The sequence below is a fragment of the Indicator indicator genome, chromosome 26, assembly GCF_027791375.1.
Source record: "Indicator indicator isolate 239-I01 chromosome 26, UM_Iind_1.1, whole genome shotgun sequence".
Taxonomy (NCBI): Eukaryota; Metazoa; Chordata; class Aves; order Piciformes; family Indicatoridae; genus Indicator; species Indicator indicator.
This window is the reverse complement of record NC_072035.1, coordinates 10,359,955-10,638,151: the sequence shown is the minus strand read 5'-3', so window position 1 is coordinate 10,638,151 and position 278,197 is coordinate 10,359,955. Positions and strand designations below refer to the sequence as shown.

General features: G+C 50.5%; 11 protein-coding genes across 16 annotated transcripts; 5 read left to right on the top strand and 6 right to left on the bottom strand.

The window, feature by feature from the left end:
* Positions 1-6,863: 6,863 nt before the first annotated feature.
* Positions 6,864-23,859, bottom strand: MVK (mevalonate kinase). The gene is made up of 10 exons (XM_054392697.1): positions 23,782-23,859; positions 23,547-23,694; positions 22,312-22,459; positions 20,656-20,811; positions 15,107-15,210; positions 13,970-14,015; positions 12,547-12,637; positions 11,815-11,931; positions 7,749-7,902; positions 6,864-7,015 (listed from the first exon to the last, which is right to left on the bottom strand). Exons 1-10 carry the CDS (start codon positions 23,857-23,859, stop codon positions 6,864-6,866), a joined length of 1,194 nt encoding a protein of 397 aa, XP_054248672.1.
* Positions 23,860-24,151: 292 nt separating this feature from the next.
* On the top strand, positions 24,152-31,429 carry MMAB (metabolism of cobalamin associated B). Its single transcript, XM_054392926.1, has 9 exons — positions 24,152-24,234; positions 24,303-24,379; positions 24,491-24,584; positions 25,274-25,331; positions 26,869-26,941; positions 27,846-27,943; positions 28,886-28,950; positions 29,908-29,967; positions 30,710-31,429. The coding sequence occupies exons 1-9, from the start codon at positions 24,152-24,154 to the stop codon at positions 30,795-30,797; spliced, it is 696 nt and encodes a 231-aa protein (XP_054248901.1). The 3' UTR covers positions 30,798-31,429.
* An 8,512-nt stretch (positions 31,430-39,941) lies between these two features.
* UBE3B (ubiquitin protein ligase E3B) lies at positions 39,942-68,751 on the bottom strand. The gene is made up of 27 exons (XM_054392491.1): positions 68,732-68,751; positions 68,003-68,172; positions 67,785-67,905; positions 66,147-66,206; positions 65,663-65,767; positions 65,431-65,527; positions 64,224-64,309; positions 62,700-62,782; positions 61,290-61,395; positions 60,076-60,196; positions 58,715-58,892; positions 57,417-57,586; positions 53,610-53,777; positions 52,305-52,476; positions 51,434-51,552; positions 50,411-50,525; positions 49,930-50,029; positions 49,003-49,122; positions 47,890-48,066; positions 47,694-47,804; positions 46,735-46,872; positions 46,355-46,420; positions 43,945-44,003; positions 42,468-42,650; positions 41,546-41,657; positions 41,140-41,232; positions 39,942-40,133 (listed from the first exon to the last, which is right to left on the bottom strand). The coding sequence occupies exons 2-27, from the start codon at positions 68,161-68,163 to the stop codon at positions 39,942-39,944; spliced, it is 3,213 nt and encodes a 1,070-aa protein (XP_054248466.1). The 5' UTR covers positions 68,164-68,172; positions 68,732-68,751.
* Positions 68,752-71,820: 3,069 nt separating this feature from the next.
* Positions 71,821-85,445, top strand: KCTD10 (potassium channel tetramerization domain containing 10). The gene is made up of 7 exons (XM_054392678.1): positions 71,821-71,840; positions 74,409-74,622; positions 80,432-80,601; positions 82,226-82,315; positions 83,138-83,190; positions 84,062-84,257; positions 85,227-85,445. Exons 1-7 carry the CDS (start codon positions 71,838-71,840, stop codon positions 85,443-85,445), a joined length of 945 nt encoding a protein of 314 aa, XP_054248653.1. The 5' UTR covers positions 71,821-71,837.
* Positions 85,446-91,141: 5,696 nt separating this feature from the next.
* MYO1H (myosin IH) lies at positions 91,142-124,120 on the bottom strand. Its single transcript, XM_054392925.1, has 31 exons — positions 124,105-124,120; positions 122,441-122,592; positions 120,191-120,306; positions 119,781-119,979; positions 118,627-118,707; positions 118,024-118,203; positions 116,807-116,905; positions 115,275-115,388; positions 114,167-114,238; positions 113,296-113,415; positions 112,683-112,750; positions 112,257-112,362; positions 111,415-111,495; positions 110,350-110,441; positions 107,797-107,891; positions 106,660-106,706; positions 106,148-106,228; positions 105,495-105,600; positions 104,808-104,925; positions 103,600-103,713; positions 102,628-102,704; positions 101,519-101,587; positions 100,678-100,762; positions 99,962-100,121; positions 98,924-99,007; positions 96,575-96,668; positions 95,709-95,764; positions 95,116-95,251; positions 94,297-94,364; positions 93,314-93,411; positions 91,142-91,298 (listed from the first exon to the last, which is right to left on the bottom strand). Exons 2-31 carry the CDS (start codon positions 122,564-122,566, stop codon positions 91,142-91,144), a joined length of 3,099 nt encoding a protein of 1,032 aa, XP_054248900.1. The 5' UTR covers positions 122,567-122,592; positions 124,105-124,120.
* Positions 124,121-156,997: 32,877 nt separating this feature from the next.
* On the top strand, positions 156,998-178,064 carry FOXN4 (forkhead box N4). Its single transcript, XM_054392843.1, has 9 exons — positions 156,998-157,080; positions 170,835-170,998; positions 172,799-172,914; positions 173,011-173,124; positions 173,292-173,419; positions 174,311-174,407; positions 174,499-174,706; positions 176,506-176,889; positions 177,817-178,064. Exons 1-9 carry the CDS (start codon positions 156,998-157,000, stop codon positions 178,062-178,064), a joined length of 1,542 nt encoding a protein of 513 aa, XP_054248818.1.
* A 2,610-nt stretch (positions 178,065-180,674) lies between these two features.
* ACACB (acetyl-CoA carboxylase beta) lies at positions 180,675-218,051 on the bottom strand. Of its 5 annotated transcripts, none has more exons than XM_054392530.1 (52): positions 217,633-218,051; positions 214,403-214,535; positions 211,411-211,549; positions 210,300-210,409; positions 210,018-210,099; positions 209,375-209,473; positions 208,938-209,047; positions 208,588-208,698; positions 207,443-207,652; positions 206,570-206,740; positions 205,779-205,940; positions 204,974-205,137; positions 203,751-203,901; positions 203,565-203,668; positions 202,658-202,739; positions 202,052-202,197; positions 201,693-201,843; positions 201,410-201,544; positions 200,815-200,961; positions 200,509-200,697; positions 199,871-199,971; positions 199,696-199,784; positions 199,491-199,615; positions 197,877-197,990; positions 197,682-197,795; positions 197,071-197,160; positions 196,849-196,967; positions 196,062-196,199; positions 195,028-195,127; positions 194,828-194,935; positions 194,571-194,627; positions 193,750-193,791; positions 193,457-193,672; positions 193,199-193,354; positions 192,213-192,416; positions 191,057-191,212; positions 190,134-190,256; positions 189,656-189,925; positions 189,316-189,413; positions 188,977-189,097; positions 188,034-188,144; positions 187,372-187,515; positions 187,162-187,282; positions 186,720-186,816; positions 186,436-186,532; positions 186,061-186,196; positions 184,794-184,971; positions 184,263-184,375; positions 183,237-183,391; positions 182,822-182,992; positions 182,191-182,327; positions 180,675-182,061 (listed from the first exon to the last, which is right to left on the bottom strand). In XM_054392530.1, the coding sequence occupies exons 1-52, from the start codon at positions 218,049-218,051 to the stop codon at positions 181,929-181,931; spliced, it is 7,149 nt and encodes a 2,382-aa protein (XP_054248505.1). In that variant the 3' UTR covers positions 180,675-181,928. The 5 variants fall into 5 exon arrangements, with proteins under 5 accessions (XP_054248505.1, XP_054248506.1, XP_054248510.1 ...); XM_054392531.1 differs by having other exon boundaries at positions 184,263-184,408; positions 196,837-196,967; positions 217,633-217,652; XM_054392535.1 differs by lacking the exon at positions 217,633-218,051 and adding an exon at positions 196,662-196,679 and having other exon boundaries at positions 214,403-214,531.
* A 2,114-nt stretch (positions 218,052-220,165) lies between these two features.
* UNG (uracil DNA glycosylase) lies at positions 220,166-224,390 on the bottom strand. Of its 2 annotated transcripts, none has more exons than XM_054392829.1 (7): positions 224,265-224,390; positions 223,527-223,727; positions 223,278-223,373; positions 221,994-222,091; positions 221,465-221,553; positions 220,912-221,090; positions 220,166-220,306 (listed from the first exon to the last, which is right to left on the bottom strand). In XM_054392829.1, the coding sequence occupies exons 1-7, from the start codon at positions 224,388-224,390 to the stop codon at positions 220,166-220,168; spliced, it is 930 nt and encodes a 309-aa protein (XP_054248804.1). The 2 variants fall into 2 exon arrangements, with proteins under 2 accessions (XP_054248804.1, XP_054248805.1); XM_054392830.1 differs by having other exon boundaries at positions 224,301-224,390.
* A 271-nt stretch (positions 224,391-224,661) lies between these two features.
* ALKBH2 (alkB homolog 2, alpha-ketoglutarate dependent dioxygenase) lies at positions 224,662-227,240 on the top strand. Its single transcript, XM_054392874.1, has 3 exons — positions 224,662-224,878; positions 226,063-226,261; positions 226,931-227,240. Exons 1-3 carry the CDS (start codon positions 224,662-224,664, stop codon positions 227,238-227,240), a joined length of 726 nt encoding a protein of 241 aa, XP_054248849.1.
* Positions 227,241-230,382: 3,142 nt separating this feature from the next.
* USP30 (ubiquitin specific peptidase 30) lies at positions 230,383-244,505 on the bottom strand. Its single transcript, XM_054392746.1, has 12 exons — positions 244,396-244,505; positions 242,180-242,362; positions 241,374-241,477; positions 240,444-240,542; positions 239,692-239,734; positions 239,364-239,458; positions 237,724-237,783; positions 236,131-236,217; positions 234,922-235,002; positions 233,532-233,751; positions 231,853-231,961; positions 230,383-230,635 (listed from the first exon to the last, which is right to left on the bottom strand). Exons 1-12 carry the CDS (start codon positions 244,493-244,495, stop codon positions 230,383-230,385), a joined length of 1,434 nt encoding a protein of 477 aa, XP_054248721.1. The 5' UTR covers positions 244,496-244,505.
* Positions 244,506-248,171: 3,666 nt separating this feature from the next.
* SVOP (SV2 related protein) lies at positions 248,172-275,616 on the top strand. The gene is made up of 16 exons (XM_054392712.1): positions 248,172-248,206; positions 253,406-253,566; positions 256,071-256,156; positions 258,421-258,519; positions 260,730-260,801; positions 262,094-262,218; positions 264,488-264,551; positions 266,171-266,296; positions 267,355-267,483; positions 268,815-268,888; positions 269,203-269,279; positions 270,648-270,755; positions 272,442-272,553; positions 273,881-273,962; positions 274,203-274,292; positions 275,407-275,616. Exons 1-16 carry the CDS (start codon positions 248,172-248,174, stop codon positions 275,614-275,616), a joined length of 1,650 nt encoding a protein of 549 aa, XP_054248687.1.
* Positions 275,617-278,197: the final 2,581 nt, after the last annotated feature.

The following is a 278,197-nucleotide window of genomic DNA, read 5'->3' as shown; positions in this document are numbered from 1 at the left end:
CCAATACCAGCCCTGGCTCAGCGGGGGCTGCTTGGAACCTAATATGTAATTAGGAACTATTTTCTATCTGGGGTTTTTGGTTGCCTTTTTTTTAAACATAAAAAAAAAAAAAGGTCTGAAAATTAGCTGCCTTTATTAATCACACAGACAAATATAAAGCAGAGCCAAGGTTCCCTGAAATCTCTAAAAAGGATTTTTTTTCCCCCTCCCCTCTTTTTTTTTTTTTTATTTTAATTATACACCACAGAGCGCCGAGACTCATTTTGAATGTTGATTTGTTGTGCACTGACATTTTGACAACTAGTTCTCAATTTGTCTGTCGTAGTTAGGCAACAACAAAGCAGAAGCTAACACTTAAAACTTCCAAACCCTTCAGCGTGCCAGGGAGGGGAGCGGGGAAGGGAGAGGTGGGGAGAGGAAAACAGCCACCCGGGGTCTGATCGCCTCGGGGGGAGCGGCTCAGGGTCAAGTGTTGAGAAGGAGAAAGCCTCCAGATCATAGGGGCTTGGAGTGGTTTGGGTTGGAAGGGATCTGAAGGATAATAGAGTCATGGAATAGTCTGAGTTGGAAGGGACCTTCAAGATCATAGAAACAGGGAAGGGTTTGAGTTGGAAGGGATCTTCAAGATCATAGAGTCATGGAATAGTTTGAGTTGGAAGGGACCTTCAAGATCATAGAAAGAGGGAAGGGTTTGGGTTGAAAGGAACCTTCAAGATCATAGAAACAGGGAAGGGTTTGAGTTGGAAGGGATCTTCAAGATCATAGAGTCATGGAATAGTTTGAGTTGGAAGGGACCTTCAAGATCACAGAAAGAGGGAAGGGTTTCGGTTGGAAGGGACCTTCAAGATCATAGAGTCATGGAATAATTTGAGTTGGAAGGGACCTTCAAGATCATAGAAACAGGGAAGGGCTTGGGTTGGAAGGGACCTTCAAGATCATAGAATGATAGAACAGTTTGGATTGGAAGAGATCTTAAAGATCATAGGATCATAGAATCAAAGAGTCATAGAATCATGGAAGGGTTTGGCCTGGAGTAAACCTTAAAGATCATAGAATGATCGAATAGTTTGGATTGGAAGACATCTTGAAGATCATAGAATCAAAGAGTTATAGAATCATGGAAAGGTTTGGGTAGGAGTGACCTCATAGATCATAGAATCATGGAATGGTTTGAGTTGGAAGAGACCTTCAAGATCATAGATCATAGAGTAAAAGGATCATAGAATCAGAGAGTCATAGAATGATAGAATCATGAAAGGGTTTGGGTTGGAAGGGACCTTAAAGATCACAGAATCACAGAATGGTTTGAGTTGGAACAGAACTTCAAAATCATAGAATCAAAGGATTGTAGAATCAAAAAGTCATAGAATGATAGAATCATGGAAGGGTGTGGGTCGGAAGGCACCTTAAAGATCATAGAATCCTTAGGGTTGGAAGGGACCTTAAAGATCACAGAATCACTAAATCATTAAGGTTGGAAAAGATCTCTAAGCTCAACAGGTCAAACCTTCTACCCAGCGTGCGTCTCCATGACCACTAAACCATGTCCCAAAGTGCCACGGAGAACAGGAGGAAATGGCCTCAAGTTGCACCAGAGGAGGTTTAGCTTGGACAGGAGGAACAATTTCTTCTCTAAAAGGGTTGTCAAAGCCTGGCCCAGGCTGCCCAGGGCAGTGGTGGAGTCCCCATCCCTGGAGGAGTTTCAAAGCTGTGGAGATGTGGTGCTGAGGGCCATGGTTTGGTGGTACCCTGGCAGTGCTGGGTTAATGGTTGCAGTGGCTGATGTGAAAGGTCTCTTCCAACCAAAGCAATTCTGTGATTCTATCCCAGGTCTCTATCTGCAAATCATGCTGAAAATGGCACTGGGGAGGTCCTGTCTCACCCAGGAGCCCCCGGAGGCACTGGGGAGCACCCAGCTGGGCCCCCCTAGATGTCCCAAGCCCTCCAGGCTCTCTGTGCAGAGGCCAGCACACAAGATACAACCACAAAGGCAGGTCCCCTGGCTCCAGTCCTCCTCTTGTCCCCAGGAGGGACCCCAGGGAGCCAGGAGCAGCCCCTCGACCCCCCCTTGGCCAGAGGGTGACATTTCCTCTCCCTCACTGACCCTTCTGCTCCTCTCTCTGTTCTCTCCAATAATGTCACTGCCTCTTCAGCATCTATTCAGTGGAGCAGAAAGAAGCCACTGCTGACATGGATTTCAAAGCACAATAAGACCATCTGTGCCTGCCAGGGGATGGGTAGCACCCACTGGGGCCCCAGTGGGCAGTGTGGTCCTAGCATGGGGCCACAGAAGCCCTCCTGGGGTGCTGAAAGACCCCAGTGTTGCTTGCTCACTGTGGCCACCATGGCAGCAATGGCTCCTTGGGCACTGGCAGGGAGTGAATCATAGAACGGTTTGGGCTGGAAGGGACTTCCAAGATCATCTACTTCCAACCACCATGCCATGGGCAGGGACACCTTCCACTAGCCCAGGTTTCTCAAGGACCCATCCAGCTGGGCTTTGAACACCTCCAGGGAGGAGGCATCCACATACTCCCTGAGCAACCTGTTCCAGTGTCTCACTGGTCAGGGGGCACCTCCCAACTCCCAGCCCATGCCACACTCCCTGCTGCCTCCATGCATCTTTTCCTTTCATAGAATCATGGAATTGATTGGGTTGCAAAAGACCTCTAAGGCCATCCAGTCCAACCATCAACCCACCACCACCATGGCCATCAAAACCATGTCCCACATATTACTTGAGCACCTCCAGGGGTGGGGACTCCACCACCTCCCTGGGCAGCCTGTTCCCATCCCTGACCACTCTTGCAGCAAAGACATTTTTCCTCATCTCCAACCTCACCCTCCCCTGGCACAATTTCAGGCCATTTCCTCTCCTGCTATCACCTGACACTAGAGAGAAGACACCAACCCCCACCTCCCTGCAACCTCCTTTCAGGGAGTTGTAGAGAGCAACTACCTTGAGAGTTTGCTACACGCTGGAGCTGAGCTTCCCCTCCCCTCCCCATGCTGACTATTAAGAGGCAAAGCCAGGCTCGTTAGTCTTTCTGCAAAGCTCATAATGGGAAAAAATGAAGCTGAAGAAAAATTAGCCAAATTACCAGGCTAATCCTTCAGCAGCAGTTGCTGCTCCGCTGCACATCCGTAAATCCAGAGCGGAGAGAGCAGGCAGGGAAGTGCTGGGGTGGCTGTGGGGTGGCCAGGGCAGAGGGGATGAGTCTGTGGGGGCTTGTCCACCACTCTGGTGAGACCTTACCTGGAATTACTGGGTCTGGGCCCCCCAACACAAGACATGGAACTGTTGGAGTGGGTCCAGAGCAGGCCACAAAGATGAAGAGAGAGCTGGAGCACCTCTGCTGTGGGGACAGGCTGAGGGAGTTGGAGCTGTTCAGCCTTGGGAAGGCTCCAGGGAGACCTTAAAGCAGCATTTCAGTATCTGAAGGGGACCTACAAGAAGACTGGGGAGGGACTGTTTAGAAGGGCTTGTGGGGATAGGATGAGGGGCAATGGTTTGAGACTGGAGCAGGGGAGAGGTTGGATATTAGGAGGAAGTTTTTCCACAATGAGGGTGGGGAGACACTGGAACAGGTTGCCCAGGGATGTGGTGCTGAGGGATGTAGTTGAGTGGCATCAGCTTGGCAGCAATGGTGGGATTGTGAGCTCCAGGTGAGGGGTTGGATTTGATGGTCTCCAAGGATGACTCTAACCTCAACAGCTCTGATTCTGTAAAAGCCCTTGGGGAGTCCCCCACTCCTGCTACCCACAGCATAGGGACGGGGTCCCCTGCCTCCCCCCAGTCCCTGCTGCAAAGCTAATGGAATCACAGGAGGTGATTTCAAGCTGGTGTAACCAAAGAGGAGATTCTCTGGTGTGAGAAGTTGGAGCTGGGTAGGTGCCAAATGCCCCTCAATCCAGGCACCCTCAGTCAAGGTGGCTGTGGTGAGGCCCCAGCAAAGGCCCTGATGGAGCTGGGGAGGGAGGAATGGGGACAGCAGGCAGTGGGGGCTGCCTTGCTCCCAGATGGACATGAAATCTGTGTTCACTTCTCACAAACTGGGACTGGCTCCAGCTGCTGACTGTGGCACTTCTGGTCCCTGCAGCACAGGGTAGGCAGAGCTGGGCTCTGGCACAGCCCTGGGGACATGGTGAGCAGCATCCTGCCCAGCAGTGCTCCTCCTGCCCATGGCACCCTGGCCCAGGGGCAGTGCAGAGGGTCACAGAGCCCAGCCCAGGGTCACCTTCCTGCCCACCCATGACAATAAACCCTCACTCAGCCCAAGAACTTCACCCACCAGAACTCTGGCTGGAAGGAGAAACTGGAGGAAACCTCTGGAAGTGGCCAGAGCCTTCCCAGGAAGGGAAGCTGGCACCCACTGAGTGTGCCACAAAGCTGCACCCCACCATTCATGGACCACTCATGTGTCCCAGCTGCTGAGCTCATCCATAGCCTGTCTCTTCTGCATCTCCATCACATCCACCAACAATCTGGAGGGCAGCAGGGAAAGGCTGAAGGTTTGCAGGCAAAAGTGTCCACACTTGCAGGGTCTTGCTCTGGGTAGACTTGAAGCCTCCAGTTGCATGCTGTGGAGCAGGTCCAGAGAAGGGCAACAAAGCTGATAAAGGGTCTGGAGAAGAGGGCTGTGAGGAGCAGCTGAAGGAACTGGGGTTGGTCAGCCTGGAGAAAAGGAGGCTGGGAGGAGACCTCATTGCTCTCTACAACTCCCTGAAAGGAGGCTGGAGCCAGGTGGGGGTCAGTCTCTTCTCCCAGGGAACAAGTGATGAGATGAAACAGCCTCAAGTTGCACCAGGGGAGGTTTAGGTTGGACACGAGGAACAATTTCTTCCCCTTGAGAGTTGTCACGGCCTGTCCCAGGCTGCCCAGGGCAGGGGTGGAGTCCCCATCCCTGAAGGGGTGTCAAAGGTGGACGCAGTACTCCGGGAGAGGTCTCACCAGAGCAGAGTGGCAGAACCACCCCTCTCGATCTGCTGGCCAGGCTGCACCCTTTTACCTCACCCCCTTTAATTGCTTTAAAGCAGCAAACCAACCCTTTTCCCTCCAGCCTCAGACCCTGGCTGTGGAGCTGCCTCCCACTGCAGGCAGCTGAGGAGGCTCAGCCCCAGCCCCCTTGCTCTGAGGCAGAGTTTCTTCGCCCCACATCTCCAGCCACAGCCTCTCTTTGTGCTGAGAGCACAGACACCACCAGCCTGCTCCCAGCTCCTCACATTGATTACACTGTATTAGAAAATGCTAAATTATTTATCAGCCTTTCTGACTTGTGATCAGTGTAAAGCTGTTCCTGGATGCAAATTGGAATTGTAATTAGACATGTAGGAAAGCCAGCATCTGAAACCTGTTTTGTTGTGGTGTGGTTTTTTTCCCCCCTCCCTCCCCTCTCTTGAAGCAGTGTGTAAGGTACTTTTCCTCCTTTTGTAGCCAGCATAATTATCAAAGAACACTTTGCACATAAACCCCCCCCCCATCAGTTTATTAAAGCCAGAGACAGTTTTACACTTGATCAGTGAGCTAAAGCTGGTCATCAGGATGCCAGGATTTGAGAGCTAGTTACAGCTCGACTTCTCAAACAGGAGTTGATTTTATCCCTGCAGGAGGAGGAGGAAGGTGAGCTCCCCACCTCTGCTGATTGATTAGTCAGCTTTGAATGAAGCAATTCTTCAACAGAGCTACACTGAAACCTTCCCCCTCTCCCTTTCCTCCCCAAGACAAACAGCATTGAGGAGAAAACCTCTTTGGCAGGTAGAGGAGAGGCAACAGCTTTTTCACTTGAAGCTGCTCTGGCTTCAGGCACTGCCCTGCCAATTCCCTTCAGTTCCGTGGGCCAACATTAATATTTCAGAAGCCTTTACAGTGGTGTAAGAAGTTTAAGTACTTTTAGAGCTTATGGTTAGCCAACTGCAAGTTACAATCAGCTTTTGAGGAGGTGCTTGTGTGGGGCTCTTTTTTTGGTCCTATTTAAAAGCAATTAGCTCAAACAAACCCAGTCTGTGTTTGCTCCATCACTGACTCACCTTCATCCCCCTCACCCTGCTCATGGCACATTTTATCTACCCAGCACCAGGATGTGCTCTTTTAAGACTGAAGCATGAGAGATCCCACAACAGCTACTACAAGCAGAAGTAAAACTTCTCTGCCCTTACCCCTTTTATCCACCTCCTCGCAGGTGGCAGATGCTGCTTGAACCAAGCTTTAAGCATGTGGACAAAAATCAGAGGCTGCAGGACTCTGCTTATCAACCCTGGCAGAGAGGAAAGAGGGAAGCCAGTGACAACATCACTAAAGTTGTGTGCTGGAGCTTTCATTTTAATTATCCAGCTCTTTCATTCATAGCTGTATTTAAAAGCTTCCTCTGAAGTCCAGGAGACCTGAGTGTCAAGCCCTGAGCTGCCAAGATGCTTTTCACCCCAAAATGTCAAAGCTCTCAGCACATCCACCTTGCCAACCTCTGCTGCCTGCCCTCCAGGGACACCAGGGGAGAAGGGAAGAGACACCACATGCATCAGAAGCAGGAGAACCAAGCCAAGTGTCATTATCCGTGCTGGAATCCAGCCAAGACCCTCTCCTCCCACCCCCTGGGATTAGCACAGCAGTGCAGTCAATTCCAAACAGGGTTTTGAGAGCCTGGGTCAAACTCACAAGCAGCCCTGCTGCGAGCACTTGCTCCCAGGTCCTCACCGCAGCCCCGCTCCCACTAAACACCAGGCCCCAAACTGGCTCCATGCCTGTGTCTAGAGACCCTCAGCCAGGCAGAGGGGTGGGAGAGAAGCCTCCAGGCATCGGGACAGGCAGAGCTATGGCTCCAAGGAGGCAGTGCCAAGAGCTTGGTCATGCCAGAGGCGGCAGCAGCTCAGCTCTCGCCCAGCGCGTGCAGCACTTTGGTGTTCAGAGAGGAGGAGGAGTGCAGGGTCACCCCGGGTGCCCCGATGTTGGTCTCCCAGCACTCAAATCCACAGGCACACAAGTCTTCCTTGGCTGCTTCCACAGCCAGCAGGGAGGTGTCTGCCAAGAGGAAGGCAAGAGCAGGCAGTTAGACATCACCAGGAGACTGAGGCAGGCCATGGCGTGTCCCCCGGGGCAGGGGCAAGGCCCTGGAGGTCTGACACATGCCAGTGAACCACCCCCGTGTGACACCAGACTGCTCTGCTAGACACCATCCCACACCCCTGACATGGCTTCACAGCCAGCAGGAGGATGGGGCCAGACTCTGCTCAACACGTGGCTGCTGGTGGCCAAAGGTCAAACAACAGCCTGGAGAAGAGCAGCTCCAGAGGGGATCTGAGCAATGCTCAGCAAGAGCTAAAGGAGCTGTGGGGGGCAAGAGGCTGGGGCCAGACTCCTGTCAGTGGTGCCCAGGGACAGGACAAGGGGCAGTGGGCACAAACTGGAACCCAGGAGGTTCCATCTGAACAGGAGGAGAAAATTCCTCAGTGTGAGGCTGCTGGAGCCCTGGAGCAGGCTGCCCAGAGAGGTTGTGGAGTCTCCTTCTCTGGAGAGCTTCCAAAGCCACCTGGGCGTTGTGATCCTGGGCAAGCTGCTGTAGGTGCCCCTGCTTGAGCAGGGGGGTTGCACTGGATAATCCCCAGAAGTCCCTTCCAAGCCCACCACACTGGGATTCAGGAATTCTGTGATCCCACTACAACCTTATGAGGGTAAGCATCATATCCCTGTGCTCTCAAACTGGATCCCACTGGAAGAGGGGAAGGATGCTGAGGGTGAGCAGCAGGTTACTGACCTGGTCTCAGCAGGGTGATGCCACAGCCACCCCCACCAGCCCCTGTCAGTTTGCTGTGCAGCCCATGGGATGCTGTCACCTGGCACAGCCTGTCCAGGGAGGGGTGGCCGACTCCAATGACGTTCAGGTGGTGCTGGTTGATGTCAAAGAGCTCCTAAAAGCAACCACAGGTAGATCAGATGAGCACACTTCATGAAAGAGACTCTTCACAGCTGAGGCTCCCTCCTCAGTGGTGTGCAGAGGAGCTGTCCTGCTTCCCCATCTCATTTCTGCAGGGAGTTCACTCATCACCACATCTCACAGACAGGGCAGCAAGGTCAAGGCCAGAGTCTGAGCCCTGAGCTTCTCCTCTGTCCCTTGTGCTGCTGCTGCCCACCACAGTGCCAGTGCTACCTTCTGGGCCTCTTGAGGACACCCTGATGACCACAGGCTGCCAGGGGTATTTATTTCAGGTGCTAAATCAGAGCTGCTGGTGCTTCCCAACCACTTCCCCCCTCCCCTGTCAGAGCAGGACACCATGCAAGCCCAGCTGCTGGCTGTGGGAAAGGCACCAAGCCAGCATCCCTCATTCCTGGCTGTCACCCTGCCCTGCTCTGCAGCCCTTCCAGCTGAGCTACATCCAGAGGCCTTCTGACACAGCCAGATCCTGGCTGGCAAGGTGACACGGAGCCACCTCCCCATGCCTGCTTTGTGCAGCACTTCCCCCTCCTCCTGGGCAGGGCCTGGGCTGCCAGCCAAGGGGCCTCTCACAAGCACCACGCTGGGAATCTGGCACCCAGCTCGAGTGGGGTCGAGAGGGTCCTCCCTCTGGGGAGATTCCCCCAAGCAGAGCTGCAGAGCTCTGGTGAGCTGAGGTTCTGCCATGCTGCTCCATCCAAGCCACAAATCTGCTGGTCCTGCAGAAAGCTGCCATGGCAGTGAAGCCCAAATGGCCCAAAGGATGGATAACAGCACACAGAGGTGGGGGTTAAAAGCTTGACCCACACTCAGAGTGAGCCTGGAGCAGGGCCAGGAATGGTCACAAGGCTCTCAAACACCACAGTGTCCTCCCAGCTCAGCAGCACCATCAGTGAGAGCAGCCCATGCTCAATGCTGCTGCTCTGGGATACCCCAGCTTAGCTTTGGGGGGCATTCAGAAGAGAGTGACAGGAGGTCAAGGGAGGTTCTCTTCCCACTCTACTCTGCCCTTGTGAGGCCACAGCTGGAGTCCTGGGTTCAGTTCTGGGCTCCCCAGTTCAAGAGACAGGGAGGTACTGGAGAGAGTCCAGTGGAGGCTCCAAAGTTGATGAGAATCCTGGAACATCTGTGAGGAGCAAAGGCTGAGAGCCCTGGGGCTGTTGAGCCTGGAGAAGAGCAGCCCCAGAGGGGATCTGAGCAACGCTCAGCAAGAGCTAAAGGAGCTGTGGGGGGCAAGAGGATGGGGACAGACTCTTGTCAGTGGTGCCCAGGGACAGGACAAGGAGCAGTGGGCACAAACTGGAACCCAGGAGGCTCCATCTGAACAGGAGGAGAAACTTCTTTGGTGTGAGGCTGCTGGAGCCCTGCAGCAGGCTGCCCAGAGAGGTTGTGGAGTCTCCCTCTCTGGAGAGCTTCCAAACCCAGCTGAGCATTGTGATCCTGGGCAAGCTGCTGTGGGTGCCCCTGCTTGAGCAGGGTGGGTTGGACTGGATGATCTCCAGAGCTCCCTTCCAGCTTCTACCATGCTGGATTCTGTGATCTCTCCAGAGTGTGGTGGCTGCCCTAGAGGGTGTCACAAGCAGAGAACCAGCTGAGATGGGACCAGTCCCAGAGTGGCTCCTGTGCTCCTTCCTGCAGCCAGTGACACCAGCAGCTCCCAGCTCTCTGAGAGGGAGATGGCAGGTGTCAGTCCCATCACCCCTCAGCTCTGCACAGGTCTCCTGCCAACACCACACAGGAGGGGACAACGCAGAAAGACCTCCTCTCCCCCTCCCCAGAGCATTTCAGCACCACCTTTAAACAAATGCAAGGAGGTGGTGGTGCCAGCCACACGCAGAGCTCATCCATCACAAGCCTTGTGTGGCTTGGACACACGTCCATCTCCAGGCCTCCTGATATGCCTGAGTGAGGGCACAGCACTGTCTGTGATGATCCAAGACACCTGTCATCTCCTGATCCAAAACCTGCCAGGAGCCTGATGACAGCTTATGACACACTAGACTAGTTCCATGGTTCAAACACAACGCTGTCCAGAGCTGCACATCTCAGAAACAGCCAAATAAATATCTCTCTATCTGCTGCACACCCTCAGCTCTGCCTCCCAGGGCTCCTCAAGCACAAGACAAAAACAGATTCGAGACAGACACCTGCTCACTGCAGTGCTGCTTCCTAGGCTTTGTATACAAGGTTGCCCTGGCATCTTTTCGTGGGAGGATCTCAAAGCACAGCTCAGATTAACCCTCTTCTCCTCTTCCCCATCTCCCAAGAATTCCAGCAGCCTGAGCAATAAAGCATTGAAGTGGAGAGGAGCTGTCTGAAGCTGGGCTGCAAACACTCCACATCTCCCCCAGATGATGCCAGTTCAGCTCTCATTAGGGTGGATCCCAGCCTGATAGGTAACCACCACCCTCCTGGTGTGAAGGGGGCTGAAGGGCTTTGCTGTGAATCCCATGGGAGATTCTCCCATCCTTGCTGCAGTGCCAGCAGCAGCTCATTCCCATGGAACTTGAAGTGGAGAAGAGAAGCTGCACCAGCCCCCTGCTAAGAGCTGGGACAGCAGCTCTGCCCCAGCCCGGAGCCCTCTCCTGCACCTCTGGAGCACGTTCATGGCTGTGGAGGTGACAGCATGCCAGCAAGGACAGGCAGAGGTCCTCATGGGAGGCCTGAGGGGTGGGATCCAGATGCCAAGAAGGAACTGCATCACTGGGTACCATCTGGCTCGTGAGTGCCCAAGTCACTTGGCACCCAGAGCCAGGCCAGGCTGGCCTCAGCTGGGATGCTGCCACACACATCCCCACTCCATGGCTGCATCAACTGGTATTCCAGCAACCTCAGCACTGCAAAAAAAAGCCTTCCTCCACTTGGAAGCATGCTCCCCCCACACCCCAGCAGCCTCTCCTGCTTCTAACAAAGCCAAGACAAACAGAGCTCTTTGTATGCACCTCGTGCATCAACGTCAGGTCAGCTCTGGGCACAACTCTGTCTGGTATCCTCTGGAGCCAGGATGAGTGCAGAGCAATGGGAGCTGGCTCCTAACCAGTCCCTCACAAACCAGTGCCTGCTGGGCTCTCTGCTCTTCCCTCCAGCCTTGGCAATGACAAAGCAGCTGGTTCACAGCCAGTGACTGCTAGACCCAGCGTGGCTGGCCCTCAGTGCAGAGCCTTGGCCTGATCTCACTCCACATTCCACAGCAAAGGGAAACAAAACCTCCAGAGCTACAGGTCCTCAAAGCACCAGGACCACTCCCTCCCTCCCTGGGCACCACTGTGGTGTCCAGCAGCATCTTCTGTAGGGCAAGGAAGCTGGTGGAAGGTCTGGAGAAACAGGGCTGGTGAGGAGCAGCTGAGGGAGCTGGGGTTGGTCAGCCCGGAGGAGGCTGAGGGGAGACCTCATTGCTCTCTACAATTCCCTGAGAGGAGGTTGCAGGGAGGTGGGGGTTGGTGTCTTCTCCCTAGTATCAGGTGATAGGAGAGGAAATGTCCTGAAATTCTGCCAGGGAAGGGTTAGGTTGGAGAGGAGAAAAAATTGCTGCAAGGGTGGTGAGGGATTGGAACAGGCTGCCCAGGGAGGTGGTGGAGTCCCCATCCCTGAGGGTGTTAAGAAACATGTGGCCATGGCACCTGGGGACATGGTTGGATGGCCATGGTGGTCTTAGGGCAATGGTTGGATCTTAGAGAGCTTTCCCAAGCCACACATTCTAGGATTCTGTCCCTTGGCTTCAGGAAGGGCACTAAAAGCAGCACACACAGACTGTGGCTTCACTCAGAACTGAACATCTCCTGCTGTCACTTTTTTTTTTTTTTTTTCCTTTCCCTGAGGCCTTAATGTTCTTTAAATGACATTTTGATGTCCAACAGGATCTAAAAATACTGATGAACAAGCCCCTTACCTCCAGCAGAGGGTAATCCTCTGGTGATGGATTTGCAGGCATTGCCTCCAGAAGACTTTGGCACTCCTGAGAAATGGCATCGATGGAGTCCAGCACTGGCTGCATTATGGCAGGGAACTGAGGGGAAAGGTGAAGTTATCAGCAGACTGGTTGCTGCTGGGGAAACTGCTCCCAGTCTCTTTCAGCTCACCTTCCCCATCTGGGGCTGCTCCTTGACAGGCAAACCCACTGCAGAGGAGAGCAATGCTAAGTAGCTGCCTCCACCAGGCAGTGGAGGAGGACAGCCCAGAGGAAGGAACTCCTCTTGTCTTGGGTGATTTCTGTGGCAAGCTCTGTCAGTGCTGCAGAAAAGGGGGAGGTGAGCTGAGCTGAACCCCCATCCCCAGGGCAGCTGGGCCTTAGCTAGCAGCAGGTAGCAACAGTGACTACAGGAGGGACCTCCCAAGAGATCCTCATGAGACCTGCAGTCCCACACAAGGAGGTCTGAACTTGTGGGGTTGTCTCCCCACCCCACCCCAGCACACACAGAATCAGACTGGTGTGGGCTGGAAGGGACCTTAAAGATCATTTAGTTCCAACCCCCTGCCATGGGCAAGGAAACCTCCCACTCAACCAGGTTGTTGTCCAACCTGGCTTTGAACACTTTCAGGCAGGGGGCATCCACAACCTCCCTGGGCATCCACAGCCTCCCTGGGCAAACTCCCCCCTTGTGAGATCACACAGGCACTGCACCTTCAGGAGCTTCTCCTTGACACCAGCCACCAGGACCTTGGTGCTTCGAGGGACTCTTGTGTTGGTCAGCAAGATCCTCAGCATTGGCACCCTGGAAGTAACAAGAGACATCTCCTTGTCCTTTTCCTTCGCAGTCCTCCTGCAGCTCCCAGGCCCCAGCCACAGTCCCTTCTGCCTCAAAAGGTCCATTTGAGAGCCAGACACTCAAGATAAGGAGTCCCATTAGCTTCAAGAAAGTTAAGCAGGTGTTAAAGTGCTGGCTGGGTTCAGCCTTGTTCCTCTTGGATACCAGGAACAACTGGAGTAGGGCTATAAATAGGACTGTAAGATATTTACTGAAATCCATGTTTTTGAAGCAAATTTCCCCCTTTGAAATACTCTCTACAAGCCCAGCCAGTTGCCATTAACTGCTAATAGAGCAATTTCATGCACTGGGAAAGATTTTAATGGAGTCAGATTAGACTTCAGTGGCAGGAGGGACCATGCAGGACCTGGATTTGTCTCCCCCAGCTTGGGGTGGTTTTTTGGGGTTTTTTTTTTTTTGTTTGTTTTTCTTTTTTTTCACCCAGTTCATCCACCAGGTGAAGCAAGAGGTTTTCCCCCCCTCCCCTTCCCTGCAGTGTCATTTGCTGCCAGGAGCAGATCTGCTCCTGCTGCCCATGATGCCATGAAATTAATATTGATCCTCTGCATGGCCTTCAGCTCGTGTCAGATAATGACCAAGCAGTGCATTGTTCCCCCTCCACCCCAAACCAAGGCAGCACTCCAGCTACCCACACCCATGGCAAAGCTCTGCCTACAGAGCCCTCTACCACGCTGTCAGTGCCCTGCCATCCATCTCCCAGCCCACACCAGCCACCCAAAGCCTCTAGGGGAATCATTTTGGTTGGAAGAGACCTCTAAGATGACTGAGTCCAACCATCAACCCAACACCACCATGGCCATCAAACCATGTCCCCAGGTGCCATGGCCACACATTTCTTGAACACCTCCAGTGATGGGGACTCCACCACCCCCCTGGGCAGCCTGTTCCCATCCCTCACCCCTCTTGCAGCAAAGAGATTTTTCCTCCTCTCCAACCTAACCCTCCCCTGGCACAATTTCAGGCCATTCCCTCCATGCTATCACCTGATAGTAGGGAGAAGAGGCCAATCTCCACCTCACTGCAACCTCCTTTCAGGGAGTTGTAGAGAGCAATGAGATCTCCCCTCAGCCTCCTCTCCTTCATGCTGAACAACCCCAGTTCCCTCAGCTGCTCCTCACCAGCCCTGTTCTCCAGACCCTTCACCAGCTTTGTTGTCATTCTCTGGACCCGCTCCAGTCCCTCAATGTCCTTCTTGGAGTGAGGGGCCCAAAAGTGACCCCAGCAATCGAGGTCCACTCCCCCCCTGTGTCAAGTGTCATTTTTAACCTGCAGCATTACCTCTTTAAGGGTGTGATTTTGCCTGATTGGTATCGCAGGGCTCCACCTAAAGTAAAGCACAAGCATTGTCTCAGTGGCAACAGCCAGCAGAGAGTGAGAGAGAGAGAGAGAGAGAGAGTGAGAGAGAACCCAGCACAAGAGACAGAAGGTCTTTCATCTTCAGAACCTCACCCAGAGCATATGACAGTAATTGCAAAGAAACACCAGCTAAATGAGCCATGTTCTCAGACAGCATGAATCTGCCTGGCCCAGCTGACTTAATGAGAGGCTCTGGCCGGACGTCGTTAACCTCCTGCCTTTCCCTTTGCTCTCCTCTACTTCAAGATCACATGAAATATTTTGCTTTTTAAAAGGCAAAGAGTTTGGGCAGCATTAAATCTTCACTGAGAGAAGAGAAAAAAAAAAAAAAAAAAAAAAAAAAAAAAAAGAAAAAAGGAACCCAGCAGCTATTCCCTGGGGCAAAGCCAAGCAGGCAGGTTTCAGACTGGACTGAACGGGTGTGCTCCTGTCAGCAGCCAGCCTCTGGTGTGGAATTTCATTGTCCAGAAGGAATGTCTCACTTGGCTCCCACTTTTTGCAGAGCCACTGTGATTAGGTCTCATTAGAAAGATTATTAAAAGTCCCCAAGGACACTTCCAAAACACTTGGGAGTCCCTGTTAATTGAAACTAAATGACAGCTGTCCAACTGCATTTGCTACTGCATTGTCCCTGGGACAGGATTAGGTTTCTTTGTTCATGCCAGAATCTTTAAATATCAGCTCTGTGCAGCAGGGTCTCTGCCCCCATGGCACCTGCCTGGGGGGACAGTGAGCTCGAGTGTTACTGCAGCAAGTCCCCAGCAACCCAGCTGGCTCCAATCCCAGCTTCCAGATGGGACAAAACAAGACAGGAATGGATTCCTTCTACTCAGGGACCTGACTTTGGGAGTTTCTGTTCCCTTCGCTGCACTTCAGCAACCTGCTCCAGGCAGTGTCCCCGCAGCCATCCCAGCCCAACCTTGGTGTTGGCAGAAATGCAACTTGTGGCATCTGCTCAGCCCTTCCCACAGCTGAGGCACACTCTGCAGAGGAGGATGGAGAGGTGGCTGCTGCCCTGCCAGCCCCTGCTCAGTGGCAGGGAGCAGCACACACACGTACCCCAGGTAGCCACGGCGTTGTCCACGCCCGAGGGGGTGCCGTGGATCACTCGCTCCCCCTGGAAGGCCCAGGTGTTGATCAGAGCCAGCTCTTCTTCTGTCCACCTGAAGGGCAAGAAAATGATCCAGCACACAAGAGAAGCCAGCAGGTGTGGAGCAACAAAGTGAGAAGCATCAGAGCTCACAGAGGATCACAGTAGCAGACAATTGTTCAGGCTGGAAAAGCTCTTTCAGGTCATCCAGTCCAACCCTTTGCCCAGCACTGCCAGGGCACCACTAAACCATGGCCCTCAGCACCACATCTCCACAGCTTTGAAACCCCTCCAGGGATGGGGACTCCACCACTGCCCTGGGCCTTGATAACCCTTTTGAGGAAGAAATTGTTCCTCATGTCCAACCTAAATCTCTCCTGGGGCAACTGGGAAGCTGTTTCCTCTTGCCCTGTCTCTTGTTCCTTGGGAGAAGAGACCAACCCCCACCCTCACACCAACCTCCTTCCAGGGAGTTGTAGAGAGCCAAAAGGTCTCCCCCTCAGCCTCCTTTTCTCCAGGCTGAACAACCCCAGTTCCCTCAGCTGCTCCTCACCAGACCTGTTTCTCTAGACCAACTTTGTTACCCTTCTCTGGACCCCTCCAGCCCCTCAATGTCCTTCTTGGAGTGAGGAGCCCAAAACTGAACTCAGCATTTGAGATGTGGCCTCACCAGTGCTAAGCAGAGAAAATACAGCAGGATCTACCTGAGGCTACCAACTGCTGTGGGCAGCCCCAGCACCACAAATCCCTTCAGTGGAGAGCAGGTATCACCATTTCCAGCACCCAGCTGGCACTCAGCACTGTTCTGCCAGGCAGGCTGCAGAAACACAGCCAGCCCCACCAGGAGAACTGGCTCTGCTCCACAGCACCACAGGCACAGCCACTATCCAGTGCTCCCACTGCAGGCCAGCAGTGAGGGAGGGAGCAGATTCATGGAGAAGATCCCAGCCCTGGCCCAGTGAAGATCAGATAGAACTGAACACAAGTCCAGACCCATCCCCACCTCCTCCATGCTGTTTCCACACATCCTGACCCAAGATCCTGCTCAGCAGCAGGCAGCTCAGCATGTTTACAGCAGGCAGGATGTGAGAAGAGCATAGTAAAAAGTTGCATTTCACACATGCAGCCGCAGGAGTCTCCCAAATTGGGTCAAAAGGTGTAGTTAGAATTGTTTTACTATCTCCAAAAGGCTTTGATTTCTCTTTTTTTTTTTTTTTTTTCTTTCTTTAAGGGATTAACACTCTGAGCTGCACTGGGTGCTGGCACTTAAAAAGCACAGACGGGAAGCAAATGCAGATCCAGAAGGTGTTATGCTAAAAACACAAAACTGGGTCTTGCTGCTGTCTTAAAAAGCAGCCACACAAATTGGGAAGTGCTGGGAGAGTTGAAATGCTGGCAGGAAGCGTTTGGTGCTGGGTCAGACCCAGCAAGGATCAAGGCCCCTGACTGAACACACTAATTAACGGGCTGTAGCAACACAAAAAGCCAACCCCGAGCTGCCAGTGACAAAGCAATTGCTGGCTGCGACTTCACTGCACCTCCACCACAGTGATTCCTCCCTCAGCATCCCTCTCAAACCCCCATTGCTCCAGGCCTGCAAGGCAGGCAGCCCCACAACCACCCCACAACTCACCAGAGTCTACTTCAAACCCACCCACTCGGTCCTCCAGCACTGAGCATTACACAAAATCCCAGCATGGTGGGGTTGGAAGAGACCACTGGAAATCCAAGTCCACACCCACAGCAGCTTGCCCAGGATCACAATGCCCAGGGGAGTTTGGAAGCTCTCCAGAGAGGGAGACTCCACAACCTCTCTGGGCAGCCTGCTCCAGGGCTCCAGCAGCCTCACACCAAAGAAGTTTCTCCTCCTGTTCAGATGGAACCTCCTGGGTTCCAGTTTGTGCCCATTGCCCCTTGTCCTGTCCCTGGGCACCACTTGCAAGAGTCTGGCCCCAGCCTCTTGCACCCCACAGGCCCTTTGGCTCTTGCTGAGCATTGAGCAGATCTCTTCTCAGACTGCCCTTCTCCAGCCCTTGTATCAAACAATAGTACCCCAAGGGAAGCTCAATACAGGTGGGGAGCCAGCTACCCTCCCTGCCCCCTGCTGGGACACACTTCAACTCACACAGGCATCCAAATGCTCATCCCTGAGCCTCCCCTGGCAGGCAGCACTGCCTGCCCTTCAGTCCAGACACAGAGCACGAGTGCCAAGCCACCATTCCAACAGCCTAATGCACTATGGGATCAATCCCAGACTCTGCAGGGATCAGAGCTGCTGTTTGGTGCAGCAAGAACACAGAGTCAGCAGGCTTTCAGGATACAGGACTCAGAATCACAGATGGTAGGGGCTGGAAGGACCTCTGGAGATCTTCCAGCCCAACCCTCCTGCCAAAGCAGGGTCACCTAGAGAAGGTCACATAGGAACACATCTGGGTGGGTTTGGAATATTTCCAGAGATGGAGACTCCACCACCTCTCTGGGCAGCCTGCTCCAGGGCTCCCTCACCCTTAAATTCAGGAAGTTCCTCCTCATCTTTAGACGGAATGTCTTATGTTCCAGTTTGTGCCTGCTAGCCCTTGTCCTGTCACTGGGCACCACTGATAAAAGCCTGATACCATCCTCCTGACACCCACCCTTGAAGTATTGATCAGCATTGCTGAGATCCCCCCGCTCAGACTCCTCTTTCTAGACCGAAAAAGCCTCAATCGTCTCAGCCTTTCCTCATCACAGAGGAAAGCATCTTTCAGCATCTTTCCTCATAAACCAGAGCATGGAGCAGAGGCAAAAAGATGAGGTATGGGAAAAAAAAACTCTACCCTCTGTGAAAGCAAAGCAGCCAGTGCCCACTGCATGGGTGAGGCAGAAGCCCTGAGAGCTGCCTGCTAGCTGGTACGCCGCCACCGCCGCCGCCTTCAAATCCCCGCTTCCCTAGGGCCTCAGCTGAACATCTTTATCCTTCCCCACAACACCTTTCATCCCAGTTGCCAATATTTAATCCGTGAAGTGTTCAGGCAAACAGCTCACACCAGCACTCCTGGAAACAGCAGCGCAGCTTGCTGTAAAACCACTTGTTCTTAATCCTCTTTCAGAGCCTGCGACTCTTCTCCAGGCAGCAGTCATTGTAGCACGCTGTTCTTTTCTTGCCACGTTAGGCAAAACAAAACAGCAAACCACCAACCTTCTGAAGTCTGACACAACCCCCATCTCTCACTTCCCCCTTTGCTTTGCCAGCTGGAAGGGTAAAAAAAAAAAAAAAACAACCACCCCAAACCAAAACCCAACCAAGAAGCTGAAGGTTGAGCAGGGAATGAAGGCATCCACGCTGCTCCTTCATTTCGCCCCCAGTGTGGGAGAATGGCTTCAGCACCAAGCATAAACTCCTCTGCTCTGCTTCAGGACTGTGTTTCCAGGTCAGGCTGCAGGTTTAGATCACCTCTCCCCAGTATCACCCCTCACCTCTTGCTGTCTCATTTTCAGTCCCACCAAAAAAAAAAAAAAAAAAAAAAAAAATCCAATGATGAAAAGTTGCACCTGGCCCCCAGCGCACAATGGAGGGTTCGGGGGCTCCAGCTGCCAGAGGAGTCCCTACACAGAGCCTCCTCAGACACCCAACTCAGCTCCAAGGGCAGAAGGGAAGAAATTCTCTTTCATCAGCCACTGATAAAGGGGAAATCTAGGCAGGAGATCAGGAGGAAATGTAGCACATGCAGGGCGGGGAAGGGGGGAAGTAAGTCCATGTGGAAACGCAAAAAAAAAAACAACAGAAAGGATCCAAAGACTTGAGAACTCAAAAGCAAAACCTGGAAGATGCTCAGGGAAAGAAAGGAAATAGTTGGGTGTGGGGGATTTTTTTTTTATCCTCTAACTACATTAAGGGTTTTATTTCCTTGGCAAAATAAAGCTCTTTTGGGGGGTTGAAGTCTTTAACATGCTACTAAGTTCAGAGAGTGCAGTTATTTAGAAGAGCCTGAGCTGAAAAGTGAAAAAAACTATCAGTGAGCAGAATTAGGTCTGTTCTAGCCCAAATCTTACACTGGTCCAGGGAAGTGGTGCAAGTTTTACTCAGTGCCTGCATCCAGATGCTTGGATCAGGAGAGGAAAATTGTAAATAAATGATTTAGAGGTCAGAGCCCTGCAACAGGGCATGTCTCTGCTGCTGGGAGCACAGGGCAGTGACAGGAGAGGACAGGAGCTGGGCTCAGGGTGCCACCACTGCAGCCACAGCCACAGCCCAGGGCAGTGACAGGAGAGGACAGGAGCTGGGCTCAGGGTGCCACCACTGCAGCCACAACCACAGCCCAGGGCAGTGACAGGAGAGGACAGGAGCTGGGCTCAGGGTGCCACCACTGCAGCCACAGCCACAGCCCAGGGCAGTGACAGGAGAGGACAGGAGCTGGGCTCAGGGTGCCACCACTGCAGCCACAGCCACAGCCCAGGGCAGTGACAGGAGAGGACAGGAGCTGGGCTCAGGGTGCCACCACTGCAGCCACAGCCCAGGGCAGTGACAGGAGAGGACAGGAGCTGGGCTCAGGGTGCCACCACTGCAGCCACAACCACAGCCCAGGGCAGTGACAGGAGAGGACAGGAGCTGGGCTCAGGGTGCCACCACTGCAGCCACAACCACAGCCCAGAGCAGTGACAGGAGAGGACAGGAGCTGGGCTCAGGGTGCCACCACTGCAGCCACAGCCACAGCCCAGGGCAGTGACAGGAGAGGACAGGAGCTGGGCTCAGGGTGCCACCACTGCAGCCACAACCACAGCCCAGAGCAGTGACAGGAGAGGACAGGAGCTGGGCTCAGGGTGCCACCACTGCAGCCACAACCACAGCCCAGGGCAGTGACAGGAGAGGACAGGAGCTGGGCTCAGGGTGCCACCACTGCAGCCACAGCCACAGCCCAGGGCAGTGACAGGAGAGGACAGGAGCTGGGCTCAGGGTGCCACCACTGCAGCCACAGCCCAGGGCAGTGACAGGAGAGGACAGGAGCTGGGCTCAGGGTGCCACCACTGCAGCCACAGCCCAGGGCAGTGACAGGAGAGGACAGGAGCTGGGCTCAGGGTGCCACCACTGCAGCCACAGCCCAGGGCAGTGACAGGAGAGGACAGGAGCTGGGCTCAGGGTGCCACCACTGCAGCCACAACCACAGCCCAGGGCAGTGACAGGAGAGGACAGGAGCTGGGCTCAGGGTGCCACCACTGCAGCCACAACCACAGCCCAGGGCAGTGACAGGAGAGGACAGGAGCTGGGCTCAGGGTGCCACCACTGCAGCCACAGCCACAGCCCAGGGCAGTGACAGGAGAGGACAGGAGCTGGGCTCAGGGTGCCACCACTGCAGCCACAACCACAGCCCAGGGCAGTGACAGGAGAGGACAGGAGCTGGGCTCAGGGTGCCACCACTGCAGCCACAGCCTATGAGCTGGCCAGAGAGACCCAGAGAGGTGCCAGTGCCAGAATCTGTGCAGGTAAAAGCAAAGTTGGCCCACAGGGAGCCACAGAGGAAGGCCTGATGCAATGAATTACCTGGCTGTGGACTCTCCCTCCTTCAGAGGGCAGGAGATGGCTCCACAGGCTGTCAGCAGGGCTGCAGCCAAGCAGACAGCATAGGCAGCACTGGAACCCAGCCCTGCTCCAGTGGGCAGCTGGGACCACACCACTATGTCCAGGTTTGGAACATCTCTGAAACAGAAACACACAGGATGTGACAACAGCACAAGAATTCCATCTCCAGGTGAAAATGATGCCAGCTGGGATGGATGGCAGGTTGGAAACTGGCACCATCAGCACATGCACAGGCGCCACACTCACATGGAGCTCACCAGGGCTGGGTACCTGCAGCTGAGTGGCCTCACTAAGCCATTGCATCAGAACAAAGCCCTGCTGAATTGGATCTGTGATTAGTACAGCTTGTCAAGCTGCTAGCAGGGGCACCCAGTAACTAAATACTCGAGCAGCTCCACAAAGAGACCCTGCAAAGATTGCTGAAAACACAACTTTAAACCCATTTCTAAATGAAGCATAAATATCCCCCCCCCCTAATAAATACCATTTCTCACCAGCTTGTCACTGCAGGGGGATGCAGGGTCACATCCAGTGGGGAAGATGAAACAGGCACATGTGCCCCTTTTCCCCACTGCCCTGCCCCTGGGTTGGGTTTCAGCCCCCAGCATCAAACCCAGGAGCTTTCACAGGCTGCTGAGTGACAGGAACTCTCAACTGATGGCTTCAGAGCAGGCTGCTGACAGCCCCACTGCTGTCACCAAGCAACTTAGAGGCTGTAAAGGCTGCAGCTACACATCACAACTCTTTAACCTCTGATTCCTTTGTGATGAATACTGAGGGCAGGTTCTGGCTTGGGTTGAAACAGAAACACACAATTGTTTAGGCTGGAAAAGACCTTTGAAGTCATTCAGTCCGACCACTAACCCAGCACTGCCAGGGCACCACCAACCCATGGCCCTCAGCACCACATCTCCACAGCTCTGAAACCCCTCCAGGGATGGGGACTCCACCACTGCCCTGGGCAGCCTGGGACAGGCCTGGACAACCCTTTTAGGGAAGAAATTGATCCTCATGTCCAACCTAAACCTTCCATGGGGCAACATGAGGCCATTTCCTCTCAGCCTGTCACTTGCTGTGTGGGAGAACAGCTTCACAAGAACAATGGTGCTGACCTGAGCCCTGCCCAGTAACCTCCACTGGTATCATCAACAGTGTTGGTCAAGCTCAGAAGCTGGGACAGCCCTGAGCTGTGGTTATCCCAAATTCTCATGTTTTTAGGACTATTCAGTCCAGAAGAGTAACCAGACTGAGCTCAGCTAATGACCATGGTGTGCTTCTACAGCAGTCTTTCTAACCCAATCCAGGACAAATTCAGCTGCCTGCTGGAGGCAAGGATGTCTGTCTCTGCTTCTGCTGACTGCACAGAAAGGGTGGGATGAACTGCTCTAAGCACCTCAAAGTCTAAACAGCAGCATGTTATTCCCAGCCAACCTGCTTGGGACCCCCTCACCCACCAAACAGCATCTCCCAAGGTGCTCTGAACTGAAACGAACCAAGATTCTTGGTGATTTCTTGCCTTGCCTCAAAGATTTGGTTTCTTCTGGTGGCCCTGACGGAGCAATGAGTGAACAAAACTCAAGACAGGAGGTTTATCTTGAGGCAGGAAGGGAGCCTTACCCATGCTTAGCTGAAATAGCCAGGTACATATAAAGAAAGGCAAGAGTAGCAAGGTTTTCAGGAGCTGAGGTTCTGGCAGCAATTCCAGCAAACTCTCTCAGTGTCTCCAGCTGCTCTATGCTGGGGGACTTAGAGCCATCAAAGTCAGCTATGGAAGCAAGCAGAGGAGAATTTAAAACACTTAGAAACCAGGGAATGGGTAAACTTAAAGGAAGTATTTACAAGAACAACATCTGCTGTCACAATAGGCAGAAACCAGACTGAGCTAATTGCAGATTTTACCTCCAAACTTCCTACCTGTGGACTCATGATAACAGAAAAGCCAAATTTCCAACAGCCTCTCTGGAAACTCAGAGTTTCCACCCTCCCCACCTGCAGCTTGTTGCAGCAGCACTTCCCAATGCACCCATCCATCATTATGGAAAACTTTGTAAGTCACAAATTCTCTATTAAAGAGAGATATTCTGATGCACTTTACACCAGTCTGGTCTCCAAAGAGCCAAGAGCAGGCAGCAGGGTAAGAGGACTTTTGGTCAGTGCTGGGAGAGGTTGCCAGTGCTCTGACTCAGACTTTGTTCTGCCTTCTACTAAGCAAACAGTGGTCACAAGGATCACAGGACTTAATGCCAGGTGCCCCAGAAAGAAATGGCACAACCACCAGCCAGAGGCTCAGCTTAGCACAAGATGCTACACAGATTCCAGCAAGGGCAGGAAAACAGGCCCCACATCCCTGCCTTCCCTCAGAGCCCTCAACTCAGGCCAGCTTCAGAGAGACTCCTTCTTGTCCCACCACCAGTAATACCCCTGGATGTGGTCCCTGCCTAGCTCCTGCATCTATTACCACACTGCCTGAGCTACAGCAGAGTAGAACAAGCCCCTGGAAACCTGAAACAGGAGGCCACAGCCACAGCGAGGGCAGCTCATGGAGCCAGAATATCAGGCAGGTCACAAGAGACACAGGGAGGGAGTTCAGGTGCCTGAGCTGGGGGTGTGCAGGGACATGTTAGTCAAACACACACTGAGCATGGTCAGAGACAACAAGGCTCAGCAACACACTGCAGGGGGAAGAAATCACTCTGAGGGGCCCCAGTGCAGTCACCTCCAGGGGGGAACTCCCCAACACAGTGACCCCAAGCGGGGGTCCCCAGCACAGTCACAGGGCAGATGCTGTCCAGAAGGACCAAGAGCCCCACAAAACACCTGGGCAGCGTTTTCCTCCTGCCAGCTTTGCTTGCCTGCAAACCCTTTGCGCAGAGCCTGGAGGCGAAGGGTGTCCCAGCTCCTCTCAACACCGACACCGGGCAGACGGACACGGATCTTGCCCTCCCCGCAGGGCCTCAGCCGGAGGAAGGTCCTGAGGTCCAGCGCCACAGCCAAAGCCACCTGTATGTGAGGAGAAAGGGTCTCAAAGAACAAGATGGGAAGCCAGGTCGGAATCCTCGGACCCCTGGGCGGCGGCAGGCCCCTTACCTTGCCGTGCACCACGGCGTGCTCCCCGTGGAGGATCGCCTTGCCCGGGGCGGACAGCACCAGGCTCCGCTCCCACATCTCCCCCGGCGGGACGCAGCCTCTCAGGGACTCCCGCGCCGCCACCCCCGCCTCAGCTGCCAGACTCCAGCCGCTCAGACAGACAGCGCCGCGCACCAATAGAAATCACGCTCTGCCCTGCCGTCTTTGCTTTTAAACCAATAGCAGTGCTTCTGGCGTGGGCGGGAGTTGATAAAGGCCAATGAAAAGGCAGCAGCATGGAGTGGTGCGGCGCTGGGGTGACAGCGAGGGGAGGGACGGTGGCTGCGGAGGGTCAAGAGGCGAGAGCCAGTGACTACGGTGGCCGGGAGGGATGATGCTGTGGCGGGTGGCGGCAGCGGCGAGCCGAGGCCTGCGGGGAGCGGCGGGACGGCGGCAGTGCAGCGGGGCGGGCAGGTGAGTGCGGGGTCCGGGAGGGAAAGGTCCGGGCCCGCTGTCCCCTCTCACGGCCTGTTCCTCCATAGCCCTGACAGCGGCCCCTCCGAGCGCGGCCCCCGCAGCGAGCGGACCCCGAAAATCTACACGAAGACGGGAGACAAAGGTAGTGACCGGGGATATCGGGGGCACACACATCGGCAGGGCCGGGGCCGATCCCCGCGGCCTCTCTAGGCCAGGCCCGGCCTCTGAGCGCATCCCCGGACCTTCTCCAAAGGCTTCTCCAGCACCTTCACCGGGGAGCGGAGACCAAAGGGTGACCGGATCTTCGAAGCCCTGGGAGCCACGGATGAACTGAGCTCGGCCATCGGGTAACCCCCCTGCCCCAGGACCCGCTCCCAGTGTCGGGCAGAGAGGGACTGTGGAGGCCCAGTGTGTCCTGCCGCGGTGGCCGGGCTCACCTAAGAGCTCTGGCCCAGGGCAGGCCAAACCCAGGCCCTCCACATGTACAAAGGCCTTGAGACACCATCCCAACCCCTTGCTGTGGCAGTCTGCAGGGCATCCTCTAACTTTAAGAAGTTCCCCCAGCCCCAGCACCCAGCAGGAGAGAAGGGGATATATTTTGGGCCAAATCCCAAGTAACAAGCAATAGGACAAAAGGAAATAGCCTCAAGTTGCCCCAGGGAAGGTTTAGGTTGGACATGAGGAACAATTTATTCCATAAAAGGATTGTCAAGGTCTAGCCCAGGCTGCCCAGGGCAGTGGTGGAGTCCCCATCCCTGGAGGGGTTTCAGAGCCATGAAGATGTGCCAAGGGCCATGGTTTAGCAGTGACATGGCAGTGCTGGGTTACTGGTTGGACTGGATGATCTGAAAGGTCTCTTCCAACCAAAATTATTTCAGTGTTTGTATTAAACTTCCCTGGAGGGTGGCATTGACAGCTAGATAGGAGTGTCCAGAATTGTTGTTTCTCATATGGAACACTTACAGACAATGATAGTAATGTTTTACTTTCCAGCTAAATCTGGTTTTGAGTTTTGTTTGTTTGCTTTTTAACCTAGGCTGGCTGGTGAATTTAGCAGTGAAAAGGGCCATGAGTTCATTGAACAACTTCACAAAGTGAGTATTGATAATCCTCAGCTGGTGCAGTCACTTCATCTGTGTTGTTGAAAGATGTTCCTAAACCCTTTAACATTGCTCCCACTGACACACAAGGACTTAACAAATTTAGTATTAAAGTAAATGACTACTTAAGACTCTGACCCTTGATTACTCTCTAATAAATCTTCACAATGCTCAGCAGTTTCTAAAGGGTGGGGAACAAGAGGCTGGGGCCAGACTCTCTTCAGTGGTGCCCAGGGACAGGACAAGGGGCAGTGGGCACAAACTGGAACCCAGAAGGTTCCCTCTGAACAGGAGGCAAAAATTCTTTCATATGAGGCTGCTGGAGCCCTGGAGCAGGCTGCCCACAGAGGTTGTGGAGTCTTTTCTGCAGAGATTCCAAAGCCACCTGGATGCTGTGATCCTGGGCAAGCTGCTGTGGATGACTCTGCTTGAGCAGGGGGGTTGGACTGGATGATCTCCAGAGCTCCCTTCCAACCTCAACATGCTGGGATTCAGGGACACTGATACAAATTTCTTTAACCAAGAAGGAAACTGGTAGAACAATTGGTTAGTTAGGGGCAGAGCAACACATCTGAATTTCGTCAGACCTGTTGCTGTACAGGGTTAGGGACAAAATTCTAGTTGTCACCTAGCCTTGGATTTGAAACTGGGTCAAGGCAACCACATGGGCATGACCATGGGAGGCAGGTTCCTGCTGTGGCCCTCTGTGAGCTTTCCTGATCAGCTTCCCTCTGCACAAGAATGCAGAAGGAGATAATTAGAGATTCACAAACTGGTTTGGGTTGGAAGGGAACTTTCAAGGTCATATAGTCCAACCCCACTACATCTGCAACTAGAACAGGTTGCTCAGAGCCCCAAACAACCTGCAATGGGTCCAGGGATGGGGCATCTCCCACCTCTCTGGGCAACCTGGGCCAGGCTCTCACCACCCTCAGTGTCAAACATTTCTTCCTTCTCTCCAGTCTCAATCTCCCTCTTAGTTTCAAACCATCACCCCTTGTCCTGTCACAACAGGCCCTGCTCAAAAGTCTGTCCCCAGCTTTCTGCTCAGCCCCTTTAAGCACTGAAAGGTCACCAGAAGGTCTCCCTGGATCCTTCTCTTCACACAAAGCTTTACCAGCCTGTGGTAAGATGTTCCTCTTGGAAGCAGCTGTGCCACCAAGCCAGGGCTGCCTGGCAGCCGTTTGTCACTGCTCCTCTTCCAGAGGTGGCTGGTTTGGTGTCCTGACACAGCTGATGTGAGCAGTTCCCCCAGCCTGCTTTCTGCTAAGTCAGCCAGGGTGGTTTCATGTGCCAGTGAAAACAGGGACAGGCACTAAGCTGGCTTCTCATAAAGCAATTAGGGAGCACTTATCTGATCCCCCCCTGCCAGCAGGCTGGGAATGACGAACAGCAAGGGGTCGGAACTTCTTTAATCAGCACAACCAGCTGTCACCTCCCAGAGCTTGCTGCACTTGTGCTGGAGCATCAAAGGCTGCTTAATGAAAGCACTTTTTTGTGTGTGTGTGTGTCTCCTGATTGCCACATCTAGGTCCAGTGTATGCTGCAGGATGTGGGCTCCAACATTGCCACGCCGCTCTCCTCAGCCAGGGAGGCTCACCTGAGTAAGCCCCCCCAGTGTTTCACAGAATCACAAGGTGGTTTGGGTTGGAAAAGATCTTCAAGAGCATCTAGTTCCAACCCCCAGACATGGGCAGGGCACCTTCCACTAGCCCAGGTTGCTCAAGGCATGATCCAACCTGGCCTTGAACACCTCCACGGCGGGGGGGTGTCCACAGCCACCCTGGGCAAGCTGTTCAGTGTCTCCCTACCCTCACTGGAAAGAACTTCTTCCTAATCTCCAGTCTAAATCTGCCCTCTTCCAGCTCAAAGCCATCCCACCTTGTCCTATCACTCATAAAAAGTCCCTCCCCAGCTCCCCTGTAGCCCCTTCAGGTGCTGGAAGGCTGCTCTAATTTCCTGGGATAACAGTTTGAACACAGCCATCCTACCCTAGACTGCTGCTGGGGATGCTCTTCTCTCTGCCCAAGGGCTGCTCTCTGTGTCTGGGTGCTGAATGAAGTCATACATAGTCCCACAAGGTTTCTGTGACCCTTAAGTGCTGCCCCAGCACTGCCACTGAGCCACAGGTGCTGAATGAGCAGCCAGCCTGCTCCAGCTGGAGGGAGCTTTTGGGATGCTTTTCTTAGAATCACAGAATCATTTAGGTTGGAAAAGACCTCTAAGACATCAGGTCCAACCTTCTCTATCTAACACCTCCATGACCACTAAACCATGCCCTGACATTTGCTCATATCTTGAACACCTCCAGGGATGGGGACTCCACCACCTCCCTGGGCAGCCTGCTCCAATGCCTGACTACTCTTGCAGCAAAAAAATCTTTCCTAAGATCCATCTACACCTACACCTCCCCTGGTGTAGCTTGAGGCCATGAATATATCAAAGCAGAGCTCTGTCTGTAGGCTGAGTGCCTTCTGCATCTCTTTTAGCTGATTCTTTTCCCTCTAGGAAGAACATCCTTCAGTGAGAAGCCCATTCTGGAGCTGGAGCAGTGGATTGACAGCTACTCAGAGCAGCTTCCTCCTCTCAGAGCTTTCATCTTGCCGGTAGGTCCTGCCTGTGCCTCTCACCACCTGCAGGAGGCTTGTTTGTTAGGGTGCAAACGCTCTGCCACGTGCTGGGTCAGGACATCTTGTGAGCAGCAATGTGCCCTTGTGGCCAAGAAGGCCAATGGCATCCTGGGGTGCATCAAGAAGAGTGTGGCCAGCAGGTCCTGGGAGGTTCTCCTCCCCTCTGCTCTGTCCTGGTGGTGTGTCCAGTTTTGGGCTCCCCAGAAATGAAGAACAGGGACTTGGTGGAGAGGGTACAACCAAGGGCTACAGAGATGCTGAGGGGACTGGAACATCTCTGTGAGGAGGAGAGACTGAGAGCATTGGGGCTTTTTAGTCTGGAGAAGAGCAGCCTGAGGGGGATCTCATCAATGCTGATCAATACTTCAAGGCTGGGTGTCAGGAGGAGGGCACCAGGCTTTGTCCACTGGTGTCCAGTGACAGGACAAGGGCTAGCAGGCACAAACTGGAACATAAGAAGTTGCTTACAAAGATGAGGAGGAACTTCCTGAATGAAGGGTGAGAGAGCCCTGGAGCAGGCTGCCCAGAGAGGTGGTAGAGCTTCCATCTCTGGAGACATTCCAAACCCACCGGGATATGTTCCTGTGGGACCTTCTCTAGGTGCCCCCTGCCTGGGCAGGGGGTTGGGCTGGCTGATCTCCAGAGGTCCCTTCCACCCCCTACCATCTGTGACTCTCTGAGGCCATTACTTGCACCAACACCAGAAGGAAAGCAGCCAGAAGGACCTGGCCGAGTTAAATTCCCACATCCCGCAGCATTCAGCCATCTCCTCCCAGCTGCTCAGCCCTCCCCCAGGGTTCAGCTGCAGGTGTGTGTGAGGTGTGCCCAGCTGTGGTGTGGCTGCAGGAGGAGCTGGCTGGCTGGCTGGCTCTGTGTGTGGCTCACAGAGGCTGCTGAGCTCTTTCTCTGCTGTTGCAGTCGGGAGGTAGAAGCAGCGCCGCCCTCCACCTGTGCCGAGCCGTCTGCCGCCGAGCCGAGAGGTGGTGAGTGTGGGGCTGGAGGGTCACAGCAAGGGGAGAAAAGGTGACCAGAACACTACAAAGAGAGCAAACCCTCACAGACAGAGCAGTCAGCTGTGGCTGTGGTTGTGCTCAGCTGGAGCTTCTCTGTTTGGATTAGTCGAATTCCAGCAGTGCAGCCAGCAAAAGGCAGGTCTGCTCCCCTCCCCTCCACTGGGTCAGCTGAGCACTTCAAGAAGAGCAGGCAGCTTTCTGCTGAGTGTTCAGCTCCTCTCTGGTTTGCTAACTGTGTTTTGGAGGCTGGCAAACACAGCAGCACTGGCAGATGTGAGATCAGGGAAGCTTCAAGATGTTCCTGCCTACACCCACCTTGTCCCACTTACCTGTCAGAGACAAAACCTCCCCTGGTAAGATCCATAGGAGAGAAGAGTCCTGTCTGCTCCTTATGTAAATCACTTCCTGAACCTGCTCATCAGCACTCCTGGGTTGCTGGAGGTGCTTTGCTGAAGTTGCTGGTATGCAGGAAGGTGGCTTGGTGGATCTGCTCTGCTGGGAGGATTGCTCCTCTGACAGGATGCACTAGAGCAGTGTGATCTCCAAACAACTAACATCACAGTCAGTGGTTTCTGGTCAAAAACAAGCTGGAAGGAGGGTTGTACACCAGCTCTGTCTCCTCCACAAAAGAAGGGTCCCTGTTTACCTGCAGACAAGGACAGTGATCCTGCAAACTGCTGCCCTTGCTCAGTGGTACCCAGTCAGGAGAGGAGTGGAGCTGGAGTCCTCTCCTCCAGGGGAGTTACAAAGCTCAGTTGCCTCACTTAAAACCACCACAGATAGATTCCCCTGGGGAAGTGAAGTGTTCTCAGTGTTCAGTGGGGCTTCCAGGGGAGCTTGGGGGTGCAGGTTGGTGCTCCAGCAAATCCTTTGTGCATTCAGAGCTAGAAAGTTAAATGCACTACAACTTTCCTCTTCTTTTCCTAGTGTGGTCCCTTTGGTTCAAGCAGGGGAAGCAGATCCAAACGTGGCCAAATACTTAAACAGGTAAAAGAAAACAGAATCCCAACCCCTTACTCTGTATGCTGAAGTGCTGTGCCCTTAGTCTTGGGATCAGACTCTGGGGTTTTAGCTCTCAAGAGCCTTCCCTTCTAGGACAAGATAAGTTCTGGAGAAGAGGAGGCTGAGGGGAGACCTTCTGGCTCTCTACAGCTCCCTGAAAGGAGGTTGGAGCTAGGTTGGTCTCCCCAGTAACTAGTGATAGGATGAGGGGAAATGGCCTTAAGTTGCACCAGGGGAGGTTTAGGTTGGGCATTAGAAGAAACTTCTTCACTGAAAGGGTTCTCAAACACTGCAAGAGGCTGCCCAGGGAGGTGGTGGAATCCCCATCCCTGGAGGTGTTTAAAAGCCACAGAGTTGTGGTGCTGAGGGACATGGTTTAGGACTAGACTTGGTAAACTTAGAGCGTGGTTGGACTTGCTGATCTTAAAGGTCTTTTCCACCCCAACCAACTCTGTGAATGCATAAGATCTGTGAAGTTTCACCCAGCAGCTTGCTCAAAAGCATCCCTGCAGGGCCTGTGTGTCTGCAGACACTGCTGCAGTGCTGAGGGAGCAGTGGAAGCCATTCTGGAACGTGCTCCTCCTGTGGTCCCTCTTTGCCTTCCCGCACCCAGCATTCTTGTGCTGGAAGCAGATGTGCTTTGCTGAGGAGCTGAGCATTGCTGGATGCAAACACAGCTGAAGTCAGAAGTGGTCTCACTGCTTCACTGCTTTTCCTTTGTCCCCAGGCTGAGTGACTACCTCTTCGTGTTGGCACGCTACGCTGCCATGAGGGAAGGGAAGGAAGAGAAGATCTATATAAAGCCTGACCCATAACTGGGAGCTGGAATGTTTGTGTCCTTGCTCATGGGAAGCTAAATCAAGCAGACTGCTTTCTCTCACCAAGGAAGGGAAGGAGAATGAGCCTGGATTGGAAATGGGAGCTGCTGAGAACTTCCTGCTTCAACTGGGGCCTTGTTCACCAAGTCCTGTGTGGACCAGAGCTGTTCTGTCCTCTGGGCCTTGTCCAGATATCCCTGCAGTGATGGCATCAGAGCTGCCCAGAGAGTGTCTCCCTCTCTGGAGACATTCAGAACCTTCCTGGAGGCCATCCTATGCAACTTGCTCTAGGTGAACCTGCTGTGGCAGGGGGCTGGACTCCATCTCCAGAGGTCCCTTCCAACCTCCACCATTCTGTGACTCTGTTTTTGTTTGCTGTGGCTTGGAGTTGGGGCAGGAGACCTCAAAGAACTGATTTCTAGGGATGTCTTCACTTCCCTGGGCAGTGGCAGGTGCTGTGGGGAAGGCTCTGACAGGACTTTAGAGGAGTGAAGAGGAGAAACCCATCAGGTTCTCTTTGTCAGTCAGAGTGCTCACACAGAACAGCAGCTGTGCAGAGGTTCAGGAGCTGTGTCCAAAGCTCTGAAGAATAAAAGTGATTTCCTGAAGAATAAAAGTGATTTCCTGAAGAATAAAAGTGATTTCCTTCTGCCAGGTGCCCTTCACTGTCACACTGAACACTAAGCCCAGGGTGCTTTGCTTTTCTGAGTTACTTTCAATCCATCAGCCCTGGCTGAAGCTGAGCTGTGCAGGTTTACAGGGACACACCAAGAATTCTTTTGGCTCTGGCTGCCTCTCCTCATGCCTGTGAAGAATGTCTCTCTGCTGACAGTCCACTGCTCCTCTGCCAGCAGCAGGGCTCCTGGGGGAAGAGGGACTGAAGGAGGATCCTGGGCTGGATCCTGCAGGTCATGTGCAGGAGAGGGATTCTAAGCTCTGTTGAGACAGTTGGGTTAACTCCTCATGGAGCTGCCAGTCAGGCCCCCCTGGGTTTGGTCACAGCATCACCCTCTGGCTGCAGGTACCAGCTGAGGAGTAAAGCCCTTGTTTAGTTTGAGTATCTGTCTGCTGGGAACCACTAAGGTGACTAAGTTTGCAGATGAAGGGGTTGTGATGAGCAGCAGGGGCCTGGTGCCTCCTCAGCTCACAGCTGGAGTTGGGAGAGAGATGATGGCATCCAAAGGGCTCCATGTCTCACATTATTGACCACAGAATCACAGAATGGCAGGGCTTGGAAGGGCCCCCTGGGTCCAGAGCTTGGGAATGTCTGTTACAGAGCCCACAGCAGCGTAGTCCAGAGTGTGTCCTACAGTGTGGAAGACATCCCAGTGTCCAGGTGGGTTTGGAACCTCTGCAGAGGACGAGACTCCACAACCTCTCTGGGCAGCCTGCTGCAGAGTTCCAGCACCCTTACACCCAAAAAGTTTCTCCTGTCCAGATGGAATCTCTTGGGTTCCAGTTTGTGCCCACTGCCCCTTTTCCTGTCACTGGGCACCACTGGGAAGAGCCTGGTCCCATCCTCTTGCTGCCCACATCTCCTTTAGCTCTTGCTGAGCATTGATCAGATCCCCTCTCAGGCAGCTCTCCTCAAGTAAACCTTTAACAAAACCCCAACCTTTAAGTAGAGACAACCCTAAACTCGCTCCCAGAAGAGCCCCTGGCTTTGGTGGTCACTTTTTAGTCAGCATGGGGGCAGAGGGAGGAATGCCCAGCACTAGGAGCAGCTGCTGCCTCATTTTTCACCCTTCCTTTTTTTTTTTTCCATAAGCAGATATTTCATGCCTTTTGTTAAAGCCTATTTTTCACAGAGTAATTTTCCAAGCCTGAGCCTCTCACACATCCCAGTGACAAATGCTCTTGGGTTTGGGGCTGTCCTATCAACTGCAGTGTCCCAGCAGACATTTTCTCATCCACTTTTGATGAGAGCTTTGTCTCAGTGATCACTGTGGAACCTCAGAAAAATCAAGAGGCTGTTCAAGTTTAATTGAGTAAAATTCTTTGGGATATAAATTCTTCATGAATGGGAGATCAATCAGCTGGGGGGTGGATTGAGTGTTTTGTCTTTTGCCAGCTGTTGTAGGGAAGAAATCCCACTTGGGGGACATAAAAGCCAACCTGAACCTCCCTTGGCATGACTTGAAGCTGCCCCCTCTTGCCCTGTTGCTTGTATGTGAGAAGAGACCAACCCCCACCTGGCTCCAATCTCCTTTCAGGGAGCTGGAGAGAGCCAGAAGCTCTGCCCTCAGCCTCCTTTTCTCCAGGCTTCACAACCCCAGTTCCCTCAGCTGCTCCTCACCAGCCCTGTTTCTCCAGACCCTTCCCCAGCTTTGTTGCCCTTCTCTGGACCTGCTCCAGCCCCTCAGTGTCCTTCTTGGAGTGAGGAGCCCAAAACTGAACCCAGTATTAGAAGTGTGCCCAGTACAGGGCACAATCCCATGCCTAGAGCTCCTGGCCACACTATTCCTGCTCCAGGCCAGGGTGCTGGTGGCCTTCTTGGCCACACTGCTGGCTTATGTTCAGCTGCTGTCAACCAACACCCCCAGATCCTTCTCTGCTGAGCAGCTCCAGCTACTCTCTCTGAAGCACTCATGGGGTTGTTGTGGCCCAAGAGCAGCACCTGGCCCTTGAACTCTGAATCACAGAATTACAGAATGGTAGGGGCCAGAGGAGATTTTTGAGATCAAGTCCATAGCCCTGCTAAAGCAGGATCACTTAGGGCAGGTCACACAGCAACACATCCAGATGGGTCTTGAAAATCCCCAGAAAAGGAGCAGCCTGCTCCAAGGCTCCAGCACCCTCACACCAAAGAAATTTCTCCTCATGCTGAGGTGGAACCTCCTGGGTTCCAGTTTGTGCCCATTGTCCCTTGTCCCATCAGAGGACCCCACTGAATAGAGCCTGGCTCCTTCTTCTTGCCTGCCACCCTTCAGCTATTTATAAGCATTGATCAGATCCCCTCTCAGCCTCCTCCTCTCCAGACTGAACAGCCCCAAAGCTCATTGAACCTCATGCCCTTGGCCTCAGCCCATCCACCCAGCCTGCCCAGCCCTCTCTGCAGAGCCTTCCTGCCCTCCACCCAGCAGCTCAGCACCCCCACCCAGCTTGGGTCTGCCACAGCCCTTCTCCCCTACCCAGCAACTCCAACCACACAACCCACAGCTTGCAGTGCCTGCACCTCATTAATATCATGGGATGGAGGCAGCTGCTCTGTGGGTGCCACATTCCTACCTAGCAGGGCTCCAACCGGATGCCCAGGCTGGAGCTGCCAGCTCAGACAGATGTTGCTAAGGGTCCTTTATTCTTGTTTGTAGAAACATGGGGCTGCTCCCAGCTTACACACTGTCAAAGCTGGGAGGAACTGGGCCTCCCTTCCCTCCCCTCCTCCAAAAAAAGAGGAGAATCTGTTTGCTGCATGATTGGCTCAGACGTCTGTACATCTGTCAGAGCTGCAGGAGCTGTAGGATGAAATAAGTTTCACTATAACTCAAACACCTCGATTGCTGCTGCAAGGGGGATGGAAGCAGCAGAGCCCAGGCTGCTGCTCTTGCAGAAAGGCCACAAATGGACCTTTTTGTTGTTGTTGTTGTTTGTTTTTTTTTCCTTGCCAAGGCTTGTGCAAATTTAGACAAGGCAGTGTTTGCTCTGCTGAGGCACAGAAGGAAAGACAAAGTTAAGAGCCTGTTCCTGCCTCCACAGGACACACTGGCACACCCCAGCCCCACTCTGTGCTGCACACAAAGAGCTGAGTTTTGGGGTGCAGAGCCCCTGGAGATGAGGAGCTAGAAGTAGTCTGCACTTCTCCTCTCAAGCTGGAGGAGCAAAATCATAGAATGATTAAGGTTGGGAAAGCTCTCTAAGATCATCCAGTCCAGCCATCAACCCAACACCACTGTGGCCATCAAACCAGGTCCCATGGCCATCAAAACAGGTCCCATAGCCACACATTTCTTGAACACCTCCAGGGATGGGGACTCCACCACCTCCCTGGGCAGCCTGTTCCAGTGCCTGACCACTCTTGCAGCAAAGACATTTTTCCTCATCTCCAACCTAACCCTGCCCTGGCACAATTTCAGGCCATTCCTTCTCTCTGCTTACTGTGAGCAGGCTGCCCAGAGAGGTTGTGGAGTCTCCTTATCTGGAGCCTTTCAAGACCCATCTGGACACATTCCTGTGTGACCTGCCCTGGGCAATCCTGCTTGAGCAGAGGGGTTGGACTCAATCTGCAGAGGTCCTTTCCAACCCCCACTCTTCCATGATCCTATGAATGCTCAGAGGACTGACAGCCCCTGCCCTATGAGGAAAGGCTGAGAACTGGGTTTGTTCAGCCTTGAGAAGGCTTAGGGCAGAACTTACCACCACGGTCCAGGACACAAAGGGTGGCTACCAGGAGGATGGAGACTCCCTTTGCACAGGGAATCCCATCCAAAAGACAAGGGGCAATGGGTACAAGTTGCTGCTGGGGAGATTCTAGCTGGAATCCAGAAGAAAATGTTCCCCAAGAAGAACAGCTGGACGTTGGAATCAGCTCCCAGGGGAAGCAGTGGATTCCCACACATTGGTCAGACTCAGCTTGGCAGGGTGCTGGGCCAGCTCATTCCATCTACACCATCACCTAGAAAGGAAGGAAGGACCAGATGATCCTTGGGGTCTCTTGCAGCCTGGCCCTCTGTGATTCTGTGGTTCCATGATTGTGTGTGTGTGGTCCAAGCACCTTGGCCAGGCTCAGACCTCCCCTTTGGTCAGCCCTGAGGCACAGCAGCACTCCCAGAGGCAGCTCCAGCAGGATGGTGCTGATGGAGCAGGCAATCTGCAGGCATTTTGCAGGCCTGGCTGGCTGTGCCAGCTTTCTGCCTTGGCAGCAGCTGCTGAGGGGTTTCTTTTTGCTGTTCCTGACGCTGCCATATGCCTCTGTGTCAAAACAATGGTGCTTGTACACTGACTGGGAGCCCTCTCCCTGCCTCCCACCCAGCACCCAGCTCCTGGGGAGAGCAGGAAGGCTCTGGCTTAGCTCTGAAGCTGGGGGAGCTGCTCTGTTGAGGCACCAAACCTGAGCTTGGGAAGAAGCTGGAGCAGTAGGGACAGCTCCTCACTCCTACAAGGATGCTCCCAGAGCCAGGTAAAAGGAAAAATTCAATGTGTATATAAGAATAATATTAAAAAGCCCTTCTTAGCTCCAGTGGCTGGGCCTCAGGGCAGCTTCTAGAGTAGAAAGCTCAGCCTTGCACCCCAAGCCCTCAACTCCCAACTCCTCCCTCCCCACACTACTAAGTGTACAATACCTCGGTGCCAAGACCCACAGCTGGTCCCACCTGCCACCCAAATGCCAGCCCAGCACTCACAGAGCTGTCCAAACCCCATCCCACAGCCTGTGAGGACACAAAGTTTGCTACCCACCTCCAGCCTCTGCTCCTGGAGAAGAGCACTCATCCCACAGGGCATCTGGCCTGAGCACACAGAGCCACACTGCCCTGTTCCTCTGTGCTGGAGGATCTTGCTTGGCTTCCTAGTCTGACTCCCTCTCCATCCCCAGCTGATCAGAGATGTGCACAGAGCACTGCTAACCCCAGAACCCACCTTGGGCCAGGCTCACTACCTCCTACCTCCAAGGAGCAACCTGAACCTTCATGAAGGTGCCAAAGACCAAAGTCACAGGATCCTGAAGGACCAAGCAGCACTTCTCCAAGCATATTCCAAGACACAAGGACAAATCCTTCTGCTCTGGTCCCTTTGGGCTCAGAGAGGCTCTTATCACCCCATCAGCAGCACCCCAAAGAGCCCATCTCAGGGGCACAAGAACACAGGCAGCAGGAACCAGCCTGGAAAAGGGATTTCCAAGGGACCAGCACCCCAGAGCTGTCCCCTCTGCTGTGTGCTCAGAGCTTTTTACACTGTGTGAAAAAAAATAAAGAAACCCAACAGGGCAGCAACCTACATTCTGAGGCCCCGTGTGAAAGTGAGATTGGGTGGTTCTCAGAGTGACACTGGGAGTGTTACACCCAGCCAGGTGGGAAAGGAAGAGCAGACACCCAATCATCTGACTCACACCAGGTTTATTTTTCTCTTCCGTGCATCTCTGACACAAGGGATGTAAGCAAGGCCTGCAGAGCAGCAAGTCTTCATCTCCTGTGCCAAAGCCAGCCCTGCCCTACCAAGGACACCCTGCAGAATCCAGCACTGCAGGCAGGGGCTGATGCACATCCACAGCCTTCTGGCTTGAGTTCCAACCACAGAAAACCAGCCCAGTCACACCAGAACCAGCCCCTCCAGAGACCAACTGGTGCTGCACAGGCAGCCATGGGGCTCACTAGACAATCATGGTGTCTCCACTCTAGCTAGAAACGGGATGCAGCATCTCACAGTGCAATGTTTCCTGGTTTGGAGGGACCTAGCTAAGATCTTTTCTAGGAATTCTACTCCTGAGGAAGAAGGGAAAAAAGGGGATTGAAGAGTTTCTCTCATTGTGTTCACCAGCTGACTTCACTGAACCATCACTGTGCTCTAGACAGAAAAAAAAAAAAAAGAACTTGGGTGCTGTTTTGGAACCAGGGTTGGTAGAAATCAGCACCTAAACCTTCCAACTACACAGTCAACAAGGGGTTAAATTCTGAGCTGCTCTCTCTAGATCTTTACAAGAAAAGGACAATTAAGAAATTTATTATCATCTTTAATTTCTCTGGACTCATTGTCCAGCATCTTGAAACCTCTGAGTGCACATTCCTGCCCTCACCACCCACTTCCCATCACTCTTTAATACGACTTGACAGAGGAAAAAAGATCCTGATGTCACTTCCCAGCTGCATTTCCAGGCACTGGTGCTAAAAAAATGGTCACTGCTCTGAAAACCAGCTGAAGCAAGACAGAAAGAAAGATGAAGCAAAGGCCATCTCCCTGCTCTTGGCTGATCAGTGCCAAGTACCTTCTGGGCTGGCTGAAGTGTGCAACAGGTTGTGGCCAAGGTCTGCCGAAGAGCTCAGGGAGCCTGGGCTGTGCTGAGCACACCCAGGGATGGGAATCCTTGTGACATGGACTGAGGCAAGCCAGGGGGTGAGGTAGCAGGTGGCAGCCTTGCACTGGGGCTGCTGCTGGGAGCTGACTTGTGCAGCAAGGTTCTGAGCTGACCTGAGGGGCCAGAGCACAGGGAGAGGGCCACCAGTGCCTCAAGACAGTAAGGAAGGGGAAAGAAGTCCAGGGGAGGTACTACCAACCTCTGTGGAGCTTCTTTTATCAGTGAACAGCAACTGGGGAGAAGGTGACTGGTTTTGTTTGCTAGAGTATGGCTAGAGAAGGGCAACAAAGCTGGGGAAGGGTCTGGAGCACAGGGCTGGTGAGGAGCAGCTGAAGGACCTGGGGGTGATCAGCCTGGAGACAAGGAGGCTGAGGGGAGACCTCACTGCTCTCTACAACTCCCTGAAAGGAGGTTGGAGCCAGAGGGGAGTTGGTCTCTTCTCCCAAGAAACAAGTGAGAGGACAAGAAATGCCTCAAGTTTGCCCAAGGGGAGATTTGGGTTGGACATGAACAATTTGTTCTCCAAAAGGGTTGTCAAGGCCTGTGCCAGGCTGCCCAGGGCAGTAGTGGAGTCCCTGTCCCTGAGAGGGGTTTCAAAGCCATGGAGATGTGGTGCTGAGGGCCATGGTTTAGTGGTGTCCTGGCAGTGCTGGGTTAGTGGTTGGACTAAATGATCTGAAAGGTCTCTTCCAACCAAAACAATTCTATGTTTTTATTCTCTGCTCAGAAGGTTGATGGCTTTCCTTTGTGCCAGAAACCCCGGGGCAGCCCAGCAGACAGCTGTCCCTCCTCTCCCCTGGCCTGGGCTGAAGCAGGACTTGCAGCAGCACAGGGGACCAAAGCTGGGAAGCTGCAGAGATACTTTATAAATTAGCTTCTGGACTTGGTTAGAAACAGCAGGAAGGCTCCACACCTTCCCCTCACACACACACACATACACACACCCCCTGCCTCTGGGAACCACCTGAAAAAGCTGCAGGCAAACAGCAACTGGTCAAAACAAGGCCAGAGAGAGACAAAAGTGACCAAAATGAAACAGTTTGGCAACAAAGCAAACATGGCTGTTAGGCAGGGGCCAAGTTCTGCTTCCAAACAGCACAGCTCCCTAACAAAAGGGCCTGCAGACCAAGTGAAACTTCTGTCCAAGAGGAATTTTGCCAGTAGAGGTTTTCCAGAGGGCTCTCAGCAGCTCCACACATTCCCCTTCCAGATATGCAACGGGGGGCACCTGCCCCACTTGAGCACTGTGCTGGGTTAGCAAGGGCTGCCCCAGCTGCCTGCCAGCTCCTGGCCTCTGGAAAACTAAATAAACATCAAACATTTATTTTTGCTCCTGAGCAAAAGCAGAGAGCAATTCCTTCTGTCCAGAGCACAGGCTTGGCAGGCACAGCTGGCTCAGCATGCTGCCTCCTCCCCCCCAACACCTGCTGCTTCAGCTCTTAACCTACAGCACTCCAAAACCTTCCTGAGAGTGGTCAGGGTCCACCTACCTGCCTTCAACCTGCTGCTTCTTGACCCTGGGCAAGTGGTTCCTTCTCTGAGATGAACAAAAGAGCCTTGCACAGAGCAAGGCCATGGGGAAGACTCCCCCCACAGTACCTGTCCTGAGTAAACTGTGCCCGTCTGGGGCACATCCAACACCACAGCTTCTCCTGGTGGAGCTCTCTCATGTGTCTGCCTTTGTGAAGCTTCCCACAGACTTGACTTCCACCCAGTAAGGGACTGGATCATCTCCTGGGAAAGGGAAAAGAAAAAACTCCCCCAGCAGCAGCTGCCCAGCCTGCTGGGAAGTATTATGGTCACTGATCTGACTGGCACTTCTCAAGTCCCTTCCATGCTCCCCCGGGGCTTTGCTTTTGAAGACGATTGACGTGGGCGTCAAGCGAAGTCTTATGGGGTCGGCCCCATCACCTCCTCCACGCTGGAGCAATGCCCAAGAGGAGCCAGCCCTGTCTATATCCTAGAAGCTCTTCCCTGTAAACCTCTAGTCTCAGCTGCAGCTTCTTCTTCCAGCCCTCGGGTGAGCAGTCAGCCCGCGGGGAGCCGATCCACCCCTGCGCGCACAAAGGCCTCCACCTCCAGCCAGCAGTCAGCAGCTGTGGGAGCCCCCAGCAGCAAGAGCAGGGCCAGGGCAGCTAGGAGAGCTCGAAGCCAGTGTTCATGCTGATGGCATAGCGCAGCTTTTCCCGCAGGATGCTCTTCTTGCTGTAGTTGGGAAGCTTCAGGAGGTTGAAGCAGGTGGAGGAGGTGGGGAGGCGCCCGCCCGGCTCCTTCTTGCGGATGGTGAAGAAGCCCCGCAGCACGCTGCCCAGGGTGTCCCCCGTGTCCTGCAGCAGGGCAGACAGCACAGCATCACAGCCTGCTCTGCCTGGGAAGGGGCCTTGAAAGTTCCCCTGGTCCTGCACTCAGCAGGGACATCTGCAATCACACCCACAAACAGCCTGACCTGCAGTGGTGCCAGGGATGGGGCACTGACCGCTGCTCTGGGCAGCCTGGGCCAGGCTCTCACCACCTTCAGTGTCAAACATTTCTTCCTTCTCTCCAGTCTCAGTCTCCCTCTTTCAGTTCCAAACCATCACCCCCTGTCCTGGCACAATAGGCCCTGCTCTAAAGTCTGTCCCCAGCTTTCTTCTAAGTTCTGAGAAGCCACCAGAAGGTCTCCCTGGAGCCTTCTCTTCTGCAGGCTGAACAACCCCATCTCTCTCAGCCTGGCCTCACAGCAGCAGGCTTCCACTCTCCCATCATTGCTGTGGCTTCCTCTGGCCCCACTACAACAGGTCCATGTCTCTCCTGCAACTCCAGAGCTGACCTGGCACTGCAGGTGGGGTCTCAGCAAAGCAGAGGGGCAGAATCCTTGCTTGACCGGTTGGCTCCTCTGCCCTTTCTGCTGTACTCCTTCCAAGCATGGTGCCCATACACAGGGCAGAGATGCCAACACAAACCCCATCTGCTAGGAACAGGGAGAGCCAAACCTCAAAGTCCTGTTCTCAACAGCTAGAAAGAAGCTTCTCTTGTACCCACAACTGCCAGCTAGAAAAGAGCTGCCACTGCACATCATGGTCCTTTCACAGGCTGCCCAGGATGGTGCCAAGGAGAAAACACAACCCTGGAGCCAGGCAGCAAGAGCCCAGGTGCTGTTGTGTGTGGGAGAACGTAGCTGTGGCCATTTGCACCCCGTTAGGGTAAGGTTGTCTTCACCTTGCCCTATACAGCATAAATCTTTGTGGCTTAAGGGTTTCCTGGTCAGGCAGAAGTGAGAAAAGCCTGGCAGGGAAGGAGGTTGCCAGAAGCCTGGCAGGGAATGCAGGAGACAGGAGCAAGCAGGATGCCTACCTGATCATCAGAGACTTCCACGCAGCGGATGGAAAAAGGAGGCTTGAGGTAGGCAAAGCCCAAAAGTGGAGGCCTGGAGCAGCTGGTAACAAACTGTAAAAGTGATGGATGGTGAAAGATGGCAGCAGTGAGAGCAGCCTGGCTGTAACAGACGTGTGGCTAACACAGTCACAGCAGACAGCTGCTTGGAGTGGCAGCTGAGCACCCCCCCAGCACCACACTGCTGAGCTTCAGTGCACAGCTCTGCTCCAGCCTCTGAAAGCTGCCAGGCTTCGTGGTGACACGAGGGCAGTTCTGCTCTTGCAGGGCTGCAGGCTGCAGCTTTTCAGGTGTCAAGTATTCTTCTATTAGCACCCAGCCAAGTGGAGGAGAAGAGCACTGGCCCCAAGCCCCCAGAGCCCTTTACCTTGAGAAACATGGCTCGCTCCTCGGGGCTGAAGTCGTTGGCCAGGATGTCCCACAGCCAGATGATGACCCGGTGACTCCCATGGAAGCCCCCGTAGTACACTGTGTGTTTTCTGGGGACAGAAAGCTTGTGACAGGCTTGTGACAGCAGGGACACAGCTGCCAAGTGTTGGGAGGATCAAAACCTGCCACGAGTCAGGGGTCACTGCCAGGACAGAGCCCCCACCAGTGCTTGCTGGGCACTTGCTCAGAGGGAAGAGCAGAGAGAAATGGTCCTCTGCTCTCAGGAACCAGTGGGTGAAGGGACCCTTCCCATTCACAGAATGGTAGGGGTTGGAAGGGACCTCTGGACATCACCAAGTCCAACCCCCATGCCAAGGCAGGGTCACACAAAACATGTCCAGGTGGGCTTGCAATCTCTCCTGAGATGAAGACTCCACCAGTTCTCTGGGCAGCCTGCTCCAAGGCTGTGTCACACTTAAATTCAAGAAGTTCCTCCTCATCTGTTGCAGTTAGTGCCCATTCCCCCTTGTCCTGTCCCTGGGCACCACTGAATAAAGCCTGGTGCCATCCTTCTGACACCTACCCTTGGAAGTATTGATCAGCACTGCTCAGATCCCCCCTCAGTCTGCTCTTCTCCAGACTAAGAAGCCCCACTTCTCTCAGCCCTTCCTCCCCACCTATGTTCCAGTCCCCTCAGCACCTCTGTAGCCCCTGGCTGTACCCCCTCCACAAGTCCCTGTCCTTCTTGAACCTTCATTAGCAACCAGCTTTAAAGAACACGTTCTTCAGCTCCATTTGTCTCTGCCTGCTCCACAAATTTCAGTTAAGAGCAGAGAGCTGTGAAGGAAATCAGTCTCCTGCAAGCCTCCACACAGCTCTGTCATAAAACACAAGCCCAGCAGCCCAAGCTGCTCACTCACTTCAAGTCCTCCAGGTCGATCTCGGCGTTGTCACCGGAGATCAGCCGCTGCAGCTCCGGCGCCGAGAACATCCGAATCCACTCAGGCTTAATGATGGACCTGAAGCCACTGATGAGTGCTGCTGTCTGACTCTTGATCTGGGTGTGCATCCGGAAGTGAGCCATCAGGTGGATGTAGCTGATCCTGTGTAGGACAGGGAAGGTGGCAGTGAAGGAGCCCCAGCACCCAGGGGCACGCATTCTGCGTGGCTGCTGACCTGCATCTGCAGCCCAAAAGGGACTGCCACTGCCTGGAGAGCATCACAGCAGAGAATCTTGGAATGGTTTGGGTTGGAAGGGACCTTCAAGCTCATCTAGTTCCACCCCCCCTTCCATGGGCAAGGGACACCTCCCACTAGCCCAGGCTGCTCAAGGCCCCATCCAACCTGGCCTGTACACCTCCAGGGAGGAGGCATCCACAACCTCCCTGGGCAACCTGTTCCAAGGTCTCACCATCTGTCTTCCACTGACCAGGCTTCTCCTGCTCCTTCCCCACTACCAATCTGTATGCACATCTGCACAAAAGCTTCAAAGTTTCTGCTGTGAGGGAGTAAAGCAACACAGAAGACTTTCAACTTTCTCCCTGGGCTGACTTCTGACAAAGCAGAGAAAGCTCCTTTCAAATGCAAACTCCCTGGCCAGAGCTGAGGAAGGGAGAAGACCTGGGAACATCAGATTGCAGACTAACAAAGACAAATCCTCAGGTAGGATCCAGCTTTCACTTGCCATTACAGAGAACAACCCCCAGATTACCAGTTCAAACACACAGCTGCTTAGTAGATATTTTATCCTGCTTTTACCATCAGTGAAAGGTATGGAGAGGAAGAAGAAAAAAAAATAAATGAAGGGAAGGAAAAAAAAAAAAAAAAAAAAAACTGGGGTTGGTTTTCAAGCTCAGGAGTTGACATTTAAGATAACTATCTAAGAGGCAGTTATCTGTGAAAATAGCTGCAGGGCTTGGTGTCTCCTCTGATTTCCTGTGTCTCAAGCAGGACTGTCGACTGCATTTGAATTCACTGCTGTCTCTCCTGAAGAGCAGTGCTTTCTACAACTGCCACATGTTATCACTCTGAGAAGATCTGTCTGCTCCAAGGTGTCTTTGAGCATCTGTGCCCTCTATGTTCACCACTCTGTGCCCCAATTGCTTTGAATCCCTCTGTCTGTATCCATCACCATCATTAAATCCTGCAAGAACCTCATGGGGGCTCTGTGCCTTTGACCTCAGAAGAGCTCTTTCGAGAAGCAAATTGTCAATTTTTATTTTGCAAATCGAATTGCAGGCAATTTCTGCCAATGAACTGTAACCAGGAAATTCTATTAAGATATTTATGTGCTCCTTCTCCTCCAATCTATCTCAATTCATTCCAGATGCAAGCCCAAGGAACTCCAATAAAGTATTTTTGCAGCGGTGACCTTAAAAATCTAATTGCTGTACTTACTTATTTTCATTGGTAACAGGAATGGTCTTCCCTCCAGGAACAAGCTCATGGCAAACCAGCTGAGGGAAGAAATGATTGTATTGCTAATTACTGCCTGGAAGCACACTGGATGGAAAATGCCATGCTAAGCTCTCACCTCCCCAGAAAACACTCCTTTTGATTCCCCCTCCCTCCCCCCAGTAAAACAGTAAGATTTCAAATTTTAAGTAATAATCCTGCCTCTGCCTTGAACCAGTTTTCACTTAACTCTTAGCACAGTAATTGAACAGCAGGGATCTCTGCCTCTTCCCACCAGTGGAGCCAGCCCTTCTTGGAGGAAGCCTCCTCCAGCCCGATCCATCACCGCTGAAGCATGCAGAAATCAATTCAGAGAGCCCTGGGGGACTGTCACCATCCCACAATCCAGAGGCTGAAGTTGCTCAGAGCCTTGGCATAGCTCAGTCTAACAGCCCAGTCCAAAGCTGTCTGCTCCACAGGTCCCATCTGAGGCCACCAGAGTGACAGAGCTCCCTGGAGTTTGCTGTCCCTCGAGCTGGGCACTCGAGGCAGGAAGCAGAAAGCTGGGCAGCTGGGAAGTGACACCTCCCTGTCCTGCCTCAGCTGACAGCACTGCCCAGAGACAGCAACAGGGACCTTCTGGGTGCTTGTTACAGCCACAGCCTTGCCTCATCTTTGCCCCAAGAGGCAATATGTCATTAATCACACAATAAATGGCCTCACTGCTCCAGTTCCAAGGGAAGAAGGGAAGGAGCTCAGCTCCCTAACACAGAGGAACCATGGGGTTACCCCACCTGGCTGCTTCAGTGTGGCCAAAGCACAAGGCACACAGGAGTGCCCTGGGTTATTCTGATGTTTAGAGGGCTGCAGCCTTTAATCCCTTACTGCTGGGCTCTCATATGCTGTTCCCTGCCTCCGTTTTTCAGGTGGGATAAGCCTGAAAGCTGAATTCTCAGCAATCCTGGGGCAGCAACAAGGTGCCCAGCCCACCACGCAGTGGGCACTACCTCTCCCTGGTGCACAGCAGGGCTGCAGAAGCACTGAGCTGCCTTCCCAGGCACCCTCACAGCTTTGCAGGTGCATTTCCACTGCTGTTGCTGCCAGAGAAGGCAAGCTAGGTCCAAACTAGCCAGCTGAGGAATAAGGAACCACAGCACAGAGCTCTCAAGGACAAGCTGCCCCAGATAAACACTCCATGACTTAGAGGTCTCTGAGCTCTGTGCCACTGGATTTACACTGTTAACAGTGCCTGAGCTTAGTGCTAGCTGAGGGCTCCCCACAGATTTGCAGCAGCACACAGACAGCATACATTTTTATCTTATCTATCCATATTTTCCAGCTCTGCACACACAGCAGCACAGAACCCAGGACTCCAGAGCAACCAAAGCACCTTGAAGCCTTCAGGAGGGATTGACAAACAACCTTTTTCTCCTCAAGACCTCCTGACACACTCAGAAGTTTCTCTGACAGGAACATTTAAAGCAAAGGACACAGATTCTTCTTTTTAAAAGAGGGGCAAACCCAGTTGTGCAGGGAAAGCACAAAACAATGTTTTGTCAGCTAGAAAGGCAGGGAAAAAAAAAAAAAGCCTGGCAGGAATAAAATTAGGGGTCAGAGGACAACCTTTTTTGGTTAGGTTTGTTTGTTTGTTTGTTTGTTTGTTTTTTTTTTTTGGTTTGGTTTGGTTTGGTTTTTTTGGTGTGTGTAGAAAAAAAAAAAGTTCTCTGCCTGAAGGGAAATACTGAATGAAGCTGCAGAATCCTACAGCTGAGCAGAGAGAACCTGTGAAGCTGAGCCAGCCTTTCAGCATGGGGACCTTCTTTGAGAGGAGAGCAGAGCCCTAACCACAGTCAAACACAAGGCCATTGGCCAGTCAGACCCCTCAGGATCCTTGTTCAGATGAGCCCTGCAGAGCATCCAAACCCACAAGTACCTGAGCAAAAAGCACTCAGAGCTTGGACAGGCTGCCTGAATTCAGATGCTCAAAACCAGCTCTTAGGAAGCTCAGCAGAGAATTAGAGCTGTCTTCTGCTGGCAAGTCAGATTCCAGGTGTATTTCTAGGCTCTGAGGACACTAATAAAAGTCAGGACACTTCTGCTCAAGAGCCAAACTTAGCTCTGCTGCCAACTGGTTACATTCACAATCTGCCACTTCTGGCATCAGAAGGCAGCAGCAGGCAATGAACTTCAGGATCCCCCTCAGTGCTTCAAAGGCTCCTCCTAGTAGCATCAGCCAGAGGAATGAGGGAGATGTTCCTGTGCAGCACAGCTAGGATCTCACCAAGACAAAGAGGGCCTGTGGGCTGTGGTTTCCAAGCCCCAGAACTCTGCCTGTCCACCACAAAGCGAAGGGAGGACGTTTGGAAAACAGCAGGGATAAGATCCACCAGGGTCACTGAACAAAAAAACCTACCTGACCCATCACATCTTCATCATAGGAGAGAGTTAAGCCCAGGTCACTGATATCACCATCATAACGCTGCAGAAAGGGAAGGAAGGTGAGTGCTGAGCAGCAGGAACAGCAGCTGCTCTAGGTTGTGGGGAGGCTGCACAAGAACTGAGGCTAAAACTCAGGATTTCCCAATTGCCAGTTCCAGGTTTCCACCCTCAGACTCCTTTCTCATCTCTGCTTGCCCCAGTGAAAACACAAGGGTAGCTGCCTGCCAACCTGCCCCAGTACCACCAGTTACTTCCAGGGTGTTTAGAGAGGCTCAGTCCCCCAAAGGCATTTGCAAAGCCAGTGTTTTCTAGGCAGGGCTAAGGGGAGCTGAGCAGGAAAAATAAAGCTCAAACCTTAATTGAAGTGAGGTTTTTATAGAACTCAGAATCCAAGGAGGGAAGTTCATCCACAGAGCTGTAGAAGACACTGTGGTGGTGCCCAAGGAGCTGACTCAAGAAGAAGGAAGCAAATGGTACATCCACCACTATTCCCTGCAGACAAGAAGGCACAAATGAGTTCTACCACACAGAGTTCTTTGGTGCAACATCTTTGGTTACCTGTAAGGCCTGCAGGCAGATCATGGCTTGGGGAACAGATGCATGGCATTGAAATCAGCTGAGAAAACCACATCCTCCCCTTTAACTGAAGCATCACCAAATGCATGGTGTGACAGCAAAAGAACAGATTGTTCAGGCCAGTGTCCCCAGCACCAAGAATAATCAAGGTGTGTCCCAGGTTTTACCTCCCACCTGAGAGAAGGAGAAACTTCTTTGGTGTGAGGGTGCTGCAGCCCTGGAGCAGGCTGCCCAGAGAGGTTGTGGAGTCTCCTTCTCTGGGGAAATTCCAAATCCACCTGGACATTGTGATCCTGGGCAAGCTGCTGTGGGTGCCCCTGCTTGAGCAGAGGGGTTGGACTGGATGATCTCCAGAGGTCCCTTCCCACCCCCACCACACTGGGCTTCTGGGATGATTACTTGGAATACAGGCCTCAGGATATGCCAGGCTGCTCCACTATCACAGAATGCATTGGGGTGGAAGGGACCCTCAAAAGTCATCTTCTCCAACTCCCCTCTAGTGAGGAGGGACATCTCCAACTAGATCAGGTTGCTCAGGGCCCCATCAAGTTTGACCTTGAATGTCTCTAGGGATGGGGCCTCAGCCAAGTTCATTGACCTCAACCAACCTATCTTCATCCAAGTCACTTCTTCAGTTCCACCTCCCCAAGCTTATGACAGATGCTCTCAAAGGTACCACATCTGGACCCTGCTGTGACCAACAGTGACCACATCTTACTAGAGTACTTTTGGCTCACCTCATACACAGCCTTGCCAAGCATTTTCCCCACAAACTCAAAGAGCTGCAGGTAGTTCTCATGGATGTAGGACGTTGGGGATGGATACAGCCTCTCATCACCACTGGTTGTCTGCACACAAACAGAGGTCACAGCCCAGTGGTGGTTCTGTTTGCAGTGAGTCATCACAGCCTGCAGGTGCAGCCCTCTGTCATACCTTGAACAGGTTGAGTGCAGGATCAAACACCTTCTTGATTATCTCCTCCAGAAACTCTTTGAAGACACCATCCTGATCGATCCCAGCCTCATCAACTCCCAGATCATTCACAAACTTGACTCTGATCACTCCCTTCATGGCATTCTGGGAAAGCTGCCGGAGCTGTTCATAACCATCCTGCACAGAACAGCAGATCCAGAGGACAGTGACACAGGGAGAGGTGTCACACACCCACACAGGCAGGCAGCAGACACAGGAGAGAAGCACACTACAGAAATCACAGAAGGGTTGGAAGCCACCCTTGAAGTTCACCTTGTCCAACACCCCCCCTGCAGTGAGCAGGGAAACCTCCAACTTAGATCAGGTTGCAGGGACCCTCAAAGCTCATCCTGCCCAACTCACCTCTAGTGAGCAGGGAAACCTCCATCTTAGATCAAGTTGCAGGGACCCTCAAAGCTCATCTTGTCTAACTCCCCTCTAGTGAGCAGGGAAACCTCCATCTTAGATCAAGTTGCAGGGACCCTCAAAGGTCATCTTGCCCAACTCCCCTCTAGTGAGCAGGGAAACCTCCAACTTAGATCAAGTTGCAGGGACCCTCAAAGCTCATCCTGCCCAACTCCCCTCTAGTGAGCAGGGAAACCTCCATCTTAGATCAGGTTGCAGGGACCCTCAAAGCTCATCTTGTCTAACTCCCCTCTAGTGAGCAGGGAAACCTCCATCTTAGATCAAGTTGGAGGGACCCTCAAAGGTCATCTTGCCCAACTCCCCTCTAGTGAGCAGGGAAACCTCCAACTTAGATCAGGTTGCTCAGGGCCCCATCAAGTCTGATCTTGAATGTCTCTAGGGATGGGGTCTCAACCAATCTGCATTTGTCACTGAATTGTGTCCCCAAAAAGAGCAGAATAATTTCTCCTAGTCAAGCCTCCAGGTCTGCAGCAATCTGAACGGAACTAAGGTCCAGCACTTTCCTGTAACCTCACATCATACAGAAGCAGACAGAAACGGTGCTGGGTCCCTCACAACCCACAGAGAAGGTTCAAAACCATCTTCACAGCCCACACCCTTGTCAAGTTAGTGGCCTGTTGGGTGGCTTCTGGAAGCCAGGGCACCCACCTCCAGCATCCGTGAGCGGCGGATAGTGATGTGTGTGACGTGGGGCGAGGCGGAGCTGGTTTCAACCAGCCCCAGCTTCTCCTTCTCCTTGGTGACCATGTTCCGGAACAGCAGCACCCTCTGCAAGAGAAAACAAAGCTAAGTCTGCACCCACAGGGATCCTTCTCCCCCAGGGCTGCAGGACTTCCAAATGCTCCTGATGCAAGCTCAGGAGCAGCACTTGGTTGTCCTGTTCCCATCTAGGCCAAACGAGGCAACTGTCACCACACTACCAGGAGTGGGATTTGTCTCCTTGCTCCCCAGGGAGGCAGAGAGATCCTTGGAGCTCTGCTCTGGGAGGGATAGGGTATGGACAACACTGAAACCAACAGGACTTTTCCTATCACCACATAAAACAATCCAAAATCAGAGGCTGGTAGGGATTGGAAGGGACTTCTGGGGATCACCTCTGTATGTTTGCTACCTGCAAGAACACACTCTGACCTTTCTCCAAAGCCACATCACAGAATCTGACCGGTTTGGGTGGGAAGGGGCCTCTAAAGCTCATCCACCCCAAGCCTCCTGCACTCAGCAAGGACATCTGCAACTAGAGCAGGTTGCTCAGAGTCCCAAACAACCTTGACCCAAAATGGTTCCAGGGATCTGGGTATCTCCCACCTCTCTGGGCAACCTGGGCCAGACTCTCACCACCCTCATTGGCCTGCCAAGCACTGCTGGATGACTCCCTGCAGCTGTCCCCTCAAATGAGCTCTCTCCCAATGACAGAAATCAAGGCTATTTAGAGGAAATATATTGGGGAAACATGGGGGGGAAGAAGAAAAACTTTTGTCCAACCAGCATTTCAATCACTAGCTCCAAGTCACAAGTCCCTTCCATCCCAGGCCTCCCAGGCTTTTCAGCCTCCACCCTCTGCCCTGTCCCACTCACGTTCTTGTGGGGAATGACATGTGGGATGTACTGCAGCAGCAGCTGGGCTCTCTTCTTGTCCTTGTCCAGCTCCTGGAAGAGCACGCTGGGTTTGAGGTCCCTTTGCAAAGAAAGGCAGAGATTCAGAGAGCCCTGAGAAATGCCCAGGTGTGGTAAATAACTGTGGGCAGGAGAGAGGGGTAACCTGGAGCGTTTAGAGAGCTGACTCAAGTGCTCATGTGCACATCTAAGAAGGCCAGAGCCACTCAAGCTGCTAGGTGCTGAGTCAGTTTCCAAAGCACGCCCCACTCCGTGAGCAGCAGCTCATCTTTATGCCACAAAGAAGCACAACAGGAGGAGGTGTCCTTAAATGCAAACACAGGCAGAAGCTCTGACCTCCACCTCACAGGCAGAATGAGAAGCACTCCATGTCAAGTCAGGAATCTCAAACCAGCTGCCCACAGGTGCCCTGGGCCAAGGCCACAGCAGCAGAGACACTCACTTGCGTAACCAGTGATCCTCCGGAGCGAAACGCCGGCGACAGTCCCTCTCATACAAGACCATGAGCCAGCCATGGACAGAATGAAACAGCTCCAGGGTCTCCCCTCTGGCATTCTCTAACAAAACGGAACAAAGCAGCAATGCCCAGGCAACCCAGGAAACAGGAATGTCCAAGAGCAACATGGTTGATGATCTGCCCCGTGCTAACAGGGCAGGTGTACTTCTCCTGTCCTCCAGTGCCTTCAGAGGGAAGAGATTTTGTTTCCTCTTCTTCAGGATAAGAGGAAATGGCCTCAGGTTTCCCCAGGGGAGGTTTAGGTTGGACCTGAGGAACAATTCCTTCCACAAAAGGGTTGTCAAGGCCTGTCCCATGCTGCCCAGGGCAGTGGTGGAGTCCCCAATCCCTGGAGGGGTTTCAAAGCTGTGGAGATGTGGTGCTGAGGGCCACGGTGACCTGACAGTGCTCGTTGGACTTGGTGTTCTTGAAAATCTCTTCCAACCTAAATGTTTCTAAGATTCTTTGATCAATGTGACAAAACTCTTAGCCACACCCAAACCCCCTCAGCCAGTTCCACCTGAGCCATCACCACAGAAATTAAATATCTCATCTAATTAGCAGAACTGGGCTGCCCAAATTACACCAGCACGTGTGTCAACACCAGATATCCTCAGAGACCCTAGAAGCCTGCTCAGCTTTGTCAGAGCACTGCATTACATTCTGGTCCAATACACATGGCTCAGTCACACTGAGCAAAACCCAACATGCCCATCATGTCTGTTACACTAACTCTTAGTGGAAACAGAAAACTGCACCAGGTTTGGTGCACCAAGCATGGCAGTGGCAGCTGGACACCAAAAGACTGGGACATAATTTCATATCACACAACATAGTACAGGGGGGAAGGGGGGATGGGGTTGGCTTGTGTGTGTGTAAAGTAAGAATTAGCAGAAGCCTCAAATTGCCAAATGAATGCCATTTGCTGTTCTGCTAGTGACATCACCTGAAGCTCCTAAAAGCACTTACCAACAATTCCATCCCAGATCATCTTAAACACAAAGGAGTTCAGGAAAGCCGAGATGGTAACCAGCTCTTCCAGCTTGAATGAAATCTGCTCTTCATAGACTTCGATGTCATCAAGAATCCTATCAGAGAAAACAAATGCAAATGCCCAAGGGTAAATTTAATTCCCTGTTGAAATTTTCATAAAGGCACATTATCCTTTCACTGCAGCAGCTCTTATTTCTATGACAACTGACACCCGTGAGGATCTGGAGTCATAAACAACTAAAGCGCATTTATTGGCTTTGATCGATATCTGATCCCAGATGAAGGCAGCAGGAAAGCTCTCACAACACAAGCAAAGCCACTCTTTCATAGCTAAAAAAAAAAAAAAAAAGAGGACCTACACACTCATCTCTGGATAAAAATAAAACTTTGTCATCATTCAAGCTGAAGAAACTGTCTCTTCTGACCGGCAAGGGCAAATTTTCCACCCCCCTCTCCCGTCCTTTGTGTTGTGTAAGTCCATCGGGGTTGTACAAGCAGCACGTCAGCTGGGGAGCTTTCCTGCAGCATTATCACAGTTTTTCTCAAAGCTTCTCTGATCTCATCTAATTCTCTGCTTTGGACTGCCACAACTGTCCATAAGCAGCAGAAGAAATCTGTCTTTCCCCTCCCTGTAAGACTTTTTTTTTTTTTTTTTTTTGCCTTCAGCCAACTCAACAACTTCCTTTTGAAGTCCTTTATTTCTCAGGACTCTGAAACACTTTCTGCTGTCCTCTGCCTGGTTAACCTTATGCAAAGGCAGCAACACCTCAGCTACTCCTCTTGAAACTTAAGGAAAGCACCAGCTTCATGTTACAACCCCAGAGAGCACCCTCTGCTGACTACCTACGTGATAAGGTGGCGGGAGCAGTCGCAGAAGAGCATCAACATGGCCAGCAGCCTCTTGGATTCCTCTGTGTCATTGTTCAAGCACTCCAAGAAGAGTTTTAAGCCACCCTGTGGTCCCAGCTCACAGATAAAAGCCCATAACTTGGGCAGCAGATCATCCAGGTAAGTGAGGCCTAGCAATGGGAAAAGACAAAGCATGCTCAGTAACGCTTGTCTTGCCCACTGCTTCACCAAGGGATGAACGTTGGCTTGGAGCTGGAAGGGCCTTCTGCAAAGCCAGCAATGCACTTGAAGGTAACAGAAGCAACACATTTGGTTCCCCAGCCTCTTGCATCCACAGGAGATGCACAATCACCAGGAAAGCAGAAAACTTTCAATGAGGGCTAGAGCACCTCTGCTGTGAGGCCAGGTTGAGAGTTGGGCTTGTTCAGCCTGGAAAAGAGAAGGCTCTGGTGGCCTTTCAGTGCCTAAAGAAGCCAATCAGAAAGCTGGGGACAGACTTTGAACCTAAGAGAGGGAGATTCAGACTTAGAAAGAAGAAACTGTTTGACTGTGAGGGTGGTGAGAGCCTGGCCCAGGTTGCTCTTAGAGGTGGGAGACGCCCCAATGTTGTTTTGAGTCAAGGTTGTTTGGAGCTCTGAGCAACCAGCTCTAGTTGCAGATCTCCCTGCTGACTGAAGGACTAGATGACCTTCAAAGGTCCCTCCCAACCTAAAGCATTCTTTGACAACTACATTGCCACTTCGGATCACAGGAATTCACTCTTTTCTAATCCCCACTACAACCATCTTTGAGATGAGAACACCATGGGGTGGTACCTGTGATCCCCACCACAGCCACAAAGCATCCAGAGCTCTGGACTCATTCTCTGCTCCAGCCACTAGACCAAACCAGTGCTTATCTCCTCCTCCATCCATCCCTGAGACAGGCAATTTGTTCTTAAGATGTATGTAAGCATTCAGTGTTCCCACCACAGGAAGATTAATATTGCTGGGCTTCTCGAAAACACTGACTCAAGTCTGCAGTCTGAGGTGGAGGGAGCAAGGTTTCATTAGAGGAAAACTTGCTTCAATTTGTATTCTGGAGAGTTAATGCTTGATAAAGAAGTGATGAATGTTATTGATCAGGGCTATGATTCAGGATGAAACAAGCCTTCCACCCAGCCAGTCAATAAACTGGGTGTCAGTAATCAAACAGAATTTAATAAGAGGAAAAAAAATTATCTGGACTTTTTTTTTTCCCCTTCTCTTCCCTCTCTGTGTTTTAAGGGATTGGGAAAAAAAAAAAAAGCAGAAATGTATCTGACCTGTGAGTATCTGCAGGCGGATCTGTGTCAGGGTGGTGAGGGTGGTTTGGTAGAGCACACAGATGCTGCAAACCTTCTGCACTTCTGCCGAGTCCACTCGCTTGCCTCCCACCGGCTTCAGGATGTTGCGGACAGACGCAGACTTCTGGAAAGCTCTCTTGAAAAGATCTGGGGACAGAGAAGCACACAAGACCTTGGCTCAGGAGAAAGAGGTGCTATTTGGAAGCAGTCCTTATCCTCAGCCACTTGGCAGCCCGGTGATAAAAGGGATTTTAGCAGACTGGATCACTCCGCAGACAGTAGGTCTGGTGCTTCTCACAGCTGCTAGCAACAGAGAAGTGAACTTCATAGAACCACCAGAGAGTGGTCTGGGTTGGAAGGGATTTAAAGAACATAGAACCACCAGAGAGTGGTCTGGGTTGGAAGGGATTTAAAGAACATAGAACCACCAGAGAGTGGTCTGGGTTGGAAGGGATTTAAAGATCATAGAACCACCAGAGAGTGGTCTGGGTTGGAAGGGATTTAAAGATCATAGAACCACCAGAGAGTGGTCTGGGTTGGAAGGGATTTAAAGATCATAGAACCACCAGAGAGTGGTCTGGGTTGGAAGGGATTTAAAGATCACAAATCATAGAATGGTCTGGGTTGGAAGGAACCTTAAAGATCACAGAATCATAGAAATAGTCTGGGTTGGAAGGGATCTTAAAGATCACAAATCATAGAATGGTCTGGGTTGGAAGGAACCTTAAAGATCACAGAACCATAGAATGGTCTGGGTTGGAAGGGATTTAAAGATCACAGAACCATAGAATGGTCTGGGTTGGAAGGGATCTTAAAGATCACAAATCATAGAATGGTCTGGGTTGGAAGGAACCTTAAAGATCAGAAATCATAGAATGGTCTGGGTTGGAAGGGATTTAAAGATCACAGAACCATAGAATGGTCTGGGTTGGAAGGGATTTAAAGATCACAGAGTCATAGAATGGTCTGGGTTGGAAGGGATCTTAAAGATCAGAAATCATAGAATGGTCTGGGTTGGAAGGGATTTAAAGATCACAGAACCATAGAATGGTCTGGGTTGGAAGGGATTTAAAGATCACAGAGTCATAGAATGGTCTGGGTTGGAAGGAACCTTAAAGATCAGAAATCATAGAATGGTCTGGGTTGGAAGGGATTTAAAGATCACAGAACCATAGAATGGTCTGGGTTGGAAGGAACCTTAAAGATCAGAAATCATAGAATGGTCTGGGTTGGAAGGGATTTAAAGATCACAGAACCATAGAATGGTCTGGGTTGGAAGGGATTTAAAGATCACAGAGTCATAGAATGGTCTGGGTTGGAAGGGATCTTAAAGATCACAAATCATAGAATGGTCTGGGTTGGAAGGGATTTAAAGATCACAGAATCATAGAATGGTCTGGGTTGGAAGGGATTTAAAGATCACAAATCATAGAATGGTCTGGGTTGGAAGGGATTTAAAGATCACAGAACCATAGAATGGTCTGGGTTGGAAGGGATTTAAAGATCACAGAGTCATAGAATGGTCTGGGTTGGAAGGGATCTTAAAGATCACAAATCATAGAATGGTCTGGGTTGGAAGGGATTTAAAGATCACAGAATCATAGAATGGTCTGGGTTGGAAGGGATTTAAAGATCACAGAATCATAGAATGGTCTGGGTTGGAAGGGATTTAAAGATCACAGAATCATAGAATGGTCTGGGTTGGAAGGGATTTAAAGATCACAAATCATAGAATGGTCTGGGTTGGAAGGGATTTAAAGATCTGGGTTGGAAGGGATTTAAAGATCACAAATCATAGAATGGTCTGGGTTGGAAGGGATTTAAAGATCACAGAATCATAGAATGGTTTGGGTTGGAAGGGATTTAAAGATCACAGAATCATAGAATGGTCTGGGTTGGAAGGGATTTAAAGATCACAGAATCATAGAATGGTCTGGGTTGGAAGGGATTTAAAGATCACAGAATCATAGAATGGTTTGGGTTGGAAGGGATTTAAAGATCACAGAATCATAGAATGGTCTGGGTTGGAAGGGATTTAAAGATCACAGAACCATAGAATGGTCTGGGTTGGAAGGGATTTAAAGATCATAGAACCACCAGAGAGTGGTCTGGGTTGGAAGGGATTTAAAGATCACAGAACCATAGAATGGTCTGGGTTGGAAGGGATTTAAAGATCACAGAATCATAGAATGGTCTGGGTTGGAAGGGATTTAAAGATCATAGAACCACCAGAGAGTGGTCTGGGTTGGAAGGGATTTAAAGATCACAAATCATAGAATGGTCTGGGTTGGAAGGGATTTAAATATCACAGAATCATAGAATGGTCTGGGTTGGAAGGGATTTAAAGATCACAAATCATAGAATGGTTTGGGTTGGAAGGGATTTAAAGATCACAGAGTCATATAAATGGTCTGGGTTGGAAGGGATTTAAAGATCACAGACTCATAGAATGGTCTGGGTTGGAAGGGACCTTAAAGATCACAAATCATAGAATGGCCTGGGTTAGAAGGCATCTTCAAGATCACAGAATCATAGAATGGTTTGGGTTGGAAGGCACCTTCAAGATCACAAATCATAAAATGGTCTGGGTTAGAAGGGATCTTAAAGATCACAGAATCATAGAATGGTCTGGGTTGGAAGGGACCTTAAAGATCACAGAATCATAGAATGGTCTGGGTTGGAAGGCACCTTCAAGATCACAGAATCATAGAATGGTTTGGGTTGGAAGGGATTTAAAGATCACAGAATCATAGAATGGTTTGGGTTGGAAGGGATTTAAAGATCACAGAATCATAGAATGGTCTGGGTTGGAAGGGATTTAAAGATCACAGAATCATAGAATGGTCTGGGTTGGAAGGGATTTAAAGATCACAGAATCATAGAATGGTCTGGGTTGGAAGGCACCTTCAAGATCACAGAATCATAGAATGGTCTGGGTTGGAAGGCACCTTCAAGATCACAGAATCATAGAATGGTTTGGGTTGGAAGGGATTTAAAGATCACAGAATCATAGAATGGTCTGGGTTGGAAGGAACCTTCAAGATCTTGTTCCAAACCCCCTACCATGGGCAGGGACACCTTCCACTGAACCAATTGCTCAAGGGCTCACTCAACCTGGCCTTAAATACCTCCAGGGAGGATTCATACTCCCTGGGCAACCTGTTCCAGTGTCTCACCACCTCCACTGTAAAGAACTTCTTCCTAATCTCCAGTCTCAGTCTCCCCCCTTCCAGCTCAAAGCCATTGTCCCTAATCCTATCACTGCAAGCCCTTGTAAAAAGTCAGTGGGGGCATTAGTCTGGAGCTTAAAACCTTGCCAGGATTGCAACAACTAAGGACCACAGGGTCTAGCACTATGGGCAGCAGCTAGAAAATAGCTAAATTCCACCTATTTTATGCCAAACACTCTTGCAGGATCACCACCCATCTCAGGTGGATGAGCCAGGTTCACCTTGCTTTTCACCTGGGAAGCTGGCCTCCCATCTTGCCTTGGGATGTATTAATTTATGCAGTGAACATAAATCTTCTCAGCTACTTGAGAAACAATGGGGGGGGGGAAAAAAAATCTGCTAAAATAAGCAAATATTTCCACAGCACCAAAGTAAGAGACTTGCCCCAGGTCACAGAGACATTCTGAGCAGGAATTACAAATAGCAGAGGCCACATCCCCAGCTCAGCAGCTGCTGCAAGTAATTACTCAAAGCTTTTAGCTTAAGTGGAAAAGGCAAAGCCCTGTGAGTCTGTGAGAGAGAAAAAGACAGAGAAAAGCCACCCTCCAGAACTGACTCTTCATAGGAAGGCTGTTCTGGGGGGAAACTGGTTGTGCTGGCAGCTGAGCTATGTCCTGATTCTCCAACAATTTCTTGCTGAGCACATCGCTGAAGAGGATGCGGATCATGTGGACTCCCCAGAGGTGCTGCAGCTGCTTTGTCAGCAGAGGCATGGACTCATTCAATCTGCAAGACAAGCCAGAGAGACACAGAATCATGGAATTGTCTGGGTTGGAAAAGACCCAAGCATCAACCCACCACCACCATGGCCATCAAACCATGTCCCCAAGTGCCACAGCCACGCATTTCTTGAGCGCCTCCAAGCACAGGGACTCCATCACCTCTCTGGGCAGCCTGTTCCAATCCCTGACCACTCTTGAAGGAAAGAAATTTTTCCTGACCTCCAACATGACCTTTCCCAGGCACAGCTTCAGGCCATAAGATGTAATCATAGAATGGTAAGAGTTGGAAGGCACCTCCAGAGATCAAAAGGTAAAGGGACTGGGGAGGAATAACAGCAGGCACCAGGACAGGTTAGGGGTTGCCCTCCTGGAGAGCAGCTCCACAGAGAAAGACTTTGGAGTCCTGGTGGAGTCCTGGCAGTTTCAGGTCCTTTCCTGTCATCCCATCACTTGATACTAGAGAGGAGACCAACCTCCACCTCACTCCAACCTTCTTTCAGGGAGTTGTAGAGAGCAGTGAGATTTCCCTCAGCCTCCTTTTCTCCAGACTAAACAACCACAGCTCCCTCAGCTGCTCCTCACCAGACCCTTCACCAGCTTTGGTGCCCTTCTCTGGACACTCTCCAGCCCCTTAATGTCCTTTTTGGAGTGAGGGGCCCAAAACTGAACCCAGGATTTGGGGAATGTTAGCAGGTAGGCTGGAATAAAACACCAGGCAGTGATACTTTGATAGTCACAGGTGAAATGGAGCCAAGAACCCACCCTGCAGCTGCCCCTCACAGGAGGAGTTGATCCTGTATCTAGTGCACCAGTATGGCCACTGCTTGCCAGTTTAACCATGTTAACAGAATTTCCTCATGTCATAGGCTGTGCACAGATGTGGTAGAATCATAGAATTGTTTTGGTTGGGAAACACCAAGTTGAAGAGCATCAAGTCCAACCTTTCTCTAACCCTACCCAAGACTGGTCCCTCAGCACCAGAGTATATATTGTGCAGACAGAGCCTGAAATCTGAGTTAAGTCCAAGTGGGGCCAAGTTGTTGATCTCAAAACATGAGACACACACACACTGCAGGATGAAAAACCAAGAAGAGGCTCAATCTTCCCTCACTTTAAGGTCCTCCTCACTTACCCATAATCCACAGTCTGTGAAAACCAGCCCAGCACAGGATGCCAGTGGGTGAGGTTGGATTTCTTCTGTGAAACATACTTCTGGCAGTAGGAGAGCATGTGAATGAGCACACCCACAAAATGAGCTGTCTCCTCCTCGAGAACTTTATCATTCATGGAGCCCAGGTACACAAGATTACCTGGTGGAATGACCAGCACAAGAAGACTTCAAAGAGGAGCAGATGCTGCAGGATGGTTGGTTACAGACATAACACACAGGATTCAGTTAGTCTCACATCCCTTTTCAAGCCCAGGAGGCTCAAGCCAGGAGTGACTATTAGAGGGCAACCTGCAGCAAGCAACTTCCAAGCACACATCAGGCACTCAGCTGCCATGTCCCTTTGGCCACCTCCTCACCTGTATCCCACCAACATCTTCTCCAAAGTACTACAGGTGAGGGATGACTATTCCCTCTGGATGGCTCTACCAGAGCTGTTTCTTTGGTCACTTCTACAGAAGAGTGAATTGTTTCAGCACCATGTTTATTTAGAGAAGTTAGGTTCAAGCCTGCTGCTCTCCAAGGCTTTCTCAGAGTCCAAGCTACCAGAGAGAACTTCCCACTTTAGGCATGATGACATGCATGCAAAAGCAAGTCACAGAATCACAGGATTGTTTGTGTTGGAAGAGACCTCTAAGATCACTGAGTCCAACCATCAACCCAACACCACCATGGCTATCAAATATGTCCCCAGGTGCCATGGCCACACATTTCTTGAGCACCTCCAGGGATGGGGACTCCACCACCTCCCTGGGCAGCCTGTTCCAATCCCTGACCACTCTTGCAGCAAGGAAACTTTTCCTGATTGCCAACCTAAACCTCCCCTGGCACAATTTCCAGGGATGGGGACTCCATCACCTCTCTGGGCAGCCTGTTCCAATCCCTGACCACTCTTTCAGTGAGAAATTTTTCCTGATCTCCAATCTAACCCTCCCCTGGCACAACTTCAGGCCATTTCCTCTCATTCTCATTCCTCCTCTGATACTAGGGAGAAGAGACCAAATCCCCACCTCACTGCAACCTCCTTCCAGTGAGATGTAGAGAGCAACGAGGCCTGCCCTCAGCCTCCTCTTCTCCAGACTAAACTACCCCAGCTCCCTCAGCTGCTCCTCCCCAGAGCTGTTCTCTAGACCTTTCCTCCATTTGCAAGGGCATTCGATCATGTTTGCAAAATCCCCAAACGTCTCCCAGGGATTATTTCGAAGCCATTTAAACAAGGCTTAAAAAAAAAAAAAGAGCTGGAAGCAGCTCTGACCTAGGGAGAAAGATCTGACTGAAGATTCTTTTCCAAGCACAGCAAAACCAGGAGTGTGACAGGTGCTTACCTAGCAGGCAGAGAGTGTGGCTCCCTTCCAGGCACATGCAGACATCTCCACACTGTGCCTCACGACTTAAGAAGAGGATGAACTTGCGGAACAGATCGTGAGATTCTATCACTGCCAGGCGCTGCAAGACACAAGGCAGCTGCCTGTCAGGTGCAGAAGAGTCACACACAGCCACCACACCTCACCTCCCACCAGCACCTCCGTTTGGCTTTGCCTTCCAAATAAAGCAGCAGCAGCAGCAGCAAGCTCAGCCTGTTGCACTGGAGTCTGACATGAAGCTGGCCCAGGAAATAAAAAACTTGCTGGTGAAAAGCTCACAGAATTGTTTGGGTTGGCGAGTCCTTTAAAGCTCATCCAGTCCAACTCTGCCAACTCTGCTAAGCCATGGCCCTCAGCACCACATCCCTGCCTCTCTGAAACCTCCAGGGATGGGGATTCAACCACCTCCCTGGGCAGCCTGTTTTAGGCTTTGAGAGTCCTTTCAGTGAGGACATTTCTTCTAATGTCCAACCTAAAGCTGCCTCGCTGCAACTTGAGGCTGTTTCCTCGTGTCCTGTCACTTGTCCCTTGGGAGAAGAGACCAACCCCCACCTGGCTCCAACCTCCTTTCAGGGAGTTGTAGAGAGCAATGAGGTCTCCCCTCAGCCTCCTTTTCTCCAGGCTGAACAACCTCAGTTCCCTCACCTGCTCCTCACCAGCCCTGTTCTCCAGCTTTGTTGCCCTTCTCTGGACATGCTCTGGCACTTCAATGTCTTTCTTGGAGTAAAGGCTCCGAAACTGAACCCAGTACTCATGTTCTAGCTGCAGACAGACCTTCACAAACTGTCTGTCTGCATGAACACAAAACCTGCCTGTCTGCACCAAGCTACAGAGAACAGCATTCACAATAAATCAGATCCTCTGCTGTGCAACGGACTGGTTTCTGCCTTGGCTCTGTCTAGCTGCAGAAATAGAAGAGTAAGGACATGCAAAAATCAAGCTGTGTGTGACATAGGCCTTTATTTTTATGGACTGATGGATTTTTATCCCACTGGTCTGTGGTATGAGAAACCCAGGCCAGCTGGAGGTTGCAAGAATCAAGCACTTCCACAGCAGAAAGTTGAAACTGGCACAGAGAGAAATGCCACTGCTCTGTTCCAAGAGCTGAGAAAAGGGAACAAGTGGCCTCCTGTGACACTCAGTGGATTTTTGGTACTATTCCATCACCCACTTACCTCAGGTGTTAGTGTAGCAAGATGAGTCACCATGGCAGGCACAGACATGATATGGATCAGAAACGACCTCAGCAGATTGTCTGAAAACTGAGCAGCAACCACAGGGCTATGGAGACAAAAATACTTCACTAGGTCAGGCTTCTGGCACTGAAGGAACCCACAGGCTTTAAGCAAGCCCTTCAGAACTGGCTGCTGATTCTACCCTTAGCCCCAAGCATCACTAGAAGAAGAATCATGGAATGGTTTGGGTTGGAAAGGACCTTAAATTAAGATCATCGAGTTCCAAACTCCCTACCCTAGGCAGGGATACCTCCCACCAGCCCAGGTTGCTCAGGGCTTTGTCCAACCTGGCCTTGAACACTAGCAGGAAGGAGGCACCCACAATCTTCCCAGGCAACCTGTTCCAGTGTCTCACCACCCTCACTGTAATGAATTTCTTCCTCATCTCCAGTCTCAGTCTCCCCTCTTCCAGCTCAAAGCCATTGCCTCTTGTCCTAGCACTACAAGCCCTTGTAAAAGGTCCCTCCCCAACATTCACTTCCACTTCTGTTCCCCCAGTGGCTCACCACTCAAAGGACTATCAGCCAGTTCACAGCACACTACCACCCAGAGCACTGTGAGGGTTATGTGGATCATCTCCCAAGCTTCCCTTCTCCTCACTGCCATAAAATCAGTCCTACAGTAACTTCTCCTCAGGAAGAAGTTAGGTGACACATTCAAGGATATTAACTGCTATTGAACATCACCACCTCACCATCCTCTAACAATTAACCACTGAGGTTTAGAATCATAGAACCACCCAACTGTTGAGGTTGGAAGAGACCTTGCAGATCATCAAGTCCAACCCCTCACCTACAGCTCACAATCTCACCACTGCTGCTAAGCCATTGCCACTAACCCTCAGCACCACAGCCACCTCCAGGGATGGTGACTCCACCACTTCCCTGAGCAGCCTGTACCAGTGCCTGAGAACCCTTTCTGAGCAGAAATTTCTCCTAATATCCAACTTGAAGTTCCCTTGGCACAACTTGAGGCCGTTTTATGACAACTGAGTCAACCATTACAAAAACCTGCACCCAGCTCTTGTTTGAGGGACAAACCTTGCCCTCAATAGGTCCATCTGCATCAGCAGTTCATAGCCTAGAGAACTCCAACCCCTTCTGACAGCTCAGCACAAAGACACAGACTGCACCCCACAGCCTAGGCTCACGCTAATTACCGACCCAAGAAGCATCCTGATCAGTAAAGGATGACAAAGAAATGAACTTTCTGCCTAAAGCAGCTTCTTTCCTCAGGGAGATCCTCTTGACAGCACAAAGAGACTGGCAGAAGGAGAAGACTTCCTAAAAGCAAACCACTCTAAAGACAACTCTGGCTGCACATCACAGCCAGCAGCTCTGGCTGCCTTACCGCAAGGCGAGGGAGAAGATGGCAGTTAAAGAGCCTTTGGACAAGGAAGGTCTGGATCTTGCCAAGCCATTAGTTAGCAAAATCTGCAATGGAAAAAAAAAAAGAAACACCACCAAACTCTGCAGTACTCAGAAAAAAAGCCAATACAGGCACCAGGACAGGTTAGGGGCTGCCCTGCTGGAAAGCAGCTCCACAGAGAAAGACCTTGGAGTGCTGGTGGACAGGAAGTTCTGCATGGAACAACACTGTGCCCTTGTGGGCAAGAGAGCCAATGGGATCCTGGGATGTATCAGGGAAGGTGTGTCCAGCAGGGCTAGGGAAGTTCTTCTACCTCTCTACTCTGTCCTGGTGAGGCCACACCTGGAATCCTGTGTCCAGTTTTGGGCTCCCCAGTTCAAGAGAGACAGAGACCTGCTGGAGAGAATCCAACAGAGAGCCACGAGGATGCTTAGGGGACTTGAGCATCTCCCCTCTGAAGAGAGACTGAGAGCCCTGGGGCTGTTCAGTCTGGAGAAGAGAAGACTGAGAGGGGATCTGATCAATGTCTGTAAGTTTCTGAGGGGTGGGTGTCAGGAGGAGGGGGCCAGGCTCTTTTCGGTGGCACACAGTGATAAGACAAGGAACAATGGGTTCAAACTAGAACACAGAAGATTTCACCTCAACATGAGGAGAAACTTCTTTACAGTGAGGGTGACAGAGCCCTGGAACAGGCTGCCCAGGGGGGTTGTGGAGTCTCCTTCTCTGGAGACTTTCCAAACCCACCTGGATGCATTCCTGTGCAGACTACCCTAAGTGCTCCTGCTCTGGCAGGGGGGTTGGACCTGATGATCTCTTGAGGTCCCTTCCAACCTCTGCTATACTGTGAGACTGTGATAAAAGGACTATGGCTTCTCCTGAAAGACATGGTGTTTATTTTCAGAGCAGAGAAAAAGAACACCACTAACACAACCTTAAAACCCACTTACTACAAGTCAAAACCAGTTGCTAACAAGTCCTTTGGCAGAACTGGAAGGGCTTCGGGTTACTAATGGCACAGCAGAGACACTGCAATTAAAGCAGATGCTCTGCAGCACTTCTTTCTCCAGGAGCTGTAACTCAGAGGGTTCCCAAGCCTTTCAGATTAACAGGGAAGGCTCAGTGCTGCCTGGAAATAGTTGTTATGCCCACACACAACCAGCTGCCCCCAACACAGATCAGAGAATCACAGAATGGGTTGGGTTGGAAGGGACCTTCAAAATCATCTAGTTCCAATCCCCTGCAGTGGGCAGGGACACCTTCCACTAGACCAGTTTAGTCCAGGCCCCATCCAACATAGCCTTGAACACCTCCAGGGAGAGGGCATCCACAATCTCCCTGGGCAACCTGTTCCAGTGTCTCCCCACCCTCACTGGAAAGAATTTCTTCCTAGTATCACCACAGAGATCATAAAAGCTTCCTCAGAACAAGGACCACAGGAGATCCCAAGCAGGACTGAGGTTTGTTTTGGGTAAAGAGAGGACAGAACTGTATCAGCTGGAGACTGACCTGCAGCACAGAATAAAATCCCTTCTGGTTTAGATGACCCATGATGTTTGCACAGATGTGGTTCATGGCAGGCCTCAGGGTCTCACCTGCCAGGTTAAAGCACTGGTGTTACTAAATCAGCATCACAGCTCCACTCCTCATCTCCTCCCACCCCCCAAACCAGTTTGGTCATCAGCCCTTCTTGCACATCCTCACCCTCACCTGCAAAACCACCATTTCAGCAACATTCCACATGGAAGAGAGGCACAGAATGGGTTGGATTGGAAAGGACCTTAAAGATCAGCCAGTTCCAACCCCCCTGCTATGAGCAGGGACATAGAATCATGGAATGGTTTTGGTTGGAGAAGAACTTGAATATCATGGAGTCCAACTAAAGGTCACCACTAAACCATGTCCCTCAGCACCACATCTCTACAGCTTTTAGATGCCTCCAGGGGTGGAGACTCCACCACTGTCTTCGGCAGCTTCTTCCAGGCCTTGAGAACTCTTTGGGTGAAGAAACTCTTCATGTCCAACCTAAACCTCCCCTGGAGCACCTTGAATTTCCTCTTGTCCCATCACTTGGGAGAAGTCACCAAACCCCACCTGCTTCCAACCTCCTTCCAGGGATTTGTAGGGAGCAAGAAGGTCTCCCCTCAGCCTCCTTTTCTCCACATCAAGTCTCACTTAAGGTATGAGTCACATCTCCTCCCCACACCTGCCTGCCTTTTCTCTGTGTGTTTGCTACAAAATCCCAGAGCCAGAAGTGTGTTCCATTACCCTCTGAACACTCCTGGGCTGGGGGTCTTTGGAACATTATAAAAACATAGTGGCTGCTGCTGTTCTAAGGCAAACAGCCTCTCTGATCTCCAGGGAATCCTTGCTGCCCAGTCAATGCTTTGTGCAAGCACAGAGCATCATCAATCTTTGAAACATGAGGAGAAGACAAGGTGTAGAAAGAGTACCCAGTAGATTTTAGACTGGAGATTAGGAAGAAATTCTTTCCAGTGAGGGTAGTGAGATACTGGAACAGGTTGTCCCAGGGAAGTTGTGGATGGCTCCCTCCCTGGAGGTGTTCAAGGCCAGGCTGGATGGCTTTGTGGAAGGTGTCCCTGCCCACAGCAGGGGGGTTGGAACTAGATGATCTTGAAGGTCTCTTCCAACCCAAACCATTCCATGATTTTACTACTAAATCCCATATAAGTGGTATTGAAGTGGAGGCACCAACCTTTCCCCCTAAGTATCTTCCAGGTAGAAGTGTCTGTGAAGGTGACAAGCATTGTGAGGTGCAAATTGACCAGTCTGGAGTCTTGTAAGATGTCAGGCTGCAAGAAACAAATCAAATCAGCGTGAACAAATCAAATTCTCCCTCTGCCACACTGCAGAACTGTTCAATGCAGGGAGAAAAAAAAAACATTAAGATAAAGAAAAAAAAAAAAAAGAGAGAAAGTTTTATTTACCTTAAGCTGTTTGATAAACTCACAGCAAAACCACAAAATGTCTTTGATCTGTTTGATCCACAAGAGTGTCAGATCCTTGGAGAGTGCCAGTGACACATACCACACCTGATGGAAGAGGGAAAGACACAGCAGCAGTGAGCAGTGTTTGTCATTCTAACCAGCAGAACAGGTTATCAAGAAGCTTTGTGACAAAATGACTTCTTCAGTGCCCTGCTGAACCCAGTAGTGGAACCAGAATGCAGTGGTCAAAGCACACCACCCACTTCATGAATAAATTGTCTTTTCATTGCTGTAGCTGTACCCAGACTGAAAATACCAGAGAAAGACTGAGGAACTCTTCCACACCTTCACTGTGGGATCTCAGCAGTGTTGAGGAGCTTCTGAAAGCTAAAAATTCAACTATCACCACCCTAAATCCCCATACAGAGAAGGAAAAAAGCCAAAATAACCTTCCCACCCCCAACCTGAACCCCATCCTGCTGACCTTGGGCTCGTTCTCAACATCCATACTGTTCAGGATACACCGGCACAGCTTTTCAAACCTCTGGGGGGGGGGGGGGGAAAAAGGTGATATTAGTTCTACCTCCAGGAAAAGCACTGGGAAGAGCTCAGCAAAGGAAGCAAGACAGCAGGAAAAACATCCCTTAAAACTATGCCCTGAATATGGAACTACCCCTAAAAAAATCCCAAGGTGGTTCTCCTCCATTCCTGCAGGCGGGTGTGAAGGACTAAGGGGGGAGGGATCACATTTCCGAAGCCAAAACGGATTGCAGGAAGCTACGTGATCACTAGAGAACTAATTCAACATTTTAATACAAGACTTCTTTAATATGCTGAAGTATGTTCTCCAAGGGCAAATCCTGCCTGACAAACCTGGTGGCCTTCTGTGAACAGGTGACAACATTAATAGATGAGGGGAGAGCAACTGATGGCATTGACCTGGACCTGAGCAAAGCCTTCCACACTGTCCCGCACCACATCCTGGTCTCCAAGCTGGTGACACATGGGTTTGATGGGTGGACCACGAGATGGATGAAGAACTGGCTTGTTGGCACACCCAAAGAGTGGCTGTCAATGGCTCCATGTCCCAGTGGAGGCCAGGGACAAGTGGAGTCCCTCAGGGATCAGTCCTGGGACCAGGCTTGTTCAACATCTTTGTTGGTGCCATGGACAGAGGCATTGAGGGCACCCTCAGCAAGTTTGCTGCTGACACCAAGCTGTGTGGTGCAGCAGACAGGCTGGAGGGAAGGGATCCATCCAGAGGGACCTGGACAGGCTGGAGAGCTGGGCACAAGCCAACCTCATGAGGTTCAACAAGACCAAGTGCAGGGTCCTGCAGCTGGGTTGAGGCAATCCCAAGCACTGATATAGGCTGGGCAGGGACTGGCTGGAGAGCAGCCCTGAGGAGAGGGACTTGGGGGTGCTGGTGGGTGAGAAGCTCAACAGGAGCTGTCAATGTGCACTTACAGCCCAGAAACCAACCAGAGCCTGGGCTGCATCAGGAGAAGTGTGGCCAGCAGGTCAAGGGAGGTGATTCTCCCCCTCTGCTCTGCTCTGGTGAGACCCCACCTGGAGTACTGCATCCAGGTCTGGAGCTCCTATTACAAGAGGGATATGGACATGCTGGAAGGTGTCCAGAGAAGGCCACCAGGATGATCAGGGGGCTGGAGCACCTCTCCTATGAGGAGAGACTGAAAGAGTTGGGGCTGTTCAGTCTGGAGAAGAGAAGGCCTCAAGGTGACCTTCTTGTGGCTTTTCAATATCTGAAGGGGGCTACAAGAAAGCTGGGGAGGGACTTTTTAGGCTATCAGGTAGTGATAGGACTGGGGGGAATGGAATGAAGCTGGAAGTGGGGAGATTCAGTCTGGACATGAGGAAGAAGTTCTTCCCCATGAGAGTGGTGAGAGCCTGGAATGGGTTGCACAGGGAGGTGGTTGAGGCCCCATCCCTGGAGGTGTTTAAGGCCAGGCTGGATGAGGCTCTGGCCAGCCTGCTGTAGTGTGAGGTGTCCCTGGGCATGGCAGGGGGGTTGGAACTGGATGATCCTTGTGGTCCCTTCCAACCCTGACTGATTCTATGATTCTGTGTTCTCAATGAACCAAAGCCAGAGCAGCAACCTTACCTCTTTGTCCTCTTTAAGACTAAACACAAACAGGAGTTTCCTAGCAATTCTGAAGATGGAAAGAGCACTTCTTTTACTTGAGCCAGACTCGTTCGCCCCAAAGAAATCCTCCACTTCTCTCCTATCAAAGTGGGGAAAATGAGCAGCAGCAGTTAAAAAAAACAAAATAATCAACCTTTCCAGAGATGAACAAAGCCTGAAGGTAGAATCTCACACACCTTATCTCCCTCTGCAGGCGACATCTACAGAGAAACCTCCTGACCAAAGCCTGGACCTGGACAGCAGCACGTTCCCTCTCCTTCAGCTCCCTCCTCTCCTCCCGAGCCTGTCGGGCTTTGTCCAGGAACTGAGCCTTGGAGCACTGGCTGGCACTGAACATCTTTATAACCTGCCCAAACAGCAAGGGAAAGAAACAAAGAACCATCACAGCCGACAAACCTAGGAGCAGGGAGGACAAAAACACACAGGCAGAAGAAATTCTTGACCTCGCCTCGGAACTGACTCCCTGCACCCAACGTCTGACTTGGGGGAAGGAGAGGACTCAACAGCACAGAGGTGTGTGCAAGATATAGCTTAGGCAAAGCCAAAGTTACCTGCCCGTGGGGCTGTAAAAAACAGAGAGACAGCAGAATCATAGAACAGCAGATTTTAAGAGAAAAAAAAACTTCAACAGAATCACAGAATGGTTTTGGTTGGAAAGGACCTCAAAGATCATCTTGTTCCAACCCCCTTGCCATGGGTTGGGACACCTTCAGTGTGCTGTCACCTTCCAGTCTTGGTTGTTTCATTTTCTTGTTTACAGATTACAAATGACCACAGTTCTACAGGCAAAGATACAAGGGAAAGTGTACAAAGGAAGGGCACTTGGAAGCTAAGTTATTGCCACTCACCAAGACAAAATGCACAGAGTCAACAACAGCTTTATAAACACTCAACAAAGAACTCACCTGAGGGTTTACGTCTTCAAAAGAAGCATTTGGCAATCATTTATGCACAAACATGGTCCTCATTCACCAGCTTCAAGCAGCTCCTCCACAGATAAGCACATTACCTGCAGATGGGTTGGGGATTTAGTTTTTACCTTTGCAGTTCTAAGTCCTTGTGACCAGACTTACTTCTCACTACACCCTCAAAAACATGTGAGGTCAGAAAAGCTTCAGGTGGGGAGAAGCAGCAGCAGCAGCAGCACCACTGCTCATTTGTGGCTGCCAGTACACACAGCTCCTCACACTTCAGGGTGGAGAAGAAACAACCCAATGTGTGACAACAGCAAGGGCCACCCTCAGCTGTGCCAGGCCCCCGGTAACTGGCGAGACCTGAAGGGCAGCCACCCCACAGCAAGTGTTCCCCACTTCACCAATGGGGGAAAGACCCACGACCCACCCCCACACTCCCAAAATTGGGCTCCAATGCTTTGCATCTTGCCCACACCACTAGCAAAGCAGCTACAAGACACCCACTCAGCCCCAAAGGCTTATCTCACAGCCCCAGATACCCCAAATGTCCATCTCACAGCCCCACATACCCCAAATGTCCATCTCACAGCCCCACATACCCCAAATGTCCATCTCACAGCCCCACATACCCCAAACGTCCATCTCACAGCCCCACATACCCCAAATGTCCATCTCACAGTCCCACATACCCCAAATGTCCATCTCACAGCCCCACATACCCCAAATGTCCATCTCACAGCCCCACATACCCCAAATGTCCATCTCACAGCCCCACATACCCCAAATGTCCATCTCACAGCCCCACATACCCCAAATGTCCATCTCACAGCCCCACATACCCCAAATGTCCATCTCACAGCCCCACATACCCCAAATGTCCATCTCACAGCCCCACATACCCCAAATGTCCATCTCACAGCCCCACATACCCCAAATGTCCATCTCACAGCCCCACATACCCCAAATGTCCATCTCACAGCCCCACATACCCCAAATGTCCATCTCACAGCCCCACATACCCCAAATGTCCATCTCACAGCCCCACATACCCCAAATGTCCATCTCACAGCCTCACATACCCCAAATGTCCATCTCACAGCCCTAAATACCCCAAATGTCCATCTCACAGTCCCAAATGTCCATCTCACAGCCCCACATACCCCAAATGTCCATCTCACAGCCCCACATACCCCAAATGTCCATCTCACAGCCCCACATACCCCAAATGTCCATCTCACAACCCCAAATACCCCAAATGTCCATCTCACAGTCCCAAATGTCCATCTCACAGCCCCAAATACCCCAAATGTCCATCTCACAGTCCCAAATGTCCATCTCACAGCCCCACATACCCCAAATGTCCATCTCACAGCCCTAAATACCCCAAATGTCCATCTCACAGCCCCACATACCCCAAATGTCCATCTCACAGCCCCACATACCCCAAATGTCCATCTCACAGCCCCACATACCCCAAATGTCCATCTCACAGCCCCACATACCCCAAATGTCCATCTCACAGCCCCACATACCCCAAATGTCCATCTCACAGCCCCACATACCCCAAATGTCCATCTCACAGCCCTAAATACCCCAAATGTCCATCTCACAGCCCCACATACCCCAAATGTCCATCTCACAGCCCCACATACCCCAAATGTCCATCTCACAGCCCCAAATACCCCAAATGTCCATCTCACAGCCCCAAATACCCCAAATGTCCATCTCACAGCCCCAAATACCCCAAATGTCCATCTCACAGCCCCACATACCCCAAATGTCCATCTCACAGTCCCAAATGTCCATCTCACAGCCCCAAATACCCCAAATGTCCATCTCACAGCCCCAAATACCCCAAATGTCCATCTCACAGCCCCAAATACCCCAAATGTCCATCTCACAGCCCCACATACCCCAAATGTCCATCTCACAGCCCCACATACCCCAAATGTCCATCTCACAGCCCCACATACCCCAAATGTCCATCTCACAGCCCCACATACCCCAAATGTCCATCTCACAGCCCCAAATACCCCAAATGTCCATCTCACAGCCCCACATACCCCAAATGTCCATCTCACAGTCCCAAATGTCCATCTCACAGCCCCACATACCCCAAATGTCCATCTCACAGTCCCAAATGTCCATCTCACAGCCCTAAATACCCCAAATGTCCATCTCACAGCCCCAAATACCCCAAATGTCCATCTCACAGCCCCAAATACCCCAAATGTCCATCTCACAGCCCCAGATAGCCCAAATGTCCATCTCACAACCCCAAATACCCCAAATGTCCATCTCACAGTCCCAAATGTCCATCTCACAGCCCTAAATACCCCAAATGTCCATCTCACAACCCCAAATACCCCAAATGTCCATCTCACAGTCCCAAATGTCCATCTCACAGCCCTAAATACCCCAAATGTCCATCTCACAGCCCCAAATACCCCAAATGTCCATCTCACAGCCCCAAATACCCCAAACGTCCATCTCACAGCCCCAGATACCCCAAATGTCCATCTCACAGCCCTCGCAGCTCCCCCAAGCCCAAAAGGCCTGCGCCCAGCTCAACCTGCCGGGCCCCAGGTGCCTGTCCACTGCCTCCCCTGGCTCCCCATGCCTTTACACGCGCCCCGCCGCCGCCTACATCGCCACTGGAAGTCAGGCCAGGCCAGGCCAGGCCAGGCCGAGCCAAGGACCCCCAGGACAGCTCCGTCGCCGCCGAGGGCCGCAGCCCCGTTGCCCGGCAGCCCCTGCCTCGTACCCCGCGCTGCAGATCCGGCCGACAACTCTCACCACCGCTGCCATTCCGCTCTCTTGCTCGCTCACCCGCCGGCTCGACTCCGCTCTGCTGAGCTCACACAGAGCAAGCAGCCGGCTCCGGTCTCGCTGCTGTCGGATAAGCCGGACTGGTCCCAGCTGAGCTGCGATCGGGAGGTGGGAACGCAGCGCACAGGGCAGCGGGAGGCCGGGGTGGACATCGGAAGGGTTTCGGTGGAGCACCCGGGGCGAACCGGAAGTGACGCCGCAGAGGCGGAAGTGCCCCCCGCCCCGGCGCTCCCGCTCGCTCGGTCCCTGGGGCTGCGCTGCGCCGTTCATGGTGAGGCGGCCGGGGGCGAGCCGAGGGGCCGGTGCGGGCCGGGGGGCTCCGGACAGCAAGAGCGGGGGGGCAGAGGGGTGCTGGAGGGGTGAGAGGGTGGTCGGCTGCGGGCAGTGTGCGAAAGGGGAGGGCTTCTCCAGTGGGGTGGGCCTGGCTTGGGGGGATGAGCGGGGTGGGTGTTGGGGTGAGGCAGGGTCTGGGGCTCCAGCCCCAAGGTGGAGTGGCAGGGGAGTGGGTGCGATGCGGGGTTTGGGTGGTTTCAGTCCTCAGGGGTGCGATGCGATGCGGTGCTGGAGTCGAGGAGAAGTTTCAGGGCGTGGGGTGGCTCAGCACCCCAGGCTGGGGTGCACGGCGAGCGGGGGCGGTGCGGGATTTGGGTGGTTCCGATCCCCAGGGGCGGGGTGCTTGGAAGCGGGGGAGATTGTGAGGTGTCGGGGTGCTCCAGCCCCTGTAGTAGGGGCGTTGAGAGAGCTGGGATCAGGCTCCCAAAAGCCCGGGTGACTACGGTGTGGTTTTCACGTCCTTCCAGACTGGCTCTTGGCCAGAGACTGGTGTGGTTTGGGAAGGGCAGGCAGAGGGGGCTCGGGGTGCAGCCCCGCAGCTCTGTGCCTTGTAGGTGGCAGGGTGCTGGGCCTGGTGCACTGAGTCATGCCGCAGCGCGGGGCCCCGCTCTGAGACCCCGGGCATGGCTCCTGGCTGAGCCCTTGGGACGTTCAGCTGCTGGAGGGAGCCCGAGCAGGAGGCTGAGGTTGGTGAGAGCCCTGGGCAGGCTCTGTGGCAGAGGGAATGGTGCCCTGGGGCCACCTCTGGCTATCCCACTTCCTCACCTTGTGAAATGCAGTGTGGTAAAGAGCTACAGCTCAGTTCAGATTTTGCCATCCCATGGTTCTACTTTTCTTGACAGCAGAGCAAAAAACCATTCTGTGCAGTGGTCAGGCAGCCTGCTCTGGGAGCTGGCTGTGGCTGAGCTGCTGGCTGCTAATCAGCCTGTCAACAAAACAGTTAACCAGGGGGGCTCAGCTAGAGGAGGGATTTGTCATTAGCAGCTCTCAGAGCATTTGTGGTGCTAAGCTAAGGTGTTCCTGCTCCAGTGGGTGACCTCGTTAGCTGACCAGGGTCTGCTTTGTCTGCTGCCACAGGGAGTGGGGGACGTTGGATGTGGAGTTTTGGGTACTGAGAGATGTTAATGGGGGCAGGGAAGAGAGTGGGAAGCTGGTGTGAGCTCTCTGTGTAGTCATGTGTGCTTTAAGGAAGAAAAGTCTCCTGGAAGGAGGCTGAAGAAAAGTCTCCTGGAAGGAGGCTGAAGAAAAGTCTCCTGGAAGGAGGCTGGAGTGAAGTGGTGGTCAGCCTCTTCTCCCAGGTAACAAGGGATAGGATGAGAGGAAGTGGCCTCAGGTTGCATCAGGAGAGGTTTAGGATGGATGTTAGGGAAAACTTCTTCATCAAAAGGGTGATCAGGTGCTGGAACAGGCTGCCTAGGACAGTGGTGGAGTCACCATCCCTGGAGATCTTCAGAGGTGTCTGGATGAGGAGCTTAGGGCCATGGTCTGACAGTTGTGTACAGGGGGATGTCAGCTCGTGGTTGGACTCCATGATCTGAAGGTCTTTCCCAACCAGGTGATTCTGTGGAAACCTGTGGCTGATCAGCATTTTAGCACAGAGAAGCATCTGTGCTAGGAATTGCCCAATTCCACAGCAGATTAGTGATGAAGTAAGAGCTCAGGCTTCAGCAGTTGTGCAAGAGCTGAGCTGGGTTTGCGTGGGGGAGTGCTGGCAGCGTTGGAGCCCTGCTGAGCATTGCCAGGGCTCTTGGCTGGATGAGTCGCTGGAGGTTCTCTGCCTGGGTTGTGTCACTGTCAGAAAGGAGGCAGGGTTAAACCTCTGAGAACTTCACAGAGAGGCTAGGAGGAGCTGAGGCTGGTTGTGCTCAGCCTTTCTATGACTCAGTGGCACAGAGTCAGGGTGGAAGCCTGTGGCCAGTGGTGTTCCCCTGGGATCGGTACTGTGTCCAATTCTGGGCTCCTCAGCTTAAGAAGGACATTGAGATACTTGAACATGTCCAGAGAAGGGCAGCAAGGCTGGGGAGGGGTCTGGAGCACAGCCCTATGAGGAGAGGCTGAGGGAGCTGGGGATGTTTAGCCTGGAGAAGAGGAGGCTCAGGGCTGACCTCATTGCTGTCTACAACTACCTGAAGGGAGGTTGTAGCCAGGAGGGGGTTGGTCTCTTCTCCCAGGCAACCAGAACAAGAGGACACAGTCTCAAGCTGCACCAGGGGAGGTTTAGGCTGGAGATGAGGAGAAAGTTCTTCACAGAGAGAGTGGTTGGCCATTGGAATGTGCTGCCCAGGGAGGTGGTGGAGTCACCATCCCTGGAGGTGTTCAGAGAAAGCTTGGCTGTGGCACTTGGAGCCAGGGTTGAGTTGTCAGGAGGGGTTAGGTGTTAGGTTGGACTGGATGATCTCTGAGGTTGATCCTGTGATTCTGTGACTCCATCTGTGCCAAATAAGAGGGGGCTGGGTGCCCTGGAGTGGAGCTGTGCCCTGACTGGAGGCTGCTTGCTTGCCTGCAGGAAGAGATGTCGGGTGACAGCGTGGTGAGCTCAGCGGTGCCGGCCGCTGCCACTCGCACTACCTCCTTCAAGGGCACCAGTCCAAGCTCCAAGTATGTCAAGCTGAACATTGGTGGGGCCCTCTACTACACCACCATGCAGACCCTGACCAAGCAGGACACCATGCTCAAGGCCATGTTCAGTGGCAGGATGGAAGTCCTGACGGACAGCGAAGGTAAGGGGCTGCCCCTCTCCCCCCCCCGGCCCCTGCATCCCTCCTGCTGGAAAATTAGCAGGAAGAAATTCCTTGCAGTGAGGGTGGAGAGACCCTGGAACAGGTTGTCCCAGGGAGGTTGTGGATGCCTCCTCCTCCTCAGAGGGGGACCAGGTTGGATAAAGCCTTGAGCAACGTGCTCTAGTGGAAGGTGTCCAGAGAAGGGCCACCAGGATGAGCAGAGGGCTGGAGCACTTCCCCTATGAGGACAGACAGAAAGAGTTGGGGTTGTTCAGTCTGGAGAAGAGAAGGCTCTGAGGAGACCTTGTGGCCCTCCAGTGTCTGAAGGGGGTTACAAGAAAGCTGGGGAGGGACTTTTTAGGCTATCAGGGAGTGATAGGACTTGGGGGGGATGGAATGAAGCTGGAAGTGGGGAGATTCAGGCTGGATGTGAGGAAGAAGTTCTTCCCCATGAGAGTGGTGAGAGCCTGGAATGGGTTGTCCAGGGAGGTGGTTGAGGCCCCATCCCTGGAGGTGTTTGCAGCCAGGCTGGATGAGGCTCTGGCCAGCCTGATGTAGTGTGAGGTGTCCCTGGGCATGGCAGGGGGGTTGGAACTGGATGATCCTTGTGGTCCCTTCCAACCCTGACTGATTCTATGATGATTCTGTGATTCTAAGGTGCCCCTGCCCGTGGCAGGGAGGTTGGAACTAGATGGTCTTGAAGGTCCCTTCCAACTCAAACCATTTTATAAATCGGTGAAAACAAGGTCAGGAGGGGCTGGAGAAGTACATTAGAGTGCAGAGAGGACCATCTGATGATGGGGCAAGGTATTTCTACGTTTTAGCAGTGTCAAAAAACTTTTATGTGGAGCAGAACACACTTAGGAGTTGAGTAGAGGTGTGAAAGGGGAGTGAGAAGTCCCAGCAAGCCTGGGCCATCCTTTCCTTTTGAAATACTAATGCTAAAGCTCTTGAGCAGATGGAAAATGCTGGGGATGGTGATTAGGAAACTCTGAGCCAGGCCCTGTGTGTTTACTTTGAAGCTCAGAAGGCAATTCCTTCATCTTGTTTGCTCAACTCAAATAGAAGTAAAAGGAAATTTGCTCTGAACCTTGAGGGGTTTGTGGGCTAAAAGCTGATTTTTTTTTTTTTTTTTCTTGAAAGGAAATTCTTTTCTTGTAAGAGTTTTGGTGGTTGGCTTCATCTAAACAGAGCCAGCTGCAAAATCCTCAGAGAATTTGCTGTACTGACAGTGAAAGGAGAGAGGTGGGAGTGGGAGGGGAGGTTAAATGGGTGTCAGTGGTTGCTAACTGGCTAAGTATGAGCCAGTGTGTGCCCAGGTAGCCCAGAAGGTCAGCAGCATCCTGGCCTGGCTCAGCAATAGTGTGATCAGCAGGACCAGGGCAGGGATCATCCTCTTGTACTGGGCATCAGAGAGGCCACACCTGGAATCCTGGGTTCAGCTTTGAGCCCTGGCTCCAAGAAGGCCATTGGCACTGCTTTGCAGTGAGGGTGACAGAGCACTGGAGCAGGCTGCCCAGGGAGGTTGTGGGATCTGCTTTTCTGGAGACTTTCAAAAGCCAGCTGGATGTCTTCCTGTGTGACCTGCCCTGGGTGATCCTGCTTTGGCAGGGGGTTGGACGCCAGGATCTCTGGAGGTCCCTTCCAACCTCTAGCATCCTGTGATTCTGTGAGGGGCTGGAGTGTGTCCAGAGAGGGGAAACAAAGCTGGGGAAGGGTCTGGAGCACAGGGCTGGTGAGGAGCAGCTGAGGGACCTGGGGGTGATCAGCCTGGAGACAAGGAGGCTGAGGGGAGACCTCACTGCTCTCTACAGCCCTCTGTAAGGAGGTTGGAAGCAGGTGGGGGTTGGTCTCTTCTCCCAAGGAACAAGTGGTAGGACAAGAGGAAATGGCCTCAAGTTGCACTTGTTCCCCTTGAGGGTTGTCCAGGCCTGTCCCAGGCTGCCCAGGGCAGTGGTGGAGTCCCCACCCCTGGAGGGGTTTCAGAGCTGTGGAGATGTGGTGCTGAGGGCCATGGGTTGGTGGTGCCCTGGCAGTGCTGGGTTCATGGTTGGACTGGTTGAGCTGAAAAGTCTGCTCCAAGCTGAACGATTCCATGACTCCCTCTGTGTGTGTGTGATTGTTCCATTCAGCCCATTTGTGTTCCAGTAGGAATTTGACACTTCCTGTGTGTTGTAACTGGGACACTCCCACTGCAGTTCTCCCTTTATCTCCCCTGGCTGGAAGCTGGAACAATAGCCTTGAGCTGTTGAAGGAAACTCTCTTTCATCTGAAATTCTCCAAAATCATGCTAATTGGTCACACCCAAAACCTGGCAGAAGACAAAATGTTTCTTAGGAACAAAGCCAGGCCAGGCTGGATGGGGTCAAAGCTTTTAAACAGCCTCTGGAATGCATCACTTGGGGTCCTCCCCTTTGTCTTGATGCATTCCTCTGACCCCAGCACCATCTCCCCAGCTCCTCCTCAGCCCAAGCTGCTGCAGGTGACTGCAGTTCTCTGGGTGATTATTTTCAGCTTAGGAGTTGTTCATCAACTGTAGCCAAGCCCCAGAGCTTGGTGCTGTTCCCCTTCTGATGGTAGTGAGCAGATGGAAGGATGTGACTTTACCTGGTGCCTCCATCTGCTTCTCCTTTCCTGCAGAGTGGTTTTTCCTTCACTCCCCACTGCCCTTAACCACTTGATGCATGGTTTTGGTTCAGCTGGTGAGCATCAGGCAGGCTCCAGGGCCAGGCTGCTCTTCCATCCATCAGTGTCTGGTTCAGTTGGAGTGTTTGGATGCTGTCCCTCACCCTTCTTGTGAAACAAGAGATGAATTTCCTCAAAGCCTCCTGTGTGGCCCTGCAGCTGATGGATTCCTGCCTCAGTGAGGGGGTCACAGGGCATTTCTGCATCACACAGCTCAGTGATAGCTTTAAAAGGAGAAGGGAGAACCCCCTGCACCAGTACAGGGGAGGGGGTGACCTGCTGGAAAGCAGCTCCACAGAGAAGGATCTGGGAGTGCTGGTGGACAGCAAGTTGCCAATAAGTTGCCCTTGTGGCCAAGAAGGCCAAGGGTCTCCTGGGGGATGTGAAGAAGAGTGTGGCCAGCAGGTTGAGGGAAGGTCTCTTGCCCCTCTACTCTGCCCCAGTGAGGCCACATCTGGAATATTAGGTCTGGTTCTGGGCTCCCCAGTTCAGGAGAGACAGGGAGCTCCTGGAGAGAGTCCAGTGGAGGCTCCAAAGATGCTGAGGGGCCTGGAACATCCCTGTGAGGTAGAAAGGCTGAGAGCCCTGGGGCTGTTGAGCCTGGAGAAGAGCAGCCCCAGAGGGGATCTGAGCAATGCTCAGCAAGAGCTAAAGGACCTGTGGGGGGCAAGAGGCTGGGGCCAGACTCCTGTCAGTGGTGCCCAGGGACAGGACAAGAGGCAATGGGCACAAACTGGAACCCAGGAGGTTCCACCTGAACAGGAGGAGAAACTTCTTTGTTGTGAGGGTGCTGGAGCCCTGGAGCAGGCTGCCCAGAGAGGTTGTGGAGTCTCCTTCTCTGCAGAGCTTCCAAACCCCCCTGGCATTGTGATCCTGGGCAAGCTGCTGTGGGTGTCCCTGCTTGAGCAGGGGGTTGGACTGGATGATCTCCAGAGCTCCCTTCCAACCCCCACCATGCTGGGATTCCTGGAAAAGACTGTAGCTGCACCTCACTTCTCAGGCCTGCAGAGCCATGTCTCCAGGGGAAACTCAAGAACTGAATCTAAAGGTTGGACCAAATGATCCTTGGGGTCCCTTCCAACCTGGCATTGTGTGATTCCAGCTTTCTCATTGGCCACTCCAGCCTCTACCCTTACAACAGTGAGCACAGGTGGTGTTCCATGTGGGCAGCAGAGGAACAGGGCTGATGCCAAGCCTGCAGAGTCTCTCTCTTTTCCACCAAGCAGCAGGACAGGGCCATGTTCCCTTTCCAAACTGAACCAAATGTTCAGGCTTTAGGAGCGATTCCATTCATGCCCAGCAATCCAGGCTCTGCTTTAACCTCCTTTCCTTATTTGTCCAAAATATGACTCCTTCCCCACAAGCCTCTCCTCACTGCATTCCTGAGCTGCAGCCCGTCGGGGTGGCCAGCTGTTCATTTATGGAAACGCCAGCCTCAGCATTGCCCAACACTTCTCAGGGTCCAGCCTCATTCAGGCAGCAGTCTGGCAGCAGGAGGAGAAGCAGGGATCCATGGATCCTTCCCAGCTGACTGGGAAGCATTCCAGTTGTAGCTCTGTGTTCTTTTCCTTCATGGAATCATTCAGGTTGGAGGAGGCCTTTAAGATCGTGGAGTCCCACCATGAACCCAGCACTGCCAGGGCAGCACCAAACCATGGCCCTCAGCACCACAGTTTTGAAGCCTCTCCAGGGATGGGGACTCCACCACTGCCCTGGGCAGCCTGGGACAGGCCTGGACAACCCTTTTGGGGAACAAGTTTCTTCTGACATCCAACCTAAAGGCTGGTGCTAAACTGCATCCCTCAGCACCACATCTCTGCCTCTCTAAAGCACCTCCAAGAGTGGGGATGCAACCACCTCCCTGGGCAGCCTGTTCAGTGTTTGAGAGTCCTCTTAGTGAAGAAGTTTCTTCTAACATGCAACCTAACCCTCCCCTGGGGCAACTTGAGGCCATTTCCTCTTGTCCTATCACTTGTTCCTTGGGAGAAGAGACCAACCCCCACCTGGCTCCAACCTCCTTTCAGGGAGCTGTAGACAGCAGTGAGGTTTCTCCTCAGCCTCCTGTTCTCCAGGCTGACCAACCCCAGCTCCCTCAGCTGCTCCTCACCAGCCCTGTTCCCCAGACCCTCCACCAGCTTCATTGCCCTTCTCTGGGCACACTCAGCACCTCCTGCACACCTTTTTTTTTCAGTACCTAGCAGTGCTGGTGTGGGGCTGCAGGTTACCCTCTTGTGACTCCTGCAGTCACATCCTGCCTCTCAGCAGACACTGTGCTGATCACCACTTTGTTCTACCCAATTAACAATCTTTGGGACTATGGAGACTGAAGCAATGTTTGCCACAACACTGCTAAGTCTTTGCTGCCTTTCTCTGGCCAACCTTTCTCCTGGAGCTGGTTGATCATGGTGGGTCCTCACGTTGTGTTGAGGCCCAGCAGCCTTTAAACCCTCCAGTCTGGCTGGCTCTGCAAGAAACAGCCACATCTGTTTGTAGTGGGGCCCTGGTGTCAGGGATTTGGGAGGAGAGGGAGAGTGGAGCAGCTTGGTTTGAGGATGTGTGGTGGTTTGAAACTGTCTTTTGAATTTTTTTTCCTTGCAAAGTTCAGAACAGAGAAAGAGTGTAAATAAGTCACTATTGGGTGTAAGAAAGCAAAACACTGATTGTTCTAAACACTTCCATTGGATAGATAGAAATGTTTAAGAACTATTACCCAAAACAAAGCAGGCACTCTGCACATTCTGTGTTCTGCAGTGGGGGCAGTTGCTGGGCTGTCTGGCTGCTGTTTCTTCTCCTCTTCTGGCTGAAGATAACACACACTGACCTTGGCAGCAGTGAGACACATGGATGCTCACAGGATGAGAAGCATCCATTGCTCCATTTCAGTGAGTCAGTACCCATGGAAGGAGGAGCACCAAGAGAGCTCCTCACTCACTCCCTCCCTCTGGAGATGGTAAATCCCCTCTGCTCTCTGCTGCTCTGCCCCCCAGCTCAAGAGGGGACTGGACTTAGTCTCTTTCAGCAGGCTTCTGCTTGAGTACAGCGCTCCCAGGCCACCACCAAGGCCTTCTGGCACATTTGGCTTTCTTCCTGCTCTCCTTCTGTTGTGGTCTCCTGCTGTCCCTAGGCTGGATCCTGATCGACCGCTGCGGGAAGCACTTTGGGACCATCCTGAACTACCTGCGGGACGGAGCAGTGCCCCTGCCGGAGAGCCGCCGGGAGATCGAGGAGCTGCTGGCTGAGGCAAAGTACTACCTGGTGCAGGGGCTGGTGGAGGAGTGCCAGGCAGCCCTGCAGGTACCTCACACAGCTCAGCAGGGGTTTGGTCATCCTGGGTGGGTCACAGAGCTCAGCAGGGGTTTGGTTATCCTGGGTGGGTCACAGAGCTCAGCAGGGGTTTGGTTATCCTGGGTGGGTCACACAGCTCAGCAGGGGTTTGGTTATCCTGGGTGGGTCACAGAGCTCAGGAGGGGTTTGGTTATCCTGGGTGGGTCACAGAGCTCAGGAGGAGTTTGGTTATCCTGGGTGGGTCACAGAGCTCAGCAGGGGTTTGGTTATCCTGGGTGGGTCACAGAGCTCAGGAGGAGTTTGGTTATCCTGGGTGGGTCACACAGCTCAGCAGGGGTTTGGTTATCCTGGGTGGGTCACAGAGCTCAGGAGGAGTTTGGTTATCCTGGGTGGGTCACAGAGCTCAGCAGGGGTTTGGTTATCCTGGGTGGGTCACACAGCTCAGGAGGGGTTTGGTTATCCTGGGTGGGTCACAGAGCTCAGCAGGGGTTTGGTTATCCTGGGTGGGTCACACAGCTCAGCAGGGGTTTGGTTATCCTGGGTGGGTCACAGAGCTCAGGAGGAGTTTGGTTATCCTGGGTGGGTCACACAGCTCAGCAGGGGTTTGGTTATCCTGGATGGGTCACAGAGCTCAGGAGGGGTTTGGTTATCCTGGGTGGGTCACACAGCTCAGGAGGAGTTTGGTTATCCTGGGTGGGTCACACAGCTCAGCAGGGGTTTGGTTATCCTGGGTGGGTCACACAGCTCAGCAGGGGTTTGGTTATCCTGGGTGGGTCACACAGCTCAGCAGGGGTTTGGTTATCCTGGGTGGGTTACACAGCTCAGGAGGGGTTTGGTTATCCTGGGTGGGTCACACAGCTCAGCAGGGGTTTGGTTATCCTGGGTGGGTCACAGAGCTCAGGAGGGGTTTGGTTATCCTGGGTGGGTCACAGAGCTCAGCAGGGATTTGGTTATCCTGGGTGGGTCACACAGCTCAGCAGGGGTTTGGTTATCCTGGATGCACTGAGGAGTCAGGAGGAAGTTGTTGCTCAGGGTGAGAATCAGCACCTGGGCAAAGCAAGATTTTTTTTTTTTTTTCTGGTTTCTACCTGGTACCTTCTTAAGGCTGGGAAGAAATTGAAATGTTTGGTGTCATTGATCTGCTGGAGTCTGGTCACATCCAGCAAAAGGGACTGAGTCCTTCCCAACGTTCAGTGCTGCCCAGTTCCAGTCAGGGTTAAATGGTTGCTCAGTTGCCCTTTGCTGACTCCTGGGAGTGTGAGGTGATCAGCAGCCGCACAAGCTGGGACAATCCTTCCAGCATCAACCAGTGTGGGGTAGGTCCTTTGGCTGGACAAGACCAGCTTCTTGTAGCCACCAGCTGTGGGGAGTTCAGCTCTGGTTTGAAGCTGCTGTTCCTGGTGTCCTGTCTGAATGAAACCACATTCCAGATCCTAACACACAGGACATCAAGTCCCTGTGTTTGCAGAGAGCAGCAATGAACATCCCAGGTGTTCCCAGAGGAATGCTGCCTGCTGGCTGGGACAGATCACACCCTGAGCTCCTCAGAGCAGCATCTGCAGGACCTTCCCAGCTCAGGTGAGGGTGCCCCAGGGCCTATTTGCACTCAGCTGCTGTTTGCTTCTTGTTTCAGCAGAACAAGGACGTGTATGAGCCCTTCTGCAAGGTCCCAGTCATCACATCTTCCAAAGAGGAGCAGAAGCTTATTGCCACATCCAACAAGGTGAGAGAGGCCTGGCTGGGAGGTGGCTCAGAGGGTGCTGACCTGGGCTTGTGAGGGAGGTATTCACCAACTCTCCTTAGAAAACAGCCTTTAGTTTTCAGCTGTGGGCTTACCCTAAACCAAACACACTTCACTGAAAAGCCACAGGCAGACCAGAGGTTACCTCTGAATTCCAAGTGAAATGTTGCTCAGGCTGGGCCTGGCCTTGTGTTTCTTCTTGTTAGGTATTAAAACAGAGGGTGGAGGTAACAGCAGGGTGATCAAGAAGTCCTCAGGGCTCTTAGATCTTCATTTTTGTGTCCAGTCTGGTTATTAACCACAGACACTTTGTGTAGCTGAAGGGAATCAGTGACTCCTGTTCCTGGAAGCCCCCCAGGTAGAGGGGAGGGTGCTGGAGAACAGCCTTGGCAAAAAAGGCAGAGGTGGGGTGAGAAGAGCTGGTGCTCTGCTGACAGAAGGGGTCAGCAGGGACTGCAGCCCCACTGCCAGCCTGGCTGTGACAGTTCTGCAGCAACAACAAAATCCTGCTGGGCTTTGAGGGTGCTGGAGCCCTGGAGCAGGCTGCCCTTCTCTGGAGAGCTGCCAAACCCACTTGGCCATCCTGATCCTGGGCAAGCTGCTGTGGGTGCCCCTGCTTGAGGGTTGGCCTGGATGATCTGCAGAGGTCCCTTCCAGCTCCCACCATGCTGGGATTTGGGGGTTCTGGGGTTCTGTCTTAGGCCTGCTGGTGCTGGGTCGTGTTGCTGGGGGGTTCTGGACGGAGCTGTGGTTCCAGCTCTTGCTGCACATCCTGTAACTGATCCTTGCTTTGTTTTTTTACAGCCAGCAGTGAAGCTGCTCTACAACAGAAGCAACAACAAATACTCCTACACCAGGTAAATGGCTTCAGCTGAGCTTCTGTGGAGTTTTTCACAGGCTCCAATCCGTGATACAGTTTGCTTTTCACTCAGAACCAACAACAGGTTGGTGCTGGTCTGCACTCAGTTCTTCCCCAATTAACCTCAAACTTGAGTCAGAAGGGAGCCTGCTGTCACCACTGGCAGGCTGAATGAGGGCCATGTCTGTGCCAGAGGGGTTCCTCTAGCACCACACTGGCAGAGACCTTGGGCCGACTGCTGGCCTGTGCTCCCCCTTGGTGGAATACAGGAAGCCTTCCATGCTGCAACGTCCTCAGTCAGTGGTAAAATCATCCAGGCTGGGACCTCATCCCCATTCCTTGACATCTGTGTGTGCTTCATGACATCATCACTCTGCTCCCATCCAGCTGGAATGGATGGAAACCACCCTAAGGGTGGTTTGATTTGGGTGGGTGGTGAGACCCTGGAACGGGTTGCCCAGGGAGGTTGTGAGTGCCCCTTCCTTGGGGGTGTTGAAGGCCAGGCTGGATGAGGCCTTGGTCTAGTGGGAGGTGTGTGCCCGTGACAGAGGGTCAGAACTGGATGATCTTCAAGATCCCTTCCAACCCAAACCCTTCTGTGAATAAGATTTGGTACCCAGAGGCAGGGGCCTGGGCCAGGATTGTTCGTAGCTCTGCTGGTGGTGTCTTGCTGCTTCAGTAGCAGGTTCTCCTGCTTCTGCTGGTCAGAGGGGCTGTCCATGGCAGCTGTAGACACTGCCCTGATAGGGACACAGCAAGACAAAGGGATTTGGGTGTTGGAGACAGAGCCAGACTCCAAATGCTGTCTGCCCAGACCCTGCTGCTGTCGTTCCCCTGAGGTGACCTCTTCCTGCCTCCGTCCCTCACAGCAACTCTGATGACAACATGCTGAAGAACATTGAGCTGTTTGACAAGCTGTCCTTGAGGTTCAACGGCAGAGTGCTCTTCATCAAAGATGTGATTGGAGATGAGATCTGCTGCTGGTCCTTCTACGGGCAGGGCCGGAAGATCGCCGAGGTCTGCTGCACCTCCATCGTTTATGCTACTGAGAAAAAGCAGACAAAGGTAGGAGCAAGCCCCCTGCAGCCTTCCCCCAGCTGCTGGCAGCCTGGTGTCTGCTCCCTTCTCAACACTCCTGCCCTTGTTTGGCACCTGTGTGGAGCAGTTGATGCCAGAGTGGGAGCAGCTCCGTGGAGCTCACTCTGTGGATTCACCAGGGTGGGAGCTGCCCCAGTTCAGTCCAGCTCTTCAGCTGCAGACAGCCTTGCATGTTTAACCAGCTTTGGTTAAAGATGGATCCTGGTGAGCCACAGCTTGTCTTCCCTGAGCCTTCTCACCTGTCCCAGGAGAAATCTTCCTGAGCTTGCCCTGTGGGCAGGCCAGTCTGGGGGGGAAAAGACTGTCTCAAAAGCTGGAAGCAAAGAATAGGATAGAAACAATCCTGCCTGAGAGTCCAGTTCTGGTACCCCCAGCACAAGAAGGGCATGGGACTGTTGGAGTAGGTCCAGAGGAGGCCAGGAAGATGATCAGAGGGCTGGAGAGCCTCCCTTCTGGGGACAGGCTAGGAGGGTTGGTGCTGTTTGAGCCTGGAGAAGATTCCAGGGACACCTTCTGATGGCCTGAAGGGGGATACAGGAGATGTGGGGAGGGCTTGTAATGATGGGATGAAAGGGAGTAGATTTGAACTGGAAGAGGGGAGATTTAAACTGGAGATTAGGAAGGAATTCTTTCCAGTGAGGGTGGTGAGACACTGGTAGAGGTTGCCCAGAGAGGTTGTGGATCCTGCGTTGGATGAGGCCTTGAGCAACCTCTTCTAGTGGAAGGTGTCCCTGCTCATAGCAGGGGGGTTGGAACTGGATGATCTTTAGCGTCCCTTCCACCCCAGACCATTCCCCAATCCCCAATCCCAGCGCTTTCCATGGCTTTGAGCTCTCTCCATTCTCCAAAAGCCTTCATCCCACAGCCGGGAGGGTGTCAGGAATGGGGGCTGCCGCGGGAGGTGACGCCACCCTGCTCTCTCTTGGCCGGGGCCAGGTGGAGTTCCCGGAAGCCCGCATTTACGAGGAGACCCTGAACATTCTGCTCTACGAGTCCCAGGACGGGAGGGGACCTGACAACGCTCTGCTGGAAGCCACAGGAGGGGCAGCAGGGCGCTCCCACCACCTGGAGGAGGACGAGGAGCGGGAGCGCATCGAGCGCGTCCGCAGGATCCACATCAAGCGGCCGGACGACAGGGCCCACCTGCACCAGTGAGCCCGGCCCCCGCTGCAGCCCGGGCCAGCACCTGCTGCCCTTCCCCTCTGGAGCCATGGGGCCCAGGTGGTTCAGCTTCCTTCCCTGCAGCGAAGGCTGTCAGTTTCCTTTTGTAACAAACTAGATGATTCCGGGGTATTGAAAGGGGCGTGGTAGGGTCTGGGAGGAGAAGAAATCAGCTGGTGGGAGCAGGAGCTGTGCGGCTGGAGGAGCTGCCCTGGGGTTTTGGCACTCTTGCCTCTGCTGTTCTGGGGCTAGAGAGGAAGAGGGTTGGCTTCCTTTGGCTTCAGTGGTTAGCCTGCACTTTAAAACCAAAAGAAGAAGCGAAGCAAAACCACCTGCAAGCCCAGGTCAGCCAGCCACCTGCCCTCCCCTCTGGGCACTCTGCCCCTCTTTCCTGGGCAGCAGGCGTGGGGCAAACGCAGTGACTGAACCCCCCTGGCTCTGCCTTTCTCCCAGGCCTGCAGCTGGCAGGGTTGGCAGCTCAGGAGTGCCTCAATGTGACTCCCAGGGGACAAGTGGCAAATTCCCATCATGCTGGGAGCAGAGGGAGCTGCTTGAACTGGCTCTGCTTCCCTACAGCTCCTGGGACCTGCTCCTTGAAGGGTGCATGGAGCTTTTGCAGCACTGAACGTTGGAGACTCACCCACCCCCTGCTTTTTATTCCTGCAGTTCAAGGGTGGAAGATGTCTAAAATGCCTCCAAAAAGAGGCTGGGGAGGAAATTGTGTCTGATTGATTGTTTTTTTTACTTAGGGTGGTGTTGCTGTCAGGTAGGGCTTAGAACACGTGTGTGACCCCAGGTCTTGGCTGGGGAGTTTGTTTCTGTCCTGTTGCAGGTTGGGAAGCTGTGCTTCAGATGCTGGTTCAGCTCTGTAAGTGATGCAGGAGCGTTTGTCTTGCTGTGAGCCATGGGGGAGAGGAGAGGGCAGTGGCCCAGAGGCAGCTTATTCCTTGTTTGACTTTGTCCTGAGTGCATTCCAGGTCTTTTCAGAAGTGGCAGCTGTGTGTGGAAGGGCAGAGCTCTAGAGTGTTGTGTGTGGAGAAGCCCCCTGCAGCCTACTTTTCAAGAGTACTTTTCTATTCTAAATGACTGTTTTATCTACCTCCTGCTCCCTGGGGGCCTGCTCTGGAGTCCAGTAATGGTTCTGGTGGAAGATTATGCAGTAGGACTGGAGGGGAAAGGAGGCTGAGCAGAGCCACAGCTCTGAGGGTTGGTGTTACAAAGCCTGAGGTGAGGGGGAGAGAAACGTGCTGGAGGGAGCCTGAGAGGGGCAGTCAGGCTGAGCCCACACCATGGTGCTGTGCCCTAGGGGAGGGTTTTCATCTGGAATACCTACTGGCTGATGTTCCAGAGGAAGCAAACCCCTCCACCAGGGCAGCAGCTCCAGCTTTCCTTCCTCATGGAGGTTTGGTTATTTGCCTTTGCCCAGCTTCCTGCTGCAAGGATTCCTGCTCCTGGCTCAGGGCTGCTAGTGGCACATTAACACTTTACAACACAAAGGTGTTGGCACCTCACCCTCCACTCCCCTCTGTTTCATGGGGCAGTTACCCCCCACCTCCATCCAGCTTGTCTGGAGAGGCTCATGTGGAGCACCAAGGGGCAGTTTTGAATCATCAAGTAAAGCTAAAACAGTTTCAAAGTCAGGCTGGGTCATCTTTCTAGTAACCAAAGACTTTTCTAAGCTACAGGCAGCTGGTGTCTGGTTGTTGTTCCCATCTCCTCTTCCTTCTTCAGCTACTGATGGAGGAGCTCTGCAGTAACTCCCTCTCCTGCAGTTCAGCAGCTTTGCTCTGCTCTGTCCTGGCAGTTCCAGGTTCTGTTTAGAGCTGTACTTACACCTGTTTGCAACACACTTTGGGCTTGGGGCAGGACCCAGAAGGACTCAGTGCCTCTCCTTTCTCCCCTTCCCTCTGGGATAAGCTGGGGAGGAGGGAAAGGAAGTCCTTCTTTTTCTCCAGCACTCTGAACTTTGACACCGTCCTCAGCTGTTTCTAGGCAGCTCTAAGAGCTGGTGCCCTGCACAAGACCTGGATTCAGTGCTCTGTGAAGCCCTTCAGTCAGATTCCTGTGCCTCAACCCTCCCCCTGTGCTCCTGCCAGGGTCAGCAGGGAAAAGGGAAACCCCAGCCCCTTCCTGTAGGCCACAGGGAGAGTCCTGCAGCAAACTCCACTCCCTTTAGCTCTAGGGAACTGCTTTCTCCTGTGAGAGAGGAGGGACAGGCCATCATCATCCTCAGCAGTGCTGAGCTCCCCCCTTTCCCCACACTGGGAAGGCTCCAGCACCCAGCCTCATGCTGTGGGGCAGGAGCAGGTTGAGCTCCAGGAGGTGACAGTGCTAAGCACCCACCAGGTCACATCTCTGTGATTAACTTCTCTGTAAATAGATTCTTAACTGGCTTCAGGATTCCGTCGTTGGGGTTTTGCAGACTTAAGTTGTTAAAAACCAGGAGCTGATGGTTTGTAAGCTCTCTGCAGTTATGCCTGGAGCTGGTGGTTGAGTTCAGTCACTCCAGGAGAGTTTCAGTTTTGTTGCTGGATTTAAGGGCAGACTGTGCCTTACCACACTCCTGCCCTAACCCTTGGTGTGCTGCTGCTGCTGGGGCAGAAGGTCCTTTGCCTGCTGGGCACTTGGCCTTGGGCTGGGGGGAGACTTGGTTAATGTCATTGCACAAATGCTCTCAGCTCCTGAGCCTTTTTACTGTAAAGGGTTTTGCTCTCCAGCTCTGGGGTGAAGGTGGGGTCCAGGGCAGCTCTGGAGGTGAGCTGGCACTGCCCAAGGTTAAGAGGGAGCACAGAGCTGGCTGTGCAGACACCAGGAAGGACAGGAGAGCAGAGCTGGCTCAAACCTTACTTGGGGAAGAGATTTTGTCCAAAAAGATAGAAAGGAAGAGCTGGATTAAAAGTCTGCAGCTCATTACAGTGTTAGGGCTGCACCATCAAGGCAGGAGCCACCACCAGCTTCAAGCTCCTTACCTGGGTGTTTGCTCCCACCTCTATCAGTGTGGCTGTGGCACCAAAGCAGCTGCTCCTGCATTTGCAGCTGCAGCTTTTGGATCTCACCTGGTGGTCAGAGACTCCAGCCTCCCATCTGACCTTGGAGCAAAGGGTGGGCAGAACCTTTCAAGTGTTTGAGTCGTTCCATTTCATGGAGAAGAGCAGCAATTTCATCTGTTCTGTACAATCATTCCCTCCCACTTCTGCAGAAACAAAGCTTCAGCTGGATTCAGTCTATGGTTGATGTTTGCAATATGTACTTTTTTTTTTTTAATATAACACAATAAATTAGAAGATGTTTCATATTTACACTCGAGTCACTTTATTACTTGTTGGAAGCAAGCCCTCCTCATGGGCCACAGAGCTGGAGGGAACTTGAAAGGATGAAACACCAGGCATCATCCCTTCTGCCCCCAGCTGGTAGTGTCACCTCCTGGCACTGCTCAGGGCAGAGGCACCAGTGGCCTGGCTTCCAGCACTCTGCAGAGCCCAGCATTGAAGGGCAGCCAGCCAGCCAAGGTTGCAGCTTTCAGCTGGAGAAGGGCTGCATGAGTTTGCCTCAACATGAGGCAGCAGAGTAAGCACTAAGAGCACAGGCAGTGGTGGGACAGCTACAGGTTGCAGGCAGGAAGCAGCAGAGAAAATTCCTGTCCTCCCCCCAGCCCCTTGTAGCTGCCCCAAGTGCACCCTGAGGAACCAGCAGTGCCTACCACACTGGAGAGAGCAGAGTCAGCTCTGGGCAGAGAGGTGAAGGTTCCTCAGCAGCAGGAGACAGCTGTCTTCTGACCTGGACTGCTCAAAGCCAGCACCTCCCTCTTTAAGAGGAGGTGCTTGGGGTCATCATTTCTGGTTTGGCTTCCACTGCACAAGGAGAACAAAGCAAAGATCTTGCCCATGGAAGCAGCTCACTGAAATTTCCAGGTGACCTGCTTCATGTGCTGATGACCAAGAAAACCATCACCACCAGCCCTGCTGCTCCATTTAGCCTCCCCTCCACGTGCTGAAGGACTGGCTGCTGGCTTCAAAGGCTCTACCAAGAGAGAAAAGCTATTTTCAGACCAGAGTTACCTTCATCTACCTGCACTTGATGCACTTCTGCTGAGCTGGGACTCAAAGCAGAGCCAGAGAAGCTTCTTTTTTTGCTTCTATTTTAATCCTTCCTGGCCCTGTTGAGCTCTCCCTGAGCGCACAGAGGTGGACATTTCTACCTGTGGAACTGCAGCTTCTGGTTTAAAATGTTTCCCTGTGAGTGTAGAAGGAGCTTCTGTGCTCACTGGAGTGTTGCAGCAACAGAAGAGGATTTATTGAGCTAAAGCTTTAATAGTTTTAAGCTATTTAAAAAAAAAAAAGAGCCTAAAAGATGCAAGCACACTGTCAAATCACAGCAGCCCTATGGCATCAGAGATCCCAGGGGAAATGTGAGTGCTGGTCTCATCCTGCAGGCTCCTTTCTGCTGCTCCTGGCCAGGCCAGTGGAACTGTTTCTCATCAAGAGGCCATCTGGGTTGACACCTGGGGTGAGAAGAGGAAGCAGCCATTAAATGAGGCACCAGTGGTATGTTCTTGAGCTGTCCTGTCTGCAGGAGAAGAGGTTGTGTTGGCCCTGTTTGACTGCTGGCATGTGAAGACAACTCCAGGCTGCAAGGACAGCTGAGCAGTGCCCTGGGGGTGTCACACCTCAGCATGGAGCTGTCACAGCTAACAGGACCCAACACCCTGAGCTTGTCCATGAAGCAGCAAAGACCTTCATCTGTGCTTGTTCCTCCAGCCACAGGTGCCATGGAGCAGCTGGGGGCAGGTTTAGCACCTCCCTGCCTGACCTTGAGGAGCAAGGACAGAGGCAAAGCTTCCCTGTTTACTACAGCTACAGCCAGAGCCAGAATGCTTTCTCCCTTCAGTCAGATCCTGACCCAGGATTGGGGCAGAGAGCTCCTTCCTTCTCCAACAGCCTGCCTGGGTGACACAAAAAGCTTTTGCTCCATTGATTTCAGAAATAACTTGGCTGCGGGAGGCAACAAGAGGTGGCAGATTTCAGCCAAGTCCTCGTTTTGCAGGCGCAGGTTGGATTTGGCCTCGGGCTAAGTGCTCTCAACAACCAACCCAGGAGAGAGCTCTGCCTCCTATCCCCCTGCCAGCTTGAGAGCAAGTGGCAGAGACTCCATGTGTGAGGTGAGTAGCTGCAACTCCCAACACAAGGACCATCTGCTGTGCATCATCTGACAGAGGTAGGTGTTGGCTGGGTCATGTCCTGCACCTCTCTGCCCTGTAAGAGGAACCAAGACCTCCCTGGCTGGAGCTCAGGGGTGCTCTCTGCAGGGGTTGAGGATTAAAGGAGAAAGCACAGGTCATGTGTACAGCACCTCCCTGTGGAGATGATGTTGAGAGAGCTGGGAGAAGAGCAGCCCGAGAGGGAATCTTCTCAATGCTCAACAAGAGCTGAAGTACAGGGAGCAAGAGGATGGGGATGGACTTCTTCAGGGTACCCAGGGACAGGACAAAGGGCAATGAGCACAATCTGGAACCCAGGAGGAGAAATTTCTTTTGCTGTGAGAGTGCTGGAGCAGGCTGCCCAGAGAGGTTGTGGAGTCTCCTTCTCCGGAGAGCTTCCAAACCTACCTGGACATGGTAGTCCTGTGCAAGCTGCTGTGGGTGCCCCTGCTTGAGCAGAGGGCTTGGACTGGGTGATCTCCAGAGCTCCCTTTCAACCTCTACCATACTGGAATTCTATGATCTTCCCAGTGCTTAGATGAGGCCTTACCACTGTTAGTTGTCCATTTTTGGCTTTGAAGACCTGAGGCTCCTGCCCAACAGTGAACACCATTGTCCCTTCCTTCCCAGAGCCGATGCGGAACCGCAGGCTGCGGGCACAGACAGAATTAGTCAGGAGGTGCTTCCCTTGCAGCAGGCTTTGCTCTAAGCCCTCTTAATTCCTGTTCCTGTGCCAAATCTCATTAGATGAGAAGATCAGAGCCCTCCAGCTTAGGTGGATGTCCTCAACAATTGCATTAGAGCACGCAGCCCAGAAGGGTTTGATGAATGGAGTGTGCCTGCCTGGGCCAGGCATTTGAATTTTCCTGGTGCAATTAAGGACTGGAAGATAAGCAGAGCTGACCTGGAGACAGCCACACAGCACACAGAATCTAATTACAGCTCAAACACAAAGGCCAGAGACAAAAGCTGGAGCAGAAGAGTCCAGGTTTCACATGCCACTTCCAATTCATGTAGAGACTGGGGAGACAGGCTGCATCCACCTGCCATGAGCCTGGTGCTGTGACTGAGAAGGTTCCTGTGCTCAATCATCACATTTTGGAGCCTTCTCAGTCTTTTAGGGAGCCTGGTGCTGTGACTGAGAAGGTTCCTGTGCTCAACCATCACATTTTGGAGCCTTCTCAGTCTTTTAGGGAGCCTGGTGCTGTGACTGAGAAGGTTCCTGTGCTCAACCATCACATTTTGGAGCCTTCTCAGTCTTTTAGGGAGCCTGGTGCTGTGACTGAGAAGGTTCCTGTGCTCAACCATCACATTTTGGAGCCTTCTCAGTCTTTTAGGGAGCCTGGTGCTGGTGACTGAGAAGGTTCCTGTGCTCAACCATCACATTTTGGAGCCTTCTCAGTCTTTTAGGGAGCCTGGTGCTGTGACTGAGAAGGTTCCTGTGCTCAACCATCACATTTTGGAGCCTTCTCAGTCTTTTAGGGAGCCTGGTGCTGTGACTAAGAAGGTTCCTTATCACATTTTGGAGCCTTCTCAGTCTTTTAGGGAGCCTGGTGCTGGTGACTGAGAAGGTTCCTGTGCTCAGTCATCACATTTTGGAGCCTTCTCAGTCTCTCATGGGGTGCAGTGTTTATCCTGAAGTGACCCAGGGGCTGAGCCCTAGCAGGCTTTGCTGTGCTGGTGCTAATGAGATCTGCTGTGAAACCACTAAACCCATAACCTCACACTCAGGTCACATCAGCAGAAGCCTGGAGCAAGTGTTTTTGAAGTCTGAGATAAGGCCCAAAGAGCATGGTTGGAGTAAGGACTTGCCCATTTCTCTTGGAACAGGAGGGAAAGGTGGGGGGAGGGAGATCCAGGGGACAGCAACAGGACAAGGGGTAATGGCTTCAAACTGGAAGCTGGACTGAGATTAGGAAGAAGATGTTCCCCTTGAGGGCAGTGAGGCACTGGAACAGGTACCCAGGGAGGTTGTGGACGCTCCAGTCCTGGAAGTGTTCAAGCCCAGGCTGGATGAGGCCTTGAACAACCAGGTCTAAGTGGGAGGTGTTCCTGCCCATGGAAGGGGGCTTGGAAACAGATGACCTTGAAGGTCCCTTCCAACCCAAACAATTCTGTGACACTAAACAAGTTTGGAGTTTAGGCAGATGGGTCACAGGCAGTTCTTGGAGCAGAGCAGCACACCTAGCAAGGTGCCACCATGACCAGCATGGAAACAAGCTTCATTAGCAGAGGAAATTGAATGATTAACACATTTTCTCATCCCAGTGCATCCCGTTTTGTTTCTCCTGCTTATGAAAGGAAGCAACAAAACCAACCATGCTACTGCAACAGACCTCACCAGTTAGGGCCCCATGATGTTAACAGTTTTGACCTGAGTAGTCCAGGTCTGAGTTTTGGAAGCAAGTTCTTCCATGAAATGGCTTGATGGGGCTCTGAGCAACCTGATCTAATTGGGGCATGTCCCTGCTGACTGCAGGAGGGTTGGACTAGATGAGATTTAGAGGTCCCTTCCAAGCCAGTGGATGCTATGAAATACAGCCAGCACACTACCCACCCAACCTCACTTTGGACCATGGTTTGGTGGGCAGGGTGGTGTTGGGTTGATAATTGGATTTGACGACCTTTGAGGTCTTTTCCAATGAGTCTATAATTCCTTCCTTACCTTCCCTGCACAACTTTAACCAGGTTCTGCTTATTGGCCAGCATGCAGAGTTTGGTGACTGTCTCAAAGATGTGCTCACAATGAAGTATTGCATCTCCCTGGGAACAAGAAGTCAGAGGCACAAAATCATCTGGTGATCTCAGAGGGCTGTGGGGTGTTTTGTTTTTTCCAACATAATGATTGTGTGGTGTCACCCCATGCAGCAGCTGTGCTTGCAGAGAAACTCCTTCCTAACACCAGAGCTGTGGCTGGGTGGAAGTGACCAGGGACTACACAGCAGTCACTGCAGTCATGTCTGAGCTTGGATCATCAAACATCCCCTTCCAGGGACTGTCAGGCTGGGAGAGTTGGGGTTACTCAGTCTGGAGAAAGGAAAGCCCTAGGGAGACCCTTAGAGCTTCATTTCAGTATCTGAGGGGGACCTGCAGAAAGGCTGGGGAAGGACTGTTCAAAAGGGCCTGTGGTGACAGGACAAGAGGCAATGGTTTGAAGCTGGAGCAGGGGAGGTTTAGGTTGGACATCAGAAGGAAGTGCTTCACAGTGAGGGTGGTGAAATACTGGGACAGGTTGCCCAGAGAGGTGGTTGAGGCTCCATCCCTGGAGACATTCAGAGATCAGACTGGTGTGGCCCTGGGCAGCCTGATCTAGTTGGAGATGTCCCTGCTGACTGCAGGGACTATATGACCTTTGAGGGTCCCTTCCAACCCAACACATTCCATGATTCTAGTTAGGATTTTGAGCAACTTTGGCTCAAAAAAAAAAAAAAACCCAAAAAAAAAACAAACAGAAAGGGAAGCTGAAGCTTTCATGGTGAGACAGCAGAAATAGAAAGATCTATCTGATAACAAAATTAGCAGCCACTAGTAATTAGCAGACATCAGTAATGGTGTCAGCCCAGTATCTCATAGGAAGATCTTAGCAGTGTCATCTGCAAACCCTTGCTTCTAACCAAAGCTCACATAAGCCATATTATGGTTTCCTACCTTCTGTTTGTTGTCCTCAGGGACATGAATGACTACAATCCCATCACTCAGGTTGCTGGTGGAAATACCTGCAAAAGAATTCCAGCAATTAGAGGAGAGGCACTTCCATGCCATCACTACCATCACCTGCCAGCAGCAGGATGATGCTCCTGCAGAAGTGACTCCAGCCCTGACTTAGAATCATAGAATCAGTCAGGGTTGGAAGGGACCTCAAGGATCAGCCAGTTCCAACCCCCCTGCCATGGCCAGGGACACCTCACACTAGAGCAGGCTTTCTAGAGTCTCATCCAGCCTGGCTGCAAACACCTCCAGGGATGGGGTCCCAACCAACTCCCTGGACAACCCATTCCAGGCTCTCACCACCCTCATAGTGAAGAACTTATGTCCAGTCTGAATCTCCCCACTTCCAGCTTCATTCCATTCCCCCTAGTCCTATCACTCCCTGATATCCTAAAAAGTCCCTCCCCATCTTTCTTGTAGCCCCCTTCAGATACTGGAAGGACACAATAAGATCACCTCAGAGCTTTCTCCTCTCCAGACCAAACAGCCCCAACTCTCAGTCTCTCCTCCTAGGAGAGGTGCTCCAGCCCTCTGATCATCCTCTTGGCCTTGTTGTTTGGAGAAGTCCCAAAGAGGGCCTCTGTCCCTCACTAAGCATGGAGAAAGTCATTACCCTGCTTCAAAGTGCCACAAAGCTGCTGCTATGAAGAATTCATCCAAGTTCATCCAAGCTGCCTCTTGAAGGTGACTTCATCCATCACACACACACCCACCCACCCCAGGCAGGAAGGGAAGTCCCACACTGCCTCCCACCAGTACCTTTCAGAGTGCTGTAGTCTATCTTCTGCTTGATCTTGGCCATCTCCACCACACAAGCTGAGGACTGGGTGAGGACAAGGAGCCTCTCTCGTGCTTTGAACCCATTCCTGTCGTATTTGATCACGGGGGTCACGTACTGAAAACAATCAGGTGGAATCAGCTTTCCTTGCTCCCTCAGGCTCCATGGCTGCAGACCCCCAGCTGCCAGCAGCAGCTCCCAGCCTCTGCTTGGAGTGGCCTGGTTGCTTTAGACTTGGAGATTGAGATGGCAGAGCCATGCTGGGGGAAGGTGGTTCACCCGTGCCCTCTGTGCCATGGGAGGGGCAGAGCACACACCTCCAATTCTGCCCATTTCAGCCCAGACTGGGTTGCTGAAGCTTTTGGGGCTTTTATTCAAAGGAATGGTAAATCAATTGTTGTCCAGGTGCATTCTGAGCCCTGTCTCCAGATTAAACACCCTGCTGTCAGCCTGCTCTGCCACATAGCCATGGCTGCAGGGCAGTATCAGTTGTCACAGATCACCCAGTCTGTGAGCAGCCAGCTCCAGGGCTCCAGTGAAGCTGGGCTGAGGGCTGCAGCTCTCCTTCCCTTACCTTGATCTTCTCACCCTGGATGAGCTGCAGCACTTTGGGGTTTATATCACTCTCTTCTGCAGAGCAAACCAGAAAGGTAAAGTGAGCCTAGGTGGCAGATGGCCACCACTCTCACCAGCAAACCACCAGAGAAAGCCATTCATGGTCTTCATCCCATCAGTCTTTGTCCCCTTGGCATTCCCCCCTCTAATCTGAGGCTGTTCACTTCCAGGTCCTCCCAGCCCCACTGCAGTGGGGGTGACTGAGCTGTTCTTGGGTCTGCTCTTGGTTCAGGCTCTGGCCCTGCTGAGAACCACCCAGAGCATTTTCCCTTCCACACTATGCTCCAGATGAACCTTTCCCAGAGGTTCCAGTAGCAGGTCCTGCATTTCACTCCCACACCAGTACCACTGCACCCAGCCCAGCCTCCCAGACCCCTCACCATGCCACTGCACCACTACAACTTCCCTCTCATGACCTCCATGCATGTAATACCAGCCAAGGTGGACTCCCAAGATTCCCAACTCTGCTTCCCAGCAGCTCCAGTCCAGACTGGATCCCCACAACCAGCATTGCAACAACCCTGCTCAGCCTCCCTGCTCCACCCAGCACAGCAAGAGTGGGTCCTGGTGAATCCCACCAAGGATCTTGCTTGGGTTTTTGGCTCTCAGTCCCAAGAGGGATTCAAGGGACAGTGCCAAAGGACAACCTGGCACTGATTGTCCCATTGAATGTCACTGGCAGGGCAAGGAAATTGAAACGATGAGGCCAAAACAACCTCCATCAGGGGGGAGTTTATCTTAGAAACTGGATCTGTTTGGTCAGACAGACTTCTCCTGAGCAAGGAGCACAAGGCCAAGTCCTGCAGGGGTTTGTGGTGTACTCACTCAGCCTGGTGTCCATGAAGGGCTGGTTTATGCTCTGCTGGTAGCCTTCCTTCTTCCCTCTGAAAACAGCACTTGTTACCACTTTCTGCTCCAGCTGTGGAGAAGGAACAGCCTTGAGTTGTGAGGTTTCTCCAGCAGTAACACCAGCAGTTGTGACATGGGCACTGTGACTGCACAACATCATCCTGTCACTCCTGTAGAGCAGATGACCCAACTCACACTGCTCTTCCTCCAACACAGAACTGCTGGCGTTGGCAAAGACCTCCAAGGTCACCAAGTCCAACCATTAATCCAACACCTACAGGCACCCCCAGCCCACGTCCCTCAGCTCCCACACCTACAGGGCACCCCCAGCCCGCGTCCCTCAGCTCCCACACCTACAGGCACCCCCAGCCCGCGTCCCTCAGCTCCCACACCTACAGGGCACCCCCAGCCCGCGTCCCTCAGCTCCCACACCTACAGGGCACCCCCAACCCGCGTCCCTCAGCTCCCACACCTACAGTCACCCCCAGCCCGCGTCCCTCAGCTCCCACACCTACAGTCACCCCCAACCCGCGTCCCTCAGCTCCCACACCTACAGTCACCCCCAGCCCGCGTCCCTCAGCTCCCACACCTACGGGCACCCCCAGCCCACGTCCCTCAGCTCCCACACCTACGGGCACCCCCAGCCCACGTCCCTCAGCTCCCACACCTACGGGCACCCCCAGCCCACGTCCCTCAGCTCCCACACCTACGGGCACCCCCAACCCACGTCCCTCAGCTCCCACACCTACAGGCACCCCCAGCCCGCGTCCCTCAGCTCCCACACCTACAGACACCCCCAGCCCACGTCCCTCAGCTCCCACACCTACAGTCACCCCCAGCCCACGTCCCTCAGCTCCCACACCTACAGGGCACCCCCAACCCACGTCCCTCAGCTCCCACACCTACAGGGCACCCCCAACCCACGTCCCTCAGCTCCCACACCTACAGGGCACCCCCAACCCACGTCCCTCAGCTCCCACACCTACAGACACCCCCAACCCACGTCCCTCAGCTCCCACACCTACAGTCACCCCCAACCCACGTCCCTCAGCTCCCACACCTACAGTCACCCCCAGCCCACGTCCCTCAGCTCCCACACCTACAGTCACCCCCAGCCCACGTCCCTCAGCTCCCACACCTACAGTCACCCCCAGCCCACGTCCCTCAGCTCCCACACCTACAGGGCACCCCCAGCCCACGTCCCTCAGCTCCCACACCTACAGGGCACCCCCAGCCCACGTCCCTCAGCTCCCACACCTACAGTCACCCCCAACCCACGTCCCTCAGCTCCCACACCTACAGTCACCCCCAACCCACGTCCCTCAGCTCCCACACCTACAGTCACCCCCAACCCACGTCCCTCAGCTCCCACACCTACAGTCACCCCCAGCCCACGTCCCTCAGCTCCCACACCTACAGTCACCCCCAGCCCACGTCCCTCAGCTCCCACACCTACAGTCACCCCCAGCCCACGTCCCTCAGCTCCCACACCTACAGGGCACCCCCAACCCACGTCCCTCAGCTCCCACACCTACAGGCACCCCCAACCCACGTCCCTCAGCTCCCACACCTACAGGCACCCCCAACCCACGTCCCTCAGCTCCCACACCTACAGTCACCCCCAACCCACGTCCCTCAGCTCCCACACCTACAGTCACCCCCAACCCACGTCCCTCAGCTCCCACACCTACAGTCACCCCCAACCCACGTCCCTCAGCTCCCACACCTACAGTCACCCCCAGCCCACGTCCCTCAGCTCCCACACCTACAGTCACCCCCAGCCCACGTCCCTCAGCTCCCACACCTACAGGCACCCCCAACCCACGTCCCTCAGCTCCCACACCTACAGTCACCCCCAACCCACGTCCCTCAGCTCCCACACCTACAGGCACCCCCAACCCACGTCCCTCAGCTCCCACACCTACAGGCACCCCCAACCCACGTCCCTCAGCTCCCACACCTACAGGGCACCCCCAACCCACGTCCCTCAGCTCCCACACCTACAGGCACCCCCAACGCATGTCCCTCAGCATCTTCAGGTTACTCTTGTAGTGCAACTAAAAGAGCATTAGGGACTAAACAGGTCCCACAGATGTGTCCTCCTTCTGGATCTTTTCACCATATCTGAAGTGCAGTTTCAATGCCATAAGACTCAGACCCATGTGCCTGTAGGAGAGCTGCTCTGCACATTGCAAGGGCCACCAATACAAAGACCTGGCCCCAACCTCAGTGAGAGGAGCAGAGGTCTGTCAGAAGGTGCAGTCTGGATCTCAGATGTGCACATGGTGGTTGAACTCCCACGTTTGCATTCCTCCTAGTAGTTACCTGCACTTTCCTCTCAGCAGGCACACCCTGACAGTATTTCCTTACAAGGTTCCTAATGCACATGTTCTGTAGCATCTCAGATACCTACATGAACAACAGGAAAGCAAAAAAAAAAATATATTTTTAATGTAGTGAAGCAATGCCACCAGCTCCTGCTCAGTCCTAACACAAGTCCTAACTACTGACCTGGTGCAACCTGCTCTTAACATCCAGTTACAATCCATCTGAACTCTCCCAGCCCATAGACCCACCTAGAAACAGCTTTGCTGCCTGAGAACCCCAGAATCCCAGCATGGTGGGGATTGGAAGGGAGCTCTGGAGATCATCCAGTCCAACCCCACCCTGCTCAAGCAGGGGCACCCACAGCAGCTTGCCCAGGATCACAATGTCCAGGGGGGTTTGGAAGCTCTCCAGAGAAGGAGACTCCACAACCTCTCTGGGAAGCCTGCTCCAGGGCTCCAGCACCCTCACACCACAAGTCCTTTAGCTCTTGCTGAGCATTGCTCAGATCCCCTCTCAGGCTGCTCTTCTCCAGGCTCACCAGCCCCAGGGCTCTCAGCCTTTCCTCCTCACAGAGATGCTCTAAGCCCTTCATCATCTTTGGAGCCTCCACTGGACTCTCTCCAGTAATTCCCTGTCTCTGTTGAACTGGGGACCTCAAACTGTACACAGATGTGGCCTCAGATGTTGTCCAATTCATGCAGAGAGATCACCCATCCTGCCACAGCCCAAAACAAGATGCCAAGCTGCAGGTCTGTCTGTGCTGCAAGCTTCAAACACCCTGGGATTAATTTTGCCTCTAATGGGGCTCAGGAGCTCACTTTTCTGTCAGTGCATCTCCTTTTCTATTGCTTGAAAAAGCAGCATGGACCTCTCTCCTTTCCCTTGGAAACAAACAACATCATTCCTCCCACCCCAGCTTCCTCCTCAGGATCTTCCAGAGTTCTGCCATCATGCTTGAAGAGAGGATAAAACAGAAGGAGCTCATCGCTCACAGGACAGAAGCCATCTTCACCCCAAGGCTGAACCAACCCTCACCTCTTCCAGGATGGAAGGAGGTTGGAGCCAGCTCTTGTCCAGGACGTTCTTTGGAAGGTGGTCTCTCAGCTTGATCAGGTAGTTGTACTGCACAAGCCTCACAAATTCAATGTTCTCTGGGCAAAGAGGTTTCTTCCGATTGATGAAGCCATTTATGAACCTACAGAACACACCCAGAGCACAACTCACAGGTTGCCTTCAGAAATAAATGGACATTAAAGCCACAGAAGGCACCCAGCAGCTTGGGAGACCATGGGTGTTCACTCAGCTACACTGTCACCTCTTAAAACTCCAGGATATTCCAAACACTGCCATGGTTTTCCAGGTGTGGTTGACCAAGCTGAGCGTTCTGGGGTTGGAAAGCCAAGATCAGCTCTACTGCACAGGAGGTGGGTTTGAGGAAGGGGAGCTGGAGGATCATGGGACCATGTATGAAGAGAATGGACAGGCACAGAAGGGACTGGTTTGGAGATCCCTTGGGTTCAGTATAAGCTAAGCAGAAATTGGTGGATGTCAGAGGTGAAAGCCACTTCTGATCAGCCCCATCTGGCAACTGTCCTCCTAAGCACCGTGGTGGCTCAGAAATGGGGGGGAAGGAGATCATTTTGACTTGCTGTACTGTCAGTACTGTGGACTCATTGTCCAGAAACCATCACCAAGCTGTGCCCCACCACCCACAACCCTCCCCGCCATGACCACCATGCAGGGATAGTTACTTCCTGATTATCTGAACTGCCCATGACCTCTTCTTGGCTGCCTTCCGTGCCAGAACTCCTCTCCAACAAGCTTCCAACTTGATAGCTGCAAGAGGTAATCAGGTCCTTGGGTTAGTGTCAGAGGTCCTGGGCCATACTATCCTTTAAAGTCACATAGAAGGAGTTCTAACTGGTTATTCTGCAGCTCTTCCCATGGGCTGATCTTTGGAACAAGAAGTTTAGGACATTTAATGCTCCATAACTGATCTGGCACCACCTGCACTGTAGAGCTCAACAGCGTGGCTGTGGACAGCAAGGAGGTCATCTCAGAAAACTGTCCTGTGAGCCTGCACCATGATTTGGCAGCCTGCCCAGAATCATAAGAGGCTCTGTTGCTCCAGGAGTTGATGAGCATTGAATAGAACCAGGGAACTGTTGAGGTTGCAAGAGCCCTTTGAGATCATCATGTCCAGCCACTCACCCGGGGCTCACCATCACTGCTGCTAAGCCACTGGCACTAAAAGCAATTTCTCTGTGCCCCAGGACCCTCCCAAAGGCACACCACAGGGTGCTGCTGCCACCACACAGAGCTGCTCCATCAGCTGATGCCTGGGTGGCACCAAGAGCAGCACATGGTGTGAGAAGTTCAGCAGAGCAGAGCTGAGGATGCTCCTCACAGCTGCCACCTGCATCTGACCACATCACCCACAGCCCTGGGGGGGAAGCTGCAAGGGCTGTCTGCAGCCACATGGATTTGTGACCTCCCTCCCAAAGCTACTGAGAAGGGGCCTCCCCCCCAGGCTACAACTGCTGCTGGAAAGCATGGCCCTAGGAAAAGGATCCTCAGTTCCAGAGCCCATACCTGCATCTCTCTTCTTCTTGAATTCCCTTTTCCCAAGGCGTCCTTTGTATTTGGCCTGGAGTCTTGAAACTGGGGGGGAAAAAGCAGAGACATTGCTGGGATCTACAGCATCCACAGCATTCCTAGAGCCACAGACTGGTTTGGGCTGAAAAGGACCTTAAAGATCATCTAGTCCCAGCCCCTGCCATGGGCAGGGACACCTCCCACTGGACCAGGTGGCTCAAAGCCCCATCCAGCTTGACTTTAAACATTTCCAGGCTTGAAGTCCCCACAACTTCTCTGGGAAACCTGTTCCAGTGCCTCACAAGTCTCATGGAGAATTTCTTCCTAATGCCCAATCTAAATTCAGCTTCTTCCAGTCTGAAGCCATCCCATCCCATGTCCTGTCACTCCATGCCTTTGGATCAGGTCCCTCTCCAGCTCTGCTGTAGCCCCACAGGGATCAGACATCATGTTCCAAGCCACAGGAGGGTCTGCACATGGAGGAGCAAAGGTGCCAAAACCCCAACAGGACCAGAAGTAGGCTGTGTAGCTAAACATGCCCATAAATGTGCACCATTAATGCTTTTCAAGCAGGTCCCAACAGGTATCACTAGGATGAGATGGGTGGTATCCCACTCCCAAAGGAGAGGTCCTTACTGCATCCAGACATGGACCAACAGTTACTAGCAGGACCAAGGAGCTCTAAAAGCAGATGGGTATCTAGGAACCAGGCAACAGAGAATCATAGAATTGTTAGGGTTGGAAGGGACCTCAAGGATCATCCAGTTCCAACCCCCCTGCCATGGGCAGGGACACCTCACACTACATCAGGTTGCTCAGAGCCACATCCAGCCTGGCCTTAAGAACCTCCAGGGATGAGGCTTCCATTACCTCCCTGGACAGCCTGTGCCACTGTCTCACCACCCTCATGGTGATGAAGTTCTTCCTAATATGAGAGTGATTTATTCCCACCCTGGCATGAAGCTTTCCCTGGACCCTCCAGAGCTGTACAGATCAAAGGTCTCAGCTCTCACCATGGTACATCTGCTGCATGAACCTGGAGCCCAGAGTTTCACCCAGGCTCTGCTTCTTAGTCTCTATATAGATAAAGGGAAGTGGAACCATACCCAGCAGGTACTTCCTGAGTTCAAATGCATCTTCAGTAGCAAACAGAGTCTTTGGGAACCGGATGAATATTTTGGTTCTGAAAGAGAGACCACAAGTAACTTATTCCCATCATTGCAGGTGCCCTAGCCAGGCAGAGAGCTCTCCAACTAGCTGTAAGGGACAACAAGTTACATCTCCTTCCATAACTACTCCTCATGCATCTATGTGGCATGTCCTGAATGGGTGCAAAGGGTGAAGGGGGAGGGAAGGAAGCACACCACAATACTGCACAAGCTCAGTTGTCCTGAAATGTGTAATGTGGAGACCTCTGCCTTCACACAACTCATAATTCCCCAAACTGGGATCTCTACAACTTTCCCAGCAGCTCAGGATGAGCAGCTGAAACCCAGTGAAACAGGTTTCCTTGATTTAGCCCCCAGCCTAGGCATTAGTGCATGGATTTTGATAGCCACAGGTTGAAGGTGACATCAGAAGGTCCTGCTTTGCCCCATGCCTTGGCAGAGAGGACAAAATTGTGGTTCAGAAGTGGCTGCAAAAGGCAGTTAAGAGAAGAACTCAAGCCTAAGACAGGCAAATTGCCTCTGGCTGCCCAAGCAAGAAGGGAGACCTGGAGCTGAAGCAAGGTGGCCCATCTCCCCTAACCCAGAGATGGAAGAAACTGTGCTGGATTCAAAGCTTCCAAGGAAGCAGAAGGTAAAAAATAAAAAGGAAATCCATAAATCTGGGGTTTGTATCTGGCTACTTGCTGCTGTGCAGCATATACCTTTGGGGTGAGGTTGCTTTGGTCACTAATCAGAAGCTGTCAGGTTTGCAGACCCAGACAGGTCCATCTAGTTCACATGGTCAAGCAAGAATCAAGCTGAAGAGATCTGCTCACACTGCTAGATCTTGGTGGCTTGCAGTCACAGCCAGGACAGAGGATTCAACAAGGTAAGCCCCATGCAGCTCAGCAGCAGAAAAAACAAACTTACCTTCCTAATTTGTATTCTTCAGGCTTATAACCAAGATGCTTGATGAGCTTCTCTACACCCTCAGCTGCTGGCCCATTCCAATTTGGCCAGGTAGCTGGGCAGAGGGATTTATACCTGAAAGATAAACAAGACATCAGCACAAATGACTTGCTGTTTGAGGAACCCCTTCCTGAAACTCTCCCCTCCAGATCCTTACTGCTTTATTGAAGGCAGATGCCAAAGAACATCAAAATGGATAGAGACAAGACACATACAAAGGTTATCTTTGATGTAGAAGCTTCTCTGCTGACACCAACACATCTCCCATCACTGGGACTTGACATATCTGCATGAGGGTAGGGAGGCTCTACAGAGGGACTTGGATAGATTGGATCTATGGCCATCATTAATGGAAGGGCCTTCAACAAGGCCACATGCCAGGCCCTGCACTTGGGTGACAACAACCCCAAGCAGTGCTACAGGGTTGGGGCAGTATGGCTGGAAAGCTGTCTGGCAGAAAGAGACCTGGGGGTGCTAATGGACAAGCAGCTGAATATGAGCCAGCAGTGTGCCCAGGTGACCAAGAAAGCCAAAGGCATCCTGGCTGGGATCAGGAATGCTGTGTCCAGCAGGAGTGGGGAGGTGATTGTCCCCTTGTACCCAGCTCTGGGGAGGCCACACCTTGAATACTGTGTGCAGTTTTGGGCACCTCAACACCAGAGAGATGTGGAGGTGCTGAAACCAGTGCTGAGGAGGGCAAGGAAGCTGGGGAAGGGTCTGGAGAAGAAATCTTATGAAGAGCAACTGAGGGAGCTGGGGATGGTTAGTGTGAAAAAGAGGAGGCTGAGTGGAGACCTCCTTGCTGTCTACAACTACCTGAAACGACATTGTGGAGAGGCTGGTGCTGGTCTCTTCTCCCAGGTGATTAGTGACAGAACAAGAGGGAATGGCCTCAAGCTGTGACTGAGTAGGTTTAGACTGGACATTAGGAAACCTTTATTCATGGCAAGAGTGGTCAGGCATTGGAATGTGCTGCCCAGGGAGGTGGTGGAGTCCCCAAGCCTGGATGTGTTTGAAGGTGGTTTGGATGTGGTGCTTGGGGAGTTGGACTTGGTGACCCTAAGGGTCTCTTCCAACCTGAATGTTTCTGTGATTCAAGCACACCTTGCCCTGCAGCCCTCATGGGAGGGCAGGTCTCCCTGTCTAGAGGGCAGAACACCTCTGCTTACCTTTGCAGGAAGATTTCATACTTGCGCCGGTAGGCGAAGCCAGCTCGTCTCACCCTCAGGTGCTCCATCAGGCCCAGGTACTTCACCTGGTGTCGGATCAGAAAGTCATCAAACCTCCCTGGAGTGAGAGAGAACACACACAGTCACTGGCAGACACTGGAAGCTCACTCCCTGCTTCATGGATCAAGATGGATGAGGAAGGGAGGATCAACTCTACAGTTAGCAAGAGCATGAGAGGAGATGGCCGCAAGTTGCACCAGGGGAGGTTTAGGTTGGACATCAGAAGAAACTTCTCCACTGAAAGGGTTCTCAACCACTGGAACAGGCTGCCCAGGGAGGTGGTTGAATCCCCATCCCTGAAGGTGTTTAACAGACAGATGTGGTGCTGAGGGCCATGGTTTAGCACCAGACTTAGCAGAGCTAGAGAACAGACTCATAAAGCACACTGGGGTGGAAAGGACTTCTAAAGGTCACCTAAGTCCAATCCCCTGCAGTAAGCAGGGACATCCCCAACTAGATCAGGTTGCTCAGGACTTATACCTGAAAGATCAGCAAGACATCAACACAAATGATCATGGGTGGATTCCACTGATCTTAAAGGTCTTTTCCAACCCAAATGATTCTGTGATTCCATGATTCTGGAAGCTGAAGTCTTCCTCAGTTCATCCCTTCAGCCCAATGTCTTACCAGGCTCCTTGAGCTCATTTGGCTTAATACATCGGACATAAGAAGGCTCCTTGGACATCAGGATTTCTATGAGGCTTGTCAGACTGTTCTTGAACTGAGTTGCAACCTAAAAGGACATAGAAAGAAGTTTCAGCATTGGAACTCAGGTGCTGCAGTAATTGCAAGCAACTCAATCCTTGCAACCACCTTAAAGTTGCAAGAGAAGGGCTGACGTGCAGTGGTAGCACCAAAACTCTGAAGAACAACTCAATCCTGAGCTACTGACAGTACTCAGCAGGAAGAGCTGAACCCCTGCCATGGAGCTGAACATGCAAGGCAGCTCTTTAGAAACTAAACACCCTTGGATGGTGGCCACAGGGCTCATTTTAAGAAGATGCATCAATAACAGCATTAAGGGATGTCACTCTGGTGGCTGCTGTCTCAGCAACATCACTGTTCAGCTAGCAGGAAGCTAGCAGAGGTGCAACACCAGCCAAAAATAACAATCCACTGAATTCAGGACAAGGGATGGGGTCAGTGGTTCAATCAAGACTTAGGAAGTTGAGTTTTATTGACAAGATCCCAGAATAGTAGGGACTGGACATCATCATCCCAAGCCCCATCATCCAGCTTGAGCTCTTTGAGCACAGTGTCAAAGCTGAGATGAAACTCACAGTCTCTGGTCTCCTCCTGTTGTCCAGCTCTGACAGTAAAAAGCACTCTCTGATGATGCCATTTTTAGAGTTGCACAGCACCTGAAACCGGAGCAGGGAAACACTGCCTTAGAGGGGTGCAATTCCGACTGGGATGCTTCCAAGCTTGAGCAGCACAGCTGTGGGGACACCATGCAGGTGCCCAAAGAGCATTGCCAAGGAGAAACAGAAGTTGTTTGCTACAGAGACAAAACTCAATCCTCTGCAAAGCATCTCTGCTTCAAGCAAGGTAACTTAGGAACCTTTTTTCACATGATCCAGGCATGGTAGGGCTTGGAAGGAACCTCTGGAGATCATCCAGTCCAACCTCTCTGCACAGCAGCTTGCCCAGGATCACAATGGCCAGGTAAGTTTGGAATCTCTTCAGAGAAGGAAACTCCACAACCTCTCTGGGCAGCCTGCTCCAGGGCTCCAGCACCCTCACAGTAAAGAGGTTTCTCCTCACATTTAGGAGGAAATGTTTTTGTTCTTACCTCTTTCAGGTTTCTGTACAGGAGATCATTATTTTTCTCCAGAAACCCTGAAGAAAAACAAACAAGGAAAAGGAGAGGGTTCAATTCTTTTTGAAGGCTACACACTTCATAACACAAAATTTATATCCTTGAGATCCACACTGCATTCATGTTCACTTTGAACTAGTGGTAGTTGCAGAGGGCAGGTATCAGGGAATCATTAACTTTGGAAAATATCTAAGATCAAGTCCAACCTTCTACCCAGCACCGTTAAACCCTGTCCCCAAGAGCCATGTCCACACATTTTTTTAACACCTCCAGGGATGGTGACTCCACCACCTCCCCTGGGCAGCCTGTTCCAATTCCTGACCACTCTTTCAGCGAAGAAACTTTTCCTCCTATCCAACCTAAACCTCCTCTGGTGCCTTTATGTTTAAGACTTTGAAGTAATGGTGCTTGCAGAGGGCAGGTATTTTGTGATTCATCTTCAGGTCAGGCTCAGTTTTGGGACATGGTTTGATGGCCAGGGTGGTGTTGGGTTGATGGTTGGACTGGATGATCTTAGAAGGCTTTTCCAACCCACAAACAAATTGAATCATAGAATCAAGAAGGTTGGAAGAGACCTCAAAGATCGAGTCCAACCTGTTACCCTGCACCTCATGATTATCTAAACCATGGCACCTAGTGCCACGTCCAATCCCCTCTTGAACACCTCCAGGGATGGTGACTCCACCACCTCCCTGGGCAGCACATTCCAATGGCCAACCACTCTCTCTGTGAAGAACTTTCTCCTCACCTCCAGCCTAAACCTCCCCTGTGCAGCTTCAGACTGTGTCCTCTTGTTCTGGTGCTGGTTGCCTGGGAGAAGAGACCAACCCCCTCCTGGCTACAACCTCCCTTCAGGTAGTTGTAGACAGCAATGAGGTCTCCCCTGAGCCTCCTCTTCTCCAGGCTAAACAGTCCCAGCTCCCTCAGCCTCTCCTCATAGGGCTTGTGCTCAAGGCCTCTCCCCAGCCTCGCTGCCCTTCTCTGGACATGCTCCAGCAATTCAACATCTTTCCTAAACTGAGGGGCCCAGAACTGGACACCATTCTATTATCTACCACACTGGTTTAGAAGCTCAGGTCAGCTGTAGGCTGGTGGTTAGGTCACACTCACCCACAGCACTGTAAGTGACTTCCCCTGCGTAGTGAAGGAGGCGGAAATCCACCCAGTCAATCGATTTCCTGGTTTTCTGGTCTGCAAGCTTGCGACTGCAGAGACATCAAACAACAACATCAGGAGTAGAAAAAGCAGCAGATAGGTTTCCCCAGCTGGTAGAAAGTCACCTACACAAAACACAGCTGTAGGAGAGCTGGGAGTCTAAGTTCTATCAGCGTGGTTCCCACTACGCAGTTATGGCCCATAGGCAGTTTGTCCATTCTGAGGAGCTAGCAGCAAAATTTAGTGCTGGAAGACAGGAGCTAGCTACCAGAAACTCCTCAAGGTATCTGAGAGCCCCCATTGCCACCTGGCAATGATCACCCTTTCCACAAGCATCAATATTTCTCTCTTGATATTGATAAATATTGATTTCAACATGATCTTGTTGCCCACACAAGATCAGAGAATACATTGAATTGGAAGGGACCTTTAAAGGTCATCTGGCCAACCCCCCTTGAAGTAAGCAGGGACATAAAATTGTTTCAGTTGGAAAAGACCTTCAAGATCATCAAATCCAACCATGATCTAATTCTACCAAGTTGTGGTGCTGAGGGACATGGTTTAGCCTCTGTGAAAGCCCTCCAGGGATGGAGATTGAACCCATCTCCCTCAGGAGCCTCTTCCAGGGTTTGAGAACCTTTTCAAGGGAAGAAGTTTCTTCTAATGCCAAACTAGATCACAACCTTCCTCAATTTCAAAGTGAAAACAGGGTGGGGAGAAGGACTGCTTGAGATATTTTGTCCTAGAAGAATTCAGCTCAAAAAAAAAAAAATCTCCAGAATAGCAGGAAAAATTTAGAAATCAAGGACTCCTGAGGGGAAAAAAAAAATAAAAATAGAAGTGGGGAAAAAAAAAAAAGAGCAACCTAACAGTTGAAGTTTCAGCTTTGTCAGCAGGCACTACCAGCAGAGTTGTGTCACAACAGCACATTAGCACATCAAAATTTCCTTCCAAGAGCCTTGCCAAGAGCAGGTCCTATTTAAGTAGCTCCAGCACTTCTATTTCAAGCTTGTCATCAGGCAGAGCAGGATTAAGGCACATTTGTGGTGACAAGGAAGCTGGCAACAAATTTTCCACTTGGCTGTGATGAACTTCAGAGCTGTAGAGACAGTGACAACTCAGCAGTGTGACTCTGAATTGATGACTTGTCAAAGCCTTCCAAGCAGGCTTCTGCTGGGAGCTGCCAGCACAGCCCAGCACCAACCTGTTCATCTGCCACCAAAACTGCATCTGAAAATGCTGCAAATTGGGTATTAACCAAAGTGCTGCTCCTCTGGGAGATCTGAGCAGGAGCATGATTCTTCCATCTTTCTACCTGAAGTCCGTGCAGATTGAGATGGACTTTGGGTAAATCATAGAACTGTTTGGGTTGGAAAAGACCTTCAGCATCAAGTCTAACCATCAGCCTAACACCACCAGGGCCACTAAATCATGTCCCCAAGTGCCATATCCACATATTGCTTCAACACCTCATGGGAATGGGGACTCCACCACTTCCCTGTGCAGCCTATTCCAATGCCTGAATCATTTCTGTATCCCTCACAGCTTGGGGCTTAGGCTGCTCTGCACAACATCTTCAACATTCCCTAGAGTCAGGGATGAAAAAAAGCTACCTATGACCAAAAATCATAGAACCACAGAACTGCTGAAGATGGAAGAGACCTTTGAGATCATCAAGTCAAACTGCACCTAGAGCTCATGATCCCACCACTAAGACATCTAACCTCCATGGGCCAAAACCATCTAATCTTTACAGAGCAACCCCTAATTTTAGTGTGGAATGAAATAACAGAATTGTAGAACATTAGAAGCTGGAAGGGACCTCCAGAGATCAAGTTCTCTGCCAAAGCAGGATCACTTAGAGTAGTCCACATATGAATGCATCCAGGTTGGATTTAAAAGTCTCCAGAGAAGGAGACTCCAGAACCTCCCTGGGCAGCCTGCTCCAGGGCTCCATCACCCTCACTATAAAGAAGTTTTCTTCTCATGCTGAGATAAAATCTTCTATATTCAAGTTTGTACCCATTGCTCCTTGTCTTATTAGTGTGCACCACCAAAAAGAGAGTGGCCTCCTCCACTTGACATCCACCCCTCAGATATTTATAGACATTGATCAGATCCTCTCTCAGTCTTCTCCAGACTAAACAGCCCCAGGGCTCTCAGTCTCCACAGGGGAGATGCTCAAGCCCCTAATCATCCTTGTGGCTCTCCATTGGACTCTCCAGCAGATCCCTGTCTCTCTTGAACTGGGGAGCCCAAAATTGGACACAGTAATCCAAACTCAAAGATCAGCATCACACCAGTAGAGACAGGAATCCTCACCACCACCACCTCCTCAGTCCCTCAGGTCATACCCTACCAGCACAGCACATTCCAACTTCAGACAGTGGAGGAGCTGCTTGATTTTCTTTGGTACAAAGCAACAATTGGTCCCTCCCCCAAAACTCTGCTGTGGGTAAGAGATGGGAAGGGTCCCTCTGGGCTAGGATCGAGAGAGTCAATGCATACGTCACGAAGTGGGCATGATCTCCTACTTTCTCTTCCAGCTTTTCCAAGAAGCTCAAATCAGTGGCTTCACCAGGTCGTAAGCACTCTTCATCCTGCAACAACAGACACCAGATCAATCTCTGCTCTGGACAGACACCTCCAGCCTCACTAACACTCAGTACAACTTTGTGAAGCAAACCTAGAGAGCTCAGCCACCACTTGGGATGAGCTCTGTTTTATACAAGCAATTGACTACTTAAATTTCAAGCTTTGTTGGTCTGCCTTCAGGAGACCTGACAAGATAAGTCAGGTTCAGTCAAATCTGGCTTTTTCCCCTCCAGATTTGGCAATGTCCTACCTCATCCTTTATTCTTTCTAGGTCACTTAAAAATCAGTGAGAAAATGTACATCATTAAACATCAAAATCCAGAAGGACCTCCCATTTCTTCTGCCATCCCTACCAAGGGCACAATGAGGATCTTCTTCAGATCATTTTTAGGAGCACTAACAACTAAAGGGCAAGAGAAGGACCTGCAGCTCAGGAGGAGGAGGAAGAAGGCAGCTCTCAGGTTTCTCTCCTAGCTGAGCCCTTCTGAAACACCAAGCATCAAGGCTAGCAAGTCACATGAGGAGATAGATGGGATGAGCTGTCCTATCTTTGGAAAGGCCTGGGTGTCTGGGTTCAAGTGGCTATGGAGGAGCATTCCTGGTGTTCTGCTGTCTCCCTAACAGCACTTGGAAGACACCTAGGTCCCAACTCCTGCTGCTAACTACAAATCACCCAGGTTGCTGCAGGTACTTTCCTTCTGTCTCAGTCTCTCCAAGCAGAGAAGTGGAGAGAACAGTCTGGACCTGCCTTTGAGCACTCAGGCTCACTGTGGTAGCAGCACAACTTCAAAACCCACAGCTCTGCCAGCAAGCAGATCCTCTACCTTCATCTTCTGGGTCTGCTTACAAGGTCTAGCTGTTCACATTCTGAATTCTGCAGATCCATCACACAATTAGAAGCAAAAAGCACAGTTATGGACCATCTCAGTAGGACAGAGGCAAGTGTTTTGATTTAAGCAGCACAAACTCTGTTCTTACCAGAATGGAGATGATTCCTTTATGCTTCTCCTCAACCAGGTCACAGATGATCTTGTTGTTGAAATATGGAATTTGTTCCCACTGGAAATAAGAGGGGATATAAGTTTTAAAGGAAGATCTTTTCCTTGTGGTGGTCAAGTTCTCTGAAGCCAAGCTCCAACCCCACTAAAGATCCCAGTTGTGAATTCACACCAACCAAGCTGACAAGGGACAGCCCAATGACTCACCAGCCTCACAGTAAAGCCTTCCTACTTCAGCAGCCTAGACCATCCTCTTCACAGAATCATGGAATGGTCTGGGTTGGAAGGGACCTCCAAAGATCATCTAATCCAAACCCCTCTGCAGTAAGCAAGGACATCCTCAACTAGATCAGGTAGCCCAGAGCCCTGTCGAGCCTCACCAGGGATGGGGCCCCAACTACCTCCCCAGGCAACTTGTTCCAGTGTTCCACTGCCTCTCCACATTAATGCAACTCCATCTTCCAGTGCCCAGACTGGTGGAGCTCCCCATTTCTATAAGGACATTACCACTGTTGACCTGAGTTGTGGGGCATATCCTTTTCCTTCCTCAGATCTAATAGAGGATGGAGGGAGATTGAACTAGATGACCTTTGGAAGTCCATTCCAACCCAAACCATTCTATGATGTCAATTCAGTCTAGGCTAAATTACACTGCAGGTGGTTTACAGAATGAGACCCATGGCTGTCTTCTACTTCTCACATGAACAATGAAACTTCAAAAAGAAAAAAAAATAGCAGGATGTCTTCTTCATCAGTGATCAAAAGTATCCAGAGTGATGGCAGCTCAAAGGAAAAAGGGAGAGGGGAAAAATAATAAATTACCTCTATCCCTTCCAGTTTATATTCCTCCTGCTCTGCTTTCAAGGTCATCTCAATCAACAGCTGCTGGAGTTTCTCATTGCAGTAATTAATGCAGAACTGCTCAAAGCTTCAGAGTGGTTACATGAGCATTAGTTTTTATTTCATGGACAGTTTTACTTCTCCCACCACTTTCAAGCCCAACAACCCACTTCTCTGCAGACCAAGCCCACACATCCCTCTCACACTCTTGTGCCCACACCTCAAATCCAGGCAAGCAGTCCAAGGGGACTTTCAGCAGGGGTTCACCTAACTTAGTGCGCTCAGAATCTGAGGTCATCTGTAGCTTGCCTTGCTGGGACAAGAATACAACCAAGAAGCCATGAAGGACTTCAGCACATGCCCCCACCAGCATGAGGACAGATTACCCCAAGGCTGAGGAAGTGTTACCTGTTTGTGTCCAGCACTTCAAAGCCATAGATGTCCAGCAGGCCAATAACTGTTTTCCGAGTTGAATCCTGTTAAACAAACCATTGTCCTGTAACTGCTGCTTCAGCTGATGCTGCTCCCCTGCCTGATTCCTCGTTTTCCCCACCTAGATGTTAACCTTTCTTTTTGAGAGCTTGGTATCACACACCAATTGAGTAACCACCTTAAAGTGAACTTCTAAAACTCTTTAACAAACCACCTTCCACACCTAACTCAACAGTTCTCCAGCTCAGTGCAGTGGGATGGCCACACATCAGTTACCAAGCATCCAAGATGCAGAACCATAGAACTGTTGAGGCTGGAAGACACCTCTGAGATCATCAAGAGCAACTTCTTGCCTGGAGGTTGCAATCCCACCACTATTGCTAAGCCACTAGCATTAAACCACCTCCTTCAGCATCACATCCATGCATCTTAAACACCTCCAGGGATGGCAACTCCACCACCTCCCTGGGCAGCCTGTTCCAACACCTGAAACATTTGGTGCTGAGTGCTGTAGGGCCTCACTGGAGGAGCTTTGCTCAACGTGCTAGGGGCACTCATTGTCTAGGAGGACATTAGGCAAGCAACCAACCTTGTTGGCCAGAGAGTTGTTGATTTTGTTGACCAGCCAAGTGAAGGTTCGTCCGTAGATGGCCTTTGCTACTGCATCCCGAGCACAGAATGCCAAATCCACGTTCAACGGGCTTAGGACCTACAAGTGAAGATATTCCAGAGATGATCAACACCACAGCTGATCAGAGCAAGCTTCTGCAAAGCTACTTCACACTGATGGCTTGGAGAGCCAGCCATGCTGCTGTGTACTACAGCACAGTGCTCACCTGATTGGACCTTGACTTGACTACAACTTAGAACCATAGAACTGTTGAGGTTGGAAGAGACCCCTGAGATCATCAAGTCCAATTACTTGCCTAAAGGTCACAAGCCCATCACTGCTGCTGAACCACTACCACTAAACCATGTCCCTCAGGACCACATCCACACATCCTTTAAATACCTCCAGGGATGGTGACTCCAACACCTCCCTGGACAGCCTGTTCCAGTGCCTGACGACTCTTGCTACAAAGAAATCGTTCCTAATACCCCACCTGAACCTCCCCTGGGCACAACTTCAACTGTTCCCTCTTATCCTGTCACTTGTTGCATGTGATAGGAGACTGACCCCCACCTGGCTCCAACCTCCTTTCAGGTAGTTGTAGAGAGCAATGAGGCCTCCTCTCAGCCTCCTTTTCTCCAGGCTGAACAATCCCAGGTCCTTCAGCCATTCCTTATCAGCCTTGTGTTCAAGGGCCCTTCACCAAACATGCTCCAGCACCCCAAACTTGCAGTCTGGCCTCAAACACCTTCTGGGAGGGGGCATCCACAACCTCCTTGGGCAGCCTGTTCCAGTGTCTCCCCACCCTCACTGCAAAGAATCTCTTCCTAACACAGGACTAACTCTGTACCTCTTCAGATCTGGCTTCAATCTTCCGATGGGTAAGAGCTTCCTGCAGAATGGACAAGTGTGCACCCAGGAGCTGTAGGAATAAGTAGTGGCACTCAGAGTATGGTCAGCAGGAGAATACTGAAATAAGTAGCATTTGTGTGATCAGCAGGGCATAACCCCCAGTTCATAGAATGGTAGGGGTTGGAAAAGACCTCTGGAGATCAAGTCCAACCCCCCTGCCAGAGCACCTTCATCTAGAGAAGGTCACACAGGAACACAACCAGATAGGTCTTGAAAGTCTCCAGAGAAGGAGACTCCACAACCTCTCTGGGCAGTCTGCTCCAAGGCTCCAGTATCCTCGCACCAAAGAAGTTTTTCCCCATGTTGAGGTGGAACTTCCTGGGTTCCAGTTTGTATCCATTGCCTTTTGTCCTATCACAGGACACTACTGAGAAGAGCCTGGCCCCTTCTTGACACCTACCCTTCAGATATTTGTAAACATTGATCACATCCCCTCTCAGGCTGCTCTTCTCCAGGCTAAACAGCCCCAGGTCTCTCAGCCTTTCCTCATCAGACAGATGTTACAATCCCTTCATCATCCTCATAGGCTCTGTTGGACTCTCTCTAGCATGTCCCTGTCCCTCTTGAACTGGGGAGCCCAGAACTAGACACAATACTCAGATGTGGTCTCACCAGGACAGCATACAGGGGGAGGAGAACCTCCCTTGACCTGCTGGCCACAGTCTTCTTCATGCACCCCAGGATACCATCTGCCTTTTTGGCCATGAGGGCACATTGCTGTCCACGGATACCTTATTGTCCACCAGTTCATTCCCAGTTACACTCAGCTTTGAGTTAACAGCAAGTAAGGAAGCTTCAGAGATGTGGTAGAAAGAAGGTCTCTGCAATTCAAGACAGTCATAAGTAAGAATGGAAGGGACCTTTGAAGGTCATTGCATCCAACCCCCCTGCAACAAGCAGGGACATCATTAACTAGATAGCTTTTAGCGAGAGCTGAGTATGTATGTAGCAATCCTTCTGCTTTTGGGAACAGATTGGTTTTGTCCCTAAGAGGAAAACACAGCAAGGCTGAGGCTTCAATTCTGACACCATGTGAGCAGAGATACCTTTGAGATCCACTTGATCTGGGTGCCATCACGAATGATGGCATGTCCATTGCTGTCCTCCTCAAACTGAATGTTCCCAAGGTGCAGCACGCTCGCAACGATTCCAAAGAGATGCTGCAACGAGAGATGCACCATTAGAAAACAGCTTCCCACAGCTCCAGGCCATGGCTCTACCACAGGGTGTTAGGGGTTGGAAGGGACCTCTGGAGATCGAGTCCAACCCTCCTGCCAGAACAGGACCATAGTATTCAGAGAGGGTCACAGAGGAACACATCCAGATAGGTCTTGAAAGTCTCCAGAGGAGGAGACTCCACAACCTCTCTGGGCAGCCTGTTCCAGTGCTCTGTGACCCTCACAGTGAAGAAGTTCCTCCTCCTGTTGAGCTGGAACCTCCTGTGCTGTAGTTTATATCCATTGCCCCTTGACCTATCCCAGGGTGCAAGTGAGCAGAGCCTGTCCCCTCCCTCTTGACTCTCAGCCCTCAGATATTCATAAACATTTATGCATTGCTAATGCAGGCTAGGCTGGAAGAGGTGAGTCAGACAGCCTTAGAAAGATGCTCCCACCAGTTGCCATCAGGCTATACCCAAGGACAGAGTTTTTTACCCACTCACTCCCCCACTGCCACCTAAACATAAAGGAAGAACTTCTTTCCCATGAGGGTGCTGGAGCAGGCTGCTCAGAGAGGTTATGGAGTCTCCTTCCCTGCAGAGATTTCAAACCCACCTGGACATTTTGATCCTGGGCAAGCTGGTGTGAGTGCCTGTGCTTTAGCAGGGAGGGGTGGACTAGATGGTCTCCTGTTACAGTGTGAGAGCTGAAATCCCCCTCCCACACCAACAATAACCAAGCTAGCTCAGTCTGGAAGCAGATGAAGCTGTATTTACAGGCAAACCTACAATCTATGATGAAATGCAACGAATACGTACAAATATACACTATTCACAACATTTACAAATACGTACAATCAACAGGAAAACACAACCAAGCCCCCAGGGGCCAAGCCAGAAGGACTCCCCCCAAGCCCCCCTGGCAGAAGGCAGAGAGAGCCAAGAGGCAGAGAGGCTGTTAGACTTAGCTTGTCAAGGTTCAATATGCAGGTGTGTGTTATTTTCAGCCAGAAAAGGAGAAGCAGGCAGACTGAGAGAAGACTGAGACTGCTGTAACTTGTTTTGAGTGCTGATTCTTAAACATTTCTCTCTCTCCAACTGAAGTGTTTAGAATAATCATTATTTGCTTTCTTACACCCAATAGTGATTCATTTACATTCTTTCACCTTCTCTGCTCAAACTTTGCGAGAGGAAAAATTAAAGACAGTCTTTAAAACCATCACATCTCCAAAGAGCCCTTCTAGCCTCCACCATGCTGGGATTAGGTGTGATGGCCTAGTCTCTTCTCAGCACCTCTCCCAAACAACACTGCTTCTATCACTTCAGTAAGGAGTGTGCTGCTGTCCTTCCTCAGGCCCCACTGAGGGGCTCAGTCCTTCCTTAAAACCCCCCTGGGGGGGCTTAGTCCTTCCCCACACCTACCTGTAGGTCTCTCTCAGTGAAATCAATGATAGAAAAAGCTTTGCGGACTATTTTCCAGTCATTCTTGTCATTAATAGAAAACACTTTGGCACATTTACCCTGGAGAGTGAAAGAAAGTTCAATCAGTACAATCAGCATAAAAAAGAAAGATCGATTAGTACAATTAATTAGCAAAATAATTTTATTATATCAGCTGCAGACAGTTTCATTTCCACTTTCCTCAGCCTGTCTGGATGTCATCTGCAACCAGCTAGCAAGTTTATTTCATTACTGGTGTCAGGAGGATGAGGTCAGTTTGTTTTCAGTGGTGCCCAGTGACAGGACAAGAGGTAATGGGGACAAACTGCAATATAAGAAGCTCCATGGGGAGGAATTTGTTGGATTTAAGGGTGACCAAGCCTACCCAGCTTGGGTTGTGGAGTAGGTTACCCAGTGAGGTTGTGGAGTCTCATTCTGCGGAGGGGTTCCAAACCCACCTGTACAATGTGGGCAAGCTGCTGTGGGTGACCCTGCTTTAGCAGAGGGTTTGGACTGGATGATCTCCAGAAGTCTCCTCTAACCATTCTGTGACACACAGAATCACAGAAACATTCAGGTTGGAAGAGACCCTCAGGGTCACCAAGTCCAACTCTAGAGGGGTCACCCCTAAACCATAGCCCCAAGCACCACATCCAAACCACCTTCAAACACATCCAGGCTTGGGGACTCCACCACCTCCCTGGGCAGCACATTCCAATCCCTGACCACTCTTGCCATGAATAAAGGTTTCCTAATGTCCAGTCTAAACCTACTCAGTCACAGCTTGAGGCCATTCCCTCTTGTTCTGTCACTAACTATCTGTGAGAAGAGACCAGCACCAGCCTCTCCACAATGTCCTTTCAGGTAGCTGCAGAGAGCAGTGAGGTCTTCCCTCAGCCTCCTCTTTTTCACACTAACCATCCCCAGCTCCCTCAGTTGCTCCTCATCAGATTTATTCTCCAGACCCTTCCTCAGCTTCCTTGCCCTCCTCAGCACTGGCTCCAGCACCTCCACATCTCCTCTGTATTGAGGTGCCCAAAACTGGACACAATACTCAAGGTGTGGCCTCACCAGAGCTGAGTACAAAAGCAGGTCCTCTTAGCAGCCTTGCAGCACACTTAGTATGTGAGGGAAGCTGCATTTGCAACCTCTGCAGCTCAGGATGCGAGATACAGAGAGGGAGAGAAGCTCTCACTGACCTGGATGAGATAGGCATACTTCTGGGGGTTGCGCTCCAGCCCCAGCCAGCCGAGAAGTTCCTTCTCTCCCCCCTCTAATAACTGGTAGAAGATATGGAAATTCCTTTCTCCGTGGTTTTGATGGACAACTCGGGATTTCTCAATGAGGTAACTGAGGATGTGCCCTCCCACTGGAGCTCCCTGGCAGAACAAAGCAGCCAGATCAGCACCACCAGATAGAAAGAACTTGGTTGTGATGGCCGTTCCCCCACACCCAGGAATGAGGAGCAGTGTGAGGAGAAGCAAGTTTCTGCTGTTACTTATCTGCCATCTTGTGTTTAAGAGGTAGTATCCAGCACTACAAGCTGCATCTAAAGAGTTTGTTGTTTTCCTAGTGTAATTCAAGCCTTACAACAACCTGTGTCAGCTTTCTACTGAGGGCTGGCAGTAATACCAGTAGTAGAAGCAGCTTTCAGGATGGAAAAATCAGTCACTTTACTCACAAAAAAACGCATCTCCTGCGAGAAAAGGGGCAGAAATCTGCAGTGTAAGGCTTCATCAATCCTATGCTGCCTGGGAAGTATCCAAAAAGGTTCACTGGTAGAGCACTGACAACCCTCTCACCTTAAAATCAAACTGGATGTCCATGTATTTCCCAAACCTACTCGAGTTGTCGTTACGCAGGGTTTTTGCGTTTCCAAAAGCCTAGGGACAAACAGATGAAATTAAGTCACTTCTCATAGAATCAGAGGATTGTTTTAGTTGGAATCAGAGATGTGTTTCAGTTGGAAAAGACCTCTAAGATCACTGAGTCTAACCACCAGCCTAAGACCACCATGAGAACCTGACAAGCTCCGGTAACAAAGATTTGCTGCATCAGCTGTGTCCTGCTACTGAATTTAGTGGGATTAAAGAAATACAAGCTTGGAATCACTTAGGCTGGAAAAGAGCTTTTAGGTAAGAATCCAACCATTAACCAAACACTAGCAAGTCTGGTACTAACCCATGTCCCTCAGCACTACACCTATACAGCTTAAGTATAGCTAAGCTCTAAGGATGATTATTCAACCACTTCCAGGGGTAGCCTGTTTCATGGCTTGAGCACCCTTTTGAGGAAGTCACTTTGGTGGACTTGACAGTGTTAGGTTTACATCTGAACTCAGTGGGAGTGGTTTAGTAGTAGTGGTGAGATTGCAAGCTCTAGATGAGTGGTTGGACTTGACCTCAAGAGTCTCTTCCGACCTCAACAGCTCTATGGTTCCATGATACTGAACTAATGCATTTCCCTAGCTTTAACATGGAATTCACCTAAAATTCTCTGTGTGACCTATAACTGAAGCCACAAAGAACTTCTACTCCCAGGTTTCAACTATCCCCAACTATCAACCCAAGTTTAAATTTCTAAAGACTATGTGATAGGAAATCCCAAACATTCTTTCAGCCAAAAGGCTGAATGGATCTCATTATTTATGTTATTTCCTAGATTCATAGAATGGTTTGGGTTGGAAGGGACCTTAAAGATGATCTAGTTCCAACCCTGCTGCCATGATCAGGGACACTTGCCACTGGATCAGGTTGCTCAAGGCCTTGAGCACCTCTAGGGAAAGGGCGTCCACAATGTCCCTGGTCAACCTGTCCAGTGTCTCAGTTCAGGCACAAATTCATGTAGAGCAAGAGGTTATTCCTGGGTGTAGATGTGTAGACTTGCATCAAAGTCTCATGGAAGGAGGCCTTCAACCCCAACTCTTCTGCATTTTGTCCCTTCCTTTAGTTTTTACCTCAAGAACAGGGTTGGAAAGCAGGAGGCGATCGCGGATGACCTGCAGCTGCTCCGTGGTCGGACAAGTCACTGCATAATACTGCAAGATCTTCTTGGATGCTTCTGTCTTCCCAGCTCCACTCTCCCCCGAGATGAGGATGAAATGGTTGTTGTACTCGCTGCACATCAGCCTGTAGGCATTGTCAGCTATGGCATATCTGAGCAAGGACCACAAGAAGCAATCAGAAGACAGTCCTTGGATGGCAGGGATTGGACTGGACCTCCAGAGATCATCCAGTCCAACCCCACTGCTAAAAGCAGGATCACCTAAGGCAGGGCATAGAGGAATGCATCCAGATGGGTCTTGAAAGTCTTCAGAGAAGAAGACTATACAAGCTGTCTGGGCAGCCTGCTGCAGGTTGTACTCACAGATGTGGTGGCAGTTCAAAGAAGTTGACCCCTCGATAGAGCTGCATCTGTGTCATGGTGTAGATATCCAGCTCTTGGTAAGGGTTGACAGATACAAGAAGAGTACCAATGTATGTCTGCAGGGAGAAGGAATGCACACAGGTGAGAAACTTGTTCCATCACTACAGTGAGAGGTCCCAAGAGGAGTCAAGTACATCAGGATATTATGCAAGAACAACTGGAAAAGATGGCACAGAGCTTGGTGTGAGATGAAGAAAGGGAAAAACAAAACCCAAACCAACCCAGGGAAAAAAAAAAAACAAACAAACCTCCACAAGCTTCAAGATTTCAAAGCCAACACCAAACTTCTTCCAATATCTACCTAGTTATGAGTGTAGTTGAACAATGACAGCAAGCTTAGAGCTTTACAAATTATAGACAACATTTTGGTATCTCATGATGCTTAGTAGAAGAAAAACAAAACAAAAAACCCCAACAACTTCCACCAAGTTAACACAATGATGCATTTGCTTTCCCAGCTCCATTTCACAAAGATCTCTGGAAGTGGCCCATAATTAATGCTGGGAAGGAAAGCCAAGTAGTTTCTGTTCCATAGATAACTGTCAAACAGAAAAATGCCTTCTTGGCTGTGAAATCACACATCTCAGGACATCTTTGGATTATTTGGATCCATTTTTCACCCCATCACAATGCCCTCTTTTCTACCCTTGTTTCACTTCCTTCCCAGGCAACCAGCAGCAGAACAAGAGGACACAGTCTCAAGTTGTGCCAGGGGAGGTCTAGGCTGGATGTTAGGAGGAAGTTCTTCACAGAGAGGGTGATTGCCCATTGGAATGGGCTGCCCAGGGAGGTGGTGGAGTCACTATCACTGGAGATGTTCAAGAGAAGCCTGGATGAGGCACTTAGTGCCATGGTCTGGTTGAGTGCTTAGGGCTGGGTGATAGGTTGGACTGGATGATCTTGGAGGTCTCTTCCAACCTGGATGATTCTATGATTAGAGTCATACAGCCATCAACACTCATTTGACAAGGGACCTGTGAGATACTTGCCATTGCTCCAAGACAGTGCAGAACTTGGAGGCTGCTGAGAAAACGGGCATGGCTGTGAAGTCACCTTAGTCAGCACCATGAAGTACTCTCTGCTTCTCAGACAAGTGAGATACCACATTCAGTGCTGCCTTGTCTTGAGAAAAAGGGAATGGGCAAGTGGAATGCTACTGAATGTTGTTTGGGTCTTCAAGGCAACTCTCAGCAGGCTGAGACTATGATTTACCTTGGCTGAAGCAGCCAGACTACTACTGGGTGATCACTCTGCTGAGTACTAACATCTTCTGAGGTTTATTGTCTCATGGAATCATGATTAAGGTTGGAAAAGACCTCTAAGATCATCAGGTCCAACACTACCATGAACACCATGTCCTGAAGTGCCATGTCTACATGTTCCTTTGAAAACCTTCAGGGATGGTGACTCCACCACCTCCCTGGGCACTCCCTTGTCTCGGAGCACAACAAAGCCAGGCTGGGAGAGGAGTCTGTACTGACAGAGCTTTCTGCCCTTGAAGTTTGTTTGCACCCCAGCAAGATGGGCAACAACAGGCTCACAGGGGTTGGAAGGGACCTCCAGAGATCGAGTCCAACCCTCCTGCCAGAGCAGGACCAGAGAATCCAGCACAGGTCTCACAGGAACACATCTAGATGGGTCTGGAAAGTCTCCAGAGAAGGAGACTCCACAACGTCCCTGGGCAGTCTTTTCCAGTGCTCTGTGACCCTCACAGTGAAGAAATTCCTCCTCATGTTGAGGTGGAACCTCCTGTGCTGTAGTTTATATCCGTTACCCCTTGTCCTATCCCAGGGTGCAAGTGAGCAGAGCCTGTCCCCTCCCTCCTGACCCCCAGCCCTCAGATATTTATAAACACTTATTAAATCCTCTCTCAGTCTTCTCTTCTCCAGACTAAACAGCCCCAGTGCTCTCAGCCTCTCCTCACAGGGCAGTGCTCCAGTCCCTTAATCATCCTGGTAGCTCTCCATTGGACTCTCTTGAGTAGATCCCTCTTGAACTGAGGAGCCCAGAACTGGACGCAATACTCCAGGTGAGGTCTCACCAGGGCAGGGTAGAGGGGGAGGAGAACAGTTTTGGTTTGGGTGGGGTTTTTTTGTTGTTTTCTTGGGTTTTTTTTAAATATATGAGCCACAGTTAGAGACATTTCACCAACCACAGGCTGCACAAATCCACACAGCCACCAGCACTTACATAGATGAGGTTCTCCTGGTAGCGCTTGCGAAGGTTGTTGAGGAAAGCTGTCTCACTGGTGTGGGAGTCCAGAAGCACAAAGTCCTGCACCCCGACTCTGTCCCGGGCTATCAGAGCCCCTTCCATGTTTTCATCAGTGTTGTCTTCCACTTCTTTCTATAACACAAAGGTTGGATGATTCAGAAGTGGGAGAGAGCAGGTAGGGATCCTAAGGGTCAGCTAAGTTCTTCCTCATAGCCCAGGGTCAAATCAGCCTTGTGGGGGGAACACCAAAGGATTGTTATCCAAGTTGTTGTTAACACCTTCCCTACTGAGGGCAATTTCATACCATGCAGGTTTGCACTTCAAGGTCTCCACAGTCATAGAATCACTGAATTGTTTGAGCTGGAAGAGACCAACCATCAACCCAGCACCACCATGGCCACTAAACCAGGTCCCAAAGTGCCTTGTCCACACATTTCTTGAACACATCCAGAGATGGTGACTCCACCATCTCCCTGGGCAGCCTGTTCCAATGCCTGACCACTCTTGCAGCAAAGAAATTGTTCCTCATCTCCCACCTAAATCTCCCCTGGCACAACTTCAGGCCATTTCTTCTTGTTCTGTCACCTGACACTAGGGAGAAGAGACCAAATCCCCACCTGGCTCCAACCTCCTTTCAAGAGAGTTGTAGAAATCAATGAAGTCTCCCCTCCATACTTTCATCCTGAACACTTACCTCCAAGCCAAATACCTTGTTCAACACTTGCCAGTGCTGGTGTTCCCACACCACCAGTCATCCCAGCAGTGCTGACAGCTCCCCAAAGATCCTTACAGCTTCACACAAATCATGAGCAAACCTTACAACATGGCTTTTCAGAGTGCAGTAGTAAGTAGGTGATAGCAATGATTTCAGCCTCTCTTCTGGACTGAGAGAAGACAGGACACTTGGTCACACCTGCTTTGTGTTGAGCATGGTTGCCACATCACAAACGTCTTCAGCAGAAACATTTTTAGCAGCCTTGTTACTTCACTGTAATGTATTTTTCCCCCAAAATAATTCATATTTGGTTCTGTGATGCCACCCCTGCACTCCCACCACTCCACCCCATACTCTTTCTTATTTGCTCTATGGACAGGGGCTGCCTGACAAGGTTGGAGTTCAGCATTTTGCTATCACAGACGCACAGACAGCATCAGGTTGGAAATGACCCTCAAAGGTCATTTGTCCAACCCCCGTGCAGTCAGCAGGGACATCTCCTCCAACTAGATCAGGTGCCCACGGCCCCAAGTTGGACCTTGAATGTGTCCAGGGATGGGGTCTCAACCACCTCCTTGGGCAACCTGTTCCAGTGTTTCACCCCTCTCATTGTGAAGAGCTTCCTCCTAATGTCCAACCTAAATCTCGACTGCTCCAATTTCAAACCCTTGGCCCTTGTCCTGGCACCACAAGTCCTTCTAAACAGTTCCTCCCCAGCCTTCCTGTAGGTCCCTTTCTGATATTGAAATGCAGCTCTAAGTTCTCCCTGGAGCCTTCTCCTCTCCAGGCTGAAGAGTCTCAACTCTCCCAGCCTGTCCCAATAGCAGAGGTGCTCCTGTGTTGAGGACTCCAGAGCTGGACACAGTACTGCAGGTGAGGTCTCACCAGGGCAGAGTGGCAGAATCACCTCACTCCATCTGCTGGCCTTGCTTCTTTTGATGCAGCCCAGGATGCCATTGGCCTTCTGGGCTGCAAAAGACTATCAACAACTTCAGGTGGATTTGTCCTTCTGAGAGAGCTAGACAAGCTGGATAAGAGACTTTTACCTTCTCTCCAAGCCAGGAAGCAGGAGAGAAGCCTGACACCACAGTGGCCTGCTCAGGTTTCCTTAACCCAGTTCTCTCACTGGTATGTTAATTGGTAAGTGACACTGGTTCCCATCAGACAAAAAAAAAAAAAATCCTGAAACTCTTTTCTGAGCTGATTTTATGCTCAGATTTTCTCCCTGTTTTGCTGTTGCTGAGGTCAGGCAATTTTATTATCATGGCACCATAAACCACCCTGTTCCCCCCACACCCTCCCCAACTCCAGTTCTGGAGGTTTCGTGCTTACCTGGTATCACCATCAGCAAGAGATCCCCACCCCAGGATTCACCAGCACGTCACCCCAGCAAGTCACTGCTCTTTTCAAAGGATTATTTTCCTTCCCTCATCACTGCAGAGTCAGGAGATTTTCCTTTCTTGCCTCCTGAGACACAAGCTCTATCAGAAGATCTCTCCCTCACTACAAAGAAGCCTTTTTCTGTTCCCACAGGGATTTGTCCATCAGCATGAACTACAAGGAACTGCAACAGACCACACCACAAATCCATGAGATGGGCAGCTCTTGAGAAAGGGCTGATCACAGAATGCATTGGGTTGGAAGGGACCTTTAAAGATCATGAAGTCCAACCCCCCTGAAGTAAGCAACACAAGGTCAGGAGCAACAGGTTGGTTTCTCTGACAAAGTTTGTACCAACCAAGCAAGAGCTGGCAAGGAACAGTTAGGAAAAACAAAACTAAACAACTTTTTTTCTTTACAAAAACACCCAGATTTGCAAAATTATCCCCCATCTTTGCCAGGGGCTCAGAACTTCTGAGTTAATAGTTGCTGTTTCTTCAGTTTAACACCACAGAGGAGATCAATGTGCAGGGCAAGAGGAGGATCAGGGGGGTTGGAATTAGAGAATCTTTAAAGTCCCTTCCAAGTAAAACCATTCTATGATTCTTTGATCACTATGATGCCTCTATTTAGGGAAACCCCATCCCTGGAGGTTTTTAAGGGCAGGCTGGATGTGGCTCTGAGCAACCTGACCTAGTGAGAGGTGTCCCTGCCCACAGCAGGGGGGTTGGAACTGGATGATCCTTGAGGTCCCTTCCAACCCTCACAATTCTATGATTCTATTCTATGAAACCCAAAGCAACCATGCCACCCATGCAAAAACAAAGAGGTAAGATCCCCAGCTGGGCACCATCTCACCTAGAATATCTTTACCCATCCAGTCAAACACCCTTATCTACAGCAACATGCCATGCAAGACTCCAGACTCCAGATTTGTTGGGCCCACCCCCAAAGCCATCCATTCATAGAATCATAGAAGAGTATCATGAAATCATTAAGGTTGGAAAAGCCCTCTGAGATCATCAAGCCTAACCATCAAGCCAACACCATCACTAAACCATGTCCTCAAGTGCCATGCCTACATACTTCTTGAACACCTCCAGGCATGGTAGCTCCACCACCACCACCTGGGCAGCCTGTTCCAGCACAATTTCAGCAAAGAAATTTTTCCTAGGATCCCATCTTCTCCACACCTCCCCAAGACCAACAGAGATGCTGAACTTCCTTCCCACCACCCTCCAAACTCAGCAGGGTTTTCCTGTCCCACCTGCCCCTTGCTTTACCTGCATCACCGCAGCGTGGCATCTCCTCTCAACTCCTTCTCCAACCTGCACTTTGTCCATCAAGAGTTAACAGGGCTGAAGATGAGGCCCACTGACACCAAGTATCATGTGTCAGGGCGGTTTGCTCTTGGACAGGGATGCTGACATCCTGGGCTTTAATGAATTATCTAACACGCTGTCAGCACTCAAGTCACGATGAGGCTTACGCCGATGCCACCACTCGAGGAGGTTTTTAAGACCTCGCTGAAGTCTGAGTCTGAAGAGCATGTGACAGATTCGAGCCTTTCTGCTGGGTAAATTGAGCAACTGCAGGCACGAAAGAGACCACTCCTGAAGAGGCTCCTCAGCCCTTCCTGCAGCTCCTGGGCTGGATCTCCACTAGAGGTCACTGCAAACCCCATTTTCATTCCCAGTTGGACGTTTCTAAGGATTTTATCCCACTTCCCCCTCTCCTTTTCCCTCCCTCCTTTTCCATACACAGCAGAGTTTTGCCTCCAAAACCTGAATTCTTGGGTTGTGCTCAGATTGCTGCCGACTCTCATGTGACACCAGTTCTTTCTCCCCTTTTGGCCAGCTGTCAAAGACAAGAAGAAGTATCTTCCCATGACTGCAGAAACAATTGTCAGCAGAATAATCTCCTCCTGCTACTCCTGGCTAGCTAAATGAAGTGACCTCTCAGTTCTGTTCAGCCAACCTTCAGATGATGCTTTAAATACAAAGCTCTTTATAGGACTGAAGAAGCTTCACACCCAAGCCCAACCTCACTGAGTAACGAAGGTGTCCTCATAGCAAGAGAAATGAGGCTCTCAGGATTGATGAGCTTGGAGCAACACTGCTATGACAGATTCCTCCAGAAACATCAGAGCTCTGTTTTGGAAATAGTCCCCTACTGCAAGAGGTAGCACTCCCTGACCCAGTCCTGCACCCCTCCTGCTCAACAGGAGTTTGCTCATTAGTCATCAGTCCTGCAAACTGGATGGAGGCACTGCAAGGATTACACCAAGGAAACCCCTTGGGCTCTGTTCCACCTTCTTCTACTCAAGGCTCTCAAGAGAAGCTGGACAAAAAAGGGCAGCAGCACTGCTTGACCACAAAAGGTGGTCTTGAAAGATGTTCTGCAAGAGGTCTGCAGAGAGCACAGGTCCCAGCAATCTCTTCTCTTTCAACTCCAGCAACATCCTCAAGATCAAGACTACAGTGTGTGGTAGGCCTATTGGAAGGGCCCTACAAGCACCTGTCTGCATGGTGTCTGCTCCAGGAGGAGCCAGAACCTCATTCCTTCCTCTCAAAGAAAATTCAGACCATCAAGGAGTAATATGCTTGACAATAAGACTTGGAGCAACACAGTCAGCATTCAAGAATACCAGCAAGCCCAGGGCAACAGGGAAATACATTCCTCCTACTGTGGAAGCTTGGTGTGGCTCCACAGAATTAATCTGTTCAGAGTAATTTGCAGATAAATAAGAGCTGCACATAGAATCACTGAATTGTTTGGGTTGGAAAAGACCTCTAAGATCATCCAGTCCAACCATCAACCCAACACCACCATGGCCACTAAACCAGGTCCCAAACTGCCATGTCCACAAGTTCCTTGAGCACCTCCAGGGGTGGTGACTCCACCACCTCCTTGGGCAGCCTGTTCCAATCCCTGACCACTCTTGCAGCAAAGAAATTCTTCCTCATCTCCAACCTAACCCTCCCCTGGCATCGTTTCAGGCCATTTCTCCTCATTCTATCACCTGATACTAGGGAGAAGAAACCAACCCCTACCTGGCTCCAATCTCCTTTCAGGGAGTTGTGGAGGGCAATGAGGTCTCCAGACTAAAACAACCCAGTTCAGGGAGTTATAGAGAGCAATGAGGTCTCCTCTCAGCCTCCTCTTCTCCAGACTAAAACCACTCAGTTCCCTCAGCTGCTCCTCACCAGACACATTCTGAACTCTTAACACAAACCAGACTAAAGCAGACCAGATCTCCACCAAGCCTCCAAGCCATGGCTGTCCCACTGCAGCAAAGCCAACAAAGAGAAGAGGTGATTTTCAGCTATTTCAGCAAGACTGGCCCCTAGATATCTGGAAACCTCTTTCAGAAGGAAAATTAAATGCTAGACATCGACCATGCACCATGGAAAAGGGATCTCCTGGGTTTGTAATGGGGGTGAGGGGGGGGGGACTTGGTGCCTTGCACTACTGTGGACAACTTGAGGTAGGAGAATTCGTAAATACAATTACAGTGTGGAAAAATTTACACATTGTAACCTAATTTCTTCTGAAAAGAATACAGAATAAGAGGGTTTGAAGGTTAATCAAGAGCCCAGGGAAATGCCAACAGTTCTTAAGGCTTCTTGTCTGTCTCCAGGGCATAGTCTGCTATAGACTTGTTAAAGGGTGACTGTCTGCCTCTCTCAATAGAGGGGAGGTCGAGGTGAACCCACTTCACTTTCATAAATCAAAAGAAAGGAGAAAAAAAGGGGGAGGAAAAAGAAAAAGAGAAAATCTCCAGAGTTCAAACATTTCTTTTTAAACCCCCCAAACTTTAAATACTAAATGGGCTTCATGGCTGCCATTTTGAAACCCATTCGTTCGCCAAAGGGCCCTTTTGATTCCTATTCGCAATGCCAGCGCCTCACAGATAATCCATTGAGAATCAAACCCCCCTCCACAAAAGGCTTCCTGAAACAATCCCCCCCTCCCCAGTGCTGCTGAAGGACAACATTTTTTGTGCCCCAAAATAAAAACGTGGTGGTTTTTTTTGTTTTTGTTTTTTTTTTTTTTGGGGGGGGTGGGGTTCTTTTTTGTGGTGTTGGTTTTTTTTCCTCCCTTTCGCTGCCCGACAATCCATTACACACATATTCCTCCATTTCCTTTCAGTAATTATTCATTAGAAAACATTTAACGTCACTGCAGATTTCACACTGGGCAGTCTGCACACAAAGGAGAAGAGTTGGCCCATTTAGAAGGGGTTGAGGCAGCCTTTTCTCATCCTAGAAACTCCAAGGGGGTGGGGGCTGGCCGGACACAACGGGCAGGCTAAATTGTGCGGTTAACGGTCAAAGCCCCCCTGCCTACTTTGACACTCATTTAAAGATGACGAGGAACAATAGAGATTTGTTCTTAGCAACTCTTTCTTGTTACTCCCCAGCTCTAGGTGGGGCTGCTCGGGGGAGCTTCGAGGCATGGAACTGGTGCCGAGGGTCCGGTTCCACCTGCCGTGCTTCACCCCGCCCGGAATTCCCCTCTCCCCACTTTAACACAACGAGACAGGTAAAGAAACATCATTAAAGAGAGTCCCATTCAGCACGTCAGCTTGAATCGAACAATTGCCTGTCAGCTGCAGAGGAGCAGCTCAAATTTGGGAGGGGGCAGGGGGGAGGAGAGGAGTTAGCACCAGGTTAAGGAAAAAACAGCCCTTCTCACCCCAAAATTCAGCTCTGGGATGCCTGCTCCCAGCAGCATCAGCTGGATGCCTGACCTGAAGTGCAAACCGTTTCTTTATAACCTTTTTATTAATGAAGCCAGCACAACTGCTAGGAAGAAGCCTTTAGCTTAGCCAGCAGGTTTTGGACACAGTAGAGAAACACACACCACCTCCTCCTCCCCCCAAAAAACCCCTCAAACTGCCCCAAATCTCACTTTGGCCCTCTGCACCCCAGCTTGCTGAGGGAGGAAAGCAGCAGCAATCACACCTCACTCAGCAGGCAGGTAAAGAAACAGCATTAAAGAGAGTCCCATTCAGCACGTCAGCTTGAATCAACCAACTGCCTGTCAGCTGCAGAGAAGCAGCTCAAATTCAGGGGTTAGCACCAGGTTAAGGAAAAAACAGCCCTTCTCACCCCAAAATTCAGCTCTGGCATTCCACTTTGCACCAGTCCTGAAGTGCAAACCATTTCTTTATAACCTTTTTATTAATGAAACCACCACAACTGCTAGGAAGAAGCCTTTTAGCTTTGCCACCAAGTTTTGGACACAGTAGAGAAACACACACACACCCCCCAAAATCCCTCAAACTGCCCCAAATCCCACTTTTGCCCTCTGCACAAGAGCTTGCTGAGGGAGGAAAGCAGCAGCAATCACACCTCATTCAGCAGGCAGGTAAAGAAACAGCATTCAAAAGAGTCCCATTCAGCACGTCAGCTTGAATCAAACAATTGCTTGTCAGCTGCAGAGGAGCAGCTCAAATGTGGGGGTTAGCCCCAGCCAGCCTGCTCCTCTGCACCCCAGAATTCAACACTGGGATTCCAGCTTGCACCAGTCCTCCCAGCACTGTCAGCAGGCACCTGACCTGAAGTCTAAACCACTTCTTTATAAACCTTTTAATTGACAAAACCCTAACAACTGCTAGGAAAGAGCCCTTTGCCTTGCCAGCAAGTTTTGAATGCAGCAGAGGGAAAAAAAACCCCAACCACCAAACCACAATAAACCCCTCCAAACTGCCCAAAACTCCACTTTTGCCCTCTCCACCCCAGCTTGATGAGGGAAGAAAGCAGAGAAAACCCCATTCCCCCCCAAAAATTGCCCCAAACCCTACCTTTTGTACTCTGGACACCACAGCTTGCTGAAGGAGGAAAGCAGCAGCAATCACACCTCACTCTGGAGGTTTTCAAGACCCATCTGGACACATTCCTCTGTGACCTACCCTACCTGGGCAGGGGATTTGGACTCAATCTCCAAGGGTCCCTTCCAAGCCCTACCATTCTATGAAACGTCACCTGAGACAACACACTGCTGCCCAAAGATTCCAACCCAAGCTCCCATAGCAAAACCCAGTCTTTACCTCTGTACAAGAGCTCCCTCCAAAAAAATAATGAAATCTGGGGTTGCTTTGACAACAGCCACAAACCAGCAACTTGCAGAGGCTGCAAGGCAAGGACTAAGGGACAGGAATTACAGCAAAGGTCACCCGAGTGCTCACACTGATTTAGAACTTGCACTTGCTCCAGGTCTGGTTTGTCAGGCTTGAAGTAGCATCCAATGCCAAGCCTGCAGTTTTGCACCCAGCTGGGAGGAACTCTAGGTGCATCTGAAGGAGCTGCAAGCACAGAGTCATTACCCAGTTGAAAATTTACTGCCAAGGGCAGTATTTCAATAGAACCTAGAGAAGCAGCCACAAAGGATCAGTTTTTGGGAGTAAAGAGCAAACCTCCTTCAAACTGAGCTAGAAAAAAACCTTTGTCGACCTTCCTTGTTGGGTTTGTATGCCAGGACTTCCTTGCATAGAAAGCACTTTGCTAGCAAGCATTTAAATGCAGAAGTTAAGCACCAAGATGTTCATAGAATCATTTCAATTGAAAAAGCCCTCTAAGACTGAGTCCAGCTGTCAGTCCAACACCACCATGGCCATCAAACCACGTCCCCAAGTGCCATGGCCACGCCTTTCTGGAACACCTCCAGGGATGGGGACTCTACCACCTCCCTGGGCAGCCTGTTCCAATCCCTGACCACTCTTGCAGCAAAGACATTTTTCCTCATCTCCAACCTAACCCTTCCCTGGCACAATTTCAGGCCATTTCCTCTTCTTCTGTCACCTGATACCAGGAAGAAGAAACCAACCTCCCCCAGCTCCAATCTCAGGGAGTTGTAGAGAGCAATGAGGTTTCCCCTCAGCCTTCTCTTCTCCAGGTTGAAAAATCCCAGTTCCCTCAGGCACTCCTCCTAAGTCTTGCTCTCTAGACCCTTCAATGAAATAGTTAATTGCTTTGTGCTGGAAACTACCACCTGAAGTCACAGGAGAGGCTCTTGCATCCCACCAGCCAAGCAACCATTCAGGCAGGGGGTTTAATGGACCAGATTCACTTCACAGCCACCTGCAGCAGTGAAATCCACCTTCAGGAGAGGTGGATGTGAAGGGAAGATAAGGCCTTACGTTCAGAAGACATCCCTTTACCACCCTCCATGACAGTTTAATGTGCACAAAAGTTATTTATGAGGGTAGGAAGGGTCTGATCATGGTACCTGTGAGGAACTCCCATCACTGCCTGCAGCCCTGGAACTAAGTGAGAGAAAAATCAAGCTCTGTTGTTCACTTTAACAACAAATAGGACAAAGAAGAATCATAGAATGGTTTCAGTTGGAAAAGCTCTCCAAGATCACTGAGTCCAGCCATCAGCCTAAGACTACCATGGCCATTAAACCATGTCCTGAAGTGCCATATCCACACATGAAGGAAGAGGCACAGTGATGATCCCTCTTAGAGCTTCAAAGTTATTTTTACTCCACAGCAAGTACAAAAAGTGGTGGTGACCTCCATTATTCTGTGGGATGCAAGAGGCACCCAACAGGGTCACCAAAGGGCAGTTGTTTTGGTTTGGGTTTTTAAGCAAAGGCCAAAGCTCCTCAAGCAGCCACATCCAAGTTTCCAGGCACTCTGGTGGGCATAATGCAAGCCCCCTCTCCACTGATCAGAAAAAAGAAATCCCTCTCTTCTTCAAAGTCAGCTTCTTCTCTCCTGCTTCAGTCACACCATTCTCTCCAAAGCACCCCAAAACCTATTTTCCCTTCCTTGGAGAAGCTACCTGCACAACACAAAGCAGATACCAACATGCCAAGGCAGCTCTCCTTCCTCATTTAGCCAGAAAGCCTCATTTGAAAGCACAACTTACCATCAAACCTTACAAAGAGCTCTGAACTTACCCTCCAATCCTTGCATATTACTCCAAAAAAGGCAGCCTACAACAAACCAGGCAGAAAAGAGCCAAAAAAAAAAATATAACCCTCTAGAACCTTCTGATACAGAACCCTTCCCACTCTGTGGATGATACAGAGCAGACTGGAGACAACTCAGCTGCTCACCCTTAGGGTTAAAAAGCTGCTGAAGGGCTGACATGAGGCAGCTTCATCACTTGCAACAGGGAACACTTGCTACAAGAAGGAACTATGGCAAGCAGAGAGGCAAGTTTGAAAGGAGCAACACAGCATTAAGCACTTCTTGAGCTTAATCCTTTCTTTTTCCTCTCCTGGGGAAGAAGGAAGGAAGAAAGGAAGATTTGGTTTCACAGAGTAGCAGTATTTAAAGATTAAGCAGGATGATTTCTAGAGGAAATGATCTTATTTGCAGTATTTAAAGCCAAATCAGGATGATTTATAGATTAAAATATTTATTTGCAGTATTCAAATATAAACTAGGGCAATTTCTAGATGAAAGTATTTTATTTGCAGCATTTAAGGCCAAACCAGGATGATTTCTAAATGAAATTATTTTATTTGCAGTATTTAAAGCCAAACCAGGATGATTTCTAAATGAAATTATTTTATTTGCAGTATTTAAAGCCAAACTAGGATGAGTTCTAAATGAAATTATTTTATTTGCAGTATTTAAAGCCAAACCAGGATGATTTCTCAACTAAACTATTTTATTTGCAGTATTTAAAGCCAAACCAGGACGATTTCTAGATCAGATTATTTTATTTGCAGCATTTAAAGCTAAACCACGATGAATCAGGGGTTAAATGATTTGATTTGTGCTTAACCAGAACAGAATATATAGAAATGTGTGTTCTGCTGCAAGCAAATTTCTTTATATAAGGCTTGAAGAGGTAAAAAAGCCAAACCTTGACCAAACAGTAAAGGTAACTGCCATCAAAATGAGATAGTAACAGAACTGCAGGCTAACAAATAGAAGATAAGTAGACCAGGAGATGCTTTTGTATTTTATATCCATAAATAAATAGCATCCATGTTGCATATTAAGAGCTGCTCTGATCTTGTTGGATTTAGGTGCACGTTTGAATCAGACTCACAGGAGGGGTTCTTCATCTTGGAAATGAAATCTACCTGAAATGAACAACTTTCTTCTAAAGAGCCAAGAAAACCATAAGCAGCTTTCTACATCATTTCTCTGAGGGGTTAGAGCTGAATGTTGCTTGAGGAAGTTGAAATATCCACAGGGATTTAGAAGTAAATGCTTTAGGTATGAAAAAAAACCCCAACACCCAGGGGGAGGCTGGAGGAAAAGAAGGTGGTACCTTTATGACCCCACAAGTTTCTTCTCACAGAGGACGATTAGCAGTGAAAGAAAACGATCCTGGCAATCAAGCAGAGAATTCCCTCTCTGCTAGGTGGTGAGCAGAGAGAGGACAGGGAGGAAAAGCAGCAAGAAGGGAGAGTGTAGGAACTGCTCTTGGATTTCACCTGCAGCCATCGTTCTGCTCATGCTCAGGGCTCTGTGCAGTGCTTGGCTGTCCCAGCCTTGGAGGAAAGGATGACAATTATCTCAGTAATGAACATGCTCAGCCTGATGCTGTAATTCTGCCTCCTGTCATTAATACAGTAAATAACCAGACAGGGAGTCCGGTCCCAGGGTAAAAATAAAGGCTGTGCCAAGCCCCAGCCATATGTAAGTTGCTGTTTGTTTCTCAGCAGCTCACGGTGCAGAGAATGTTTTCTTTGTTTTGCCTTTCATTATGTTTGTAAGATCTCCATTTCCATGGCAGGTGGCCACGTCCCCACCACCTCCCCCCACTCCCCCCCCCCCCCCCCCCCGGCTCCCTAAAGAGCTCCATGCAGCCAGAACAGGATACCACCAGGCAGGAAGGAGAGAAAGTTGGGTTTGAAACAGGACAAATTCCTCCACACTTTGCAGCTCTGATGCCAGAATTCAGTGCTTAGCACGCAGGAGGATGTTGCTCCTCTCCCTGGCAGATTACAGCCAGTTAATGAAGTGTTCTGGGAATGAGGAGCTGGTGGTGTGCCAAGAGAGCTTGGGGACACCCAGGCACTGTCACAACATGAGGGCTCTGGAGCTGGTGAAACCCAAGAGTGAGGATACACAAAGGCAATAGCCTGAGGAACTACTCCTGGATCCTATTAGGATTTACTGTGCTGGTTCTATGCTCTTTAAAACTGACCTTCAAAAGGACAAAGTGAGAAGGCGCAGGGTGATGCTGCTTTGAGGCTTTCAGAATGAGAAATGCAGGTCCCAGATGGGTTTTTCTGGGAGGAGGAGTAAAGAAGGAGCAAATTTAACATCACAGAATCATTGAGTCATGGAATCATTAAACCATAGGCTTATAAAATCATTAAACCACAGACTTATAAAATCATTAAACCACAAAATCACAGGATCATAGAATGGGAGGAGTTACATCAAAAGGGCCAAAGAAGCTGCTTGGGGTTATCTGATGAGCAAAAGAGTTTTCCTTTGAGCATTTGGTGGTGGTGGTGGGGTGTTTGGTTTTATTTTTTTGTCTGATAACTGTAATGTATGTCAAATATGTGGGAAGAAAAGCTTTTCACAGCAAAGTTGCACAGGCCCCCAGCTGTTAAAAGCTGTTAGTTCTGTATCTGTCACACCAATTATACATTAAAAGAGAAAGAGAAGGATTTTTTTTGGTTTTAATTGGAGAAAAGAAAATATTTTTTACTTCCTGAAGAGGAATTCTTTTTTGAGCAAGGAGAAGAATTCTTTTCAATTGGCAATTGGATTCAAGTAAATAGTTTTCATTTCCTGAGGAGGAATTAATTTTGAGCCTTTTCCACTTACTCTTAGAAAGAAATTCCCTCAATCCTGAAGCAGTTTAAAGCCTCAGTAGCAAGGTACCTATCACATCCCATGGACTAGTCTTACAGAATCCTAGAATCATGAAGAATGAAAGCCTTGAAGATGATCAAGTCCAACCTCAACCCAACACCACCATGCCCACTAAGCCATGTCCCAAAGTGCCATTATCTTATAGATCTATAATATCTCACAAATCCTATCTATATTATCTTACAATCTTATATTATCTTAAAATCTTATATTTTCTTCCAATTATCTTATCAAAACCATGTCCCAAAGTGCCATTATCTTGTAGATCTTATCTATAATATCTCATAAATCTTATCTGTATTATCTTATAATGCCAGTGCATTATCTTTGTGCTTGTTTGGCTCACTGAACAGGGGAGCTCTGCTGCCTCTGGTTCAGCTGGCCCATGCACCATTAAGCAGCAGAAACCCCCAAAATCACAGGCAAAGTCAAAACCCTCTCAGTGTTGCAACAAACAAACTCCAGCAGATGGAACTGGATCCTTGCAGAGCCAGACCCCCCCACCATGCCACATCTCCTGCTCCAAGCCCAGCAGTCAGTACTTTGACTCCCTAAAAAGAGATCCCTTTTTCTCCCTCCCTGGTATTCTGGCACATCAAAGCAAACCCAGCATTGCTTCCTTTCACTCTGGGTTATCACCACACCTAAGCTGTGGACAGAATTAATTATGTCTAATTAAAAATTAAACCCTATCTTGCCTGTGCTCACTGTATTTCTCTCCCTGAGTCAGCCTTTGCAGCTCAAAGCTTCTGTCACCTCCTGCCTCTGTCACCTGTTTTGCCATCATTTGCTTACTTCTCTTTGGCTTTGGTGTCCAGCTCTGTCATTTGGTCTTCACGGTGCCAGCTGCAGAGCTCCAGCCCAGCTCCCACCTCCACTCCCTCTGCTCCATGCTGCTGCTGCTGCTCACTGCTGACCACCTTTGCTTCAGCACCTCTCTCTAGCTACTCAGTGTCACTCTAACCCCCCCTCAAGCCAGCAAGGGCCTCCCTCTCCTCCTGAACTGCCTCTCTCCAGCCCAATCATTGCTGGAGTGGCTCTGGGAAGCTTTTCAACCACAGTTCCTCCCAGGACACCACCTCTGCTGCACAACTGACCTTCACGAAGTGCATTATGAGTGTGAGCTGTTCCTTCCAAACACAGACAATGATTTTTTTGAGGGGAAGAGGAGAAATGAAAATGCAAAGGAACCACTACTTTCTTTGAGCAGGTCTTCAGGACAGCACCTCTGCTGCACAAGTGACCTTCCTGAAGCGCATTGTGAGTGTGAGCTGTCCCTCAAAAACATGGACAGCAATTTTCTGTGAGGAAGAAGAGAAAAGAAGGTGCAAAGGAACCACTTTTTCTTTGAGCAGGTCTCCACATACTGATGCTGAATAAATAAACAGAGGATTAAACCAAGTTATTTTGCAGCAAGTAGAATATTTGCAAAGTAGATCACAAGAATTTCACCGTGTGTTTCATTCAGCTACGAGTCAGCTCTGGACTGAGACTGTCAAAGTCACCTCAATGTTTCTCTGTCCTACAAAAGCCATCACCACGTTTTGTGATGAGATTTGGTGGAGGTTTCTGGAGGCAGAGTGCCACACCAAGATTATCACCATGGCCCAACCAGGCCAGACTCAGAACATCAGCATTTAAGAAGACTAAGCTGGAGTACCTGAGGGCACAGTCTGTTAGTGACACAGTGCTGCTATGGAGGTCTCACAGGATTCTCCCTGGAAGTTTTGCTACGTTCTATGGCAAGAGAAAGTCATCAGCAGACAGTGAGAAACCTGCACCTTAATTGCAAGAGCTGTTATAAACCTTTGCATTTTAATATCTTGTTGGAAGAAAGGTAGTTGCTTTGATCCTGGAGTTCCAGCTGTCATCTCCTCTGTCAAGACCTCATTAACATGCAAGTGAGATGTCACCCCAGCCACAGCTTCTGAGACGTTTCTCTGTTGAAGTCCACTAAATGAAATTAGGCAGCAGAGAAGGAAAGGGAACATTTATGAACACCCAGCTATCAGGATAACAGTTGTCCTGAAGGCACAACGCACGCTTTGGCACCACGACACTTTTGACCTGAGCCTAGACACTTGTGACTGAATCCTCTCAGTTGTGTGCTTTAGCAAAATACTCTTCCAAGATCATCACACAGCCCATGGAAATGCACTACTCCAACACCTCCTTAAGTAACAGACATGTCCTATGGATCTACATCTCCAGCTAGCTGCAAGACATCCATCAACTCCAGCCACTAATAAGTAAAGTTACCTGGGTATCCATCTTGAATGCTCTTAAAGGCAGCTGTTAGCAATTATTCCAGCTAAACCATTCAAAAGGTGCTTTGAACTTGGTTAAGGTCCTTGGTGACACTGCACAGCTAGCGAGGAGACTCTCACCCGGCCACAGCACCATCAATAATTGACTCTGTGAGCCCAGGACTTGGTCCTATGGCACCTGCATACATTTTAGTGGCTGCTTTTCCAAGATAAGAACTAGAAACCATATCTTCCTTCAGATAACACTGAGCTTTGGTGAGCCTGTATAAGCATGGGGTGTTAATGATCAGCTACCACAGTAAGTGGGTGCCTCCACTGTGCCGCTTCAAAAGTGCCCCCCTGGAGCCAACCCAGCCCTGGGCCACGTCAGTGCTGCAGGCAGGCTGGTGGGTGCTGATCTGCTTGCTCCACAAAGCAGAATGTGAGAGGCTGGAGGAGCTGAGTGGAGCTGGAAGCTGGGAGGTTAATAATGTATATTCCCTGGGTTATAGTATCCCTCTTCCCAGGCTGAGGCTAAGACATGCTTAAAAATTAAAAGTGCAGATATCCTACAAAGGAGGAACAGATGCTAAGACTACACATGAATCTTTAATGTGCTTTCAGCTCACACACTCCATGTTACCAACTTCCTGACCTGCTGCTACCTCCACGATCTCTCCACCCCACTGTGCCCTGTGCCAGGATGCAGGTGGGATACAGCAAACAGCCCCAGAAGAGTGTTGGAATGAAGGAGCACTTGGCTGTCACATTCACATATTTGTGTTCTGCTTTTTTTTGCCTTCCACAGGGTCCTGACGTGGTGTAACCAGATCTGAGGACAGGCAGTTCCTAGCTCTGCTGGCATCCTCACCACACTGCCCTCACCCTCGGACCCACACACATTAGGTGATACAAATTAGACCTCAAGCTTCAAGAACTTTCTACAGCTGCCTAGATCAAGAGAGAACATGACAAACTCTTCCAGGTTTATCAAGCAGTTCATTCCCCATTTCATATTGTGTGTGCATACTGATGTAGGTGTCTCTGAACCCAGCTAAAGCAGCAGAGGGCAAAGCTCTGCAGGATGAAGAGCGATGAGAACTTGGATCAGGAAACGGAGCAGTAGTGAAGGCTCAAGATAACGGCCCCACAGAGTAACTTCTGCAGCTTCTGTGTACCCTTGTGCCACAGGAAATGCTGAGAAACACTGCAAAGCTGCTTGAGTTAGACCTTTAGAAACCTTCCAGGAAAGGGAGAGGAAAATAAATAAATTATAGAACGACGGAATCATGAACTGGTTTGGGTTAGAAGGGACCTTTAAAGCTCATCCAGTCCAACCCCAGCACTCAGCAGGGACATCTGCAACCAGAGCAGGTTGCTCATAGCCCCAAACAACCTGATCTGCAATGGTTCCAGGGATGGGACATCTCCCACCTCCCTGGGCAACCTGGGACAGGTTCTCACCACCCTCAGTGTCAAACATTTCTTCCTTCTCTCCACTCTGCATCTCTCTTTTTTAGTTTCAAACCATCACCCCTTGTCCTGTCACAACAAAGCCTCCTCAGAAGTCTGTCCCCAGCTCTCTGCTCAGCTCCTTTAAGCGCTGAAAGGCCACCAGAAGGTCTCCCTGGAGCCTTTTCTTCTCCAGGCTGAACAACCCCAACTCTCTCAGCCTGGCCTCACAGCAGAGGGCTTCCAGCCCTCAGATCATTGCTGTAGCCTCCTCTGGCACCTCTCCAACAGGTCCATGTCTCTGCTGTGCTGAGGACTCCAGAGCTGCCCCAGCACTGCAGGTGGGGTGTCAGCAGAGCAGAGGAGCAGAATCCCCTCCCTGCCCCTGCTGCCCACACTGCTGGGGATCAGCCCAGGATGAGGCTGGCTGCAGAGAGGAGAACACTGCTTTGCATTTCCATCTCACAACAGAGCTGGAAGTTCTTTCCTACAGACACTTCATGGAGATGTCTCACTCAGGAAATCATTTTAATTTCTCCTGCTCTTCCCTAGCTGTTCTGCAAGCACAGCACTGGGGTTGCTGCCCTCATTGCAGCAGGAATACTTGAGCAGTTGGAAGTGGCTTCATGCCTCAGTACCTTTGTTTAGAGAGATCACCTTTAGCGATTATTTATTGCAGGAGTTCAGATTCCTGCCTCCCTGCGACATGATGAATGACTTTTAAGTAACATAATATCTGGTTTCCTCCTCTTTCACACACCCATTTCATTGCCAGTTGTCTTCAGTGACCAGATCTGAAAGGATTGTTTGCAGTCAAAAAGAGAAAGAGGAATCCTTTACCAGGTGCCCAGGCCCCTCTTGTTCATATTTAATGGAATTCTTGCTTGTGCTAAAATGGTTGTCAATTATTCACCCCTGGACTCAGTCATTCCAAACATCCCAAGGAATAAAGAGGTCTGCTCTGTTAAAAAGGCCAAAATATTTCCCTTTTCCTCTCTTCCCCACATCACAGCAAGTTAGCCATGAATTGGATGGGGCTCTATCTATTATTTAAAGGAGAAGACAGGCTGGTGGCAGACTACAATGGGGGTGTTGTGTCAGAAGGTAGCACAGGGCAGATCCATCAGCTTAGGACCTGACTCATAGAATCATGGAATCACGAAAGTTGGAAAAGACCTCTGATACTTGCTTTGTCCAGCATTATCCTGTGTGCAGCAAGTGTTTTCTGGCTAAGTTCACCCCTGAGGCTTGTGGCCAAACAGAGAACCTGCACCTAGGTGTCACAAAGACTCACCCACCCTTATCAGACTCTTTAGGTAGGTAAATTACAGATGCATTTATTAAATCCTAATAAATGGATTTATCATTCCCATTCTGTTCAAGCCTCCCCTGGTTTTGTTTCAGCCATCACCAAACCATGTCTTGGAGGCTGAGCCCACCTAAGGTGTTTGTGTCAGCACAGAAAGAGGACTGATAGGGTGGGTCAGCCTTTGTGACACCTGAGTGGAGGTTCTCTGCTTGGCCACAAGCCTCAGGAGTGAATTTAGCCAGAAAACACTTGCTGCACACAGGACAGTGCTGAACAAAGCAAGTATCACAGAACCACAGAATTGTTTTGGTTGGAAAAGACCTTAAGGTCATTGAGTCCATCCATTCTCCAGCTCTGCCAAGTCTGGTGCTAAGCCATGTCTCTCAGCACCACATCTCTGCTGCTTTTAAACCCCTCCAAGGATGGGGATTCAGGCACCTCCCTGGGGAGCCTTTCCCAGAGGTTGATAAGTGTATCAAGCCCCTAGAAACCAGCCTGCCTTCCAGGATCCACTCCACTTTACCTCATCTCAGCTTTTCCATAGTGAGTACTCTGTCACATAAACTTACCCACAGAGCTTCAGCCCCCACATCTGTAAATGTGACCAACAAGACTTTTACTCCCTTGCACTGACTATTCAGACACCAATTGTTCTGCAGTGCCCAAATGCTAACGGAGAAGAGGGCCACTAAAAATCCCAAATGGATATAGATGGTTTCTAGGGGCGTGGAAAGCTGCAATGAATCTCTTTGGCTCTCCTCACACAGGTCACTAAATCTGTGCCTCTAATATTAGGAGTGTGCTGGCTAACTGGCCACAAGCTATACAAAAGCCTTTTCTCTCCAAGTTCAATCAAAAGGACAACAGCATATGACAGACCTCTTGTACTTTTGGTATTTTAGCCTGTCACAGCAGGGACCTCCTGCAGAGCCAGGAGAACAGGGGGGGTTCTGCTGGCCAAGCCAAAGCTAACAAAAATACCTAATGAGGAGGAGAAGAGCTGAGAAGCTCAGGCATGTAGCTGTATCTAAAGTAGCCTCTGCAGGCTGAACATGGCCATGAAAAATTTATCCCAGAGAGGCTATCGGATGTAGCAGCAAGGCACTGCCTGGCCTAAAGAAATGCTGGGTTTGGGGACTGGTTTTACTGGGGTTCAAAACATCTAGGGGAGAAATGGAGCCTTTCCTCTACACCCCCACTTTGCAAGGAGGGGAAAGGGAGAGGGGAAAGGGAGAGGGGGAGAGAAAATTCTGCCCTACAGCCACTGTCACTGACTTGTCCCCTGCAAGCTTCTGGTCTGACTTTTCCCTTCCCTTCTCTAGTACTACTTTCTCTCCCTGCTAAACTCCATTCCCTCTCACCAGTTTCTCACCCATAACTGTTTCACACCCACCTGACCTACTGCCCCTTCAACCTTCCATCACTGACACCACTACATTCACAGAGGAGCAAGCTGGGGTGGTTTGAGGAGCTCTGTGCAATGTGGCTACATCTCTGGAGAAGGACACAGAGAGTTAGAAAAGCTCTGCCCTGGCATAGGAGAGGAGGGACTGAACCTGCTGGAGCTCAAGGTTCAGTGCAGTATACTGAACAGACAGCAAAGTGCTCAGCCAGATGTTACTCTGTGCAAGTTAAGAAGCTTCAGAAGGAGTTTTGGAGGCATTTAGAAGTGACACATAACTGACTCCTGGTCTGGAATGAATGCCTCTACACAGGCTGAGGAAAGCAGTTAGAAGGGTGCAGTGACTGTTTAAACATTGGGAAATCCTTGTTCTTTTTCTCCAGGACAATCCTAGCCTACAGGCTTGCTGACACATAATTTCCATGATTAAATAGCTGTTAATTAAACACACAATGTGCAATTACTACATGCAAGCTGTTGGAGCTCTCAGGCAGGCCAGAGTTCCTGCTGTCCCAAACAGAAGGGTACTTGTCTCAGATTCCTAAACACCCATTTGGTGAAAGAGTGGTTTGGTGCCCAGTTTGATTCTGTGTCACATCACCTTAGAGAAGTGCTGCAGCTTATTTACCTGACCTTCAAGCAAAGCTGAGGAGGGAGCAATGCAAACATATTGAAGGAAATGTCCTTTGAAAGAAGTTAACCTCACACTGGAACAGGATGCCCAGGGAGGTTGTGGATGTCCCCTCCCTGGAGGTGTTCAAGGCCAGGTTGGATGAGGCCTTGAGCAACCTGTTCTAGTGGGAGATGTCCCTGCCTATGGCAGGGGATTGGAACTAGATGATTTTTAAGGTCTCTTCCAATCTAAACCATTCTATGAATCTTGCTTCTGAAAAATCCAACATTACTCAAAGCCAGTTGTAATTAGGGAGCTTGGATCCATGATTTTTAACATGATCTTTAACCCAAGAAGGAGTATGGCTACTGCATCACCTGCATCAGTAACTCTGACAAAGCTATAGATGCAGTAAAAAATGACTTTTTCTTGCTGCCTCACTGCATGCTGCAAGGAAAGAGCACCAAGAATGATTACAAACTCTTGTGTGGCTACTAGAGTAAGGATGGTGAGACTGGCTCCTGCATCAGCATGGAGTGAGATGCTCCTTCCCAATGAAAATTCAGTCCATGATCATTGATAATATGTAGAGCAACATGTATGTGTGTAACAGGAACAGGCTGCCCAGGGAGGTGGTGGAGTGACCATCCCTGGAGGTGTTCAAGAAATGTGTGGACATGGCACTGGGGGACATGGTTTTAGAGTCTCTTGCAACCAAAACAATCCTCTGACTCTGTGATACTAATTCCTTCTTTATTCAGAGCTGTCTTTACAGGAAAGCACCACCTGAGAGTGACAAAAACACCCACTTCATGTGAGAAAAGGGCCAGATGATCTGTTATGAAGCAGTAAAAACACCCTTGTTGAGGTGTGCAGAGGCACATTTAGGTGTTCAAGAAATGTGCTGGGTTGCTGGTTGGACTCCATCATCTTAGAAGACTTTTCCAACCCAAACAATTCTATGATTCTATCTCCATTTCTAAATTCTGAATCAAACTTCCAGCAGTAAACCCACTTTTGCTGAGGTACACAGAGGCACAGAATCATAGAATGCTAGGGCTTGGAAGGCATCTCTAGAGATCATCTAGTCCAACACCCCTGCCAAAGCAGGATCACCTAGGGCAGGTATCTTCATTGCTAAATTCTGAATCAAGCTTCCACTGAGGAATTTTAGGAGAACTTTCAGGAATTTCTTATGCTTGCATGATTAGTGACTGTAAATCTACTTAAAACTATCTGGACCAGTGAGTATGAAGCTATCACAGACAGTCTGAGCTTATTAAAGAGCTGTTCATCACCACCTTCTGCCTCCACTCTGATTTTCAGCATTATAAAGTGTGTGCAGTGAAAAGGTTCAGCAGGTGCATGATCAGGTCAGAGTCTAATTAAGGAACGTGTCATCCTGCAACAGGCTAAGTTTTAAACAAGGCAAAGCTCAAAGCAGCAAAAAGATGTAAAAAAAAAAAAAAAATAGAAAGCAAAGCCTGGAAACAAAAACTGTTGTTTCATTAAACTTTAAGTACAATTTGACTCTGTCATACCAATGTATATGAGCTATCTGCATTAAATTGTGTTTAATTTAACTCTAGAACTATAGGGCCCAATTAAAAATAATGAGGCCTGTCTCCAACTGTCAGGCTCAATTAGAGATAATGGGAACTGATAGCTCTTGGAATAGATTCATTTTTGTCTGATAGACGAACTGGGGCAGGGGTCTTGGCAGGGGTCATTGGAATAGACCCAGCAACAAAACGTGGGTCATTCAAGCTTAAGGAGTCTTAAGGAACCTAGTTATTAAATAAGGAAGTAGGAAGGAAATCAAATCCAAAAGCACATGAATAACCCCAACAGATTGATTTTTTTTTTCTCCCCCCCCCCCCCCTCTGCTGTTGCACACCCGTGTGTCACGACTCAGCTAAGCATGAAGCTGCCCCTTCTAAAGCCATAAAATACAGGGTGCTCAAAGCTTACACCTGTTTCACAAGGGAAAACTGGGAAAAGAGTGGCCAAAATAAGGGGCCAGCTTCATGGTCCAGGGTGTTTTCAGTGTAGCAGGATTGATATTTTTTCTTAGGTGATGCTCCAATGCTTGTAGCAAAATTGCTGAGCTTTGGTTTTACCTAAGGGTAAGAAATCCAGGAAATCCAGGAAAGAAAAGCTCTGATTTTACCCAAATGTTACCAAAAAAATCCAGGAAAGAGGAGCTTTGATTTTACCTAAATGTTATAAAGAAATCCAGGAAAGAAGAACTTTGGTTTCACCTAAATGTCACAAATAAATTCAGGAAGGAGGAGCTTTGGTTTCACCCAAATGCCACAAATCCAGGAAAGAGGAGCTTTGATTTCACCTAAATGTTATAAATAAACCCAGGGGAATGTTATAAATAAACCCAGGGAAAGGAGCTTTGATTTCACCTAAATGTTATAAATAAATCCAGGGGAAAGGAGCTTTGATTTCACCTAAATGTTATAAATAAACCCAGGGGAAAGGAGCTTTGATTTCACCTAAATGTTATAAATAAATCCAGGGGAAAGGAGCTTTGATTTCACCTAAATGTTATAAATAAATCCAGGGGAAAGGAGCTTTGATTTTACCTAAATATTATAAAGAAATCCAGGAGAAAGGAGCTTTGATTTCACCTAAATGTTATAAAGAAATCCAGGAAAGAGGAGCTTTGATTTTACCAAAGTGTTATAAAGAAATCCAGGAAAGAGGACCTTTGCTTTTACCTAAATGTTATAAACTAATCCAGGAAAGAGAATTGCAATCCCTTAAGAAACCTGTCCTGATAGCGTTACCCATGACAAACAGGTTCCTCCCCATCCAGCCTCAGCAATGAAAGCAGGAATAATTTGCCAGCTGTTGCTAAGCACCTTCCAAGAGGCAACTGCAGAAACTCAGGAGAGAAACGAACCCATTTGTCCTCGAGGAACCACGCACGGGCTGCTATGACAACTTCCAGGCCCTAGACAGTAGCTGTCATTTGAGATGAGTAATTAATCTTGAATTGGGAGGCAGATGTGGAGCCCTGGTGCCTAGGATGACAGCCCCAGTGTCTGTCAGCACCGCTCAGGACCCTGCCTGGGCTGGGGAACTGCTCCCAGGCAAAGCTTGCCTGTGCATCTATTGTCAGCAGCAGTGACTCCGAGGCTGGTGTTGGGCACTGGTGGCCATGCCTTGGCTGGCCCTTTTGTGCCTCTCTGGAGACACTTTCTCAATCTAATGATATCTTTCTCCATGCAAGGCACCGCCTGGGGCAGCTCATCCTCTGCTCCCCTCCCCCCTGTGCACGTCAGGGCCTGCAAGGTCCTGCTCTGCCTTCCAAATGTCTTCTCTGCCACCTCTGAGGGAAGAAAGAAGAGCTGAGCAGTTCCACCTTTTGCTCACAGGGACTTCTGCTGAAAAGAACCTGACTGTTATAACCTGGCTCATTGTTTTCCATGGAATTGTTTGGGTTGGAAAAGCTCTCTAAGATCATTGAGTCCAACTGGTGACCACCATGTCCCCAGGTGCCATGACCACAAGTTTCTTGAACAGCTCCAGGGATGGGGACTCCATCACCTTCTTGGGCAGCCTGTTCCAATGCCTGACCACTCTTGAAGCAAAGGAATGCAGCTGTAAGAGCACAAGGTGTGTGCAGCCAGCCAGACCTACATGAAGTGTTGGTTGTGGAAGAGAACTAGCAGCCTACAGAGGGATCTCTGTGGTCTTGTACTCACAGAATCACACAATCCCAGCATGGTGGGGGTAGGAAGGGACATCTGCAGATCATCCAGTACAACTTCTCTGCTCAAGCAGGTGCACCCACAGCAGCTTGCCCAGGATCACAGTGTCCAGCTGGGGTTGGAATCTCTCCAGAGGAGGAGACTCCACAACCTCTCTGGGCAGCCTGATCCAGGCCTCCAGCAGCCTCACACCAAAGTTTCTCCTCCTGTTCCTGTTCTCCTGGGTACCACTTTGCACCTGCTGCCCCTTGTCCTGTCACTGGGCACCACTGAGATGAGCCTGGTCCCCTCCCTCTTGCCCCCCACCCTTTAGAAACTGATGAGCATTGAGAAGGTTTATTAGAAAGTACCCAAGGGTCAGAGTCTCCAGCTATTTATTTTAGTACTAAATTTATTAAGTTCTTGTGATCTGCACAAGTGGCAACTACTAAAGGTGAGAAAGAGCACATCAACCTTCCAGCTGCCAGGCTGGCAAAGGATAACATTCTGACAGAATCAGGGAATCATTTAGGTTGGAAAACACCTTCAACGTTAAGTCCAACCTACTCCACCAAGTCCACCACTAAACCATATCCCCAAGCACCACAACTCCATGGCTTTTAAACACCTCCAGGGATGGTGACTCCACCACTTTCCTGGGCAGCATGGGCCAGGCCTTGACAACCCTTTCAGTGACTCTTTTTTTCCTAGCTCCTGTTATCTATCAAATACTATCAACACTACCTACCAGTTATGTATCAAATGCATGCAAGATCATTTTACTTATGGCTGCTTTTGCCTCCTTCATGACACCAGAGATCCTTTTGACTTCAATAGCCAGGACCAGAGCCTTGGTTTCTTTTCAGCTTCACAATGAAGTCAGCTCTCTGTAGCTTAAGGGTAGAATCTTCCTTAAAGGGCTCAGCCTGCCAATGCTGCCTTTCTTCAGCAGGTGCATCCCCTCCAATCGATTTCCAACACTCCACAGAATGTCCTTAAATTGGAATAAAAAGGGAGATGCTGCCATCACTTAAATCTGAAGACTGTCCCCCCTAGAATAATCAGACAGTTATCTTACACTGCCATTTGAAGAGAACTCCAAATACAAAGAAACTCAGCAGGCAGCTGATGAATTCCCCCTTGGCCCCATCTTAAAGCAAAACCCCACCCCAGAACCTTATGGAAGGAAGAGAAGGAGCCACATAATTCATCCTGAAGACACCAGAGGATGGTTTTTTTTTTCCTGTTGGGTGGTTCTGACCAGGTTCTACTGGAGCACATCACAGCACTGGGGCACTCCCCATCATTCTGTTGGTCTCCTACCTACTGTAGAAACTGGCACACAATTTTATTTTTTTTTCCCCTCTTGTGATAGTAACCCAGGAAACAAATCTATGATGACACTGGTACATGCATTGGTGAACTTAGTGGCCTCCTAGGTCACTGGACAAATCTCTCTAAACTGAACTGTTGACAGTTCTTTGCAGGGTTCCCCACAGGAAACCCAAGGTTAATTGCCCATTCTTTCAAACCATGAAATGCTTTTGAAAATGTTAGTTTTAAGTCCCATAGCCTAAAAAAGAAACCCCAACAACTCTGATGAAGCAGTGTGTCTGTAACTCTGGTGTCTTCTAATTACTGAAATGAAGAATTTTTTTGGTCAGGGAAGGTGCAGAAATGGTTTAATTAGTTCTCTGTGCCATGTTAAGCATGAAACAACACCTCTCTCACTGGTGATGTTTAGAGCAGAGATGCTGAGGGAGCAGGATACCTGCTAGAGAAGCTGTTCAGAATAGCACTGACTGCTTCTTGATGATGTTACTTTGATGATGGCCTTATTAAGAGAAAGGATCTGAACTTACCAGTCTTAGATCCTTAGGAAAATACCTCCAGGCTTCTCTTCACCCATGGGGATAGTTTCACTGGCTTCAAAGGAATTCTCACAGGGCTGGTTTCTGCAGGGTACTTCCACCTGTAAAGTTATAGTTATGGAAATACATGCCAGGAATCCCAGAAAACATTCTGGAATGACTGGCAGGGAAGATTTTATTGTTATGAGGTAGGATGCAAGTGTCAAAGTAGTTACTTAGTCCCTAAGGTTTACAGGAGCTTGTGAAAAACTGGAAATTGATGGGTCCTCCTCCCCCTCTGCTCAGGTGAGGCCACATCTGGGAACCAGTTCTGGGCTTCCCAGTTCAAGAAAGACAGGGAATTGCTGGAGAGGGAACAGAAAAAGGCTGCAAAGATGCTAAGGAGCCTGGAACATCTCTGTGAGGAGGAAAGGGTTGAAGGAATTTGGGCTTTTCAGTCTGGAAAGAGCAGATGGAGGGGGGATCTGATCAAAGTTCATACTTCAAGGAGTATGTCAGGAGGATGGCATCAGGCTTTTTTCAGTGATGCCCAGTGATAGGACAAAGAGTAATAGACAAACTGGAACACAAGAAGTTCCATCTAATCATGAAGAACCTCTTGAATGTAAGGGTGCTGGAGCCCTGGAATAGGCTGTTCAGAGAGGTGGTAGTCTTCAACCCTGGGCAGAATCAACACCCACCTGGACATATTCCTGTGTGACCTTCTCTAGGTGACCCTACCTTGGCAGGGGGAGTGGACTCAAGGATTTCCAGAGGTCCCTTCCAACTCCTACCATTCTGGGATTCTGTGAATTGCTCTGTCTCTTTCCATGCTGTGTGGGCTTTACACATTTTGAGTGTTACCCTGCCATCCTCCCATGGGTGTCATTTCTTATTTGGGCTAAAATGTGTCAGTCTATGGTGAAAATACTGCAGAAAGAGAAAGCAAGAAAAAATAAACAAATATGTGTATTTGTTATTAAAGTTTTTTTTTTCCTCCAGAAACCATGAAGAATCCTCTGAATATTTCTAGTCATGGTTAATAAACTTAACAGGATCAAGAAGATTTGAGTTCTGTAGAATGTGGAATCCCAAACTGGACTTTGGCCTTTCTCTAGCTGTTGTCTTCTCATTGAATTTCTGTCTAAGAAATATCAGTTTGTATGTGGCCAGCCTGTGACTTTCAGATGATGCCTGTCTTTCTGTGCAGCTCAGCCAGTAACATACTGGGCAAACTTAACTCCACTCTGTCCAGGTAAGCCATCACAGCAGCCTTGCTGGGAAGCAAGGTGGACCAAACTGACACTAATTGCTTATGCTCCAGGTGTCCACTGTGGTGTGAAGCAACTCTTTTAGTCATTTAAGGGCTGAAGATTCAGCTGTGCCCTCAACTGAGGCAACAAACAGCCCCTCAGAGATGAATTTCCCAAAGTACTTCTGTCATCAACGTCCATTCTGCCACAAAAAAAAGTTGTATATTTACCCAAAGCTGAAAGCAGGGAGCTTCAAAGTTTTCCTTTGTTGTTCTTTCCTAACTTTTCATCTACAAAAAAAACAAAAGAAGAGGGAGATAAAAGCATTCACTGTCATTATCTACACAGTATAACCCATGAAGATTTATGGGAATTATCAGGTTATTTGTAAATAATCAGGAATATTGTTTTATTGCAAGTTCATTACTACAGGCAAAAAAAAAAAATAGGTTAGGCCTGCACATGGTTCTGTGGTGTTCTTCAGCTGTAAATAAACCACAAGCAATAATCAAAGCTGAGGATCTTTGCCTGCAGCATGGTCTGAGAATGAAAAATGACAAAGTAGATTGCAGATGATATCCATCAGCCAGCAGCATCTTGATTTTCTTCTCTATTTGCAATAAATATTAAAAGTATAGATTTTTCTCCCTAAAATGCAAAATGAAAGCATCAAAGCTACGTTCACAGAATGCACAGATCTGTTCTAACTCCACTGACTAAATTCAGGACATGAAAAATGCAAGGTGACACTAAGTTTCCACTCCAACCTTTTACACCTACACCTTTTAAGAAGGGGATCATAGAACCATAGAATGATCTGGGTTGGAAGGGACCTCTAAAAGGTCATCTAGTCCAACCCCCTCTGCAGTAAGCAAGGACATCCTCAACTAGCTCAGGTTGCCCAGAGCCCTGTGGAGCCTCACCTTGAATATCTCCAGGGATGGTGCCCCAACCACCTCCCTGGGCAACCTCTTCCAGTGTTCCACCACCCTTCTGGTAAATTACCTCCTGCACCCTAATTATCACACATGGCATGATTATCAACAGAGAGGAAGATTCAATAAAGCCATTTCAGTTTCAGCCCCAATTTTTCCTCATTTCTACCACATTGTATCAGGCATTGAACTCCTGAAAGTAAGTATTTAGCTGGAGGCTAAGTAAAAAGACACTAAAACTACATTTCTCAGACATCACTTTCTCATTTAATGCAATTCTGAGGGTTAAAATCTGCTAACAGCCCGTGATAAGAGCAATTAGGCTGGACATGTGAAGTGGTGGAAAACACTCCAGCCAACCAGAATTCCCTTGGCACGCCACTTCCCTCATGATATTACACTGAACAACCATTGCACTGCACAATTACACTATCTACAAACCAGCCTTCCCCCCAGAATGGACACCTATCAAGGCTAAATATTCTTGTAGTCCAGTCACAAAGATAAAACTGAGCTACACTGAGGTTTAAGTGGATAAATTATAAACAAATTGTCAGGCTTTGTGTGCCCTGCTGGGTCTGTTTCTGTGATTCTGCCAGCTCTGTTTCTGTGGTTCTGCCAGCTCTGTTTCTGTGGTTCAGCCAGCTCTTAAAGCACCTATCATGACAGCTTTACATTATTTGTGTTACAGGGGCATTTTAGAAGCCCCATCCCATTTTCCCAGGCACTTCGCAAATGTAGAGCAGTGAGATGGTTTCAGGCTCAAAAGAAATTATCTATCATAGTTTGGGTTAGTATTTCAGAGAAATTCTAAGACACATATAAAGAGAACAGAGCAGCTATCCCCAACTAATTTTCTCCTTCAACTGCAGAATTACTCAGTAACAGCATTCTGAAAACTGCGCCTTGCTCCACAGAAAAATTCAGTTGGGGTAGCAGCAAAGTAGCTTCTCCTCCTGATGACAGCCCTTACTCTAATGAAGCCAGGCACACTGTGAATGATTACACAGTGTGAAGGATTTAGTCCCTGAGTATTAACCATTTTACATTCAAATCAGTGAGCAGGTCAGGTGGCAGCTTTAACTTTAGAGCTATCCAGGGCAGCAATATCATCTTCATGAAGATTCATTTCTTACAGGCCAGACTACCATAACTGCACACAAAGCAAGACAACTCTCTCCCTGCTGAATAGAAAGCAGGGACAGTGATGGTTAGAAGATGCCAAACTCCTCCTAAAGAATCAGGTTGTGATTGGCTAGAGGTACAATGAAAAAAGGAGTAAGAAAAGTAGTGATCAGCATAGAAAGGGAAAAAGGAATCCTAAGGGGTATTAAAAGCAGGTTTCTCTTTTTTTTATGATACATATCATGAAACTTTTCAACAGTAAAGGCATTTTAAAAGGCAGCTTGACTCCACAGAAGCCAGGCACTAGGACCTCCAGCCTGTCTTCCCTTACCTTAGCTGTGAGGAAGGGCTTTTTGTCCGTTACATCCATGCATGTAATCAGTGATTGTGCCTTTTGTACAACTCAGATTCACCATCTGCGTGCTCCCAAGTGGCTAGACGAGTGCTAAAAACCCCATCCCTGTGGGATTAATCTGCAATTTCACACTAAATGATTTTTAAGTATAATTTGTTACGATACAGTATTCAAAAATGGAAGGGGGTGGGGAGTAAAAAAAAAAAAAAGAAGCAAAAAACAACAAAACCCCCAAAAAACTCATCCCACACACAAACAACAAACGGTCAGGGCTTCTGCCTTGTGATAAAAGGAGGAAGCTGGTGAAGTTTCCTGTATTTAAAACAGGTTGTAAGGAATCCACAGACACACCAGTTTCATTCAGATATTGGGGGGAAAGAACCTCTGGGTAATTGAAATAGCTGCTTGTTGTTTCTGAGGGGACAAAACACAACCAACAGGTTCTGTCCACTGCTTTAGAGGAGGGGGTGAAGTGTAAAGCGCTTCCCACCTCGTTCAGGGAGCCAGGATCTGCAGTTTAAAAAGTAAATAGAATATTTCACTGCTGTACTGAGGGGAATGGAGGGAGGAATTGTAAAGGCACTGGGTAAATAAAGGAGGAGCTGAAGAACCCACTCCTTTCATGTAAAACAAAGCTGGCTTGCAGTGTGCAAGGAAATGATTTAAGAAGCACTGACCACTTTTAGAAGCACCCCATTTCACTAAGTAGAGGGCACCCATCTTAACTGACATCATTATTCTGGTGGCCTCAGCATAAGGACACAGAGCTGTTGCAGCAAGCCCAGAGGAGGGCAACAAAGATGATTAAAGGGCTGGAGCACCTCTGCTGTCAGGATAGGCTGAGGGAGCTGTGGTTGTTCATCCTGGAGAGGACATTAGAGCTGCTTTCCAATACCTGAAGGGATCCTACAGGAAGGCTGCAGAGGGACTTTTCATAAGGGTGTCTAGAGACAGGACAAAGGGGAATGGTTTGAAGCTGAGGGAGAGCAGGGTTAGACTGGAGCTTAGGAAGAATTTTTCAGTACAAGGGTGGTGAGACTCTGGAACCGGCTGTCCAGCGAGGTTGTGGATGCCTCCTCCCTGGAGTGTTCAAGGTCAGTTTGGATGAGGCTCTGAGGCTAACTGAGAGACATCCCTGCCCAAGGCAGGGGGGCTGAAGTAGATGATCTCTAAGGTCTCTTCCAACTGAAGCCATTCTATGATTATTTCTCCACACATTCAGATACTCAGCCAAAGGAGGAAGAAAACAACCATCAGAAAACACCAGTTGAGGAGCAAGAAGATTGAGGGTCAGGACATGCTGACTAGATGGAACACAGAGGTCAGGGTCTTCACAAAGCTCTCATAAATCTCTGCTTTTGAGGGTTCCTCAACTCTCCCTTGCTCTTTTTTTTTTCCCTGACTTGTCTCAAAAGTTACACTTGAGAGAGTGTGGAAAATAATCAAACTTGTTTTATGATGACTTCAACTGATAGCAGAACAAATTCAGTTCAGCAGCCAAGGGAAGCTATCACAGTTTCCAAAGCCTGTAGAAACTCATTTTAGGAGAAACTCACACACCAAAAAGTCAATGCTTTTACAAAGCAAATCCTTCTTTTGCCTCTGTTTTATTTACTTGCTACAAAGCTGTTACTCCAAAGAAAGAAAGAACTGGAATGCTGAACATTTAAGTTATATTAAAGGTTACATGTGATTTCGAATGCCATCAAAATAAATTAGCTAGAAACTGGAAGGCTAGAAATACCTAATAAACATTTCTCTGCTAATATTCACTGTAAAAAATCACTTCAGTTGAGTCAGGTGAGCTTACTTTGACTTAGACAAGACCAGAAACTAAACCAGCAATTGCCCAGATCTTGTATTCTCTCATTTTAAACCAGGTAAAGGAACCCAGCTAACGTATGTACGAAAATACACACAAATACTCCTTTTAATACTTATTCTCTTGGACAGCAAAATGTCTCCAGTGAGAAAATACCTAAAACAAGGAGAAAAACTGCTCCAGTCAGTCTCTCTAAACCAACATCACCAATTTGCTGTTTGCCTGCATTCAAACCTCAAGCTGGCATAACACAGAACAGTCAAAGAATTTCTGAAACATCACAGGGAAGGAACAGCAAAAACGTGCAGGGTAACTTCTGAGGCCAGCTGCTTACTGAGGAAACTCTGCTTTGAAATGTTTGATAACTTTAACAGTGTGGTACCTGGCAACTGGCAGACTCCACCTACTACTCTGCTGAGCATTCAGACATGAAAATCTCAGCCTGAAAATACTCATGTGTGTTTCCCAAAGAGTACTACACACCACTCTTACTGAGGCTCAGAGTAATTCAGGTTGGAAAGAACTTCCTACCTGAATTACTCCAACCTCTAAAGGTCTCTGCTCAAAGCAGGGCAGAAGCAGATTGATTTGCTCTGAGAAACAGTCAAATTCTGAGTATCTCCAAGAGCAGAGCATCGCTGTTGCAATGCTAACCTAACCTCATTGTGAAAACACTCTTTGTAATATTTAACTCAGAACTTTCCTTGTTGCAACTTGCTCTGTGCTCAAAGTGTCTGCAGAACTAAGCTCTTTATCCCTTCACATTTCAGTTTAAGCTCCCCTCATGAGCAAGATGGGCATAAGCCACCCTTGTACTTCTTACCTGTCATCATCTGGCCTTTCCAAGCAGGAGGTATGCAAATCACCTGAAGGAGAGAAACGAATCTCTGCACTCAATGTATTGCTACAAGGAAACCAGTCAAGCGAAAAGCTCAACACAATGGCTGGAGTAGATTCCAAGAAAGTCCAAAAGCAGTGGGGTGTTTCATCTTTACCCCTCCTGCAAATATTAAGCTCCAGGAATGCACTTTAAGAAAAGCATTTTTGAGGTTACAAGTATATAACAACTACTAGATGCCCTTGTATGAGTTACAAAACAGCACTGTAATTAAGGGAACACTTGCAACTGTGCAAACTCCTGTGCCTTAGGCTCTAGCAGTGCTGTGATTTGTTTTTTCCCCCTCCCCCTTTTATTCTGCTTTTCAGTTCTCCAGATGTGCCTGGTTCAGGCCTTGATGCTGAGAAGTATTGATTACTCTCCACTTCTATTGGCAGTAATTAACAGAGACGAGATTTGATGCTCATCGAAGTGAGCAGATTCTCATTAAGAGCAGAAGAAAAGATCTCCCTTATTTTCACATGTCATTCCCTCTGTACTGTGCAGTTAAATGCTGAGTATAGGGAAATAAAATTCTCGTGAGATCTTGTAAACCCTCATTCCACACGTATAATTAAAGTATGTACATTTCTGCTCGATGCAGAGCCCAAATGACCTGGTGGCATCACTGATTTCAAACTGCTTCTGAATGAAGGCCACGTTTAGCAAGGAATGTTGGTACCTGTTTTGATGAATGGCAAAGAAAACTCAGGTTTCCTTTGCAAGGTTGAAAAAAAAAAACCAAAAAACAAAGAAACCAAAAAAACCTAACCACAAACCCTCTGGTACACCACTGGGCAAGTCTAGGCCAATAACTTCTGGGACTTTACCTCTGCTGCCACAGGATTTGACCTTGGTTCAGCTGTTTTACTCCCATCCCTCTGGTATTTGGAAGCAATGCTGCCTTACCTCACACCTCGACTTGTCTTTTAGGGAAAAAAAGAAAGTAAAAGATGACTGTCAAAGTGAATCCCTCTATTTCCTCTTGTATGGTTTTTTAATATGAACTTAAGGTGCCCCACACCTACAAGGCACCTTGAGACCTGCTCTCCAGACCACGTAGGGCCATCCTGGCTCCCCCAGCCTCACTACCCTTCATCCCCACGCCGCTTCCCTCCGGCTCTGCCCATCCCACAGCGAGGAAGGACCCTGCGGGGAGCCGCCGCCCCCTCTCCCTGCGGGCTCCTGGGGCGAGCCGCCCCCTCTCTTCACCCCGCTGCAGCTCCCTGCTCCCCTCCCGGGACGCCATTTTGTGCCCCCCGGCAGCTCAGCGCCGGGACGCTTTGCCCACACCCCAGCCCCTCACCGGCCGGACGGGCGGCTCGCTGCCTCCCCCCCGGGCTCCCGCCGCCAGTCCCGCCTGAATGGACGGGCCGCTCCCGGGCACCTTCCCGCTGAGGGGCAGGGGGTGGAGGCCGGCCGCGGGCTCGGCGGGCCCAGCGGCGGGTTGAAGGCGAGCGCCCGCGGCGGGCGGAGAGAGGCGGACCCAAGGCTCTGTCTCCCCCCACCCCTTCCAGCCGCCGGACCCAGCGGGGTCTGCGGGCAGCGGCTTCAAGCTCCCTTTCGAGGTGCTGCCCTAGCTCCGGCGGGCCGAAGGGCAGCCCCTAGCCGTCTTCTCCTCATTTATTCCCCGCTCAAACCGCCGCTGCCCGTTTGAACGCGCAGGGTGGGTCCCCCTCCCCCTTCTTTCCCCTCCCTAGAAAGTTGCAAGAAGTTGGGGTGGGGTTTATTTTTTTTTTTCCCCCCTCTCTCTCTTTTTGTTGTTTCGGTTTTCGTTTTTTTTCCCTTGCTTTGTAACTCCCGTACCCGACCCGCTCACCCTCCCCATGGGCCAGGTCCCCCGGGCTCTGTAACGGGGCGGGCCCGGTAGGGAGCGGGGGGCGGCGGCTACCGGCAAACACCGCTTTCCCCCGGCCCTGCCCCGGCCCTGACCCTGCGGGCGGCCCCCGGCCGCGCATGCTCCAGGCTGGACAGCTCCTGAGAGGGAAATTTAAAACCGGGCTGGAGACCGCCGCCGACCCGCTACCGGCTCCGTCCCCCTCCCCTCAGGGCCAGCTCTAACCCCTTCCCTTTCTCCCTGCCCTCAGAGGGACACCCCGCCGCGGAGCTCCGGCCGGGCCCCCGGGCCCCGGCCCGCCAGGTTTGTGAAAGGAGCCAAGAGAAAAGCTCTGGGTGCGGGAGGTCGGAGGGCGGTGGGATGCGGGGGATCCTCCTTCGTTACCGGCCGGTTGCCGCGGGGGTCTCCGGAGCAGCTGGGTCCTCCCCGAGCTGCCTTTCTCCCTTGAGGGCGCTTTGAGCGCTGCCCCGCAGCTCGTTGTCCCCAAATGCTCCGCGGATGCTCTTAGGGGAATTTAAGAGGAGCTCCAAGACTGGAGTGTTCCCCAGTTCTCCCAGTACCGACAAGCCTCCTAACAGCCAAACTGCCCCACCGTGGAGAGATGCTCCACAGAGACCCTACAAGGTTCCCTTTTGGAGCTTTTTTTTAAAATTATTGCTTCTGTAAAACCTTTTGCCCTGTTGCCTGGTCCATATAAAGCCAAGCGTGGCTGGAGGGAGAGAGGTGGTATAAACTGGGCTCTCCTTGCCTTTAGCCCTGGGTTCCAGTTGGGTTCTGCTGGCTGCTGAAGTGCTGGATAGCTACTGCTGCTCACCCGCTTCTCCTTCTGCTCTTCTCTTTTTCCCAAGGAGATGATAGAAAACGATATCCCGTCCATAATGTCAGGAATCCTTAGGAATTCAGGGCAAAACCACCACCCTTCCCAGGAGTACAGGTGAGGTGTTTATCCATTTCACAGCCTAACTGTTTGGGTGTTGTTTTTTTCCCTCATTATTTCCTAAAAAAAAAAAAAAAAAAAAAAAAAAAGCAAAAAAAAACAAAAACCCACAAAACTTTATCATGTAGAAGTCCACTGCTTTTTTAGTTTCTTTTTTAAATTAATTTGCATTATTTCTCCTCTTTCAATTCGATTTCTGAGCTGGCGACCAGTTACAAGGCGTTACTTTACTTAGAAGCAGCCCTGTTTAAAGTATTTTGATATGACACTGTTTGATAATAGGGGTAATACACCCTCAAAGCCTTGGGTTGACCTTCCAGGAAACTCTTTCTACTGTCTGAGTGTTGCCAGAGAAGGTTATCCCTCTTAAATAATAATTACTTAAAAGTTCCCTTTCAGATCCCATTTTGCATTGTTACGGAGCAGTCATGGAGAGACTAAACCAAGTGCAATAGACTCTAGAAGAGCTTTTCATTAGAACAAGTCCTTCTGTCGTACTCCAAAGCACTGCCATGTCAAAGGTCTTCTAATAGTGGTGGGAACAAACCTGGATTTGTCCACGGCCTTTGATGGTTTACCTATTCCACCATGCATCCCTTTATCACTTTCAAAGTGTTGTTGGAAGTCCTGGGCTGAGGTCTGCATGGATTACTGGGTTAAATTAGGTTACGTCTTGTCACATGAAGCAAAGTGCCAAGAAATACAGGACAGCAGAACAGGATCCAGTGCTGCCAATAAAAAAAAGAAAAAAAACCGAAAAAACACAACAGTTATTTTCTGGGTTTAAAATGAGGAGTGAGAGACTCTCGCCTTCCTCCCAGCCCCATTTCTGTGGGGCTGCTGCTGCAGGTATTCTTCCTGCAGCCTCTCTCTGTTCAAAATGCAAAGGCTGCCCCGCAGCCCCTCGCAGCTCAACAAGTGATTTGTTCTACTGGCTGAAGGCGCTGTGGCAGAAGGTTTGTGGCACTCTTGTTTTGCTGTTTATGAAAGCCCTGTTTGCTCTCACTGGTTTTGTGGGCCTGTGTAAATATTTGTGAAGAAATTCTTCAGTATTTAATGAAGGAAGGGGGGTGTGTGTGAGAGAGAGACTCTGGATACTTAGATTTTAAGTCTGTATCTTCAGTGCCCTGAAGGATGTAACCACCTTAACAAAGACCCTTTTTTTTATTTAATGGAGACAACTATTCTTTAACTCTTAGCTGCTGAAAAGAAAATCCCCACTCTTTTGGGGGGAGAGAGATAAGAATTATCCTACTTCCAGTAAAGGAATTGTAATAATTTCTTCTTTTATTCAAAAGTCGTCTGCTTTTTAAAACTACTTTAAATTCTCTGCTAAACATTTTGAACTCAGAGATCCCCCTTCTCTTAAAGTTTTTTAACCCACTTGTGAGTTCTTTAAGGCAGCTTTAAAATGAATTATTTGACCTCGTTTAATAGTGACCAGTTCTGATAAAAATGCATAAAATCTGAACTGCACCATAAATGCAGAGCAGTATTTGTCCTACTTCATGAGAAAACACTTTGGATTATGTAAAAGAAAATCTTTTAGACTGAATGATTTTAAGAAAAGAATAGACCTGTCAAATTCTATCAGCTCTGTTTACTCTCCTGCTGTCACCACAGTCCAAGACTGGAACCCACAGTCCTGAGTTCTCCATGGGGGAGCATCAAGGCTCCACAAAATGGGGAATGGCCTCCAATTAGTGAGTGGGAGGCTGGGGCTGTGCTGAGAATACTCTTCTGTCTCACTTGGAATCTTTCAATGGGACAGTTGGACTTGGAGGAGACCGGGCTTTCCTGTGAGGAGGGAATGCTGAGAGGGGAGGGAGCTGTGGCTGTGTAAGCAGGGGATCAGCTCAGCAAATACCCAGGAGTTTTCATCCAGCTTATGCTGACAGTTTGAATTTTTATGGGATTTTTTTTCCTTTTATTTTCTTTCTTTCTTTTTTTTTTTTTTTTTTAACGGATAAAAATCAATCCCTGGTTTTAGCAGACCTTGGAATTCTCTGGATTGAAAGCATCCATAGTAAATTTGACTTAGCGAATAGAGTTGTGATGAGGATTAGGCAGCTCTGCAAAGTCCAGGGACTGTTTGCACTGTGATGAAATGATTTGAGGCAGAAATGTCTCTTCCACCAATGCAGGTATGGGCTCTAAAACATCAGGCTATCCAGGAATGATTAAGAGCCATCACATCTTCTCCAGTGCCTGTGTTTTCATGGTGCTGTCACTGCCTGGCTACCAATGCAGTGTCTTGCTTGATGTGAGCAGGTTCCTCTTACTCTACAATATATTTCTCTACCTTCACATTGTTCCTAACTCTAGTAGAAGCAAATATTTCTCATGAGATCATTGTACATTTCAGGGAGTAAAAGTACTGGGATTTTTTTTTACCCTTTAACGCTTTATTCTTGTTCATGGCAATGAAAAATTAGGGTAAATATGTCGATGTTGAAATCAAAGCAATAGGCAGGCTCTGAGTTTGCTGTGCAGTGGTGTGCTTGTGGTTATTTCAGCATAAAGTTATGTAAGCCATGATAAATTATAGGAGACAACTGAAAGGCTGCTCTGTTGTGGGCTTGGAGCTGGTCTCTGAGGAACAAGGTTCTTCAGTGCTGTGGTCTTCAAGGGATTTTTTTTTTCAATTGACATCTGCAATCTATCCTCCTGCAGGATAATTGGATTTAACATACAAAGTCAGTGCAAAGATTTTACTTGTGGTGTACACAAGTGCAGAATGAGATTTCACATGCAGGGCATGAGCAGGAGAAAGCCCAGGGAGGTAGATGCCAGGCCAGGGTGGGACTGCAAAAACACTTGCAGGCATGAAAGTTCTCTCCTAAAGAAGGTTCAATATTATCCTAATGCAGTGTTCTTGGTTTTCAAATGCAGCAGCCTGCTTGTTTCTCTCAGGGACTATCCTGTTCCTAAACTAGATACAGTTATATGGGATTTATTAAAATATAATAAATCATGACACCAAACCCAGACCATTAGAAGAGAGGCAAAGAGTAACTTGCTATGGATTATTTGGCATCTGTGAAAAAATCCAAACTACAAGAATCAAATCAACCCTCTAGCTAACGATGTGGCAATTCCATTTGGAAAGAAATAACTAAAATGTATAATTCTACCTAAAGAATTAGCACTGCTTAAAATGTAAAGCTAGCCCAAGATCAACAAGATCAATTAACTTCATGTTTTGCAGCTGATTATTTTAAGGACTGTGTTTCTACTCTTTTAGATGAGTATTTCCACTTGATAGAAGCCTTAGGCAGTATTTTGAAAGCCTTGAAATGCATTTTCTAGACATTTAAAGAGGAATTAAGTTTTAAATATGTATCTTTTTGATCCAAATTTATCCCTTAATAATTTGTTATTCAAGATATTAGTAGACTAAATCTTCCTTCACCCCATTCTGATTGTTAAAAATTTGGTCTATATTAGTTAACGTAATAAATGGATTAAATTTTAGCTCATGACTTTATGATTAAATTTTAGCTTTGATATTGACCTCATGCTGGCACATTTTAGTGTAAAATCATGTTAGGAAACACAGACACATAAAGACACAACTGCTGTATTTGTACATTCAGAATGTGTCTGCATGGCAGTGGTGGAAAAGGTGGAAAATCTTTATGACAGCCACGACATTGGAGCTCTCCTGAGTGATGGTCTCATACCTTGTTTGGAGTTTTCCTTTCTTGAGCAAGGTACAGCTCAGGGCTCCTGACTTTCCCCACTAGAAATGGCTGGATGGAGGCTGGGAGGTTGCAGGAAGGACATTTCTGCACAAATGTATAACTTAGGAAAGCAGAATTGTGCCTGAAGAAAATATCAGTGTCCATTCCCTTGACACCACATGTGTCTGACAGGGAATGAGAGAATGGCTTGATGTGTGGGAGGAATTTCATCACAGTAGTGGCTTCATTCCTTCACCAAAAGGGAAAAAAAAAAAAAAGTGAGAAACCTCCTAGGAATCAGCCAAACTCAGGTCACTGTGGATCGATTTAAGTGGATTAGCTCAACTGAAATGTGCTAATCACTATTAATAAAAAATTGTGGCTCTTGCTCCTCAAACTGTCCTGCAGTTACAGGCAGAGATGGGAAGGGCTGGTTTGTGCCCAGGCAGTGCTTTGCAGGCTTCCCAGGCTTGGTTGCTTCCAGTAGTAGGGGTTGGAAGGGACCTCTGGAGATGACTGAGTCCAAGCCCCCCTGCCAAAGCAGTGTCACCTAGGGCAGGCTTTACCTCATGAGTGGTGCTTGACCCCCTGTTGAAGGCAAGAAAAAGACATTTGGACCTTTTCAGCACTCCTAGCTCTCAGGTGCTCATGACACATTGCTCTTATTTTACCCATTTAAATGTGTGGAAAGGAGAATTGCTGCAAGGTTGCAGCAGCTGGTGCAAGTAAGATGGGTTCCTACAACAGTGCACCCCCCAAAATAGTCTGTTTTCTATTCCCTTTACCCTGGAGTAAATAGCTCCACAAGGTCCAGGCAGGTAAATCTATCCAGTGCTAATAAACAGCAGCAGAAACAGTGTCAAAACAGCTTTCCAGGTAGACATCACTCCTGGTTCTTATACCTGCAGTGCCAGGTATTTCAATATATTTTTGCATCAAGTAGAAGCTTATTTTGACATTAGTCAGAGCTCTTTTGGGAATAAATCAGATTGCAGAGTTGATACTGGCTGCACTGGGCAAACCCAAACCCAGGGATGGTCGTGTGGGTAAAGCAGTGAGGCAGGGAGGCAGTGGCTGGGAGCAGGGTGCTGACACTGCTGCTAACTTCCTCTTGGACTTAAGCAAACCATCTGGGTCACTTGTAACTCAGTTCTCTTTCAGCTCCTACCAAAATGAGGTAATGAGGGGGTTGTGAAACTTGGAGCTGAAATATATAAAAGTCTCCAGGAGGACATCTACAGCCTGTTGTGTTAGCTCTAACAAGGGGTTTGGACCTTCATCTCTTCTGAAGCGTGGTGTAAGGAAGAAGAACAGCAACACCTGACAGGGTAATTGTATTGTTTGCTTTTTCCATAGTTTCTTGAGCTGTGGCTGAGGAGGGACTTTCTGGCTGTCCCTGGGATTTCTCTTGTCCCTAACTTCTTAATTCCAGCAAGGCCAGCAAATACTCAAAGAGCTTGAGGGCATGGAGCAGAAAGGTGGGCTGATGGCTTGGGGCTGGATTAGTGCTGTGTCTTCAAGAGGCAAAGAGGGGTCACAGCCCCAAAGCAGCAAGAGCTGCTGCCTAAAGCAGGGGAGGAGATGGTGCAGGAATCAGGAGGAAAAGTGAGTCTGGAAAACAGAACCCAGTGCAGGGGAAAGCACCTGCAAGGGAAGAAGGTGGGAAGAGAGGTACATAGAGGGAAGGAACAGCACAGATGGAGTGAGGAACAAAAAGGGCTGGTGAAGTTGACTTCCTTCAGTAGAAGAGAGAATCCCTCTCCCCATGGAGACAGCTGAAGAGTCACAACACAGAAATCTTTTCCTTGTGCTGTCTCACATAGGAGGAATCACTGCAGTTGGTCTGAGGACCTTACGCAATCCCAGACAAAAGAAAGCAGTTTCTCATCACCCCTTCAAGAAGAGGTTTGCTTAGGACTTTTCCTGTTCAGTTGTCACCCCCACTGGCTAAATCACTGCAAACAGTTAATTAAGAACCTATCACCCAGATTGCTCATGGAACAGTTACATGACTTAAGCATAGGCAGAAAGTTCAGGTGTCAGTGGAGGCAATAGTATCGAAATCGTTCATTGAGGGAGAGACATCTTAATGCTGTGGTTGAAACTGAATCTGCCAAGTGCAGCCACAATGTTTTGTTTAGAACAGAGGTGACAATGAGTTGCCACCACACACTAATCCTTTTCAGAGAACCTGTAGCATTGGATTTGTAGAATCATAGAATGGGTTGGGTTGGAAGAGACCTTAAAGATCATCTAGTTCCAACCCCCCTGTCATGGGCCAGGGACACCTTCTTCTAGTCAGGTTGCTCAAGGCCCCATCCAGCCTGGCTTTGAACACTTCCAAAGTTGGAGTCATTCTTCATCATCAACCAGTTTGAGTGCTTTATATCTTTTAGGGACAGAATCCAGAACAAACAAGCAAGCAGAGTCCTCTGAGGTGTGAATGGTGCAATCTGCAGAGAAATCTGTAACTCTGCAAATGTTATCATAAACTGCAACACCCAGTGGCTGCCTAAACTATGTGGAGAGAAAATATTTTAAGGTATGCTGAGCTTTCCTTTAGAAACTTGTTTGCCAGACTGTGATGTTGTTGGAGAGATGGTTCCTAGAGTCTCCAGTGAGCAGTCCACCGTTGGAAGGCATTAGAGCTGTCCCCTAAATAGTGGCTGACAGTGGTTACTGAACTGCCTGAGATCCAGCTCATTACAACAGCTCAGTGTGAGGGAAGAAGGTGAAGCTAGACCTACAAATATAGATTCAAATCAGCTCTGAGCTTGGCTGCAGATTCCCACAAAGTTATGCCAGTAATGAATTTCATTCCTGTGCCAACAAGATGCCCCCAACTTGATGGGGGTAGAAAAAAAAACCCCAAACCAACAGTAAAGATACCTTTAAGTACACACAGCGCTGGATGTGTTTAAGGGTTGTTTGGATGTGGTGCTTGGGGATATGGTTTAGAGGTGAACTTTGTAGAGCAGGGTCATCAGTTGGACTTGGTGATCCAGAGGGTCTTTTCCCACCTGAATGTTTTTGTGTTCTGTGATCTAATGGATGTTTTTGCACTGCTGGTGGGCTCTAGTGAGCTCAGTCAGATCTGCAACCAGACCAGGAGCCCAGTTTCTTCATGACTGCAGGCAGGAAGGTCTGGAGCTCAGTGCTAGGAGTTCTGGAAAGGAGTTTCATTCCAGGGGGTGCTTTTCCTGAGTCTGGAAAAGTAAACTTAGTGCTGACTGGCTGATGGCCAAGATCTATTGCCCTGATTAGATAAATATTTTGAGCACAACACGATGGAGCAGATAGCAAAGACTAATGTGGCCACTGGGCATTTCTGTGTCACCTCTGACAGCTCTAAGGGCACTTTTCCCAGGAGTCCAACGACCTCTGGTACATAGAGGGAGCTTAAATTCTCAGTACCATGTGTCCTATGGAGGCAGGCTGCAAGAGTTAGGGCTGGAGAAGAGAAGGCTTCAGGGAGACCTTCGAGCAGCCTTCCAGTGCCTAAAGGGGGCTACAGGAGAGCTAGGGAGGGATTTTTGACAGGGGGAGGGACTTTTGACAAGGGCTTGTAGTGACAGGACAAGGGGGGATGGCTCTGAGCTGGAAGAAGGGAGATTTAGAGTGGAGATTAGAAAGAAATTCTTTCCAATGAGGGTGGTGAGAGACTGGAACAGGTTGCCCAAGGAGGTTGTAGATGCCCCATCCCTGGAGGTGTTCAAGGCCAGGATGGATGGAGCCTTGAGCAAGCTGGGCTAGTGAAAGGTGGGTCCCTGCCCATGACAGGTGGGCTGGAAGTAGCTGATCTTTAAGGTCCCTTCCAAGCTAAACCACTCTGTGATTCTTACTGATGCAGGTGCCCTTCTAGGCTAGAAACAGAGAAGCAGGCGGCTTGTCCTACAGAGCTTTGCCAGCAGAGGGGTCAAAAGGCAGTTGCACAATTTCACCACACCTTTAAGAATAGTATCATGTTTGCAACACGTTTGGGGGGAGTGTGCCCTTCCCTTCCCAGGGGTTTAGTGCACCAGACAGCCCTTGGGGAACGTGCAGCTGGGGACGTTTTCGGCGGCGTGCATTAATTACAGCCTATCACTATTTATCTCATTTACATGCACTGAAAGGAAATGGCTGCTTTTACTACAGTGCCCCATTGTGCCAGGGGCTGTGAACACTCAGCTAAAGACAATATCTCTGACTCCTGAGGTTTACCCTCAGACCTGAGACAAAAAAAAAAGGGGGGGGGGGGAAGGGGTGAAGGGGGAGAGGGGAAGAGAATCAGAGTTGAGCCCATATTACAGTAGGTGCTTAGATATTTGTAGGTACTGAGATACCTGATGTTGGCTGGGCACAGGCAGCTTTTCAGGTCCAGATGTTTGAACCCTGTGAGATTAAAATGTTAGGTGCTACTGTGCAGAGATCTCTTTCCAGAGGCACTCAGATGAAGGTGTTTTCACGTAAAGCAGGTACACACTGTGAGAAAAGTGAGCCCCAGCGTGGCACCAGCCCTGCCCAGCCCAGCCCCAACCCTGCCCAGCACTGCCCCAGCACCACCACCCCATGGCCCTCAGCACCACAGCTCCACAGCTTCCAAACCCCTCCAGGGCTGGGGACTCCACCACTGCCCTGGGCAGCCTGGGCAACCCTCAAGGGGCACAAATTGTTCCTCAGGGCCAACCTCAACCTCCCTGGCACAACCTGGTTTTATGCTGCAGAGTCCATCTGGGCATTTAAAATACGTCAGTCAGCCAGCCATGGGCATAGTTTCAGGGGGTTTAAGACTTAGGTTTCAGTTTCTCTATGACTTTTGAAACTTCTCAAGTTTCTGGTTCTGAAAGTTGTTAAGCAGCTTCACCTTCTTGAAGACACATAAAATGTCCACATTGGTTTTGAAGGCAAGCTGAAGGATGAGCCTTAAATGAGAAAGATTTCATTCTGATTGAATACACCTTTCCCTCCACATTGTTAATGAAAAATTATTCTGACAACTATCAGAAACATTATTAGTGTGGAGACTCCAACCCTGGAAGTGTTCAAAGCCTGGTTGGATGGAGCCTTGAGCAACCTGGGCTAGTGGGAGGTGTCCCTGCCCATGGCACAGGGGAATTTGAACTAGATGATCTTTAAGGTCCATTCCAAACCAAACCATTCTGTGAAGCTGTGATAAAAACCAGGTGTGAATGAACAGCCAGAGGTGATTTTAAAAGAAATCTCAACTTTCCATGCTGGGATGGGGAAGGAAACCTGATGAAGAAAGAGCTGGCTCACATACTTGTCGAGTTGTTAAATTATTATTGCACCTTTTCTCTGTTTAAATCAGACCTTTGTGACTGTTGTGTCACTTTAAAGTTCAGCCCCATTCCTTGCCCCATTTGGGTCTGCAGTGTGAAGGAAGGAGCCCCATGGCTCTGCACCATAAGGGTGCTGAGAAGGGTGCAGAGGCAAGGAGGTGACTTGTGGTTCATGCTTCTGATGGCGATGGCATCCAGCTGTGCCCAAGGTACCACCAGCCACTCCCAGAGCCCCACGCTGAGTGTGCCTTGGGTGACCATGGAGCAGACACCTTGTTTTTTGATTGGGGATGCCATCCAGAGGGACCTGGACAGGCTGGAGAGGTGGGCACAAGCCAACCTCATGAGGTTCAAAAAGACCAAGTGCAAGTCCTGCATCTGGGTCGAGGCAATCCCAAGCACTGATATAGGCTGGGCAGTGACTGGCTTGAGAGCAGCCCTGAAGAAAGGAACTTGGGGGTGCTGGTGGATGAGAGGCTCAACAGGAGCCAGCAGTGAGCACTTGCAGCCCAGGAAACCAATCACATCCTGGGCTGCATCAGGAGAAGTGTGGCCAGCAGGTAAAGGGAGGTGATTCTCCCCCTGTACTCCACTCTGGTGAGACCCCACCTGGAGTACTGCATCCAGGTCTGGAGCTCCTATTACAAGAAGGATCTGGAGGTGCTGGAACATGTCCAGAGAAGGGCCATGAGGATGATCAGAGGGCTGGAGCTGCTCTCCTATGAGAAGAGACTGAGAGAGTTGAGGCTGTTCAGGCTGGAGAAGAGAAGGCTCCCAGGAGACCTTCTTGTGGCCTTCCAGTATCTGAAGGGGGCTACAAGAAAGCTGGGGAGGGGCTTTTTAGGATGTCAGGGAGTGATAGGACTGGGGGGAATGGAACAAAACTAGAAATGGGTAGATTCAGATTGGATGTTAGGAAGAAGTTTTTCTCCATGAGGGTGGTGAGACACTGGCACAGGTTGCTCAGGGAGGTGGTGGAAGCCTCATCCCTGGAGGTTTTTGCAGCCAGGCTGGATGTGGCTGTGAGCAACCTGATGTTGTGTGAGGTGTCCCTGCCCATGGCAGGGGGGGTTGGAACTGGCTGATCCTTGAGGTCCCTTCCAACCCTGACAATTCTCTGATTTTATGACTCACCAAAAAAAAAAAAAAAAAAAAAGAAAAAAAAAAAAGGAAAGAAAAGCGAAGGCTGGGGCAGGCTGCTGAGCACCACCACGGCTCCAGCAGCTCTGCAGCAGGGAGGAGCAGCGAGGGCATGTGGTGGATTCATCCCCTGACAGGAGGCGTGTGCGGTGGGCGCTGACCCTCGCCGCCCATCTGACCCCGTTGTTTGTTGAAGGAAGCTGACTCGGCTGGGAGGACTGGCAGGGACTGGGGGTGCCAGATGGCATGTGGATGTGTGTTGTGTGTCGGCTGTCATTCAGCCAGATTAATGTGAAGTTCGTGGGGGGAAAAAAAAAAAAAGAGGGAAAAAAAAAAAAAAAGGGGGGGAGGAAGGGGGCAGAGGAAGCGGGGGGGGAGGGAAGGGGGAAAAAAAAAAACAATTAAGCAAGAATGGGAAAAACAATGAGGGCCACGTGCCAGCGGGCAGCAGTCGTTGGGCACACAATGAGTTATCGGCTTCCCCTGAATGGACCCAACTGTTGCAAACTGACATGAGCCTGCCCAGTTTTCAAATCGTTTAATGCTCTTGTTTACCTCCAATCCAGCCAATCTCCAGGCTGCGAGAGCTGTCACCTGATAAGGCTTTTTCTGTCCTGAAGTCGCAGGCTTCACAAAATAACTGAAGAGCGGTAACCATGGAGATGCTAATTATTGCCTATAACTACAGTAGGGGAAGGAACCAGGGGGGAGGCTGGGAGAGGGGCTTGAAGATGGGGCTTTTTCCTAGGATTTGAGGGTTTTGCTCATGCTCAGGTGTAGTGGGTTTTTCCTCTCCTCTTCTCTCCTCTCCCTCTCCCTCTCCCTCTCCCTCTCCCTCTCCCTCTCCCTCTCCCTCTCCCTCTCCCTCTCCCTCTCCCTCTCCCTCTCCCTCTCCCTCTCCCTCTCCCTCTCCCTCTCCCTCTCCCTCTCCCTCTCCCTCTCCCCTCTCTCCCCTCTCTCCTCTCCTCTCCCTCCTCTCTCTCCCCTCTCTCCTCTCTCCCCTCTCCTCTCTCCTGTCTCCTCTCCTTCTCCCCTTTCCTTATTTTCCAAGTCTTTTTACTAACAATTAATTGCCTTTTGCATTAAAGATCTCCCAGAGAATAGTCTAGGGACCTTTGATACGTGTTTCTGGAAGTCATGAACACAGGAGCTGAAAGCAGCCAGGCACTAGAGTTCTACTTTATTCTTTGAAGCCGATTTAGAATCCTGTAAAACATAAAAGATGCTACAGCAAGAGCCCAGATTTGTTTGATGGGCTTCTGCATCCTCATTTGGCAAGGAGCATGCATCAGTGCCATGCAGCTGCCTTTGACACATCTCTGAGAGAGCTCCTTAAAGCCTTTGTTTTGAAAGCAAAATCAACTACAGCCAACTAAGCTATGTTATTCTGGAAGGGAACAATGTTTTCCTGGATCTGAATCCCTTTGGATTTTCCCTGGGTATCTAATGATAACTTCCTGAGATGGTCTAGTTGCTGCTTTGCTCCTCGGGGTACCCAGCACTTCTATAAAGCTGTTTGACATGGACTCATAGAAGTGTTTTGGTTGGAAAAGAGTTTTAAGATCATCAAGCCCACCCATGCTCTAACTCTACCAAGGCTGGGGTTAAACCCTGCCCCTCAGCACCACATCTCTGTCTTTGAAACAGAAAGCCAGAAGAGCATGGAGTGAACTCAGTGATCTCCTCAAAGGACTCAGCACACCAGTGAGGGTCTGCAGAGATCTGTAGAATTTCAGTTGGCACATCACCAAAGAAGTCCAGGTGATGCCACAGCCCAATGTGCTGAGCTTTGGTGACAGCACTTCAAATATCTGGGCTGAAGTCACAAACTGAGCTCTTGTGACATCTCTGCTTCCTTGTATCAGATTTTCTTTGATTTCCTTTTGGTTTGTGTTTCTGCCTTTTGCTTTGTGAGGAATCACAGAATCATGTTAGTTGGAAAGCCCTTTAAGATCATCCAGGCCAACCTTTCTCTAACTCTACCAAGGCTGGTGCTAACCCATGGCCCTCAGCACCACATCTCTGCCTCTTTGAAACCCCTCCAGGGATGGGGGTTGAACCATCTCCCTGGGCAGCCTGTTCTAGTCTTTGAGACCCCTTTCAGTGAGGAAGTTTCTTCTAATGTCCAACCTAAACCTCCCCTGGGGCAACTTGAGGCCATTTAAGTAAAAGTAGTTTAGCCCTTCCTTTGCAATAGCTCTTTTCTTGCCTTTACAATGGCACTTTTGATCACACAGGAATTTCTGAGCACTGTAACTGCATTCCAATATCCCAGCTTTGTACCACACTCTGTCAGAAGTGAAACAAAACAGATGGGATGGAGAATGGTGTCAAAAGCAGAGCTTTAACCCAAAAGCAGCCTGTGGTGGGTGTGTGTTGGGTTTGTTGCTAAAGGCAGGCTGGGTGTTACTGTGCAGCCACCAGCTTCTCATTCTGATCCTTTGGTACGTCAGCAGCTGCCTCGAAAGTGCTCTCCTGTGCTTCTTGGTGCCTTGTTAAGTATTGATAATTTCCTGCCTCTGACTGGAAGAGTTCCCTCTGTAAAGTTTGGGTTGTGCAGCAGCTCTGCACTGATCCGTCCCCACTGATGGGATTCACAGATTGCATCACGTTGGAAGGGATCCTCAAAGAGCATCTTGGCCAACCCCCTTGCAGTCAGCAGGGACATCTTCAGCTAGAGAAGGCTGCCCAGAGCCACATCTAGTCTGATCTTGAATGTCTCCAGGGATGGGGCCTCAATCCCATCCCCGACCAAACTATTGCAGTGTCTCACCAGCCTCATTGTGAAGAACTTCCTCCTAACGTCCAACCAAAATCTCCCCTGCTCCAGTTTCAAACCACTGCCCCTTGTCCTGTTATGCAGGATGCAGTGGTTGGGAAAAGCCCCCTCCAGAAATTCAAGCCAGCAGCACAGTCATATCTTTGAGGAGCTGGGCACAGAATCATAGAGTCACAGAATCGTGGAATGGGGGGGGAAGGGGAAGGGGTTTGGAGGGGACCTCTGAAGATCAAGTCCAACCCCATTGCCAAAGCAGGGTCACCTAGGGCAGGTCATACAGGAACAAACCAAGATGGGTCTCCAGAGAACGGGCCTCTACAACCTCTCTGGGAAGCCTCCTCTAGGGTTCCAGCTCTCTCACACCAAAGAAGTCTTTCCTCATGTTGAGGTAGAACCTCCTGGGTTCCAGCTTGTGCCTGTTGCCCCTTCCAGGGCTGGCTGCTCACTGCATTTCAGGATTGATGCAAAACTGTCAGGTGAAAAATCCTGCAGGTTCCTCCTGCACTGAGGCCAAACAAGTGCAAACTTCTGACAAAGGTGAGAACAACAAGCCGGCTCTGGGTTTGTTCCTAGGCAGTTTTCTCTGCTGGCTTCTTACATCTTCATCCCCTACAAATGGTGCACAAAAAGTTTTCTTAACCAAGATGTTTGAAATGGTATGAAGGAACATGTGGTTAGGAAAAGGGTGGCAGGAAGCAGCTGGCTGTGAAACCAAAGCTGTCATGGGAGTTCTACTGGCAGAATCCCAGCCTGAAGGGTTTTCCCCACTGACCAACATGAGCTTTGGCATCCCAGTCCCCTCCCCTCTTACCAGGGCCAGTGTGGCAGCATCTCTGCTCCCTGCTAACCTCTCATGCTATTTTGCAGGCTCTTAGCTTCTGACCCCTCCCAGCTGAGTGAAGATGACCTCCCCAGTGACTTACAGTCCTTGTCGTGGCTGACATCTGTTGATGTTCCTCGGTTACAACAGATGGCCAGTGGAAGAATGGATTTTAGCCTTGGTGCCCAGAATGCCATGCTACAACAGACAGGTAAACTGTTAGGATCTTCAGTAAAGCTCTTTGACTGACACCCCCCACTCAGGCTAGGAGCTCTTCTATGAGTAGATTTCCTTTGCATTGTATTTTGCTTCCTTTCAGAAGATGTGGAGCCTGCTGTCTTCTGGTAAGGCTGTTGCTGATCCATTTCCTTTGCTTCAAGAGGCAGAGATCCCCAGCAGTGTCAAAACAGACTGTAGGGCCCAGCTGGCTTTTTTGCTCAGTGCAGTTCATACAATGATAGAATCATAGAATGGTTTGGGTTGGAAGAGACCTTAAAGGCAGAACCATAGAACTGCTGAGCACTTGAGGTTGGGGGAGACTTTTGAGATCCTCAGGTCCAGCCTCTTGCCTAGAGCTTGCAGTCCCACCACTACTACTAAGCCACCACCACTAAACCATGTCCCTAAGCACCAACTAAATCATCTAGTTCCAACCCCTCAGCCAGGGGCTGGGAGACCTCCTACCAGACCAGGTTGCTCAAGGCCCCATTCACCCTGGTCTTGAACACTTCCAGGCTTGAAGCCTCCACAACTTCTCTGGGCAACTTGTTCCAGTGCCTCATGGTGAAGAACATCTTCCTAATTGCCAAGGCACTAGTTGTTGGTGTCTTGTTACATGAACTTGGCCCAAGACTTAGATTTTAGAGGTTTTCAACAGCTCTGAACTTAGGTCATTAGTGTTTCTTGTTTGTTTCAACACTGATAAAATGAAGAGGATCTTGTTTACCCCAGAGCTGCTTGCCTCCTACAGACTTTACAGCATGTGCTCACTGAGCACCTTTCTGGCCTTTGTGAACATCCTTTAGGTAAACACACTTGTTCCCTGAGGCATCCTGCTGAGGCAGCTCAGGTGGCACCTTGCTGTTTTACAGCAGGAATCCTTCTGCAGCACAGATAGTGCTGAATAAGTGGGTTTGGTCCTTTTGTAAGACACTCTGTGTGTAACCTCACTGTGTCCTGCTACACAGCTGCCAGCTTTCACTCCCTGCATGGGTTGTAGAAAGAGCTGATATCATCCTTGCAATGTGTGAAATGCTCTTGGGTTCTTTTGGGATGGAAAGCTACAAAGAGGTGTGATAGAATCATAGCATCACTGAATTGTTTGGGTTGGAAAAGGCCTCTAAGATCATTCAGTCCAACCATCAACCCAACACCACCATGGTCATTAAACCATGGCCCAAAGTGCTATGCCCACACATTTCTTGAACACCTCCAGGGATGGGGACTCCACCTCCTTCCTGGGCAGCCTGTTCCAGTGCCTGACCACACTTGCAGCAAAGAAATTCTTCCTCATCTCCAACCTAACCCTCCCCTGGCACAGTTTCAGGCCATTTCCTCTCCTTCTATCACCTGATACTAGGGAGAAGGGACCTCTCCTTTCAAGGAGTTGTGGAAAGCAATGAGATCTCCCCTCAGCCTCCTCTTCTCCAGACTAAACAACCCCAGTTCCTTCAGCTGCTCCTTCCTAGACCTGTTCACCAGGTCCTTCACTAGCTTTGTTGCCCTTCTCTGGACCTGATCCAGCACCTCAGTGTCCTTCTTGAAGTGAACCCAGGATTTGAGGTGTGGCCTTACCAGTGCTGAGTACAGGTGGACAATCACTTCCCTGGTCCTGCTGGCCACACTACTGCTGATCCAAACCAGGCTGCTGTTGGCCCTCTTGGCCACCTGAGCACACTGCTGGCTTATCCACTCCAGAGCTTAGCTGTGTTCAACTGTATTGACTGAGAAGAGAAGTCTGCTCTGTTTTCTGAAGTGTGAACATTCATTGCCTTTGCTTTCTCCAACACAGGTCCTGTGGCAACCAACATGCACTCAACAGGAGCACCTGGAGCAATGATTCATGTCCAGGCCAGCCTGCCACAAGGAATCCTGGGACTCAATTCTCTTTCAACACATGGATCAAATGTAAGAGCAGGGGCCTTGGTGGCCTGTTGCAACACCTCTTAGGAAAAGCTGTTGGTGATTTCAAGACTGACAAGTGTGTTGTCTTTATCTCAGCAGATGAGCCAGTATGCTGTAGGTGGGCAGCCATCTCCTGGTTTGCAAACACAGCAACAGCTCTTTCCTCCTCCTCACTCACAACAAGTGTTTGCCCTAGCACAGAACTCACCACAGGTACTTTTGTTTGCTTGTTGTCTCTGATCATCCCCAGAGCCCTCTCCTGAAGTCCCTGTCGTTATCATCTCTAGGACCCTTTTAAAAGAAACCACAAAACACCCCTAAATCCACACACCTATGGCCATTTTACATCTGACATCTCCTTCTTTCCCCTCTGCACACAGTGTAACCCAGCAGCAATCTACAACCCATCCTATGGGACTCAGCCTCACTATTCCCAGCCACGCCTGGCTCCTCACTCTGCCCAAGAGCTGCATCCAAAGCACTACCCCAAACCCATCTATTCCTACAGGTGAGCAGAGAGGGGGACAGTGTGTGGCCTACAGCCTGTGACTCTCACATAGAGCCAGAGAACACTTTGGGTGGGAAGGGACCTTTAAACTTCATCTATCCCAACCCCCTTGCAGTCAGCAGGGACATCCCCAACTTGAGCAGGTTGCTCAGAGCCCCAAACAACCTGACCTGGAATGGTTCCAGGGATGGAGCATCATCTACAACCCCTCTGGGCAACTTGGGCCAGTGTCTCACAGCCTCAGAATAAAAAATTTCTTCCTTCTCTCCAGCCTGAATCTCCCTCTTTTAGTTTAAACTGTCACCCCTTGTCTTGTCACAACAGGCCCTGCTCAAAAGCCTGTCCCCAGGTTTCTGGTCACCCCCTTTAAGTACTGAAAGGTCACCAGAAGGTCTCCCTGGAGTCTGCTTCTCCAGGCTGAACAACCCCAACTCTCTCATCCTGGCCTCACAGCAGAGGGCCTGCAGCCCTCAGATCATTGGCACTGGAAGAGGCTGCCCAGGGAGGTGGTGGAGTCACCATCCCTGGAGGTGTTTGAGAAAGCTGTGGCCATGGCACTTTGGGACATGCTTCAGTGGCCATGGTGGTGTTGGGTTGATGGTTGGAATCGATGATCTCAGAGGGCTTTTCCAACCCAAACAATTCTATGATTCTATGATTCTGTGATCATTGTTGTGGCCTCCTCTGAACTCACTCCCACAGGCTCACATCTTTGTGCCGAGAATAGCACAAGAGTGTTTGATTCGTTCTGAAGGAACAAAAATCCCATCATCCACCCAGGAGTTCTGTGGAAGCTGCCCCTGAAGGGCAGCAGGAATGACCAGAAGAAGTCCACATGGTGGCCACGTATGTGCAATGTGTTGTTATTTCTCATCTTTCTCTGCCCTGTAGCTGTTTGATTGCCATGGCTCTGAAGAACAGCAAAACAGGCAGTCTCCCAGTCAGTGAGATCTACAGCTTCATGAAGGAGCACTTCCCCTACTTCAAGGTACTCCACCACCTGAAGGGTGCAAGTAGAACACCACAAATACTTTCCTCATGGCTTATTTCACTCTCCTTTCACCTCCCCCACCTTTCAGACAGCCCCTGATGGCTGGAAGAACTCCGTGCGCCACAACCTCTCTCTGAACAAGTGCTTTGAGAAGGTGGAGAACAAGATGAGTGGCACCTCACGTAAAGGGTGCCTCTGGGCTCTCAATCCTGCCAAGATTGAGAAGATGGAGGAGGAGATGCAGAAGTGGAAGAGGAAGGACTTGGCTGCTATTCACAGGAGCATGGCTAACCCAGGTAGGGCTCATACTGGGGTTTGCGGTGTGTGAGAGAGGCAAGGGTGGAAAGGGAGGTTTGGACAGGATGGCATCAACCTTGATAGATTAGTAGGGTCCTGCTCCTGGGGAGGAAGAAGCCTCTGCACCAGTATGGGTGAGGGGTGACCTGTTGGAAAGCAGCTCTGCAGAGAAAGACCTGGAAGTGCTGAGGGACAAGAAGTTGCCCATGAGCCAGCAATGTGCCTTCGTAGCCAAGAAGGCAAATGGTCTCTTGGTGGGCATGAGGAAGAGTGTGGCCAGCAGGTTGAAGGAGGTTCTCCTCCCCCTCTACTCTGCCCCAGTGAGGCCACATCTGGAGTAATGCTTAAAAACCAAAGGGCCATTGAAACTGTCAGGAGCCTCTCATACAAATCTTATTTGAGGTACAAGCAGACCTCAGAGCATCCCTGTGAGCAGGAGAGCTGCTGAGGATGCTTAGTTCTGCAGCTGTGGGCCAGCTGCCATTCAGCAGTGGCTCAGTTGCTCTGTTTGTTTCATGTAAGACTAATGAAGCTGCTGAAGGATCTGGAGAACAGGTCTTGTGAGGAGCAGCTGAGGGACCTGGGGTTGTTTAGCCTGGAGAAGAGGAGGCTGAGGGGAGACCTCAATGCTCTCTACAACTCCCTGGAAAGAAGTTGGAGCCAGGTGGGGGTTGGTCTCTTCTCCCAAGGAACAAGTGATAGGACCAAAGGCAATAGACTCAAGTTGCCCCAGGGGATGTTTAGGTTGGATTTGAGGAACTTCTTCCCCTTGAGGGTTGTCAAGGCCTGTCCCAGGCTGCCCAGGGCAGTGATGGAGTCTGCATCCCTGGAGAGCCAGCAATGTGCTCTTGTGGCCAGGAGGGCCAATGCCATTCTGGGGTGTATTAGAAGGGGTGTGGCAAGCAGATCCAGAGAGGTTCTCCTCCCCCTCTACTCTACCCTGGTGAGGCCACATCTGGAGTATTGTGTCCAGTTCTGAGCCCCTCAGTTCAAGAAGGACAGGGAACTACTTGAAAGAGTCCAGCACAGAACCATAAAAATTATTAGGGAAGTGTAACACCTTCCTTATGAGGAGAGACTGAGGGAGCTGGGGCTCTTTAGCTTGGAGAAGAGGAGACTGAGGGGTGACCTCATTCATGTTTATGAATATGTAAAGGGTGAGTGGTAAGAGGATGGAGCCAGGCTCTTCTCAGTGATGCCCTGCAACAGTACAGGGGGCAGTGGGTGGATGTTGAGGCATAGAAAGTTCCATAGAAACAGGAGGAAAATTTTTTTTCACTGTGAGGGTGATGGAGCACTGGAGCAGGCTGCCCAGGGGGGTTGTGGAGTCTTCCTCTCTGGAGATATTCAAAGCCCACCTGGATGCATTCCTGTGTGACCTGGTCTAGGTGATCCTGCTTGTCAGGGGGGTTGGACTGGATGCTCTTTCGAGGTCCCTTCCAGCCCCTGACATTCTGTGAAAGCTGTGGAGACGTAGTGCTGAGGTTTAGTGGTGACCTGGCAGTGCTGGGTCATGGTTGGACTGAATGGTCTTAAAGGCCTCTTCCAAACTAAACAGTTGCATGTTTCTATGTGATCATTTCTTTAGCTCAGTCAGGGGTGAGCAGGGTAAGGGCTGAGGGCAGGGAAGCAGGTGGCACTTCTCTGCCTCCTGTCTGTACCTCATGTGGTGACAGCCACTGCTCAGTTTTATGGCAAGAGCCTGTGGCTGTCCTCGCTTGGCCTTGGCTGGGTCCTGCTTGAACAAATGGGTCAAGCTCTCTCTTTTCTTCCTTGGGAACGGGTCTGGCTGGTGCAGAGGAGCTGGACAAGCTGATCACTGACAGACCTGAGAGCTGCAGGCGGCCCAGCAAGCAGGCAGAGCCCGAGGTCCCTGCCCTGACCCACCTGGCAGGAGCCCAAGGCCGACTCTCCGTGTCGCAGCTGCAGCCCCAGCCCATCATGACGCTCTCGCTGCAGTCCCTCCCCCTGCACCACCAGCTCCAGACCCAGGCTCGCATCGCCCCGGACTCGCCAGCACCTGCACAAACTCCTCCTCTCCACACCCTGCCTGACATGAGCCACAGCCCTCTGCCCCACCACCCCATGGGACGTGCACCTCCAGACTTCCTCAACGTGGCAGCAGACATCAACGCAGAGGTGGATGCCCTTGACCCAAGCATTATGGATTTTGCATTGCAAGGTACAGGAGAAGGAAGCTGGGGAAGGGGAGGGCGTGGCTGATGTGGTTGTGTAGTCACTGAGTGCATAACCAGGGTCCTCAGCAGGATGCTCTGGGGTGGGATGTAACTGAGATCAACACTTGTGTTGGGTGCTGCCCTCTGCATTAGGACTTGATGATCCTACAAGGTCTCTTCCAACCAAACCCATGCCCTGCCCTTCCTTGGTGCGTTTCTGCCCTGCTGTGCTAAATGGGACAGCAAGTCACCATCCCATGGTGGTGCAGGCACTGCAGTAGATGTAGGCAATGATGTCCAGCCATCTGAATCTGGGACACCACATCTGTCTGCCCATGGGAAACCACAGCTCTACTCATGCCTTGGTTTCCTCTTTTGTAAAAGGAGAACTCCCCTGGCTCATGGTGATGCCTAATGTGGTCCCTGTGATTTCTGGTTAGCACATGGTAGACAGATGCCCAGGGAGGCTGTGGATGTCCCCACCCTGGAGGTGTTCAAGGCCAGATTGGACAAGGCCTTGAGCAACCTGGGCTAGTGGAAGGTGTCCCTGCCCGTGGCAGGGGGCCTGGAAATGGATAATCTTTAAGGTCCCTTCCAACCCAAACTATTCTCTGATTCTTTGCTGCCCAGAAAGGACTGAACTCCTGCTGGAAGAGGGAATGTGGTGGGAACAGACACTCTTTTGCACTGCAGATGCTTCCACCCTCAAGCAGCCCAGGTCCTAAGCAGGGAGTCTTTTCCAACCTGGTTAATTCTGTTATTCTGTAGTTGATTAGATGGTGTTGGGTGAGAGGTTGGACTTGATGATCTCAAAGATCTTTTCCAAGCTGGTTAATTCTGTGAGTAAAGCCCTTTAGTGCCAGCCTGAGCCCTGCACACCATGCCTCGGTGGGTTGGACGTTCTGCTGTGACCAGAGTTGGATCTTTTACAGGTAACATATGGGAGGAAATGAAAGATGACAGCTTCAGCCTCGATACCCTGGGTGCCTTCAGCAACTCCCCACTCCACCTCTCAGACTGTGACCTGGGCACCCCTGGCCTCACCCCTGTCTCCAGTGGCAGCGACCACTCCTTCTCAGACTTGCAGGTCACCGGCCTCTATACCACCTACACCACACTGGACAACGTGGCAGCAGCTCAGTACATGAACCAAGGCAACAAACCCATCGCTCTGCTCTGAGCTTTGCACCCTTCCCTGGACCCTCTGGCTCAAGGGCCAGGTTCTCCCAATGGTTAAAGTCCAGCCTGAAAGCAAGAAAAGAGCTCCTCCTGCAGCTGCCTGCAACTTGGTGGCTGCCGACTGGGACACAGCACATTGATGCCAAAAACAAATCAAACTGTGGTGAGAAGAACCACTTCTACCCCTGGCAAGACTGAGGAAGGGGCATGGATGCTTTGTGTGCAGGACTGGTGAGGTCTGAGAAGGCTTCATTCAGCAGGAACTTCCACTAGAGCTTAACTGAGCTACAAATAATCTGGTTTAGGTAAATATTCATCACTGTGATCTGGGCTTTCATGGGGATACTGCTTGGTCACCACCTACACAGAAGCCAACACAACCCAACAGGCTGCTCAGCACCAAGTTGGAGCCCCAAATGGTTGATCATGGACCTTCTGTGTCTATCTTTCTTCAATTGCCAAATAACTGTTGCCACTGAACGTGGTTTCTGGAGACACTTGCACCACTAACTCTGATGTAACTCTTGTTAATTTATTGTTTTGAGGTAAGAAAAAGGAGGGGGAAAAAAGTCTGAAGAGGAAAAACCCAACCCAGAGCAGACAGCTAGGATAAAAAACATGACCCCATGGAGGAAGTGGTTCCACTGACTGAACTGATAACTGGCTAGAAGATTTTAGAAATTCTGCCTATTTTTTAGGATTTTAAAGAAGCTTAGAGGTGTTTCTAGTCCTGTGTCTGGTGCTTCTGTCTGTCTGTGTGCTAGAGGCAGTGTTACTGTTTGTAAATTTATTTATATTTATTGTTGTGAAGAGGAATTCTGTAACCTGAGCTAAAGATGCTGCAGTAAACCTGCTTTACACCCACTAAATTATTCACCAGCCAACAGGCCACCACTTGCATCACCATCCTGACACTACATTTCCTTCAAATAAGCACTTTTGATACTGTGAAACTCCTAGAAACAAGTCAGAGACGAAATATTGTGACTGTTCCAGAATGATTCATGACTGAGCTTCCTTCTTAATTAACCAAGTCAAGCTGATTCTAACAGGGCTCTTTACATTTCCAAGCCCTGCTTTGTACTTGGTAAAGATGAAATAGCTGTAGATTGAGGGAGCAACCACCTCAAGATCTAAGGAGCAACCACCTCAAGATCTAAAGAACAACCTCTCCATTGGAATTTAGTCCTAGTTTACTTGTACCTCTGAGACCATGAAGTAAGAATATTTATATCTCATGATTTCCCTGTTCCTGTGCATTAACCACATCTCCCAGTCTGTCACTTCCCACTCCAGGTGCCCACAGGCTCCTCTCTCCCACACTGGTCTATGTTCTCCAAACCCAGAGGGTGCCAGAGCCACCTTAGTGGGACATCATCCTTAAAAAAAAAAAAAAAATCACTGTTGTGAAGATGTGGGGCTAGAAACTGTCCCTGCCTGTGTCTTCCCCACTTTGTATGTCCACAGGAACCTCTCCCAGAAGGGCATGGTGCTCCACCTCATAATTTATTGGCCAAGAACAAATGTGATTGATGCTCACGTGCTGTCACTGGTGTCATCTCTGATGGCTTCATTTTTTTAAATAAATATTTCTTAGCACTAAGCCTGGCTCCTCCTAGATGTGCTGCTGTGTTCTGACTGCTCTCTGCTGCCCGTGGTAAACTGCAGCTTGGCATTAAACTCTAATCCCAAGGTACCAGCCCAGTGCGGAAATGGTTTTGTGTCCAGTGGAGGCTACAAAGATGCTGAGAGGCCTTGGAGCATCTGTGGGAGGAGGAAAGGCTGAGAGCCCTGGGGCTGCCTAGGCTGGAGAAGAGCAGCCCCAGAGGGGATCTGCTCAATGCCCAGCAAGAGCTAAAGGATGGAGGATGAAAGGATGGGGGCCTGACAACTGTCAGTGGTGTCCAGTGACAGGGTACGAAGTGGAACCCAGGAGGTTCCATCTGAACAGGAAGAGAAACTTCTTTGGTGTGAGGCTGCTGGAGCCCTGGAGCAGGCTGCCCAGAGAGACTGTGGAGTCTCCTTCTCTGGAGAGATTCCAACCCCAGCTGGACATTGTGATCGTGGGCAAGCTGCTGTGGGTGCCCCTGCTTGAGCAGAGGGGTTGGACTGGATGATCTCCAGAGGTCCTTTCCAATCCCACCATGCTGGAATTCTGTGATCTTTGGCTCCAGCTGCAGTGTCCAAGCACACTGAGGAGCAGGCTCTTGAATCTTAGTCATGTCACCACCAACACGAGCATCTGATCCATGCACAAATCATTTGTAGCACCCAAATGGCAGTAAGGGCTTACCTCTAACTGAGCAGCTTTCCTCAAGCTTCCTTGGGCATTGGTCTGTGTCCAAACTGAGGGATTGTCCCTGCCTCAAACCCTCCAGGAGAAGAGGAGTTCACAGCTATTTACTGTATGAACTCTGCCTCTACTCAGCCTATTCCTGTAACTCAGTGCATGGCAGAGCTCTGCTTTAGGGCCAGCAGTTGACAGGAGCTGCCCTGAAGCAGTCTCCCTGTGCAGGGAGGGTGCTTGACAGCAGCAGAGGCATCAACCCCTGCTCAGTTCCACCACGTTTACACAAGGGCACAGGAGGAGAGACCAGGGAGCTCCCTTGAGAACCACACTGACTTTATTGGCAGTGGTTTGGCTCCTGTGGGGGGAGCATCAGCACCCCCTTCCCTGACACAGTGCAGTGACATATCTCACACCAGCAAGCATCTCAGCAGGCCCCTTCCACCCCACCCCCAGGACAGGGAGACCTACCTGCAGACCCTGGTGGGACCCCCAAGGCCAGACATGACTAAGGGGTCCAACACCTTCTCACCACCATGATACCAGAACTGTACTTGAATCAGGTGTCCACCTTCCATCCCCATGCTGTCCCCTCCTTTGGGAGCCAAAGCTAAACCACCCATGGTGAAGTGACCCAGCCAGCAGCACTGGAAGGCACCCTCTCAAATTTTCCCTCCATGAACCAAGCTGATTGATGTTCATCAGATGCAAAGTATGGGTCCAAGCAGATGGAGAGCACACCCTGGCTCCTGTTCCTCAGCAAAGGAAGCAGGTTGCTGGAGCAGGAGCTCCTAGAACTGCGTCCTCCCTCCTCTCTGTCCTTCACAGGAGCCACAAGCTGAAAAAAAAACCCAGAAGAGCTGTGGCAGGAGCCAGGAAGGACACAAGATGAGCAAGAGGAACAGTTGGGTCAGTCAAACCATAGTGGATCCATTGATGCCACTGCAACAGCTCCCAGCATGGCTTGCTGATGCCTTTTCTGGGCTACATCTACTGACTGCTGCCCAACAAGAGGAAGGATGAGAGAAATTGCTCCTCACAGTTCCTGAGTTTATTAGAAAACATCAATTTGAGACTGCTGCTAAACAGGGCTTAGATTTCCTCATGCTTGTGCCTGGTCAGCCTCAACATAGCCAGGAGACCTCCTCCTTCATCCTGCTCCCCTGTGGTGCCTGGACCAGTCAGTTTGTACTTCCAGCTCCATCCAGCCTTGTGAGACCTGTCTGACTCTGGTGCCTGCCTTAAAGAGTAAGGCCAGGGATTGCAGCTCAAACAGAGTCAAAGATGCTTTTTAAAACCAACTTCTGCACCAGGTCCAGGCTCCAGACTTGGCTTGGGACAAGTTTATTTTCTGGTGAACACCTTCAGCACCAGAGGGAACTCTGCAAGGATGGGAAGAGCATCTTCATGGCTTCAATTCCCAGTGCTGGCATCCTTCATTTAGGCACAGGAGTAGGAGTCCAAGGCTTCAGTTCCAGGGCTGAGGAACCAGGTGAGGAGGTGAGGCCTGGCCCCTGAGCAAGCAGCATGTCCTGGTGTCCCTCCTGCCCTGTGGTGATCGCTCTGCACACCACCAGCTCAAGATGGGTCATCACCATCCTCATCCACCGTTGACAGGAGATGAGCCACCTGGGCCTTCTGTGCACCGCTGATGTGCTGAGCCATCTGGACAATGCAGTCCACGGCCACCTCGGGGTTGGCTTGGAGCAAGCTGCAAGGCAGATGGGAGAGGGCAGCTCCCTTGGAGGCTGAAGGAAGGACTGCTTCATCTCCACCACCCACTGTCCCCAAACCAGTTGAGAGTGTGACCCTGTGGACCCCAGCTCCCAGGGGCACTCACCTCTGGATGTGCTTGAGCAGGTAGTCACGCTTCAGGTACTTGATGTTCTCCCGGATGGCCGACTGGCTGCCGTCATCCTCTCGCATGTGCTTCTCCAGCCACTCCACCACCACCTGGTTGTTGTCCCAGAGGTAGCCCTGGGGAGAGAAGCACCATGGGCAGAGGGTTCAGCAGGTCCCCTTTTCTGCTGCAGCCTCAGGCTTTTTCCTCCCATGACCGAACCAGGCGATGGGATTGTCCTTTTCAGCCACCAGGAGAAAAGCTCTGCCTGGAAACTGAAACTCAGGAGACCTTCATGGAGTGTTTGAGATGCCAGAAGTTATGGGAAACCACATTTCCTTTGCGTGTCCTCACTCCCCATGAGGGCAGCTCAAAAGCAAGGACCTCAAGTCTCACTTCTGATGGTAGAAAAAGTTTATCTGGGGGGCACCTTGCTACCACTGAGCACCAGCATCCAGCTGAGGCCACTCCACTTGAGCCAGCCCCAGCCTCAGAGTCACTCAGCCACCCACCCTGGCACAGGCTGCAGGGTGGTTATTGCCACCAGAGGATCAAACCCTCAGGAAAGCACCGATGGAGCCACCAAGCGATGGGATGGTGACAGCCCTCAGGAAGCCAGGGCCAGGGGTACCTTCTCGGCTCCTTCCGTCTCCATGAACCAGCGCCGCAGCATGGACTGGATGTGGATGTGGCTCAGCTCACTGTTGGCCTTCAGGACTTCTGCCTTCACCATCTCCTCCAGCAGCAGCCGCCGCAGCCGCCAGTAGAGGAAGGAGCGGGAGTTCTGCCACTCCAGGATGTCCTGCAGGAAAGGGGACACAGCCCAGAGGTTCACCACTGAGGAAGGAGAGGAGCTGACGTGTGGGGACTGCTTGCTCCCGGCTCCCGGCGGTGGGTTGGAAGGCAGCTCTGCTGGGCTGGAGTGGAGAGCAGTACCCAGAGCAAGAGCAGCCTGTTGAGCTGCAGCCCAGACTTCACTCCCCACCTTCATCCCAGCACTGCAGAAGCCCTGCAGCAAGCCCCTTCCCACCCGTGCCCTGGCTCACCGTGATGACACCTTTCTCCTGCATGCGGCCCGGGGTGTCGTGCAGGTCGGCGAAGCGCACGGCCACCTGGTGGTACATGGGCAGGAGGAGGTCCTCACGGGCCTTCAGCTGCTTCTCCAGCTCCTTACGCTGCTCCACGGGCAGCTCAGGGGACGCTGTGGGACATGTGGTGCTGAGCAGCCCATCCATTGCCCCAGTGATGAGGTCCACAGGCCACCACGGGGGCTGGGCTCTGTGCTCCTACATCAGCCACCACCATCAAGAAGCAAGGATCCCAGCATCATGTCCATGATAGGACAAGAGGAAATGACCTCATATTGCACCGGAGAGGTTTAGGTTGGATGTGAGGAACAATTTCTTCCCTAGAAAGGTTGTCAAGGCCTGGCCTGGGCTGCTCAAGGCAGTGGTGGATTCTCCATCCCTGGAGGGCTGGCACTGAGGGCCATGGTTTAGTGGTGACCTGGCTGTGCTGAGTTAATAGTTGGACTTGATGATCTTAGAGGTCTTTTCCAACCATGATTCTATGTCCCTTTGCTTTGACACATGTAGCCTCTGCCCAGAGCCCAGTCACAGAAGGCCATGGCCAGGAAGGGGCTTCATCACGTCTGCCACAAGAGAGGTTGCATTTGCAAGGACTTTGTGGGACCACGTTTTAGCAGGCTGGAGGGGTGTGGGGGCAAGGACCTCCCAACACAGCCCCACCAGGAGCTGATCACAGGGTGAAAGGAGACCCAGGTGCATTAAAGGCAACCTCTGTGCAGCTCTGCATTGACTTTATGTCATCTCATTAGCTACTGACTCAACATGGCCGTTGCCATTCTTCATCTCAAAGCATGGAAGAAAAATCCAGCAGCATTTATGGAGCCCACAGGAGGTAAAGATGCATTGAAGTAGCACCATGTGCTCTTGGGAGGCTCCACCACCAGAAAAGCCACACAGATCCTGATGGTTACCACCTTGGTGTTTGAGCCTCTCGTTTCAACTTACCCCCACCAATGGCCACAAGCCCAAACACCCTTCCCTTACCCAGCTGCTCAGCAAGCTTGGCACAGATCTTATCGATCCTTCTCATGGTCTTCACCAAATCTTTCTTCCTGAACTTGATCTCCACTGTTCCTCCAGGTTCCAAAATGCCTCCCCTGGAAGGAAAGTTTGGTGAAACAGGGACAGGTCTGCACAGGAGAGTAAATCCTTGGACAAGAGGTCCAGGCAACTCTGTCTGCTAAGAACAAGGGAGAGAAGAAACCTAAAATGGTTGCTTCCAGTCTAGAATTCTTCTCTATCCTCCTACTCCTTCCAGCTTGCTCCAAGGTGAATTCAGGTTAGAGAAAAGGTCTCCTGACCCTCAGAATCATGTTTTTCTCTCCCACAACCTTCACTGGACACAAGAGGGTATCCCCAAGGAGATACCTACTGCTCTGTATGAACCCTGGAACATCTACCTGATGGCTTTGATCCACACCTCAGGTGAGCAGAGGTCTCTGCCAGCAGGACCACAGCTCTGCAGACCCCAAGCACATTGGCTGTGGAGGATGCACAAGTATTGGGGATGCTGACCTGCTCTCCTTGTCTGCATAGAGCTCCACGTGCAGGGGGTTGATGGTGGAGTCGATGACCACCCAGGAGCCTCCCCGCAGCTCCGCGTGCGGTGGGATGTAGACCAGGACAGGCTGCTTGAAGTCCCGCAGGCTATCGACGATGAAGGCACCGAACTTCAGCATCTGGTCATACATGTCTGAAAGCCAAAGGGACCCACAGGCCAGGTGCCCCAGCTGCTGTGGGCCAGGCCATCGTCTCTTGCCTTGTCCTAGCAGCCCACAACCACCTTCTCTGTTGGAGAAACCAAGCAAGCTCCCCAAAACTGTTCCAAAAGAAAGCCAACAAGCTCTGGGACCAGCGTCCTGGTGATGCTGCATCACCTCCTCAGCCCAGCCACTGGGACCTGGGTCCTGGTGATGCTGCATCACCTCCTCAGCCCAGCCACTAGGACCTGGGTCCTGGTGATGCTGCATCACCTCCTCAGCCCAGCCACTAGGACCTGGGTCCTGGTGATGCTGCATCACCTCCTCAGCCCAGCCACTGGGACCTGGGTCCTGGTGATGCTCCATCACCTCCTCAGCCCAGCCACTGGGACCTGGGTCCTGGTGATGCTCCATCACCTCCTCAGACCAGCCACTGGGACCAGCATCCTGGTGATGCTGCATCACCTCCTCAGCCCAGCCACTAGGACCTGGGTCCTGGTGATGCTGCATCACCTCCTCAGCCCAGCCACTGAGACCAGCATCCTGGTGATGCTGCATCACCTCCTCAGCCCAGCCACTAGGACCTGGGTCCTGGTGATGCTCCATCACCTCCTCAGCCCAGCCACTAGGACCTGGGTCCTGGTGATGCTCCATCACCTCCTTAGCCCAGTCACTGGGACCAGGGTCCTGGTGATGCTGCATCACCTCCTCAGCCCAGCCACTAGGACCAGCGTCCTGGTGATGCTCCATCACCTCCTTAGCCCAGTCACTGGGACCAGGGTCCTGGTGATGCTCCATCACCTCCTCAGCCCAGTCACTGGGACCAGGGTCCTGGTGATGCTCCATCACCTCCTCAGCCCAGTCACTGGGACCAGGATCCTGGTGATGCTCCATCACCTCTTCAGTCTAACCCCTGGGATCTGGGTCCTGGTGATGTCCTATCACCTCCCCAGACCAATCCCACATCTTGGAGTGGTGCAGGCAGGACCTTGTCAGGCTGGGTCATCCTAGGACCCCATGGGATGTCAGAAGAGGCTGCAGGATGCCACAGCACAGGACCTGGGCACCTCACACAGGGGTACCTTTCATGCCACTGGAGAAGCCTCGCCAGTTGGCAAAGATCATCAGTGGGAGATGCTCGCGGTTGAAGTCCCGAATAACCTGGGAGGTTTTAAAAGCAGAATCTGGAAACCAGACCTGCCCAGCTTGCTGGAGAACCTGCAAAAGATGGCAAGGACGACTGCTGGGACCAGTGCTGGTGCTTCCCTGGCACACCACACTGGCAGGCTGGTGGCACATGGTGGGCTAGAGTTGGAAGAAGCAGCACCTAGCACCCTTGGTTTCACCAGTCTGTAAGGGAAAGCAAGACCCACTGAGGGATCAGACAAAGCTTTCACAGCTCCTCCCTCCAGCCTCCTTGCCTCTGCTGCTTGGCCACAGGAAGTTTCCTCACTCACCTTCGCCTCCGACTCGGGGTTGGCAGGGTCCGCAGGTATCGTCACCTCCACGGGGCGGGTCTCAACAGCGATGACACCCACGGGGAGACCTCCCAGCCTGCAGTGAGGCAGGCTGGGCTCAGTAGAGGCCCCACCACACTGCACTCCAGCCCCACCAGAAAGGTTCTTCCCACCACCACCCCAGCAGCAGTGTCACAGCCAGGGCTTAAGAACGCTTGACCATGTGTCCACCTTCCCCACGCTGCTCTTCACCCTGGAGTTCCCTCCCCGGCTCCCACCAGTACCTTGCTCTGCCAACCACAACTGTGGGAGCCCAGGGCTTCATGATCTCCAGGAAGCTGCCCTGGTCGAAGAAGCCACTCTGCCAGGTCCCGTTGAGAGCTGCAGAGCACAGGAAAAAGTGGAGCTAGTTCAGGGCTAGGCTGCGTCCTTCAGCTTTTACCCACCCCACACACACACACACACCCCCCCAGATGCTTTGCTTTGTGTCTCTTCAGCCCAGAAGATGATCTGCCTCAAGCTGCTTAGGAATGGTTGCAGCTTCTGCCAGGAAAGTGCTAGCCCTGAATTCTAAGCATTGTTCTGACTCTCTCCTGGAAGCATAGCAATAGGATGGTGAGGACTGAAGAGCACAGCAAAAAGCACCTTCTGCACCACAGATGATGTACAGTCAACAAGAGGCTTCTGGAAGCACTGCTGAAGAGGTCTTGGGTCACCCTCACTTACTTGGATGTGGTCTCCCTGCCAGCATCCACCTGGGGTCATAGGGGACTTTGGAAGGGACAAAACCGATGTCTCTTTCAATGGGGTCACTTATGGGGATGATGGGCACTGGGCTGTGGTTATCCTGCAAGGGAAGAGCCAACAGGGGCAGGTCACTCGGCCAGGTGTGGAGAGAGGAACATCCCACATCCCCCTTCTGCAGCACCCTCCTACCTTGGGGATGTATGAGAGCCACTGCAGGATGGTGTAGACTCCCTCGAAGTCATCTGGGACGGTGACATGGGACACGCCGTTGTTGTGCATGATCTGCACCCCCCCCAGCTGGTTGTTGGAGGTGTACACCTCCCGCCCCAGCACCTGCCCACAGGGAGGGAGAGGAACACAGCTGGGGCTCTGCTCACGCAGGAATTGCTCCATTTGAGAAGTCAGATCCCTGAAGGGGCATGTTCGCTCTGGTTTGAGGCTGAACTTCCACCTCTGCCTGCCAGGGTGGTGTTAAAGAAGGAAGGACTCTGCTTTAGCCACCTAAAGGGACCTACAGGACCAGCTGGGCAGGTTTCAAATCATCTCAAACCAGTGCCCAGAGATGGGTTCTGCCCCTGGGACCAGAGCCAGTTTCCATGGCAGCTCTGCCATCCCACCCTGCACCATGAGCTGGCCCCTAAAGCAATACCAGACAGTTGTGTGGTGGCAACCTCTCTACTCTCAGTGAGATCAACTTGGTTGCAGCTTCTTCAGACAAGTCCCACGAGGTGACACGTGGGGAACTGCCACCTCTTCCCAAGGGACAGGGAAGGAGGCCATGCTTGTAGCAGCATGAGGACACCAGCCTTGGAGGACACCACCTTTGGAGGACACCAGGCAGAGGATGGTACCTTATTGAGAGCTGTGACACCAGTGAGGATGATGTGGGAGTTCTCCACCTGGATGACTCGCTGGCCCAGCCTCACCAGGTATGCCCCAATCCCGATGGCACGGCAGGTCACCTGGGCACACACACAAGGACACGTGGGGTCACCAGGGAGAAAGGGCTGAAGGAGAGTCCCCACACAGCCACCAGCATCACAGGATGTTAGGGGTTGGAAGGGACCTCCAAAGATCAAGTCCAAGCCCCCTGCCAGAGCAGGACCATAGAATCCAGCACAGGTGTCACAGGAATGCATCCAGATGGGTCTTGGAAGTCTCCAGAGAAGGAGACTCCACAACGTCCCTGGGAAGCCTGGTCCAGTGCTCTGTGACCCTCACAGTGCAGAAGTTCGTCCTCATGTTGAGGTGGAACCTCCTGTGCTGTAGTTTCCATCCATGGCCCCTTGTCCTATCCCAGGGTGCAAGTGAGCAGAGCCTGTCCCCTCCCTCTTGACCCCCAGCCCTCAGATATTTATAAACACTTATTAAATCCTCTCTCAGTCTTCTCCTCTCCAGACTAAGCAGCCCCAGGGCTCTCAGCCTCTCCTCACTGGGCAGTGCTCCAATCCCTTAATCATCCTGGTAGCTTTCCATCAGACTCTCTCCAGAAGATCCCTGTCCCTCTTGAACTGGAGAGCCCAGAACTTGATGCAATATTCCAGGTGAGGTCTCACCAGGGCAGACCAGAGGGGGAGAAGAACCTCCCTTGATCTGCTGGATGCACTCCTCCTAATGCCCCCCAGGATCCCATTGGCCTTCTTGGCCACAAGGGCACATTGCTGACCCATGGATGAGGATGCCCTGCAGGGGTCTGCACACTTGGGTTGCAGCAGGTCATTCCTCTCAAGGTGACCTTAAAGGCAGATAGCAGAAGGGGAAGGACTGGGGCAGGAGAAGGTTCCGTGGCTGTACCATGCTGATGGTCACTATCTCTTCATAAGCCCGAGAAGACTCCCCAGCAATGGTGCCAGCAGCTCTCAGGTTTTCCACCCCAAATCCATTGTCCTTCCCAATGATGTCCAGGAGGATGTACCTGTGGGGCAAGCAGAGCCATGGTAGCATGGCTGGGGCAGGGGCAAGCACTGCCTTGTGTGAGGTGTCTGGCAGGATGTTGAGACAGGCCATGGGGGCTGCATCCTGGTGGGGATGTAGGGCAGGGCTTGGGGTGGCTCTATGGGAGCTGCATCCCAGTGGGGATGCAGAGTAGGGCTTGAGATTGCTCTGTACATCCCATGGGACAAAGGGGATCACCTGGACTCGCCCCCTTCCTCCACATGCTCACAGTGCACCGAGTTCAAGGCACTGATCCTTGTGTAGTCCTGGGGAGTCAGGTACAGGTACTTGAACCCCTGCAAGTAAAAGTGGAGGAGATGTTTTGGAGTCTCCCCTGCACACACTCGTGTAGGGCATGGCCCTTCTCCAAACCCAACCCAACCCCACCCCACACATCAAGGCAGGCAGCCAGCAGGGTCAGGCGTGGGTTCAGCTCCCCAGCATCCATCCCACAGTTCTATGTCCTGTGGTCCTTCCTTCTCCAGATAAGTCCTCTGCTGTTTGCTGTGATGGGGCAGGAGGGGAGGTGGCCACACACCTTGTAGGGGTCCTCGGGGTCCACCCAGGCCACATGGAACATGTTCTTTATCTCCTCAGCGAAGCCGATGCGGGCACCGCTGTTGGCAGAGATGTAGACGCGGGGGATGCCCTCAGCCCGGGCCAGCTCGGAGGCCCGCAGGAAGAGCAGGTCCTCCTCTGGCCCAAAGGACCCTATCTTGTGAGTGATGTCGTTGCAGATGAGCACAATGTCCCGGCCTTTTGGGTACTCAGGGGTCTTCAGCTTCATTTTGAAAGCAACCATCCCCACCTGCTCCAAAAGACTCAGGGTCACAGGGCAAGCCTCTGCAGAGAGATGGGCTCAGAGTTTAAGTAGGCAGACAAGACCCTTGCTTGAGGAGCATCTCCTGGACTTCCAGCACAGCAGACCAGGGAATTCAGCAGCTGTACCCACCCTCCACAGCACAGTGTTGCCCTGCTCTGCCCTCTCACTCGGTTACCAAGTCACCCCCTGCTACCTCATTCCCTCCAGGGACTCTGTTCATCTGCACCAGGTTGTCCTGCGAGTCCACCACCAGCTCAGTGTATGTCAGGATGTCCTTGGGGTACAGCTCTGAGGAGCCCCACATCTTGAAGAGAGCCTGCAGAGACACCAGGCACAGGACAAGCTGAAGACGTGGGGCTGGGAAGCTCTGGGGCTATCACCAAGCAGACACACACCCTTGAGACAGGTTGGGAATTGGGGTGAGCAGAACCTTGTGTCAGAGCCCTCACCCTGCTGCAGATCTCCTTGCATGGGGCTTCCTCATTCTTGTCCTTCATGAGTGCAACTACAGAGCTAGGACTGGTTTGGAAATACTTCACATAACCAGAAATGTTGTAAACTCTTTGTCACAGAGCCATCAAAGGGGTTGGATTGGAAGAGACCTATAAAAGTCACCCAGTCCAACCCCCTGCAGTCAGCAGGGACATCTGCAACTAGAGCAGGTTGCTCACAGCCCCAAACAACCTGATCTGCAATGGTTCCAGGGATGGGGCAGCTCCCACCTCTCTGGGCAACCTGGGCCAGGCTCTCACCACTCTCAGTGTCAAACATTTCTTCCTTATCTCCAGTCTGAATCTCCCTCTTTTAGTTCAGACCATCACCCCTCGTCCTGTCACAACAGGCCCTGCTCTAAAGTCTGTTTCCAGCTTTCAACTATGTACTGAAAAGCCACCAGAAGGTCTCCCTGGAGCCTTCTCCAGGCTGAACAACCCCAACTCTCTCTGCCTGGCCTCAGGGCAGAGAAGTTCCAGTTCCATCATTGTGATGGCCAGTCCTGGACCTGCTTTGGCAGCTTGGACAAGAGCAGTCTTTCCTCCAGATGGGAATGTCAGGGCAGGGTGGAGAAGAAAAGCAAAGGCAATCATTTGGAGGCTCTTCCCACTCAGCCATCCTCACCTGCCTGAACATCTCCGGGAAGTCGTACACATAGGTGGTGCCCAAGGACTGTGCCTGGAAGCGCTTGGCCTGGAGCAGGTCCTTGGTGACGTAGGGGGTGTTGATGAACATCCCGTGCTGTGGCCCTTGTTTGTCACCATAGGACTGAAACATGATCTGGAGAGAAGGGCAGAGAGTTGGCTGCCTTCCCTTGGGAAGTCCACACACTGGAGCGCTGCTGAGCTTTGTCAGGCCGAGAGCACAGAACCACAGAATCATTTCAGTTGGAAAAGCCCTGGGAGATCATCCAGTCCAACCATCAACCCAGCACCACCATGGCCATCAAACCACAGGTTTCTTGAACACCTCCAGGGATGGGAACTCCACCACCTCCCTGGGCAGCCTGTTCCAATTCCTGACCACTCCTGCAGCAAAGAAATTTTTCCTCACCTCCAACCTAACGCTCCCCTGGCACAATTTCAGGCCATTTCCTCTTGTTCCATCACCCAATACTAGGGAGAAGAGACAAACCCCACCTCACTGCAACCTCCTTTCAGGGAGCTGTAGAGAGCAAGATGCTCATGCCTGTGGCTCTACTTGACCATACAACAGGATTTCCCACCCCACTCTCTGCTCTTGAGGGAAAAGAGTGCAACACCACTGTGCTGCAAATACCAGCAACACCCTAACACTGACCTTCACCTGCAACCTGCCCTAGATGATCCTGCTTCAGCAGTGAGGTTGGACTAAATGATCTCCAGAGGACCATTCCAACCCCCACCATGCTAGGATTCACTTCCCACACCAAACATTGCCCAACTACACACAGCAAAACCCCTCAGGCTGAGCGCTGTTTTGGAGCAAAGCATCACCCCAGGATCTCCAGCTGGGTGAAGCACAGAGGGGAGTGAAGCTGGATCAGTCCTGGTGGCTTGGGGACACAGCAGCACCACAGGTGCAGGAGAGCTTCTGCAGAATCCACCCCAAAGCTCCACTGTTTTGGAGCAAAGCATCACCCCAAGATCTCCAGCTGGGTGAAGCACAGAGGGGAGTGAAGCTGGGTCAGTCCTGGTGGCTTGGGGACACAGCAGCACTGCAGGTGCAGGAGAGCTTCTGCAGAAACCACCCCAAAGCTGCAGCGCAGCCGAGCTCGAGCAGCTGTGGTTGGGTTACTCACGTTGCTGCTGCTGGGGTCCCTCACTTCCTCGTAGAGGCTGATGTCCAGGTAGTAGCCAGACTCGTTGGTGAGGAAGAGGCGGATGGGGACGGCGGGGGAGGTGGGGGTCAGGCGGATGTTGATCTTCACCTCGGCCTGCAGGACCCGCAGCTTCCAGAGGCGGGGGCCGTAGCGCATCACCATGGACCGCACCGACTCCTCGATCTGGGCACAGCATGGCACAGATGGGCCCAGGGGCAGCGCTGCTGCGTGGCACACAGTGCCCGGAGCAGTCCCATTGCATCTCCGTCCCCAACAGCAGGGATTTGCTTTGGGTAAGCCCCTTCCCTCCCATCATCCCTGGGGGCTGGTGCTGCTGTCCAGCCTCTCCGCAGGGAAGAGGGAAAGATGGTGCCCCACAGACACAGTCCCTCTCCTTCAGACTACACACTGCCCAGGGGAAGAGCCTGCTGCCCATCCTCATGCCCTCCAGCAAACTGGTTGTTCAAATCTGTACATAGAGTCCTGACCATTGCAAAGTGTGAAATCTCAGCACCTTCTCAGCAAACTCAATAGACCTTTAAAGGTCCCTTTCAACCCAAACCATTCTGTGATTCTATGATTTTTAAAGGTCCCTTTCAACCCAAACCATTCTGTGATTCTATGATTTTTAAAGGTCCCTTTCAACCCAAACCATTCTGTGATTCTATGATCCTTAAGTTCCCTTCCAACCCAAACCATTCTATGCTTCAATGATCTTTAAGGTCCTTTCAACCCAAACCATTCTATGAAACAAACCACAGAGAAGGACTGGCAGAGAAATTAAGCTGCAGGAGTCTCTGGAGCTGCCAAATCCACCCCTCACCCAGGGGCAGGTGGGCACTGGATGGGACCAGGTCTGGTACCAGCCCATCCACATGACATTATAGAGCATGAAGAACGGTGCAGTCTCCATCCTTAGATCACCACTGTGCTGACAGCATGAAGCAGGACCCTGAGAAACACACCTTGGAGGGATCCATAACGACAGTGGGAACGAAGTTGAGGAAGATGTGGTTGCAGTCCGTGCGGACAGTGGTGTTGTTGAAGGCCACCTCCAGCTCATCCATCGCCTCCAGGAGCAGCCGCTCCCCCTCGTTCTGCAGGTACTCGAAGGAAGCCTCCTGCAGATTCACCAGGTGGGCTCAGGGACAGCCAGAGCAATCTGCCCACCCCAAGCACCCCCAAATCCGCCTGCAGGCCCAGGGGACCCGGCGGCAGCTTGCCTTGGTGATGAGGTCGGAGTGGCGCACGATGGCGCGGATGAAGAAGCGGTAGTCGGTGGCCTCGGTGCCCGCCTGCACCCTGGCAGCCCCCAGGTAGAGGTGCATCTTGTGGTTGGCACAGGGGATGGCCGTCAGGTCGAAGTTGCACATGCGGCTCAGCTCCAGCTGGAAGGCAAGAGCCGGCTCCAGGTGCCGGTAGATGCGGTCCTCTGCAAACTGGGGGGGAGTGGAGACGTGAGCAAGTGGAGGGACAGCCAGCATCGGAGGGGCTCGGCTCTGACCAGCGCTCTTACCTCATCCCTGGCTCTGAAGGTGAAAAACTTGGGGAATTCTCTCTAGAGCAAGAGGAGAGAGAGGACAACGTGAGCAGTCTGGGCAGGCAGAGGATTGCTCTGGTCTTCACTGAATCCATCAACACCAGAAAACCTTGGAGGCAGCTTCCTTCCCAAAGCAGGGGGAGAGGTGGGGGAAATGGATGCCTTCTGACAGCACCTCAAAGCTCTGGAGTGGCCATGTAGGGATCATGTGTCACTGGAGACACTAGCAGCATAAAAGATAGTACAGGAGGTAGTGGTAGTCCTTCCTTCTCTTTGGGAGACCTTCTGGCTCCCTACAAGTCCCTGAAAGGAGGCTGGAGCCAGGTGGGGGTTGGTCTCCTCTCCTAAGGAGCAAGTGATAGGAGAGGAAACAGCTTCCAAGTTGTCCCATGAGAGGTTTAGGCTGAACATGAGGAACAATTCCTTCCTCAAAAAGGTCGTCAAGGCCTATCCAAGGCTGCCCAGGGCAGTGGTGGAGTCCCCATCCCTAGAGGGGTTTCAGAGCTGTGTAGAGGTGGTGCTGAGGGCCATGGTTTAGTGGTGTTCTGGCAGTGCTGGGTTAAGGGTTGGACTGGATGACCTGAAAGAGCTTTTCCAGCCAAAGGATTCCATGATTCTATCAATCCCTCAGCGAATCCCTCATTAAGTAGCTCCCAGCTCCTGATGCAGAGCAGATACAGCCATCACCCCATGCTGTGTCTGGAAGGTATGGATGGATGTTGCTAGCAGATTCAGGGAGGTGGAAGCATGATGTGTCTAAAGCCACTCTGCCTCTTGGCATCTCAGGCTGCACTCACCTGCTGAGCAATGAGAAATGTGATCCTCCGGAGACCACAGCCAACAAGGATGTCCTTCTGCATGGAAGAAGAAGACTCCATCAGTAATAAGAGCTTAAACATCTTCACCAAGGGAGCAAACAGAACCCAGGAGGTTGCCATGGGGGTTTCAGCATTTTGTAGAGCAACAGGTGGAGATGAGGACTTGGGGTATGGTGCCACAATTTTGCAGGATCCGAAAAAAAAAAAAAAAAAGGGGTCCAGCCCCAGCAACAGACCTTGGACTGGGCAAAAGCTCTGAAGATGGGCACCAGCTTCTCGTCTTCCGCGTTGCCAGCCCAGCGGAGCGCAATGTTGAGGATGTGGATTGGCTCCTCACGGACATTCTGGCAACAAAGGCCCCCAGTCAGCCCTGACCAGCAGCACCACTGCCATCCCTACTCCACCAGGGAGGCACTAGCACTGGCACCATGCCCACCTTGGCGTCCTCCTCCTCGTAGACAGTGGTCCGTGCCTCGCTGAAGAGCGTGCCCTCTGAAGGTGGGTCAGCAAAACAGGAGATCACTTCATCAAAGTTCCTGTCCAAACGGTGGGGATGAGGAGACAAGTCAGGATATTGTGCCCAACCTCTGCCCAAGCGGACAGGCTACCACCTCAGGGACATGTGACAAGCTCCAGCAGCCCAAGGCAAAGTCACAGCTCAAGAAATGCAGCTCTGAGAGCTACTGCGATAGCATGGCAGAAATCACAGAATTGCTTTGGTTGGGAGAGACCTTTCAGCTCATCCAGTCCAACCATTAACCCAGCACTGCCAGGGCACCACCAAACCATGGCCCTCAGCACCACATCTCCACAGCTCTGAAACCCCTGCAAGGATGGGGACTCCACCACTGCCCTGGGCAGCCTGGGACAGACCTTGACAACCCTTTTGAGGAAGAAATTGTTCCTCGTGTCTAGCCTAAACCTCCCCTGGTGCAACTTGAGGCCATTATTCTTGTCCTGTCACTTGTTCCCTGGGAGGAGAGACCAGCTCCTACCTGGCTCTAACCTGCTTCCAGGGAGTTGGAAAGAGCCAGAAGGTTTGCCCTGAGCCTTCTCTTCTCCAGGCTGAACAACCCCAGGTCCCTAAGCTGTTCCTTACTAGCCCTGTTCTCCACACCCTCCACCAGCTTTGTTGCCCTTCTCTGGACCTGCTCCAGCCCCTCAATGTCCTTCTTGAAGCGAGTGGCCCAAAACTGAACCCAGTCCTCAAGGTGTGGCCTCAATGTTTAACTCATGCCACGTAGGCTCCCCACTAGCTCCACAAGTCCCCAGAAAACATGACATGTCTCCCCAGGTAACTACTTTGCTGACCATATCCTGACCTCCAGCTGCAGGAAGAACAGGAGCTGCCCTGAGCAGTGCTCAGCTGCCACCAGCTTTGACTCTTCCACCCACTTTTGCTCTCTGACAGCTGCAGCAGCAGCCAAAAGGCACATGCATGGCTGGGCAGGCACGTCCCTGCACCCTCACCTGGTGAAGTCCTCGAATCTGGTGAAGGCCACCATCGCTCCCATCCGCTGGCTCAGGGGTGAAAAGCCACTGTCCATGAAGAGCTCGGTGCTGTGCCGGGCCAGGTCGGGGTTGGAGATGCTGATGGGCACAGACATCCTGCACAGGGGAGCAAGGCAGCCATCAGCCACGGGTGGAGGCACTGCTCCCGGGTCCAACAGGGACCATGCAGGTCCCACATGGGAGCTTGACCCAGACAGGGCTCATCCTGCTCTGCTGCCAAAGGGAGAATGTTGGGATGGCTCCCTCTTAGGGTGCTCACATTGTGTATGGAGGAGATGATAGAAAGCCAACAGCTTTGCACAAAGGACCATGCCCAGGGGAGCTGCCATCCCAATGATTAAGGGAGTGGAACATCTTCCTTATGAGGAGAGACTGAGGAAGCTGGGGCTCTTTAGCTTGGAGGAGACTGAGGGGTGACCTCATTCATGTTTATAAAGATGTGAAGGGTGAGTGGCAAGAGAATGGAGCCAGGCTCTGCTCAGTGATGCCCAATGACAGGACAAGGGGCAGTGGGTGGCATAAGAAGTTCCATGGAAACAGAAGGAAGAATTATTTCACTGTGAGGGTGACAGAACTCTGGAACAGGCTGCCTGGGGTGGGGTTGTGGAGTCTCCCTCTCTGGAGATATTCAAGACCTGCCTGGATGAGCTCCTGTGTGACCTGGTCTAGGTGATCCTGCTCTGGCAGGAGGGTTGGACTGGATGATCTCCCGAGGCCCCTTCCAGCCCCTGACATTCTGTGGTACCTGTTTGGGTGGGAGGAGGGCAGCATGAACTGGAACTCCACCAGGCAGGTGCCATCAGAGAGCTGCCGGTGCTTCAGGCTGTTCAGCTCGTAGGCGAGGTACCCACGCCGCACGTACACCTGGGAGAGGGGGCAGGAGGTACCACCATGCCCCTGCTCCCACCACACTCATCCATGCCACCCCCCAGAGCTCAGTGTGCCCCCGTGGCACCCCAGCCCTCACCTCCAGCGCTGCCATGCGCACCACCTGGTTGGTGTGGTAGAAGAAGATAGGAAGCACATCAAAGATGGTGGTTTCTGAGAGGATCAGTTTCTAGGGGGTAGAAGGTAGAATTTAGGGTAAGGATGTGGTGAGACCTCCTTGCCCTGTTGCAGGTGGGGGAAGCACATTCCAAAGGGGTTCCTTATATGGAGCTGTGCAGGAAGAGTGGCTGCAAAGCTGCCCAGTGGAAAAGGACCTGAGGGTTTCAGTCAATAACTGACTAAATATGAGCCAGCATGCCCAGGTGGCCAAGAACTCCACCAGCATCCAGCTTGGATCAGAAATAGTGTGGCCAGCAGGACCAGAGCAGGGATTGTCCCCTGGCACTCAGCACTGGTGAGGTCACACCTTGAGTACTGGGTTCAGTTTTGGGCCCCTCACTCCAAGAAGGACATTTGAGGGGCTGGAGCAGGTGTAGAGAAGGGGAACGAAGCTGGTGAAGGGTCACCACAGTGAAGCTTTGGTTGCTTTGGGGGCTGTTTTTAAGGTTAAGCTACTTGCTGCCAAAGCCACCTCGTCACCAAAGCCACCAAAGCCACCCAAAAGCCAGATTCCCTCTGTGGATTCCCAACCTTGAGGTTGTCAGGGCAGTACTCATGTCCGTACATGTCGATGGCAGAGAGGAAGATGGACTCCACCTGGTTGTAGCGCAGCTCGTAGGAGGGCAGGTGGGAAGCGATGAGCACCTACAAGGGGAGAGATGGCTTGGGAAGGGATGGGGGACAAGGGATGGGGACAGGGATGGGGGTGGGGTGGTGCTCACTGACCTGCCGGGCTCTCAGTGCCACTTTGGAGTGCTCAGTCTTGCTGAGCTGCGTCAGCTCCTGGAGGATGGCCGTCAGCTCGTCCGTCAGCGTGGGCTCACAGCCACAGAGCTGCTCCTGCAGTCACACCCCGCCACGGGGCTCTGCTCAGCCCTGGTGCTGCCAGCTGGCTTCATCCCACACCCCTGCTGCCTCACTGTGGTGGCTTGAAAATCCACCCCCCCCCCCCCCCAGCCCCCCTCAACCACGTTAAATTTGCCAGTCCAGCCCAGCTGGAAGCAAATGAAAGCTGTATGTACAAGCAAAACTACAATCTGCAATGAATATGTACAAAACATACACTACTGACATCTATGCACAGGTATTTACGATTTATAAACAGCACAAGAACCCCACCCTGGCCAAAACCCAGGGGAGCTAATAGTTTCTCCCTCCCTGCCCTGCCCCCCTACCCCCTTGGACACAAAGGGACAAGTGGAAGAGCAGAGAGATGTTAGAACTCAGCCAAAACAAGGCAGCCAAGATCAAGCAGAAGCCAGTTAGTGTCTCCCAGAGTGAAGAAGCCAAAAGAGAGGAAGATTGTTTTGGTACAACTAGTGTAAGTCTGTTATCTCCCCAATGGGATTGTTTAGAGCTATCATTGTTTTCCTTTTTACACCCAGTGGTGATTTATTTACATTTTGCTACTTTCTGTTCAAGATCTGTGGAAAATGTTAAAGGTCCAGCCTAAAACTACCACACTCACACAGCCAACAGGGACAAGACCCAAAGAGCTAAAAATGGGCAAAATGTTGCTCTTGGAACCAAGGGCAACAGCACAATGCTGCAGAGAGGAGATCAAGCAATGAGGTAGAGATGGACATAGGCACTGGTGAGGCCACACCTTGAATACTGGGTTCAGGTTTGGGTCCTCACTCCCAAAAAAAAAGGACATTGAGGGGTTGGAGTGTGTCCAGAGAAGGTCAGCAAAGCTGGTGAAGGGTCTGGAGAACAGGGCTGGTGAGGAGCACCTGAGGGATCTGGGGTTGTTAAGCCTGGAGGAAAGGGGGCTGAGGGCAGACCTTCTGGCTCTCTCCAACTCCCTGGAAGCAGGTTAGAGCCAGGTAGGAGTTGGTCTCTTCTCCCAAGGCACAAGTGACAGGACAAGAGGGAACAGCCTCGAGTTGTGCCAGGGGAGGTTCAGGTTGGATATTAGGAACAATTTCTTCACAGCAAGAGTTCTCAAGCATTGGGCCAGGCTGCCCAGGGAGGTGGTAGAGTCACCATCATCCCTGGAGGCGGTTAAAGACACATGGATGTGATGCTGAGGGCCATGGGTTAGTTCTAGTGGCTTAGCAGCAGTGGTGGGATTGTGAGCTCTAGGTGAGCAGATGGACTTGGTCTCAAGGATCTCTGATTCTGACTTAACACAAAACCCAAACACTGCATTAATGAGAGAAACAGAAAAGTAGCTCTTCAGGTTCCTACCCTCTTTCAAGCAGAAACCACAGGGCTGTGACAGCCACCAGCAGCTACATCCCATCCCACAGTGAGTCAGAGCTTGCTTTGGCTTATGGGTGGCCTTTCCCTGCCCATCAGCTTTTACTTCTGGTGTCACAGGGCATGGGCTGTACTCACAATTAACATGATCACCAGAAGGTTCTTCTTTGCCACCTGGGCATGTGAGAAGATGCTCTCCAGCACGGGGGTCATGTCGGGTCTGCATTTCTCCCGCAGGCTGATGACACACTTGTCATAGTGAGCTGTGGGGCAGAGCATGGTCAGCCCTGCAGACCCTCATCAGAGTCCTGCAGGGTCCTCCAGAGAGCCCCCAAGGCCTCACCATGCTGGAACTGTGTCTCCACTTGCAGGTAACGTCTCAGCAGGTCCAGCACCACAGCCTTCATGTAGCCTCGGATGCCGCTGCGGTACCTAGGGAACAGAGAGCTCAGCGTGCTGCGAGGAGGTGGCAGTGGTGGGGGACACACCACGGGGGTCACGGACAGCAGGGGGATCACCTCTGCACCAGCTGCACCAAGCTCTGTGTGTTCATGAAGAAGACCTCCCGCTCAGCCTTCCTCTGCAGCGTGGCCGCGTGGGTGTCCAGCACGTTGGCGATCTGTAAGGTCACAGAATCATTTTGGTTGTGAAGACCTTGCAGAACATCCAGTCCAACCATTAACCCAGCACTGCCAGGGCACCACCAAACCATGGCACTCAGCACCACATCTCCATGGCTTTGAAACCCCTCCAGGGATGGGGACTCCACCACTGCCCTGGGCAGCCTGGGACAGGCCTTGACAACCCTTTTGAGGAAGGAATAGTTCCTCATGTCCAACCTAAACCTCCCCTGGGGCAACTTGAGGCCATTTCCTCCTGTCACTTGCTCCCTGGGAGAAGAGACCAACCCTCAACTCATTGCAACCTCCTTTCAGGGAGTTGGAGAGAGCAATGAGGTCTCCCCTCAGCCTCCTTTTCTGCAGGCTGAACAGCCATGGTCTGGTGCAGGATGTGAGGGTGGTTCTGCTGCACCCAGACTCTTTCATTTGGGTTTTTTTCTATCCCAGGTGAAAGACACAAAGAACCAAATTAATCTAAAAGCACAAATCCAACCCAAAACCATCTCCTCCTTCCCTCATTCAACCTCTTTTCCCACCTGCTGGCTGGGGAAGCAGCAGAGGACCGAAGTGATGTTGCTGGCATACTGGGCCATCACCTTCCGGATTGACTTCTCCACGGACAGAGGGATCCTCCCCGAGATGCTCGTCATGATCTCCTGCAGCTCCAGGAGGGGCAAGGAGGGGTCCCGCAGGATCTCCATCAGTTGTGCCACCCACTCCTTCATCTGCAGGGAGCAGAAGTTGCAGCTGCCCACGCTCAGCAGTGCTGCAGCTCTTCTCCTCGTGGCAAGCATGAAGCCACAGAGCAGGGCATCTGGACCACCTTTGCCCCCAGCACCCACCTTGGTGCTGAAGTAGGGCTCGGGCAGGCAGTACCCACTCATGATGTTGGTGAGGTTGTCCAGCACGTTGCGGAGGACTTGGTGCTGCTTCTCACCGGTGATGGGAAGGGTCTGCTCAGCTGGGAACCCTCCCATGAATGGCTGTGCCTGGAGAGAGCAGGGAGAGCTGGGATGGCCCAGGTCCTTGCTGACATGGGATGAAGTGAGAAGGTCTCCTATTCACCCTCCTTTTCTCCAGGCTGAACAACCCCGGGTCCCTCAACTGTTCTCCAGGACCTCAGCAGCGTCATTGCCCTTCTCTGGACCCACTCCAGCCCCTCAATGTCCTTCTTGGAGTGAATGGCTCAAAACTGAACCCAGCACTCAGGGTGCAGCCTCACCAGTGCTGAGTACAGGGGTACAATCCTTGCCCTGGTCCTGCTGGCCATGCTATTGCTGATCTAGGCCAGGATGCTGCTGGCTTTCAGTCAGAGCATCTCTTCCATTTCATCCCCCAGCAAGTGTCTCCGGTGCCCCGTGGGAGAGTGCTCGGGAGTGGAGAGAAGAGACCAGCAGCGTGGTGAGCCCCCAGCAGGGTGGTCCCTAGCAGACTCACAGGCTTGACTTTGGTGGGGTCATCCAGCTCCAGGCGGGCGATGACACAGCCAGGCTCCAGCAGCGCCCCCGGCCGCTTGACGTAGTGCACCCTGCCCGCTTCCTCCACCGTCAGCGTCATGATGATCTTCATCACCTGCGCCGAGGGGGTCGCGGTGGGCACCCAGCCAGCAGCACCTACTTGCTGCAGGGCTCCCGGGGCTGGCACCGGGCGGGTTTCATCTCCGCCCTCCGCCAGCGACGGCAGGAGCAGAGCTCCCCTGGGGCTCTTCTGTCAAACCCACCTCGATCTCCGCAAAGACCTTGCCCTCGGCCACGTGGCCGCCGTCCTCCACCGTGTACTGCAGCAGCTTCCCCGGGGAGGGTGAGCGCAGCACCGTGGGGTCCTTCTCCTTCTCGAAGTCACACGTCTTGTTCCCAATGGTGATCCGGTACCTTAGGGAGACGGAAAGGGCTCACCAACCAGCTGCTGCTCGGTGTAGAGGGCTGGGGGCGTCCCGGGGAGGAGATCTGGTGGGATCTCAGTGAGGAGGGGCTGGTGGGACCTCAGAAGGGTTTCTGTTGTGATCCCTGTGTGTACCAGGGAGGAGGTACGGTGGGACCCCAGGGAGGAGGGTCTGGGGGGACCCCAGTGAGGAGGTACCTGTCAATCTCCTCCTTCATGTAGGTGGTGTGGCTGTTGCCCCCGTAGGAGAGCAGCAACCCGCCGTCGTTGAGCCGGTGCACGTCGATCTCGATGTGTGTGTGGTTCATGATGACCACGTACGTCGTCAGGGACTGGCGGGCAACCTGCGGGCAGCAACCACGGGGGGAGCAGCCTTCAGTGCAACCTCCTGTGCAATAGTCTTTCTAGGGGCTGGTGGGGAAGGGTCAGGTGAAGAACATCTTCCCATGCTCAGTGCAAGAGCTGTAACGGCACAAGGCTGTGCTAGGGAGGGCAGGAGGAAGCAACCTCAAGCTGCACCAAAAAGCTGGTTCAAGCTGGCAGCTTGAGGTTGGTTTCAGTCATGGTTCACCTGCTGCTTTCATTAGGAGTAAGGAGTTTTTTGCATGAAGTTCAACTGCTTGGGTTGAAAAGCAAGAAGAGAAGGTCCTTCATGAAACCCAGGGCAACAGGAGGCATGAAAATGTCTGTCTAGTCAGAGTGAGGTGACTCACCTCATTCTTCTGTTGGGTATTTTTAAAGGACAACCCCATATTTATTGCATCTTTCTCCTTCAGGACAGCAGGACCACAGTCCAACCCTCACCTGGAGAACGTACTTCACACCCTCGTAGATGAGCTCCACATCCACAATGTTCAGCAAGGAGTCTGCTGGCTGCACCTGCCCCCTGAAACACAACAGATGGGTCAGACCCCATGGGTGTTGCTCACCTCATGCACCGGTGAGGAGCAAAGTGTGTGAGATGTTAGTGGTGCTTCTGGCATCAGGCTCTGAGCTGACTACAGGAGGGCACAAAGGTGACTGGAGGGGACAGGCAGCTGCTCAAAGTGACCCATGTGAGTGCTGGGTGAAAAATGCATCCAGAGACAGGCCAGATACCAGCAAAGCACGCTGAGATAAGGGTGTGGGGGAGAGCTCCAGGCATCCTCCAAGGCTGGAGGAATAACCTTGTTGTTCATGTGCAAAACCAAAACCAAGCTGCATTCAGCCACTTTCCCTTGAAAGTTGTTTTCCCAACCATGTGAAACTCTTCCCCCTCTCCAGATCAAATGATAGCAAAAAAGCAGGAGCTGAGGGTCCCAGCAGATCCTCCTATTGTCCAGATGGCCATGGGCACTGCCTCCAGATATGCAAAGCTTTTGTAGCAAAAAGAGAAAGGACGATGAGCCAGGGAGAGGAAACCTCAGGTTTCCAGGCTTGCAGGAGCAGCACAGGCTGCTGGAAGCAGCCCTGTAGGACACAGTCTCCAAACCCCAGCATGGTGGGATCATCCAGTCCAGCTCCCCTGCTCAAAAACGGGGGCACCCACAGCAGCTTGCCCAAAATCACAGTGTCTGGGTGGGTTTAGAAGCTCTCCAGAGAAGGAGACTCCACAACTTCTATGAGCAGCCTGCTGCAGGGCTCCAGCACCCTCATGGGAACGTTCAGATGGAACGTGCCATCCCTGTGACTCTGTGCCCATGGCATGGCCAAGCAGCTCCCTGCTCCACACCTCTCCAGCGAGTGCAGGAACTCAGTCATGCAGGTCCTGAAGGCAGCATCTGCGACGTTCAGGGCACCACAGACAACGCTCAGCATCGTGTCTGGCTTCTCTGCCTGGGGTGGGGACAGAAAGGACAGGGCTTGGGTCTGACAGCCAAAGGAAAACAGTGGCCCTGGGGTGGTCGGTGTCTCCCACCTGCACTTTCTCAGCGATCAGGTGGTCCAACCACCCTGTGTCTATCTCGTTGTTCTGGAAGCTCTCCGTCTCCAGCAGCTTGATCAGATACTCCACAGTGGTCCGGAAATCCCCGCGGATGGACAGCTCCTTCAGGGCCACCACCATGTTCCTTGTAGGGAGCAAAAGCCTCCATTAATGGGATGAGGCAGCACTTGGCTCTCAGCAAAGGTGACCAGGGACCTGCTGGGACTGGGTGATGAGTTCCCAAGCCCTGGGCACCCTCATAGATGCAGGAGGTGGCCTCACGTGGTCAGCATGGGCTTAATAAAACACTTAATGACCCAAGACAGACTCATTATATGTTACTCAGTTACTGAATGAACATCTCTGCTCACTGCTGAGCATGGCCTCAGGAGACCACCAAAACATGTCATGGAATCACTGAATCATTTGGGTTGGAAGAGACCTTTCAGATTTTTCAGTCCAACCCTTAGCCCAGCACTGCCAGGTCACCACTAAACTACATTCCTCAGCACCATATTTCCATGGCTTTGAAACCCTTCCAGGAATGGGGATTCCACCACTCCCCTGGGTATCATGGGACAGGGCTTAACCACTCTTTCAGTGAAGAAATAATTGTTGTTCATGTCCAAGCCTAAACCTCCCCTGGGGTAACTTGGAAGCTGTTTCCTCTCATCACTTGTTCCTTGGGAGAAGAGACCAACCCCCACCTGGCTCCAACCTCCTTTCAGGGAGTTGTAGAGAGCAGCGAGGTCTCCCCTCAGCCTTCTTTTCTCCAGGCTGAACAACCCCAGGTCCCTCAGCTGAACCTCACCAGACCTCTTTTCCCCTGCCCTCCACCTTTATTACCCTTCTCTGGACCTGCTCTAGCACCTCAGTGTCCTTCTTGGAGTGAGGGGCCCAAAGCTGCACCCAAGATTTGAGGTGTGACCTCACCAGTGCTGAGTACCAGGGGCCAATCCCTGCCCTGGTCCTGCTGGCCCCACTCTTGCTGATCCAATCCAGGATGTTCAGGGTCAGGTTGATGAACTGGAGCTGCACCTCCAGCCCAGTCTGCAACCCTTGGCACCAGTCAGACAGTGTCTGGAGCACAACCAAGCTGTTCAGCACAGCAGCCCCGTTCTGGCCCTCTCAAGACAAAAGCCACTTTTCCCAGCTCATGCACCAATGTTGTGTCTTCCTGAGGACACCTGCCCTCCACCCAGTCCCAGCACACTCACGAGATGGCCTCCTCCCGGTTCTCTCCCCAGGAGAAGCAGTGCCCGAACTGGGAGTCGGCGAACTCGTGCAGCCCCCCGGCAGCTGCCACGCTGAAGTACCCCCAGACGTTCTTGCTGCTGCGGAAGTTCAGCTCCTGCACTGTCCCCGAGCTGGGCTTGAAACCCTGCGTGAAGACAGGGCAGAAGACATGGAGCAACCAGGCTGGAAACTCGTGGGGTGTGAGCAGGGAAGGGGAATCTCCTCGCTGTTTATTGGTCTACACGAGGATGCTTAGGGGACTTGAGCATTTCCTGCAGGAAGAGAGACTGAGAGCCCTGGGGCTGTTTAGTCTGGAGAAGACTGAGAGGGGATCTGATCAATGACTATAAATATCTGAGGGGTGGGTGTCAAGTGGATGGGGCCAAGCTCTTTTTGGTGATGCACACTAATAAGACAAGAAACAACAGGTTCAAGCTTGAACATAGAAGATTTCACCTCAACATGAGGAGAAAGTTCTTTACAGTGAGCTTGCTGGAGCCCTGGCGCAGGCTGCCCAGGGAGGTTGTGGAGTCTCCTTCTCTGGAGACTTTCCAAACCCACCTGGGTGCATTCCTGTGCAGACTACCCTAAGTGATCCTGCTCTGGCAGGGGGGTTGGACCTGATGATCTCTTGAGGTCCCTTCCAACCTCTGTGATACATGGATCTGGCCAGCCCCATGGCTTCAATGCCCAGGAGGCACTGTCCAGCTGGGGAGGACCTTGCCCAGTTCAACCCTGCTCCCATGTGTGGGGGGCAGCAGATGAGAGCATGTCCTCCCTGCTCACCTCCTCAGGGTTCTCACTGGTGATGCGGGCAGCGATGACGTGGCCCCTGGGCACGGGGGGGTTGGTGGGGCTGTGGAAGCAGATGGGGGCATCTCCCCAGGGGCTCTCCCCGTACAGCATCCTGATGTCCTTGATCCTGTGCAAGGGGATGCCCATTGCAATCTGTGGGAGAAACACAAGGAGGACTTCAGAACAAGACTTTAGTGCTGGGAGACCTCCACAGATGGTCTGAATGAAGAGTGAGGAGAAGAGGCACCATGCTGCAGGAGCCAGAGAAGATGGAGGGATGCAACACTGCTTCCATCTGCAGCCTGCTTGGGGTTTGGATGAAGAGCTTAGGGACACTGAATGGGAGATGAGGAAAAATGTCTTTGCTGCAAGAGTGGTCAGGGATTGGAACAGACTGCCCAGGGAGGTGGTGGAGTCCCCATCCCTGGAGGTGTTCAAGAAATGTGTGGCCGTGGCAATTTGGGACATGGTTTGATGGCCACGGTGGTGTTGGGTTGGTGGTTGGACTGGATGATCTTAGAGGGCTTTTCCAACCCAAACCATTCTCTGATTCTGTCGTTCTATGGCATGGTGTAAGAGTTGTGTACCAGGAGATATTACGTTATGGTTGTATTTGATCACCTTAAATTCTTCTCCAACCAGGCAGTTCTACAACAGTGCATGGGACAGCTTCCCTCTGCCAGGCACCAGTTCAACACCTCTCCCCAGATCACAAAATGTCCACCCAACAGAGTCACCCCAAATCTCCCACCTCATGGAGTCACCCAAGTATGCTGAGATACCTGGAGCTGGGCAGCAGGGAGGTTCACATCTGCAATCATCTCTGTACAAGGGTGTTCCACCTGCAGGCGTGGGTTCAGCTCCAGGAAGTGGAAGCTCCCGTCCTTGCTGTAGAGGTACTCAACGGTGCCTGTGCTCACATAGCCAGCCATCTGGGCCAGGCGGACTGCACACTGCAGGAGGGGGAAATCACCATGGTGGGCAAAGACCTCCTGTTCACTGAATCAGAGCTGGGGTGTCCCAACATGGTGGGCAAAGACCTTCTGTTCACTGCAGCAGAGCTGAGGTGTCCCAACATGGTGGGCAAAGACCTTCTGTTCACTGCAGCAGAGCTGAGGTGTCCCAACATGGTGGGCAAAGACCTTCTGTTCACTGCACAGAGCTGAGGTGTCCCAACATGGTGGGCAAAGACCTCCTGTTCACTGAATCAGAGCTGAGGTGTCCCAACATGGTGGGCAAAGACCTTCTGTTCACTGTAGCACAGCTGGGGTGTCCCACCATGGTGGGCAAAGATCTATTCACTGCAGCAGAGCTGGGGTGTCCCACACTGGTGGTGTCCCACCACCAGAATCCTTGCATGGATCCAAGGAGGGCTGGGGCATCCTGCTTGGCTCAGGGTGTCCCTCTTCCCTTCCTGAGGAGCTTCAGGGGGCTCAACCCAGCAAAGAGCAGCTGCTCACCCAAAACAGGGTGTGGGGCATTGAAATGTGCTGCCCAGGGAGGTGGTTGAGTCACCCACCCTGGCCGTGTTTAAAGGTGGTTTGGATGTGGTGCTTGGGAATATGGTTCAGGGGTGAAGCCTCGCAGAGCGGGGTTCTGGGTTGGACTCGGTGATCCTGAGGGTCTTTCCCAACCTGGATGTTTGTGTGACCCACCTGCTCCATCAGCTCGATGACGGCGGGGGTGGCGACGGTGGTGGGCGCCTCCTCGATGATCTTCTGGTGGCGGCGCTGGATGGAGCAGTCGCGGCCGAAGAGGGAGATGGCGTTGCCGTACTGGTCGGCCAGCACCTGCACCTCCAGGTGCCGCGCGTGCTCCGCCAGCTTCATCAAGAAGAGAGGGGACCCCGGCGCCTCCGCCTGCACCTGCGGGGAGGGAGAAGGTGGTGCTCTGGCGTCGACCCCCAGAACTCAGGAGCTTCCTGGGGTGGGTTGAAAATTCCCCCCCAGCGTTAACGTTGCCAGCCCAGCTCAGCTGGAAGCAAATGGGAGCTGTGTTCACAAGCTGCAATGGAGTGCAAGGAATGTGCACAAAATAGACAATGTTTACAGGTATTTACAATTAATAAACAGCCAAGGACACACCCCCCAGCCAAAGACCAGGGCAAGCTGCAACAGCTTCTCCTTTCCCTGCCTCCTCCCATTACCCCCCTGTACACAAGGGAGAAGAGACAGAAGCAGAGAAGTTCATACCAGTCAAAACAATGCAGCCGAGGTCAAGCAAAAGCAAGTTAGTCTCTCCCAGAGTGAGAAGAGAGCGAGATTGTCTTGGGAACCAGATCTTATGGTAGGTATCTCTCCAATGGGATCGTTCAGAATGACCATTATTTTCCTCTTGACACCCAAGAGTGATTTATTTACATTTTACCACTTTCTGTTCAAGGTTTGTGAAAAATGTTTCAAGGCATAGCCTGAAACTACCACAGAACCTCCATCTGCATCTGTTCAAGCCCCCTTGTGGCAATCGAGCCAGAACAATGAAGTCCATTGACTCCTTCCACCCCTCCAGGAACCAGCAGGCTGGAACTTCAGTCTGGTGCTTCTGAGTCTGACTGCCAGAGCCCTCTGCTAGACAAACAGAGTCACCCCAGGACACTCTGGGTACCAGCACCCCTCAAAACTTCCAAAACTGCATGGACCTTTCTAAGCCCAATGCCAACCGCTTCCAGACCTCATCCCAGGATGGATGCAGGTCCTATGGTGAGTCCAGGCAGGAAGCATGAGGCACCCAAGGTGGGAGCGGGACCCTGCTGCACACCCCAGGATGGGACAGGGATTGGGGGGGTCCAGGTGCCTCTCACCTGTCGGAAGCAGGTGCTGAACTCTTCCGCTGCCTCCACTTTTCGGATGCCTTTGCCCCCACCACCTTCTGCTGCCTTGATCATCAGTGGGTAGCCAATCTTCTGGGCCACCTGAGGTGGGTCGAGCATTGGCGTGACTGAAGTGCTTTGGACCCCAACCCACCACCACAACAACCCACCCTTGCCCAACCCCATGCAGCCCCAGAGCAGGGTTGTCCATGAAGAAGGACAAACTGCTGCTGGAGCAGCCTCCCATGTCATGTGCTGGGAGGCCAAAAGGGCCAGAGCATGCAGGAGGCTCCAAAGAGAAATGATGGTGGGCAAGAGCCAAGCAGCTGCCCATGCCTCACCTCCAAGCCTTCCTCCACGTCCTTCACGCAGCCTTGTGCGTACGTCTCAAGGGGGATGCTGATCATCTGCTGATGCTTCTGGCCCTCTTCACACCACTGGGCAACCAGACCTGCAGGCATGGTCAGGAATATGGTCATCACCAGGGTGGCACATTAGCTATGCCCAGCAAGCTGGACACCCCCAAGCTGGCACATTCCACTCCCTTTGTTTTCATGCACATCATCTCTAAAAACCTCTCTGAAGCCCCTTGGCTGCAGTGAGATACCAACATCTGAGGTCAGCTGGACCAGGGATCCCAGTCCTAGTGCTTGTTTTGGAGGAGATGGAGAGAAATGGGGGAGCAGAGGGTGTGTGGGTTTAGAATCCTAGAACTGTGGAGGTTGGAAGAGACCTCTGAGACCATCAAGTCCTCCCCAGGTGGGGAGGAGGCACTTACCGCTCCCGCTCCATGGCAGCGTGGGGATCTCGACTGTCTGAGCCACGATGGTGGAGGCCACTTTGTCCCCCAGAGCCCACATGGCATCACTGGGAGGACCTTTGAATATCAAGAGCAGGGGTGAGCTGAGCCAGCAGATGCCACAGAAAGCTGGTTCCCACTCAGCTGGCACCGTCAACCCTTCGCTGAAGCGTGGGGCAATGGGAAATGCTCCAAAGCCACTGCCCACCCAGGACGGAGCTTGACTCTTCTCCAAGGGGTAGCCTGGGATGTTGCCTGGCTGGGAAGTCCTTGAGGTTTCTTCCACCCAATGCTCAGAATAAGCATTACAGGGAATCAAAGGCTGGGTTGGGTTGGAAGAGACCTTTAAAGGTCATCTAGGTCCAACCCCACTGCAGTCAGCAGGGACATCTGCAACTAGAGCAGGTTGCTCAGAGCCCCAAACTGTCTGACCTGGGATGGTTCCAGGGATGGAGCATCTCCCACCTCTCTGGGCAACCTGGGCCAGGCTCTCACCACCCAGAGTGTCAAACATTTCTTCCTTCTCTCCAGCCTGAGTCTCCCTCTTTTAGTTTAAACCCTCACCCCCTGTCCAATCCCAACAGGCCCAGGCTGATGCCCACTGCTCCCTCCAGCTTCTTACCCAGGAATGCTATCCCATTCTTCTGCAGCAGCTCTGGCAGCTTGGGGTTCTCCGAGGCATGTCCCCAGCCAGCCCACACCGCCTGGGCACAAGAGAAGGAGCCCCACGAGCTGTTATCTCACGCTGGCATCCACAGCATCACACCCAGGTCCTCCACACAGAGGGACATCACCCCATTTCTTGGGACCAGATGACCTCCAGAAGACCCTCCTATGCCCCTGCTTTCTGCAGTTCTTCTCCATGCACTTCCCTCAACAAAGAGGTGGAAGCCCCATGAGCTACCTGGACTGGGATCCGTTTGGAAATGTCCACGATCAGCTCCACGTTGGCATAGTTGTTGTTGTTGGCCCCACCAGGGACGGGCACATAGTGATCTGCCATCTTGATGTACTCTGAAAGGCAGCACGTGATGGTGGTGGTGGGAGCCAGTCCTCCAAGCTCTGCCCCATGCACATGGTGCCCTTTGCACCCCCTCCCCAAATCCTCCATCTCAGGAAGGCTGGAGGAGGGAGGAAAATTATTTACCCCTGCACCTGGCTGCGCAGGAGGATATGCAGAGCCCCCCAGGTCCCAGGCAGGAACATGGGGAGAAGGAAAGGGTGGAGAACGTCTCTCATAGAACCATTTTGATTGGAAAAGCCCTCTAAGATCATTGAGTTCAACACCAACCCAGCACCACCATGGCCACTAAACCACATCCCACAGTGCCATGCCCACATGTGTTTTTTTAACACCTTCAGGGATTCTATGATTCTATGATTCTATGATTCCATGATTCTTCTTCACATTTAACCTAAACCTCCCTGGGCAGCCTGTTCCGATGCCTGGACCACTCTTGCAGCACAGAAATTCTTCTTCACATCCAACCTAAACCTCCCTGGGCAGCCTGTTCCGATGCCTGGACCACTCTTGCAGCACAGAAATTCTTCTTCACATCCAACCTAAACCTCCCTGGGCAGCCTGTTCCAATGCCTGGACCACTCTTGCAGCACAGAAATTCTTCTTCACATCCAACCTAAACCTCCCTGGGCAGCCTGTTCCAATGCCTGGACCACTCTTGCAGCAAAGAAATTCTTATTCATGTCTAACCTAAACCTCCCCAGGCAGCCTGTTCTGATGTCTGACCACTGTTGCAGCAAAGAAATTCTTCTTCATGTCCAACCTAATCCTCCCTGGGCAGCCTGTTCCAATGCCTGGACCACTCTTGCAGTAAAAAAATTCTTCTTCATGTCCAACCTAACCTCTCCCTGGTGCAACCTGAGGCTGTTTCCTTTTATCCTATCCCTCAATACAAGAAGAGATTGACCCCCGCCTGGCTCCAACCTCCTTTCAGGGAGCTGTAGAGAGCCAGGAGGTCTACATCCGCCTCAGGGGGAGTGCTTTGAGGAATTACCTGCATTAGCCTTGAGGTCCTCAGGGGTGACCATGACGACGAAGCGGACGGCGCGCTCGTTGCGGAACATCTCGTAGGCCCAGCGGCGGATGGAGCGCATGCACTTGACCGCCGCGATGCCATTGTTGGCAATGAGCACCTGCAACGGGGTGGGTTGAAGATTCCACACACCACCATCCCCACCACCCCCACCCCAACATTAAATTACACAGAATTTTCACAGAATGTCAGGGCTTGGAAGGGACCTCAAAAGATCATCTAGTCCAACCCCCTGCTGGAGCAGGATACCTCCACCAGATCACCCAGGAACGCAGCCAGGTGAGCTGCCGTGCTTTAGTCGAGTAGATGGAGTTGGGTGATAGGTTGGACTGGATGATCTCAAAGGTCTTTTCCAACCTGGTTAATCCTGTGTGATTCTGTGTGAGTTTTTAATATCTCCAGAGAGGGAGACTCCACAACCCCCCTGGGCAGCCTGTGCTCCGTCACCCTCGCAGTGAAAAAGTTTTCTCTCATATTTACATGAAATTTCCTATGCCTCAATTTCCACCCAGACCAGCTCAGTTGGAAGCAAATGAAAGCTGTGTTTACAAGCAAAACTGCAAACTACAATGAAATGCAATGAATATGTACCAAATATACACTACTTACAATATTTAACAATGTTTGTTAATATTTGCAATTAACAAACAGCACAAGAACCCCCCTGGCCAAGGACCAGGGGAACTGCTAAGAGCTTCTACCTCCCTGCCCCTGCCTCCTTTACCTGCCCTGTACACAAAAGGGACAAGAGAAAGGAGCAGAGATATTTTTTCTGTTAGATTTAGCCAAAACAATGCAGCCAAGGGCAAGCAGAGGCCAGCAGAAGCACAGAAGTTAGTATCTCCCAGAGCAAAGAGACGAGGAGAGAGAGAGCATGATTGTTTTGGTACAGCTAGTTTAAGTCCCTTATCTCTTCCAATGGGATTATTTAGAATTATCATTATTTCCCTTTTTACACCCAAGAGTGATTTTATCAACATTTTACCACTTTCTGTTCAAGATCTGTGAAAAATTTTTAAAGGCATAGCCTAAAACTACCACAGCGCCTGGGGGATGAGGGACATGGTAGGGCTCAAGCTGAAACCTCTACTCACCCCCAGGGGACAGGGATGGCTGTGTGGCTGTGGTGGGTTGAAAATTTCTCACCCTCCCCCCTACCCCCCCCAACATAAAATTGCCAGACCAGCTCAGTTGGAAAGCAAATGAAGCTTGTGGTACTTTCAAGCTATGCCTAGAAAATTTTTCCACGGATCTTTGACAGGAAGTGGTAGAATGCAGAATCATAGAACTGTTAGGGTTGGAAGGGATCTCAAGGATCATTCAGTTCCAACCCCCCCTGCCACGGGCAGGGACACCTCACACTAGATCAGGTTGCCCAGAGCCACATCCAGCCTGGCCTTAAAAATCTCCAGGGATGGGGCTTCCACCACCTCCCTGGGCAACCTGTTCCAGTGTAAATAAATCACCCTTGGATGTAAAAAGGAAAATAATGATAAGTTCTAAGCAATTCCATTGGATAGATTAGAAACATAAGCTGGTTGTGGAGGCTAACTCTTTATCTCCTTTCAGCTTCCTCGCTCTGAGAGGGAGACTTGTGCCTTCTGCTTGGCTTTGCTGACCTTGAATGTGTTCTTTGTTGTGGCTGAGTGTCCTAACAAAACAATTCTCTGCTCTTTCTCCTGTCCCTTTGTGTACAGAGGGGTAAGGAGGGGAGCAGAGAAGAGGAAGCTATTAGTTCCCCTGGGTTTTTTTTGGCCAGGGGGGTTCTTGTGCTGTTTATAAATTATGTGTACATATATATATGTACATATATATGTAAATATTGTAAATATTATATATTATACAAATATTAAATATGTAAATATTATTATTGTAATTATATATATTGTATAAATATTATATATTGTAAATATTATATATTGTAAATATATGTAAATATTGTATATTTTGTACATATTCATTGCATTACCTTTTAGTTTTGCTTGTAAACACAGCTTCATTTGCTTCCAACTGGGCTGGGCTGGCAATTTAATGCTGGGGGGGGAATTTTCAACCCACCACAAAGCTGTATTTACAAGCAAAGAAACTACAGTCTAGAAATGAAATGCAACGACCATGTTCAAAATATACAATATTTACACACATGCACAATTTATAAACAGCACAAGAACCTTCCTGAAGAAACCAGGGGGCTATTAATAGCTTCCCCTTCCCTGCTCCCTTCCCTACCCACGGGAACACACAGGGTACACACAGGACAAGAGGAAGAGCAGAGAGTTGTTTGTTACTACTCAGCCACAACAAAGCAATGAAGCCAAGGTCAGCAAAGCCAGCAGAAGCCAGAGCTAGTATCTGGCAGAGCAAGGAAGCCAAAAAGAGGGAGAAAGTTAGTATACACAACTGGCTTTTATGTTTGTAATCTGTCCCATGGGGATATTTAGAACTTATCATTATTTTCCTTTCTACATCCAATGGTGATTTATTTACAGTCTACTACTTTCTCTTCAAGACTTGTGGAAAATTTTCAAGGTGCAGCCTAAAACTCCCACAGTGGTCCTGAGAGGAGGCAAGATGGAGGGAGGTGGTGAGCAAAGCAGAGCGGCTGTGCTGGCATGGTTGGATGTGCTGGCATGGTTGGATGTGCTGGCGGAGCAGGAGGCTCCTTAAAGGCAGCTTTGATGCCTGGCACTGTGGACTTTGGTTCATGCCGGCCAAGCAAAGCTGTGGCAAGCAACCACTGTGCCAGGGCAGCGCTGGGAGGGTTTCCCCTCTCCCACCACATGAGGCTGAGCAAAGCTTGGGGTTGAAGAGTTCTGGACTGCCCCAGCCTGTCACCAGGCCAAGCCTGTTGGCATGGAAGCCTTGGGCAGGGCTCAAGGATGCCACCATGAGCAGCAAGGACCCAGCAGGCAGGCAGGCAGGCAGACAGAGGCAGGAGCACACGAGCAGAGACCTTCTCGATGAGGCGGTTGCCCCCGAAGCGGGTGACAAACTCTGCGGGGGAGGCGACGGTGAAGTCCCGCTGCAGGTCCATCTTCCGCTGCTCACGGCCCCGTCTCACCAGGTGCGGCCCGGACATGCTGGGTCTGGTGGGGTGTGCCGACCGTCAGCGATCACACAGCCGCGCCGGCAAACCCTCACCATGGCAACCAGCACACTGCTCCCAGCCGGGGCTTCCCCGGCGGGATAGGGCTGCAGGAAGCCTGGCAGCAGCACACACCACACATTGTCCCTTCCACAGTTCCTTCTGAGGAGAACAATAAACCCTTCACCCTGCTGACGCTCACAGGGGCCATCAAGATTCACTTCCCTGGCTACCAGCTCCCTGTGGCACTCCAGGATTTCCACAGGGATTCACTTCCCTCACTACCAGCTCCCTGTGGCACTCGAGAATCTCCACAGGGATTCCCTTCCCTGGCTACCAGCTCCCTGTGGCACTCCAGGATCTCCACAGGGATTCCCTTCCCTCACTACCAGCTCCCTGTGGCACTCGAGAATCTCCACAGGGATTCCCTTCCCTGGCTACCAGCTCCCTGTGGCACTCCAGGATCTCCACAGAGATTCACTTCACATATTTATAAACATGAATGAGGTCACCAAAGGGAAGAAGCCTTACAAAGAGTGGGATGCATGGCTCCCACCAGCTCCCATGGGAATTCTGCTCTTGCACAGCCACAGCTCCATGCTGGATCAATTCCATCCCATCCCCCTCTGCTGCTTCCACAACCTCCAAACTCCTCTCCAAGCTGCTGGCCAGACTCACCCCTCCCATGATTTTCCACTGAAGACATCTCCATGCCCTCTGGAGTCTATTCCATGTCTCACAGCCCATCCTACATCCCCGGACTGGGCTGTGCTTGTGGATGGACAGAAGGACAAACTCCAACCCCAGCAGTCCTATAGGGCAGCCCTTGTGCCTCCCACCCCTTGGCACAGCTGTGACTGTCACAGGGAGGCCTGGCACCACTGGTAGACCTCCCCAGCAGCCAGCCATGTGCCTTCCCAAGGCTCTGCCTGAGACCTTTAATCGACTTTCTATTTTAATGAGGAGGTTGACATTCCTCCCTCATTAACTCAGCCAAAGTTTGGAGCTGTTGATTGTTATTGCACAGATAAGGTAGCAAAGGAGCCAAGGAGAAAGGACAAACCTCCCCCAGGATGAGCAGATGTCACACTGGTAGCACTTGCCTTGTTTATGTGAAGACCTTCTGGTGGCCTTCCAGTACATAGAGGAGGCTACAGGAACGATGTGGGGGGGGGGAGCTTCATCAGGGAGTGCAATGACAGGACAAGGGGTGATGGTTTTAGACTGAAAGAGGGAGACTTAGACTGGAGAGAAGGAAGAAATTTTCGCCACAAGATTGGTGGGGCTCTGTCCCCACTTGCTCAGAGAGGTGGGAGCTGCCCCATCCCTGGAACCATTCCAGTTCTTTGGAACTCTGAGCAACCTGCTCTAGTTGCAGACGTCCCTGCTGGCTGCAGGGAGTTGGACTCAATGGTTGTTAAGGTCCCTTCCAACCCAATCTGTGATTCCACAAAACATCAGAACCCTCTGGGAGGTTGGGAGATGTCACAGCCTCTCCAAGCTCGGGCACTTTTCTCAGTGCTTGGAACCATGCATGGAGCAGTGCTGGGGTTATCTCACTCTGGTGCATCCCCCATGCCACCCAGCAGCTCTGCTGGGGCTGGCCATGCTGCCCATTCCCTCCCACAGCCCAAAACCCCTGTCCCAGCACAGCCACCCCACCCTGCACACTGGCACCAACCCCACCTACAGCCTGGCATCAGGAAATTCCTCCCACGTTAAAGCAGAGAGGAGCAGCAGCGGTTCATGAAACCACCCAAACCCTCAGTTAGGCATGAGGACAATCTTGGGTAGTTGTGGATCTGTCTGACACCTTCCCACAGCCAAAGGTCTTCTATTTTTAACTGGGAGAGGGGCAGCCAGAAGGTGCTGGGCAGCAGCACTTCATTTCCAGTTATTTTTATGCCCACCAGCCATGGCCACGTGGGAAGCTGCTCTGAAGAGAGCTGCCCAAGGTCCCCACCAGGAGTGAGCAAAACCCACTACGGAACAAAGCTCAGCTGCTTTTGAACAACCCCTCACAAGGCCACCACAGGGACACTCTTCTGGCTGGAAGCCTTTATCTGCACAGGCAGAAGGGGAGCAGGAGCAGCACAGGAGCACCCCACCCTACCTGTCCCATTCCTCCAGGGATGCTGTGCATCTCCACATGGGATCCAGGGAGCATGTTGGCATCCAGAGAAACATTGAGGAAATGACCTCTAAGATCATCCAGTCCAATCATCAACCCAACACCACCATGGCCATTAAACCGTGTCCCAAAGTGCCATGGCCCCCCTTTTCTTGAACACCTCCAGGGATGGGGACTCCATCACCTCCCTGGGCAGCCAGTCCTTGTGGGGTCCAGGACAACATTTGCACACCCAAGTGCACATGGACATGCAGGTACCCTCTCAGAAGGCTCAGCTCAGAAGTTTCCACCTACCCCATGAAGTGCCTCCAACAAATCTCACACACAAACTGGGCACCCAGAAGGATGGGGAGTGTCTGGAGAACACCAGCCCCATGCTCACCACCTCACCCAACCAAACTCTTGTCTTGCCATGCAAGAAAATCCATGCTCCATGATGCATCCCTGGCCTGTAACAACCACAGCTGTGACCAGGTGATGGTGATGGTGCAGAGACAGCGGAGAAGTAGCAAAATGAGAGCAGCAGCCATGAGGCAACGTAAGCAGCTGGGCAGTTTGGCTGCAGAGGGAGGTTTGTGCTTGAAGGAACGTTCTGAATACCCTAAGCACTTCTCACTCCATTCTTCAGCACCCCAAAAAAATCACTGTAACAGAGCAACTTCTGCCCCAGCTCTTGCTGCTGTCACACCAAGTGCTCAGCTACATCTTCTCCTGGGGTGCTGTCACTGACCCTTTATCCAGGGGCTTTCATGAAGCAGCACAAAGAAGTGGGCAGGATGAGCTTTAAAGGTCCCTTCCCAAGACAGAGAGGGCCAGAAGGGGACATTTGGTGCTCCAAGAAGCACCCACAGATGCACCCCAATTTTTAGCAACAAGGTCCTTGAGAAGTGCACCCTCATAGAGCATCTGCCCAGCCAGACTGGGGTGATGCTTGCACCACCACTGCTCCCAACCCCACTGCCCCTACCTCATGTTAGTGCTGGGCTCCGACCGGGCGGTCGTGGTAGGGGGCTCAGTGCTGCTTCCCCCTGCCCCGGCCAGGCTGCTGCGCCTGCTGCCCACTCTGAAGGCTGTGGCCACCAGCTCATCATCGGAGGAGTTGTCCTCAAAGGAGCCCAGCACGAACTTGGCCAGGGCCGGCCGGCGGAGGGCGGCAGGGTTGTAGACAGCGATCTGCTCCTGCTGCACCGCCAAGGACCTGCCAGCCCGCGGTGGGGTGGGGGGACGGAGGGGGCTCGGACAGACCGGGGTCTTGGTTACAGTGTCAACTGTTGACTGCTCCAATGGGGTCTGCTCTAGCTTCTCCTCTTTCCCAGGCTGAGGGTCGGACATTTTGGCACAGACCAGCAACACCAGGAGCAGCAGGAGCAGGACAGCCGGCAGCATTCACCTGCCCTGGGGAGAGGTGTGGAGATGCTTGGTCAGGGAGGACCCAGAATCAGCTGGGATCACAGGAGCAGCCCCCCCAAAACACCAAGAGCCTTTCTCTACTGGTGTGTGTGTCCCAGCACACCAAGCCAGACTCTTCCAGCTTTGACTCTAGGCTCAGCCAGAGCTATTTTTACTCCTTAAAAGAGGAGCAGCTCTGGCAGGAGGAACCATGGTTTCACTCTGCCTTCATGCAGACCAGCACAGCGCCCCTCCCTCCCCCCCCCTCCCCAGCGGCTCACAGCATCCCAAAGATGGCAGCAAAGCCCCCCCAAGAGCCCCCTCATATAATGGGGTAACCTCAAAAACCAACCCCCAAAAATCTCTACAAGCAGTTAAAGCTGGAGATGGTCTGAAGGAAACTCACCAGCCTCCCATATTCCCTCAGCCCTGGTCACTCACCATGGGTGCAGAGCCCTGTGGGTCCCCCCCTTCTCTGTCCCAGCCGTGCCTGCCCACTCCAGGGCTGGTCATGCTGATCTCATCCACACCACCAGCCCAGAGGTCAAGGTGATGGCCACAGGGTGGGGGAAGCACATGTCCCAGTGTCCCCTCACTGGTAGCTGTGTTAGGGTTGCATCCTCACACGTGATGGCAACGTCAAGCAGAAATCTTTCCCTCCTAACATGCCTGGCAAGCTTCTGCTAGAGGCAATGGTTCAGCATGGGCAGGCAGGATACCCGATCCTTGGGGGACAAAGGTGCCCTGGCTCCATGCCTGGTCACAGGGACAGAGAAGGACAAGCTCCTGCAGTTGTGCCTCCCTAAGGGCAACCCCCTTGGGGAGAGAGCAGGAACCTCCCACCCATGCCAGCACCCAGGGTGTCAGCCCCTGGGTTGTTCCTAGGGCTGGAAGATGACAGCACAACGTAAACAAATTAAATTTTATTTTAAAAAACAGAGTAGGGGGAGAATACCAAACAAACAAATGAACAAACCCCAGACACAGGAAGTGTAAAGGTCCCTTGTACTAGTGTCACCCACAGAGCAAACTCCAGGGAAAGCTTTACAGGGGTTATTCTACACAGCCTGATGTAGTTTCCAAATGAACAAGGCACTTGAGTTCCATTACAGCAATTACACTTCTGGGCTTCCAGTCCCATCTTTGACTTCAAGTCCAACCTTGTCTCCGACCTGGAAGTCCCAAAGTTTCGTTACGACAGTGGCCAGAGACCTTCGTTTGCTCCTAGGAAGGGCAAAGCACAAAGCACAAAGCTTCCCCTCTTGTTTAAGAGCTTAAATAATTTGCAACCATTGACCCATCAACTGGTTGGCCTGGGTGAACAAACCTTCACTGCTGCCATCAGCAGGTACCATGAAGTTCATGGTCATCCCATCTCAGCTGTCAGCCAAGGGATTAACACAGCCACTAAGACTCTAAAAACCTTTTTGGTTTTCCTGTCTAACTGCCAACAAAAAACCTCAGAGCATGACCAGAGTTTTGGTCACTGTCCCCTCTTTGGGGGAGCAAGATTTAGCCTGAAATGGTGAGGGTATGGAGACCCCAGGTACCCTGAAATGGTGAGGGTATGGACACCCCAAGGACCACTTCTGACACTGTATGGTCCCAAGAGGCCACAATCTAACAAATCTAAGCTAAAACCCAAAAGCATCTCCCTTTTTCTCCTGCAAAAATCAGCTCCACACCCCCAAATAAGAGATCTGGATTTGCAAAGGAGGTAAAGAGGAAGGAGGGCAGGGCAGGAAGCAGGGTCTGGACAAAACCCAGCTCCTAGAATTGACATCCCTCCATGAGAACCTGGAAAGACATTCCCAGTACAGCAAACACAAAGCAATATACAGCTCTTGTTTCTTGGCTTCCAACTAAGCTGAGACCTGTTCAAAGAGCAGAGAAGATCTCCACACTCCAACCTGCTCTTCACACACAAAAAAATACCCACAAAACCATTTAATAAAATAGAACATCTCTGAAAGCTTGGTGGCTTCTTCCTTGATCAGCATCCAAAGAGAAACCCTCAGGGTCAGCAAAAGTTTTTCAGAACCGAGATAACCCCCAAACCAGGGGCTGGTTACAACCATAAGCCCCTCCCCAGGCAGGTCCTGCAGAGCAGCTCAGAGTGCTTTCCAGTCAATGGGCTGCTTCCCAGCTTTCTTCAGCAGCTCATTTGTCTTTGAGAAGTGCCTACAGCCAAAGAATCCTCTGTTGACAGAGAGGGGTGAGGGATGGACCGTCTGCAGGACGTGGTGGCGTTTCTGTGAAGCAGGAGAGGAAACCAGGTTAGATTGAGCTGCTCAAGAAAAGTCTGGCCATGGCAACCTGGGACATGGTTTAATGGCCACACAGTGGTCTTAGGTCAGTGGTTGGACCTGGTGATCTTAAAAGGCTCTTCCAACCCAAGCACTTCTGTGATCTGCATCCTTTCAGCCCCCTGGACACAGCTGGCTGCTCTGCCCCACCATGCAGGTGTGCTTTCCTCTCTCCACCTCCTCAGCCACAAGCCTGAGGACCCAAAGAACTGGCTGTGAGGACTGAGACTTCTGTCCCAGTGAGGAGAGGTTGGGTGGACTACATGAATCAGCAGTAACACCCTGGCCCTCTTTCAGCTGCTGGAATCTCAGCAGCAAGTTTTATGCTTATTCGTGAGGCTTTTCCTGGAAAAAAAAGGCAGTTATGTCCTCAGCTGTCCACTTTGGTTGCCTAATTCTGCCAAAGGCTAAGCTGGAAGACAACACAAACATGAGCACAGAGTTCAGGCAGGGAGAAAAGCCCAATTCTGCCAGGGAAGTGCCCTCTAGTGTCCACCCAACTGACAAAAAATAGGAGCGAGAGAGGGGAGAGGAGGAGGAGGGACCCATACCCGGTCAATGGAGCTGCCTTTCTTCTGGGCATAGGCTCCCCACAGCATGAAGACCACCCCATGCAAGTTCTTGTTGAGCCAGGACACCACCACATCAGTGAACTGCTCCCAACCTCTCTCCTTGTGGGAGGTGGCCTGGTGAGCTCGCACCGTGAGGACAGCGTTGAGCAGCAGCACTCCTGGCAAACAGAGCAGAAACACAGAGGATGGAACCAAAACACTGGGAAGACACTGGGACAGGTTGCCCAGGGAGATTGTGGATGCCCCCTCCCTGGAGATGCTCAAAGCTAAGCTGGATGTGGCCTTGAGCAATCTGGTCTAGTGGAAGGTGTCCCTGCCCATAGCAGGGTGGGTGGAATGAGATGATCTCTAAGGCCCTTTCCAATCCAAGCCATGCTATGTACCTGGGAAAAGATGAGTCCAGTGTTCACCCTAAGGTTGTCAAGCACTCACAACTGATTCTCTCCTTCACAGATGGGCTCTTTCCAACCATGAGTCTGCCTTCTAGATGGCTTTTTGCATGGACATGTTACTAGGGCATCTATTAACCCACCTTGCTTGGCCCAGCCAGTCAGATCACCATGACCAGGGTGGGTGAAGCCCTCAATGTCTGTGGACAGCTCTTTGTAGATGTTTTCTAAACTGCAAACAAAAACATCAGAAGATTTAAAATAAACACAATTAAAGAGCAAACAACAGGTGGCTCCTACACCAGACAAGAAAAGCACTGATCTTAATGTTATCTTTTAGGATAAGAAAGCCATTTGTAGAAGCAGAGTAACAAGGATCTACCTTTGTGTGTCTGGTTGGAATCAAAGAATCATTCAGGTTGGAAAAGATCTTTAAGATCATCAAATCCAACTGTTCACCCATGAGGTCACCACTAAACCATGGCCCTCAGCATCACATCTCCATGGCTTTAAGACCCCTCCAGGAATGGGGACTCCACCACTGCCCTGGGCAGCCTGGGCCAGGCTCTCCAGATCCAACCTAAACTTCTCGTGGTGTAACTTGAGGCCACTTCCTCTTGCCCTAAACAAGCTCTAAACAAAAGGGGTTTTGCCAGCTGAGTGGTTTCATACCTGGGAGGAGGTGGAACAGGCTTCTGGACACTGAAACAGAGCCCATGAGCTTGATTAGGTCCATGATATGGATCTTGTCCCAAGATGACAACCTTTACCTGAAAGCAGACCTTTGTTAGCACTCATTTTCAATCAGTATTACTCGAAAGAGGGAAAAGACCTCCAAGATCATCAAGTGAAACCACCTACCTGAGACCACCATGGCCATTAAACCATGTCCCAAAGTGGCAATGGGATCACCTGAGCCACTGTCTTGTTTTTTATTATAGTTCATTACAAATGAATTCAACAACAACCAAGAGATAGGCCAGACCCAAAATTCCAGCACTCTTATCTTGGAAACAAGATCAAAAGTCCAGGTGAAGTTTAAAAGGAAATTCTGTATCCAGTGAGAGCAATAAAGCAATAAATCCCTGGTTCCTTATCAGAGATGAAAGGGAAGCTGGGATTTAGGAGTTACTTGAGAGAAACAATGTCTCCCACACCCCATGGGATTGATGCTTACAAGGCTGAACAGCAAATGAACATGACTGTGCATCCAACCAGATCTAAATGCACCAACAGCTGGAGAGATCCCCCCCAGATGTCCTGGTCTGAACTACAATAGGACTACTTCTGGTCAGTGCTGTAACTTCCCAGCTCAGTGAGGCAATTTCTGCAGCTCAGGGCAGGTTTGCACAGCCACGAGCTGCATCTAGCAAGAAGAAGCTGAAAGGGAGAGCAGAAGGGCTCTGAGACTTGCTCCTGGGCACACCAAGGGCACTGCCACATCTCATGCCCCACCTAGGGGGCAAGAAATCAGAGGTGGCACCTGTGGGGAGGACTGGACAGGTAACTGTAAACTGACTGACAATGGACTGCATCCCATGGACAACATCTTTAGGAGAAAGCTGAGGGATCATTAAGGTCAAGCCTCTTCTGCAATAGCCAGTGTCCAAGAACTCTCTGTTCTGCTTTCAGTCCCAATTCCTGAATCCACGTCCAGAATCCAGCTTCTGAACTTAGTTCCCATCTGCTGCCAACTCCAGTCTGGGACTTCCTCACTGCCTGCCCCCAGCATCAGTGGTGCTGTGATTGCCACAAAGGGTTGGGCTCCATATTAGTTTGCATCCAGTTGTACATATTTCATTATTTATTAAGCTAGGTTAGTTTCTTTCCCAAGCCATCAGTGTCCCTCGCTTATCCCCTTTGTGTTCCCTTTGGGAAAGAAGGGTCACTCCTGTGTGTTGTGTGCAGCACAGCCCTGAGCATTGCCACCCATCCCTCCCCAGCATCTCTACTCACATCTCTGATGTCACACATTTGTGTCCAGGTGAAGACCTGCTCGGGGGGCGGATAAACCGTGTAGCGCTTCCTCTCCTCTGCCACAAACGCCATCAGCTGAATCACAGAGTGGTGGGGTTGGAAGGGACCTCTGGAGATCATCCAGTCCAACCCCCCTTCTTAACCCAGATTCACCTAGAGCAGGTTGTTCCTCCCTTGAAGGAAAGTGCAAGGGGAAGGTTCAGCTCAGGGCCAACCCTCCCTGCTCACCTCTATGAAGTAGGGCTTGGAGAACTCCCCGGCAAGCTGCCTCCGCCAACTCTCCCCAAAGCCCGGCGGCACGTTCCGCTCGGCCAGACGCTGTCTCGCCGCCTCCTTGTTCCTGCGGATCCGCTCCTGCTGCTCCAAGCTCAGCTGCACGGCAGGGCCCACCTCATCCCCCGCCGCTTTCGCCTTCTTAGCAGCGCTGACCTGGAAACGGCGGATGAAAAGGCGGCTGCAGAGCGACCGGGGGACGACTAGGCCCGGCCGCAGACCGAACTGCAGCACAAGAGAAGCAGCCGCCATAATCCGACTTCGCTCCACCCTCCAGGGGCGGCCACAACACACGCGGATATTTCGCGGGAAAACAACCTCAGCCCCAGCCCCATTGGCCGCCGCGCAGCACAGGTCCCGCCCACAGGGGATAACCCTCTCTCTATTGGCCAGCGGCAAAGTGCCCGCTGCTCCCTATTGGCTTGACAGAGAGAGCGGAGAGCCTCTCGGCGTAGCACCCTGTAACGCAAAGGGAAGCTCTCAGCGCCCATTGGGCAACGGCGGAGGAGCGTGGCCTCGATTGGCAGCTCAGCCAAGCATGGAGGGAGCGCGGGAGTTTGGAAGGGGCCGCCTGGGCTCCCCATAGCCCCAACGGCCGCCGTCCCCCGACTCCGCCGCGTCCCGCCACCTCTCTCCACCTCACAGCTGCATCCCGCAGCCTGTCCCCACCCCACAGTCACGACCGCCAGCCACCTCTCCCCGCTCCGCACCCAGCCCACCACTCCCTACCTCAGCATCACCGCCGGGCTGCGGTGAGCGGCTGCGCTTCTTGGCAGGCGCGGTGCTGAAGAAGGAGTGCAGCGTCTTCTGTCCGATCATGGCAGCGGCAGAGCGGGCGAGGGGCAGCAGGAACAGTGGCTTAGTTTGCGGGGGATAGGCGGGACGGCGATTTGGCGCCAAAACCGCGCGCGTGCGCAGGGGCGGGGCCTTACGGATAGAGGGGCGTGGTCTGGCGCAGCTGGGCTCTATCCGCGCATGCGCAGTGGCTTCCCCGCACCCCCTCGCGGCCGCCCCCGCCGCTGCTTCAGGGGGTCGTGCCCGGTCCCCGCAGTCTCTTCCTGCTGCTATCCGTGCCTCCGAACCAGTGTTGATGGACAAATACGTGGTGAAACGACCCCCCCGCGAGGTGGGGAGTGGTAGCGGTGGAAAAAGGCCGCGTCCCGCGGAGCCGGGGCCCGCCTCAGCGCAGCCCCTCTGGCAGGAGATCCGCGCTGAGGGGCTGAACTGCGATTACCGGCTCCTCTTCGGTAAGGCTGAGGCTGACGAGATTTTCCAGCAGCTGGAAGAGGAGGTGGAGTATTTCGAAGGTAATGGCCCTTGGCAATGCAGTTTCCAGCCCCGAGGCCCGGCCTGCTGAAGGGTTTCCCTGCCTTGGGCTGCCATGGCCTGGGCAGAGCTGCCGGGAGGTGGAGAGGTCTATGCAGGCACCCGGTGGTGCCAAAGCCTGGGCCTGAGAGGTAAAGAACAAGCACAGGGCCGATGGTGCAGGGTTAATTCTAACTGGCTGGAAGTGAGCTTCAAGTTTCATTCATATCTGAAGAGAAGTGGGGTACCCCAGGAATGGTGGCACAAGTTTGTTGTAGATGTATCCCAGCATGCTAGGAATTGGAAGGGACATCTAGAAATAATCCAGTCCAATCCCCTTGCTAAAGCAGAGATGCCCACATCAGTTTGCCCAGGACCACGATATTCAGATAGGTTTGGAAGCTCTCCAGAGGAGACTCCATGACTCCTTGAGCAGCCTACTTCAGGGCTCCAGTACCTTCACACCAAAGAAGCTTCTCCTGATGTTAGGATGGAACTTCCTGGGTTCCAGTTTGTGCCCATTGCCCCTTGTGCTGTCAATGTACACCACTGAAAAGAGTCTGTCCCCATCCTCTCTTGTTCCCCACAGGTCCTTTAGCTCTTGCTGAGCCTTGCTCAGATCCCCTCTCAGTCTGCTCTTCTGCAGGCTCAACAGCCCCAGGTCTCAGCCTTTCCTTCTCACAGAGATGCTCCATGCCCCTCAGCATCATTGGAGCTTCCACCGGAGCCTCTTCTCTCCAGTAGTTCCCTACCTCTCTTGAACTGGGAATTCCAGAATTGGACCCAGTTCTCTATCCATGGTCCCACTGGGGCAGAGTAGAGGGAAAGGAGAACCTCTCTCAACCTGCTGGCCACACTTTTTCCTTTGTGCACACCCCAGGAGACCCTTGGCCACAAGGGCATATTGCTGGCTCGTGGGGTGTTCGAGATATGCCCAGTCACATAATTCACCAATAGTACTCTGGGGGTGCTCATATTCAAGGGGACAGTAAGGCAGTGTCAAGCTTGAACATTAAGTGTTTTGTTGGAACAGCAACACTTGAAAACAGATGATACTTTTGGGTTGTCATCATCTTCATTTCCCACTGCAGCTTCACAGAAGCTCCAAATCAAGGAGATTGTCGAAAGCGAAGTTCAGAGGTAGTCGTGAGTTGGTCCTGAGCCTTCTCATTTCTTGTTGAAACAGGTGAAATGACCAAGTTGCACGTCTTTGGCAAATGGCACAACATTCCAAGGAAGCAGGTCACCTATGGAGACCCTGAGTTAACCTACACATACTCAGGTGTTACCTTCTCTCCTAAGCCATGGATCCCAGTTCTCAAGCGCATCCGAGACCATGTCGCTCTGGACACAGGACATACTTTTAATTTTGTCCTAATTAACAGGTGTGTCTGCTTTCCAGTTGCATCAAGCAACTTGTACAAAGGAAAAAGGGCTTGTGGAAAACTATTGACGGGTCACTGAGAGGTTTTATGTGAATTGCATAATGGGTAGGACATGGAGCTGTTAGAGCTAGTCTAGAGGAGGAACACAAAGATAATCAGAGGGCTGGAGCACCTCTGCTGTGAGGACAGGCTAGGAGAGTTGGGGTTGTTGAGCTTGGAAAAGAGAAGGCTCTGGGGAGACCTTGCAGCAGCCTTCCAGTGTTTTAAGGGGGCTGCAGGAAAGCTGGAAAGGGGCTTTGTACAAAGGCATGGAGTGATAGGACGAGGGTAATGGCTTCAAACTGGAAGATGCTGGTGTTAGATGAGACATTAGAAAGAAATTCTTTCCCGTGGCAGGGGATTAGAACTAGATGATCTTTAAGGTCCCTTCCGACTCAAGCCATTTTATGATTCTATGGTAAGGCACTTGAACAGGTTGCACAGAGAAGCTCTGGAGGCTCCAAGCCTGGAAGTGTTCAAAGCCAGGTTGGACAGGGCTTTGAGCAGCCTGGTCTAGCAGGAGGTGTCCCTGCCCATGGCAGGGAGGTTGGAGCTAGATGATGAAGGTCCCTTGCAACCCAAAGCATTCTGAGATTCCATGAATTTAATTTTAATCTGTGCTCTGTACAGGTACAAAGATGGTGGGGACCACATAGGGGAACATCGTGACGACGAGAGCGAGCTGGTTCCACGCAGCCCTATTGCCTCTGTCTCCTTTGGAGCTTGCAGGGACTTTGTTTTCAGGCACTGTGATTCCAGAGGGAAGAAGGCAACACGCCACATCCAACCCATCAAGCTGCAGCTAGCCCATGGCAGCCTGCTGCTGCTGAAGTACCCCACCAACGTGTACTGGTACCACAGCCTGCCCACCCGTAAGAGAGTGCTTGCCCCAAGGATCAACCTCACGTTCCGGAACGTGAGGACTGTAGCCAAGAAGTGAAATATTCACCAGTCAGGCACCAGGGTTTTTCTGACTGAAGAGAGAAACTTTCTTCCCTGACAGCTGTCAATTTGTGGTTCAAACACTCTCTTTGATGATCTAAGGTACTGGATGAACAATTTAAGCCAGGAGGGGAGATAAGTGTGCTTGGTAACATGCTGCTAGAGACTCTGGCTTCTGATCTGCAATGCCAACCATACTTTTTTCCCCATGGATAGACAATTTGGAGTTGCTGCTTCAAACCCTCTGCCCAAAAATGCTGTATGAGTGAAGTGTTCCTGCATGAATGCTTCTTATGCAGAGACTGTGAAGTGCTGTTCCTATCACCTGTACCAAGTGCTTGGTCTTTGTTTCAGGCCATTACCACACATCAACATCTACCTTTTCTAACAAGTTTCTTTTTTTTTTATTTTTTTTTTATTGCTACTGTACAGTTACAAAAATACCTTGAAGTGAAAACAGAACTTCAAACAGCAGTGCAGTGCTTTGACTAGAATATCATACATTGTTTAAATAAAGCACAACAGAAGACAAGAATTAAACACAGAGATGTCGTCTTGGAGGTCAAAACTGATGGGTTTTAACTTTTTACTAACACCTTCTCCACCGTGGAAGCTTGTGAGGCACAAGTACCAGCATCTAATGAGCCTCAGATGCCTGCACAGACTTGCCCAGTGACTTCAGAAGGTGCAGGTTGGGTGGCAAACATCTTCAGAGTTTGATGCTCACATGAGCTGGGAGTATCTATCACAGTTCAGGACTGGATCAAGGTACTGCTTCTTGTTCTCTTCCTCACATTGAGGGCTAAGCCAAAACCATCTACTCTTTCCTGACAGGGAAAGGTAGAACAAGTGCTGACTGCTCAACCCTCATCTTTCTAGCCCTTGAGGAGGCTTTCAGAGCGTATCTGCAGCCGAGTGAAACTGAGCAGTTTGTCAGTGCTGTCCTCCTCAAACTGGCTCTGTTGGAAAGCAGCTGTATGCAGAAGGAAAACATTCAACACAGAAGCTTGCAGTAAAATGTGGTTTTGTGGCCCTGTCACAAGTTGATAAATTTCAGACTTAAACCTTTGTGTGTGCCATGTTCTGATCCCATCTCCAGCATGACTGCTTCCTAAAGTGACCTTTCAGTTGGACTTTTCAAAAAAATCAGTTAAAAACTCTAAAGAGGCCCTGCTGAGAACAGGTACTGAAGAATATACACTGCTGGCAGTAGAAGTGGTTGGAAGTTCCAAGGTACAAATGCTAGACCTGCTGGAAATAGATACTTTCCATGATGCTTGTTTCTTCAGTGGCACCCAGCATTGCTTGACTGAGCTCCTTCTGCACATCCCTGCTGCCCTTCTGCAAATCTGTTAAGTCTTAGTTCAATGGCCAAGGCAGCTTTGGCATTTTACATCCTGCTAGGTTGTATTTTTGTTGGGTTTTTTTGGTGGGTTTTTTTAATTATTATTTTTTGGGTGGGTGTGTGGGTGGGTTGGGTTTTGTTGGTTGGTTGGTTGGTTTTTGGTTTGGGTTTTGGGTTTTTCTTCAATAGCTTCAAATTAAAAGGTTAAAACCAAGCCTAGCACAGACAGGGAGACTTCTCAGGAACATGCACATCAGCTTTTATGTTCTGTGATCATTACTTGGAGCAGGAATTCTGATGATGCTCTGCAATGACAAGTTACCTAAAAGTTTTTGCATATACATCTATTACCACTCCAATTCTGGCTGGTTTGGAGCCCTCCCATTAAGGATTTCCAAATGCCTATGAGCTCAGGGCAGCAAGATTTATGGACTGATCAAGTACAAAATTGCCCTAAAAAGGTTTGAAAACTTTAAAGTTTGAAAACTTCAGCTGCTGTTTTGCACTGAAAAAAAGCTTGTCTGATGAATGAATCTTTTTCTCCTCCAAGCTTACAAGGACAGAAAAGAGTTAAAAATAGCCCACAGACTTTATTCTTGGTAACTTAAAGCTGTCCAAAGGGAAAATTTTACTGCTTTTCTCTCTCTGTGCATTGTTTGGGTTTTTTTTTTTTTGACACATCAACCAATCTAGAGCAGCAAAGTGTGCACCTTGCTTCTATTTACATGGCAGTCTGTGTGTCTAATGCAGGGACACCAACCTTTCTGGGCTGCTCTACAACTTCACAAGACAACTAAGTGCCCACCAGTCCTGATTCACTTGTGTACACTTGAGCCTAACGAGGATGCTTGGGTTGCTAACGCAGCTCAGCTCACAATCACAAGTGGTCCAAGCTCTGAAGCTCAGCTGCAAGGCAGACAGCACTTATCTGGATGGCTGATGAGAAATGGCAGTTTTCAGCATTCAAACAGGAAGGGCAAGTCTACAGTAGCCTTGAAATCACAGCATTAGAAGTTGCAGTCAATGCTACAAGCCATTTGTATTCAGCAGTTCTGTAGTGCTGAAGGAAATGAGAATGCAAACACTTCTGTCTCTTCATTTCAGCTGTACTCCAAAGATAGAGAGCAGTAAATCAGGGTCTTGGCTCTTCACAGATAAAAACTGTTATCGTTGTCTCCTGGCAGAAGAAGAATCTTGAATCAATCCTGAAGCCTTGAATCAGCAGAAGTACTTCTGTGATGTAGAAATGTTAGGCAAATGGCACGAGGAGGGAAGTTTTTTGCATCATGAGTGTTCTGTAGAGATCATCAGCTGCGACAGCAACAGCAGTCTGATTCCACTAGGAGTTCATGCCAGCATCTTGAGACGTTGCTCAGAACACAGCAGTGGGATGGTAAGGGGGCTGTTCAAATAAGCTCAAGGCACTTTTGTTTCTTAAGTTGTTGCCTTTGATAACAGCAGCTTCCAAAATGCCTGCAGTGAGATGTCGGAGATGGAAGCAGCTCCCTCTGGAAATCTTACCTAGGTGTCAGAACGTGGAACAGGGCCTGGCAAAGTCTGTTTGAAATGTCTGCTTCAAGAGCTGAGATGTTGACAAAACCACTTTGGAACACAAGAAATGCTTCGGGCTGCACCTCTTTGGGCAGCAGCGTTTTGGTACGAAACACAACTCCCAGCCAGAGAGGGAGGGGAAAAATTTAAAGGGCCTGTGGTGGGTTATTTGCATAACAGGAGGTGCAACAAAGATCTGGTCAGAGGAATCCTCTCTCAGTTTGTGTCCTTCTGCTCTCTTCAGTCACTCTTCAGCCCTTTGGTGCTGTAGCCTGGAGTGAACACGCTCGTAGAAGAGCAAGTAAGCGCTGGAGGAGAGGACTTCCTGCAGGCTGGCTCTGCGGACGGTGTCGTCAGAAACCCACAGCCACTGGCTGCTGACCGGCAGGGGGCTCCTGGCGGGCGGCGGCGAGCGGCGGTAAGTCACGAAGTGTCCAGAGTGCATGTCCCCGTGGTGCACCACCACCGCCATCAGGCGGTACAGGTAGGCAGGGGAGCTGAAGGACACACGAGAGAGGAAGAGGTCAGCAGCTCTGTGGGTCACGGGTGGACCAGGAGCAGCTCCACTTGAGCTGTCTTTAGGTGTCTTGGAGAATGAAAAGATTGATAGATTGAGAGATTCACAGAATGGGTTGAGTTGGAAGGGACCTTAAAGTTATCATCTAGTTCCAATCCCCCTGACACTGGCAGGGACACATTCCACTAGACCAGAGGTGGTTCTGTAAGAGACACACTGCCTGGCAACTGCTATTCTAGGTAGCAAGTCTTGACTGCAGTGCTGCCTTGTTCTATTATCCCTGAATCCCAGCATAGTGAGGATTGGAAGGGGCCTCTGGAGATCATCCAGTCCAACCCTCCTGCTCAAGCAGGGGCACCCACAGCAGCTTGCCCAGGATCACAATGCCCAGGTGGGTTTGGAAGCTCTGCAGAGAAGGAGACTCCACAACCTCTCTGGGCAGCCTGCTCCAGGGCTCCAGCAGCCTCACACCAAAGAGGTTTCCCCTCCTGTTCAGATGGAGCCTCCTGGGTTCCAGTTTTTGCCCACTGCCCCTTTTGCTGTCACTGGGCACCACTGAGAAGAGTCTGGCCCCAGCCTCTTTGCTCCCATAGGTCCTTAGCTCTTGCTGAGGATTCAGCAGATCCCCTCTGGGGCTGCTCTTCTCCAGGCTCAACAGCCCCAGGGCTCTCAGCCTTTCTACCTCACAGGGATGTTCCAGGCCCCTCAGCATCTTTGGAGCCTCCACTGGGCTCTCTCCAGTAGTTCCCTGTCTCTCTTGACCTGGGGAGCTCAGAACTGGACCCACTACTCTAGGTGTGACCTCAGTAGGAGGAGAACCTCTGTCAACCTGCTGGCCATGCTCTTCTTCATGCACCCCAGGTTAATGTTTGATTTAACAAATCAAGCTTGTTAAACACAATGCAGGGGAAAAAGCCTGTAAGGGAACTATGGATTTCTTGTAATAGTTTTTAAGTCAGAGTAGAAGGAAAAAAAAAATAAAGGAGGGGGAGAGGAAAACAGCATGAACAAGATGATGGCTATTCAGGATGATTTCCTGAACAATGAACCAGAGAAAGGAGATTTAAAGATTTGCCTGTGGTATATTTTTAATCCCTTTTCTAGAGAGAGAAATGGACTCAAAATCAGCCAAGAGAAAAACAAAACATGATTTGAAGGGACTGAAATGACAAGATAAGGTACAAATCTCTAACTCACCTGCACTCAGGGAATGCAGCAAGTGGAAAGGTTCCAGAGGACATTAAAAAGGAAGAGGAGCAGGCACCATTCATGAAGAGTGGTCTAGTTCCAGGTGGCTGTTCTGCATCTGCCAGAGAAAGGAGACACTCAGTGCATAAACACTGCAATCAGTACTGCTAGAAGCTGTCCTTCTGTTCCTGCAGCACTTTTCACCACACAACAGGTATTTACTTCTGTTCATTGATCCAATCATAGAATTGTTTGGGTTGGAAAAGCCGTTTAAGATCACCAAGTCAAACCATTCTCTAACTCTACCAAGGCTGGCGCTAAACCAGGTCCCACAGCACCACACCTCTGCCTCTTTGAAACACCTCCAGGGACAGGGATTCAACCATCTCCCTGGGGAGCCTGGGCCAGTGTTTGAGAACCCTTTCAATGAGGAAATTTCTTCTAATGTCCAATCTAAATCTCTCCTGGTCCAACATAAGGCCATTTCTTCTTGTCCTATCACTTGGTCCTTAGAAGAGACCAACCCCACCTGGCTCCAACCTCCTTTGAAGGACTTGTGGAGAACCAGAAGGTCTCACCTCCTTTTCATTACTTATCACTGTCCCTTAAGAGGAGCAGAACATCCCACAGTGGGATGTTGAACAGTGGTAAATGTCTTAGCATGACACAAAGATGACAATAACCCAATTAACACAACACTGAGCTGCCTAAAGGACAGACTTACTACTGCCACATGTTTGAGTCACCACTCCCAGCATTGTTTTTATGCTTCTCCTGAAGCTTTGCAACACATCACTAACTAGACAACATTTAGGGCTTCCAGACTTCAACATCCCTTCATCCTCTGGACATAAATCATGCAAGTTTTCTGTTATCAGGGATGTTTTTGTTTGTTTGTATCTTTTTTTCAGTATTTCATAGGATCAGATTATCAAAGTTAAATTAATTAAAGTATCAATTTAATTATTAATTAGAGTATCACATTCACTTATCCAAACTGAACTCTAAGCTTGGGACAGGGTATCCTAATGCTTGCCAAAAGGATTTCCACAGAACCACAGAATGCATCAGGTTGGAAGGGACCTCTAGAGGTCATCCTGTCCAACCCACCTCTCCTGTGTGCACAGAGCCACATAAAGACACTGCTCCCATGTTCATTCTGTAGATTAAAATGCTTTACCACAGGAACATCATAATACCCAATATATTTTATCTTCAAAATCATAGAATCATGGGTTGGAAGGGACTTCCAAAGGTCATCTAGTCAAATCCCCTCTGCAGTAAGCAGGGATGTCCTCAACTAGATCAGGCTGCCCACAGAAACATAAAAATACCCAATATATTTTATCTCCAAAATCACAGAATGATAGAAGGGTCTGGGTTGGAAGGGACCTCTAAAGGTCATCTAGTCCAACCCCCTCTGCAGTAAGCAAGGACATCCTCCACTAGATCAGGCTGCCTACAGCCCTGTCAAGCCTCACCTTGAATATTTCCAGGGATGGGGCCTCAATTACCACCCTGGGCAACCTGTTCCAGTGTTCCACTACCCTCATGGTAAAGAACTTGTTCCTGTAAGTATCATAGAACCATGGAATGGTTTGACTTGGAGGGGACCTTAAAGCACATCTATTTCCAAACCCACTGCCATCAGAAAGGCCACCTCCTACTAAACCAAGCTGCTCAAGTACCTGAAGGTTTTCCTGCTATGCCATCTTTTGTTCCAGGCATTGTCTCATCAGTTTTTTTCTGGTTCAGCTCACTCTGGCTTGCTTTATGAAGAGGAATGTGGTATTTGTAGATGTCCATGATGAGGAACTCATTGAACTGCACGTGCTCGTGGCGTTTCAGAGGGGTGCCTTGGTTTGACCAGCTCAGCCTTTGCAGATGGATGCACAAACACTGAGGCAGCTTCAGCAATATTCCATAGACAAGGAGAAGGAAAGACATTTTGAGTGAAAAGAAAGAGCTGTTCAAGTTAAAAGCCTACAAATAGAACTGCTAAGCCTGGTGAGTAAGGAAATGCATCACTGAACTCTGCCCTTATGTGCCACTATCTGTGTGGAAGCTTACTGGCAGTAGTATCCCTAGGACATGACTCAAACTCACAGCTCTCTTGAGATTTCTGACAATGCCACTGCTCTCTGGGCTGTAGGGCAGATCATGTTAATCATTTTCTCCAAATGGAAGCAAAATCCATCAAAATAGATGCACCCTCCTTGAAAGCTCACCTGTCAATCTCATCCTGCTTGATCTGTGAGGTAGAAATGAGGGTTGGGGTTTGTTAGAGTGAGTTGTTGCAAGGCATTTGATAATACTCAGTTAGTAATGGCTTTGCACAGTGAGAGGACCAGGGGAAAAAGCTGTAGCAGTGCTAAATACCTGACATTTCAAGTCATGCAAGGGTTAACCTCTATCAGTAACACAAGTTACTATTAGTATTACTACTATTGGCATGTAGGGCTATTAATTACAGAGCAAAACTGGTAAGAGCTACCCATATAAACTACACCTGATGTTTAGCACCACATCCACTTGTCTGAACCAGTCCTGTTTACAACATCTCAGTTTCATTGCAGCTGCTGAAGATGCTGCACACATTGTGGGTGTGAATCACTTCACTTAGCAAGGAAGTCAAGAATTCATGCAACACATTGAATCCCAGACTGATTTGGGTGGGCAGGGATTTTTAAATGCTACCTAACCCACCCCCTGGCAGCCAGCAGGGACATCTGCAACTAGAACAGGTTGCTCAGAGCCCCAAAAAACCTGACCTGGAATGGTTCCAGGGATGGGGCATCTACCACCTCTCTGGGCAACTTGTTCCAGGGTCTCACCACCATATGAGCTGCCCTTAAGCCAAACTTACATGTAAGTGTTTTACTGAGTAACAATAAAATGCTCACATTCTTTAAGCTACAGAGTTTTGCTGCACTGAGGCCTCAATGCCTACCAGCATTTGATAAATAAGTTTATTTTTTGAAGTAAAACATGAAAATAGTCTAATACCAGAGATCAAAGAAAGAAATTACTGTATAATAGGATTGAAAAATCAAGATTTAGAGAGTTAGCTGGCCTCACCTTTCCTAACTTTAATTGCTTCACAAATGTTGTTCTCTGGTTTTCTATGCTCTGGCCATTCAGGGTTCCTTTAGCCTGAATCTGAAATCAAAAGGGAAAAAAAATGAAGGCATTTAATGACACATAACAGTGCAGGTCTGCACACTGCAGGCAAAGCAGTTGTCTAGACAGAATTACTCTCAGTGCTTTAATTACATCTACAGCTTTGTAAGAACTTCCTGAAGAAGTTTTGATCCTAATGGATCAGAATTCTGAACCAAAATGAAGCAGAAACCAGAACAAGCCCAGCCTCCAGGTTTAGGTGTAGCCAATTCTGTTGGTTGTCAAACAAGACACTTGGGCTCACCATGTCTAATCCTCCCCTACTATGACCAAAATCTCCTTTGTCTTGGCCAGATCCTCCCTCACCATGACCACATTCTCCTTTGTCATGGCCAGATCTTCCCTCTTCACCATGACCAAATCCTCCCTCACCACAGCCAAATTCTCTCTTGCCATGGTCAAATCCTCCCTTGTTATGCTCAAATCCCTCACCATGTCCAAATTCTTCCTCACTCTGTGCAAATCTTCCATTACCATGACCAAACTCTCCCTAACCATGGCCAAATCCCTCACCAAAGTCAAGTCCTCCTAAGGACTGGTGAGGTGAGGGAATATTTGGCCACAGTGTGGATTTGGTCATGGTGAGGACAGACCTGACCACAACAAGGGAAGATTTGGCCACAGAGAATTTGGACATGATGATTTAGACCACAACAAGGGAGGATTTGACTTTGGTGAGGGATTTGTCCATGACAAAGGAGAATTTGGTCATGGTGAGGGTGGATTAGGACATGGTGAGCCAAAGTGACTTGTTTGACAACCAAAAAAAAAAAATGGCTACACCTAAACCTGGAGACTTGAGCTCCATCATCACATTCCAGGCAACTGTAAAATACTCTTTAAAATACCAGGGAGGGGGGAAAAAAAGAGTATCCTAAATATTCTCTAAATATACTTGGGAATTACACAATAAACTGTCTGTTTGGCAATGTTAAGTAATAAAAAAAAAAAAAAGGCTCCAAAATACTCTGGGAGGTAGGAACTCCATTTGAAACAGAAGAAATCCCTCAGGCTAGTGGCTTTCCTGAAGTCCTGAGTAGAAAGACTGAAGCCATAATTCTGTCAGCAGGCATAGAATGAGCCAGACTATAAATCCAAGTGACATACTTTAGTGCAGTTGTCACACACCACATCCTTCACAGATTCAGAGGAGATGAAGTGATGGAGGCAGTGGTCCAGTGTTAGAGGACGACCCTGAGCATGGAAAGAAAGCAACATTATTTGCAGTACTTTCAGGGTGCAAACCACCTCGTTGTGGGAAAGGGATTTTTTCCTAATTTCTCCCAGGGAAATCAGAGAATTGCAGAGTGATTACTGGAGAAAGCACTAAATGGCTTTGAGTCCACAATGCTGATGATAGAGCTATGGAGACTAAATGTGGAAAACGTTGGAGCCTGCACATGAAGAGCAACAGAATCATAAATCATGCAGGCTGGAAAAGACCTCTATAGCTGTGACTCCCTGGGTGACTGCTTCAGCAGGGTTTGAAACTACAAATTCCTGGCCCTGTTACTATTTGTTCCTGAAGTACCAGCTCTTTGTGGGTCCCTTTATGCCCTCTGATCCTCTACAGAGGAGAAACAGTAAAATTAATTGAATTCAGGCACTCCTCCTTGTAGCCTGTACTACCTACTGCCAGGTATGAAGGGCAGAACCTTCAATGATTCATAGATTCATAGAGTGGTTTGGGTTGGAACTGGTAGAGATGATGGTAGAAAACAAAGCACAAAGAGCAGAAGCTGTGTCCAAATTCCATTCCTACCTGGCCAGAGGTCCAAATCAGTTTCATGAGTGCAAGTGGTTGCTACTTATCTGGAGAAGAGAAGGCTCTGGGGAGACTTTAGAGCAGCCTTCCAGTACCTGAAGGGGCTACAAGGAGAGCTAGGGAGGGACTTTTGACATGGGATTGTAGTGACAGGATTAGGGCCAATGCCTTTGAGCTGGGAGAGAGGAGATTTAGACTGGAAATTAGGAAGAAATTCTTTACAGTGAGAATGGTGAGACACTGGAATAGGTTGCCCAGGGAGGCATCCCCTCTCCTTAGAGGTGTTCAAGGCCAGGCTGGATGAGGCCTTGAGCAACCTGGGCTAGTGGAAGGTGTCCCTGCTCATGGCAGGGAGGGTGAAACTAGATGGTCTTTAAGATCCCTTCCAACCCAAACCATTCTATTCTATGATCTCTAGCAGACATTAAGTAACAAAGCTGTAGTTCAAAAATATCCTGCACATTTTGCCCCCCCCCCCAAAACCTAGTCACTCAGAGATTTTCAGAGAGCCAAAAAGAAACTGCAGCCATTTCCAGTTGAAATGACTTGATCCAAAAGCCTCTGTTGGGTAACTTGTGTCCTATCAGCACAGGGAGAGAGCACCCCAAGGTCACTTTTTTTTTTTTTTTCCCAAGTGAAACAGGGGATATGATCTGATCTGTTCAAATTACACAGAAAGGACCAAATACCCCTGAGGAGAAAGAGAAAACTCTGCTGGTGTCAGCAAAGTGCTGCTTGTTGGGCTAATTGGCAATTTGCAGCAACACAATAGTGCTGAGGTATGGGGTTACACCACGGGGTCACTGTAAAAAGGCAAGAAAATAAACTGCAGCTGCTCAGTTACACTTGGGCAGCAGCACCTTCAGAAGACACTGGTGAAGGCAGAGCCATGACACAAGGCCCCCAGGCAGAGTGGAGCAGAGAGGGCAACTTACCCACACGGCTGCAGGAATGCTCAGAGAGAGGCTGTCGAAGGTGTCGTACCTCACAGGGCTCTGCAAGAAGATGTTGCACAGCTCCAGTGAGCTGAAATTTGGAACAGGCCACACAAAACTCCCCCCCCCAAAAAAAAAAACAAAGAAAAAAAATCCCTCCCTCAAAAAACAAACAAACAAACCAACCCCAAAATCCAAACAACTCGCAGAATCACAGCATCAACCAGGCTGGAAAAGACCTCAGAGACCATCAAGTCCAGCCTAACACCTAACCCCTCCTGACAACTAAACCCTGGCTCCAAGTGCCACAGCCAATCCTTTTCTGAACACCTCCAGGGATGGTGACTCCACCACCTCCCTGGGCAGCACATTCCACTGACCAATTACTCTTCCTGTGAAGAACTTTCTCCTCACTTTGAGCATAAACTTCCAACCTCACATGAGTCAAAAAAATACCCCAAAAAACAACCCAAACAAAACAGCCTCACATGAGATGAATCAAATAAATACCCCCAAAACAACCCAAACAACCCAGCCTCACGTGAGATGAGCCCCAAAAAACCCCAACCCAACCAAGCCAACCTCACATGAGAGGAGTGTGTGCCCTCTGCTGTCCACAGGTAGCTGGTGAAATGTGGTTGGATGTGATGATCATAAAGGTCTTTTCCAGCCTAAACAATTCTGTGATTCCATCACACAGGGTCAAAACCCACCCCCTCAGGTTGACAATAGGGTCAGAACCACCAAGAGCCATGCTTGAGAAGAAGGTACTCAAGGTGCTGCTTTAGCTTCTTTCTTCTGAAGCTGCCCCTGCTCACTTCATCTGTGAGGTGTTGAAAAGTAGAAGCACTAAACATACTCTTAGTTTGATCTACAGCTTAGAATTACTTCATCTATTTGTTCTTTATCCAGGTTATTTTCAGCTCCTTGCTCTGGATAACTGGGCTGCAAATGAATTTGGCTTTGCATCTGCAATCTCAAATAGAATCACAGAACTGTTTAGACTGGAAAAGACTTTTGAGCCCAACTGTTAAACCAGCACTGCCAGGTCATCATTAAACCATACCCTTCAGCACAAGATCTACACAGCTTTTCAGTCCCTTCAGGAATGGGCACTCCACCACTGCCCCTGACAACCCTTCTGAGGACTAAATTCTTCCTCATGTCCAACCTAAAACCTCTCCTGGGGCAACCTGAGGCTGTTCCCTCTTGTCCTCCTACTTGTTCCTTGAGAGAACAGACCAACTCCCACCTGGCTCCAACCTGCTTTCAGAGAGTTGTAGAGCAATGAGGTCTCCCCTCAGCCTCCTCTTCTCCAGGCTGAACAAGCTCAGTTCCCTTAGCTGCTCCTCACCAGACCTGGTCTCCAGACCCTTCACCAGCATCATCACTCTTCTCTGGACACACTCCAGCACCTCATTATCCTTCTTGGAGTGAAGGCTATGAAGAGTCCTCAGTAGCTCATCCTAAACCACCACCATGAGTGAATTTTCAGGCTGTGCCAGCTGTGGTTCTGAGTACCAACCATGCTAGGACTGCTGTTGCTCTGTCTCAAACACAGCAACTATCCCCACCAACTACACCACATTTAATTATCTCCATGTATAAATATGATTAGAACCAGACAGAGGTTCTTATACCTGGTGCTCACAGTGCTTGCAAACCATGTTGCTGGTCAGCCTTCCATGGAAGGGGTGCTGTGACTTCCACTGGTTTGACACAGGGGGAAGGGGCCCTGGAACACAAAGTTGAAATTGGTCTTTTATTTGCCATACATCCCCACATTCCTGGCCCACAGGAACAAAAGCAACTGCTCTAATATACATTCTGTCCCACTGACAAATAACTAATGAGCTTTTTACAGATGGAGAGATGTATTTCAGTCCAAAAACTCAGTTAATATTCTCCCCTTAATGAAGAAAGCAACTACACTGTAAATATTCATATTTCAGAGTGGAAAAAGCATACCTCTTGTTCTACAGCTTATTTGCTTTTGGGTTATCTCTGGCTGCTACAGAGAAAAAGAAAAGAGTTCATTAACCCTACCTCAGAAACCATTTAATATCTTCTAATTTCATCCCTAATAAGCTTTTCTGACACAAAAAAAAAAATAATTATGGGAGTTTCAGTGTCTCTTTATGTTTGAGGGAAGCTAAAAAACCTGGTAGGCAATGAATTTATCATGGACAAAAAGAACACTTCTAGTAAAATCAATAATTAATCTGCAGAATTCTCTGCCTGAGAGCACTAAAATAAAAGTGTTAACAGATGTTATAAACCTTTTGCATATATGGGGCAAAAAGAGATAAGAAACCTTCTGACTGCAGGAAGAAACTGGGGGATAAATTTCACCTCCAAATAAGACTATGCCATAAATGGCCATTTTGCAGTTTTCAGACCTCTTGCATGTGTCAACTCTTTAAAAGTGACTGCTTAAATGGACTATGATTGGTCTGTGCCTGTATTCCAGTCCCATTTATTCCATGGATTTAGGAATGCAAAAGGCCTGGTGGAAGTGGGATCACTATAAACCCAACCCCCCCTTTTTTATTATTAGATTGTTGGCTTACTGCTTCCTTTCACTTAAAAGAACAGCTTTGTAGACATAAAGAAAACACCTTCAGGCTCTAACCAGACACTTTATACTTGACACACTTAGGAATCTAGCCAGAGTATGGAAACTCCTCCTGACAATGAAGGAAGATGAGTTAAGAAGTCACCTCCAGAGCAAGCACATCAAACAGATGTGTCACACGAGGCTGATGATCCCGTTCATCCTCTAAGGAAGAGGTAAGGACATGAAATAGTTCATGAGCATCCTGTTAAATAGAAGCAGAAGATGCAGAAGTGAAAACAAAAGACATCAACACACAGACAATTGAGACAGACATGGAACTGTGTCACTGTAGAAGGAAATGAATGGAAAAGTTACTGCTTAGAGCCCACCTGCTGTGTTCGTAGCAATGTTTTGTGCTTCTCCTGCAGTTCTGCCCAGAAGCTTTTTCTCTAAAGCTCAGCTTGGTAGCAGCACACAAATCATTACTAATATCTTGGGGCATATCAACTCAAGAGTATTCAAATACTTAGAGGAAAAATAAATCTGAATGCACCAATGCAGGGAAGCCTGCTTCCCTTGATGTCAGGAAAAGTGTAACTGCAAGCACTGCTGTTCACTTTGGCTCTGAACTATGAAAGATTCAGAGTCACAGAATGGTTTGGGTTGGAAGGGACCTTAAAGATCATCTAGTTCCACCCCCCTGCCATGAGCAGGGACACCTTCCACTGGATCAGGGTGCTCAAGTTCTCATCCAACCTGACCTTAAAAACACCTCCAGGGAGGGGGCATCCACAACCTCCCTGGGCAACCTGTTCCAGTGTCTCACCACCCTCACTGGAAAGAATTTCTTTCCAATATCCCGTCTAAATCTCCCTTCCTCAAGCTTCAGTCCATTTAATCCAATAATACAGAAACTTCTTTTATGAGTGAGATAATTGGTCAGGTTCATCAAGCAGCTGCACTGAGGGGCTGAAAATACTGAAATCAGCAAAGAGTCAGATGTGACACTCAGGGCTGTAAGTAGCTTCCATTTCCTGTTGCCCCTTATCAAAGCCCTGAGGTGTGTGTCAGGCAGGCTGGGTTCTGTAATCACCTGCTCTTCAAAGGAGGAGATCTGCCACCTGTACATCCGTAGAACTTCCAACAGGCAGCTGGCATCCAGGACATCATCTTCTGTCACCTCCTGACAGGACAAAGCTGGGGACATTGCATGTTAAAACAGAACCATAAAATGATGGAATAGTTTTGGTTGGAAGAGACCTTTAAGATCATCAAGTCCAGCCAATAACCCAGCACTACCAGGGCACCACTAAACCATGGCCCTCAGCACAGCTCCACGGCTTTGAAACCCATTCAGGGATGGTGACTCCACCACCTCCCTAAGCAGCTTAGGACAGGTCTTGACAAGTCTTTTGTTGAAGAAATTCTTCCTCATGTCCAAACTAAACCTCCCCTGGGGCAACTTTAGGCCATTTCCTCTTGTTCTATCACCTGATACTAGGAAGAAGAGACCAGCCCCCACCTGGCTCCAACCTCCTTTCAAGGAGCTGTAGAGAGCAATGAGGTCTCCCCTCAGCCTTTTCTTCTCCAGTCTAAACAACCCCAGGTCCCTCAGCTGCTCCTCACCAGCCCTGTTCTCCAGACCCTTCCCTAGCTTTGTTGCTTCAATGTCCTCCTTGGAATGAGGGGCCCAAAACTGACCCCAGAATTTGAAGTGTGGCCTCAGCAGTGCTGAGTACGGGAGGACAATCCCTGCCCTGGTCCTGCTGGCCACAGTGTTGCTGATCCAAGCCAGGATGCTGCTGGCCTTTTAGGCCACCTGGGCACACACACTGGCTCATCTTCAGCTGGCTAAATGTTTTCTTCTTAGTTTATCAGAACATGAAAATATTCAAGTACCTTTTAGGAGATGCAGCAAAGTGACTGACAAGTATCGATGCTCAGTGGGCAGGTTCTGCTCTGTCTTGTACTGTGCTGTAAATTCCTCCAGCCACTTGACGAAAGATGGGCAAGAAGATAAGCCTTGCAGCAAGGAGTTCATGAAACAGGTGTTTCCCAAGTTCAGAAGCCCAGGTACAAGTCCTGCAAACAGAAATGTAACTGATTACACCACAAAGTCTAGGAAAACCTCAGTATTTTACACACAGAATCCCAGCATGGTGGGGGCTGGAAAGGGACCTCTGGAGATCATCCAGTCCAACCCCACCCTGCTCAAGCAGGGGCACCCACAGCAGCTTGCCCAGGATCAAAATGGTCAGGGGGGTTTGGAAGTTCTCCAGAGAAGGAGACTCCACAACCTCTCTGGGCAGCCTGCTACAGGCCTCCAGCACCCTCACATCGAACAAGGTCCTCCTCCTGTTCAGATGGAACCTCCTGGGTTCCAGTTTGTGCCCATTTCCCCTTGTCCTGTCACTGCACACCACTGGAAAGAGTCTGGCCCCAGCCTCTTGCCTCCCACCCTTTAGCTCTTGCTGAGGACTGATCAGATCCCCTCTGGGGCTGCTCTTCTCTAGGCTCAACAGCCCCAGGGCTCTCAGCCTTTCCTCCTCACAGAGATTCTCCAAGCCCCTTAGCAACTTTGAAGCCTCCTCTGGACCTTCTGCAGTAGTTTCCTGTCTCTCTTGAACTGAAGAGCCCAGAACTGGACCCAGGACTCCAGATGTGACCTCACTAAGGCAGAGTAGCTACTTGCAGTTGCTACTGTCAATTTCAAGTGTTGTGTTAGGTCTTGAAATGACATTAACATTTAATGATTCAGTGTAGCTGGTACTTGCACCCCATGAAAAACCAGAAGACCCTGGCCTCTATCTCCTGTAAAGTGCTTACACACTTGGTGGGCTCAGATTTACATCACTGGAAAATCTTTTTCCATTTTCCTTGGAAAATCCTCTCTTTCTTTCTCCTGATAAGAACAGATTTCCATCTCAAGATGAAGGTTCAGGATTATCTACAAGTTGCTCTGAAATTCTTGGTTACACCATCAAGTGCAGGAGCCCCTGAGGTCACTGCTACACCTCTACAGCTTCAGCCTGGTCTGAAGCTTTCTCTGGAGCTTGGATTAGTGGTTATGAAAACTCCTGGGTTGCCAAGGATTAAGAAGAGCATTTCTGTAGGACTCTGCTTAGCCAGAGACTTTCTCTTCTCTTGCTGTAATGTTCACTAAAACCACATTTCTTTTGCATGCCCAAAAGCACAATCAAATGGCAAAGAAAACTAAAACCCTGCATTCCAAAATAATCAAATTTTTCATCCCAAAATGCAAAATAAAAAGAATATATACTAAGATTTGCATCCCAAAATGCAAAAATAAAATGAAGTATAATTTTGCATTGCAAAAGTAAAGTGACATCATAAAATGTTGCATCCCAAAATGCAAAATAAAATGGCACAGAATAGTATTTTGCATTGCAGAGTGCATGATAAAATGACATGTATTAACATTTTGCTTCCAAAATGCAAAATCAAATGGTATGTAACATTTTGCATTCTGAAATGCAAACTCAAATGGTCCATAATACATTTTTGCATTCCAAAATGTGAGATAAAATGCAATAGAATCAAATTTTGCATCCCAAAATGCAAAATAAAATGAAATGTAATAACATTTTACAGCCCAAAATGCAAAATCAAATTAAATGCGGTAATGTTTTGCATCCCAAAATGCAAAATAAAGTGAAATGTAATATTCTGGCATCCCAAAATGCAAAATATAAAGTAGTAGAATAATAATTTTGCATTCCAAAGGGCAAAATGAAGTGTGCTACCTGCAGCAGTTCACTAAGTAACTTATCACAGGACATAAAAACATGGCTAATGAGTCACTAATTTTTAACAATGCCAACAGATACAACTAAAACACTACATGAGGAACTAAAATCCTTTGATTAATGCATATTATTTAATTGTTTATATTTCTCAACGGGACAGTTACCAAAACTGTCAGAAAACGATTAGCAGAAGCTGCTAATAACAAACAGGACAGGGTGCGCGTCCCGCAGCTCGGAGAGTGCCCGGAGGAAGCCCGAAGGCCCCCAGAACGCACTTTTGGGCCATTTTCCCGTGTGTTCCGTGCCAGGGGCGGGCTGCCAGCTCCTGAAGCCCCCCGCTCCCCGTACCTCTCCTGCGCTTCTTCCTCTCGGTGATGGGACCCCACAGCACGTACATCCCCGCGGCCACCGCAGCGGCCACCCCCCCGATGACGCCCCAGTTCTTCATCACTTTAGACCTGAAACAGGGGAGAAAAAAAGAAAAAAAACAATAAGCCACCGGGGGATCGCTTCCTCCGCCTGCAGAGGCCGAGTGGGCACCGGGGGAGGTAGGGCAGGGAGGACGCCCGGGGTGCTCGCACTGCTCCCCGCACGCCTGAACCTCCTCCTCCCGCTCCCCCTCCCGCGGCTCGGAGCCGGCCGCTGGAGCCGGCCGTTGGAGCCGCCACGCCGCCTGGTCGCGGTGCCGCTCCCGCTTTCAGCCCGAGCCGTCTCCTACCACCCCGTCCCCTCCGGTCCCAGCTGACCTGGCCGCCGCTCCGGCCCGCAGGAACCGCCGCACCGCGCCGCTGGGCAACATCTCCCCGGCGCCGGAACCAGGGCCCCGCGGGCAGGCGGCGCGGCGGAGCGGCCGAGCGGTGGCGGAACGGAAGTGGCGCCGGGGGGACCGGTTAGCGGACGGACCGCGCCTGGCAACGGCTGCCGAGCGGGCGGACACCGGCCTCTGCTGGGCCGGCCGCTGAGCGGTGGAAGCGGCGCTCACGGGCGCTGGCCTCCTGCCGCTCTCCTGAGGGGACGGCGGATGGGGGTGTTGGGTCAGAGCTGTGAGGAGGGGGATGGAAGCTTGAACAGCACCAGTGGCACCAGGGGAGGTTTAGGTTGGACTTCAGGCTATATTTCTTCACTGATAGTGTTGTCAGGCCCCGGAACAGGTTTAAAGCGGTAGAGTCAACGCCGATCAAGAGATAAAGGACCTGTGGGGTGCAAGAGGATGGGGACAGACTCTTTCCAGTGGTGTGCCCAGGGACAGGACAAGGGGCAGTGGGCACAAACTGGAACCCAGGAGGTTCCATCTCAACAGGAGGAGAAACTTGTTTGATGTGAGGCTGCTGGAGCCCTGGAGCAGGCTGCCCAGAGAGGTTGTGGAGTCTCCTTCTCTGCAGAGCTTCCAACCCCCCCTGGGCATTGTGATCCTGGGCAACCTGCTGTGGGTGCCCCTGCTTGAGCAGGGTGGGGTTGGACTGGATGATCTCCAGAGCTCCCGTCCAACCCCTACCATGCTGGGATTCTCTGAGTCACCATCCCCGGATGTACATAAAACCTGGCATTTCGTGACATGGTTTAATGATGACCTGGCAGTACTGGGTTAAGGATTGGATTTGATCTTAAAGATCTTTTCCAACCAAAACCATTCTCTGATTCTGTGAAGCCATCAGAACCCCACAGAGCTAGAACAGCCCTCATTGCCACAGAGCACACACCAGCCCTGAGGCTCCTCCGTGCTTCCTTCTCAATAGGATCACAGGATGTTAGGGGTCGGAAGCGACCTCCAGCGGTCATCAAGTCCAACCCCCACTGCCAAAGCAGGACCGTAGAATCTAGCACAGGCCACACAGGAACACACCCAGGTGGGTCTGAAAAGTCTCAAGGACACTCCACAACCTCTCTGGGGCGCCCATTCCCGTGCTCTGTGACCCTCATAGTGAAGAAGTTCTCCCTCATGTTGAGGTGGAACCTCCTGTGCTGTAGTTTATATCCATTACCCCTTGTTCACAGGGTGCAAGTGTGCAGAGCCTGTCCCCTCCCTCTTGACCCCCAGCCCTCAGATATTTGTAAACATTTATTAAATCCTCTCTCAGTCCTCTCCAGACTAAAAAGCCCCAGGGCTCTCAGTCTCTCCTCATAGGGCACATGTTCCAGTCCCTTAATCATCCTGGTAGCTCTGTGTTGGACTCTCTTGTCACCTTTCTCCTTCCATGCCCAGTATTTGAAAGCCTGACTCTCTTTGCTCTCCACCTATTTTTGTTAACCTTTTGTTTTAACTCTTGCACTTTGGGGATTGCTTTGAGAAAGAATTGTCTTTGCTAGAAGAGGAGGCATCTGGGAGCAAACTGACTGACACATGCAGCTTATGAGAACACCTGGAGATGGCAGCTGCTGTTTGTGTCTATGGGGCTGGCAGGTAACAGGCTTCAGAGCTCCCCTGATTAGTTCTAATGAGCTTTGTTAGCAAAGTGGTGCAGTCTTTGTTCACCTGACATTGCTCCACATGTGCCAGGAGGCTGCTGGTAAGAGGAGAGCATCTGGAAAGTAGACAGCAAGATGCTGAGAGAAACCAAGAGAGTGACAGAAGAGGAGAAGGATGTGAAGAAATGGAGTTGTCCTGCCAGCTGCAGTCTACATGTGCAACAATCTCCCAATCTCATGGCTGTCCCCTCCACATTACAAACAGGAAACAGGGACACCAGTGTGCTTGGAGGACCCCATCTCACACCAATAACTTACTGGGAAGTCGGAGCTTACTTAGTAAAAAAAAAAAAATAAAAAAAAGCTGCTGTGTTCTGAAAAGAAAGATGTTGTTTGTGCAAAACTCTGCTTGGTAAGTGCTGTTTTCCAGCAAAATTTTGGGAGAAGCCACCCAGAATCTCTGTGAACACAATGTTTTTGGATAAATATTGCCCTGAAGCTCCATTCCAGGTTGGGCAGTTGGACTTAGATGATCTTAAAGGTCTTTTTCAGCCGAAAGAAAGACTCCATCCGTCTGCTCTCCTGAGACTGATACAGGCCCACAGTGACTGCCTCCTCTGGAAGCTTTGATGTAATGATTCCTCCTGTTGTACTGCTTTTATCTACAGCATTTTACCCACTGAAATAGAGCAGACTTCATGGATCTATGATCTTCAGCTGCAGTTAATACTGGGGTTTATCACACTTTTAGGGTAGTATTCAATTGCTTGAGACAACTGGGGTGGTTCGGCCTGGAGAAAAGGAGACTGAGGGGAAACCTCATTGCTCTCTGCAACTCCCTGAAAGGAGGTTGGGGCCAGGTGAAGGTTGGTCTTCTCCCAGGGCAGAAGAGACAGGACAAGAAGAAAGTATCAAGTTGCCCCATGGGAGGTTTAGGCATGAGGAATAATTTCTTCCTCAAAAGGGTTGTCAAGGCCAGCCCAGGCTGCCCAGGGCAGTGGTGGAGACCCCATCCTTAGAAGGGTTTCAAAGCTGTGGAGCTCAGCCTAGCAGTGCCAAGCTAAGCTTAACTGAGCTAAAGCGAGCCTAACTAAGATAAGCTGAGCTGTGCCAAGCCAAGCCTGACTGAACTGAGATGAAATGAGCCTAACTGAACCAAGCTGTGCCTGAACTGAGCTGAGTGGAGCCAAGCTGAGCCATGCCTAGCCCAGGTGAACTGAGCCATATTTAACTGAACCAAGCTGAGTGGAGCTCAGCTGAGCTGAGCATAGCAAAGCTGAGCCAAACTGAGCTGAGCCAAACCTAGCAGAGCTGAGCTGAGCATAGCTGAGTCCAGCCAAGTCAAGCTGAGCCGAGCAGAGTCAAACCCAACTGAACCAAGCCGAGCCCAGCCTAGCTAAGCTGATTAGAGCCGAGTGCAGCTGAACCCATCTGAGCCAAGCCAAGCTGTGCTGAGCCAAGCCCAGCGAACCAAACTGAGCTGAGCAGAGCTGAGCCCAGCTCAGCCAATCTGAGCCGACCCCAGCCAAGCCAACTGGAAACTAGGAAAGCCGAACCGAACCGAGCCGAGCCGATTATTGCCGAGCGCATCCGAGCGGAGCCGTGCGGAACGCAGCCGAGCGGTCCCCGCCGCCGGAGGTGTCCAGCCGCCCGCAGCCCCTCCGCCGTCCTCGCCATGCGAGAGCGATGAGCGCAGCTCCTGCGGACGCAGCCTGGCAATGGAGGATGATTTATTCCAGCTCAGACAGCTGCCGTGAGTAGCGCGGGCAGGCAGCGGGGCTGTGGCTGCGGCCGCCGCGGGCAGGTGCCGGCCGCCGCGGCGGTTCGGGCGGGGGGATTGTCGGTGGGAAGTGCCGTAGGCCCCGGGAAGCAGGCAGGCCATTTTCCTCGCCTGCTTCAGCATCCCGGGGGCACGCAGGCAGCCGGTCGTTATATAAATTCATCCCGGTGGTGTCTCGCTGCGTGAACTTGGTGGTGGCAGGAGCGAAGGGGGCGGAGGGGGATGTGAAATAAAACCCTGTGAGTGCCCCAAGGTGTTTTCGGAGAGGAAACTACTGCTGTGGCGTTGGCAAGGTGGATCACGTTGGTAAATAATGCTGTGCTGGGGAAGGAGGCACCTTCCTCCGTGTCTTCATCAGTGTCTGTCTTCCTCAGCATCTTCCTCACTGCGTGCCTCAGCATCTTCCACATTATCTTCCTCAGCACCTTCCTTCAGTGTGTTCCTCATCATCTTCCACATCATCTTCCTCAGCACCTTCCTTCAGTGTATTCCTCAGCATCTTCCTCAGCACCTTCCTTCAGTGTTTTCCTCAGCATCTTCCACATCATCTTCCTCAGCATCTTCCTCAGCACCTTCCTTCAGCATATTCCTCAATGTTTTCATCATCCTCCTCAGTGTCTTCCTCATCATTTTCCTCAACACCTTCCTCAGTGTCTTCCACATCATCATCCTCAGCATCTTCTTTATCTTCCCAGCATTTTCCTCAGTGTTTTCCTCCTCCGTGCCACAAATCCATTGCAGCTCAGAACCTCTTCTAGCAGAGGTGTGTTTGCAGCCAGGGTCACTGCTGTGTGCTGACAGCACGGTTTGGAGAAGCAAACATTTGCTTACACAGGGAAAATGCTGCTGGTTCTGAGGGAGTCCCTGCTCTTGGGATGTGGTCGTTGGGGCCTGAGTAAAAAGGTGCCTTTTAACACCCAGATTTCCATTCCTTTTCCTGGTGGCAAAAGGTTTCCTTGAAAAACAAGTGCATTTCTCCTCCTGCTCCATTGTCAGCTGCTTCAAAACATATTCCTCTTTATAAATCATTGACTCTGCAAGGAAGGGGATAAATGCTTAAAGCTGGTTTTAAATATGAATGAGCTGATGTCAAAAACACAGCAGACTGTCCCATAACATACCTAATAAGTTGGGGAAATGGTGATGAACTCCAGTTATGTTTTAAATGCATAGCTGGGATACATTCAGGTTGTCAGTAAAGTAAATAAGGCTTAATTTCATTAGGGCCATTTCTCCCAATCTTTTTGTTGGTTTGCTTTAAACCAAAACACAGAAAAATGGTCTCATGTACCCCTCAATGCAGGTGTAATTAGATTTACTCACTGCTGACAGATCTTGCAAGCAAATGCAGCTCTCTAAGAACATCTCAGCCAGGAAAGGATTTTGCAAGTGTGGAGCAGTAAAGATCACTTTGTGGTTTTTCTTCATTTGTGTCAATTTGCTGTATAGGTTCCTAAGTGAGAAACATGCACTGTTATTTCCTGTGATGAGGAATGTGGCCAGAGAGCTCTCTACTGAGGTTGTCACTGAAATATTTACCATTTTCAGAGCAGTCACTGCCCTTATATAGCATCTGGAACCTGCATCTCCCATATGGTCTGTTCTGAAAGTCTTCTTCAACACAAGTATAACAAAATAAGAAACACTAACACAGGGGGTTTGTCATCAGGCACTTTGCAGTCGGGATTTCATTGGCATGTTTAATTTGCCTGTGGTTTATTAGGACACCAACCAGTTCCCAGCAAAGGTTGTATGAATTCTTTTCATTCACAACCTCATCATGGCACTTTAGACCTCTGGAAATCCGAGGAAAAGGTCTCCATATACTTCAGTGAACTTTGCACCTGGCTTTGAGACTGCTGAAATTCTAGTAATATAAAATTAAAAGTTTCCTTTCCTGTGTAGTTAAACCCAGGTGCTTGTAAAGCTTTTGCAGATAAGATATGAGTGGTACTTTGATAGTAATTACCCTTTGTAATCAAAAAACCTCATCCTATGGGCATAGAAATTCCAGTGTCTGTTTGCTGACAGTCTGTATTTTGCAGGTCGTGTGAGGATTAGATCTTCAGTGACAATTTTAACCCCTGATTAATAATTAATTCTGTTTGTCCTATAGGGTCAGGAAAAGAAAATTCAGACCAGGATAGTTATCTTGAGATATATATATATATATAAATATAATTTAGAGTTGAGTGTCTCAGTGGAACTTCAGACTGAAGTTTCGTTGTTTTGTTTCTCTTCTCTTAGACCTGAGTGAAAGATCCTCAGCATACCCCAGATGAGGATGGGAGATAAACTCCAGTTTCATTGCACTCAGTATAATTTTCTTGCTCATTTCAAAGAAGTCTGATGTTTTCTGTGGGTTTGTGTTTAAGATCTTCCAGTGTTGTCTTAGAAGACATAATTTGCGATTCTCTTGTTTGTCTCCTGAGACATAAAGGCCAGAGAAAGCTTTGCATTTCCTGCCTCAGGTGAGAGCATTACTACAGCAGTGCAAAGAATATTTGCCCCAGAGAGATGTTGGAATGCCCCATTTACCTGAAAAAAGTCATCCCCAACCATCTCAGCAGCCTGCAGAGCTGCTGTCCTACAGATGAGTGATAACCTCACAGAGTGGTCACTGTACTTCTCTCTCTCTCCAGGTTACTGGCAGAACATCAGCAGTGACTGTGAGAAATTCTCAACTGGGATGTGCTCAGGGAAATAATATATGTGCCAGGACTGTGAGGGAAAAATGCTCATCTTCTGTATCCCTCTGCTTTCTGTTTCTAGCACAGAGAAATCCTGAGCTGGACTGCCTGGCAGGTTGTGGTCTGGATGTTCTGTCTTTGTAACAAACCCCATGGGTGATCAAGATGTCTGTTCCTCCATCCTCCTGTCCACCCTTGGACCAAAATCCATTTACAGGAGATTCATCCTTCACCCTTCTCTTAAGTATTGCTTGTGTCATCAGCACTTGTAAGAGAAGACAAGAGCTGAGGTCTTGCCAAAGAGGAGTCTTTCAGATCTCCTTTTAGAACATCACACATGCGTGGCACCTGCAGCTGCCCAGGATGCTGAGACTTGAGCTTGCTGACCCTTAATCCAAAAGTTACACTGAAGTTGAAGTGGTTCTCTGCTAAACTTTAGTGTAGAATTGAAGTGTTCCAAGTCTTGGAAGTCAGAAAGGGTAGGAGCAAGACTAATTGGATATATTTCAAAAAACCTGTTTCACTCAAGTCCAAAGGATTGTCAGTTGCCAAGGCACAAAAGTGATGTTGCAGGTCAAGTAAAGGAAGCTTGAGGAATCTCCTGCAGTCACTGAATCCCAGCATGGTAGGGGCTGAAAGGGACCTCTGGAGATCATCCACTGCTCAAGCAGGGGCACCCCCAGCAGCTTGCCCAGGATCACACTGGCCAGGGGGCTTTGGAAGCTCTCCAGAGAAGGAGACTCCACAACCTCTCTGGACAGCCTGCTGCAGGGCTCCAGCAGCCTCACACCAAACAAGTTTCTCCTCCTGTTCAGGTGGAACCTCTTGGGTCCCAGAGTTTGTGCCCATTGTCCCTTGTCCTGTCCCTGGGCACCACTGACAAGAGTCTGTCCTCATCCTCTTGCCCCTCACAGGTCCTTTAGCTCTTGCTGAGCATTGCTCAGATCCTCTCTGGGGCTGTTCTTCTCCAGGCTCAACAGCCCCAGGGCTCTCAACCTCTCCTCCTCACAGAGATGCTCCAGGCCCCTCAGCATCTTTGGAGGCTCCACTGGACTATCTCCAGCAGTTCCATCTCTCTGGAACTGGGGTATTCACAACTGGACCCGGTACTCCTGGGTGAAATTTTCTTGCTCACTTCAAAGAAGTCTGAAGTTTTCTGTGGGTTTGTGTTTAAGATCTCCAGGGCAGAGGCAGACATGGGGAGAACCTCCTTTGACCTGCTGGTCACACTGTTCTGAGTACACCCCAACACTCTTAACACCAACAGCCAGGAGCATGACTTTCATGTGACAATCATCATCTCCTGTGCCAGGGCTGTACTGGCAGGCAGCTGCACTCTTCACCTTGACATGGATTTAAGGAATATAGAAGTATCTTTTGATTCACTTTCTCTTTCTTCCCACCTCCTCATCTGCACAGATGAAGCAAGTATTGGACATCAAACAGTTTCTTAAAATACAGGTTATTAATTAATTACAGAATATTAAAGACTTCAGCTGAAGACAAGAGATGAAAGCAATCATAGTCACAGAATCATCCTCATGAGGGGAAAAAAAAAATCAGTCAATTCATTGGATTACCTTGTGAATCCTTTTAATTGATGTTTAAAAACCTGACAGATTCCAGGGCTTCCACTTCTCCTAGGACACAGATCACTCACATGGAAGCAAGGTTGACAAATGAGTTGGGACTCTTCCTCCAGGGACAGAGCACCTGAAATTCAATGGCATAGCTATGTCTAAATCACTCCCCAAACATGAATGTCTTTAAATTTGAATCACTTCACCATATTTTTGTAACCTGTATGTTTTTAGTTACCCCAATAACATCCTTTTTGTACCAAAATTATGGCTCCATCAGGTGGCAAGAAACCCTGTAGCTATTTCAAAGCCAGTTCCAATCACAGTTCCAAGGGCTGCTATGAGGAGCAGGGATGGTTCAGCCTGGAGAAGAGAAGTCTCCAGGGGGACCTTAGAGCTGCCTTCCAGTAGCTGAAGGGATCCTACCAGAAAGCTGGAGAGGGACTTTTCATGAGGGTGTCTAGAGACAGGACAAGAGGGAATGGTTTGAAGTTGAGGGAGAGCAGGGTTAGACTGGAGCTTAGGAAGAAGTTCTTTAACACAAGGGTGGTGAGACTCTGGAATAGGTTGTCCAGGGAGGTGGTGGCTGCCTCCTCCCTGGAGGTGTTCAAGGCCATGTTGGATGAGGCCTTGAGCAGCCAAGTCTAGCTGAGAGGTGTCCCTGCCCATGGCTGGGAGGTTGGAGTAAGTGATCTCTGGGGCCCCTTCCAACCTAAGCCGTTCTGTGATTTTTATCAGCCACATCTGAAAGCAGATACAAACAAAAGCCACAGCACTCCCTGTGGGTGTGTGGGGAGAAACCTGTCTGTTGTTTGACAAAAGAGGGCTTCAAGGCCAAGCAAACCCAACTTCAACCTGGAGAAGGCCCACCAAAGGCTTTGTTCTTGTCTCTGTCTTCTCAGGGTGGTCAAGTTTCGCCGCACCGGGGAGAGCTCGAGGTCAGAGGAGGATGGCGTTTCAGGAGAGCATGAAATCCAGATTGAGGGTGTTCGGACAGAGCTAGAGCCTGTGGAGCTCGAGGATGGAGCTCCAGTGCCAAAAGAATTTGCCAACCCAACTGATGGTGAGTAGGCTTCTTTTGCCTGTGAGGAGAGAGCTGTGGCCTCTCCGTGGCAGTCACGTTGCAACCACGCTGAGTGCATCGGGTTTAGAGGAGTTAAAAGGAGGAAACCATAACACAGGCAGATTGTTCCACCTGCAAATCAAGAGCTAGCTGCCTCTGAGGGATGCTTTGTGTGGTTGTTTTTATAATACCAGTAATAGCCCATGCTAAGGAGCTGTGTGTCCACCACCTGTCTCTTACAGCAGCTTTGACTTAGTCCCCTTTATGACTCCTAAAACCTCACCAAGTTCACTGGAGCTCAGTGGCTCAGCTTCAGGGCTGAGCATGAAGCTTTTGCAGTGTTCCAGTCTTCTCCTTGCCTAGAAGACAAGAGGTACAGGCTGAAGGTACATCCCATCCCATTCCATTCCCTGGCAGGGAGGTGCTGGTTGCCCTGAAGGTAACACCACTGAGAAGTTGTTGGTTTTGTCTTAGCACATCCTTTTCCAGGATGGCTATTTTCCCAGGGACTCATTTATTAACATAGTGATGCACCAGGAAGCCAAAAGAGCATGGAGTGAGCTCACTGCTTTCCTCAAAGCACACCAGTAAGAGTCTGCAGAGATCTGTAGAATTTCAGTTGGCACATCACCAAAGAAATCCAGGTGATACCACAGCCCAATGTGCTGAGCTTTGGTGACAGCACTTCAAATATCTGGGCTGAAGTCACAAACTGAGCTCTTGTGACATCTCTGCTTCCTTGTATCAGATTTTCTTTGATTTCCTTTTGGTTTGTGTTTCTGCCTTTTGCTTTGTGAGGAATCACAGAATCATGTTAGTTGGAAAGCCCTTTAAGATCATCCAGGCCAACCTTTCTCTAACTCTACCAAGGCTGGTGCTAACCCATGGCCCTCAGCACCACATCTCTGCTTCTTTGAAACCCCTCCAGGGATGGGGGTTGAACCATCTCCCTGGGCAGCCTGTTCTAGTCTTTGAGACCCCTTTCAGTGAGGAAGTTTCTTCTAATGTCCAACCTAAACCTCCCCTGGGGCCATTTCCTCTTGTCCTATTGCATGTTACTAGGGAGAAAAGACCACCTCCTACCTCACTCTTATCCAACTCTTAGCTGGATGAAACTTTGTTGTGGCAAATCTACTCTTTAAAGTGCTGGAAGTGTTAAAACTTTGAGACTTAAAATTGATTTCAACAGCTTGAATATCCAAATGTATTTTTTTGCTGCATGTTTCATTTTGCACTCGAGCAGAGGAATCTGAGCTATCTCAGCTTCTTCAGACAGAACGAAGTAATGAGGTCATGGCAGTGTGTGGGAAAACAGGGACCATCAGCAGTTTTAACAAGAGCATGTTTGAAGATATATGTGTCTTGGAACAGATTCTTGATTCCAATAATTACAGTTTGACTCTGTGCAGTAAAAGATCCTCCTGCAGTTTCCAAGCCTTGCACAGGGTTGCTGTGGTGAACAGCTCATGCTCCTCTCCCCAGAGGAAGCTGCATTTCAGAGGTTGGTGGAGTCACTCCCAGTAGCAAGAGGTTGAAGATGTGCTGGAGTCACTGGTACTATGTGGATCTTTTGGGGAGCAGCTCTGGGTATAAGAACCTAGAAGTTCTGGTGGACAGCAGGGTGACCATGAGCCAGCAATGTGCCCTTGTGGCCAGGAAGGCCAATGGCATCCTGGGGTGCATCCGGAAGAGTGTGTCCAGCATGTCAAGTGAGGTCCTCCTCCTTCTTTACTCTGCCCTGGTGAGGCCACATCTGGAGTATTGGGTCCAGTTTTGGAAGTTCTGGGCTTTCTGGTTCAAGAAGGACAGGGACTTGCTGGAGAGGGTAAAACCAAGGGCTGCAAAGATGCTGAGAGGACTGGAACATCTCTGTGAGGAGGAGAGACTGAGAGCACTGGGGCTTTTTAGTCTGGAGAAGAGCAGCCTGAGGGGGATCTGATCAGTGCTGATCAATACTTCAAGGCTGGGTGTCAGGAGGAGGGCACCAGGCTTTTATCAGTGGTGCCCAGTGACAGGACAAGGGATAACAGGCACAAACTGGAACATAAAAAGTTCCATCTGAACATGAGGAGGAACTTCTTGAATTTAAGGCTGCTGGAACCCTGGAGCAGGCTGCCCACAGGGGTGGTGGAGTCTCCATCTCTGGAGACATTCCAAGCCCACCTGGATGTATTCCTGTGTGACCTTCTCTAGGTGCCTCTGCCTTGGCAGGGGGCTTGGACTGGATGATCCCCAGAGCTCCCTTCCAACCCCTACCATGCTGTGATTCTGTGACCTGTGAATGAAACACTTGAGGAATATTTAGGATTGTTATGACTTTAGCACAGCTCCCAAAGGACACAGAGATTTCCCTGAGCAGGGGCTGTATGAAAGCAGAGCAGCTCTCTGTTAGATATTTTAGATCTCAGTTAATAAGTGCTTGCATTCACAGAAAACATTGTCTCAAGGGATGGATCTTAGCAGAAAAGAACAAACTTCTGCACTGGAATTCCTTTCTTTTCTAGATACTTTCATGGTGGAAGATGCAGTGGAAGCCATTGGCTTTGGAAAATTCCAGTGGAAGCTCTCCATTATTACTGGATTGGCCTGGGCAAGTAATTGTATCAAGGTCATCTGCATGATCACCAGTTAGAGGAGCTGAGTGGTTTCACAGAATGGAGCCATTCTCTCCCAGTAACAAGTCTCCAAACAGAGAATTGTCCAATAAGGAAGGAATTTGATTTGGAATTCTAAACTGACAGCTGGATTCATACTTGTTGGGGGGAGGGTAATGACTGACTGATTGGTTTCCCTGGCTCCAGACTTCTTAGAAATCAGGGCTTGTAAAATCATTCTGATTCCCTGCCTCAAATGCTTGTTTGGAATAGAAAGGGCACTGCTCCTCCAGAAGCAGATCTCAGTGTTTCTGAGGTGATTTTACCACATCCATCTCATAATCTACCATCTCTGGTTTCTGTATTAGTCAATATTATTGCAACCTCAGTTCCAGATGAACAGCAACTGGGTACTTCTAGTGCAAACCTTGATAACCAGCCCAGAAAGACAGGCTTTGTTTTCACTTTGCTGCTCTTTCTGGTCCACTGTGGTACATTTTGGGGTCATGATCTCTGGAGCCTGCATTTACCAGCTGTTGTCTCCAAACAAGGTTACAATCTGCTGTGGTTTAGACCCTGACCAGTGATAGTGAATTTAGAGCTACAGGTGATCTGTCAATAGAATCATAGAATTGTTTGGGTTGGAAAAGTCCTCTAAGATCATCAAGTCCAACTGTCAACCTAAGACTACCATGGCCACTAAAACATTTCCCAGAGTGTCATGTCCACATATTTCTTGAACACCTCCAGGGATGGTGACTCCACCACCTCCCTGGGCAGCTTAGGACAGGCCTTGACAAGTTTTTTGCTGAAGAAATTCTTCCTCATGACCAGCCTAAACCTCCCCTGGGGCAGCTTTAGGCCATTTCCTCTGGTTCTATCATCTGATACTAGGAAGAAGAGACCAAGCCCCACCTGGCTCCAACCTCTTTTCAGAGAGTTGTAGAGAGCAATGAGGTCTCCCCTCTTTTCCAGGCTAAACAGCTCCAGGTCCCTCAGCTGCTCCTCCCCAGCCCTGTTCTCCAGACTCTTCCCCAGCTTTGTTGCTCTTTTCTGGACCCACTCCAACCCCTCAATGTCCTTTTTGGATTGAGGAGCCCAAAACTGAAGCCAGGATTGGAGTTGTGGCCTCACCAATGTCCAGTACAAGGGGCACAATCACTTCCCTTCTCCTTCTGACCACACTAATCCTGATCCAAACCAGGCTGCTGTTGAATTTCTTGGCCAATTTAGCACACTGCTGGTTCATGTTCAGCCACTGTCAGCCAGCACTCCCAGGTCCTTTTCTGCCAGGCAGTTTCCAGCCACTCTGCCCCAAGCCTTCATGGGGTTGTTGTGACACAAATGTAGGAGCCAGCACTTTGTTAAACCTCATCCTATTGACCTCAGCCCACCACTCCAGCCTGGCCAGATCCCTTTGCAGACCAGACAAGCCTTGAAACCACCCACTGCAACTTTGGCTCTCTGAATGCTCTCTGCCAGTGTTACTAAACGTGACAATCAGAAATGAGTTTTAAAATGCACCTTTTGTGGTTCTCCTCTATACTGTCTACCTCCACCACACAAAGTGCACCTTTTGTGGTTCTTCTCAGAGGAGGGCCACAAAAATGATCAGGGGGCTGGAACACCTCTGCTATGAAGACAGGAGGCTGAGGGAGCTGGGGTTGTTCAGCCTGAAGAAGAGAAGGCTCTGGGGAAACCAGTACCTGTAAGAAGGCTGGAGAGGGACTGCTTGTGGAGGCCTGTAGTGATAGGATGAGGAACAATGGTGGTTTAGTAGTCATGAGTTCTTGGGTGACAGGTTGGACTTGGATGATCTTTGAGGTCTTTTCTTATTGATTCTGTGATTCTGAAGTGAGTGAAGAGGAGCTTTAGATTGGATGTTAGGAAAAAGTTCCTTACAATGAGGGTGGTTGAGCACTGCAACAGGTTTCCCAGGGAGGTAGTTGAGGCCCCATCCTTGGAGATGGTGGGGCTCTGGGTGACCTGATCTAGTTGAGGATGTCCCTCTTCACTGCAGGGGGGTTGGGCTAGGTGACCTTTAGAGGTCCCTTCTAACCCAGGTGATTCTATGATTCTCTACACTGTGCACCTCCACCAGGCCTTGCAAACTGTTTAGTTTCGCTTCCAGAGCGACACAGAGCAGAAACAAATTGAATCTCCAGAAGGTTTGTTGTCTGCTATATGAATCTAATTTTCAGGCAGTGACTGATTTTTTTTTTTTTCTTTCTTTTTTTTTTTTTTTTCTTAACCCTTCTAGATGGCAGATGCTATGGAAATGATGATTTTAAGTATCCTAGCTCCTCAGCTTCATTGTGAGTGGCGATTACCAAGCTGGCAGGTTGCATTGCTCACATCGGTAGGAAAAATAACTGACAGCTCCTGGGTTCTGTAAGGGTTTTGGTTTTTTTTTCCCCAACTCGTTGTGATTCAGACACCACGCTTTTATATCCCAGGGGGAAATCTGCTCCTGGCCTTTGCCAGATTGCCTTGGACTCAGGAGAATCTGCAAGTCATTTTTATGATTTCTTAGAGCCAGAGCTTAAAGGAATGAAATCAAGGGAGAACTGAGGACAGTTTGCAAGTTTGTTGTTCAGGGCTTCATGGAATTTCCAGGAATATACATTAGTTGACTCAGACTCATCCTGAAATTCAAACCATTTGGTTAAGTGAAAAAAAAAAAAACCAAAACAAACAACCCAAACAAACCAACAAAAAGAAGTGGTTGAATTTTGACTAAGATGGTTGAATTTTGAGTAAGATGATTAAATTTTGACACTCTCTCTCCAAAATCTTTTCTCACCATATTTAAGATCACTTGCAGAGAGACTGGGAGTCGTGAGAATCAGCAAGCAGTTGCTTTTTGAGGTGCATCACTCAGAGATCTTTGCAAGCAAAGCACCTCTTAATGCGATTCTTTGATGCTGGAAACATGCAATGCCTGTAGGGATAAGAAGACTCATTTTGAAACCCCTCCCTCTGGCTCTGTCATTGCTGTGTGGCATCTGCTGGAAGCCCTTACATTTCTTTCTTCTTTTTAGCTCTTGATGCCATTGGTGTTTTGTAGCTTGGTCAAAGTGCTCAGTGGATTTAAATCAGTTCAGATCAGGTCCTTCCCCCCTCTTTGAAGGAAGGTCTCATTCCTTCTCTCAGCCCAATACAATTTTCTTCTTGGTGAGCAAAAGCAGAAGGAGAAGGGGTCAGTGGAGATGAAGCAAAAGCTCTGACAAATAGAACTGCTTCTTACCCCACTTATTGCTTGTCTATGAACTTCTTTCTCAGGCAGAATTCCTGTGGTTTTATGTGCTGATGGGGGAGATGTTCTTGGGTTTTGCTATTAGCAGGGCTGGATTTCTCTCTGCATGCACAGAATTAACTCTAATTGTGGTGTCACCTCAGAAAAGGCTACAATATATTTTCTCTGACACCTCCATCTTTTTTTTTTCCAGACTTTTCTAAAGCTGTAAGATCTAATTTTATCTCCATCTGAATTGGAGACAGCCTGCTGAGAATGGCAGCAGGAGCTGGAGGTGAGCAGGCTGAGCAGCACTGAGCTCCTCAAACAGCTCTGTCTCACCTCAAGCTACACTGATCAGCTTTAGTTCATGAATCTGTTGGATGGAACTGGGGATCTCAGCATCTTCCAGGGCTGGGCTGCCAATGTGTGATACCAAAGTGCACATTCTAGTGTCTGGTTTGTCACTGGGTGGATCCTTAATTGCCAAGCTGACACAGGGCTGCCTGTTTGCTTCTCCTCTCCAACACAGGCATTTGCTCCTGTGTTCACTTGCCTGTCCCCTCACTAGTGGTGTAAAACTCACAGTGAGTCCTTGCTGTGAGGATAACTTTGTGGGTTATGAAAACCCTTCAGCAAAAGTAAAAAGCCCAAAACAACACAATGATTCCTGTTTAGTGGCAAATTGTGTTCTCCAGTCACTTCTTAGAATTCACAGGATTAGAGAACTGTGTCAGTAGGAAAAGCCCTCCGAGATCATTGAGTCCAACTGTCAAATTAAGACCACCATGGCCATCAAACCATGTCCCAAAGTGCCATGGCCACATGTTTCTTGAACACCTCCAGGGATGGTGACTCCACCACCTCCCTGGGTGTTCCACCCTGTTCTTCCATTTAGCAAAAGCTCAAAACTCCTCAGCACTGCTCTGATTCAGCAGTTCACAGATGAGCAGCTGAGGTGCTGACAGGTAGCCTGGCAGAGATTGGGCTTATTTATGTTGTGTTTAGATCCTTGACCTCAACAAAAGGAAGGGAAAATGGGCCCACCACTGGAAGAAGCTGAGAGACCTTGGGTTAAGCAGTCTGCTGACACTCCTTTCCCTTCCTGGTCAAGAGCAAAGTCTTTTCAAGTCAGTGACTTCTGAAAACTCCCACTATATGAGGAATTGTCTTTAATAGTCTCTGCTGCAAAGGAACTGCACCCAGAGACCTTGGGCATTTTACTCTGGTGTTAGAGCTGACATTTTCTAGTGCACTGTTGTGTTCTTTTTGCTGTCACATGGAAATTTTCCCTTCCCTTGTTAAGAGGAAGATTTTCTTCTGGTGTTTGGCAGGTGGTGTTTGTGGGAATGATGTCCAGCTCCACCCTCTGGGGAAACATTTCAGACCAGTATGGGAGGAAAACAGTAAGTCTTCAGCTCCTGCTAGGATGTGTTCTGATGTTTCTGCCATCTGCATGTTTCAGTGCATGAAGTTCACAGGTGTCATAGCCCACATGTGTGGAACAGAATTAATGGGAGCTCAGGAAGTTCAACAGGCAAGTGTGGGGTCCTGTCCCTGGGGAGGAAGAACCCCCTGCACCAGTATAGGTGAGGGGCTGACCTGCTGGAAAGGCCTATGGAGAAAGGCCTGGGAGTGCTGGTGGACAACAAGTTGCCCAAGAGCCAGCAATGTGCCCTCGTGGCCAAAAAAGCCAAGGGTCTTCTGGCAGGTGTGAAGAGGAGTGTGGCCAGCAGGTTAAGGAACGTTCTCCTCCCCCTCTGCTCTGCCCTAGTGAGGCCATTTCTGGTGTGTTTTGTCAGTGTTGGGGCTTCCCAGTTCAGGAGAGAAAGGGAACTGCTGGAGAGAGTCCAATGGAGGCTCCAAAAACGCTGAGGGGCCTGGAGCTTCTCTGTGAGGAGGAGAGGCTGAGAGCCCTGGGGCTGTTGAGCCTGGAGAAGAGCAGCCTGAGAGAGGATCTGAGAAATGCTCAGCAAGAGCTAAAGGACCTGTGGGGGGCAAGAGGATGAGGACAGACTCCTGTCAGTAGTGCCCAGGGACAGGATAAGGGACAATGGGCACAAACTCTGGGATCCAAGAGGTTCCTCCTGAACCTCTGAGGAGAAACTTGTTTGGTGTGAGGGTGCTGGAGCCCTGGAGCAGGCTGCCCAGAGAGGTTGTGGAGTCTCCTTCTCTGGAGAGCTTCCAAAGCCCCCTGGCCAGTGTGATCCTGGGCAAGCTGCTGGGGGTGCCCCTGCTTGAGCAGTGGATGATCTCCAGAGGTCCCTTCCAGCCCCTACCATGCTGGGATTCAGTGACTGCAGGAGATTCCTCAAGCTTCCTTTACTTGACCTGCAACATCACTTTTGTGCCTTGGCAACTGACAATCCTTTGGACTTGAGTGAAACAGGTTTTTTGAAATATATCCAATTAGTCTTGCTCCTACCCTTTCTGACTTCCAAGACTTGGAACACTTCAATTCTACACTAAAGTTTAGCAGAGAACCACTTCAACTTCAGTGTAACCTCCTTGAGCAGGGGGCTTGGACTGGATGATCTCCAGAGGACCCTTCCAAGCTCCACCATGCTGGGATTCTGTGTGATTAAGCAGAGCCAGATTCTGACCTCCCATAAAATATGAGGAGCTTGAAGCTCTGCTGTACATTTTATTTGTGCTGCAGCAGAGCCTCTCTTTTCCTCCTGCTTGTTTGTTCACACAGGGCCTGAAGATCAGCGTGCTGTGGACACTCTACTATGGGATCCTGAGTGGGTTTGCACCTGTGTACAGCTGGATCTTGGTGCTGAGGGGCCTGGTGGGCTTTGGGATTGGAGGAGTGCCTCAGTCGTAAGTAAATATTCCCAAGTCCAAACTTCCTCTTTGCTATTTCTTATTGTACATACTTGTCTCAAATTGAAGACCTGCCTCTATCCACTTGTCCCAAATCTGTTTTATGCTGAATGCTTTGGAACTAAGATGTTGAACTCTGAGCAGGCTTTGAAGACAGCCAGTACCTCACTGAGGTGATTTACAGTGACTTCTCTCTGCACAAGCTGGGTTCCTGAGTGGATTATGTGCCTTAAGGCCTTCTAAGCTTCTCTCATTCCATCAGGTAAACCACAGTGAAAATGAGAGGCCCAAAGAGCCCACCTAGAAGTGGGTAAAACACAGCAGACAGCATTTTGGAGCTGTGCTGATGGAGCTGTCCTGAACACTGTGTTGCTGGACTGTCCATAGGGGATGGCATGGTCTAGTTGTGAAGATCAGCCACAGAACCATAGAATCACACAGAATCACAGAAAGGTAGGGGATGGAAGGAACCTCTGGACATCAAGTCCAGCCCCAATGAACCCTTTAGGCTAAAAAAGCCATTTAAGATCAAGTCCAACCACTAAACCAGCACTGCCAGGTCACCACTAAACCATGGCCCTCAGCACCACATCTACACAGCTTTGAAACCCTTCCAGGGATGGAGACTCCACCACTGCCCCTGGCAGCCTGGGACAGGCCTTTGCAACCCTCAAGGGGAAGAAACTGTTCCTCATGTCCAACCTAAACCTCCCCTGATGCATCCTGAGGAAATTTTCTCTTCTCTTATCACTTGTTCCTTGGCAGAAGAGAACAACACCCACTTCACTCCAACCTACTTTCAGGAAGCAATGAGGTCTCCCCTCAGCCTCCTTTTCTCCAGGTTAAACAATCCTAGGTCCCTCAGCTGCTCCTCACCAGCCCTGTTCTCCAGACCCCTTGCCACCTTTGTTGCCCTTCTCTGGACCTTCTCCAGCCCCTCAATGTCCTTGGAGTGAAATGCCACAAACATGGCCTAAACACTTGCATTTAGAGGTAGAGCTGAGCCCTGCCTCTTGATTGTTAAACTGTAGGTTATTGTTCAGTCAGAGCCTGAAGGTTCACATCTGAACCCAAGCTGGAATTACATAACCACACAAACCTGGAGCTCTGAAGGTACCTGGATGGCTCAGACACATTTATCAGGAGGTAGTGTCAAGACATTTCTCTATTACTGTGTCCCTCCATTCACTGAAGAGGAAGATCACTAAATTTTCCACCTGGAATAAAATAACTGTGCTGTAGGCTTTTAATTATAAATGGAAAGAGAAGAGCAGAGCCATTCTCTCTCTCTGCAGTCTTTTATTTTTATTAATAATTGATTTTTTTTTTTTTTGCCCCATGGAGGTGCTATTTCAGAGTAGTCAGAGTCTAGCTTTGATTGATGGCTCCTAGGCTTCTTCAGCAGGCAAGTCAATATCCTGTCTTTCCTATTGCCATTCCCAGATCAAAGATGCAGAACTGAGATGGAACATCAGAATGTTACTAATTTTCTTCTGCTGCTCCCCTGCCCACCTTTAGAAGCTGCACAGAAGTGTGTGTGAAATAGGAGTCCTCAGCCTGCCGTGTATTTCCCAGCAGTGAGGCAGCTTCTGCCAGGCAGCTCCAGCTGGGCACAACTGCAGTGAAGCAGGAGAAGAACAAAGACCAAGATTCAGGGTTCATAATGCTCTGCATTGCAGAAGTGTTAATGCTGCTGCCTAAGGCCCAATGAAATGACTATAGCCCAGCTAGTGGATAATCCACAACCTTATCAAGGCCTGGAGCAGGCTCCCCAGGGAGGTGGTTGAATCTCCATCCCTGGAGGGGTCTAAAAAGAGGCAGAGATGTGGTGCTGAGGGACATGCTTTAGCACCAGGCTTGGCAGAGGTGGAGAATGGTTGGACTCAATGATCTGAAAGGTCTTTTCCAGCTTGATTTCTTTTTGAAATCCCCAAATAAAAGAAGACAAATTATTTTATACCAGTAACAGGATCAGACTTTGAGAGTAGTCCCCAAGAGGTGAATCTAAACCTGCCAGGTTTCAGTTAACCCATCAGAGTAGTCTGATGTGGAGTTCTCTGAGCCAGCTGTAAAGCTCTGAAGAAACACTTCACCCAGCAAAGGTTTTTGTTGAAAGCTGGCTTGTGTTGAATCCAACCTGGCCTTGAACACCTCCAGGGAGGGGGCATCCTGCAGTCAAAGATACTTGAAGCTCTCTTGTTGTGCTGATGTGGAGTGTTCCTCAGTGTGCTAACATTTCAGTTCTCTCATTGTCCACTCTTCACAGGGTAACCTTATATGCTGAATTCCTTCCAATGAAAGCCAGAGCAAAATGCATCTTATTAATAGAGGTGAGTGGCATAGCTACATGTGCTGGTCCCTAGAGGGACAAATTCTGCTGTTGGAGCCATTCCTTCCATCCTCCTGGCTGGAAATCTCCCACACAAGACAAAGTCAGTGTGGAGCTGAGGTTACCCCCACACACTGGTACTAGCTCAGGTCCCAGAGCAGCATAAAGCATCCCTGTAATGCTCCACTGCTGGTGTTGAGCCTGGAATGAACTTGCATCCATAAGTTCCTGCTGTTAGCAGAAGGAGGAGGGACACTTGGGTGTCTCTTCATGGTGAAAATCATCTACAGCTCAGTAATGGCTGGTGGAGAGCTGCCTGTCCAGTACAGGCAGGGCTGAATCCAGCTCCCTCTATTCAATCCAAGCATAACATAATCACAGAGAGCAGCATTTTGCCCTCTAAATACTTGAAGGCAAAATTCACAGCCCTTCAATGGATGGTTGAAGGGTCAGAGAACAGCAGGATTGGCTCCATCAGTCAGTTTGGAAGGAACATCCCTGTGCAAAAACCTCATAGACTGATAGAATGGCTTGGGTTGGAAAGGACCTTAAAGATTATACTGACCTGAAACAGCTTCTCAGTGCAAAAACAGTCTCCTGAGATAGTCCTGCAGCCACTTGATTAATCTTTCAGAAACAGAGGTCAGTAGATGAATTACTTCTTTCTGTATCACTTTGGTTCTGCCCCAGTTTGGCTGCCTCTGAGCACCCCTGGGTTAGAAATACATTCTGAGTGTTAAATCATCAGCTAAGTGGGGTCAGAATCACAGAGTGGTTTGGGTTGGAAGGGACCTAGTTGGAAGCTCATCTACTTCCAACCCCCCTGCCATGGGCAGGGACACCTTCCACTAGCCCAGGTTACTGAAGGCCTCATCCAGCCTGGCCTTAAAACACCTCCAGGGAGGAGGCATCCACAGCCTCCCTGGGCAACCTGTTCCAGTGCCTCACCACCCTCACTGGAAAGAATTTCTTCCTAATATCCAATCTAAATCTCCTCTCCTCAAGCCTAGATAATCTAAAGGAGAATAATCCTGTCTGGGTAGGAGGTGCATCAGGAGGGCAGCTCCATAATTTCCTGAAAAGGTATCAGTGGCGTCCTTCATCTGGAGGCCAAGTTCTGGGGCTTTGCTAGCTTGGTAACTTGGAAAGGAAAACAAATAACATAAATCTGACAGTGGTAGCTGGGAATAACACTCATAGACAGGTAAATCACAGAGTCACAGAATGGTAAGGGTTGAAAGGGACCTCTGGAGATCATCCAGTCCAACCCCCCTGCCAAGGCAGGTTCACCTGGAGAAGGTCACACAGGAACACATGCAGGCAGGACATCATTTTGCTTAAGAATCACCATGTAATGAGTCTGTTCCCTATGAGAAGCTGCCTGCAGTTAAACACAGGTGTGTAGGGTCAGTGCTAGGATTCCAGAAGGGAACCTTTCAGCTTCTGCCACACTGGCACAAATCCCCTTCAAACATCTGGGCTGCTCCCAGCCAGTGGTGCAGCCCTGAAATGTCTCTCTCCAGCCATCCCTGGGGAGCGCATCTGGGAATGTGAGAAGGAAAGAGGCCTTAAGAGCAGTCTTCAGTCTCATTTGGTGACTCTTTCTTTTCCCTTTGGCAGGTCTTTTGGGCCATTGGGACTGTGTTTGAAGTCCTCCTAGCAGTGTTGGTGATGCCCACTCTTGGCTGGCGGTGGCTTCTCATTCTTTCTGCCCTCCCACTCTTGCTCTTCGCTGTCCTGTGTTTTGTAGGTATTCTCTCAAAGACAAACCTGTGTCCCCTCAACCTGCCACTTCTCTACCTCATTCTGAAACCTGCTTGAAGGAAGTGGTGACAGTTTTCAGCCCTCTGTTGGTGTCTTCTTTAAAACATCTGCAGCAGTGACAAAAAATGCTGTGGTTTCAACAGGGTGCTAGGAAAAACATTCCAGTGAGAGCTGTGTTTATGTGACTGTAATTGCTGGAGGACAATGGTGGGCTGGAATTTTGTGAAACCAAATCAGGCCTGGAAACCTCTCCAGTTTAATGACTTAGTTTCAGCTAAGCTCAGTGGAATCAACATTTAATTAAAAGCTGTTGCTGTTTCCCTGATTGCTCTGCAGGTTTTGAAATCATTTTGTCACAGAATCCCAGACTGGTAGGGGTAGGAAGATCATCCAGTTCAACCCCCGTCCTGCTGAAGCAGGGGCACCCACAGCAGCTTGCCCAGGATCACAGTGGCCAGGTGGCTTTGGAATCTCTTCAGAGAAGGAGACTCCATAACCTCTCTGGGCAGCCTGATCTGGGTCTCCATTACCCTCACACCAAAGAATTTTCTCCTCCTCTTCAGGTTGAACTTCCTGAGTTCCAGAGTTTGTGCCCATTGCCCCTTGTCCTGTCACTAGGTACCACTGGAAAGAATTTGGCCCCATCCTCTTGCCCCCTCTCCCACCTTTAGATATTGTTGAGCATTGAGAAGATCCCCTTCTGCCTAGAGCATCTTGTAATCTGCCTTGGATGATTTGCCACTCCTCTTGAGAGGATCTAATGTAAAGAACCTGCAGAAGTCCTGACATTTCTCAAGAACATGCCCAAAGTAACAGAAGGGGAAGAGTTTAAACTGGAATTCTGTGGCACAAGTAGGCTTTTGCAGTTTCTTACAGCCTGAGGAGGAGTCTGACACTGTTCTGTGATCCCCTCCGTGTGAGCAGTCCGCTGGAGTCACTGAGACTCCCCACTGCAAAGCCCACAAAGAAACTCCCCAGTTTGTTTATTGCTGTGTTTTTGACCTGGGGGTGTGTGTGTGTGATCTGCTTTTCTCTCTCAGTGGCTGCCAGAAAGTGCCAGGTATGATGTTTTATCTGGAAATCAGGAGAAAGCAATTGCCACTTTAAAGAGGATAGCGACGGAAAACGGAGCTCCAATGCCTTTGGGAAAATTAATTACTTCCAGACAGGTAGGTACAGGTTGCAGGCACCTTAGTAACGTGGGATACACTGAAACTGGGCTACATTTCTAAGCCAATCATCAATGGGAAGTTTAATTTTAATGTCCCAGCCAGTAATAAGCAAAAGGGAGATGATCACAGGTGTCTCTTTCCCAGTGAGGAAGAGATTGTTTCTCATTTTCTGTGAAAACCCTGACAGTGAAAAGAACCTTTCAAGTGAGCATTTATGTTCTTTAACCTCACTCTGAGACTCTGTTATTAAGCCAAATCAAACCTTGAGGCTACTGAGGAACTCAGATCAGAATTCCCAGATTTGAACTGGTGAGGCAAGGTAGAATTTGCCTCTTTAGCTGTTCTTTAGTTTTAATCTAACCCTGATTTCCTGGAGTGGCAAAGCTGCAGGCTCCTCTTCAGTCCTAGTGCAGGGAGTCATTAGTTGTGAGCTGCATGTTGCTATGTGAATTGCATTGGATTTCTTTTCATTTCAGCTTTGCCTGGTCAACTTTCCAGCACCTCTGTCAACATCTAAAGCAGCCCTGCATTTGCAGAGCAGTCTTTGGTGAGAAAGGAAGTTACAAAGATAGCCAGCAAGGAAGGACAGCAGAGAGAGGCCTGTAGGTTTGACCAAGGGCAAGATGGTAAAGCTAGGCAGGAGCCTGCTGACTAACCTGAGATGGAGCTTTGATTTTCTAAGGTGTGGATCAGGGAGGATTACACAGAGTGGCAGGTTGGAAGGGACCCCCAGGATCATCTGGTGCAACCTCTACCATCTGATCCAACCTTGATCTCCTTTTGCTCAGCTGCAGTAGTTTTGATGGGCTGTGCGGGAAGGCTGTCCCAGTTTTGGATGGTTCTGTTTTCAGGGTGGGGTGGGAAAGTATTTTTCCTTAACCACAAGTTTATGGGCTGAGCCCTCCACTGTCTCTGAGAACTACACAGTTTAAAAGGGGTCTGCTTACAAGAGGGCTGCTTCTGGCTCCTCAGTACCTGAGATCAGAAGCCCTGAGGGGCTGCTCTCAGGTACAGGAGCTGGCTTTGGGCCACACGTGGACTGGCAAAGTTCTGCTCTACCTCTTTCCAGCCCCACCTTGCTCTGGCAGATCCTCACCTTCCTGGTGGAGGAGGAGTGTGCCCCATGCATGAACTGCTTGTGCTGTCATTGTGCTCCTAGAGAATTCTTCACTTGGATCCCAGCTCCAGCGTGGCTCCTACAAGTAGCAGAACTGAAACCTGAGCTATGCCCCCTGGTGCTGTGTGTTGTGTTAAGCCTTGCCACCCTGTGTCCTGCAGCCCAGGAGCAGTGAGTGCCCTGACCACCTGATTCCTCTTGCTTCCCACAGGAAGACCGAGGCAAAATGAGAGACCTTTTTACACCCCATTTTAGATGGACCACGTTGTTACTCTGGTTTATATGGTAAGAGGAAACATCGATGGCTCAGTGTCAGCAGGGTTCTAAATGGTTTTTAATGGAGGTATTTGACAGCATGGCTAAAATACAGCAGCTTCCTCCTCAGAAGAGCCCTGACTTGTATTGATTTGACATTTATTAAACCCCCCAATTGCTGCCATTCTGCATCTAATTGCCCCTTCATTTTCTAAATGCTGATAGGAAATAGCTTTGAGGCAGCACTTAGTGGGAGTCCTCACACAGCAGGTTCCTGTTTGATTCATGTTGTTTACTATAGCTTTGACCAGCTGAGACTTCCTCTCTCATTTTCTTCCTTGCAGGTTTTCCAATGCTTTTTCATATTATGGGTTAGTTTTATTAACTACAGAATTCTTTCAAGCAGGAGATGTCTGCAGCAGTGAGTATGACTCCATCTTTTCTTTCTAAATATACCCTGCTAAGTGCTGGAATATCTTTTAAGTAGTGGAAAATCTTTTATTAAGTCATTTTCTACTCTTAGTTTGGGAAAGGAGTGTGGCTGACAGCCTGAATTTTGAGGCATGCACTTAGAGGGTTACTTATTAGAAACATTTCTGATAGATGTGCAGATGTGTGCCTCATCTCCTGCACAAAGCAGAGAGCTCCTGCAGTGTCTCTGAGCCCAAAATGTAAACCATCAAGACAATCTTCAAGGGAGACCTGTTAGAAAAAGCATCTGTTCTTAGTGAGAGGAAAAAAAATGATGGAATAAATTGAAGTTTCCAGGTTTGCCAGGCCTAATTAGTTCTGAGGCAGTGATAACTGCTGCTGTGGAGCTCCCTGGTTCTCAAGATCAGAGAATGCTTTAGATTGGAAGGAACTTTTAAAGCTCATCCAGTCCAACCCCCCTGCAGTCAGCAGGGACATCTTCATCTGCAGCAGGTTGCTCAGAGCCCCAAACAACCTGACCTGGAATGGTTCCAAGGATGGGGCATCCATCACCTCTCTGGACAACCTCCCTCAGTGTAAGATATGAAGACCTGCTGAGAAAAAAGATAATGGTGGGAAAGCATTAGCCTTTTTGTTGGAGCTTTGTGTGTAAGGGGAAAAAAAAAAGGGCTTTGACCACTTAAGGAAGAGGCTTGAAGAGTTTGATTGCCCTGGGGAGGCATGATTGTATTGACAACACTTGGCCTCAGTGACCACTGCCTGATAGCTGGAGAATAATTGAATGAGGGTGGGTAGTTTTGGGAGAAGACAGATCTCAAGCTCATACCACAGTGTGTTTGCTATTTGAGGGCTGTAATTCCAATTAGCCTCCACAAAGGAGCATGCAGCCTCCAAAAGCATTTGTTTGGTGTTACTGAGTCATCTCAAAGTACAGCTGAAGTGTTTGCATCCCAGCTTAGGCAGGGAGAAGCTGAATTATTGATGTTAATACTCTTCTTGAGCCCTGGACTGAACAATAAATAACTTCAGCCTGCAGAGCTGATGAGGCAGGGTGGGATTTCATTCTGATAGAGAATGGAAGTCACAGAGATAAGTCAGAGAATCACAGACTCAGGGTCACCCTGCCACAAACCAGATGAGAATGGGGCAGTATCAGCTGTATCTTGCAGGTGGAACACACCTGCTGGGTGGCAGGGTCTTTTCAGTACATCCCTTCCATCAGTTGCATCAGTAAGAGTGATAAAGGTGAAGCAGGAGTAAAGGAAGGTGAGCAGAGATTACTTAAAAGATATTAAATGCTTGGCTTTGGTTCTTTTTTTGTGGTGGGTTTTTTTTTTTACCCTCTTTCTTCCCACAGTATCCAGTAGAAGGAAAGAAGTCACAGCAAAATGCAGCCTGACCTGTGAGTATCTGACAGAGGAGGACTACACTGATCTGCTCTGGACAACCCTGTCAGAATTCCCTGGTAAGTGGCAGTAAGAGTCACAGAATGGTTTGGGTTGGAAGGGACCTTAAAGATCATCTAGTTCTAACCCCCTGCCATGGGCAGGGACAACTTCACTAGCCCAGCTTGCTCAAGGCCTCATCCAACCTGGCCTTGAACACTTCCAGGGAGGGGATATCCACAACCTGCCTGGGTAACCTGTTCCAGTGTCTCCCCACCCTCACTGTGAAGACTTTCTTCCTAACTTCCAGTCTAAATCTCCCCTCCTCCAGCTAAAAGTCATTGCCCCTCCTCCTGTCACTGGTTCCTCACTGCCAGGGACTTGGTGTGGTTGGAACAGACTCTGGCACAAGGAAACTATGGTTGGACTCAATGATCTTAAAGGTCTTTTCCAACAAAGATTCTATGATTCTATGAAAGGGGCTCTTCTCTCTGGCCTAATGCCAGTGGATTTCCTGCAGCACTGGAGCTCCTTTCTGGGACTGCTTGCTGTGTGCAGTACTCTCAGGAGCTGTAGCTCTCTTCAGTGCCTGTGTCACCACCACAGATAAAATCTGCAGTAAGTGCTTTGTGGAGCTGTAATGGTCCAACTGAGCATGGATCCCTTCCAAGCACTGTATTAGGCATTCAGAGGAGGAGCAACAATTAAATCATAGGGGCAGAATCATTTTTATCCATACATTATTTTCCAGAACTCTTTTTTAAAGGATCGTGAGGCCAGCAAATCAATGGAGGAGTTGCTCCCTAAAGCTGTGTCCAGCCCCAGTCAGGATTTTCTGTCATTTCCAAGGGATTTCCATGATCAGTCTGACACAGGGCAAGCACCACAGTGTACAGCAGCCATTGCTTCTGTAGGTGTAGATGATCTCTCAGCATTCATCTCTCTGAAACCATACTGTGAGGCAGTGGTCAGCTTATTTTCATAGAATCATAGAATGTTTGGGGTTGGAAAAGCCCTCTAAGATCATCCAGTCCAACCTTAACCCAACACCACCATGGCCACTAAACCCTGTCCCACAGTGCTGTGGCCACACACGTTTCTTGAACACCTCCAGGGATGGGGACTCCACCACCTCCCTGGGCAGCCTGTTCCCATCCCTGACCACTCTTGCAGCAAAGACATTTTGCCTCATCTCCAACCTAACCCTCCCCTGGCACAATTTCAGGCCATTTCCTCTCATTCTATCACCTGCTACTAGGGAGAAGAGACCAACCCTCACCTGGTTCCAACCTCCTCTCAGGGAGTTGTAGAAAGCAGTGAGGTCTCCCCTCAGCCTCCTCTTCTCCAGACTAAACAACCCCAGCTCCATCAACTGCTCTTCACCAGCCCTGTTCTCCAGACCTTTCCCCAGCTTTGTTGTCCTTCTCTGGACCTACTCCAGCCCCTCAATGTCCTTCTTGGAGTGAGGGCCCCAAAACTGACCCCAGGATTCAGGGTGTGACCTCACCAGTGCCCACAATCACTTCCCTGCTCCTGCTGGCCACACTATTGCTGATCCAAGCCAGGCTGCTGTTGACCTTCTTGGCCACCTGAGCCACACTGCTGGCTCATCTTCAGCCTCACCAAGTGGGACTCAGAGTTTCTGTTTTCATCTGGCAGCACTGGCTAGAGCAAACCCCTGCCTGGTGTGTCTGCCTGTTTGTTGTTCCAGGCTGGCTGCTGCAGCCTCCCCCTTGGCTCAGCAGCCAACTCTTCTCCTTCCACAGGTGTGTTAGTGACACTGTGGATTATTGATCGGATAGGCCGCAAGAAAACCATGGCCCTCTCCTTCCTTGTCTTCTCCTTTTGCAGTCTCCTGCTGTTTCTCTGTGTTGGAAGGTAAGGAAAGCCTGGTGAACAGCTGGTGTGGCTGCTTCATCCACAGTCTCTCTTGCTTGTGGCAGGAGAACTGGCACTGGTGGTTTGAAAAGCAGTGAGGTTGGTCGTGCAGAAAGAATGCAGGATGGTGTTAGGTTTTCCTACCAGAGTTCGGAAGGAAACTGAAGGAAGCTTGAGGGGAGAAGTCCTTCACTAGAATCCTGCAGACAAAGCAATGCAAAAGGGAAAGTGAGAGCTTGTGTCTGGGTGGGAGGTAACCACTGGACAGTTTTGGAGTCAGATCTGCTCTCCCGAGCTTGCATAGTTGGTTCGTGTGCTGCTCTGCCAGTCATCAGCTGCATCTCCCCAGGCTGACTGTACCAGGGCTGTGCTTCACAACCAGGCCCAGGCTCTACCTCCCATTCTGCTGCTTCAGTGGTCTATGGGCTCTTGGGACTCTAATCACAGAATCATTAAGGTTGGCAAAGCCCTCTAAGATCAAGTCTAGCCTTCTACCCAACACCTCCATGACCACTAGACCAGCTCCCTGACAGAGTGTCACAGCTACTAATTTTTTGACCACCTAAATGCTGTGGCACAATTACATCAGAAGCAGTAGACACAGACTGGTACAAGCTCCAGGCTGCACACAGCTGGCTTCCAGAAGAACCTGGGTTCACATTTTGGGATTGTTCAGTCTCTCTCCTTCATATGCAGATTGTCCCAAGAGCACCTCAACTGGCAGCTCCAGCTGAGCTCTGAGAGTCTGCCTGTGTCTGGCCATGCAGATGTGACAACATCTGTACCTTGAGGCTGGTGAACAAAGAGGTGACTTAAGAGACAGGGGAAAACTCTGAATTCAAACCTTTACCTTTTTAGGTACAAAACCTTTTAGTACAGGAACTTTTTAAGGAGAAACCTCACAAAGCTGCAAAGATGCAGGTGCTGGGTGGGTTTGTGCCTTTGACACAGGAAAACTGCACTGTCCTTCCCTTCTCCTCTGCCATTGGTTTGGTTTTTTGGTGAGCACCATTCAAAACATGGAATTTTTATCATTTAGATAATCTTAGACATTCTCTGCTTATTCCAACAGGCCAGTCAGACTGAATCCACTTAGCAAACTGCTGGGATTTGGGGAATGCAGATCTGTTTGGCATGGTTGTTAGAGGAAAAATCCAGAAAAAATACCAAGGGTTCATTAAAAGAAAAAAACCCCAAACCCAGGAAAAAAGCAACACAAAAGAAATGGTTCTAAGCAACTGAGCTTTTTTATTGCACTTGCCTCCGAGTTAAACAAACAGATTGTACAGAACAATCCCAAACACTGCTCTCCTTTTTATTCTCACAGAAATGTTCTTACTGTGCTGCTCTTCATTGCAAGAGCTTTTATTTCAGGAGGATTTCAGGCTGCTTATGTTTACACTCCCGAGGTAAGGAGGTTGTTTTTGTCATGAGAATATTTAAGGGGAGTGAGCACATGGTGGGAAAGTAATTTTTTTTTTTTTATGACCTCTTCACAATGGACCTTACCCCAGATATGAGTTGATGATCTCATTGTCATTCTCTAACAGAACTTGCTGTAGTGCCACAAGTTAATTCCCATTGATTTTAGGAGACTGGTGAGAAGAGAGCTTCCCCCTGGGGTTAATGAGCTGATGCTTTGTCCACAGGTTTATCCCACAGCCACACGTGCTTTGGGGCTGGGAACCTGCAGTGGAATGGCCAGAGTGGGAGCCCTCATAACCCCCTTCATTGCACAGGTAAAAACCCTTCTCCTCCTGAGGCTGAAGGCTCAGGAAGGTGATGCAGAACCTGCTTTTCTGCTGCAAGGGCCAAACTAAGGGCAGTCTGTCCACAATGTGGTGCAGAAGGGTTTTGCTGCCTGTTGCTTGAGGAGAGTTCAGGCTGTGCTCTGAATTTACCTCTTGCTCCAGAAGATGGGAGGTCAATAACCAAGAAGCAGACTGCTGGCTGGATGTAAGGACAGCACCTGTTGGAGTGGGGGCAGAGGAGGCCACAGCAGTGATGGGAGGGCTGGAAGCCCTCTGCTGTGAGGCCAGGCTGAGAGAGTTGGGGTTGTTCAGCCTGGAGAGGAGAAGGCTCCAGAGAGACCTTCTGGTGGCCTTTCAGTGCTTAAAGAGGCTGAGCAGAAAGCTGGGGACAGACTTTTGAGCAGGGCCTGTTGTGACAGGACAAGGGGTGATGGTTTGAAACTGAAAGAGGGAGATTGAGACTGGGGAGAAGGAAGAAATGTTTGACACTGAAGGTGGTGAGGGCCTGTCCCAGGTTGCCCAGAGAGAGGGGAGCTGCCCCATCCCTGGAACCATTGTAGGTCAGGTTGTTTGGAGCTGTGAACAACCTGCAGTTGCTGACTGCAGGGGGTTGGACTGGATGAGCTTCCCACCTAAGACATTTTGTGATTCTAAGGACACCTTGGCAGCCACCACCTGGAGCTGGGATCTGAGAGAGGCAGGGAGTTGCTGTGCATGCTGCAATGCCACCTTTCTCTTGAGATCCCAGGCTGAGCTCCTAGGGGCTACAAACCTTCAGGATATGTGGAAAGAACCAGCCAGGGAAGCTTGGGGGAGCCAGGCTCTGTGTGGACAGGACTCAGGAGCCTGTCAGAAGCAGTGGTGGCTCTGCAGGGGGTAGAAAACTTGGGCTTTGCTGCTGTCTGATCCCGAAGGGCAGCAGCACCTTGTGGCCCCTGAAATCCAGACTTTGGTGAGGTTTTAAAAGCTGTGTCCTCACTGAGGAGCTTTAACAGGATTTGCAGTGCTGCTGTTTCAGTTTCTACCCCTACATCAGTTTCTCTCTCTCTGTGTGCTAAAGCCCAGAGGTGCCACTGAGTTGTTTTCTGCCTTTTCTCTGCAGGTGATGTTGGAATCCTCAGTCTATTTAACCCTGGTGGTTTACAGTGGCTGCTGCCTGCTGGCTGCTGTGGCTTCCTGCTTCTTGCCCATCGAAACAAAAGGTCGTGGCTTACAGGAATCCAGCCACAAAGAATGGGGACAGGAGATGGTTGGGAGAGGATCTCATTCCCCCCCAGGGGTCACCAGGTCAAACTCTGGCTCACAGGAATGATGGGCCCCAGAAGGATGGAGGCTACAAGCAAGATCCCTCACAACACCTCCGCCCCTGAAGCCTAGGAAGCTGACCACAGCCTCACTGCCAGCATCACGTGTCAAACTGCAGGAACTCTGGGGCTGAGCCTAAGCAAATTGTGTCTCTGCTGCTCTTTGCTCACACTCATAAAGACTTGTGACTTCTGTCTTGAGGGGCATTTGATCCAGGCATCATTCTGGAGCCTAGCAGGAAGGGTTTCTCTTCAGCCTGTCGTGCTTGCATGGTCAGCTCTTCAGCTTACAATGTCCCGTGCCAAGCAAATAAGCTAACTGAATGCTCTCATTAAAGCAGTGTTCTCCTGATGCCTAAAATCCCAACCATTCCTATTTATTTGTGTCCCTGGCATAGCACTTGGTGGATTCCACACACCACAGGCTAGGTTTTGCTCACTTAGGTGATGCCTGCCTTGCACTTTTTAGCCAGCAGCAGCAAGAAGAAGATGTGGTGATGGCAAAGCAAGCCATGCTCCTCTAGGTCCACCTGCTTCTGGGTTCTGTTCCTTCAGATTTACCAGGCACTGAATGCTTGGCAATGATTGAGTGATTCTCCCAACCAGGGCAGGTGGTTTGAGCCAGTGAGGAGAGGTGGAACCTTATCCAAGAAATGTAAATCCTGATGGTTTGGAGCAGAACTGACTTCTCTCTTCTGTCATTGAGCACTCTTGTCAGTTGTTGGTGTGGACTTCTTCAGCCATCCTGGTGTCTCATTGTGTGTGGAGGTGCACGCTGTGGTTTGCTGCATGGGTCCAGGTAATGTTTCTGCTCATTTTGCTGAGTGTTTTCATGGTGGTGTAGCCCAAAAGCTGTGAGAAAAATGCCTCAGGCTGAAGAGCTGTGTGAAGCAGTTTGAATGGAGCTGCTTTCAAGTGTCTCCCAGCAGGAGCAGTTTGTGGCTGGCCTCCTGGAATCAGCTGCTGATTGTACACGGACTGTCACCTCAAGGAATGGACAAAGAAGAGCCAAAGTCATCTTTAGATGAGGAACTTCACTCCTTCAGATGCTGCTCCTGCATGGTGATGGTCCTGCTCTTGTCAGAGAATGTAACAGAGTTCAGGTGAGGATGAGTCTGTCATCTTTGGCAGGAATCTGCCCCTCTGCACAAGTGACTCTGGGGGGGTGCAGCCAGGAAAGGCAGCAGGAAGCTGAAGAGCTGTCTCACCTATGTCTCAGCTTCTTTCCAGGAGTGCAGGCTGTGGAGCACACAACCAAACGTGGGTGCAGTGGACTGAACACTCCTCACTGGGCTGGGGAGCAGTGCATGTGTGGTCTGTGTGGTCACTTGGCTCACGTGCACGTGGGTAGGTCCTTGCACAGTGGAATACTGGAGGTGTTCTGGGAAACAGGACTCTTTTCTGTGGGTCACTGAGCCCACCTTGGAGAGCAGTGCAGGTGAGCACAGTTGGGGTTCAGCTTTTTGGAGGAGTTCAAGGCCAGGTTGGATGAGGCCTTGAGCAACCTGGGCTAGTGGAAGGTGTCCCTGCCCATGGCAGGGGGTTGGAACTAGAGGATCTCTAAGGTCCCTTCCAACCCAAACCATTCTGTGATCTATGGTCTTTCACTTGGGGTTTTACAGCACTGCAGTGGAACACTCCAGGACATGTTGGGCTGTTTGTTCATAGCTCTGAGGGAAAAGCAGAAGGGGCTAAGTCCTTCAAGAGCTGGAAGGAACTCAGACTGATAAAAAAAAAAAAGGCCCAAGAGGTTATTGATAGTCTGTGTGTGGGTATCTTCTGCTGAGGAAAGCTGAGGCTGGACGAGGCACCAGAGGTCCCTTCCAACCCAAAACACACTGATGGCCTTTGGATCAGCTGAGTAGAGGCAGACAAGTAGGAGCCACTGCAGCTGGTCTCACCTCACTGAAAGCAGTAGGAGCCTGTTGGGTAGTGACCAAACTGAGTTTCACCTTTGGCAGGTGTGTCGTTGATGGCAGAAGGATGCTGTGGGTGGTTCACTGACCAAGCACAGCCCAAACCTTGGGTCTGATACCTAATGAATAGTCTGGAAACAGTCACCCGTCCAGTTCTGTTAACGTGGCAGCACCACTGATGGAGATAAGAAGCCTCCAAAGGTTTGGTTTACACCCTGGCAAAGATTTGTCACTGAGAAAGGGACTCCTGGAGCTCTTCCATTTCACACACTGCAGTGAGACCAACCTGAACTCAAGCTGAGGCCAAACAGCTCTGGGGTTCAGAGATTTGCCAGCCTGCCCGTATGCCAAGCTGCTGTGGGAACAAAGAGATTGCCAGGTGTCCTCTGAGGGAAGGATTTATCACTTGCCCAGCAGAGAAGAACCTGGGGGTGCTGGCTGACAGCCAGCTGAAGGTGAGCCAGCAGTGTGCCCAGGTGTCCAAGAAGGCCACCAGCATCTTGGCTTGGATCAGCAATACTGTGGCCAGCAGGAGCAGGGAAGTGATTGTGCCTCTGTACTGGGCACTGGTGAGGCCACAGCTTGACTACTGGGTTCGGTTTTGGGACCTTCACCCCAAGAAGGGCATTGAGGGGCTGGGGCAGGGGTAGAGAAGAGCAACAAAGGTGGGGAA

Excerpts from the sequence above, each read along its gene's own strand:
- MVK (XM_054392697.1), bottom strand. The coding sequence starts at position 23,859 with ATGTGGGAGCGGAGCCTGGTGCTGTCCGCCCCGGGCAAGGCGATCCTC. Across the intron at positions 22,460-23,546 it reads TCTGCGCAAAGGGTTTGCAG|CTGACTTTGATGGCTCTAAG; the intron begins GCAAGCAAAGCT and ends TTGCTTCCATAG. Across the intron at positions 15,211-20,655 it reads GAGGGAGAGTCCACAGCCAG|GTGGACAGAAGAAGAGCTGG; the intron begins GTAATTCATTGC and ends CTTGCCCTTCAG.
- MMAB (XM_054392926.1), top strand. The coding sequence starts at position 24,152 with ATGATGCTGTGGCGGGTGGCGGCAGCGGCGAGCCGAGGCCTGCGGGGA. Across the intron at positions 24,235-24,302 it reads CAGTGCAGCGGGGCGGGCAG|CCCTGACAGCGGCCCCTCCG; the intron begins GTGAGTGCGGGG and ends GTTCCTCCATAG. Across the intron at positions 28,951-29,907 it reads TGCCGCCGAGCCGAGAGGTG|TGTGGTCCCTTTGGTTCAAG; the intron begins GTGAGTGTGGGG and ends TTCTTTTCCTAG.
- UBE3B (XM_054392491.1), bottom strand. The coding sequence starts at position 68,163 with ATGTTCAGTGCCAGCCAGTGCTCCAAGGCTCAGTTCCTGGACAAAGCC. Across the intron at positions 65,528-65,662 it reads AGTTTATCAAACAGCTTAAG|CCTGACATCTTACAAGACTC; the intron begins GTAAATAAAACT and ends TGTTTCTTGCAG. Across the intron at positions 44,004-46,354 it reads ATGAAGATGTGATGGGTCAG|CTGGTTTGCCATGAGCTTGT; the intron begins GTAGGTTTTTTT and ends TTCTTCCCTCAG.
- KCTD10 (XM_054392678.1), top strand. Across the intron at positions 74,623-80,431 it reads AGTCCTGACGGACAGCGAAG|GCTGGATCCTGATCGACCGC; the intron begins GTAAGGGGCTGC and ends TGCTGTCCCTAG. Across the intron at positions 84,258-85,226 it reads CTGAGAAAAAGCAGACAAAG|GTGGAGTTCCCGGAAGCCCG; the intron begins GTAGGAGCAAGC and ends GGCCGGGGCCAG.
- MYO1H (XM_054392925.1), bottom strand. The coding sequence starts at position 122,566 with ATGGAAGGGGCTCTGATAGCCCGGGACAGAGTCGGGGTGCAGGACTTT. Across the intron at positions 99,008-99,961 it reads CTCCTTCCATCCTGGAAGAG|GTATCTGAGATGCTACAGAA; the intron begins GTGAGGGTTGGT and ends TTGTTCATGTAG. Across the intron at positions 95,765-96,574 it reads CTTCATGGACACCAGGCTGA|AAGAGAGTGATATAAACCCC; the intron begins GTGAGTACACCA and ends TTTGCTCTGCAG.
- FOXN4 (XM_054392843.1), top strand. The coding sequence starts at position 156,998 with ATGATAGAAAACGATATCCCGTCCATAATGTCAGGAATCCTTAGGAAT. Across the intron at positions 173,125-173,291 it reads TAGCACAGAACTCACCACAG|TGTAACCCAGCAGCAATCTA; the intron begins GTACTTTTGTTT and ends CTCTGCACACAG. Across the intron at positions 174,707-176,505 it reads CAGGAGCATGGCTAACCCAG|AGGAGCTGGACAAGCTGATC; the intron begins GTAGGGCTCATA and ends TGGCTGGTGCAG.
- ACACB (XM_054392530.1), bottom strand. The coding sequence starts at position 218,051 with ATGCTGCCGGCTGTCCTGCTCCTGCTGCTCCTGGTGTTGCTGGTCTGT. Across the intron at positions 209,048-209,374 it reads GCTGCCATGGAGCGGGAGCG|GTCTGGTTGCCCAGTGGTGT; the intron begins GTAAGTGCCTCC and ends CCATGCCTGCAG. Across the intron at positions 188,145-188,976 it reads AGATAGTGACCATCAGCATG|GTGACCTGCCGTGCCATCGG; the intron begins GTACAGCCACGG and ends GTGTGTGCCCAG.
- UNG (XM_054392829.1), bottom strand. The coding sequence starts at position 224,390 with ATGATCGGACAGAAGACGCTGCACTCCTTCTTCAGCACCGCGCCTGCC. Across the intron at positions 223,374-223,526 it reads CCAAGCCCTACTTCATAGAG|CTGATGGCGTTTGTGGCAGA; the intron begins GTGAGCAGGGAG and ends TCTGTGATTCAG. Across the intron at positions 220,307-220,911 it reads AAGGCAGCTCCATTGACCGG|AAACGCCACCACGTCCTGCA; the intron begins GTATGGGTCCCT and ends CCTGCTTCACAG.
- ALKBH2 (XM_054392874.1), top strand. The coding sequence starts at position 224,662 with ATGGACAAATACGTGGTGAAACGACCCCCCCGCGAGGTGGGGAGTGGT. Across the intron at positions 224,879-226,062 it reads GGAGGTGGAGTATTTCGAAG|GTGAAATGACCAAGTTGCAC; the intron begins GTAATGGCCCTT and ends TTGTTGAAACAG. Across the intron at positions 226,262-226,930 it reads AATTTTGTCCTAATTAACAG|GTACAAAGATGGTGGGGACC; the intron begins GTGTGTCTGCTT and ends TGCTCTGTACAG.
- USP30 (XM_054392746.1), bottom strand. The coding sequence starts at position 244,495 with ATGAAGAACTGGGGCGTCATCGGGGGGGTGGCCGCTGCGGTGGCCGCG. Across the intron at positions 240,543-241,373 it reads TCTCCTCCTTTGAAGAGCAG|GATGCTCATGAACTATTTCA; the intron begins GTGATTACAGAA and ends TCTATTTAACAG. Across the intron at positions 235,003-236,130 it reads TGTGTGACAACTGCACTAAA|ATTCAGGCTAAAGGAACCCT; the intron begins GTATGTCACTTG and ends TTTTGATTTCAG.
- SVOP (XM_054392712.1), top strand. The coding sequence starts at position 248,172 with ATGGAGGATGATTTATTCCAGCTCAGACAGCTGCC. Across the intron at positions 248,207-253,405 it reads TTCCAGCTCAGACAGCTGCC|GGTGGTCAAGTTTCGCCGCA; the intron begins GTGAGTAGCGCG and ends CTGTCTTCTCAG. Across the intron at positions 272,554-273,880 it reads CTGTTTCTCTGTGTTGGAAG|AAATGTTCTTACTGTGCTGC; the intron begins GTAAGGAAAGCC and ends TTATTCTCACAG.